The 288,358-nt window shown below is 38.1% G+C and overlaps 2 protein-coding genes, 4 long non-coding RNA genes and 1 other non-coding gene across 40 annotated transcripts; 3 read left to right on the top strand and 4 right to left on the bottom strand.

The window, feature by feature from the left end:
- The first annotated feature begins 30,422 nt into the window (after window positions 1–30,422).
- LOC133804797 (uncharacterized) lies at window positions 30,423–31,811 on the top strand. Its single transcript, XR_009878632.1, has 3 exons — window positions 30,423–30,462; window positions 30,561–30,677; window positions 31,767–31,811. It is a non-coding gene; the product is annotated as an uncharacterized LOC133804797 (long non-coding RNA).
- Window positions 31,212–31,533, bottom strand: LOC133804798 (uncharacterized). The gene is made up of 2 exons (XR_009878633.1): window positions 31,462–31,533; window positions 31,212–31,299 (listed from the first exon to the last, which is right to left on the bottom strand). It is a non-coding gene; the product is annotated as an uncharacterized LOC133804798 (long non-coding RNA).
- Window positions 31,812–36,533: 4,722 nt separating the features above from the next.
- On the top strand, window positions 36,534–37,392 carry LOC133805270 (uncharacterized). Its single transcript, XR_009878902.1, has 3 exons — window positions 36,534–36,684; window positions 36,790–37,055; window positions 37,135–37,392. It is a non-coding gene; the product is annotated as an uncharacterized LOC133805270 (long non-coding RNA).
- Window positions 37,393–60,911: 23,519 nt separating this feature from the next.
- Window positions 60,912–181,876, bottom strand: LOC133806246 (uncharacterized). Its single transcript, XM_062244369.1, has 6 exons — window positions 181,745–181,876; window positions 112,798–113,227; window positions 112,486–112,689; window positions 61,753–62,036; window positions 61,405–61,511; window positions 60,912–61,095 (listed from the first exon to the last, which is right to left on the bottom strand). Exons 1-6 carry the CDS (start codon window positions 181,874–181,876, stop codon window positions 60,912–60,914), a joined length of 1,341 nt encoding a protein of 446 aa, XP_062100353.1.
- LOC133807959 (small nucleolar RNA R71) lies at window positions 106,564–106,670 on the bottom strand. Its single transcript, XR_009879837.1, has one exon. It is a non-coding gene; the product is annotated as a small nucleolar RNA R71 (small nucleolar RNA).
- Window positions 181,877–191,965: 10,089 nt separating the features above from the next.
- Window positions 191,966–206,194, top strand: LOC133805042 (uncharacterized). 34 transcript variants are annotated; one of them, XR_009878795.1, is made up of 21 exons: window positions 191,966–192,258; window positions 194,245–194,857; window positions 194,923–195,177; window positions 195,251–195,426; window positions 195,695–195,804; window positions 195,983–196,085; window positions 196,172–196,285; window positions 196,374–196,484; window positions 196,597–196,684; window positions 196,922–196,964; window positions 197,219–197,268; window positions 198,200–198,269; window positions 199,011–199,069; window positions 199,937–200,176; window positions 201,014–201,113; window positions 202,098–202,935; window positions 204,385–204,523; window positions 204,689–204,741; window positions 204,835–204,954; window positions 205,416–205,585; window positions 205,822–206,194. XR_009878795.1 is itself a non-coding variant. In XM_062243147.1 (6 exons), the coding sequence occupies exons 1-4, from the start codon at window positions 201,006–201,008 to the stop codon at window positions 204,848–204,850; spliced, it is 303 nt and encodes a 100-aa protein (XP_062099131.1). In that variant the 5' UTR covers window positions 200,187–201,005; the 3' UTR covers window positions 204,851–204,954; window positions 205,416–205,585; window positions 205,822–206,194. The 34 variants fall into 34 exon arrangements, 2 of the variants coding, with proteins under 2 accessions (XP_062099131.1, XP_062099130.1); XR_009878794.1 differs by having other exon boundaries at window positions 198,194–198,269; XR_009878788.1 differs by adding an exon at window positions 197,971–198,048 and having other exon boundaries at window positions 198,147–199,069.
- Window positions 206,195–245,429: 39,235 nt separating this feature from the next.
- LOC133807173 (uncharacterized) lies at window positions 245,430–247,936 on the bottom strand. The gene is made up of 2 exons (XR_009879216.1): window positions 247,895–247,936; window positions 245,430–245,702 (listed from the first exon to the last, which is right to left on the bottom strand). It is a non-coding gene; the product is annotated as an uncharacterized LOC133807173 (long non-coding RNA).
- Window positions 247,937–288,358: the final 40,422 nt, after the last annotated feature.

The following is a 288,358-nucleotide window of genomic DNA, read 5'->3' as shown; positions in this document are numbered from 1 at the left end:
TATGCTTTTAACAATCTAATTAATCTACCAATAACCAAACCAATCAACCAAACACAAGTTAATTATAAGATAATAATAGATAATTCTACATAAAATCAGAAAACTTTCCTCCCATATTATCAATGAACCATCTACCGTTATCAATTCAAAATATTCAAACAACACACAAGTTTGCTTCCTTATCTCGCCGCAGCACACAAATTTCTCAGATCCTACTTCACTAAGACACAAGTTCTCAACATTCTGTTATCACCGCAACACACAATAATAATCTCATAACCTACTTCACTATGGATGAATATCTAAGATATTCAAACTCTTCTAACATTTGCATAATATTATAACAAAAACAAAAGTAAGAGAAGATACCTCTTGCAAATTGTTGGAAATAAAGTTTCCTTCCAATTTAAAATCCAATGAAGCCACTAAAATGAAAGCAAAATTACATACCAATTAATAAACTATCAACATCAATAGACAAATTAATTGAGATAATGTAAGAAAATGTATAAAGAAAAAAAAATCATACTCTAAATTTTTATATTATATTCTGTTGGAAATCAATCTAGATATATATTCTTAGTAAAAATAAGAACAAAGGAGCTAGCATCAAGCCAGTAGAAAAACATGTAATTTTTTTACTATAACATATCGTCAAAATTGTTGTAGTGTCTATAAGGCATGAGCTCATCAATAAAAAAGTTTTCTTTCTTTTTTTACTTTCTAACATATATGTTAGGCAATGTGCATTTTTAGTTTTATAAATACTTATACCATGTAGATCACCTATTCAAATCAAGATTATTGAGAGACCATATCCAAAATGAGAACACATTAATAGTTTCTATTGCAACTATTATCAAACATTTCATATGCAATAATTTTTAAAAAAACTTTATGATAACATGAATAATAATAATAATAATAAAAAGGTTCTCATGATAAAATACAAAGAACAATAGATTTTTACAAGCCACACTTTATCAGTATAAAATAATCAAAGAGTGAAAGAAACATGTATATGCAGAGAACACCTCTTTGATTAAACAGACCAACAATCAAATTCAACAAGAGTGGGATGGAGTGAAGAAAACAGAAGCCCTTAGATGGTTTAGCAGCAAAAACTCATATCAAAACAAATGTAGATTACTTTATTATTATCACCTATTAGAACAGTTCATGTATATGCATAGCTAAGAAAATACATTATATATTATCTTAATCAATAAAGAAAATCAGTAGAACAAGAAACCTTATGACTACAATTAAAATGTAACTGATCATGTTATATATAGAAATATAACAATTCAATGCAGCAATTACATACAATCACTATAGTAAACATCAATCATAACTCAGACAACTACAGCTGAAGTCCTCAACCTTAAAAGGAATAATCCCAAGACATTGCATCAACTTATAAAAAAGAAAATGCTAACATTACTTGTACATGTATATTCCATAAAAAAAATTTAAAAAAAGGCACATGGGATAAGAATAAACCACCACCCAAAAAAATGAAAAGGTAACAAATGCAACGATCAAATTTAACAATCATAGTAACATTACTAAAGATAATGAGAGCTATATATATGCATGTATACAAATATATACCTTTCTAAGTTCGTCCCAAAGCTTGTAGAAGTTGGCATTATGAGGGCCATGAACATTGTAGCAAAGCTCATGAAGCGTGGTATCAAGAGTTTGATCAAAAGGGAAGAAATCCCAGTCTCTATTCGGCCTTCTAAGCCTTATCTTTACTTGAAGACCTCCTCCTACATTCAGTCCCGGAAGAGACAGATTTTTTGGGCTGTCATTCATACTTGTATATAAAACCCAGGAAAAGCAAATTGGTATAACAAAAATGCAACTTTTTAACAAAATAAGCTCCAAAAAAACTTACTAGAGAAAAAGACAACAATATACCAGACCTCAAAAAGAAGCTTGACACGCCATTTGTGGTTACACATAATGGGTTGGATCTGTTTGGCCACATTTTCAAGAATCTCCCAAGCTTTTTCCACCCCTAACTTCTTCAAGGCTTTAATTTCACAAAACTTGTGAAGATCACATTCATCTCCTTGAATACCAAAACAAAACAAAAATAAATAATCCACCTATAAACCAAAATTAAAAGATGCTTTTGATGTTCAGAAAAGCATCAAGAAAAGATGGAAATCAAATCAAAAAATGTATTTTAATCCTAAATCAAAGATCAGTACAGTAAAGAGTTTATACTGTTCTTATTTCACATACTTTTTTCCTTTCTATTCAGACATCAAAACTTTGTTGCACAAATAGAAAGAATCAATTTTTATGTCTTAAAAGGAAGGGTCAATATCACAAATGTTCTTTGACAATGTAAGTTGCATTGAACAGGTTTGACTCAAGGTTTCACGTATATTACTTCAAGAGTCAATCAAATTCCAGTTAATTACTTTGTATCACTCAAGATTTCACAGGTTGGCTAAAACGTAAGGAGGTCACCAACTATATCATTAATCCACATAAATAATGGAAAATCCATATAAAAATTATTTTATTAAATAAAATTATAATAATAATAAATTAAAAGAAAGAAAAGGAAAGAAGAAACTGGCACAATTGGTGTCGTTATAACACTATCATATAACGTTTACAATCAATTCATCACAACAAACATGTTTTTTCTACCTGATAAACAAGAGGAGATCTCTGAAACTCACGGTCAAAGGTACATTCTTGGAGTACAGTACGTAATTTCATGTGTCCCCACTTTTTTATATTATTTCCCGTGTGATATCCAGGGACAGATGCAATTAATCTCACCTGAAAGCAAGGAAGGTATTTCCCATACGGCCAACAAAATTGCATTAGACAGAAAAAAAATAATGTACAAATGAAGGGGACACAACCATACCTCTGCATTGCTGTAATCAAACTTCTTTAAAAATGATGAATTGATTGTGAAGCTTCCGAGAGTTTGCAAATTAACAGAGAAATCACGGCACTGTAATCATTAAATAACAAATAAAGATTTCATATAATTGATGTGGACTGACTCAAAAGCAACTTCACCAATGTTGAGATATGACCATATCGCATAAATGAGCTATATTCTCATTACCTTTGTCACTGAAGAAGCAGAGTTTCTATATAGGCTATGAATTCTTTAACCCTCTATCATAAATCTCTTTAATGTGAATAAAATCATACCAATGTATGTCAAGAAATGTATTAAAATAAGTTGTCTTCTCACATTTAGATGAAATAATGAAACAGCTGATTAAAATAGCTATATAATAATAGAGCAACACTCAAGTTCATCTTTCAAAGAAGCAATATGAGAGAAAATATATTTGCTCCACAATTTCACTACTCAAAAACCTCTAAAATTTACAGTGGAAAAACCTTGCACTGAAATCAATTGGAACAGAATACCAGCATAAAACTCCCATATCATTTGGAAGGGCTCCATTCAAAACCCTCACATAATCAATTTCTCCTTCTGCAAAACACATGAAAAGGGGTAAATAATTAAAGGAGCATGTAGATTAAAATCTAGAAACAATTAGGTTGAACTTAAGGTCAGAAAGTAAACAAGATCATATAAATAGAGCTCAGATCACAATTAAAGCTATGCTATAATTTAATAATAAGAACCTACTTACTAAGTTATTTTTCCCTTGCATCCCTCATCCCACTATTCTTCTCATCCTTAGTCTATTAGCCAATGTCATGACTAACAAAATCATTTTGGTGGAGCCATATTCTAAAGCCACAACATTAAAACAAAAAAAAACTCTAAGCATCATGAGCTCTGCTACATTTTAGTTTATATACATCTAAGAACCCTTGAAATAACATAGAATAGCTCCCTCTCTTGCTCTATATCCCTTTTTTCTATTTGTTATAACACTATCATATAAACAATATCAAAGATATAATTAAAAGAGGAAAACACAATCAAGAGTTGAGAAATATATCAAATCCACTTAGAAGAGACCATTATGGTAAGTAATTTATATCTTAAATTGTTAAAATTATTTCTACTAGAATTGGTTTACAGATGTTTTGAGGCAACCTACATTTATAAATATTAACCCAGCATAGGTTGAAATAGGATGAAATTTGCTAAATAGACATATTTCAACTCATTTGATTTTGTACCACATTTAATCCATTTTGACCATAATAACATAACAATAGTCATTAGCAGTACTTGGTTGAAATTTATCAAAATATTATAAGTTTTTTGAAATGTGTCAAATGTTTAACGAAATGAATAAAAAAATTTAGTGAATATTTCAGATCTGTTCAAATTTTCACAAATGAGCTCAACATTTTATTCTTAACCCGTACTAAATAATCTTCAAGTCATTACAAATATCTCCCTTTATTAATGGCATATCAGGTTTGCTTTATTAATTGATTAAATCAGAAACGTTTATTAACTAAGTAGCATGTGATCATTATTAAGAGCTAGCTATAGATATATAGAACCAATAATAAAATCCTTATGCACTCAAAATAAGGAAAAACAATTAAAAAAATAGTTAGTATGCACAGAAACAAATTAAGAACAACACTTCAAACAGATTCTTCAATACTCAACACGAACCAGCAGGTTTGGCTCCAACACAAACAAATATATATTTATATATATACTGATTATATTCAAATTATTTCCTTGATCTTAAATTGAAATTTGAAAAAAAAACACTACCTTGGAGACAAACGGAGGTCTGCAGATTGGTGTAGAATGTTGCCTGGTTCTTCAGTGACTGCCTAGTTCTTTAGGAGCTCAATAGCTCTTTAGTAGTTCAGCAGCTAGCACGCCTGGTTCTTCAGTGGCTCAGCGGCTACCACACCAATAGGTACTGTGTGATAGAGAGGTTATGATGTGTTTCAGCATCGGTGTCTCCATGGTGTGCTTCAGCGGCTTAATGGGAAGGAATACAGAGTACTGGTATGAATGAGAGAGACCCGAGAGATTGTGTGTGATAGAGAGAGAGCACAAAGGAGAGAGAACCAAGTGATTGAGTGTGAGAAAGAAACAAAGGAGGCACGAAGGGATATTAGGGATTCAACCTTAGAGATTACTGATAAGTAATTTTTTTCATTTGGTTTTTTCTTTTGCTTTTGTCTTTCATTTTGGCGCCTAAGTGTATTTCCTTTGCCGCCTAATGTTTTCATTTCATTTTAAAAAAAAGTCCGTGTCTTTTTCTATTAGCATGCAACAATAACACTTCTAAAAATATGTGATATTTTAATGTAATATATGGGCATAATTGTTGTAGTGATGGTTCTAGTTTATCCAAATTGTTTGAGTTCTTTAATTTAAGGTTCTTCTCGGTAAGTTTCTTCTTTGATGGTTTAGTTTTCTTTTCATCTCTTTTCTTTAGAAACTCACCATTCTTTATGTTTGCTTTTAGGAGTTCCAATCTCGCTCTTGTCTCCAATATTCTGATTTTTGGTAAGGAAAATTAGGTAGTTTAGTATTAGGATCTATTTATGATATGGTTTGTAACGCCCTGGATAGCCAAGACCGTTACACTGTGTATTTATAAAAGTGCTAGACCTGCTAATCAAGTCATTTAATTAAGAACGTGCTTTAGAAACTATAATGGAACTAGGGTTAAAAGATTTTGGCCTTAAAAGTCACTTTTCTTATAAAGAAACATTTCCTGTGTTACACGGGATCCCAAAATAATAGGTTTAAAACCATTTACAAAAGATTCATGATCTAAATACAATATTAGCCATACTAAGGAAAAATAGACAATTAGGCAATCTTTGTCCCGATCCACTCCTCGGCCATGGCGACCGAACAACTGGCTAAGTACATTCAACCCCGCAGCTCTCCACCTCAGGATTGGTCCAACTTGCCTTTGCCTTTACCTGCACCACGTAGCACCCGCGAGCCAAGGCCCAGCAAGAAAACACAACAATAGAGCATAAGCAATCAACAACCAATTCAATACCTCATACTGCATAAACATGTTCACAACCACATAAACATTCAGAATAACCAAGTATTTAGCATACTAAACATATCAACTCATATCAAATGATAACTAGGGTTAGCGCCCTTAGGCCGCACCCTCCGTTATCCCACTGACTCCGGCCCGCTTAAACCGAGCTCAGTGAATAATAAGTTGTCCTCGGTTACCAGTGGCCAAGCCACGCCCTGTGCGCAAATATTGAATACGGCACCCTTAGGCTGCTATCACATGTCCCATGGCGTAATACCATCATTCACATTATAAAAATATTGGGAGCTCTTAGTCCCATCACAAACATATAATCGGGTGCAGTTTTCTTACCTTTAGATTCTCTAGCTTTGATCACTTGACTCCTTGAGCACGATCCCTCTCGAGCCCTAGCGCTCACCTAATTACAATCATAGGTCAAAGTTATCACTAAACCTCAAGTCTAAAACCTAGCCTCGGGACCAGTCCCGAGCCCCCGGGAAGTCCTAATTCCACCAAACAGGGTGGTGGAATCGAACCCCGAACCCTTGGTAAAAAACCCTTGTAAATAACCCTAAAATCCCTTTCTGGAAACAGGGTAGCACTACAGCGCTCTAAGGAGGGTGCTACAGTGCTACAAGTAGAACCAAAATCCCCCAGGAAGCATGGCCTAGCGCTACAACACCCAAAGGCTAGCGCTGTAGCGCTAGTCACAGACAGCCAACACCACATTTTCCCTTCCTGCGATTTCCCCGAGCCAAACCTAATCAAAACTTCTCCAAACCTTCACCAAACTTAAAAACAAGCTTATTAACACACTTCACTCATCCCAAGCATCCCAAGCATCCCAAATACTCAAAACCCAATCACATGCATCCTTAATCTGAAAATTCACCATAGTTGCTCATAGACTTCAGAAACTCAGCAAAGCAGTCAGAACTTCAAAGTTTAAAGCTTAGAATTTTATACCTTTGATGGAAATTCGACTTTGAGTTAGCTTCTAGACCTCCTTAGCTTGCTCCTCCTCAAACCTTGGCTTGAATTCCCCTAAAGTTCCCATCAACTCAGCTTAGACACCATAGCTTAAACAAGCCAAACCAGAAACTGAAAACTCTAAAGGCTTACCTCAAATATTGATGTGATCTTGCTAATCCCTTGCCAACCTTTCAAGTTTAGCTCAAAACTCTTGTTGCTCAGCCTAATCTAGCTCCCTTCTGAGTCTTGCTCCAAGAAAATTGAAGAGAAATGGTGAGAAAAGCACAAACCGACCCTTTGGAAAAACTGCTCTGTTCTCTCTTCTCTTTTCCTTCTTTTCTTTCTTTCCTCAGCCTTCTACATTACTCTACAATTTCCACTAAGTATAAAGCCACAGCATACTTATCTCTTGTAAGCCAGTTGACCATAATGCCCTCCCTCTTAATTTTAAACCTTTAAGTGCATCTAGGGGATTTTAGTCATTTCACCCCAATTCCTGCTAATTCCTCGAATGTCTCTAATATTTACCGCTTACTTCCCAATACCTAATTAATCACCAATTATATTCCTCATTATCAAAATTAACCTCAATACATTCTCTAAATTCCCATTTATACCCCTAGGTTCGCCCCGAGCCGGGTATAAATCCCCGCCGTGACTTTTTCGCTAAGCTGCTCACTAGGATCGTCTCGAGTCACTGATCACAAATATATCCTCATAATAATGTGGTTTCAACAATTATCGCATATATATATAATTATGTCCGCAACGAGCCAAAATTACGATTATGCCCTTCTAACCTAATCAGGGCCTACAAGCATACTAATACACATAGTCATGCATCTCAAATATTCAAATAGTCATATAACATGCTTTAAATCATTAAATCACATATATTCCAATTATGCCCTCCCAGCACACTAATCAAGGCCCTTAAGCCCTATTAGTAAATTTGGGTCGTTACATGGTTTATGTTTGTATGATCTAACATTTTAGGTACAATAAAGGGGTAACTGTGTCTGGACCTAAGGTGTCCAATGATGTATGACAGACTATGTCCGGTAGGCTCGGTTGCTAAAACTTTATGACGGACCTATGTCTGGTGTATGACAGACCTATGTCCGGTGTATGACGGACTATTGTCCGGGGCTTAATCGCCACCCCTGTATAAACACTTATCTTTTTATTATATTTGACTTGTTATTATAGTTATGATTATGATATATGACCTATAGTTATGATTATGATTTATGACCTATGATGTATGATCTATGACCTATGACTTATGACTTAGAGTATGATTTATGATTTATGACTTAGATTATGATTTAGAATTATGACTTAAGTTATGATATGATCTAGAGGTTTGTGTTTGTATGACTCTTGTGAATTTATGTTATGTTTGATTATATGACTAACCCTTGTTTGTATTTTCCTTACTGGGCTTAGAAGCTCACTCCTTATGATGTTGTTATTTCAGGAAATTAAGGATAGAAAGGCCAGTGGCGAGTGGGACCTAAGAGCTTCGTGATGTATTCGTTGGGGACCATATAGTCGAGGAAGATCAAGTGAGACTATTTTTTATTTTATTAAAACATGTTATTTTAAAAAAAAAATATTTAAATATTGCTCATTTTTATGTTAAATACAATTATGTTAGTTTTTGAAAGACCATGGCCATGTATTTATTTTCAAGTTTTTTTTAAGTTTTTATTCAATAAAAGAGCAATATTTACGATTACGACCCAACACTGTGTTCTCGGTAATCTATGAGAAATTAGGGTGTTACAGGTGATATAAGAGCCCACAGCTATATTGGTCATGAAAGTTCCCACGAAATACACACGAAAGCCACAAAGGACCTACTCGTTACCAAGTAAGTATACACATTGTTTTCCAAATATGTTTGTAATGTTTTTCTTGTGTTATTTTCATAAATTACCCCAATGGACAATGGTTAAAACTATAAGAAGGATACCAACCTTGAGTATGATCCGATGTGAAGGATTAGACGCATATCAGAACACATCGTTAAAATTTATTATATGCTTGTTTAGAATATTTTCACTAGTTGTTTTTATTTAAAAAAAAAAAAAAACATGTTATTTTCTTTTGTTATTATTTCATTGTTTAGTAAGTGCTAAGAAAATTTTGGATTCAATTGAAAGTGTAAAGTTTAAATTCCTCTCTTATGGGTTAGTCCATTTGTGAAGGCCCATTTTCTTTGCATTATTAGATTGGATCTAATTAAATGAATAACAATTAATAAAGAAAGGGTTCAAATTCGTGTCTTTTGGGTCCAAGTGGAAGTTAGGGGGCCTTAGTAGTGGGTACGATATACTGAACCCAGCCCTCCTCCATGGAAGATTCAATTGTTAAGGCCCATTTACCCTAGTTGGACTTAAATGTAATAGGGTAGTTTTTATATACAGATGGACCTAATAGACAATAGTACAATAGGCTAAGTTGTATCCTGTACTTGTTTTGATTGTCTTAGTTTTTTTTTTTTCAACTTTTCTCTTTTGGGGAAAAAAAAGAAGAGACGCATGGAGCAGGAACCAAGAAGATCTGAAAGACTAAATGGCCAAGGTAGAGGCCAAAGCAGAAACCAAGGAAGAGGAAGGGGGCGAGGAAGAAGAGTAGCCGCCACCCCTACCTATGAAGAATTTCCAGCAGCCTCAGGAGTGCCAGAAGTAGCTAATGTAGTGGAAGATCTGGTAGCCACTGCTATTCGAATAAACTTGGAAAGAGAAAATGCCCGTCTTAGGGCATAATTAAGGAGAAGGGAAGAAGCATTCCAAATAAATTTAAGACAACAACAAAAAGTGGTGTAGCAAGTCGCTCTCTAGCGCAATGACTACAGTTGGCCGAACCTCGCTACGAGGCGGTATATGAACGCTTTAGGAAATAGCAACCACCGAACTTCAACGGCGGGTCAGACCTAATAGAAGTAGAAGAATGGCTTCGATCAGTGGAGTCCATTCTAGAACATATGCGGCTGCGAAACGAAGAGCAAGTCTCATGTGCTTCAAGCTTGCTAAAGAAGGACACCCGCATCTGGTGGGATATAGTAAAGTAGACTAGAGATGTGAACGTGATGACTTGGGATGAGTTTATCCAAGTTTTCAACAAGAAGTACTGCAGTCCTGCGATTCTATCCAGAAGGGTGGACGAATTCATCGTGCTTACTCAAGGGAACTCGGCTGTGACGGAGTATGCCTGGAAGTTTGATAGGCTGGCTAAGTTTTTGGCAGACATGGTACCCACCGAGATGCTAAGAATTCAAAGATGCATGAAGGGACTGAAACCTATGATAGCCCGTTACGTGAAGTTGATCCAGGGATAACCACTTATGCGGAAACATTAGAGGTAGCCTTTGTAATGCCCCGAAATCCCTAATGCGGTTTAATGGTTGGATTAGTAGGTCGGGAGGGCCATAACTGTTTAATTATGCCATTTAATGATAATATGCATGTTTATGATAATTATATTATAATATGATGTTATATGAATGCATGTGGGTCGCATTTGATTATTATGATATTTTGGTAATTTGGCCCATTGAGGGCATAATTGTATATTTGTATGCATGTCGGTGACATATTGTTGAGACCACATTATAATGTGGGTTTGTTCGAGCTATTCGGCATGAGACGATTATGGAATATTAATTAGCGGTCTGGTCATAACAGGTTTGAGTTCAGGGCTCGGGATGAGTCTCGAGGTGATTTTAATGATTAGAGCGTTACCGGGAATTAAAGGGTGACAAGATATAAATTATAGGTATTTGAGATTATTGAGAATAACGGGAATTTGAGAGCGTTAATTATGATTAACAAGATAGGTGGGAAATACCAATTTTGCCCTTGGGAGCCTTTAGAAACTCTTAATTGACCTAGGGGTGTTTTGGTCTTTTCGCCCCTAAGATAGATTTAAGCCATTTTAGGCTATGAAAGAAGAGAAAAACAGAGTATCACTTGAAGCTTTCCCATACCTTTTCTCCTTCAGCTCTCTTTGTGATTTTTGCGCCATTCTTGAGGATTCAAGCTTGGGAAGTAAGTCTTGGGAGTTTGGGAGAGTGTTCCACCATTGAAGAGCATCATAATCTGAGTTTGAGGTAAGTTTCTAGCTACTGAATTCCCTGGTGTTGACCACAATTTTGGCCAACGACGAGTAGACATCAAAACTACAATGAACCTTCAACAGAAAAATACGACACAGATAATTTTATAGTGGTTCAGCCCCAATTTGTTGGTAATAGCCTAATCCACTTGGAGTTGTGATATATTTAGCCTACACTTAAGATCAGATGAACTTGAGCCAACTGAGTTTCTTAAGTGCAAGTAGAAAAATATAGAATTTCTCTCTCTAGAGAATACAAGCTTTATCTCTCTAACCTCTCAGAAAATGCCCCAAGAATGCCCTAAGTAACAGTCCCAAAATCTCAAAACGAGAGAGTTTTCTCACTCTAAAAAGATTCGATCCCCTCAAATGATGCCATGAGCTATTTATTTATAAGCCCGGGATCGTACAAATGTAGTCCCTCATAATCAGGATCTTTTTGTTATTCTTTCAATATTTAATTAATAATAACATCTAAAATACAACAATAAGCGATTCTTTGGGATAATATGAGAGATTCACGTGCAGGTATGACCGATTCTAGCTGGAGTCGTTATTGGGATTTCTTTGCGTAACAATGATCTGTTTAGTCAGTCCACTTCATACCCACAAGGAAAACTGGAGAGCCAGAACACTTCACCGGTCAACCAAACCCTCACTGGTTGGCCAAGACAAGTGACTGGTCGGCCAAACACCTGTCTGGTCGGCCAAACACTTGACTGATCGGACAAACACCTGACTGGTTGGTCATGACACTTGACTGGTCGACCAAGCACCTGACTGGTCGGCCATGACACTTGACTGGTCTAACATGGCGCATCTCTAGTCTAGCATGACACATCTCTGGTCTAACATGGCACATCTCTGGTCTAACATGGCACATCTCTAGTTTAGCATGACATATATCTGGTCAGTCAAAAATCTTTATCGGTCGGACATAAATTCTATCATGTCGCCCAGATCACTTTCTCACAACTCCAAAAAGCCAACACATTTATTGACTATTAATGCACCATTTACTGACCATGTATTGCCACTTGTCACATCGGATTGCCAAGTCATCGTGCTGAATTTTTTAGGGATAACATTTGCCCCCCAAGTTTATCATATGATTTACTCGTATGATAAACTTTTCCTCTAGCAAAATGTTTTTGAGGTCATCCAAAAGCTTCCATCCGGTCGATAACTTTCACGTAAACCCACGATTGAACTTGTCTTTTAATTTCTTCAAATTCTATTTTTTGATGTTGTTGTAGTATCCCATGAATAGGAAAACATGTTTGTGGCCCATGCTCTTGAGATTTAAGCTTTTTCGGAATGGGTTTCGGGAAAAATGTTTTCATGGCCGATCGGCCATGGCTATTTTTCTTGCTTGACTGTTCAGAAATGCTTATGGCTGCTCGGACACAAAGGGATTTGTCTTGAATTTTATGCCCACCGATCGGTCACCAAGCAAGAGCCACTCGGACCAACACCCCATCTGATCGGGTGCCTACGTCTGCTCCTCGGACGCGCACTGGCTAGTCGGACACACCTGCCTCCACTCGTACCAACCCGTGACTGCCCCTCGGAACCCCAGCACAGCCCCTCGGATGCTTGCTTGATGCGGCTCCTCGGGTGCATCATCATCCGCTTGGCCAATGGGTCGATCTCCTCGGACGCGTGCCATCGACAACCTCGGCATCCTCTACTCGGACGCACGCACACACCGCACCTGATCGACCATCACCATCTGATCGGCCCATACGCACACCCGCTCGGACAGCATGCGGACACTATGCCACACTGCTCGGACTACACGCCTCCAGCCACAAATGCATGCATGTTTGGGGCATCAAAATTTATATTTCCCCCATACATGCTATACTTTTATTGACCAGATAAATATTTTCTGAGCAATAAAATAAATATTTTTCCTGAATTAATTGACTTATATTTGTCTGGTTACTCACCTCCCCGTATTTATTTTTTGTAGATGAATCACTTTTAGTCATGCTCAACAACAGACTACCCGACTAGTGATATATGCTCAGCTGACCAGGGAAGTTGTATCTGCTCTCCCGACCAGGGAAACTTTGCACCTGATCAGCTAAACTTTGCACCTGGCCAGTAGTTTACTCTTTTTTCTTGTGAAGACAATTGTTGCTTAGCAACTTTGATATTTTTCTTGTACAGCCGAGCTATTGGCATTTATACTTTACTTTTCTTTGCTAACTTGAAACATTCTAAGTCCTTTTAGACTTAAAAAGTTTTAAGTTTTTTGTGAATAGTAAAGTCACTCTGATGTATGTCTTATATTTTCGCATGAGTACTTAGTTTTCTAACTTTAGAAATTATAGACATTTCATAAGACTCTTATTGCTTTAACAGTTTATGAGCACAATGTTTATTGTCACACGAATATCTTCTTCTAACTTGAAAATTTTAAAAAATTCCAAGTTACTTAAGCTTTGTAAAACAAGTTAGCTTAATGGCCTGTTTGGACTTCGAAAATTTACAAGTCAGCCTAAAAACAGATATCTTAACTCGTGCTCTTATTACCTGTGTTAAATTATATACCAGTATACCCCATGTGCCCCCCAAATGATCGAGGGTTGAAAGATCCTTAGTCACTTGCTACTTGACTGAATCTGTTCGAGTAGTTAATTACTCGTGAAACACATAGAATATATGGAAATATTCGAGCAGTTGAGCACTGCTTGAACGTATCGACCAGCCAAACACTGTCTGATTTTACCGACCAGTTGAACACTGCTCGAATAATTAACACACATGCACATTTGTAGCAAGAATCGACCACACTGCGCGTAGTCTCTTTTATTACTCATAAATTAAAAAGGACAAAACATGTCTAATAACGAGTCTTACACAACAAAAATTGTTCAAAAATAGATGACTGGTCAGCAAATAAGTAGCTCATAAACCAAATTTAAATAACAAGTTAAACAACTTGAAATTAAGTACCACTCTGAAAGCGGTATTTAAAAATAATATATTCACAGAGGCTCGCCATTCCAGTGGCTCCTGATCCTAGTACTCCCGCTCATGTCGAAGTGTCTCGGCATATCTCTCCCTTGCTTTGTTGCTATCCTCAGCCAAGTGTGGACCTCCACATATAGTGTCTAAGGTAAAGTCCACAGGCCCAGGCTGAAAGGGCGGAGATCTTTGTCGTTTGAACCCAGGATTGCTACTGCCTCCTTCTCCTTGGGGTGTCTCTACCCGGTACTTCCTCAACTTGTCCGACCGGAGAAGAAATTATATCTCGTTCTTGAGGTGATTGCATTCATTTGTGTCATGACCATAATCTCCATGGAAACGACAAAACTTATTCATATCTCTCATCCTTATCTCTTTCCTGATGGGTGGAGGTTTCTTGTAGGGAAACTCTTCATGACTAGCAAGATATATTTCCGCTCGGGTGGTCGAGAGAGTGGTGTAATTAGTGAACTGAGGCTCATACTTGGTTGGCTTTTCGTTTGAACTCAACTTTGCTTTCTTTTCTTCATGGTGGTTAGACCCATTATTTCCACATTTCTTTCCACCATTCTTAGGAGAGTCAGTTGATCCGCCCGAATTGTTTATGCCATTCTCCTCTTTCTCGATTGCATCATCCAATTTCATATACTTGTCTGCTCGGTCAAGAAATTGTTGAAGTGTTGAAATTGGATTTCTATGTATGCTATCCCACAAAGGGCTCTGATAAGTTATCCCAGCGGATATTGCAACCATCTTCCCCTCGTATCCTACAGCAGTTGCTCTATTGGCTTCTCTCAAGAATCTCTATATATAATTCTTTAGAGACTCATCTTTTCCTTGTTTGATATCTACCAAGTGGTTGGCATAAACTGGTGGAGTCCGGGCAGTGTTGAATTGTCTACAAAACTCCTTTCTGAATGCTTCCCAAGAGGTAATGGAGTTCGGCTTAAACTTCCAATACCATTCCTGGGCGGTATCTGACAAAGTAGTCAAGAAAACTCTACACCGATAATCGTCACTTGCTCCAAGAAATTCCATCTGGTCCTCAAACTTCCCAACATGTCTGATGGGATTTGCCTTTTCTGTATACACTGGCGGAACCGGTGCTTTATATTTTGTCGGTGGCTGAGCTGCTCTAATCCGGGCACAAAATGGGCTACCACTTCGGTGGTCTATCGCATCTATCTCGGAAGGTCATTTTGACAAACCTTGCACTGCAGCTGTTAGCACGTAAAGCTAGGCTTGGATGGCTGGTGCAACTGACAAAGTTCCAAGGTCTTGACCGCGTGGTCGGGCATTACCATCTGGTGCACTGTCATCAAGTATTTCTACTTGACTGGCAGGGCGGTTCAGATTTTGCCCTTCGACCGGGATAGTCCTCCTCTTGTTGGTGATAACGTCCCTTAGATCTTTCCGGGAAGCATGCTCTCCTGCCCGATTGAACACCGTACTCTTCGATTTTTTAGAGGGCTTACCACACGGGACTTGCTTTCTCCCACTACGCTGCTGGCCGGGGTGCAGTGGAGGCCTTTCGATACTCCCTGGGCAGTCTTTTCCTCCTTGTTGGTCGTTGCCCTCCTTTTCCTTTGACTGGTCAGTGTGATGACTATCAGCCTCATCATGACCATGCCTATCTTTGAATTGTGAAGTCCTCTTATCTCAAGGAGTCTTGGCCTGATCCTGCCTGGGTGGAGTCTTTTTACTGCCCGATCGGTGACTCCCTGATCTAGAAGTTTCTGATCGGTGACTCGTGGAGGGGGTTCTAGAGTGCTCCTTTTGCATCGAGACAGTTCTGGATCGGTCCTCATCATCTTCCCGATCAGGGGGGTTACTCCTGCTTCTGTCCGGTCCCCGAGAATTGGCTCTGTCAGTGGTCCTCTGACCAACATTATTATTTCTTTCTCCCTGGGTGGCTGCTTGTGCCGCGGCTTGAGCATTGGCTTGGGACAATTAGGTAGCCGGTTCTAGAGCAAGTGCTGCTTCACGATGTCTCCGGTCGACTTCCTCTTGTCATTTTCTGAGCTCTTCGCTTCTGGCCTCCATATCGCGCATTTGCTACTCTAACGCAGCTCTCTGCCTGACCATCTCTTCAGCGAAAGACTCCTTCCAAGCATTGAATTGCACCATCTCCTCTTGGAAAGCATCTATTGCTTCCTGGAGTTGTTCAACTTCTGGAGTGGTCTCCTCGAGAAAGACCTTGGGCTTAGTCTCTAGGTTCTGCGGTCCAGGACCTTCTAATCTAGCAGGCTCTTTTGACGTGCCTGACTTTTTGGATGCCACACTGGTATTCTTGGGCGCCATCTTGATACGATAGTCATGTGTTTCTTCTCTTTAGGCAATCAATGAAAGCACCAAAATGTTGACCACGATTTTGGCCAACGACGAGTAGACGTCAAAACTACAATGGACCTTCAAGAGAAAAATATGACTGAGATAATAGCCTAATCCACTTGGAGTTGTGATATATATAGCCTACACTTAAGATCAGATGAACTTGAGCCAACTGAGTTTCTTAAGTGCAAGTAGAAAAATATAGAGTTTCTCTCTCTAGAGAATACAAGCTTTATCTCTCTAACCTCTCAGAAAATTCCCCAAGAATGCCCCAAGTAACAGTCCCAATATCTCAAAACGTGAGAGTTTTCTCACTCTAAAAAGATCCGATCCCCTCAAATGATGCCATGAGCCATTTATTTATAAACCCGGGATCGTACAAACGCAATCCCTCATAATCGAGATCTTTTTGTTATTCTTTCAATATTTAATTAATAATAACATCTAAAACACAACAATAAGCGATTCTTTGGGATAATATGAGAGATTCCCGCGCAGGTACGACCGATTCTAGCTGGAGCCGTTACTGGGATTTCTTTGCGTAACAATGATCTGTTTAGTCGGTCCACTTCATACCCACAAGGAAAACTGGAGAGCCAGAACACTTAACTGGTCGGCCAAACCCTCACTGGTCGGCCAAGATAAGTGACTGGTCGGCCAAACACCTATCTGGTCGGCTAAACACTTGACTAATCGGAAAAACACCTAACTGGTCGGTCATGACACTTGACTGGTCGGCCAAGCATCTGACTGGTCGGCCATGAGACTTGACTGGTCTAACATGGCGCATCTCTGGTCTAGCATGACACATCTCTGGTCTAACATGGCACATCTCTGGTCTAACATGGGACATCTCTGGTCTAGTATGACATATCTCTGGTCAGTCAAAAATCTTTATCAGTCGGACATAAATTCTATCAGGTCGGCCAGATCACTTTCTCACAACTCCGAAAAGCCAACACATTTATTGACTATTAATGCGCCATTTACTGACCATGTATTGCCACTTGTCACATCGGACTGCCAAGTCATCGTACTAAATTTTTTGGGGATAACACCTGGTTTGCCCTATTTTATTCTGGTTTTCAGTTGGGATTTCTAAGATGGATGCTTGGTTTTTTTGGGAGTTTTGGCTAGGGTTCTTATGGTTGTGATGTTTGGGGTATGTGAGGATGGTTTTTGGGTTCATTTGGCATCAAAAATGGGATTTGGAAGCATTGGAATCGAGTTAGAACTGAAAGAGTAGAAGAAGAAGGTTTCAGGGGAGTGCTGTTATGGGGGTAGCGCTACAGCGCCCACCCTAGGGCGCTATAGCTCTACAAAGGTTTGTTGATGGGCGGTTTGGGATTCTGAGTATAGTGCTGGGGCACTATTGAGCAGCACTGTAGCGATACTCTGTTCATCCAGAATCTCGTTTTGAGTGTTTTTAAGGGTTTTTGGCTCAGGGTTTCAATCCTTAAGGCCCAGGATCGAATCTACTCACTATGTTGGCATGTTTCGAGGTCCCGAGAGTGGGGTTTAGGTTAAGATCCTTTCATTGTTGGTTTTCATTAATGAAGGTTATAATTGGTTATGATTAGGTAACCGCTAAGGAATCAAAAGGTCGATCGTTCTCAGGAGTCGTTCTTGTTTTATTCTCGCTCGAACAGGAGGTAAGAAAACTGCACCCTGTGTATATGACATGCATGATTGAAGTTGAGGCATGTTGGTTGATAAATGTGGACATTGATTGCATATTAAATGCTGGCGGATGTTGTTTACTTGTGTATGGCACTAATTAGTCAGGGACGGCACTAGTCGCGTATCACTTACCTAAGAGTCAGAAATGGCATAAGCATCCTGAACGCAGGGCCGAATGAAGATTAGATCTAATCAATATCAACATTGAATGACTCTAAGGCATTAATGTTGGACCGACCCTATGGTCGATGAAATTTATAAGCGTTTGACTAGTCTAAGCTAGTTATTCAGAGCCAGGGCCTAGGTGACCGTTTGTCACATGGCTAGGGAACGATGTTCTAGGGTTATGACTCCATGGTCATGAGGAAGGTTATGTTGGTGACCAGTCACCATGCACCTATCCTGTTTAAGCTAGTGAAAGGTTCACTTATCTGTTAAGCCCCGGTGACCTTATCGTCACATGGCTAAAGGGAGTTGTACCCACCTTAGTGACTTTTCCTCTGTCACTTACATGTTTTGGACTGAAAGTCCTGAATGATTATTATGAACATTGTTGATATTATATCATGCTATATTGTGTTTTCTTGCTGGGCCTTGGCTCATGGGTGCTATGTGGTGTAGGTAAAGGGAAAGAAAAGCTCACCCAGCCTTGAGTGGAGAGCTTAGGTGGTGATGTGTACATATGCGACTGCTTGACCACCACGGCCAAGGAGTTCTCAGAGGAACTAGGGGGTTTACCATATTTTTGCCGCTTAGGTCGGCGGGTTTGTAAATTTGAAACAGTAATGACCATTTTGAGTTGTAAATAACTTGTGAAAGGTTTTTATGGGCCCATGAACTGTTTTATGTATTTAATAAAATATATCCTTTCCTTTTTATTGGTTTTTCCACCTTAGCCTGTTAATAACACTTAGAAGCACATTTTTAACCAAAGGACTCAAGTAGCGGGTCAAATTTCCAGTTCACCGTTCACCGTAACTGTTCTGGGGTAACCAGGGCGTTACAGCCTTGGAAGCTGAGCAGGCTGAAGAAAGAATCTGGAAAGAAGGTGTGACCAGAAGGGTTGCCAAAAAGAAAAACAATGATCAGAACAACAACAAACGGAAACATGACGATGCTCAAAATCAGAAAGTCAACAAGACAAATAAGACTGCATCAGAAAATAATGGGTATAAGAAGCCCTATGCGGAATATCCCCAGTGCCCTATCTGCAAGAGGAAGCATTTAGGAGAATGTCGATATAGGATGAAGGTTGTTTCAATTGTGGAGATGAAGGACACATTAAAAAGGATTTCCCAAAGTTGAAGGATCAAAGGAAAGATGATAAGCTAGTGCCAGCCAGAGTTTTTGCTCTTACTAGAGGTGAAGCAAAAACTAGTAATATTGTGGTAGCAGGTCAGGTCACTATCTCTGGAAAATTGATGGACCCAAAACGGGTATGTTTTAAATATTTATACTCGCAAGCGCACAAATCGTATTTATAGAATAGTTTTCGTGTAGGCACGAGGTCGAACCCAAAGGAGTTGTCTAAAATAAAAAAAGAAAACTATTTTAAATCAAAAGTAATAAATTCTAACCTAGTTCCAAAGATTGATGAGTTTTAATATTATGAACATAAAATAAAAGATTGAAAAATAAAGCTATTTAAGAGAATGAAAATAAACCAATAATGATTTGACAATAAGTGTTAAAAGAAAAGATTATTAAGATACTAGAATCCATAAAATGTAAGTTTAATAATATTTATTAGTATATTGATTACCAAGTTTTAGTTATAGTTAAAATAAATCAAACTATCCTTTTCAAAATAGATTTATAATTTTAAGCACAAATTACTTCTAAAAATATAGGATTTTTCTTCACTTTTCAAAATTATAATTTCAAAGTATTTAGTGTAAATCAATCTAATGAAATAACAAATAAATCAATGAACATTATTTATAAGGCAAAACATAATATTTTTGTTCTAAGCATGGATGTGTACAATTTAATGACACATCTTACACAAAGAATATTATGTTTATGCACTAATGAAGAACAAAGTGTAAGTATGTTCTAACAATCTAAAATACAAGATATTTAAGATGAAAGAAATATATGAAGAAGAAAAATCCATAAACTTGTTGCATTACAAGGGAAATCAACATACAACATAAATATTACCTAGTTACAAGTTGCTTCATCATGATCTTAATAATCTTATGAAAAAGATTAGAAGCACATAACTAGAGTAGAAATTACACACTAAAAATTACAAACATAAATAGGAAAATTTGGAGGAGAAACCCCCAAATTTTTCCTCTTAAAAATACATAGAAAAAAATAAAAAGAAGAAGAAGATGAAGAGAATAGAGAGGTTTTGAAATGTGTAGAGTTTTTGGTATAGTAACCTCCCTAAAAATGGACACCAAACTCCCTTATTTATAGCCAAAAATGGGAATTAAAATAATTAAATTGATCAAATTAATTTAATTAATTATAATATGGAAAATAGAGATAAATTATAGGGTATAATAATTATATTTTGGGGTAAAATGTGTAGAAAGTGGGGTAAAATGTGGCATTTTTGAATATAAGGGACAATAGTACAAATTATGGGCTCAAGGAAAAAATGGCATGCATGGCAAAGTGGCTGGCTGATTTGTGGCAGGTGGGAGCTGCTTGTGTGCTCTGGCGAAGGCATCAGGCGGAAGAGGCTGGGGCGTGGGAAGGCTGAGTTGATGAGGAATAAATGGTGGGCTTGCTGAACGTGGGAGTTGGCTGGAGGAAATGGGCCAGGCTGGGCTTGATGAGGAGCTGAAAGAGGCAGGTGTGGGCCTGGGGGCTGCTTCGTGGGCCTTGGAGCTTGGGCCTTTAGTTTTTCAGAAATACCAAAATGTCCTCATTTCTTTCAGCTTTAACTCTTGAAAATGCCACATTTCTTCTTTATTTTTCTTTCTCCTCAAGAGCAAATAAAATACAACCACTTCCCTATAAAACAAACATAAATTAAATTAAAATCAAATATTTTCAATAATAAATTATACAATAAAAGTTTCATGAAAATGTTAATTAAAACTTAATTTACCTAACATTTAAGCTCAACATTACATCTTTTTACTCCTAACTTAACAATATTAATTTTAAATAATTAAACTATAACATTTTACAATAATATAACTATAAAAATACACAAAAATCTACAAAATTAAAATAAACCTAATAAATTCAAAATTACTTAAAAACTTAATAAATTAATTAAAAACTCAAGAATTAAACAACAATTAGCACATAAAAAGTGGTAAAATAACTCTATTTTGTAGAGTTATAAAAAATTATGAAATGTATTATTCGATTCAGGAGCTACGCATTCTTTTATTTCTATGAATATGATTGATAGCTTAGATAGATCATGCGAACTTTTTAGAGATAAGTTTGTCACAGAGTTACCCTCAGGGGAAAGAATGCTATTTAGTAGAGGGGTGTGTAGTGTTGTAGTTAGAATCGAAGGAAGAGAATTACCAGTAGATTTGATCGAGTTAGACCTTAAGGATTATGATGTAATTTTAGGCATGGAAAACATGGGGCAACGATAGACTGTAAGGGTAAGAAAGTCAACTTTCAACTAGAAGACGGAGAACAGTTCACCTTCAAAGGAGAAGTTTCTCGAACTCGCATACCGATAGTCTCAGCTCTCAAAGCTCAACGATTAATCAATAGTGGTTGCCAAGCGTTTCTAGCCAGTGTGGTGGACAAAACACGAGAGATGCAGCTTGAACCAAAGGATGTACATATAGTATGCGAATTTCCCGAGGTGTTTCCAAAAGATCTATTGGGATTACCTTCGATTAGGGAAATTGAGTTTGAAATAGAAGTGGCACTTGAGATGGCACCAATCTCGAAAGCTCTCTATAGAATGGCGCCTACTGAGATAAAGGAGTTAAAGATCCAACTACAGAAGCTTTTAGACAAAGGTTTCATTTGACAAAGCTATTCTCCTTGGGGAGCACCAATGTTGTTTGTCAAAAAGAAGGACGGGAGTATGAGGATGTGCATCGACTATCGAGAACTAAATAAAGTGATGATCAAGAACAAATACCCTTTACCTCGAATAGACGTTCTTATTGATCCACTACAAGGATCTACTGTATTCTCGAAGATAGATTTGCGATGAGGGTATCATCAGCTAAAGGAGTACGAGCAGCGATATCCGACCCATGAATTTGAGTTAGCAGCAGTAGTTTTCCCTCTAAAGATTTGGAGGCACTATCTGTATGGAGAAAAGTGCGAAATCTATACGGACCACAAAAGTCTAAAGTACTTCTTTACGCAGAAGGAGCTTAATATGAGGCAATGAAGATGGCTGGAGTTAGTAAAGGACTATGATTGTGAGATCTTATATCATCTGGGAAATGCTAACGTTGTGGCAAACGCACTTAGTAGCCAGAGTTGCGGAAGCTTGTCAACACTTAAGGGGATAACTCAACAGTTGCAGGATGATATTAGGAGGTCCGGAATTGAGCTAATAACTGGACAACTAGCTGACCTCAAAATCAAGTCAACTCTAATGGAGGAAATAAAGGAGAAACAACAAGAGGACAAGTTCCTTCTTAAGATGAAGGCAGCATTACAAAGTTCAGAGAATGTTGATTTCTCCTTGACAAAAGAAGGCATGCTACGATATAGGAACCGAGTATGTGTGCCCGATAGTGGTGAATTAAGAGAAAGTATTATGAAGGAAGCGCACACTACTCTGTATTCACTTCACCCGGGATCGACCAAGATGTATAACGATGTCAAGGTTATGTACTGGTGGCCGGGAATGAAGAAAGACATAGCAGAATTTGTAGCAAAATGCCTTACATGTCAACAAGTTAAAGTTGAACATCAAAGACTCGCTGGAACCTTGCAACCATTGGAGATTCCCGAATGGACATGGGAAGATATAGCGATGGACTTTGTGATAGGATTACCAAGGACCACCAAGCAGCATGACTATGTTTGGGTGATAGTAGATAGACACGCAAAATCTGCTCATTTCTTGCCAGTAAGAACAGTTTATAGTGCTTAGCAGTACGCAGAGCTTTACGTGGCGGAGGTAGTAAGACTAGATGGAGTTCCAAAGACAATAGTCTCTGATAGAGGATCGGTTTTCACATCAAAGTTCTAGGAAGGTCTGCAGCTGCAATGGGCACTAAGTTAAAACTAAGTACGACATTTCACCCTCAAACAAATGGTCAGTCAGAAGGCACCATACAAATATTAGAAGATATGCTGAGGGCGTGTGCATTAGACTTCTCTGGATCATGGAGCCAGTATCTTCCATTGATAGAACTCTCTTACAATAATAGTTATCAAGCGACGATAGGCATTTCACCTTATGAGATGTTATATGGACAGAAATGCTGATCACCACTTCATTGGGACGAGGTTGGTGAAAGATGATATTTAAGACCCAAGGCTGTAAGAGAAGCAATAGAGGCAGTAGAAAAAATAAGACAACGAATGATTGCCGTTCAAAGTCACCAGAAGAGCTATGCCGACGCTAAGAGACGGACTGTTGAGTTTTCAGTAGGCGATCAAGTCTTTCTTAAAGTTTCTCCGATGAAGGGGATTATGCGTTTCGGAAAGAAAGGAAAGTTAAGCCCGAGCTTTATAGGTCCTTTTGAGATATTGGACAAAGTAGGGCATGTAGCATATTGGTTGCCTTTACCGCCATCATTAGCTGAAATGCATAACGTTTTTCATGTATCGATGTTGAGAAAATGCATATCAGATCCATCCCATGTGCTCGATTACCAGGCTCTAGAGTTAAAACAAGATTTTAGTTATGAAGAATGGTCAGTACACGTTCTAGAACGGGGAACTAAGGAGTTAAGGTCCAAAAGTGTTCCTATGGTTAAAATCTTATGGAGCAATAGCACAGAAAGAGAGGCCACATGGGAATTAAGGAATGTATAAGGGAGCGGTATCCCGAGATGTTTGATAAGTAAATTTCGAGGACGAAATTGTTTTAAGTATGGGAGAATTGTAGCGTCCCGGAATTTTACTTAGTTAGACAGTAGTAGTAGTAGTAGTAGTAGTAGTAGTAGGTAGTAATAGCTTATAGTATGTCAGTTTTAGCGGATATTGGTTCAAGCCGGGATTTAGTTGGATACTCGTAGCAATATTTATGGATTTTATAAGTTTAACCTATAGTTTAGAAATATTAATTATAACATAAGGTTTAATTTTTTTAAGTAGTTTTGATTATTATAGTATAGTATAGTATAGGTTTATGATATTCGTAGCCTTGTTTGTGAAAAATGAGGTGATTGCATAAGAATAAATTAATTATGATATTATTAAAAACTGTTATGGATCGAGCGTACATAAAGCCCAAAAGCTCAATAAGATTTTGCGCTTAGTAAATTCAAAATCAGGCTAGGGAATTAGAGTTTGTTATTTTATGGTTAGTTAAGATATTTATGGATTAGATTGTTATTTAGATAATTAAATAGATTTTTCGTAACTTTAGGATACTGTAACTTCCGACCTATTTTTGACCCAGTTATATTATGCATTTTGAAAAATAGTCTTTCTAGAAAGTTTTAGATAATTGAATTAGCTTTCTAACGGTATAAAGATGGTCTAAATCAGAATCCTACAGCTCCCGTTATGTTGATTTTACTATAGGTGAGTTTAGAGTTACGAGATTTAGGAAGTTAGAGGTTGAAATATTTTTTTATGTTAGACTATTCCCCAATTATTTAATAAAAATATTATTAAGATAATTTAGAGATATTTTATACAGAAGTTAGGATTCTATTTTATTTAGATTTAAATTTAGATTATAGTTAGAATGAAATTAATTAAGTTTAAATAAAAGAAAGATCTAGAAACTCTAGAACCTTCGAGAACCATTAAGAGGATGGCACTTCACATAATTATGTTTATTTAAGGATTTAAGTATTTTTTTTAATAGGATAGTTTCACTCCTCAAACTCTATAAATAGCACCCTTCACTCAGCCATTTTATTCATTCTTCAAGCACAGTTCAGAGCCTCCAAGCTGCTTAGATTATTCTTGAGAGAAACACTAGGGTTTTGGGATAAAAGCTTTACCATCTTAAGCTTTGTAAACACTTGGGTAGTGAGATATAGTGTGATTTCGATATTGAGGTGTAGAACGGTTCTAGTTTATCCAAGGTGTTTGAGTTCTTTAATTTAAGGTTCTTATCGATAAGTTTCTTCTTTGATGGTTTAGTTTTGTTTTCATCTCTTTTCTTTAGAAACTCACCATTCTTTATGTTTGGTTTTAGGAGTTCCAAGCTCGCTCTTGTCTCCAATAATCCAGTTTTTGGTAAGGAAAATTAGGTAGTTTAGTATTAAGATCTAGTTATGATATGGTTTATATTTGTATGATCTAACATTTTAGGTACAATAAAGGGGTAAGTGTGTCTGGACCTAAGGTGTCCAATGATGTATGACGGACTATGTCCGGTAGGCTCGGTTGCCAAAACTTCACGACGGACTTATGTCTGGTGTATGACGGACCTATGTCCGGTGTATGACAGACTTTTTTCTGGGGATTAATCGTCACCCCTGTATAAACACTTATCTTTTTATTATATTTGACTTGTTATTATAGTTATGATTATGATATATGACGTATAGTTATGATTATGATTTATGACCTATGTTGTATGATCTATGACCTATGACATATGACTTAGAGTATGATTTATGATTTATGACTTAGATTATGATTTAGAATTATGACTTAAGTTATGATATGATCTAGAGGTTTGTGTTTGTATGACTCTTGTGAATTTATGTTATGTTTGATTATATGACTAACCCTTGTTTGTATTTTCCTTAGTGGGCTTAGAAGCTCACTCCTTATGATGTTGTTATTTCAGGAAATTAAGGATAGAAAGGTCAGTGGCGAGTGAGACCGAAGAGCTTCGCGATGTATTCGTTGGGAACCATATAGTCGAGGAAGATCAAGCGGGACTATTTTTTTATTTTATTAAAACATGTTATTTTAAAAAAGTTTTATTTAAATACTGCTCATTTTTATGTTAAAAAAAATTAGGTTATTTTTTGAAAAACCATGGCCATGTATTTATTTTCAAGTTTTTTTTAAAGTTTTTATTCAATAAAAGAGCAATATTTACGATTACGACCCAACGCTGTGTTCTCGGTAATCTTTGAGAAATTAGGGCGTTACATAATTTAACTTACATATTCCACATAATTACACATGTATTCTATTAAATTCACATATAAATCCAATTATACCATCCCAACACGCTAACCAAGAAACTAAGCCTTATTAGCAAATTTGAGATGTTACACCAAGCTTTCCTAACAGATCGAATATTTGTTACTTTAAGGGTTAATCCTAGAATTGAATAGTTATTAAGCTCAAGTCTATAATATGATTATAGATTAATTATTCACTGATGAATTAATGGCACTTAAGGAAACAAATGTAAATTGAAGGGTAAAACGATAAACTTTGACTAGCTCTAATTAACGAACTAATAATTGGAGGACAAAACTACATGTATTGATTATATCAATGGACTACAAGAGATTACTATGTAAATATAATTATATAATTTCTAAGAGTGCAATTCCATATTTATAGTTGAGTAATAATGAAATTAATACATAATAATATTTAATTGAAGAGTTTTATTAATAGTTTGATTTTATGAAGCTTAGTATTATAGGTCCATAGTCCTTGAGTCGCATCTGTACTTAATTGTCAACAGTAAAAGTGTCATAGGCAAGATTAGTGGAGAAAATGATTAAATTGCAAAGGAATTAATTTTTCATGGCTAAGTAATAATTATGTATAATTAATTAATTATTTAACAAATTAGTTTTTATTTGAAAAAAATTATATTAGTTGAAATTAAAATTAATCAATTTTTGGATTAATATTATAGAGAGTTCAATATTATCATAGTATAAGATAATTATTCAAATTTGATAAAATAAGATAAAATTAATTTTTAATTAACTGATATTTATTTTTTAAATAATATTTATATTATTTTAAATTAATATATATATTGTCTTAATTTTAATTAAACAAATAAATGAGAAAATTTGGGGTCAGTGAATTGTGCCCACACCCATAGATGCTACCATGTGCTTGTGATTTGAATTTGAATTAAATTTAAATTTATCTAGATATGATTATTTGTTTATTTAATTATTGTTTTAATTTATTTAAAATAAATAAGTAAATAAAATAACATAAATTGATCATCCACCTTGAAAGAATGTTCTAAACCTCTCACTCAAAAAATTCCAGAATTATAAAAAAATTCATAATTATAAATGCTATGTACAAAAACCTACTTGTAACTTTGCCTCGCACCATTCATCTGTAACATCAATTGTTTGCCTCTGTATGTCCCAACCAAGTTCAGTCTCTCCTCTGAGTAATGAATCTCATAACATCCACTCTTTTTTGACATTATCCCAATGATTTTTCATGTGATTGCAATCATAATTTCTTTTTGTTGCAAGATTTAATTTTTCAATAAAGTTTTTCCAACCTAATTTGTTCAAATGTGATCCATTTCTATTACCTACTCTCACTTGCTCAGTAACTAAATCAATCTATTTCTCATGTGTTGGTAGATCCCAAATTGCTTTCGATTTTCTTTGTGTTGCCTCATTCTCACTCGTCATTCTATTTATAAAAAAAAAAAATTCATATAAAAAATAAAAACTAACATAAAATATTAATAATATATACACACATTATATTTTGTTTTTTTTTCTTCAAAATAGGAGTAATAATTATTAATAATGCCAAACTTCACTAATATAAAAATAAAAAAAAACTAAGTACAGTAGATATGTATCAAATATTTAACATAATGGATAACAAGAAACTAACAGATTATTTACGAATTATGTTGATTTTAATGATATATATATATATATATATAATTATATCTATATAATTTATCATTTTTTTAATGATTGGTATTTAAAGACAACAATAATAAAAAAAGAGATAGTGTAGACAAAAAATAATACATTTAAAAAAAAAAAATACTGATATAGATCATTCTTCTCGTTAATAATAATAATAATAATAAATAACAATTAGAGTGCATAACAAGAAATAAAAATCTAATGATAATGTAACAAGATTCAAACAAAAATTCAAATGGAATATTATAATACAAAATATTTAAATATGGTTAACCAATTAATTTCTATATAAAATGAACATGAAAAATAAAACAAGTATCGTTAGTTTAAAAATTAAACTTGAATACATTCGTTAAAAACAATCGACTAGCAGAAACTTTTTTTTTTAAATTACTAATTAACCTTGAATTTTTTTTTTATGAAAAAAATATTGACTTTGATTTTGAAAATAACTGCTACAAAAATGAAAAATAGTGAAAATATTTAGTATTCTTAAAAAAAAAAAAAAAATAACCTAGACAAGAGATCAAAAACTACTAACCTTGAATTTTTTCTTGATGAAGAAATAACTGCAAATATTATTTTAATAAAAATGGATGCTAGGTTTTTATTGTGAGGCGAATGAAAGATATATGTAATATATAATTAAGGATAATGATGTAATTTAAAAGGAATATGAAAGTTTCATTAAAACAATAAAATAACTTACTGTGTTTTTTTTAAGTCCTTCCTAAAAAAGCTGGTGAGTTATTACTTCTCTAAAAAGCTCTTCTAAATTAAAGAAGCTATTTTTGTGTTTCATCCAAACACACTTGAAAATTACTCTTAGAACCCAAAAGTTCTTCCATAGTCATGCCAAACAGGGGCAAAGATGTTCAGAGTCTAATTGGAAGGATAGTGGCCTTATATCATTTTGTTTAGAAGTCAACCGATAAGTGTTACCATTCTAAAACTTATTGAGGGGGAACAAAAAATTCGCGTGGAATGAGGAATGCGAACAAGCCTTCCAGATTTTAAAAACACATTTAATTGAACTATCGGTGTTATCCAAGCCCATAGACGGAGAAATTTTATGTGTTTACTTAGAAGTCACAGAGCACGTGGTTAGTGCAACATTAGTTCGAGAGGAAGATCAAGCTCAGAATCTAGTTTAATACACCAACAAGCGACTTCTACAAGCTGAAGCTCGATATCCCCTGATTGAAAAGCTCGTGTTTTGCTTTGTCCCGGCGTCAAGGAAACTGATGCCTTATTTCCAGTCAAATACCATCTATGTCTTAAACGACCAACCTTTAAGGTAGGTTTTACAAAAACCTGAGATGTCATAACGTCTTTTGAAATGGGCAATAGAGCTCAACCAATTTTAGATCATCTATAATCCATGATCTGCCATTAAAGGACAAGCATTGGCTGGTTTCATAGCTGAATGCACTAGTTTCCAAGATAAGACAATTAGATAATTGGTACAAGAGCTTTGGAAATTGTTCGTGGACAGATCTTCTAATGAGTACGAGTTTGGAGCTGGAATTATACTTATTAGGGCATCGTTTTCATTCGACTCTTAGGTTTGGCTTTAGTGCCTTGAACATTGAAGTTGAATATGAAGCATTACTAACTAGGATAAGAATAGTAAATTAGCTGAAAGAAAATGCCATACAATGTTATAGTGATTCACATCTCATGGTAAACCAGGTTCAGGGAGAATAAAATTGACAGCTTATTTATCCAAAGTTAAAAAGGAATTAACTGAATTTATTTTCTGTTCAGTGGAGTAGGTCACATGCGAGCAGAACACACTACAACAATATTGAGTATATATTACATTAAAGAATAGCATATTTTTAAAAATGCTATTATTAATGGGGGATTAAAATTAACACGGAACTGATGAATAGTGGGGATTAAAATTTTTGGCGCCATATGACTAAAATCCCAGGCGGCAAAATGAATTTATGCCAAAATTCCCTTTCTCTCAGATTTTCTCAAGCCTTTCTCTAAGTTACCCTTTCTCTCAGCCTCAATCTCTCACTCACGAAGCCCTCTCCGCCCTCAACTCATCTCTGCCTCCGCCCTCACGAAGTCTCTCCGCCCTCACCGAAGTCTCTCCGCCCTCACCGAAGTCTCTGCCTCACGAAGACTCGCTCCAGAGTCGCGTCTCTCTGCCTCTCCGTCTGGACAGTTGTTGTGTTCACCGATCGCCTCAGCGACGAGGAGTCTCTTTCACTCTCTTCCGATCGTGGCTGGTATTGCTCTGCTATTAGTCAATCGTTGTTAGATTTTCTTATAAAGTTCATTTAAAAAAAAAAAACTGGAGCTTTCCATTTCTAAAGTGAGAGTAAAACTCATTATTTCAGGTGATCCATGTTTACCCTGTTTTTGTGGTGGTTGTTCCACTAATCACCTTATCTCATTCTTCAAATTTTTTTTTTGCCCATCCCCAGATTGCACCTTTCGATATTGAGTCTTCAGTGACACACAAGGAACTTGACTTCTCTCATTTGCTGGTTAGTTCCTCCAGAGCTAAACCTTTTGCTGCTATTCTTAACTAAAAAATTCATATAATGGAAGGAAGGTCTCAATTGTTGTTGAACTGTATTTCCAGGATCATTTAAGACGGCTACTTAGAGGTCAAGCCTCTCTATTTGATTGGTCTAGATCTTCTTCCCTGGCGAGGACCTTATCACCCAGAGTTTTGGAAAGTCAAATAGATGCTAAGAAGGTTTGTGATTCACTTGCAACTATTTATGCTGTTATTATTTTTTAGTGTGTAATACGTATATACATACAAGTATATAATTTTTTTTAAATTCTTAAATTTCTTTAGAACTCTGTTTAGTTCTTAGTTCAGCAAGCTCTTGAATATTTTTTTGCCGATGATATCAGCTTTGATGCTTTAAGGGAAGAATAAATGATAACCTTGTGGAGATGAACAAATTACATGAGAGAAATCTATGAGATACATAGACTAGTGCATGGAAGTTTATGACAATAGAGTTGAACCATTTTGAAATGCCTGAAAGTTCAAGTGTTTACAATTTCAAGCCCCTAGTTATTCATCGAGTAGTATTGAATCTGTAAGTATATTTGGTTTAAACTGAAATTACTCAACTCAATACACCAAACAAATTCAATAGCTTCTTTTTCTTTTTCTTTTTTAATAATGAAACAGTGCCATCAAATTGTTTGGGAAAAAGAAAATCGATTAAGTTTCTTAGTCATTAATGCAAAATACCTGATCACTGTCAAAGAGAGCATCCCAGTTTTTGGCCTCTAGAAGTTTCCGGGTGTCAGAGTAGCTCAAGGAAATCCGGTAGTTCAGGTCCCCAAGCCATATGATCCGACTACAATTGTTTTCCAACAGACATATCAGATAAAAATCTGTTACTTGAGACTAGCTTAAGTGGTTGAGTGTGTGAGTGAAAGGGTTCTAATCCCGTAGTATAAAAAGAAAAATCAGATAAAATTCTGTTCAAGTTTTCAATCAAATATTATAGAATACTCACTCATGATCAAGAATTTTCTCAGGTATTCTACTATATGGAGATCTGTAAATCCTGGGAAATTGAGTGTTTTTAAGTATTTCTATGACATCAAGGTTTCTTCTAAGTTCATCAAGATAACCTGCGGGCTCTAGTCTTTCTTCAGTTTAAATTTTCTTCTACTATTCTTTGCAGCATATAATTGCTGTGCTCTGTTTTCTCTAATAAGTGATGGATGGGATATTTGGGGGAGTGGGTGGAGAAGAGTTCCAGTACACTTTTTGTTTTTGCAACATTTATCGAGTTGTCAGTAACACTTTTTCTTGCAGGAACTGGAGAAAAGTCTGAAGGCCACTTGTGAGGAATTCATCATGTTTGTCACTAAGCTAGTTGTTTGAATATTGTATGGTAATATACTTTATAATTTATAAAGGCTATTATTACATATATATAAATATACATTTTATGCTTGTTGTTTAATTTTAGTGTTCTTAACATACGATTGATACAGGGCAATTTAGTACATGCCGGAGGAAGAGTTATTTGTTCAGCCGAAGGAGATTTTCAATAATACAATTACCAGAGCAAACTAAGTACGACGGTAATAAACTGATCCAAATAACCCAAAACTCTATTAAAATTTTAGTATTATTATATAATAAATCAAACTCAGCTAATCATATGATTTAAGTTTATATATTTTGCTTATGGAATATTTTTAATTTATATAAGCTCCTCACATTCACAGTCTGTGCATATATGTTAGCATGCAAAGTTACGACTTACATGGTTGAACATAATTGTGACATGACTTTTTGATTTATTGGGTTCTCTACACAAGTTTCTAAATTTCTTTAACTCTTTCAGAAATTCAGAATTGGAGGGAACTTTATTTGCAGCAGTTTGCAAGAGGTATGTTTTCTTTTATTTTTGTTAAAATACTTTGCAAATGTTAGAGGAGTTTGAATATCTTAGATATTCATCCATAGTGAAGTAGGTTCTGAGATTATTATTATTGTGTGCCGCGGTGATAACGGAAGGTTGATAACTTGTGTGTATTAGTGAAGTAGGTTCTGAGAAATTTGTGTGCTGTGGCGAGATAAGGAAGAAAACTTGTGTGTTGATTGAATATTTTGAATTGATAATGATTGATGGTTGGTTAATAAATATGGCTGGAATGTTTTCTGATTTTCTGTTAGTTATTTGATGTATATCTAATAAACTTCAAAAACCATAGAAATTTGAAAGTAGAATCGAAACCCATGTGGGGAAAATCGAAACCATAGAAATTTAGTCATCAATCAACTAAATACAAAGTGAACTTGAAAAATCTTAAGGTGAACTAAAACCATAATCCATAACTGCTTAAAACAACTCCTTTTATACTTTGCATCTTTGTTATTACAATAATAAAATACATTTAATCACATTGTAGAAAAATCAGCAAAAATAAAAATCAAATAATCACATTTAAATATGATATAGGAAAACATGGCTACCTTTACTTATCAAAACAAAAAAGGAACACAAGAGTCTTATCCTCCATCCCTTAGCTCAAGAGTCTCGTACACTCATAGTTAAACAAAAAAGGAACACAAAATAGCTGAATCCCAATCCTAAGAAACGTTTATCTGAACAATAGAGCCAATAAAATTAATTTTACAAACAGAGCATATCAACAGATTTAGTTCCAACAACAATTAATTTAATACAAATAGCATATCAAACATAAAAATATAGAAAATAAAAATAAAATACCTCACTTTTCTCCTGTGTTCTAATAGTTTTCCCTCCCTTAGTTCATAAAATAGAAATATCGTATGAACTAAACTTGTAAGAAGAATCATATTAACAATACTGAATACAAAAATAATTCATAGAAAAAAATAGTTACTATCAGTGAGTGATCTAGGTGTGTAGGACCATATGGCTTAGTGTACACCAGGAATTATTTGTTCATTTTTTGTTTCTTTCCCTTAGTTTCCTAGAAGCAAGGCAACACAGAAAGTAGGATCAATAGGAAACTTCAGAGGCTTTTGATGTCTTCATCTAATGCTTAGAAAAGAAATTATGCATTACTTAAAAGTATAACTATAAGACAGAGAAAATAACGAAATACCATACCACTATGGTTACACGGTATGAGTCCTTTAACAGCCTTAGTGAAGCATGAGAACCTATATAGCCAGCTCCACCAGTTACCAGCACATGTGTTACTCCAGCTTCTGGTTTAGAGAACTAGACATAGAAGAAAACCTTAACTTGATCAATTGTTATGCAAATTATGTGACAAGACATTTTATTATTATTATTATTTAAATTTTAATATAAATACTTAATCAAAGTTTATAATGACAAGTCTTAGATTTGCATATAAAATCAGAAACATACCAAGTTGGGAGAACTAAAATTTGGTGACTGCTTGAACCAGAAAATTGAAAGACTAATAAGGAAAGCAGCCAAAAAGATCCTGACAGAAAAGTTGTAAAATGTAAAATTAAATAATAACAAAACAAACTTAAATGACCATAAAAAACACATACATATTAAGTAATTAACTTTATGATTTTTTAAATTTATTATTTATTGTATGTTGACTTAAGAGATAGATTTATTATAAAATGAAATTTAAAGAGAAGGGTTAATAATTTTTAAAATCTCATGGGGGATTGTATAATTTAACTCATTTTGTATTTAGTTTAGATTATGTATGTCAATTTGAAGTTCATATCGATATGGGTGCCATTATTCAGATTTCGCTCCATTGAATTGAATCCAAAGCCATAAAAGGTGGTACTCTTTGTGTGTATCTTATAAAGATATGTGTTGTGTGTGTGTGTACAAGTATAACTTAACTAGCTTCCATTTATCTTTTAGATCTTTTCTCCCTCACAAAGCTGGCATAATTAAAGTCATCACCTATTTCAGAAGGCTGCTAATGGAGTTTGTAGAGATAAATAAGAAAGAACTATTATACAATTAGAATAGAATACTAGTACAGATAAAATATGTATCTATTTAGTTGTATCAACTCAGATGAGGATTAAATTTCATCGAATCGATACCAAAATTTTAACCTCCCTCCAGAAACTCTTATTCAAAAACATAAACTAGTACTTTATAATTACTGGGACAACAATTTTGAACTATATAAGATTGGTAGATATACTGATATATATCAGATGATGTGGGTTCAGTTGAGACAAAATAATCACTTGCAAGGGGTGAATGTGCAGTTGACAGTACCATGACCCGAATTGGCCCTTATAAACCGCAAGCCTGTAAAAAGTACACTGCGTGTAGATCCCATTAATGCCCTTAAGTCAGGGTTAAACCAATATGAATTGAAATGTAGTTTTGGATGAAAAAAAAAAGATGAGAGGAAAAGTGTTTGGTTGATGAGAAAAGTCTGTATGTTTGGCGGGAGAGAGGAGTGATGAAGAATGTAACTTAGAAGTAGGAAAATGAGAGAAAATAACGAAATACCATAGAAGTAAAGAAGAGGCTTGGATAAACATATACTAACTCCTTACCATCATACATTTTATCACTTTTAACCATAAATAAAAAATAAGTAGGATAGAAAAAAGAATAGACAAAAAGAAGGAAACTGAGGCTTTTTAGTACTTTTAATTACTTATGGTTATAAAATTCAGAACTAAATAATGGGTTTATATGAATAATAAATTAGAAAAGTTCCTTCATTTTTCTTTCCTATCCATAGATCGATGAACCAAAAAACAAACAACACCCCTTTAACTTTTTTCTTCCACTTTTTCGGCTACCAATCAAACAACTTTTTATTATTCTGCCTCTCTTTTTTTTTCTTTCCTCTTGTGTTTTCTGAATACAAAACATACATAGTCATAGTGTATCTTTATAAAATATAAGACACGTGAATAACACTAATGCCAAAATGTCCTCTAGAAACTACCAAAAGTGCATGCATGGCTGGATAGCTCAGTGGTTTTCTATATCGGATTAGCATATATGATCTAAAATCTGAATGGCGTTATATTTAAAGAAGAAAAGAACAATGTATTATTGTTATTATTATAACAAAAGTAAGCAACAGATAAGAATTGCAATGAGTGCTTTTTTATTAGGTTCAATCAATGATAAGAATATGCATGACTACAATTACAGTTGACACTTTCGGGGCTTTTGAACTTCTCACCTGGTTGTTTTGTAAATGTATCCCATATACTAACTCCTTTATTTCCCTCATCAGAAGCTCCCTCAAACTACCATATTGAAATAGATATCAAATTCTTGAACTGACAATACTCTTTATATATATATATATAAATATATATAATATTTCTTTGAGATGAGGATTGGAAATGCCAGAATTATCTCAAGTTTAGCAATAAGACTAAATAAACAGCTTAAATTCTTAGGCTACAAGCGAGAAATTCAAAAAAATACGGACAAAGCAACTACCCCACACTTGTAGTCGCAAAGGTTATGCAAGATTGATTGATGAATTGGTAAAGCCAAACATATTTACAGTTGTTTTATTATAGAATTTGGTTTAGATATTTTTTTAATTTATTTTCTTATTTTGATAGATGAACCATAGTGAAACCAATACACCACCTTCTAGAATTGATGTTTGGACCAAAGCACATAAGAAGAAAAATGGCGAACCAGTAAATTCAGAAGTGGCTGAAGCTTTTGTATACACCTTGCCCTTTCAAAATCATGTGACTTTAGTTTTAACTTACTCATTTGTTTGAATACATTTATTGATACTATTTATTTTTGAAGGATTTGGTTGAAGAATATAAGAAAGATCCTGCTATGTCTTCAACTACAAGTGTTAATGAAGACATCCTCACAAAAGTCCTTGGTCCTGAAAAAAATTCATACATGAGAGCTTTCAGAAGAGGAGTTACTCGGTCAAAGTTGCAAATTGTGTCAGAAAGAGATGACCATTTGATAAAGATAGAAGGTCAATGCAAAAATTTGAACGACAAAATGCAACACATGGAGTAACTCATTGTTTCTTTAATGAAAAATTAAGTAAGTATTTTGATGCTGAAACTATATTTTCATGTGGCTGAATTGCAATAATAACTAAGATTCATGTTTAATTTTTTGGTTAGTCTTTACTTTTGTATTTTTTTTAATTTTGATGTTGAATTCATGTCTTTCTATCTTACTTGTAAATAGAATACATCTTCTCAGAGCGAGGAGCAATCAAATGTCAATGTTCAATCAAATTCTCATGTTCATTCCACTCAGGTAATTATGATACTAATTATATGAAAATGATAAAATCTAAAACATATAATATTCAATATAAAATCATTTACTGCTGCTGAATTTGTTATATTGATATATTGTTAGAGTGTCAAGAACCACACATTTGGCTCAAAATGCAAAATATTAGATTGGATTGGATCTGGAGAAATTATTGCAGAAGGTTATTTTATCTCAAGTGACCCAAAGGATGAGGTTCACCATGTTCCTCTTGGGCCTAATGCTATGAAAGTGGGGATAGATCTTGTGAGAAAGAATGATGCATTTCTGTGGAGGCCTTCAACAATTATGTCTACTATAGAAGATGCTGTAGGTAGTATAATTGCATGGCCAGCTGATAAAGTTATAATTAGGTAATTAACGTTTTTTATGTACTCTTTTAGTTTACTATAACTTTAAGTTGAAGCATTACTTATTTAAATTTTGTTGTAGCTAAACAAATGGACTCGCAACAAAGACAAGTGCACAAATGATGATGAATTGAAGGATGGAGCAAGTTTCACGCATGGTTTACTTTTGTGTATCTTGTAATGTTTCTATTTTTCATTTTTGAAGTAAAAATTGATCAAGATTATAAAACTTTATTATGTTATGCTTTCAAACTTAAGTTAGAACTAAGATCTCATGAAGTAGACACATTCATGGTTTGAATTAGTTATTGTTTAATGTAATACTTATGGTTTATCAATCTATTGAGAATTACATTTTATGATTAATTTTGAATTCTTTTATCAAAATACAATAATGAAAATCTTTTAATTAAAAAAAAACCATATAAGTATACTTATCAAAATAAAATTTAAAATTTTATTACTATATGTTATGATTTAAAAGCATATTATAAGCGTAAAAAATCGTTATGGTTTATATAATATAACAAACTAAAAATGTTATCAAAATAATCAAATGTAACAGTTGAAAAGTGTTATGAAAAAAATACAAGATTAAACTTCAAATTTATAATCAAAAACTCTATCTAAATGTTATTATTTGAATATTATAGCACCTAAAAATGTGTTATTGAATAGTTTAAGAAAACACCGAACATAACATTCAAAAAATGTTATAGAAAAGACTGGACTTTTAATAACATGGGCTACGTTAGCATTTTTAGAAGTGCTATCACTAGTCCCAGATAGCACTTTTTAAGTGTTATGAATACTGTTTTTTCTTGTAGTGACACCAATGTAGATTCATTAACTCGTCTTACAATAACCAAGGACGCGAACACATTGAATGTAGTTCCAGTTAAATTTCTTGGAAATTCGAGCATTGAGGAAGAAGAATCGGAGAAAATCGAATTAATACAGACAAGATTGATCTGGATGACCCCCATCATTGAATATCTCTCCTCAGGGAATTTGCTAGCGGATCATAAAGATGCCATGAGATTGAGATCAGATCTCATGGTACATTATAGTCGATATAATATTATATAGAAGAGGACAATCTATGACTCTACTCAATTGCGTTTCCTATAGTGTGTCCCAAGTAATACTAAAAGAGTTACATGGAGGGTTTTATGGGGACCACTTTGCAGGTAGAGTTGTCAGCATTTTTCAAAAATAACTCGAGCTACTCCAGTCGAATTGACCATGCTATCCTCACCATGGTTGTTTGCTATCTGGGGGATAGATTTGATCGGATCACTGCCCATGTGAAAAGGTTGAGTTCACTATGCAGTGGAAACAGTTGATTACTTCACCAAATGGGCAAAAGCTAAGCCATTATCGACCATTACATCAAAAAGAATATTGGACTTCGTGGTAAAAAAACATAATTTGTCGGTATGGATTGCTGAGGAAGAACGTGTCTGACAACAAAACTCAGTTTGATAGCGACTTATTCACAAATTTCTACAAAAAACACGAGGTAATCAAAAGTTCTGCCTCGGTAGCTTATCCACAAGCTAACAAACAAGTTGAAGTGGTGAATAAATCTCTTAAAGCAACCTTAAAAAAGAGGCTAAAAGTATTGTGAAACTTATACATGATCTTTATTTATTTTCATGTATATCTAATATTAAACAAATTAATACGAGATAGCCTCAAACATGTTTCTAAAATTGAATTCAAAGAGAAACAATGAATAGAGTATTTACAGTATACGCAGCGGAATTAAAGAGTCCTTCCTATAGTTTCTCGAACTCTTGTATCCTCTCTGTCGCAAAGTATTATCAAGAAACTGAACTGATCTTCTATTTTCTTCATAATCTTCCAATGTATCCTTAGAATCACCTAGACTAGTGTGGGCAATTCTCAACACATGAGATAGATATAGAGAGAATAAGAGAAAATAACAAAGAGGCTTAGAAAATGACTTGTGTTTAGAGAGAATCTAAAACTATCAGAAAACCAGTGATTAAACTTATGTTTTGACTTTACTCTAAGCACTCATTTTATAGACTCAATTAGGCCATTTAATTTAATTAAAAAATCAATAAAATAATAGTCATTTTAAAGCCCTCAGTCGAAATTATCATGGGCTTTAGGCCCGTGAAATTTCCCATTTGATTATAAGCCCATTGGACTTAAAATCAAGGCCTATATTATTTTCTATTGATTTAATTAATTAAATAATTATTTAAATCCTTTATCAAATTAATTATTTATAATTTGAACCTTGATTTAAACTTATTTATTAATTTAGATACCAATTTATCTTAATTAATAAATCTGCCATGATTTCTCTTTTCTTCTCAAAATTACACAACTCTATGAAACTATCCAAAATTGACCTAGTCAACTTTGATAATTCTAATTGATAATTAAATCAATTAATTGAGACTATCTAGATGATTTTATCCAAGGTACAATGGGGACCATGGGCCTATGAAATCAAGCTCCAATAAGTTATCATAAATCTAACAAATAAATTTACTAACTTATTAATTCATCGTGACTCCACTATAGACTCGAAATTGCACTCTTGAATTCATAGAACACTCTATAACAAATATAGATACGCTATTAATTATCCATTGTTACAACCATAATTGTCACTCATTCCTCTATAGACGGTCTACAATGAAATAGGACTAAAATACTATTTTGCTCCTCATTGTATTTTATCCTTAAAACACTTAGTTCCTTGTAAATGATATTTTAGTATACTAATTAATTACTGAAATGAGATCTCTATCATTTAACACCTTGAACCAAACTAAAAGGAAACCATCGTTTTACTTCTTCATTAGAAGCTATAGATGTTCGTATCTATGATGAACACTCCCACTCAATTATACTACCGAGATCCCAAGATGTAACTATAGGCTAGTCCGTAGGGTAAGCTGGTAACGAACAAATCAAAAAACTCAAATAATACAATCAGTTAGAATACTAACCACTCAGAAGATTGAATTGACCTATGGTCAACTATATGATATGACTAGAATAGATAATAACGGTATGTTTACTTATCTTATCAACTGTCAATATCGATCCAGTCCGATGTAACAAATAAATCCGATCTTATCTACTTTGCTAATGTTCTGGAAAGAACATAACAGTGTAATGTGTAAGTAGATCATATCGTAGATTGGCAAGTCAGTGTAAATCCTGTGCACTGACTAATCTTAGGACTAACTTATTTTGAACATATAATCATATTTATATTCCACTATGATTACGTTACTATAAATAAGAATAGCTATGCTCGGGATTTAATAGAAGTTTATATTAAACAAATAATCATGAAAATAAAACATGTGAGCAAAGTGATTGACCAAGTCAAAAAATGGTTTCTATTCTTTTATTGATAATAAAATGAGATTAAAAAGAATTTGAGTTTTAATTAGGACCGAACTAGGAATGACCTTATCAGATTGTGAAAATCCTTCGAGAATGAACTTTCAAATTAGCTTGGTTGAATGGAGAAAAAGTTCCATAAACTTGGAATGCACTTCATCTTCCGAAATATTATTAGTAATTCTATCAGATCATTTTCTATTCAGTTCTAAGTCTTGGATTTATAAAGGCCATTTTACTTTCAAATATTAAATAAATACTAAGGTTGTCGTGTATTTTTAACACAATACCATTTTTTATTCAATTTTATTTTTGAATTTGTTGTTTTTAACCCATTAAAAGAGATCTATAATATGATTAAATTCTTATCACTTAGGGGGGGCAGGTACGTATAATGTTTATACTTAGTAAATCTATGCCTTTGAAAATTTTAAGTTAGCATAAAAAGTGAAATTTGGAAATCAATATCTTGGCGGCTTTGGAAGCTCAAGTTTTCATATTATTTCAAAATGAAGCTTGACAAACTAATAGGAAAAATCAGAGCAATAAGACCTAAAAAATAACAAGTATCTATTAAGCGATAAAATCCTGGATTTAAGTAGGTGAACAACCTGATTAAAAGCATGTAGATATTAAGCAAAAAACATAAACACTCTGGATATAGCCGGACCTATAATTTCTCTAGGTATTTGTGACTATTGCAAAAAATAAGTTTGAAAGTGATTAATAGAAAAAATGCATAGATAAATGGAAAAAATTCATATTATACAAATTGTTAGAAACAAAAGCACAATGAGAATTTACGCCTCCCAAATTAGAAAATGTAGAAAAATATTGTCTCAACCCCAAAGGCCTAATTACGAGGGATGGTAAAATACCCCACAATAACAAAGATTGCTAATACCACATATAATTTTATGTGTTCTTTACTTTATGTTCGTTTTTATCTTCTTGTAATAAATTGTTTAAACATATCAGGTTTCTGTTCAAACAGTCTCTGTGTCCGTTTAAACATTTTTGTAACAATTTAGCAATTATTTATTTTGAATAATTAAGTTGGTAATCTTAAAAAATGGAATTTCAATTGGTATCAAAGCGGTTCACTAAACTCTTAGTGAGATCTTGTGGTTATTTTCCGTTTGATTTATTTTGTGTGAAATGTCTTTCTTTGCAAAAGGTAGTTCGGTGTCTTGACCTCCATTGCTTAATGACTCAAACTATCCATATTGGAAAGTTAGGATGAGAGCTTGCATAAAAGCTCAAGATGAGAAAGCATGGAGATCAATTTTTTCTGGATGGTCACCTCCTACTGAAAAAGGTGAAGATGGAAGCACAATTGTAAAATCTAAACTTATTTGGGATACAGAAGAAGAAAAATTATTCAGTTATAATAATAAAGCTCTTCACGCCATTTTCAATGGTGTTGGAGAAAGTTTTATAAAACTTGTTTCCACATGTGTATCGGCTAAAGATTCTTGGACAATTCTTCAAACTCAGTTTGAAGGAACTATAGATGTTAAAAGGTCTAGATTTATTATGTTACAAACTAGGTTTGATATCCTTAGGATGTCTGATTCTGAAACACTATCTGAATTTTATGAGAGATTATCTGATATTTCTAATGAGTATTTTGCACTTGGTGAGAAACTTAATGATTCTGTTCTTGTTAGAAAAATCGTTCGAGTTCTTCCTGACAGGTTCAATGTTAAGCTCACTGCTATGGAAGAGGCAAAAAACTTTAGTACTATGAAAATAGAAGAATTGATGGGGTCATTTCGTACCTTTGAGTTAAATCAAAAGATTCGTCAAAAAGACAAGCCAAGTACTTCCAAAGAGAAAGAGAAAACCATAGCTTTAAAAAGTACTGATAAAGAAGTGTCAGATGATGAAGATGGTGATAATGAAATGGCAATGCTTGCAAAGAATTTTTGAAAATATATGAATAAGATAGGAAATAAGAAGTTCAATGGCAAGCCATCAAAAGGTAATCCTTCTTCTCTTAAACCTATTCAAACTAATAAAAAAGGTATTCAGTGCAGGGAATGTGAGGGATTTGGCCACATCCAGTCTGATTGTGCAAACACCTTGAAAAAGAACAAAAAATGTATGATTGCTACTTGGAGTGATAATGACTCTGAAAGTAGTGAAGATGAGGAAGGTAATGTCGCTTTCACTTCTATTTTTCCTGTTTCTAAATCTGAAAATGAGAAAATTGTTTACATGAATAATGTTTCAAAAGATGAAGAAAATACTGATAGTGATGAATCTGAATTGAATGATGAGTCTTTGAGTGAATCTTACAAAAAGATGTATGGTTCATGGGTGAAAGTGTGTTATGAGAATCAGTCAGTGGTAAGCAAAAATAATGATTTATCCTTTGAAATTAAACAACTTACTGACTTAAATGAAAATTTTGAAAAAGAAATAATTTCAAAAAATGTTGAAATTAATAAGTTGTATAAAGATTTGGATACTCTTGAGAAAAATGTTAGAATGCTTAACCTCGGTTCTACTATTTGTGAGAAAATACAGAATGCAGGTCGAAGAAGTCATGTGGGACTTGGTGCTTCAAGTTCTAAAAAATCAAAGAAAATTGTCTTTATCTCGGCTGGGATGCTATCGTCTGATGTTCCTATGTCATCTTCACTGAAATCTGTTGCATCCAGTTCTCGGATTGTTCCAACAGAATGAACACAGTCAGCAGGTAAATCCAATGAAAAGTTTGAAAAATTCATTCCAATCTGTCATTTTTGTGGTAGGAAGGGTCATATTCGCCCTAAGTGTTTTATTCTTATGAATTTTTCCAAAAATGAATATTTTAAGAAATTCAATTATTTAGATAATTTCAAAAGAGTAAAAAAGGAAAATGTTCAATCAAAGAAAATATGGATAAAAAAGAATAATTATTTTGCTGGTTTTACTAGTGAATATGATAGATTTGCTTCTTCATATTTTTGGTATTTTGACAGTGGTTGTTCAAGACATATGACAGGTGACAGGTCTATTCTTACAGACATAAAACCTGTGCATTGTGGATCTGTTACTTTTGAGAATGGAATTGAAGGTAATGTTCTTGGAATGGGTACTCTTAACTTTGAAAGATTGCCTAGAATCAAAAGAGTGTTACTTGTGGAAGGACTTAAAGCTAACTTGCTTAGCATAAGTCAAATTTGTAATCAAGGTTATACTGTTAACTTTGATAAAGAGAATTTTTTTTTTTAAACAAGAATGGTGAGAATGTTCTTGAAGGTTTTAGATCTAGTGACAATTGCTACACTCTTCTGCCGTCTATTATGTGTCAATTTGTTGTGAGTAATAACACTTATGTGTGGCATGCTAAACTTGGTCACATAAATTTCAGAACTTTGAAAAAATTGTCACATGTAGGGATTTTTCGTGGTTTACCTAAGCTAGGTAAAGAATCTGATGGTAAGTGCAAGAGTTGTCAACTTGGTAAGTAATTAAAAATTACACATAAAAGTGTTTCTGACGTAAACACTTCGAAAGTATTAGAATTGCTTCACATGGATCTTATGGGTCCAATTCAAATTGAGAGTCTAAATGGGAAAAGGTATATTTTTGTTTGTGTGGATGATTTTTCGAGATATACTTGGGTGGATTTCTTGAAAGAAAAATCGAATACTTTTGATGCATTTAAAACTCTTTGCCTAAAATTAAAAGTTTAAAAAGATTGCAACATAGGAAAAATTGTTCGTATAAGAAGTGATCATGGTAAAGAGTTTGAGAATAATGTCTATGATGATTTTTTTAAGTCTATAGGTATTTCACATGAGTTTTCAGCTCCCAAAACACCTCAACAGAATGGAGTTATAGAAAGGAAAAATCGCACTCTTCAAGAAATGGCTAGAGTAATGCTAAATAGCAAAAAATTGACCAAACGGTTATGGGCAGAAGCAATTAACACTGCTTGCTATATCATAAATCGTGTTTTTCTCCGTCCAGGTACATCTAAAACATCTTATGAAATTTTGAAAGGTAAGAAACCAAGTGTGGCTTACTTTCATGTTTTTGGATGTGTTTGTTACATTTTGAGAGATAGAGAAAATCTTGCTAAATTTGATGCTAAGAGTGATAAAGGTGTTTTTATTGGATACTCCACTAACAGTAGGGCTTATCGTGTGTATAACATGAGAACCCAAACTATAATGGAGTCGGCTAACGTTGTTATTGATGATGCCAGGGATTTTTCTGAGTTTTCTACTGAGGAAGAAATTGATAGGTTTATTGATGAACCTACTGAAAAACACGAAGAATCTTTTGTCAATGATACTATTGTTGCAACGTCTGGTCCATCTGTTCCAACAGATCATGAATCCAATGAAACAGATTCTAGACAGACAGAAAAGAAATTTCCAGATATTATTTCGGATGAAGTCCAAAAGGAGCCATCAGCCATAGTTAAATTAAATCATCCAGCAGATTAATACTTGGAAATCCAAAAGACAGTATGGTCACAAGAAGAAGGTTTAGTAATGTCGTTCAATTTGTTTGTTTCTTATCTTTACTTGAGCCTAAAAATGTGAAAGAAGCTTAAATTGATGAAAATTGGATTAAAGCTATGCAGGAGGAATTGGACCAATTTTTTAGAAACAAAGTGTGGATACTTGTGCCAAGACCGTTGCATATCAATATTATTGGTACAAAATGGATTTTCAAGAATAAATCTGATGAATTTGGTACAATTGTGAGAAATAAAGCAAGATTAGTGGCACAAGGATACACACAAGTGGAAGGAATAGACTTTGATGAAATATTTTCACCTATTGCAAGACTTGAATCAATTAGATTATTATTGTCTATTGCTTATTTGATTGATTTTAGGTTGTTCCAAATGGATGTCAAATTCGCATTTCTCAATGGGATCTTGAATGAAGAGGTATATGTTGAACAACCCAAAGGGTTTGACGATCCCCATGCACTTAATCATGTTTACAAATTGGAGAAGCTCTTTATGGTTTGAAGCAAGCCCTTCGGGCTTGGTATGAAAGACTCACTCAATTTCTTGTTTCTCATGGATACAAAAAGGGTGGAGTAGATAAAACTTTATTTATCAAAAATATTAAATCTAACATAATTATTGCTCAGATTTATGTTGATGATATTGTGTTTGGTTCTACTTCTGACAATGAGGTGCAAGTATTTGTGAAACAAATGAAAGAGGAAATTGAAATGAGAATGGTGGGAGAATTGACCTATTTTTTAGGTTGCAAGTCAAGCAATTAGATGAAGGCACATTTGTTTCTCAAAGCAAATATGCTAAGAACTTGGTGAAAAAGTTTGGACTTGAAAGCTCAAAGATTTCCGAAACACCAATGGGAAGCTATCCAAAGATGAAAATGGTGTCAAAGTTGATCCTACACTGTATAGGAGCATGATTGGTAGTCTTCTTTATCTCATTGCTAGAAGACTTGATTTGAGTTATAGTGTTGGTGTGTGTGCCAGGTACCAAGGAAATCCCATGGAGTCTCATGTTGCAGTTGTCAAAAGAATCATTCGATATGTTCACGGGACTGTTGATTATGGAATTTGGTATTCAAAAGAAACTAACTCTAATCTAGTGTGTTTTAGTGATGTTGATTGGGCAGGTAACACTGATAACAGAAAAAGCACTAGTGGAGGATGTTTCTACTTGGGAAATAATCCAGTCTCTTGGCATAGCAAGAAACAGAATTCTATTTCTCTTTCAACAGCTGAGGCCGAATACATTGCAGCAGGAAGTTCTTGTGCACAACTTTTGTGGATGAAGCAAATGATGATAGATTATGGGTTTGATCTTGACATTTTAATTATTTTTTGTGATAATACAAGTGCAATTAATATTTCAAAAAATCCTTTGCAACATTCTCGTACTAAAAATATTGATATTTGCCATCATTTCATAAGAGAATTAGTTGAAAATAAAGTTCTTGTCTTGGAATATATTGAAACACATAAACAGATTGCTAATATTTTCACTAAAGCTCTTGATTCGGTTCGCTTTGATTTCCTCCGAAAATCTTTGGGGGTTTGTTCTCTATAAATTTCCTTGTTAGTGTGTTGTTACGCTTGGTCAAATGTGTGTTGTTTAAGGTTAAGAAAATTGTCAATTAATTTGAAAATTTTGTTGTGTGTCAAGCTAGATAATCTGACTTGTGTTTATGAGCTTTTGGTTGTATATTCTTGAGAGAAAAATAATCAATTCCTCCTAGGCATATTCGAGTAAATCAATCAATGGTTAATGTTTGAGCTTCCTTTTCTGTAGCATTGTTTCAAGCTCCTGTGCAAGAATAGAGCTACCTACATCAGTGTGTGAAAGCCGTCTTTTGAGTAAGTTGGAACTTTGTAATTCAGAGTTATAAAGAGGATAAGCTACCATAGAAAAGGGCTACCACTGGTGTAGTGTCACAGCGTCTTCATGGGTTACAATTATTTACAATTTTGAAAAAGAATTATTTGTCATTGGGCAATGTTCCCTTACATACACTGTCACACACTTATGTTTGAAACTTTGCAAGAAAAATTGTACACAGTTTATAATAAAAAAAATGTGTGTAAGACTCATACATGTTGATTAATTCACTTAAGAATACGTGTTTGTGACTGAATTGTGCATTATTTCTCTGGAATATTCTTTCTACTTTTTCATTTTCACAAGTGTTCTTATCCATGTTATACACTAACACTTATTTTCAGTTGCTTGATTCTATTTTTTTTTTCAGGATGACACTCATTGATCAAAGTAGATATTTTTGGTTGGGTTTATTTTTGTCCATTTTTAAATATAAAAAAATAATTGATTGACAAGGAAATTCATGGTGGACCGAATCTTTGTGGTAATTATGTGAATTTGTGCAATTATTTTATGTGATTTAATATATTCTTTGTTTCCAAGGAATTTATTTTGTCATCTTACTCTGTTTTGGAATACCATGATGTGTCTCTTTATTGTTTTTTGCTTTGTTGCCTTTTTTCGCAATTTTAAAAAATATATAAAAAAAGGGGTTAAATAAGAAAATCGTGTGAGTTTGTTTGGTTACCTTTTTTGTGTTGGCATTCTCTATTTATTTTATATATATATATATAAAGGGTAAGTTTTTTTTTTCTGATATTGTGGAATAGGTTTGTTTCCTTTTAGACTTGGTTTCCTTTTTTGTACAAAGTGGGGACCCGAATTGGTATAGACTTGGCTATGTTTATCTATGATCAAATCATTGGATTTCGAAAAGATGCCTAAATAAGAGAAACTGAAGCTGCTGATGCTCTATCATCCAAGAAAGCCAAGCCTCAATCTCTGAATTTTTCCTCAGATGACATTCCTCCTAAATTCTCATTTGTTCCCACAGATTCAGGACCTGTTGCTATAGAACAAGCTGATGTTCGCGCCTCTCTTGTTTCTTTGGCTTCTTTGAAAGACACAAAGGGGGGGAGTACCTCCAAAACCTGCTTTCTTTGGTTTCTTTGGCTACTGAACCTGCCTTGTTTGTTGTTTTGTTTAACTCTGGGCCTTCGTATTTTAAGGGGGAGTTAAGTCTAGTTTCTTTATATGTTTGTTATAAGTTAATGCATGTTTGCAGGGGGAGTTTTTTCTCTTCACTTGTAACTAACATTTGTGTTGCAGGTTTTTTAAATAATTTTGTCTATCAAATTGCCAAAGGGGGAGATTGTAAAATCCTTTATTGGCATATTTTATAAAATTGACAAAAAGTAATTATGGAATGCATTTTCGAAATTGTGTGGTATTTTTGAAATGGGTAGTTTCTTGTTTTGTTGTCAAATTTGTTCTAAACAGATTATTCTATATTTGTTAATAAAATAAATATATAATTTCCTATAAAAGAATATCTTTTCTTGAATTTTCTTGATATGGAAATTATTGGTATTTATTTTAATTTCTTGATCTGATTTGTTTGTCTAGAAACTGTGTACAGCTTGCAGAGATAATGTATATATTGTTTCCTTATTTATTTAAGGAAACTGGGTTTAAAAACTGTCCAGGTTCAATGAATCTGTTTGAACGGATTGCCAGTCTGTTTGAACAGATTCAGACTTTCCTTTTTGGGAAGATTTTCCATTTATTGGCTGATTGGTTTCTGAATTGTTTTACACGACCTAAAGGGATTCTAAAGGGTATATAATCATCCTTAGGTCGTTGGTTTTTGATCATCTCTTTTTGTGTATTATTTTCCAAATATTTTCAAGTTTTTGAGAGACTTTTTTATGTGAAGAACTTGAGTCCAGCAAGTTCTTAGTGATTTATTACAGTGTACTTATGTATTGTTTTCTTTATGCTAATTGTACAGGTTGAACACACTTGGACATTGTTCATCAAGCTTCGGGAGAAGTCTTGTTCGTGAGTCACTTTTCGGGAGGAAAAGTGAAACTGTTATGATTTGAAGGGAGTTCAAGATCTTAGCACTTCAGAAATTTGATTAAGAGTTTAGATTACAAAAATTGCGACAAATTCAAGAGGGAGGCTTTATTTGTATAAGTCAATTTGGTTTTGTAATCATTTAGATATTCTTCTAATAAATTTTATTCTCTGGGCGTGGCCCCGTGGACTAGTAGCAATCTGCAAAGATTGCTGATACCACATATAATTTTGTGTATTATTTACTATATGTTCGTTTTTATCTTCTGGTAATAAACTATTTAAACATATCAGGTTTCTGTTCAAACAGTCTCTGTGTCCGTTTAAACATTTTTGTAATAGTTCAACAATTAATTATTTTGAATAATTAAGTTGGTAATCTTAAAAAATGGAATTTCAGAGGTGGACGACGACATCAGCGTTCCTGAGATGGTGACTATAGGTGGTGGCTCTAATACCATGAAAGCCTTGGTAGGAAGAGACAAGAATGGACGAATGAGAGCCTCAAAGAGAAAATGTGCTCAACTGTATATTCATTCATAATGTAAAATATACAAACATTATGCTTATATATATTGGTAGTACAAAAGGGAGAAATAGGGAACACTATACACATGTATACAAGATAAATAATGTAACTAAAGTTAATGAATATGAAAGCATGATCCAGATTTATGAATCACACTGATATCATTTATGAGCGATCAACATGTATGTTAGACATTGAAATGTCCCTAGTTGGGATATTCATTAGCACATGTCATGTGTGTTAAGCGTTAGGCCAAATGAGCGCTCGACATGTGTGCTAGACGTTGAACTAGGATGAGCATTCAATATGTGTGCTGAACTTAGATTCAAGTCTTTCTTTGAGCAGGCATTCGACTTTCTGGGTGTCTCCCAAATTTGATTTTTTTTTAACTTTCAATCTCCTGCTCCTCGTGGGCTTGATCAAATAAGGGTGTGACATGTGGAGACCATGCATGAAAGGGGAAGTTATTTTGAATTTATGTTAAGTGTTACTCATGTTTGGTGTTATGGATTGACGGTCTGCCATTTTTCTAACCGCTCCAAGTTGGATCTTGGCTCACATGGTGTGGTGGTGACTGGTTGTGTTAGGTTGCCTGCCATTTTTCATATTAGGGTAATGGTCGGCCATGTTGGCCTTCTGGTAGATTACGGGGTTTGACAGCCTTAATATGAGTTAGAGTAGCGGTTTGCCTTGGCGCCTGACTATTATGTTGTGTACTTTATCGTCATTCATTGTTAGATCTCAGTATTAGTGAGATTTGGTTGTCAGCTATTTAGAAATGGCCCCCAAAGGCTTTCTGATATCGCATGGTAGCTAATTATTTTTTCTTCTTTATCTTTTAGTCTATTTTTTGTCGATCGTTAGTTTTTGCATAGTTTTTGTGTGAGAAAATGATGCTTGCGTTATTGAAATTGCAATTTAGCACTTGTCGTAATATGTATTTGATGTTTTGTGTATTCCCGTCATTTACCAATTGTTGACTCGTGTCTAAGCTAATTGTTAGTTACAATACTTGGACCGATATGCATATTGTATATCCCCTAATCTATGTTTTGGTGAAATTCAATAAGACTTAGACTTTTGCAAAGAATTGATAATCTTTGATTTTGAGTGTTCAACATGTGACCAACCACTGCCCTTTTAAACCACTTTAAAAATGAGTTGTAAGTGTTTGGCATGTGGCCAAGTGTTGTTCCTTAAGCAAATTTAAATAAATACTTGAGCTCTCAACACGTTGATCGTTACTCTCTTTAAGCAGTTTTAGTCCAATTTTAGAGCTCAGAATGTGGTCGAGCGTTAGTCTTTTGACTTGAATTATAAGTTGCAAATTGAACCTTCGACTCATGGGCAAGTATTTTTATTTTTTCAAGTTTTGTTGAATTGGTTTGATAACACTAATCATTGGGGTACAGTTGGAATACAAACATAATGAACACAAAGATTTACGTGGAAACCCTTTTGGGAAAAACCCCGGGTAGAGTATACGAGAATTCACTATGTAAAATCAAGGCATACAAGGAAGAGTGTCACTTGAAGTTTGTATACTTATATCCTACTATCTTAGTGACTTTGTAAGGTCTTTCCTAAATTTGTCCAACCTTCCTTGTTGGACTCATCTTCCTCCCACTTGATGTGAGCACAGGCCTCTGCAAGTATATGTTCCATTATCCTACATGGACATTTAGTTAGTTCTTTATAGAGGTCAGAGTCTACTTGTAAGCCTCTACGAAAGGCAGTGATTGTTGTGGCCACGTTGCATGTTGTGATGGACACTTTTTAAGCATTGAACCTTGCTACGAAGTCTCATAACGAGTTGTCTCTCTTTTGTTTGATGTGGTGGAGGTCATCCGAGAGTTTCTCCAATTTCATGCTACTTACAATTTTTTCTGCAAAAACATTCGCCAGTCGAGCAAAAGAGGAAATTAAATTATTAGAACAATTTTATACCATTTGAAGGCTTGGCCAACCAAGCTAGACCCAAACCCCTTACACATGCATGCTTCGTGCAACTTGTGAGGGATAAAGGTAGTGGACATATTCTATTTGTAACTGGCTATGTGATTGTGGGGATCAATTGTTCCATCGTACATTTTCATCAACAAGAAAATGAATTTCTTTGGCATTTCCACCATCGCGATGGAATCAACAAATGACAAGTCAACAAAGCTACTGGGTAGACTCTTTTATATGGGCGTTGGAACTCATGGAATACGCTGGATCATAGCTTCCATTTCTTCAAGTCTATGAGTGATCGATCATTAAATTTACTCCTCTTGAGTGAGAGTAGGAGTTCACATGCATTAACAAAAGGTGGAATTAGAGTAGAATTATCCATCACATGTGTGGTTGGTACCTATGTCGAAGGGATCCCCTTAGAAGCAGATGGTGCTATGGGATCAAACGCTGAAGCACCGAACAGTGGTTGGCTAACAACTAAGAGGATGATCAGTGGAAGTTCGACTAACATTTGGTTGGCCGCTAAAGGGTTGAGCACTGAGAGACTGGCTGCTGGTCCTCCAAAATTCATTCCTTCTATATGCATATCAGTCTATCCCGATTGTTGAGTGTGAACTCCTTCAACGGTTGAATAACTTCCGACCCTTGAGGTCGATATTCCTCCTTGTGCTTGTTACTTAGAGGCTTAATTTCTTGATCCTGATGGTGTTGAGTTAAGTGGCAGCATTGGTGCAAACAAATTTTGGAATCAGCTTTGAGAAGCAATGGGAGTTGTCATGGTAGCCTTCAGTGACTCCATTTGTGCTTTAATTGTAGCATTTTTTTTCTCTAAACACTGCATTTTCTTCCTTGAACGTTGCATTCTCTCGCTCAAGAGCTCATGTCTACTCACCCATATATTGCATATGTACTACGAAGGTGGCGTGTTGTTCATTAGTGTTGGATTGCCTTTGAACAATGAACTCCCCCCTCCTCTGCTATTGGAAGTGCATTGGGAGTTTGGACCTCCTTGTTCACTATCAATTTGTCAGGGCCTCACGGTGGGCACCAAATTATACAAAACAAAATCTACACTGATCAAAGAATGAACGTTTGTGGGCACCGATAACCTGTGGAACAAAGACAATAGAAAATCGTGAAACCTTGGGACACCGGGGTAGTGCTGGTAGAAGGCACTCTCACGGTTAAGCCAGTAAACTTGCGATGTAAAGTAAAGAGAGAAATAAAAAAATAAAAGTCAAGTACTCCCTATGTAACGCTCTGGATAGCCAAGACCATTACACTGTGTACTTTAAATAGTGCCAGACTTGCTAATCAAGTCATTTGGTTATAAAGGTGCTAAGGTTAATGTCAAGGGTTAGGGTTAAAATTTTTTGTCAAGGGAACAATTGACATTTTATTTAAAAGTTTAATACATACATGGGATCCCAAAATGTTACAAACAGATGTTTAAAAGGGTATATAAAAATAAAAAATTACAACCAGCCGACCTGAGCAGCAAAATTAGAGATACAACCCTAGTTCCTCTGAAATATGCCCGGCTGTGGTGGACGAGTAGCCGCAAATGTACATGCCTCCACCGAAGCTCTCCAACTCCATGCTGGTCAAGCTTTCCTTTCCCCTTACCTGTACTACATAGCACCCGTGAACCAAGGCTCAGCAAGAAAACTTAAACATGTGCATAAACAGTAAATACAAATTCCAACTACATATCTAGCATGCCCAGCTGTAATAACCTACTCCCCATGCATACAATTACAAATAAATGATCGTTGGATCATACTAGGCCCACTGCCCTGCATAGATGACCATAGAGTCAACCCGAGGCCCTATGCCCTAGCTATGTTACCATATAGTCAACTGAGGCCCTTGCCCTGAGCTCCAAGTAACTAGCCATAGAGCTAGCCAGGCGCTTTGTTTTCCAATGACCATAGGGTCGTTCAACCTAATAGTACATCCATGATTGGGCCTAAGCCTCTCAACCGGCGCGCATCACGCAATTGCCGCCCATGACTAATAAGTCAAGCCCAGAACCAGGTATTCAAATACAGATACAAATATAGATAAGCATACTTCAGAAAATACAAGTATGCATACATATTAATTATATAACACAATCAATTAAATGCAAACATAGTAATAACCATGTTCCAAAACATGGCCAAGCCCTAACTACGCGACCATGCGAACAATCATATAACACTTAGCCAGAAATGGAGCATTCAAGCATGATTAATCAACCAGAAAAACATAACTCAATCACATTCATTCTCAAGGGCCCGAGCCCTATTCATAGTAATTATTATCCAAAAAGCAGGTATGGATGACATGGCAAACATTTTTAACATGTGGCTGACACCTGGCAGAGGTTCTGTTCGACCATCGACCAGGAAGATTCCCCTGACACAGCATTTGGGTTTTATATACGACCAGCTTAGTCGTGTACTCTGTATATTTTGAGATAATCTTGTACAATTGTAATCATATCCGAGATTATCTCCCATGATTGTTGATGATTCGATTATTTAGGAAAGAATATCTGTAACTAATTCATGTAATCCTCCTTGAGTCTATAAATAGAGAAGAAATAGCTCAAGGGAGGGACTTTTTGGTTGATTTGGTTTTATGCTTTACAAGAGAATTTGAGCTATTACCTTTCAATTGTATTACTTATCCCTCTAGGGCTTGTGAAACTCGAAGAACCCTAGTTCTTTGATCACTCCTTTGAGAATCAAGATCAATAGTAGCTTAAGTGGACGTAGGTCATTACCGATTCGTGGGGCCGAACCACTATAATTTGTGGTGTCGTTTACTTTTCTTTCCATTAGATATATTTCAATACTTTCTGTCACATCAAGCATTTGACTTCATGTCAGTTGATCAAAACGAGGGTCAACATTCTGGTGGTTTCATTGAGAGCTTGAGACGAGGTTGTTGAAGTACTAATGGCAAAGACAACACGAAAGACTAGGCAGGCTGCTGACGCTGTACCATCTCAACCTCCTCCTCCGAACATGGATGAGAATGAGCCACACTTGGAGTTTGATGAGGAGGAACTGGACTCCGAAACTCTGAGAGCTACTCTGGGAGTATTGCAAGATGAATTGGCCAATCTAAGGGCCAGTGAAGAGAGTGCTGCGGAGACCATGGCGTGATAGCAACAAGAAATAGAGTGTCAGCGCCAAGAGCTGAGTGAAAGACAGGCGGAGAAGGACCGTCGTTAGAGGGAGGCCATGGCAGCCCTCTAATTGGCTAGGAGTCAGGTTGCGCCTGCCTCGCAGCCTGACCAACCCTCGAATAGGCCACCTCAAAGAGGTCCCAATCCTAGTCCTCCGCTCCAGGAAAAAAGCCCTCAAAGGCCGGAGCAACCACCAATCCCTCAAGATGATGTCCCACCTAGGGACCCTGATACGCAACCTCCATCCCAGGCTGGTCGAGGAAATCCCCCGCATCCAAGGCAGAATAGGGCTGGGCAGCAGCCCCGCAGCCCTAGACTCCCGAGGGGTGAAGAGTCGCACCCACCGAGCAGGGGGCAGCGTCCTTCTGGCAACAGAAGGAACTCGGAGACAGGCTCTGTGGTCAGGGGCCCCCCACGGCATGATAATGCACAGGGACCTACCGACCAGCGCAGGCCTCCCCCTAACACTCGGGAAGTTCCAGCCCAAGGAGGCAACCGAGAAGATAGTCGGTCCCACCGTAGCCAATCGAGGTTCAGATATGGCCACGGCTACAATGAGGCTGACTCAGACAGAGGGAACGCTGGTCGGAGGAACGAGGAGAGAGGTGGAGGAAGAATTCCCCCACCTAGAGAAAATCGTCATGAAGGACATAATGCTGGGGGGCAGCCTAGACAAAACAACGTCTTTAGCCGGCTCGGAGCCAACGAGCAGTGGCGAAGGGATGACGATCTAAGGGATGTACTCAACGACCGCCGAGAACGGTATGACGAGTACATTCCCCCGGCGCCAGAGGCCCCGGCGATTCCTTAGGTCGTTCAGGCCCAAATAGATGCCCTGAACCAAGTAGTGCAATAGCTGGTCGGGGGAAGAACGTCTCATATCGAGTACGACAGGAGAAGGGACACTCCTTTCATACAAAGGATCGCAATGGCTGAAACCCCCAGTAAGTTTAAAATTCCCACACTTCCGAACTTTGACGAATATGGTGACCCAGTATCTCATGTTAACAAGTTTGAGATACAAATGGACATTTAGAAGGTGTCCAAAGACGCTAGATGCAAGATCTTCCTTGCAACACTTTCTGATGCGGCACGGGAGTGGTTCTCTAAATTCCCTCCTGCAAGTATTATATCTTGGGAGATGTTCGTACAGGAGTTTTACGGACAATTCTACGCGGGTCGTGTGCACCCAACTGAGCCAAACCAGCTGGTTGAGATATGTCAGCAAGAAGGAGAACCACTGAAATACTACGTCCAGTGTTTCATGCGAGCAGCGGCTGGGGCCAAAAAAGTGGGAAACGAAGGCAAAATTGTGGCCCTAACTGTAGGAGTTAGGCGACGTACGCCTCTTTGGAGTAGCCTCAGGAAGCATGGGGTTAAGACTAACCAAGAATTTTTGGATCGAGCTGATCAATACATAAAGCTCGAGGATACGATTTCCAGCGAGGGAAAGACCCCAAATAAAGATAAGGGGACTGAAGACCCCACCAAAGCCGCCAATGGGTCAAAGCCCAACGGCAAAGGCAATGGGAATGGCAACGGCAAGAATGGGGGAAAGAGGCCCCATAACGAACCCTCTACCTCTGAGAGTAAGCGCGCTAAGGGCAATCGTTATGAGCCAAGATTCACAAACTACACTGCCCTTGTCGAGTCTCGAGCAGAGGTGTATTAGGCCACAAGTTCCAGTGTGCCTTACAAAAGACCCGCTTCCATCCGAAAGGATATTTCAAAATGAGATACGACCAAGTTCTGTCGTTTTCACAACGATTACGGACACGATACGAATGAGTGTAACTAGGTGAAGGATGAAATCGAGTTCCTTATTAGATAAGGAAACTTGAGGACATACGTGCCGGCCGCGGGAGCTTCCCAATGAAAGGCTCCAGGTGCCAACGAGAAGGCGCCCACACGCCAACGGTCACCACCTTTACAGCCTGACCTTGTGGCTATCACCTTACTCACCATCTGCGGAGGCCCGCACCTTGCGGGAAACAGCGGAAAGGCAAGGGAACGATACTCTCAGACCCTACGTCACGACCATGACATTGAGATGATGACTGTGGAGGATCGGGCATCAAAGAAGGCTCAGACAGAGGATGGTGCAATAACCTTCTCTGATTGTGATGCCCAGTATGTCCGGTTCCCACATTTCGATCCGCTGGCCGTGGATGTTCAGATTGCCAACATGATGGTGAAAAGAGTACTGGTCGATACAGGAAGTTCAGTTAACATCCCGTATAAATATTCGCTGGAACGGATGAAGTTGTCTGTCAAGGACTTAGAGCCCTGCAACCAAACAATTTATGGTTTCTCTAGTGAGGGACTCGCTCCAACAGGATCCATCAGGCTTCCAGTAACAGCAGGTACTGCGCCCGCCACCAGAACATTACTCACTACTTTCATAGTAGTTGATTGTCCTTCGGCCTACAATGTTGTAATTGGAAGGCCCATACTAGTCGACCTTCGGGTCGTCACCTCTATATGGCACTTACCCATGAAATTCCCAATAGACGCAGGTGTAGGATGCGTATTGGGAAACCAGAGGGAGTGCTACAATGCCTCAATCACTAAGGCCAAGAAGGGTACGTCGAGGAGTGCTCCACCAGAAAAGTTGCAAATGGCCATTGATGTACAAGCCCAATCAGGTGATGAAGTCACCAAATAGGGTGTTGCCCAAAGTGAGGATAGAGACTTAGATCCTCGCTTTGGGGATTTTGAAGAAGATGTAGGACTTGTCGAGGACCTTGAGGAGGTCCAGCTTGACGAAGAGTTTCCGACCAGAGTTGTAAAGGTTGGTAAAAATTTAGAAGCAATAACAAAATATGCACTGGTGAACTTTTTGAAGAAGAACCAGGAAGTTTTCTCCTGGTCACATAAAGACATGGCTGGGATAGATCCTCCAGTCATCAGCCATGTCCTAAACGTCGACAAAAGCTTTCCACCCGTGCAACAAAAAAGAAGGCTGCTCGATAAAGACAGATCAAAAGCCTTGAAGGAGGAAGTTTAAAAACTAAAGGAGAATGGGTTCATCAGGGTGGCGTTTTATCCATCATGGGTCTCAGATCCAGTACTGGTTCCCAAGCCGAATGGCAAATGGCCGACCTGTGTTGATTTCACAGACCGTAATAAAACCTGCCCTAAAGATTGCTTTCCACTCCCAAGGATCAACCAGCTGGTTGATGCAACTGCAGGCCATGAGATCCTCTCCTTCATGGATGCATACTCAGGGTACAATCAGATTAGTATGCATCCTCCTAACGAGGATCACACTAGCTTTCGGACCGATACAGGGCTATACTGTTACAAAGTAATGCCCTTCGGATTGAAAAACACTGGTGCGACTTACTAGCGACTAGTTAACCACATTTTTAAGGAGTTGATCGGGGTAAACATGGAGGTGTACGTTGATGACATGCTGGTAAAGTCAAAAAAGGCAGAAGGACATGTGAAGGATTTACAAGAGTGTTTCAATGTTCTGAAAAAATATCAAATGAAGCTAAATCCTCTCAAATGTTCCTTCGGAGTAGGATAAGGGAAGTTCTTGGGGTTCATCGTTAATTCGAGAGGAATCGAGGCTAATCCCGAAAAGATCAAGGCCCTGATCGATAGGAAATCGCCAGTAAAGATCAAAGATGTGCAAAGTTTGATTGGAAGAATTTTCGCGCTCAGTAGATTTATTTCAAAATCAACAGAAAAGTGTGTCCCTTTCTTTAATCTACTTAGGGGCAACAAGAAGTTCGAGTGGACTGAAGACTGCGAACAGGCTTTCCAAGCCTTGAAAGCCCACATGGCGCAGCCTCCTGTCTTATCAAAACTTGTAGATGGAGAAACTTTGCTCATATACCTGGCGATCACCGAATATGCTGCTAGTGCGGTGTTAGTAAGAGAAGAAGAAGGCGTACAAAAGGCGGTGTATTTTGTGAGCAAGAGGTTAATCAGGGCCGAATTGAGATATCCTCCCATTGAAATATTAGCCTATTTCCTAATTTTGGCTTCAAGGAAGTTACGTCCTTACTTCCAAGTTGAAGCTCCTTCGTGGAAGCTATTCACAGACGGATCATCCAACGGATCTCACGCGGGAGCAGGAGTGATATTGATAACGCCAGAAGGGCATCGATTTCACTGCGCGATTAGGTTTGATTTCACCGCTTTGAACAAAGAAGCTGAGTATGAAGCCCTACTTGCCGGGTTAAGGTTAGCCAAAGACATGAACATTAAAGTGCTGGATATTTACAGTGATTCACAGCTGGTAGTGAATCAGGTCTTAGGGGAGTATCAAGCACGAGGCCTAAAAATGGTGGCCTATCTAAACCAAACGAAAGATCTGTTGGAACAATTTGAAAAATATACCCTATAGAAAATACCCCAAGATCAGAATTCAAACGCAGATGCCTTAGCCAAACTCACGAGTGCGAAGGATGCTGACACTTTAAATATAGTGCCAGTCGAACGGCTACACGCGCCAAGCATACAAGCAGACGAAACCAATATGGAGGTCCGGTTAGCAGATACATGGATGGCACCATACTTGGAGTATCTCACGAGTGGTGTACTACCAGCAGATAGAAACAAAGACAGGAACCTTTAGAAATAGGCTGTTAGGTATATCCTAGTCGATGGTGTTCTATATTGAAGAGGATACTCAATGCCACTGCTCAGATGTGTTACACCAGAAAAGGCTAAAGAGCTGATGAAGGAAGTACATGAAGGCTTCTGTGGAGACCACGCTGGGGGGCAGAGCTTATCAAAGAAGATTCTAAGGCAGGGTTATTTCTGGCCAACCATGAACGAAGACTCGATGGAGTTTGTGCGAAAATGTGATAAATGTCAGAGGTTTTCTAAGATCCCACGGGCAGCTCCTAATGAGTTAAAGCAAATGCAAAGTCCATGGCCCTTCGTAGTATGGGGTATTGATTTAATCGGGTCCTTGCCGACAGGAAATGGTGGGGTGAAATACACAGTTGTGGCGGTCGACTACTTCACCAAATGGGCCGAGGTTGAACCACTCGCAACCGTAACGACAAAGAAAGTGCTTGATTTTGTCATCAAGAACATTGTTTGTTGATATGGATTGCCAAGAAAGATTGTCTCAGAAAATGGCACCCAGTTTGATAGTGACATGTTCACAGACTTCTGGAAAAGGCATGGCATCATCAAGAGTTTTTCTTCAGTTGCTCATCCGTAAGAAAATGGGCAAGTTGAAGCAGTAAATAAGACATTGAAGGATACTCTGAAGAAAAGGCTCGAAGAAGGTGAAGGAGCATGGCCAGAACAACTGCCTGAAGTCCTCTGGTCGTATAGAACTTCTCACCGAACAGCAACAGGTCATACCCCATTTTCCTTAGCATACGGGTATGAAGCTATGTTTCTAGTTGAGTTAGATCCGCCCTCGCATCGAAGAATCACATACAACCAAGACCAAAATAGCCAACTGTTGATGGAGTCCCTAGACCTGATCGAGGAGAAACGAGAGAAAGCCCAACTCCGAGTAGCTGCGTACCAGCAAAAAGTCGCTCGATATTTTAACCCCAAAGTAAAAGAGAGAAAGTTCAACATTTGAGACTTAGTACTTCGAAGATTTTTCTTAAACACCCTCGACCAAGCTGCTGGAGTACTTCGACGAAACTGGGAAGGACCTTACCAGATTGAAGAAGTCCTTCATCGAGGCACTTACAAACTTGCACGTTTAAATGGAGATCTCGTTCCGTTTTATTGGAAGGAGAACACTTGCGCAAGTATTATCAGTAAATAATCCTTCTTAAAGGACTGGCTTGTATTAATTTTTACTTTTTACAAGTTTTGAGAAAGGGTTAGTCATGTTATATGGCTAATCGCTTATAAGGTTAAGATCTTTCAAAGATCACTCGTAAAGACATGTTTAGTCCATTTAAATACGAGAATTATAAGGGACTGTGCGCAGCCAGTCATTCTTGCCAAACTTTGTAATTTTTTACAAGTATTTGTTCATTACGTGTGTTGTTTTGCTGTATTATAAGATTTACATTTTATATTGAGCAGTAATGTTCGTACAGGTTGTGGTCAAGGCAAGTGACCAAGGACCTAAAGCTCCTCAGTCACTTGGGGGGCATCTAAGGTACATAGAAAGCAAAGCATACCAAGAGGTATGTAAACACATGAACAAAATAAGTGAAAGCATGCTACGGTACTTAGAGTATTTTTCAAAAAAATTATATTTTGTTAAATCAAGCCAAAGTACTATGCTAGGTTCGGTCATGCGAACAGATGTTATAATAAAGCAAAAATATTATAATGTCAAAGGAATCCTTTTACACCGCGAGCAGTACTGCTTGAATGTAAATGTTAAATTAAAAGGAAAAGCTACCCATGCAGCAATAAAAAAGTAAACATTGTCTTAACATCATGACCTGTGGGTCATGCAAGGAAAAGAAAAGAAAATAAGTTAAAAACAAGCTAAGGAGCAGCAGGAGGATCCTGGGGAGCATTCTGTTCAACTGCGTCTTCTGCGGCTTCCCCTCCATCCATCCACGTGGCCAGTGAAATCTCTGGGGTGGCAGGAACTCTGGCCCTTTCTTCGGCAGCCAGTCGAGCAGCACAGCGAGCCAACTCGGCTGTCCTGGCATCCTCTAGAAGGTAGCTGAAGTTGGCACTTTGATTATGTTTCCATAAGTCATAGAAACATCGAAGTGTCACATTCTTGTACCTCTCCAGGTCCTTGGTGTTCATGCGCTTGAGTTGTTCCACTTGGCTCTTGAGGATGGCAATGCTCCTGTCCTTCACAAGGTTTTCCTCCTGGAGCTTCTTAACTTCACGCCAGTGGATTCAGCTGGCCTCCTGGTACTCATCTCTCTGTTTTCTGGCACTTTCCAAAGAGGTCTGTTTCTCCACCAGGTCCACTGCCAAAGAATCCTTCTACTGGGTCACCACCTCCAGCTCTCCCGCGTACCTTGCCTCCGTGGCTTGAAGCTCCTTCATTAGCTTCGACTCCCTAGCATGGGATTGCTCGACACTTGTACCCACATGGACGCGATCAGCCGTCATGGTCAGCATTTCCTGCAATCAAAGAATAAAAGTTAGACTGACTTCAAAATGGAAAATCAAGACCATGAGTACAAAAGAGAAGGAAGATTACTTACACTGGCCACTTCATTGAGGGCTCTATTGAGGATCTGGTCGACCCCCATTGTTTCTGCTTCAGCCATGGCCTCTTTACAGCGATCATGCTTAAGGATGTGAGTAAGACGATCCTTGGCCGACCTTAGGGAGCGGCCCGATAGTTTAGCCCAGAGGGAACACCCTCAGTTTGTTGAGCCTGTTCAATAGGGGATGGGGATGAAGGAGTCGTCGCAGCAGGAGCAGGTGGAGGCAGAATTTCCTTCTCGTGAGGAGCAGGAGGCTGGGAAGATGTTTGGCCAGAGGGCCCATCCTTCGAAGGATCGGCAGCTCGGTTCTCCTTGGCCAAAGGCACTTGACTGGACTCACCGTCAGGTTTCCTGGTCGATTTCCTCTTTCGAACCAAGGGAACCTCCTCTTCCTCCTGAGTACTGTAAAGATCGAAAACGTTTGCAGAAGGAATTTCTGCAAAAGAGGTAAACATGCAGACAGTAAGCCAAAAATAGATGACAAGTTATGATTGCATCAGAAAAGAAATAAAGAAAATTACAAAGTCAAATACCCGAGCTATTACTATTGGTCGCTATACTATTGACTCTACTAGTCATACATTCACTCTCTGGCATGAAGAAGCCTGGCCCTAGGTTTGGAGCATATGTAAAATTTCCATCCCCGTCAAATAAATGATAGAGAATTGGCAAGTTATCTAAGAGTGAAATAACAATACCGTTTTTGTCAGAGGACTCATCTAAGTCTATGACAGACTCGGCTGCCTTTTGTTTTCCCTTTCCTTGGGGGGCAGAAGACCTTTTTGCTAGGGGAGTGCCAATGGGTTCCCTGATTGTAACCCCAGTCGGTCTCCGTCGAGGAGGAGACACTGGTGGTTGCTGCTCAGGATTTTCCTCCACAGTGGCACTTCTTGCCGCAGGTTCCCTCACATCCTGGTGAGGGGCCAAGAGGCTAGCTAGCCTCAAGTTGGCCTCAGTGACCAGGGAATTGACGCTCTTCTCAACGTCCGTCATGCTGGCCAACATGGCAGACCTCAACACCATGTCTGGTGTTGGGTCTGGTCGTAACCATGGGCCTCAAAAACACAAGAAGTTTCAGAAAAATGCAAGGAAAATTGCTAAGTAAAAACAGCGACCAGTGAAAAAAAGACTTTTACCTCATCGAGTGAAGGCCAGGTTATTCACGACCATGTCAGGCGTGAGGAAATACTCCTAACTATATTTCCCCACGTTGGAAATGTGGGTTGTGTCACTCAGGAAGGTTCGGTTGGTCTCCTGGTGACAAAAGTGGAAAAACCCCGTACCAGATTGTTGGGGGTTGAACTTAAGGTCAAAAAGGTAATTGACCTCGTGGGGTTAGGCTCTGGCCATTTCTTGTGGTTGTAAAGGATATAGAGTGCAGCAAGCATTCTATATCCATTTGGTGTAATTTGTAAGGGGGCGATTCCAAAATAATTCGCCACCCCCTAGAAAAATGGATGCAGAGGAAGGGTAGCCCCAGCCTCTATGTGATACCTCGACCAGGCGCTGTAAACGCCTCCAGACAAGTTCGCCCTCTGATCCGCAGTAGGGATTTGAGGGTTACCCCAGAAAGGCCGTACTTTCTGAAGTAGTTGGCTAGCATCCTAGGGGTTACTTGGCGGAATGGGGAAAGATACCACTCGACGTCGGGAATAACTGAGTATCGAGGACGAGCCCTAACTTGGACGTGAGGGTCAGGAATAATGTTTTCTCGACCACTGGTCGAGGGAACCCCGGCCTGGGAGTCAGGCCAGGTTGGAGGATTGGAAGGGTTTTCTGGATTTTTCTTCTTTTGGGCGGTGGACTTAACACGACCCATTCTAACTGGAGTTGGTTGAGGTCTGGGAGGAGAAATTTTGGAGAAAGGAATCTCATGGAAGCATAAAGCTGGCTGTTCTTCGCCCTTGAGCAGTTGCGCAAGTAGATCATCGTCTATTGGCCTCTCACCTCCCCACAAATCTTGCATTAAAAATCTGCGAGCAGAAAAAGGGGGAGGTGAGGATGGAGAGCCTAAAAAGTTGGTTAGAATAACACTGCTCGTGTATAAAAGTTTAACTTTTATACAGCAGCATTCTAACGAAAACTAAATTTTTCATACGAACAATTTGAAAAACAGATCAAAAAGTGAAAGCAAAAAGTTTTTCTGAAAAAGCTTTTTCAACTTCAGTAAGGGCGGGAAAAACCCAGTTTTTCAACTAGCCTAAAAATTGAATTTTTACTTCGATTTTACGTCCTAAATTTATGATCTCAACTATCAAACTGATTCATGACCCCTAAAAGGAAAATATACACTACCATATCTAGCATCACTCAGCAAATGCCCTATTTTCATGCATCTCTACCCAAGAACACAGAGCAATATCAGAACCTAAAAAGTTAACTTAAATCGGCATGCACAACAAAATAAAGGGTGAAAAAGTTCTGAAGCTTACCTATACGAAGATTGTGGAGTCCTGGAGAAATTTCGAGTGTAGGTGTGCGAATAGCCGATTCCTGGAATGAAGAAGGATGGTCTTCAAAGAGGTTCTGGGTTCTGACTTGGGGGTTCTTGGAAGAGTTCTTGGCAGAAAAATAGCTTGTAAAAGGTGAAAAGGAAATTCTGGAAGCTATATATATATTGCCTGAGATATGGAAAAAAGAGGTAATCATAAGTTCCCTTTTTTTGAAGCATGGGGAAGAGTGATAGCCATCATAGGTTTTCTTGGGAACCGAAAAGGTATGATTGAATGTGGGTAGGTCACTTTTTCCGAGGAGGCACGAACTACTCTGACAGATTTGGTGGGGTAATCGAAGGGTCATATTCCTAAAAGTTTATATATTGCTGGTCGTATCCTATCAACTGTCAATATCGGTTCAGTCCGATGTAACAAATACATCTAATCTTATCTACTTTGCTAATGTTCTGGAAAGAACATAACACTTTGATGTATAAGTAGAACATATCGTAGATTGGCAAGTTAGTGTAAATCCTGTGCACTGATAAATCTTAGGACTAACTTAGTTTGAACATATAATCATATTTATATTCCACTGTGATTACGTCACTATAAATATGAATAGCTATATGCTTGGGATTTAATAGAAGTTTATATTAAACAAATAATCATGAAAATAAAACATGTGAGCAAAGTGATTGACCAAGTCAAAAAATGATTTCTATTCTTTTATTGATAATAAATGAGATTACAAAGAAATTAGGTTTTAATTAGGGCATAAAACCCTAACAAACTCCCACTTGCACTAATTGAAACTAATGCCTTAATTATATTAATCTCATTTCCTTGATATGCTTATCAAATGTAGCTTCTGGCAGTGTCTTCGTAAATGGATCTGCAAGATAATATTGTCTTCAGATGCAATCTTCATAACCTTCACATCTCCCTTGGGCACATATTCTTGAATAATGTGATACTTCCTTTCTCTATGCTTTCTCCTCTTGTGACTACAAGGTTCTTTCGAGTTGGCTATCGCTCCTGTATTGTCACAAAACAACACAAGCGCTTTATCCATTTCTAGAAAGACAACAAAACCCAAATAGAACTTCTTTAGCCAGACTATTTCCTTAGGTGCTTCTGACGCGGCTATGTACTTAGCCTCCGTGGTGGAATATGAGATTGCAGACTGCTTTACGCTTCTCTATATCACAGCTCCACACCCTAGAGTAAACACCATTCTAGAAGTAGACTTCTTGTCATCGACATCACTCTAATTATCTGAATCGGTGTAGCCTACAGGGTTCAGAACACAACCCTTGTTGACTAACATATAATCCCTAGTCCACCTTAAATACTTCAGGATATGCTTAACTGTTATCCAATGTTCTGGTCCTGGGTTTGATTGATACCTTCTCACTACTCCCACTGCATAGCAGATATCTGGTCTAGTACCCAACATGGCATACATCAGACTTCGAACTGTAGATGCGTAAGGAACTTTTCTCATTGCATCTTCCTATTCAGGAGTCTGGGGAGACTGCTTCTTTGAAAGATGAAGTCCATGGCGGGACGGTAAACAACCTTTCTTGGAATTTGGCATTGAGAATCGTTCAAGCACTTTATCTATGTAAGCTGGTTGAGATAGAGCTAAGAGTCTGTTCTTTCTATCCCTAATGATCTGGATACCTAGAACATAACATGCTTCACCCAAGTCCTTCATCTGGAATTGACTGCTCAGCCAATTCTTCACATCTTACAATTTCTTAACATTGTTTCCAATGAGTAAGATATCATCTACATAAAGAACCAGGAATACCACTATTTGATTTGCCTTCAGTTGGTAAACACAAGGCTCATCAATATTTTGTTCAAAGCCATATGTTTTGATTATTTCATCAAACCCAAGGTTCCAGGAACGAGAAGCTTGCTTAAGTCCATAAATAGACCTATTCAACTTGCAAATTTTTTTTCTTGTCCAGCTACTTTAAATCCTTTTGGTTGACCCATATAAATGACTTCGTCAAGCTTTCCATTAAGAAAAGTTGTCTTGTCGTCCATTTTCCAGATCTCATAGTCAAAAGCGGCTGCTATGGATAGGAGGATGCGAATGGACTTGGGCATGGCTACCGGACTAAAAGTTTCCTCATAGTCCACGCCTTCTCTTTGGGTATAACCCTTTACCACTAATCAAGCTTTATAAGTCTCGATATTTCCATCAGCACCTCATTTCTTCTTGTAGATCCACTTGCACCCAATGGCCCTAAAGTCACTAGGTGCTTCAACAAGATCCTAGACGGAATTTGAGTACATGGACTCCATTTTCAGTTTCATGGCTTCGAGCCATAGTTCCTTTTCAGGGCTAGCCATTGCCTGTTTGAAAGACAATGGATCATCATCACTAGTGTCACCAACAACCATATTGGTTTCACCATCCAAACCATAGCAAACTGGGTTCCTATAAACCCTCCCACTACGACGAGGCTCCGTGACTATTTGCTCAGGAACAGTGGTACTTTCTTCATTTAAATCGACTTCCGTCGGTTGGACATGAAGAGTGGGAATTTCATCATCAACTCACACTGATGACAATGGAACATTGGTTGGAGTCAATTCTTTAACCATCTCCTCTAAAACTACTTTGCTGCGTGGTTTGAAGTTTTGGACATAGTCATTTTCCAGAAAAGTAGCATTTGTAAAAGTAAACACTTTCTTTTTCTGAATGACTATAGAAAAGTCCACCCCAAGTACCTTTAGGATAGCCAACAAACATGCAAACTTCAATTCACTATTCTATCTTTCCTTCCTTTTTCCTTAGGACATGGGCGGGACACCCCCAGATTCTATAATGGCGTAAACTAGGTTAACGAACATTCCAACGTTCTAAAGGTGTTTTGGGGATTGATTTGGATGGCACGACATTCAGAATGTCGTTTGCGGTTTCAATTTCATGTCCCTAGAACGAAGTTGATAGAGTTGAGTAACTAAGCACGCATTTAACCATTTCCAATATAGATCTGTTCCAGCGTTCCACTACACCATTTTGTTGCGGAGTACCCGGGGCAGTAAGTTGTGATAAAATCCCAAGTTCAGTTAAATGATCTTTGAACTGCATATCCAAATATTCCCCATCCTTATCATATCACATGATCTTTAACATTTTACCTAATTGGTTCAGTGTCATCGCTAGGAATTCCTGAAACTTTGAAAATGTTTTTGATTTCCTATGCATTAGGTAAAGACATGAGTATCTAGAGTATTCATCAATGAACGTGATGAAATACTCAAAACCACCCCTGGCTTGTACATTCAAAGGTCCACAAACATCTGAATGCACAAGTCCAAATGTCTCTTTGGCCCTATCACCCTTTGCAGAGAATGGACGCTTGGTCAGTTTGCCTTCTAGACAAGATTCACAGACATATAATTCACCTAAGGTGAGTTCCCTCAAAGGCCCATCCTTTGTAAGTCTTTGAATCCTATCATAGCCAATGTGACCTAGTCTCAAGTGCCATAAATATGTCATATTATCGTTATCGATCTTTTGACGTTTATTGGTCCTAGGTTTAGCTACTTTGAATAAATCATTGTTAAGAGCGAGGGGTTCGTTAGGTCGCAGAATATAAAGCCCATTTTATAAACATGCAATACACAATTGTGATCCATTGAAGGAAATAGATAAATTAGAACTTGTGGTCATAACAAATTGTTCTGATTGCAACATGGAAACTAAAATTAAATTTCTACTAAAATTTGGAATAAAAATACATCATTTAAGATTAAAAGTTTATTTCCAAACTTCAGACGAGCTCTTCTTCTAGCTTGGACCGCAACGAACGCTCGGTTCCAAACTCTAAGCTTTAAGCCGCCTTCGTCCACTTCCTCCCACGATTCAAGATGCTGAAAATAGTTGCAAACATGGTTGGTAGATCCAGAATCAATAATCCAAACAATTTATCATTCTCTAAAACATATGTTTCCAAGATATATGAACTATAATCATTACCTTTGTTTTTTCACTGCTAGAAACTTGGGGCAATCCTGTTTCCAATCACCTTCTCTTTGCAGTGAAAACACTTACCTTTACCTTTCTTGTTTTTCTTGTTCTTCCCCTTAGGCGTCTGTGCATTTGTTTGTGCACTTGTCTTTCCAGCCTTTTGTAGGCTTTTGGTTGTTGTTTTGTCCCATTTTCCTCTTGTTTCCAATTTTCGAAGATGAAGTTTGGTTAGCTTCAGCCTTAACTGGATCAGCAGCAGCAGTAGTAGTTGTCTTCTTTTCTCCTCCCTTACTTGGTCCACCCATGATAGACTCAAAAGTCTGAAGCTCGTTCATGAGCTGCGTCATAACATAGTTGAGTTTATTCAATACATAGTTTGTGGTGAACAGCAGGAAAGCTGGAGAGAGACTATTGAGGATTAAGCTAACTTGAGTTTCCTCATCTATTATCGCTCCATGAAATTCAGCTTCCTGAAGGTAGTTTGTCATTTTGATCAGATGATCGCGGACATGTTTAGAAGATGTCATCCAAGAATTGACATATTTCTTGGTGGCCTCAAAACGAGTCTGTGCTGACTTGGCACCAAACATGTATTGGAGCTAATCAATAATTTCGTAGGTCGTCTCGACATTCTCCATATTTCAAAAATATGTAAGATATGAGAAAAAATACCAAAATAATCATATCTCTATTTCTTTAGGTTTTTAACTAATCTATGATATCGTTGTCCCGGTTGGCGAGAGTAAAAAAAATACAACTAGTTCAATAGAGTTGTAAACTCATTTAATAATGGACACCATTATTAACAACCTACTATTCGATCAAAATAAGAAAAAAAATCTCTTATTTTATGAGCTAGACCCACGGTTTCGATAATCACAGATTTAGTCCTGGTAGTCACCGTAGGGGTGAGTCTAGTAGAATTTAACCTATAATTATCTATCTTTTGAAATCTAACCTTGTCAAAATAACTAATGAACACCTGTCATAGGGGGATGAATCAAAGCGTCTCGAGGCCCCATTAAGCTATTGATTTTGTTAAACCAACGGTGGAGATCGAATATAATTATTAAAATAAGCTCATTATAAAAAAAAAAATAGTATTTTTATTATTTATATTTAGAAAATTAATGACTACAGCTCTCCAAAAAATTGAAAAGATTAAATTTTTAAAACCAAAGTCCTATAATATCTTATTAATTGTAAAGTGTCACATTGAAACAAATTCAACTAATTTAGAATTAATTCGTTGCTGGACAATATTCAGGTTTAACTAATATAATGAACCTATACAATTAAGTCTAACTCAGGTAAATGGGCCTTAACAATTGGGCTTGTATGGAGGAGGGTTGGGTTCAGTATGTTGTTCTCACTATAAAGGCCCACATACTTCCATACAAGGTCCAAAAGACAGGAATTTAAACCTTCATTTAATTAATTGTTATTAATCGATTAGGCCCACTATAGTCATGCAAAGCAAATGAGCATTCACAAGTGGAATTACCCACAAGAGAGGAGTTTAAACTTTACATTTTCTAATGGGCCCAAATAAAACTTATTATTTTATGAATATTCTATTTGGAAAAATCCATATATCTAACAAACATATGGGCCATAATATGCATCTAAACCCAATTGCAAAAATATCACATATAGTGAAAATAGACATGTTATAATTGGATGGCCCTAATCATGTTACTATATGAGCAAGTCTTTTAATTTATGTAAAAATACCACAATTTATTTCATTTGTAAAAGTATCACAATTAATTATCTAGAATATATAAAAAAATTCGAATTAATTAAATTTTTACAAAAATAAGTCAATTTAAATGAAATTTATCAACAATTAACAAAAGTTAATTTAAATTTCATTTACAACAATCAACTTGATTTAGATTAATTTGGAAAAAAATATCAATTTAATTTAAATAGGATTTATCAACAATTAACAAAGTTAATTTAAATCCCATTTATTAAAAAAATATTTTATTAATTGGTTGAAAAAATATCTTAACTGTTTTTCAAAAAATATCTTGTGATGTTACAATAATAAACTAATATTTTAATCATTTTAAAAAAAAAATATTAATAGTTATAACAACCCTAAAATAACTCAAAACAGTTAAAAAAATTCAAATATCCATGAAAATATCTAACTAACAAATATCAAATTTCAAATAATTTAAATATTAAAAACTATATAATAAACAGATATTTATATTTTCAAATAAAGATGTAATAAAAATAACAAGTATTTAAAAGATAATATCTTAAATATTTGATATCTTCATTCTAATAATTTAATATATATTAAAATATTTAAAATTAAGTTGTTAGTCTATTTTTAAATTTGAATTTGAATCTTTGTAATAATATCTAATTATTTAAATCTCAACCAACAAAAATTTCTTATTTTAAATGATAAAACAAATTTGATATTTTTGGCTTTGATTATAAACAATCAATTTTCACATTTTTATTTAAAAAAATTGGATGAACAGTACCCTTGACGGGTACTGTTCAATGTGCGGGTGGTGCACTGGTGGTGTGCGCAGGGGCGTGCGCGGCTGCTGGGTGACGCGTGTAGGAGCGCGCGCGGATGTCATGTAGATCTAATATTAAACAAATTAATATGAGATAACCTAGAACATGTTTCTAATAATTGAATTCAAAGATAAATAATGATAAGAATACTTACATTATACGTAGCGGACTGAATGAGTCCTTCCTTCAGTTTCTCTAACCCTTGTATCCTTTCTGTCGCAGAGTATTACCAAGAAACTGAACCGGTCTTCAATTTTCTTCACAACCTTCCAAAGTATCCTTAGGAACACCTATACTTGAGTGGGAAATTCTCAACACATGAGATAAATACAAAGAGAAGAAGAGAAAAGAACAATAAGGCTTAGAAAATGACTTATGTTTAGAGAGAATCTAAAACCTATCAGAAACTTGTGTTTTAGAAATTTGAACTTCTGTTTTCATCTCTCACTTAGCCTTCCTTTTATAGACTCAATTAGGTCATTTATTTAATTAAAAATTAATAAAATAATCGCCAAGTAACAGCCCTAGGTCGAAATTATCATGGGCTTTAGCCTTGAAATTTCTCATTTGATTATAAGCCCATTGGACTTAAAATCAAGGCCTGTATTATTTTCTATTGATTTAATTAATTAAATAATTATTTAAATCCATTATCAAATTAATTATTTATAATTTGAACCTTGATTTAAACTTATTTATTAATTTAGATACCAATTTATCTTTGTTAATAAATCTGCCCTAATTTCTCTTTTCTTCTCAAAATTACATAACTCTGTGAAACTATCCAAAATTCACCTAGTCAACTTTGATAATTCTTATTGAGAATTAAATCAATTAATTGAGACTATCTAGATGATTTTATCCAAGGTACAGTGGGGACCATGGGCCTATGAAATCAAGCTCCAATAAGTTATCATAAATCTAACAAATAAATTTACTAATTAATTCCTCGTGACTCCACACAAAACCCATAATTGCACTCTTAAATTCATAGAAAGCTCTATGACAAATATAGACACATTATTAATTATCCATTGTTACAACCATAATTGTCACTCAATCCTCTATAGACGGTCTACAATGAGATGGGACTAAAATACCATTTTACCCCTCATTGTATTTATCCTTGAAACACTTAGTTCCTTGTAAATGATATTGCAGTAAACTAATATTAATTACTGAAATGATATCTCTATCATTTAGCTCATTGAACCAAACTAAAAGTAAACCATCATTTCACTTCTTCATCAGAAGCTATAGATGTTCATATCTATGATTAACACTCCCACTCAATTATACTACCGAGTTCCCAAGATTTAAGTATGGGCTAGTCCATAGGGTAAGTTGGAAACGAACAAGTCAAAGATATGAACAATCAGTAACCACTCATAATTGAGATTGAATTGACCTATGGTCAACAATATGATATGACTAGAATGGATAATAACAGTATGTTTACTTATCCTATCAACTGTCAATATCGGTCTTGTCTGATGTAACAATACATCCGATCTTATCTACTTTGCTAATGTTCTGGAAAGAACATAACATTGCAATATGTAAGTAGATCATATTGTAGATTGGCAAGTCAGTGTAAATCCTGTGCACTGACTAATCTTAGGACTAACTTATTTTGAACATATAATCATATTTATATTCCACTGTGATTATGTCACTATAAATACGATTAGCTATATGCTCAGGATTTAATAGAAGTTTATATTAAATAAATAATCATGAAAATAAAACATGTGAGCAAAGTGATTGACCAATTCAAAAAATGATTTCTATTCTTTTATTGATAATAAATGAGATTACAAAGAAATTGAGTTTTAATTAGGGCTTAAAACCCTAACAGAACAATCGAGCTCGTAGTAACTTTGTGCGAGGAGACACGAGCTGTAGCCAAGATGCTTGAGTTCATTGTAATTGACTGTCCGACTCCCTAAAGTGCAATCTTGGGGAGACCTGCACTGATGGCATTTGAAGCTATAATTTCAGTTCACCACTTGGCCATAAAATTCCCATCGTCCTCGGGAATATGCACTGTGAGGGAGATCAGCTCGGTGTCAGGGAATGCTATAGCATTTCCATGAAGGGAAAATCTCAAACCATGAAGCAAGCCATGGTAACAACAAAAGAGAATGAGCAACCTGAGGCAATGGTAATTACTAGAGAGGTGGAAGAATCTCAAGACATCTGAAATGAGGTCGCCCAACCCAAAGAAATTGATCCAAGATTAGGCGAAGAAAGATCTGAGGTCCAAGCTTTAGAGGAGCTAGAGGAAATTTTTCTTGACCTAGAAGTACCTTCGAGGGTAGTAAAGGTTGGAAAAAATCTTGAAACTGAAAGAAAGAAGGAATTGGTTGAGTTTCTAAGAAAAATCATTGACGTCTTTGCCTGGTCGCATGAGGATATGGTGGGAATCAGTCCGAGCATGATGATGCATACACTAAACCTAGAAAAAAATGTGCCTACGAAGGTGCGAAAACGTAGGCTGTTGGGAAAAGAGCAAGGGAAAGCTCTGGAGGAAGAGGTAGGTCGCTTATTGAAATGTGGGTTCATTAGGGAGGCTAAATATGCGAACTGGATAGTCAACCATGTTTTGGTCCCAAAGCCCAACAAAAAGTGGAGGACCTGCATCCATTTTTTTGACCTCGACAAGGCTTGTCCTAAATAATGTTTCCCATTATGAAGAATAGATCAGCTAGTTGATGCCTCGGCCGACCACGAGCTCATGCCTTCATGGAAGTGTATTATGGATATAACCAGATTGTGATGAACCCTATGGACCAAGAGTACACCAGCTTCATGACCGAACATAACATATACTGCGACTAGTTCATGCCATTCGGGCTAAAGAAAGTTGGTGCAACGTACCAAAGGCTGGTCAATAAAATGTTCATCAACTAGATCGGGAAGAACATGGAAGTCTATGTCAATGGCATGCTCGTTAAATCTAAGACTGCCAATGACCATGTATCCGATCTGGAAGAATGTTTTTGCGTGTTGAGAAAGTATGACATGAAGTTGAACCCCCAGAAATGTACCTTTGGGGTTTCATCAGGGAAGTTCTTAGGCTTCATAGTCAACGCAAGGGGGATTGAAGCAAACATAGAGAAAATCAGGTCGCTATTAGAAATGCCTTCTCTCAGGTCTCAAAAATATTTACAAAGCCTAAGCAGAAAGGTCGTGACCTTAAACTGGTTTGTATCAAAATCCACAGACAAATGTATTCCGTTCTACAACTTGCTCAGCAGAAATAGACGATTTGAATGGACAAAAGAATGCGAATAGGCATTTCAGGATCTGAAGACTCATCTAGCTGAGCCCCCCATGTTATCAAAACCATTTGATGGGGAATGCTTATACTTATACCTAGTCGTATACTTAGAGGTCATTATTTTCCCCTCCTAAGGTTCGTTTTGCCCAAGGAAGTGTAGGCTATCCTCCAAAAAATTCATGAAGGATTTTGTGGAGACCATGCTGGGGGGAAAACTTGTCTCTAAAGGTACTAAGGCAAAGTTCTGGCCCACGCTAAAAAAGGACTTGATCTCATATGTCCTCAAGCGAGATAAATGCCAATGTTTTTCCACCATAGCCTAAGCTGTACCCATAGGAATAACTAGGATTTCCTCACCCTCAGCATTAGATATATGGGGAATTGACTTAATCGGCCCGTTAACTACTGGAAAAGGAGTAGTTTGCTACGTAGTTGTCGCAATTGATTATATTTACTAAGTGGGTTGAGGCCAAGCCTCTAACGACTATAACCTCAAAAAAGTGCTAGATTTGTTCATGAAAAACACGTGTGCCATTTTGGACTCCTAAAGAAGATTGTGTCCGATAATGGAACTCAATTTGACAACAATATACTCACAACCTTTTGCAAGATATACGGCATAATGAAGAGTTTCTCTTCAGTGGCATACGCTCAAGCTAATGGATAGGTCGAGGCAGTAAAAAAAACCCTAAAGGCAAGCTTAAAGAAGGAATTACAAGATGCTAAATGGCTATGGCCTGAACAACTCCCACAAGTTATCTGGGCCTACAGAACCCCACAACGAACTTCTATTGAGCATACTCCCTTCTCTTTGACTTTTGGAAACAAGGCTATGCTTCGAGTTGAGGCTCTGGTGACGTCACATAGGCAAAAGACCTACAACCATAATCAGAATCATGACCTACCTAATGCGTCCCTGAATCTAATTGAAGAGCAATGGGAAGAATCTCAGTTGCAGCTAGCCCATTATCAACAAAGAGTAGCTTGATATCTTAATTCAAAAGTCAAAGGGTGTAGAATCAAGCTTGGGAATTTGGTGCTCTAGAGGGTGTTTCTAGCTAAAAAAGACCCTAAAGACAGTGTACTAGGAACGAACTTGGAAGGACCCTATTAGATCGTGGAGATCTTACATGAAGGAACTTTTAAACTAGCTCAGCTAAGTGGAGAATTAGTTTAGTGAACTTAGAACGCTCTACATCTCAAGAAGTATTATGAGCAATAGGATGTCTTTGTTATATTTAAGGAGTTTTGTTTTTTGTAAGGCTTATTTGTAAAAGCCATTTCATTTTATTCGAACTTGAATAATAATGGATTGCTACGTATTTTAAACGTGGTATCAGTTTATTTCATTTTATTCTTGTAAGTTTGCATGAGTTGGTTATGTAAAAGAGATATAGAATATTTATAAATTCTTATCTTATGGGGGCCATATAACCATCGAACAGTCTTTGAAACATTCAGCAAATTTAGGTTAAAAAAAATTTGCAACTTAGAATTTGGAAAATTGATTACTCTACAGCTTCTTAAAGCTTGAGTTTTCTAAGAAATTCTGAATATGAATTAATTAAGAAAATTCAAAGCATAACAAAAAAAATCCTAGAATTTAACTATGTACAAAAATCCTAGAACTAAACCAGGTCCAAGGCCTGATCCCTAACTGGTATACGCAAATAGGTAATCAAACTCTTAGAAATAACTAGGTCATTGACCAAAAATTAACTTGGCGAGCCATCAGGCAAAATATGTCGATGTAAAGTTACCCCTATAACTATTCCAATTTATAAGGCCCTTGGACGTTCATAATCATAAATACTTGACAGAAAAGGAGGGCAATCAAAAAAGGTTAGATATAACAAAATCAACATATATATATATAAATATGTATAAATGAGGAATATTAACCTCGAATAAATTGTCTCGACCTAAAAAGCCTCATTACAAGGGTTTGCAATACCCTTTAAACAAAAAAAAAGTGTATAAAAAAGAAAAAGAAGCGAGGTCCCCCATCATCTCTGAGCTCTGGTAACTTGCCCTTGGGTTGAAACCTCTTCCTCCTTAACCTCTACCAAAACTCCTGAAGCCTCCACTATCTCGCAAGCTCTTTTGATAATCAATCCTGTAACTTGGCGAGGTAGCGCCCCCAAAGTTTCGTGTCCCAGAACGAGAAATCCCCTTCCTAGTTGTACACCCAGACTCGATAAAACATTTCTTCCAAAGAGATTTTTGCTTCAGCAATGTCCTCCTTGGCCCTGGTCTCGACCTCTGTAATCTTTTGTTTAAGAATGTTGACCTACACAAGCCTTTGCTTAAGACTGTCAACCTCCATAAGCTTCTACTTAAGACCGTTAACTTTGAGCTGAAGCTGGTCATGTTGTTGGATTACCTCCAAGACTTGCGCTTTGGCATTCACTCATTCTATTGGGAGGTACTCAGGGCATTCCTAACCTCCTCAACCTTAGTTGAGAACCGAGCAATGCCACAGATCTAAGCCATGCAAGACTACAGAAAATGAATGAAGAAGGGTTAGTTTTTGAAATCATGGAACTAAAACATGAGGATAAGTACAAAACTTACGGTCAGAGTCATCCCCAGCGTAGAGTTGAGGATGGTCATCGTGGGTCCCACCTCTATAGCCTGCAACTCTTTGGTGCTGACCAAACTCGCGTGCTTCAATAGATGGTTCATGATCTCCTGATATGAACCACATAGTGGCTCTGGATATTTCCCCACTTCGAGGGGAGGAATTGGGACCGTGATACTCGGGGCTTCGGTTTGGTCGACTTGCGGGACTGAAGTAGGGTCGCGAGGAGCTGGTAGATGAGCTAGTAGGGTCGTGACTACGGTGGTTTGATTCTGTTGTTGATTCTAGGCGTAGCTAGCACCCAGTAGTGGCTCCAGCTTCGGGAGTGGTCTTCTTCAAAGTCCTCTGCTTTTTCATGCTCGGTCCAATTTTGAAGGCCTCTTTTTGATTCATTTCTTCGCCTAAAAAAGAGAGAGCAGAAGATTCAGGTCCAAGAAGTGTTAGTCAAGATAATTCAAAGTAAAAAGAAATAGAACAAGAACCATACCCTTCAAACTAGAGGAGGAAACTACTATGATCACTTCCAGATTATGGACCAGGATGGGTATAACCTCTAACTTTTGGATTATCAGGGGAGGGGGAGATTCTAGCATTACTAAATCATGGAACCTAAGGGGTTCGGGCTCCTCATCTGGACTGAGCTCATGCTTCGCCTACCTAATACCTAAAGTAAATACACTCAGAAGCAAGGAAGGCCATGACAGAAGGTTTGTACCACATTGTTCAAAAATGGTGGACCTGATATGTAAAGTATTGTCTACTACTATGGTATATTTGGGGTATGCAAAATCATGACGTTCGACCAGTTGGTCGACGCGCTGATGTAATGTCACATCTAGGTCCGAGTCTAATGGATGTCGACTCACAAGCTACCACAAATCTAATCGAACTAGCCTAAAACTGGTAGCAATCCGGTTAATTTCTCTATCTAGATTACCTTGGCCGAAGGTGGCGGCTAATGCCCTCGATTCTAGGCGACCTTTGCAACGACCCCGTATGTCTTCATAAACTTTTCTCTTCTTCCTCAACCTCCTCAATGATTGGAGGAAGCTCCTGGGGAGGACCTCGAGGCTTGATGGCCAGCGTCTGGTCCTTTCAGATTAGCTTACAAGCCACCATGGTTGCGTCATTCACCACCGCCCGGAACTCCTTGTCCTTAGTAGGTGCACTGGCTAGTGTCAGATATTGATCTCTGAGGGTCTCATGCCGCTCCGTTCTCTTGTAAATAGTTACACAAGAGTAACAACTCGATCATAATAAATTTTAACTTGGGTAAGATAAGGAGCTCAAATAAATAGTTCAAAAGACTGAGAAACTTATGAGGATAGTTGAAGTATTGGTGAGTTCAGCTCTTGAACCCGTTTGACATAAAGAATCAGTCTTTATAGTCATTCGGATGGCTGGGGAGGTCGATGACGCTAGTGGACTTAGGAAATAGGGTGAGTTAGTAGAAACCATCACCTCGGGTTTTAGTGTCTGAGTTAGCCTTCAGACATAAAAAAATACATAATGTCCTCTAAAGTGGGAACCTCCCACTCGTTCTTGAGGAATAAATTCTTTAACCCCGCAAAAAGGCGATATGAATTTGGGGGGAGCTGGAACGGAGTGAGCTCGATGTAGTTCAGGAAGTCTATGAAGTACTAGCCCAGCAGGAGGAAGGCACCTGCCTTCAGATGCTCATCACTCAATGCCCTGAATCATCCTGCAACAAGATGCAGCTATGCTCTTCGGAAAAAGGAGGACGAGCATAAAATTCGGGACTCATTTTTATCCCATGACTCATCATTATCTTGTTGACTTTGTTTTGATTTGTTATTCGAGACTCCATCATCTTGGCCTCAAAGAAACTATCAGGTCCTACCTCGGCCTCCCTCTCCACCACTAGACCAAAGTGGGCAATGGGTGTCTCGGGGGTGACCTGCTTCTTCTTACTCGAGAAAAGGAGCCTGTCACATTATTTTTCTTTGGAGGAGCCATGACAAAGATTTTAGTTCGCGTGATCACAAAATGACCCATTAATGCATCCTGGGAATATAACCTCTCTATTAATGGAAGAAATGTCGACCTAAAATGATAAGGCTTTGTTACGCAACTTGAGGCATCTATGAGTCAATAGTAGGCTCGATACCCTGGCGCGTGGTCCCACGCGCGTCTCTAACTCACACGATCGAATCTCGGGAAGATGCTAAAATTTTGAGATTTGTATGTCAGACGCAATGGTTTCGAAGTGCAATTTAATGCAAAACCGCTTCAATACTGTAAACCTTTAGCTACCCAAAACTGAACCTAAAACCTGGGAATTTTCATACCCAGAAAATAACCCATTTTTAATGAATTATTTATAATCGTTTCTAGCACTATTTTTTTTTTGCTTAATAAAAACCTACAATAAACTCGTACAAAACCAAAATAATGCAAAAACACTGAAAATTTTCATAAAATTTGTTGAAAATAGAGAAAATGAAATTTAAACTAGAGGCAAGCATACTTACAGATTGGTTTCTTGATCGACGAGTGTAGGAAGAGCAGAAAATGCATGAAAAATCCAAGTGTGAGAACTTGAGAATCTATGGGAAACAAAGGATTTCAGAGAGTTTGATGTTTTGAGAAGAAGAGAGACAAAAGGAAATTTTTGAATGCAAAGGTGGCTAGGCACAGATTCTGCTCTAATATTTATTTGTAAACTTCAGGGAAAAATCTGAGCCACGCGATTAAAGCAAGAAGAGATCCGAGAGTCAAAATTAAATAAACCAAATGACGACAAAATTTATCAAGACAACTGTCACAATACTCGAAACCCGAAGATGCACCTATAATAAGCATACATGTGTCCCATACTCGAGTGAGTGGGTGGGCACGTTTTCTCATGAAAAAAGCCTAAAAGCCCATATTGTGTGTGTCAATAGTAACGTCATGCACGAGCAGGGGCTTGGGGGGAAAATGTTGTACCCTAAAAATACAAGTTCAGTTATCTAGCTTAGGGTATAGCTGGCATGAGTCGATAAAGGAAGCAAGGCTTCGGAGATGTTTCCTTAACTCCGGACCTAACAGCTCGAGGGTGTGTCACCGAGTCTGGAACAACCTATGATCTTCCAGATCATCACAGATGCGAATGACGGAGATTAAGGTACCCAGTATCCAGATCGCTTGCTTCAAGCCCGTGCATTATTTAAGTCAAACTATCATATTCTAGTCATATCTAGCTCGAGAATAGAATCTAGCTTGGATGGGAGAATACCTATAGACTCGGATACCCGTTATGCACAATAAAGGCTTAAAATCATTATACAAATTTATAAATTGATGTAAAATGACAATAGGCTTTATTAGGATATTTAAATGTCCACTAACTTGGGAAGTTACCCAATATTGTCCACCATAATTCCATATAAATACAAGGGAATGGACTGTAAAAAGGACTAGCATTTTGTATGCAAAAACTCTGCCAAAATTGTCATAAACAATCTATAAATTGTCAAAATTTACCCAAAATTCTCATAAACAATTTTGCCTAAGAGTTCCTAAACAGATTAATAATAATGACTCGTGGACTAGGTGGATTTTAACCACTAAACCGCATAAATTGTGGGTGTTTTTATCTTTCCTCATATTCGGTTTACAAGATGCTTAATCACTCTATTTTCATATTCCTAAATCCCATGTTGACGAAAAACTACGTGAACAGGTGTCACAAACGTTGACCAAAAAGGGTGTTATGAACAGGTGTCTTGAATCAACTCTTGTTATGATATATGTATGGATGTGTTTGTGTTTGCTTAACCTAGTGCTACATCATTATTAAAGGTGGATGTGCGTAATATTCTAGCCAAAAGGGTGTCAGGTGAATTACGGCCAAAAGGGTGTCATAGAAGTAACCAAAAGGGAGTCACATGTGAACATTGGACAATAGGGGAGCCATGATATTATATTGTATGCTTATGATTATGTTGCTTATGATCTTACGTTATATGTTTATGATCATGATGCAAATGATCTTATGGTTATGATGTACGATTATGCTTATGTCGCAAATAGTCTCATGTTTATGATTATGACTTATGTTGATAGTGATTTCTATAAGAAAAGTATGTTAAGAATGCATGAGATGTGTCGTATATGCTTGTATGTCTTGTTTGTACTTCCTTACTAGGCTTTTAGCTCACCCCCTTACCTTCCCCCTTGTAGGTAAGCACTAGGTAGACTTGTTTGGCACGCATGGCGAGTTGAGTTAGTTTTCCATAATTATGTATGTATGCTGCTGGGAGCCATTGAATGAGGAAACAATCCGGAATGCCATACCGCCTTTAAGTCTTTCATTATGTTAATTTATCAGTGGGATGTACTTATTTATTTTTAAGACTACATCAAATTCTCTTTTGTTTTGAACATTGGATCCAAACTCTGCACCTATTTTAAATAAAGACCCACTGTAATTTTAGTCAGATTACGAAATCTACAAAGTCATTATTAAAATTAGTATTTTAATAGAGATGGGCAGCTAGGGGCGCTATACATAAATAGTATGATTTAAAAAGGTTGGGGACCTAACTGATACAAAAATAACTTTTGGGACCTAAGTGTTACAAAGTGTAAAGAATGTGGACTACAGCTAAAAAAAAAACCATTTAAAAATTCATTATCATTTAACTAAAATTTTAGTTAAAAAAACTAAAAGTTTAATAAATATTAATTACTAATTGATTGTTATCAATTAATAGTAATTAATTATTAATTATTAATTAAATTAATAACAATTAAAACTTTATGATCTATGTGTCAATATTTTTACGATTAATGGTTATGGACCAAGATAGAAAAAGAACATAACTAATTTTGTCCATGTAGGATATGCATATTACAGTATCTTTGTTTATTTTAATGTAATTTACATATTAGAAAACATACATGTAAATTCTTAGAATATGCTCTTATGAAATTGATACAAAAGAGAGTAAAGTACAGAAACTTACATATACGTAGCAAAACTGGAACAACTCATTCCTTCAATCTCTCTAACCCTTGATTTCTTTCTGTATCAGAGTATTATCAAGAAATTTAACTAGATCAGTAGCATAGTCTTCCGCACCAAGTCTTTGTTCAACCTAGAACTAGTATGGGCTAGTTCTCAACGCATGAGATAGAGATCTAGACGAGAAGAAGAAGAAGAAGAAGAAGAAGAGAGTGAGTGGCCAAGAAAGGATTAAACTGTCCAGGTTTTAACTTACTCAATGAATCAACTAAAACTCACTAATGAAAACCCTAGATATCATATTCCTTATATAGGAAAATTAATGGTTTTATTTAAATTTAAATTAATAAAAAATAACAAACAAAAAATTAAAACCTTGGGCTCCCACAAATGGACTTGGGCCCAATCTCTTTATTTTGAATTTAAATCTAAATTGGGCCTAAATTCAAAACCTTTTTTTTATTTATTTATATTTTAATTAATTAATTGTAATTTGAAACGTGATTTAATATTATTTATTTATATTGACACCAATTTATCAATATTAATAAATTTTCCCAAAGATTTTCTTTTATTCTCTAAATGTCATATCTCTGTAAAATTTTCCAAAAATTAGCCTAGTCAACTTTAAAAATCTTAATTGATAATTAAATCAATTAATTGAGACATTCTAGATAATTTACTCAAAGGTGATGTGGCGACGATGGATCCATGAAATCAAGCTCCAATAAGTTACCGTGAATTTATTTACAAATAATTTCACTTCCTTATTAATTCCTCGTGACTGCACTATAGACTTGGAATTGAACTCTTGAATTCATAGAATGCATTTTCCAAACCACAAATATGTTATCCATTGTTATACCATTATAGTCAGTCAATCCTCTATCGATGACTTACTAACTAGCTGGGTGCAAATTACCATTTTTACCCCTCATTAGTATTTTATCTTTAACTCCCACTAAGTTCTTTATAAATTATATTTATGTGAACTTAATCGAAGAAATGAGATCTTAATCATCTAACGTTTTGAATAAAGAAATTAAGGAAATCATATTTTCACTTCTCATATAGAAGTTATAGATTTCATATCGATGAATAATACTCCCACTCAATTACACTACTAAATCTCCAAGATGTAAGTGTGGGCTAGATCGTAGGGTAAACTGGTAACGAACAAGTCAAAAGATTTAAATAATATAATTAGCAAAATATTATCACTCAGAATTAAGATCGACTTCACCTATGGTCAACTTTCTGACATTGATTAGATTCGATAACAATGGTACTTATTCATCTATCAATAATCAATATTGGTCCTAGTCCAATGTACTCATATATATCTGATCTTATCGACTTGCTCAATGTCTTGGATAAGATATCACACCCCAAATGTGTAAGTAGATCATCTCGTGGATTACCAGATCAGTGAAAACCCAATGCACTGGTATAATCTTAGGACTCATTCATTTGAACATATAATTACAATCATAATCCACTATGATCTAGTCACCATAATTGTAACTATTTATATGTTTGGGATTTTATAAATGTTTGTATCATTCAATTAATCATGTAATAAAACAAGCAAGCACCACTCCTGTCAAACTAAATGATTTATACTACTTTTATAGACAATATAAAATTGCATTACATGTCCAACATGGTTTTATAAGGGCATAAAACGCAACAAACTCCCACTCGCCCTTTTAAAACAAATGGGACATGTTTCTCAAAACCATTAATTCTACATGCTTCACAATAGGGCATAGTGCTCTTATGTAACACCCTTGTTACTCCAAGGTCGTTACTGTGGACTTTAAACAGTGCTTAACTTGCTAAACGAGTCATTTTGTTATAAACATGCATCTAGGTGTTATTAATATGCTAAGGTGAGAAATCTTGATCAAAAGGAATGGATATATTTTATTTAAAACATAAAACTGTACATGGGCCCATAAAAGTGTTTGCAAAGTTATTTACAATCCAAAATGGTCATTACAGTGTACAAATTACAACCTGCTGACCTAAGCGGCAAAAATAGGGTTAACCCCTAGTTCCTCTGATAAACACCTTGGTCGTGGTGGTCAAGTTGCCGCATATGTACACATTACCACCTAAGCTCTCCACTCAAGGTCGGGTGAGCTTTTCTTCCCCTTTACCTGCACCACATAGCACCCGTGAGCCAAGGCTTAGCAAGAAAACTTATTACTGCATGTGTACAATATCAATAAATGATTATGATAATCATGCTGGGCTTACAGCCCAATTAGATAAGTGAATATCAATAATGATTCTGGTAATCATGCTGGGGCTTGAAGTCCAATCAGATATGTAACTAATAAGCCACGAACTTGGGTTCCATACCCTAACCAGATAAATGACTATGGAGTCACGAACTTGAATCAGATAAGTAACTAATAAGTCACGAACTTGGGTACCATACCCTAACCAGATAAGTGACTATGGAGTCACGAACTTGAATCAGATAAGTAACTAATAAGTCACGAATTTGGGTTCCATACCCTAACCAGATAAGTGACTATGGAGTCACGAACTTGAATCAGATAAGTAACTAATAAGTCACGAACTTGGGCTTCGCACCCTAAGCCATGTGATGTTACAGTCACCTGAGCCTTTTGGCTCTAACTCTAAGTAACCAGCCTTTAGACTAGACAAGCGCTTTAGTTTTCATCGAACTTAAGGTCGGTCAAGCATTTCATGCTTATGCTGATAATGCTTATGTTGATTAGATCTAATCTTTTCGGCTTGCGTTAAACACGCTAATGCCGGTCTTGACTCATAGGTCAATTCCATACAACCAGTGCCCAGTGCTACTGCCGAACTTTACTAATAAGTTACATCTTCACAGTCAATACTGACACCATTGCTGATTCTGACTAATAAGTCAGTAGCACTCACAAGTAAGAAAGACTTCTAAGCATTTAATATGCAATCAATGTCCACATATACAGCACTCAACATACCTCATCAATAACCATGCATGTCACATACTAGGTGCAATTTTCTTACCTCAAGCTTGAGCGTAAAATCATTTAAGAATGACCCTTGAGAACAATCAGTCCTTAATTCCCTTAGCAGTCACCTAGCCATAACCAAATATGAAATCTCATTAATAAAACAACTCAATAAAAGGTTCATGATTTAAAACCCCACTCCCGAGCTCTCGGGACTTCCAACCCACCCAAACGGGGTGGTGGAACCATCCCCCGAGCCACCAAAGTCCTCCCAATCCCTAAAATTGGGTCTTGTTGAAACAGACCTAGCACTGGGGCACTCCTGGGTAGCGCTGGGGCGCTGCCCCAAGTCAGAGAGCACCCTTGCTCTCCCCTGCCTAGCGCTAGGGTGCCAGAAGTGGTGTTGGGGCGCCAACTCAACAGACCAGATTTTTCTGGTCTTCTCCCCTATGTTTTCCCTTGAAAACCAAGCTTTAAAAACCAACCTAAACACCAACCACACTTCTAATTTAACCCAAAAACCTCATCAAAACCCAAGCTTTGAACCATTTAAAACCACCTCAAATAGCCACTTCTAAAATCAAAACTTCAAACTTAAAGCTAACCTAAAAACAGAGAAAACCAGAAAAACATGGTTGAAAACCTTACCTCAAACTTGAATTGAATCCTCTTCAATGGTTGAACTAAGGTCCTAAGCCCTAAACCTTGATCTCCTAGCTTGAATCCTCAAATTGAGCTTCAAAAATCCAAAGGGAGAAAAGAGAAGAGAGATGGTCGAGTGAGGAAGAGGGAGTTCTCTGCTTTTGCTGTCTAAGGCTTCCTTCTACAGCTTTCTATCTCAAATATAACCCATGGTCAAAAGACCAAAATGCCCCTATGTTAATTTAATCTCTTTTAAGCCACCCGAGGGAAAAACAATCCTTTCCCATCTAATCCTGTTAATTATAATTAACTTCCTCCAATTCCCGTTATTCCCAATATTCTCAAATAATAATTAAATCATATGTCATTACCCTTAATTCCTGGTAATGTACTAATAATCAAATTACCCCGAGATTCAGCTTGAGCCCAATAAATAACCCCATTATGACTAAACCGCTAACTTACATTCTAAGATCGTCTCATGCCGAATGGCTCGAACATATTCACATAATAATGTGGCCTCATTAATAAATCCCCAACATGCATAAAAATATACAAATATGCCCTCAATGGGCCAAAATTACCAAAATACTCTTACAATGAACAGTGGACCCACATGCATGTATTTATCATCATATAATAATATAACTCACATAGTAATGCATATAATCACATAATTGCATAATAAAGCAATTATGGCCCTCCCGGACCCCTAATCCAGGCATTAAGCCACTTTAGGGAATTTGGGTTGTTAGACCTTAAAGCAATTGTAGTTGACAATGGTTTTAATGAAATGAATAAATGAATTGAATTATTGTGTATATGTAGATTATGTACTATATTATTGATAATAATATTAAGTAAATATCAGAAAATTCCCAAGTTCATCTATGTGATTTCAATCTCATATTGGTATGAAAGGATCAAGATTGAGATAATGGACTTAAATATATCGCAATAAAATAAAATTGTGGAATCTTTAGATTAATTACTACTAGGACGTTCCAATAGTATTATGAATACATGTGACCTAGATTCGGGTTACTAGTGTAGTAGGACACTTTAGTGGAGGTACTTTGCATACTAAGAGTACGTAGAACTGTAGCAGATGTGATTTGATAATACTTGTTTAAATATTATTTCATAGTATTATAAAACACATCAACTGATGATCATATACAAACTTATTTTAATCCTGAAGTTACTATGAACTCTTATATATGTCATTTGATCATTTGATTCATGTCCAACAGTTTGTCAGAATGATCAGGCTAAGAACTATTGTTTTCGGGAATCAATGATGTATATGGATAGGGACATAGCTTAACAGATATGAAATCTATACTTTCTTATACATTGAATGATGGTTCCCTATTGGGTTAGCTTTTGGAACTGAAAAGGCTATTGACGTCAAATTCATAATCTGATTATGAATTAACCTTCACTAGTGAAGTCAATGGTACACTAGGAAACAAAATATAATTAAAAGGGTAAAACAGTAATATTTTCCCACTTAATTATGAATCATCAATAAAGGATTAATTTGTATGTAATGATTATATCAATTGACACTTTATGGTTACAATAAAGTACTCAGTAAATATATGTCTTGAATTCTCAAGAGTGCGGTCTCATATTTATAGTGGAGTAATCATGAGATTAATAAATATAAATATTGAATTTGGAGCTTGGAATTATTGGTCCATAGGTCCCCAGGGCAGCTCTATCAACACTATTCAAGGTAAGAGTTTATACAAGGGTCAAACTGTGAATGAGCTATTTGAGAGAATATTTATTCTTCAAGATAAATATACAATTATGTGATAATTGAAGTTGCGCAATTTTATTATTTCATTAATGCAATTTTCAAAATTGTATAGAAATAACAGAAATTGATTTTAATCAATTATTTTATTTAAGTGAGAGAGGGTAAATATGGAGAGTAACAATTAGTTTTGATTATTATATTTGTTTAATTAATAATAAGATGATAATGAAAATTCAAATTTTGAAATTTGAAATTTGAGTTGTTATCTTTTCCTTAAAAAGATGATACCTTATTTGAATTTCTAATTATTAATTAATTAAAATATATATGTATGAAAAAATAAAATCCTCTTATTTTATGAAGTGTTACACGCATAAGGTATCTTGGACTGCCCTATGCGTGTATCACTGCTAATGGTGATCAGTTATTATTTTTTTTATATAATTTAATTAATTAATAAAACATTTTGAAAAGAGTTTTACAATTGAATGTAAGAATTTGTCTTCAATTATCATTTATTTTTATTATTATTATGATAATAATGCATGTATTCTATATGATAGAAAATAGGTGAATAAGTAGTTTTTGAAGTATCAGTAAATGTGATCACCGTTTTCTCACAGAAGAAAAATCTCTCTTTCTCTCTAGCCTATAATCAAGAGTCTCATGTGTTGAGAATACTTTGATTTACAAATTTGATTCGTGTTCTCTATGTGGCCACCCACATCTTGAGGTGTAGAGAACATCTTGGAAGATCTTGGTGTGAGTACTCTAGCGAGGATAGGAAGATCGAATTATATACGAAAAGATTCAAGGACTCTTGATATGCTACAAGAGGTAAATCATTTCGGATAAATTTTACGTATACATATTTTGTTGATTAACATATTTCATATTAAAGGATCCACATATAAAGTTGTTTTTATGAAAAAAAATTTGTTGTATACAATGCTACCATTATCGCAATTTCCGCTGCGCACTAGGAACAATTCCTTACACTTATATCTTTTTAAAAGGATATGAAAGATTGTCTTTCAATGCTATCTTCATCACCCTCACATCACACCTTCACCACACATCCCTTGCTAAAACATGCATGTTTGGCCCAATAGTTAAAATAAAATAAAAGTTCTCATGCAACGTTTAAAATAAAATAGTTCAAGTCCTACTGATAAATTTTGAAACCAAAATAAAACATGATATCATTCTTTAAAATTGGCGTTTAAGCTGATCGTTTACTCCCCCATAGGATACCCTCCACGCCATACGTACTCTAACGTTGGAACTCTCCACATCACTACGCGTGCCAAAGAGAAACCCTCTTTATTACCTGAAATGGGAAAGTAAGGGGGTGAGCTAAAAGCCCAGTAAGGAAGTACAAACAACAAATAAAGAAAAAGACAACAAAAACATAATCATAATGTAAGACTCATACAACATCATATCCATACATCGTCATCCATCGTACTTAACATCATCATCATACATCATACGTAAACGTTATCATCATACATCATGATCATGCATCATATATCATTAATATATTCAAACATCATCATCACATCCTTGTGAACATGGCCCCCTCTCTTGTCCATGTCACATCTTGAGGTAAACAGGAGGCTCTAGTCCTTGAATAACCTCGGCGCATCCACCCTATGAGTTATGTCGTACCTTAGTAACTCGGGTTACGTCTATCCCCTTTATTTTGTCGCATTCAACACGCTAACAACCATTTGTTTTTCATACAACATACAAAATACATGCAATCCAGTCATATCAACACAGGAATTACATGATTCATCAAATTCATCATATCATCTCAAAATAATATTTCATACTTCATATCACATAGTACATCATCATACATAACATTTAACCTCAAACAAACCCATCTTACCGTTCATAGCATAAATAAATAGAATTATATCTAACTTCCTTACCTCAGGTCTGAGCAAAGCAAAAATTGAACAAACTTCATAGCGAGCCTATAACCATTATCAAATAGCATTCTTTAGTATCACATAAGATTTTCTTGTGCCCCACTAACATATCCCATGTGTTCATGGGCTATGCACACATGGTGCGATTTACATATAATTTTCAAACATACACATTTTTTTACACAGAGTCACAAAAGAATAATGTCAATTCTACCTATTATCCATGCATGGTTTTCAAGTAAAAATTATATGGTTGAATAATAGACATTTTTTAATGTAAAAGTGCATTTGTATGTGCCATGCATACGTGGGAGCGTTGTTAAAAAGTGACGTTAAAAACGATAATTTCTACACGCTTATTTCTAACATTTTCAAAATAAAGATTTAGCAACATAATTTTCTCGCCATTATTTATTTCCTTTAAATTCCTAAGTTGATTAAACTTCTTAAGACATTATTTTTATTTCATAAAAATAATTTATTTAGCCATTTAAGAAAAATAATTCCATTTATTATTTTTAAATTGCATAAAAATAACAAAAGCTTGAAATTATCTAAAAGTACTTGTAAATATCATGTTTCCTTTAGAAAGTAACACTTTATTTAAATTAATAAAATTACAAGATTTGGTGTGAGAGAAAAAAAAAATATAAAATATAATTTTAAGTGTGAGAAAAATATATTTTTTCTTGTATTATTTAAGGCTTAATTTATGTAGTGTAAACTCATATGTGATAACCAAAATAATTATTTTTAATTTGTTAAACTAAACTTTCAGCCACCATTTATTTTGTTTAAAAATCACAAGTGAATCTAAACTCAACATTTTTCTTAATTAAAATAAAGAAAACCATACTTATTAAAACGTGAATATTCAAGGTTACATTTAAAATATCATTTTTAATATTTACATAGTTTTAGGGTATTAATTTATTTCAACAAAAACACAAACTTCATTTCATTTAAAAGACATCTCATAAATTTTACCAAAACTTCTAGCAACAAATTAAACCCTCAAAAATCACCATCTTGGAATTAAAACTCATTTTTTCTTTATAAAATATATAAAAAAATACTGTAGGTATTTATTTGAGTAAAAATATCATTTTAATGTGAATTAAAATACCCTTTTAATTTCATAAAATCATCATAGCACTTGGAACGTCACTTATGCATGCAAATCATTATTTCACCAAATTTCACACCAATCATTCACAAAAATCAGCAAGCAATATTCATCATGAAACTCATCCTTTTACATCATGCTTCCAAAACTCATACAATAATCATACATGTTTAATCAACACAAATTTAAACACAAACCCTTGCATGCACCTATTATCATATTATCAATCTAAGAAGAATCCCTAACATCTCATAGACATTCAAATTCGAGGCATATTTCAAGATCAATCATATACATATACATGATACAAGAACCCTAGGCCGAAACTCTCATGACTTAAACATAAAATAAACCCAAAAATTTCATTTACATCCACATGGACCCTAACATGTTTCTACTAATCTTTTAAGTATTTTAATATTACCATTAGCATAAAACAATTACTCAAACCACCTTAAAACATACTCACAAGGCCGAAACATCCATAGTACTATTTTCAAAATATATCACCAAATTTTCATGCCCTTTATAAGAAAATAAATCATTAGGTCTACACAAGATCATACAAAATGATTCATCATTTAAACCCATCATGCTTTCAAAAATATCATAATCATAAAACATAACCACCTCATCAAAGTGACCAAACATTGAGATTTCCATAGATTATAATCCTATTTTCAAAACATAACCCAAGCATGACCCAAGAGATTACAATCACCCAAACAACAAGAGATTGGGGAAAATTTTCTATTACCTTCCTTGATTGTGTTCAAGAACACAAGAGAACAATGACCTTGGGCACCCTAGGGTTTTCGAACCCACACAAAGAAAAAGAAGAAAAAAAACAAGAACATTAACATTAACATTGACATTAACATGAATACTTGAGATCAAAAGATGAGAATAAGATGAGAGGGTTAAACAACCAAGAATCAAAGACACTCACCTAAGACCTTCGAAATTCTCCTCTTCTCTTCTCCCTCTCTCTAGAATTTGTGCCTCTCCTCTCTCTCTCTCTCTCTCCTTTTCTTGAATTCTGCAGCCCAAGCAAAAAAAATGGCTCCTCTATTTTCTTGATTTCCCTTCTATCTAACCTAGGAAGTAATAGCCTAATGGGAGAATTGGGTAAGTTTCCTCTTTTGTTTATTTTCATTTATTTTTATTTTATTTGATTTTTCTCTTGATTGATAGGAAAAATAAAGATGACAACTTTTTCCCTATTTTATCTATGATTATCCAATTTATTTTATTTGATTGAAAAAAATAAATGAGAACAAAATTCTTTCCCTTTTCCCACTTGTTGTGCACTCTCCTTTCCCTCTCTTATATTTTTTTTCTTCATTTTAATTAACTAAAAATAATTCTAATAAAAGGAAATAAAAGTGTGTAGAAAATTCTATGCAAGTGCACCATGCAACCATGCACATGCACACACTTAATTACTAGGGTGTATCACTACCTACCATGCACCTTGGTGCATTCAACCAAAACTCATATATTCATAAAAATAAATTTAATAAATAAATAAAACAATTAACAATTAAATTCACACAATTTTCTACCAAATAAAAAAATAATTCATAACACTTAACAATTAAATAAAACAAAGCACCAAAATTAATTAAAATTAAAAAAAAAATTGGTGCACTTCAGCCATAGATGCAACAATGTACTCAGTCTCCAAGGTGGAATCTGAAATGGCAGATAGCCTAACGCTTCTCCAAATCATAGCCACTGAGACGGCAGACAACCTATCGCTTCTCCAAATCATAGCTCCACTATGACGACGCACCGTAACCTTCTGAATTTGATTAATAGTTTCTAAATCTACCTTGTTTTCATCGACTTGCGTCGGTGAGGATAGAACAATAGTTTATTATTTTTCCATCAAATACTATTTTCCTACAAGGCTTGAAATTCATTATGTACTTATCCAAAAATGTAGTGTTTGTAGAGTCAAATACTTTCTTGTCTATTGGACTATAAAAACAAACCGCCGTGGGTGCCTTTAGGATAGTCAACAAACAAAAATACCTCAGTTCACTGTTCTGGCTTTCTTACCTTTTTCCTAAGGACATAAGCAAGACACCCCCAAATTCCATAGTGACGTAAACCAAGTTCACGACCATTCCATAATTCTAGTGGTGTCTTGGAGAAAGCTTTGAGACAGCACAACATTTACAAAAATATCACATGCGGTCTAGGTAGTATGTCTCCAGAATAGATCTGGGTAAGAAGTCGATAGAGTTGAATTACTTATCATAGAACACATATTTTCATAAATGCTCGATTCACACTGCTCAGAAACACTGTTCTATTGCGCAATCTCTGGGCAGTTTCTTTAGACAATTCTCCAAGTTCAATTAAATGATCTTAATTATGATTATCCAAATATCATCCACCCTTATTAGATTGCAAGATGTGTAACGTTTTACATAATTTGGTTTTAAAGCAATAGCAATGAATTCTGTGAAGTTATTAACAAATTCTTAGAATTCCTATGCTTTAGGTACTTACATGAGTCTCTAGAGCAATCGTCAAAGAAGGTGACGCAATACTCATAACCACCCCTCGCTTAAACATTCATTTATCCCCAGAGATTTAAATAAACTAGCCCTAGTGGTTCTTTGAACCTTTCTCCTATCACAAAGAATGAACGCTTTATAATGTTTCCCTCAAGAATAGATTCACAAACTGGTATGCATTCTAGGTGCGTTCCCTCAAAGGCCTAGCCTTTGTTAATATTTGAATTCTATCATAGCAAATATGACCAAAGCGTAGATGCCAAAGGTATGTCATTTCTAACATTATTGATCTTTTGTCGTTTAACAGTCCTAGGTTTAACTATCTTAAACAACTCATTATTTAGTACATAGGGTTCGTTTGGTTGTAATAGGTATAGCCCATTTGTCAAACATCCACCCCACAATTCACATCCATTTAAAGAAATTGGACTTTATTACTTGTGAAAGTAACTACAAATTGTTGTTGATGTAATAAGGAAAACTGAAATTAAAATTTCCACTGGAAATTAGAATAAAATAAACATTGTCGTAAAAAAATATATTTATTTCCAAAATTCATTGAAGCTTATCATTTTGCCTTGTCTGATATGAACGACCCTTTTCAGATTCCAAGCTTTAGCTTTTCATCCTTCACAACTTTCCTGATGCTAAAAAAGTTGTATAAAAGTACATGCATGTTTAGTAGATCCTGATTCAACGATCTAAAACTAAAGAATCATCTTGTAAAATCACATGCATCCAAGACAAATTTCATTATCTTGGGTTCCATATTGATAACTCTACAAAATAGAGTTATTTTACCACATTTTTATGCTAATTGTTGCTTAGTCTTTGAGTTTTTAAGTAACTTATTAAGTTTTTAAGTAATTTTGAATTTATTAGTCTTATTGTAATTTTTTTAGATTTTTATAGGTTTTATAGATATTTTATTATAATTTTTTATAGTTTAATTATTTGAAATTAGTATTGTTAAGTTAGAAGTTAACAGATGCACTTTTGAGCTTAAATGTTTAAGTAAATTAAGTTTTAATTAATATTTTTAAAGAATTATTATTATGACTCATTTTATAATTGAAATTATTTGATTATGATATAATTTATTTTGTAGGAAAATTATTTCATTTGAGGTGCTTGAAGTAGAAAAATAAAGAAAAGAAAATAAAGTTGTGATGAAAGGAGAATTATGGCATTTTTGGTGAGGAAATAAACAAAAAATGGCACCTGGCCCAAGCTTCCAGGCCTAGCCCGAAGCCCTAGCTACCTCCAAACTACCACCGTGGGCCTGCCCCTCCAGCCAGGCCCGAACCTCCTCAGCCTAGCACTTGGGCCCACGCCTCTCAGCTGCCAGCAACCCCACGCCCAGCTCCCTCCACATCTGCCTTGGCCTCCCTGCAACCAGCTAGCCCACGCCACAAGGCCCAGCCTTCATTCGGCCCGCACGCCTGCACCCTTCGGCCCAACCTTCAGCCAAGCTCCACAAACCCACGTGGACCTATGAATCACCCCAGGCCCGAGCCCACCAGCCACCTTCCCATTCTCCTTGAGCCCAATTTGTCCCCTTGTCCCTTGGTCCAAAAATGCCAAATTTTTACCCAACTTTTTCTACACAGTTCACTACAAAATTCATCATGACACCCTAGATTTTACCCCTGCTTTCCATATTATTATTAATTTCATTAATCTAATCAATTTATTTTATTTAAATTGATTATTTTAATAATCTCATTTTGGCCATAAATATGCAATTTGAATACCATTTTTTGGTGCTTAATTTTTGGGTAACCATCATCTTTTCTACCATTTTCTCTTTTATTTTAGTGTTTTTCAAGAGCATTTTCAAGTATGTATTTTATTTATTTTGTAATTTAAATTCTAGTTATGTGCTTCTAATTTTTTTCATAAGATTATTAAGGTCATGATGAAGCAACTTGTAACTAGATAATATTTATGTTGTATGTTGATTTCTCTTGTAATGCAACAAAGTTTATGGATTTTTCTTCTTCATATATGTCTTTCATATTTCATATCTTATATTTTGGATTGTTAGATAATATTGCTTTGTTCTTCATTTTGCAAAACATAATATTCTTTGTGTAAGATGTGTCATTAAATTGTACACATCCAATGCTTATAACAAAAATATTATGTTTTGCCTTATAAATAATCTTATTTGATTTTTTGCTGTTTCATTAGGTTGATTCACATTAAATACTTTGAAATTAGATTGTTTTGAAAAGTGAAGAAAAATCCTATCTTTTTAGAAATAATTTGTGCTTAAAAGTATAAATCTATTTGGAAAATGATAGTTTGACTTATTTTAACTATCACTAAAACTTGGGAATCAATATACTAATAAGTATTATTAAACTTACATTTTGTGGATTCTAGTATCTTAATAATCTTTCTTTTACAACTCATTTTCAAATCATAATTGGTTTATTTTTATTCTCTTAAATAGCTTTATTTTAAATCTTTTATTTTGTGTTCATGACATTAAATCTCCTCAATCTTTGGAGCTAGGTTAGAATTTTTTAATTTTGGTTTAAAATAGTTTTCTTTTTTATTTTAGACAACTCCTTTGGGTTCGACATCCTTGCTTACATGATCACTATTCTATATGAACGATTCGTGCGCTTGCGATATAAATATTTAAAACATACCCATTTTGGGTCCATCAAGTTTTTGGCGTTGTTGCCGGGGAGTTGCAAGAAAAGAAACGAACTTTTTCTCAAGGTTAGTGAATTCTTCTACTAGTTATTTTAATTATTGCACTTAAAAAAAAACTATATATACAAATATATAAAAAAAATATATATTTATATAAAAACTAAAATAAAAAGATAACAAGAAAATTTGGAACGGTTCTACCACCCATAAAAAAACTTACTTATATATTCATATTTATTTATTTATTTTTAGTTGACGACATTTCTGCCTCCTTTCTATCTTTTTAATTTTTATAGTTAATGGCACTTGTGCCTCCTAATTTTGTTGTAACTTTATTGTAGTTTTTATTCCTTTTATATCTTTGTTAGTTGACGACACTTGTGTCTCCTAACCCTTGTTGTAATTTTCTTTATTTATCTTTTTTTTTTTTTTGCAATTTACTAGTTGATGGAAATTTTGCCTCCTAGCTAGTTGATGGAAATTTTGTCTCCTAGTATTTTATCTTATGTTTTAGTTGATAACACTTGTGCCTCCTAACTTTTACCTTATTTTTGTTATGGTTGATGCCATGTTATGCCTCCCTACTCTTGCCTAATTTTTGATAGTCTTATTTAATGTTACCTTATTTTTCTTTGTCTTTTATCATATTATTGTGTAATTGTGAAAAAAAATACTTGAGAAAAAAAGAAACCTAAATCTTGTCCTTTCACCATAAGCAATTTTTGCTTAAAGAAAATTTGAACAAAATTCGCAATCCGCCTCTACTAATTAACCTCAGGGAGTTGTTAGTAGTGTGCAAGTAAGTGGAATCAAATAGGCCTGGGGACAAGTAAACCATAAAAATTATATTGTTGTGAAATCTCTACAAAATTCTAAGTATACTCTGTGGTTGCAGTTTTAACTAATCTTCCACATCAGAAAATTGTTTGTTTGAGATCATCTTTGTTGCCTTGATTGTGAAAATTATATGCATCATTGCGAGCATAACTCTAAAAACTGATTAGTAAAATGACGTTTATCTTTGTTTGAAATAGAAAGAGTTAGTAAAAATCTGAGCATCATAGAACCAATTGCTAATATTTGTTGACCCTCGATTTGGCCAACTGACATGGAATCAAAACGCTTGAGGTGGAAAGAGGTGTTGGAATGAATGTAATGACAAAAACAGTAAAGGACACAAGGAATTATAGTGGTTCGGCCCCAAGAACTGGTAATGACCTACGTCCACTTAAGCTATTATTGATATGCGATCTTAAAGGAGTGATCAAAGAACTAGGGTTCTCTGAGTTTCGCCAGCCTGAGAGAGACAAATAGTATAATCGTCATATAATAGATCTAATTTTCTCCTGAATATGTAATTCTAATTAAGCAAAAGTCAAAAGTCCTTTCCTTGAGCTATCTTCTCGTTATTTATAGGCTCAAGGAAGATTACATGAATTAGTTACAGATATTCTTTCCTAATTAATCAGATATTCAGTAAATCATGGGAGATAATCTCGGATATGATGATGATCTCTATAAGATTATATTTGAAATATTTGGAATGTACGACCATGCTGGTCGTGATAAAACTCAGCTCTGTGGTTGCAATGCCTTACTGGTCGATAGTCGAACAGAACTCTGCCAGGTGTCAGCCACGTGTTAGAAATCGCCTGCCACGTCATCCGTGTCTGTTTTTTGGATAACATTTGCCCCCCAAGTTTATTTATTACGACCAACAATAAATAAACTTTAAGGAAACAACCCTTCGATTACCCCACCAGACCTGTCAGAGTAGTTCGTGCCACCATGGGAAAAGTAACCTACCCTTGTCCAATCACGACTTTTTGGTTCCCAAGCAACCTTTCGACGGCTATCACCCTTCCCAATGCTTCGAGAAACAGGAACTAATGATTACTTCCTCTTTCATGCTACGGACAAAATATATATATAGACTTCCCAGAGTCTTCTTTTCCTTTTTACGCAAGTCATTCCTTCTTCAAGAAACCCTAAAATCAGAGCCTCCATTCTCTTCTGAAGATCGTTTTCCAGCGTTTGAAAATTCAGCCCGTCAGTTCATCGACGGTCGAAACTCTTTTAAACCTCCACAATCTTCTCTCTGGTAAGTCTCAGAACTTCTATGCTCTTTACTTTCGTCGTGCATGCCTCTGTGGATGACTGTTAAGCTTTTATGTTTCTGGGTTAAGATGCATGACAGTAGGGGGTTTTAATGGGTGATGCTGTATAGGATGATATTTCTTTGCCATTAAGGAGTTACGAGTTAGTTTGATAGTTGAGATCACGACTTTAGGACGTAAAACCGAAGTAAAAATTCGATTTTTATGCCAGTTGAAAAACTAAGTTTTTCCCGCCCTAAAAGGAGTTGAAAAAGCTTTTTCAAAAAACTTTTTGTTTTCACTTTTTGATCTTTTTTTCAAACTATTCGTGTGAAAAAGTTATTTTTTTGTTAGAATGCTGCTGTATAAAAGCTTAACTTTTATACTCGACCAGAGTTATTCTAAAAAACTTTCAAAATTCTTCATCCTCACCTCCCCATTCTTCTGTTCGCAGATTTTAATGCCAGATTTGTGGGGAGGTGAGCAGCCAATCGACGATGATCTTCTTGCACAACTGCTTGAAGGCAAAGAACAGTCGGCCCAGCGTGTTAGCGAGATTCCGTTTTCAAGAACTTCTTCTACACCTCAACCATCACCACCTCAAATGGCCCGTTCTAAATCTCCAGGCAAGAAAAAACCAAACCTTGAAAACAATCCAAATTCACCTGCCCAGCCTGATTCGCAGGCTAGGATTCCCTCGACCAGTGGTCGAGAAAATGCTGCCCCGGACCCTCGCATTCAAGTCAGGGCTCGCCCTCGGCATCAAAACCTTCTTGATGTCGAGTGGTATCTTTCTCCTACCAGCCAGGTGACTCCCCAGATGCTTGCCAATTACCTTAGCAAGTATCCTCTTACTGGGGTTAATCTCAAAATCCCTGCTGCTGACCAAAGAGCTAACTTGCCTGGGGGCGTCTATAGCGCTTGGTCCAGGTATCACATAGAGGTGGGGGCTATTCTCCCTCTACATCCATTCTACTAGGGGGTGGCTAACTACTTTGGTGTTGCCCCCTTTCAAATTACCCCAAACGGATATAGAATGCGGGCCGCACTCTATATCCTTTATAAACTCAAAAAATGGCCAGAACCCACTCCTCATGAGGTCAACTTCCTCTTTGACCTTAAGTCCAACCCTCAATAATACGGGATGGGCTTTTCTCATCTTTGTCACCAGGAAACAAATCGAACGTTCCTGAGTGACACTACTCACATTTCCAACGTGGGGAAGTACAATCAAGAGTATTTCCTCACACCAAACATGACTACGAACAACCTGGCCTTCGCTCGAGGAGGTAAATGTTACCTTCACTGGTCGCTACTTTTCCTTAGCAAACTCTTCTGCACTTCTCTAAAGTATATTGTTCCTTTCAGGACCATGGTTACACCCGAACCCAACACCAGACATGGTGTTGAGGTCCAACGCACTGGCCAGGATGGCAAACGCTGAAAAAAGCATTAAGTCCTTGGTCACTGATGAAAATTTGAGGCTATATAGCCTCCTGGCTCCTCGCCATGAAACAAGAGGACCCGTGGTGGCAGATGCCACTGCCGAGGGGGATCCCGAGCAGCAATCCCCAGCGTCTCCTCCCCGAAGGAGGCCAACGGGGGTTACGATCAGGGAACCCACTGGCGACCCTTCGGTAAAGAGGGCTTATGCGCCCCAAGGGAAGGGGAAACAAAAGGCAACAGAGCCCGTCATAGACTTGGATGATTCTTCAGACGAAAAAGGTAATATTATTCTGCTTTTAAATAGCTTGCCAATTCCCTATCACTTGTTTGACGGGGATGGAAATTTTATGTATACTCCAAATCTAGGGCCAGACTTCTTCGTGCCAGATAGTGAGTGTATGACTAATAGAGTCAGTAGTGTAGCGACAAGTAGTTGTAGCTCGGGTATTTAACTTTGTGACCTCTTTTCTGATTTGCCATGATTTTTTATCTACCATTGTCTTACTGCCTGCATGTTTTTCTTTATCTGCAGAGATGGCTTCCCCCAACATTTTCGATCTGTACCAGACCCAGGACGAAGAGGAGGTCCCCCTGGTCCGACGGAGGAAATCAGCTAGGAGGCATGATGGCGAATCAAGCCAAGCACCCTCGGCCAAGAAGGGTCGAACAGCTGATTCTTCCATGGACGGGCCTAATGGCCAACCTTCTGCCCAACCTCCTGCTCCTGCTGAAAAGGAGATTGCCCTTGCTGCCAACCCTTCGCCTGCGACACAAAAAGAACAGGCCCCGCAAGCAGAACTTCTCAGGGCCAAACTCTCAAGCCATTCCCTGCGATCAGCTAAAGATCGCCTTGCTCAAATTCTGAAGCATGGTCGTTGCAGGGAGGCAATGGCTGAAGCTGAGAGCATGGGGTTCGATCAGATCCTTAACAGGGCTCTTAACGAAGTGGCCAGTGTAAGTATTCTTTTCTCTTCAAGTGAGTCTAGGGATTCCATCATCAGTTGGCTATTCTGGTCTTGGTCGTATGTGATTCTTTGATGTGAGGGCAGATCTAACTCTACTGGCAACATAGCTTCATACCCATATGCCAAGGAGAACGGGGTATGACCTGTTGTTGTTCGATGAGAAGTTCTATACGACCACAGTATTTTAGGTAGCTGTTCTGGCCATGCTCCTTTAGCGTCTTCGAGTCTTTTCTTCAGGGTATCTTTAAGTGTTTTGTTTACTGCTTCGACTTGTCCATTCGCTTGTGGATGCGCGACTGAAGAAAAGCTTTTGATGATTCCATGCCTTTCGCAAAAGTCTGTGAATAAGTCACTGTCAAACTCGGTGCCGTTGTCTGAGACAATTTTTCGAGGCAAACCATACCGGAAAACAATGTTCTTGATGACAAAGTCAAGAACCTTCTTCGTTGTTATGGTAGTGAGCGGCTCAGCTTCGGCCCATTTGGTGAAGTAGTCGACTGCTACGACTGCGAATTTTACTCCACCCTTTCCCGTTGGCAAGGATCCAATGAAATCTATACCCCAGACTGCGAAAGGCCAAGGACTCTGCATCTACTTTAACTCGTTGGGAGCTGCGCATGGGATCTTGGAAAATCTTTGACACTTATCGCATTTTTGCACAAACTCCATTGAATCTTCGTTCATAGTCGGCCAGAAATAACCCTGCCTCAGAATCTTTATCGACAAGCTCTGCCCCCCAGTGTGGTCCCCACAGAAGCCTTCATGTACTTCGCTCATTAGCTCTTTAGCCTTTTCTGGTGTAATACATCTGAGCAGTTGCATGGAGTATCCTCTTTGGTAAAGAACACCATCGACCAGTATATACCTAGCAGCCTGTCTTTGAAGAGTTCTGGCTTTGTTTCTATCTGCTAGTAGTACACCATTTGTGAGATACTCTAAGTACGGTGCCATCCATGTATCCTCCATCCGGATTTCGATATTGGTTTCATCTGCTCGTATGCTCGGCTTGCATAATCTCTCTACTGGCACTATATTAAAAAGTGTCAGTGTCTTTCGCCCTTGCGAGTTTGGCTAAGGCATCTGCGTTTGAATTCTAATCTCGGGGAATTCGCTGGAGGGTATACTTCTCGAATTGTGCCAACAAATATCTAGTTTTGTTTAAGTAAGTCGCCATTCTCAGGCCTCGTGCTTGATATTCCCCTACGACCTGATTCACTACCAGCTGTGAATCACTGTAAATATCCAGCACTTTTATATTCATGTCTTTGGCCAACCTCATCCCAGTGAGGAGTGCTTCATACTCGGCTTCGTTGTTTGAAGTGGCAAAATCGAACCTAATCGCGCAGTGAAATCGATGCCCTTCTGGCGTTATCAATATCACTCCCGCTCCTGCGTGTGATTTGTTAGACGATCTATCCGTGAATAACTTCCATGAAGGAACTTCGACTTGGGGCTCAGGCGCACTAGGTTTTTCGCACTGCTCGTTGTTTGGGAGCTCAGTGAATTCAGCAATAAGGTCAGCCAAGACTTGTCCTTTTACTGCTGCTCGCGGTGAATACGTTATGTCGAACTACCCGAGTTCGACTGCCCACTTCAACAAATGTCCAGGAGCCTCTGGCTTTTGCAAAACTTGCCTGAGGGGCTGATCGGTTAAAACAGTGATGGGATGGGCTTGGAAGTAAGGACGTAATTTCCTTGAGGCCAAAATTAAGCAGTAGGCCAATCTTTCAATGGGAGGATATCTCAACTCAGCCCCGATTAACCTCTTACTTACATAATAAACTGCCTTTTGTACGCTTTCTTCTTCTCGTACTAGCACCGCACTAGCAGCGAATTCAGTGATCGCTATATAAATGAACAAATTTTCTCCAACTATAGGTTTCGATAAAATAGGAGGCTATGCCATGTGGGCCTTTAAGGCTTGGAAAGCCTGTTCGCAATCTCCAGTCCATTCGAACTTCTTGTTGCCTCTAAGTAGAATAAAGAAAGGGACACATTTATCTGTCGACTTTGAAATGAATCTACTAAGCGCGGTAATCCTCCCAGTTAAACTTTGTACATCTTTGATTTTCGCTGGCAATTTCATGTCGACCAGGGCTTTGATGTTTTCTGGGTTGGCCTCGATTCCTCTTGAATTGACAATGAATCCCAGAAATTTTCCTGATCCAACTCCGAAGGAACACTTGAGAGGATTTAGATTCATTTGATACTTGTTCAAAACATTGAAACATTCTTGTAAATCCTTCACATGTCCTTCTGCCTTTTTTGACTTTACCAGCATGTCGTCTACATACACCTCCATGTTCACTCCGATCAATTCCTTGAACATGTGGTTAACCAGTCGCTGGTAAGTCGCACCAGCATTTTTCAGCCCGAAGGGCATTACTTTATAGCAGTATAGCCCTGTATTGGTCCGAAAGCTAGGGTGATCCTCGTCGGGGGGATGCATACTAATTTGATTATATCTTGAGTATGCATCCATGAAAGAGAGGATCTCATGTCCTGCTGTTGCATCGACCAACTGGTCGATCCTTGGGAGTGGGAAACAATATTTTGGGCAGGCTTTATTAAGGTCTGTGAAATCCACACAGGTTCACCATTTTCCATTAGGCTTGGGAACCAGTACTGGATTAGGGACCCACGATGGATAAAACGCCACCCTGATGAATCCATTCTCCTTTAGTCTTTCGACTTCCTCCTTCAAGGCTTTCGATCTATCTTTATCGAGCAGCCTTCTTTTTTGTTGCACAGGTGGAAACTTCTTGTCAACGTTCAGGACATGGCTGATAACTGCAGGATCTATTCCAGCCATGTCTTTATGTGACCAGGCAAAAACTTCCTGGTTTTTTCTCAAAAATTCCACCAGTGTGCGCTTCGTTGTTGCTTCTAAATTCTTCCCGACCTTAATAACTCTGGTCGGGTCTTTTTCGTCAAATTGGACCTCTTCAAGGTCCTCGACGGGTCCAACATCTTCCTCAAAATCCCCAAAGTGAGGATCCAAATCCTTATCCTCACTTTGGGCAACACCCTATTTGGTGACTTCATCACCGGATTAGGCTTGTGTATCAATGGCCATCTGCAACCTCTCTGGGGGAGTGCTATTCGGCATTCCCTTCTTTGCCTTTGTGACTGAGGCGTTGTAGCACTCCCTTGTTTCCCTCTGATTTCCCAACACGCGCCCTACCCCTGCGTCTGTCGGGAATTTCATGGCCAAGTGCCATACTGAGGTGGCAGCCCGAAGATCAACCAGTATGGGCCTTCCAATGACAGCATTGTACGCCGAAGGACAATCGACTACTATGAAGGTAGCGAGTAATGTCCTGGTAGCAGGCGCTATACCTGCTGTGACTGGAAGTCTGATTGACCCTGCTGGGGCGAGTCCCTCGCCAGAGAAGTCGTAGATTGTTTGGTTGCAGGGCTCCAAGTCCTTGACGGACAACTTCATGCATTCCAGCGAACATTTGTACAGGATGTTTATTGAACTTCCTGTATCAACTAGTACTCTTTTCACCATCATGTTGGCGATTTGAACGTCCACGACCAGCAGATCGGAATGTGGGAATCGGACATGCTAGGCGTCGCTGTCAGAGAAGGTTATTTCACCATCCTCTGATCGAGCCTTCTTTGATGCCCGGTCCTCCACAGTCATCATCTTGATGTCCTGGTCGTGACGTAGGGTCCGAGCATATCGTTCCCTCACCTTTCCACTGCTTCCCGCGAGGTGCGAGCCTCCACAGATGGTGAGTAAAGTGCCAGCTACGGGGTCAGGCTGCAAAGGTGACGAGTGTTGGCGTGTGGGCGCATGCTCGTTGCCACTTGGAGCCTCTCGTTGGGAATTTCCCGAGGCCCGTACGTATCTTCTTAAGTGTCCTTGTCTAATAAGGAACTCGATTTCATCCTTCAGCTGGTTGCACTCATTTGTATCATGTCCGTAGTCGTTATGATAACGACAGAACTTGGTAGTGTCTCTCTTCGAAATATCTTTTCGAATGGGAGCGGGCTTTTTATATGGCACACTGGAACTCGTGGCCTGATATACCTCTCCTCGAAACTCAACAAGGGCAGTGTAGTTAGTGAACCGTGGTAAATAACGATTGCCCTTGGCTCGTTTATTGTCAGAGGTGGAAGGCTCATTATACGGTCGTTTCCCCCCATTCTTTCCATTGCCATTGCCGTTCCCGTTGGGTTTTGACCCATTGGCGGCTTTGGCGGGCTCGGTAGTCCCCTTATCCTTGCCTAGGGGTTTTCCTTCACTGGCGATGGCATCTTCGAGCTTGATGTAGCGATCAGCTCGATCCAAAAATTCCTGGGTATTCCTAACCCCATGCTTTATGAGGCTGTTCCAAAGAGGCGTACAACGCTTAACTCCTGCAGTTATGGCCATCATCTTGCCTTCGTCTCCCACCATTTTCGCTCCAGCAACTGCTCGCATAAAACACTGGACGTAATCTTTCTGTGGCCCTCCGTCTTGTTGGCATATTTTGACCAGCTGATTTGCCTCAGTTGGGTGCACACGACCCGCATAGAATTTCCCGTAAAATTCTTTTACGAACATCTCCCAAGAAACGATACTCGCAGGGGGAAACTTAAAGAACCATTCTTGTACGGCATCAGAAAGTGTTGTAGGGAAAATCCTGCACCGAGCGTCTTCGGACACTTTCTGGATGTCCATCTGTTTCTCAAACTTATTAACATGAGATACCGGGTCACCATACCCGTCAAAATTTGGAAGCGTGGGCATTTTAAACTTACTAGGAGTCTCTACCACAGCTATCCTCTGAACTAAAGGAGTGCCCTTTCTCCTTTCGTGATCGATATAAGACGTTCTTCCCTCGACCAGCTGTTGCACTGCCTGGTTGAGGGCATCTATTTGGGCTTGCACGGCGCCAGGAATCGCCGGGGCCTCTGCTACTAGTGGAATGTACTCATCGTGTCGTTCCCTGCAATCATTGAGTACATCTCTTAAATCTTCGTCTCTTCCCCGCTGCTCGCTAGCTCCAAGACGGTTAAAGACGTTATTTTTCCTGGGCTACCCCCCAGCGTCACGTCTTTCGGGTTGGTCATCCCTAGGTGGTGGGCTTCTGCCCCCACCTCTCTCTCCATTTCTCCGACCGGCATTTCCTCTACCTGAGTCGGCCTCATTATAACCATGGCCATCTCTAAACCTTGACTGGCTATGGTGGGATCGACTGTCCCCTCGGTTGCCTCCTCGGGTTGGAAATTCCTGAGCATTAAAGGGTGGCCTGTGTTGGTCGGTAGGTCCCCGTGCATTGTCATGCCGTGGGGGGCCCCGGACCGCAGAGCTTATCCCTGAGTTCCTTCTGTTACCAGAAGGACGCTGCCCTCTGCTCAGTGGGTTCGGCTTTTCGCCCCTATGGCGTCTAGGACTGCGGGTCTGCTGCCCAGCCATATTCTGCCTTGGTTGAGGGGGATTGCCGCGACCAACCTGGGATGGAGGCTGCGCTTCAGAATCCCTTGGTGGGACATCCTCCTGAGGCATTGGCAGCTGCTCGGGACTCTGGGGCCTCTAGGGCTGGATCGGTGGGCTAGGATTGGGACCCCTCTGGGGTGGCCTATTTGAAGGTTGATCAGGCTGTGATGCAGGTGCAGCCTGATTCCTAGCTAGTTGTAAGGCTACTTCGAGGGCTGCCATGGCCTCCCTCTGACAACGGTCCATCTCCGCCTGCCTTTCACTCAGTTCCAGGCGCAGTCGCTCAATCTCTTGTTGCTGCCGTGCCATAATCTTGGCAGCACTTTCCTGGCTGGCCCTCAGATTTGCCAGTTCATCCTACAATACCCCCAGGGTATTCCTCAGCGTATCGGAATCCAATTCTTCCTCATCGAATTCCAAATGTGGTTCATTTTCAGCTACAATGGGAGGAGGAGGAGGCGATTGAGATGGTGTCGTGCTAGCCGCCTCTCCAGTCTTCCTTGTTGTTTTCGCCATTGCTATATCAACGATTTCGTATCAAGCTCTCAATGAAAGCACCAGAATGTTGACCCTCGATTTGGCCAACTGACACGGACTCAAAACGCTTGACGTGGAAAGAGGTGTTGGAATGAATGTAATGACAAAACCAGTAAAGGACACAAGGAATTATAGTGGTTCGACCCCAAGAACTGGTAATGACCTACGTCCACTTAAGTTATTATTGATATGAGATCTCAAAGGAGTGATCAAAGAACTAGGGTTCTCTGAGTTTCACCAGCCTGAGAGAGACAAATAGTATAATCGTCATATAATAGCTCTAATTTTCTCCTGAATATGTAATTCTAATTAAGCAAAAGTCAAAAGTCCTTTCCTTGAGCTATCTTCTCGTTATTTATAGGCTCAAGGAAGATTACATGAATTAGTTACAGATATTCTTTCCTAATTAATCAGATATTCAGTAAATCATGGGAGATAATCTTGGATATGACGATGATCTCTATAAGATTATCTTTGAAATATCTGGAATGTACGACCATGCTGGTCGTGATAAAACTCAGCTCCGTGGTTGCAATACCTTACTGGTCGATAGTCGAACAAAACTCTGCCAGGTGTTAGCCACGTGTTAGAAATCGCCTGCCACGTCATCCGTGTCTGTTTTTTGGATAACAATATTAATAGAAATTATGTTGATGAAAATGTTGTGCCTCAAAAAACTTTGCTTGAATATTTTGCACCTAATTCATCTAATGTTCCTTCATGTATTATTTTTCCTACCACTTCTGCTACCCATTTTGAGCTTAAACCATCAATCATTCAATTTTTGCCATCTTTTTATGGGTTAGACAGAGAGGATCATTACATGCATGTTAAAGATTTCTTAGAAATTTGCTCAACATTTAAATTTCAAAAAAATTCTGATGAGTCGGTCAAACTAAGACTATTCCCTTTTTCATTAAAAGACAAATCAAAAGCTTGGTTAAATTCCCTTCCCACGGGGTCTATAACTACATGGGACAAACTTTATAATAAATTCTTGTTGAAAATTTTTCCTATGTCTAAAATTAATTGTCTAAGGAGAGAAATCTCCGAGTTTTTTCAAAAAGATAATGAAGAGTTTTATGAATGTTGGGAAAGATTTAAAGATTTATTATTAAAATGTCTTTATCATGGTTTTAAAAAATGGAGACTTGTAAAATATTTTTATGATGGTTTGACTCCCTCTAATCGTCAAATGATTCAATCTATGCATACCAGAAATTTTTTAAATTTCAAGGACAAAAGGCTTGGGACGCCCTTGAAGATTTATCTGTCAATTCACAACAATGTAATTATTTTGATCCTAGGTCTAGGTCAACTAATTCACCAAAAATAGGAGGAAGGTATGAAGTAAAAGATGAATTAGACTTAAGAACATCCTTAGACAAATTAACGAGAAAAGTAGACGCTTTAGCCATAAGCCAAACCATAAATTCTCCAATACAACCAAGAAAAGATGTTTGTTCTATATGTTCTAGTCCTTGTCATAATGCTCAATCATGTCCTTCCTACCAAGAAGCATTTTCTGAGGAGGCCAATGCTCTTCATGCTTATGGGAAACCAAATGATAGCCCATTTTCTTCCACTTATAATCCAAATTGGAGAAACCATCCAAAATTTTCATGGAGAGAAAACCAACCTCCAATGAATCAAGAGCACCAATACAACACGCAAAACCAAACTCATGCCCCACAAAATCAACCATATCCTCAACATAGGAAACATTCTTTAGAAGATACTTTACAACAATTTATGCAATCCACTCAACAAATCCTACAAAATCAGTCTCAATCAATTACCAAACAGGAGACACAAGTAGGACAACTCAATACTACTTTAGCTAATAGAGTAAAAGGAACATTCCCTAGTCAACCTATCCCATATCCAACAGGTCAATATTGTTGGGAAAACTTATACATGATCTTTATTTATTTTCATGTATATCTAATATTAAACAAATTAATACGAGATAGCCTAAAACATGTTTCTAAAATTGAATTCATAGAGAAAAAATGAATAGAATACTTATAGTATACGCAGCGTAATTAAAGAGTCATTCCTTCAGTTTCTCTAACTCTTGTATCCTCTCTGTCGCAGAGTATTATCAAGAAACTAAACTGATCTTTTATTTCCTTCACGTCCTTCCAATGTATCCTTAGAATCACCTATACTAGTGTGGGCAATTCCCAACACATGAGATAGATACAGAGAAGAAGAAGAGAAAATAATCAAAGAGGCTTAGAAAAGGACTTGTGTTTTGAGAGAATCTAAAACTATTAGAAAACCAGTGATTAAACTTATGTTTTGACTTCTCTCTAAGCACTCCTTTTATAGACTCAATTAGGCCATTTAATTTAATTAAAAATCAATAAAATAATAGCCAATTTGAAGCCCTAGGTCGAAATTATCATGGGCTTTAGGCTCGTGAAATTTCCCATTTGATTATAAGCCCATTGGACTTAAAAATAAGGTTTGTATTATTTTCTATTGTTTTAATTAATTAAATAATTATTTAAATCCTTTATCAAATTAATTATTTATAATTTGAACTTCGATGTAAACTTATTTATTAATTTAGATGCCAATTTATCTTAATTAATAAATCTGCCATAATTTCTCTTTTCTTCTCAAAATTACATAACTCTGTGAAACTATCCAAAATTGACCTGGTCAACTTTGATAATTCTAATTGATAATTAAATCAATTAATGGAGACTATCTAGATGATTTTATCCAAGGTACAATGGGGACCATGGGCCTATGAAATCAAGCTCCAATAAGTTATCATAAATCTAACAAATAAATTTACTAACTTATTAATTCCTTGTGACTCCACTATAGACTCGGAATTTCACTCTTGAATTCATAGAGCACTCTATAACAAATATAGATACGCTATTAATTATCCATTGTTACAACCATAATTGTCACTCAATCCTCTATAGACGGTCTACAATGAGATAGGACTAAAATACCGTTTTACCCCTCATTGTATTTTATCCTTAAAAACACTTAGTTCCTTGTAAATGATATTTTAGTAAACTAATTTAATTACTGAAATGAGATCTCTATCATTTAAACCTTGAACCAAACTAAAAGGAAACCATCGTTTCACTTCTTCATTAGAAGCTATAGATGTTCATATCTATGACTAACACTCCCACTCAATTATACTACCGAGTTCCCAAGATGTAAGTATGCGCTAGTCCGTAGGATAAGCTGGTAACGAACAAGTCAAAGAACTCAAATAATACAATCAGTTAGAATACTAACCACTCAGAATTGAGATTGAATTGACCTATGGTCAAGTATATGATATGACTAGAATAGATAATAACGGTATGTTTACATATCTTATCAATTGTCAATACCGGTCCTGTCCGATCTAACAAATACATCCGATCTTATCTGCTTTGCTAATGTTCTGGAAAGAACATAACACTGTAATGTGTAAGTAGATCATATCTTAGATTGGCAAGTGAGTGTAAATCCGGTGCACTGACTAATCTTAGGACTAACTTATTTTGAACATATAATCATATTTATATTCCACTGTGATTACGTCACTATAAATAAGATTAGCTATATGCTCGGGATTTAATAGAAGTTTATATTAAACAAATAATCATGAAAATAAAACATGTGAGCAAAGTGATTAACCAAGTCAAAAAATGATTTCTATTCTTTTATTGATAATAAAATGAGATTACAAAGAATTTGGGTTTTAATTAGAGCATAAAAGCCCAACAAATATGAGATAGGAAAGTCTAGTCATAATGGAGAAGTCAAATCAATTTCAACTCTTAGGTCCGGAAAGAACATTGTCAAACCTAATTACATACCCGAGGTTGAAAAAGAAAAAGGAAAGAGTAAACCTTCTAGTTCTAATGCCAATGACTTTTCAAACAATGAAACTCTAATCCATCCTTTCATTTCAAAAGCCCCATTCCCACAAAGATTACTTCCAATTTAAAAAGGCGGCCAATATAATGACATCTTAGAAGTTTTTTAAACAAGTTAGTATCAATATCCCCTTCTTAGATGCCATTAAACAAATTCCTACCTACTCTAAATCTTTGATGGATGTTTGTACTGTCAAAAGAGACACTAATGTTCCTAAAAAGGCATTTTTAACTGAAGAAGCTAATTCCATTATTTAATATAAGAGTCTTGTTAAATATAAAGATCTTGGGCGTCCCACAATTTCATGCATTATTAGTGATCATTTTATTAACAAGGCTTTACTTGATTTGGGTGCTAGTGTGAATTTATTGCCCTATTATGTTTATAAGCAACTTGGTCTTGGTGAACTAAAACCTACTTCTATAACTCTTCAATTAGCAGATCGTTCTGTAAAAATTCCTAGAGGCATTATAAAGGATTTTTTAATCAAAGTTGATACATTTTACTTTCCTATTGACTTTGAAATTCTGTTTTTAGTAATTACCAAATTAATTAAACCTTGTGAATTAATTAAAGTGCGGAATGGTAATTAACTGTTTACACAAATTATAGTTCTGTCGAGACAGAATCCAAACTTTTCACGACAGAAATTGAACACAATAAAAAGACAGTGCAAAACAATAAAGAAAACAACGAATTTTTACAAGGTTCAGAAACCCTTTCGGATAACCTACTCCTTGGGGCCACGCCCAGAGAATAAAACCAATTAATAAAGAATCACAAGTACAAAATATTGACTTAAACAAAACAAGACTCCCTCTTGAGATTTGCCGCAACTTTGTTGTACTTCTCTTTACGAATCTGATTTTGATTGAAACGCTCCACCACTTGAACTCCCTTCAATGGCCAGCGAGTGCTTGCATCCTCCCGACGCAAGGCTTGTAAAAATTATTCTCCCAAAGACTATAAATGTTGTGTTCAAATTACAATGTGTATTCACTCATGAACATGTTATAAACTCACCACTAAAAACTAAACACACATATTTCTACAAGATCACGTGAATACTTATGATCTTGAATACAAAGAGGAACTCTCACAAATATTACAATAATGCTTACGAATAATGCACAAAAGAGTTCACTTTCCACACTGCCTTTAGAGCCCTATTTATAGTGTCCTTTTTCGTGCTCATAAAAGATGAGAAAGATTTCTTCTAATAAAGGCAAGAATCATAGAAGATATTCTTGATTGATGAAGAGTTGCCTTTTTTAGAAGATGCTGATCTGATAGATACGATAATGGTGGGGACAGCGCAGACCTGTGTCGGATCAAATACAAGCTCAAAAAGGAAACAACAATTAATGACATTAAGGAACCAGTTTCCTGTTTTTAATTCTTGAGCTGTACGAAAATATATAAGCAAATAAACCAGAAACAACTTTGGGTAAGTACCGAATATTTACAATATAAATCTTCCCTTTATAAACAAAATGGGACAATATAAGCTAAATAAGGAAGCTCACAATTATCCAAAATTCACAAAAATGGGAAAGTGAATTTCCGAAAATTATAATGAAGGGAAACAAACAATTCTGAAAATTATAATAAATGGAAACAAACAATTCCAAAAATTATAATAAATGGAAACAAACAATTCCGAAAATTATAATAAAGGGAAACAACTAATTCAACCATTTTATCTTTTAAGAAAAAGATATTTCTATAAAAATGCCAATTATTGGATTTACAATCTCCCCCTTTGGAAAATTTATAGACAAGGAATATCTATGTTTAATAGATCCCTGCAAAACACAAGTAAGTGCTTAAAATCATAAGAGTCACAAAATGATCACAAAATGACTCCCCCTGCGAAAGATAACCAAAGCACAAGATAAAACTGTTAATAAGAAACAGCAGGTCAGTCAACATATCGATGTACCCAAAAATAGAGTTACTCTCTCTCCCCCTCATTGTCTAAGAAAATTCCAAAGAACAAAGTAAATGAAACCAAAAGAAAGACTCATTAAGTGTTCTTTTACATCTAACAAAAGTAAAATAAAAATAGATCAAAGGTACTGAGATCATCATGGGGTAGGAGAGTTAAATGCACTGAGAATGGCCAATGAATCAAGAATTTGGCGCTGAGTCTCCTCCATTAGAGAGAACCGGTCAAAAAGACTTGTAATTCTTTTCTGGACAGAAGCAAGATCAGTCGGGACAGCAGGAGTGTCAGTCACAACATTGCCAGAAATAGGACCAGCCAGATTAATTCTTTTGACTTTTTGAGCTGTGGACGGAGCATGATCATCTTTGACAGTATAGGTGGGACCAACCAAAGGAGAAGTCAAGGTCTCATGGGACTTCTTCAAAGGACGTTGAGTCTCCAAAAGTTTTTAAATGACTTGTGGAAACATCAAGTGTTGCCCCTTGCGTTTGGCACCACTTAAAGACATGATTTGGTCAAAAATAACAGCAGCAAGATCTATGGCGACTCCAGTACCAATTTTTAACAATAGAAAGGCCATGTCTTGAGTGATGGTGGAGGAATGAGTGGTAGGCATCCAATTAAACATCGCAAATTTGAAAAGAGCACCATAATAATGAGTGAGATCCGTGACTCGAAGAGAGGTGCTTAGTTCCCACACCATAGCTTGACCTACCAATTCAGACAAAACTTGATCCTTTGCAAACTCAATAGAATCATAAATCTCAACAGGGACGAGATTGAGGGCCTTAGCAATTTCAGACGGACTAAACTAATACCAATGTCCCCTAACATACACTTTATTGAACATAAAAGAGGATTGGTCTAATAACTCATCATTCAAATTTGCATAAAATTCTTTAACAACCCGAGGCACAAACCCATCAAACCCAAACAAGGATCGCAACCAACCTCTTTCCTATATAGTAAGTAATACCCCAAAAACACGATGAGGAGCAAAAAGAAAATTTCGCTCACTAATAAAATGACGATGGTCATGAAATTGCATATTCTTCTCATTATCATTAAAACAGAATGTAAGAGAATGGGCTTTGAAAGAACCTGAGGTACAGACAGGAGCACCTTTTTGCTGAGCAAGTTTGGAAGACAATTCGAGAAATGCCAATGGTGTGGTGCCTTTTGGGTCAGATGCAACAGGAGAGGCGTCAGATGGATCTTCTTCAGATCCAGTCTCCTTAGCCAAATCATCAAGAGGAACTTCAGGATTTGGCTCGGCCAAGGAAGGGTCCAACTCAGGTTGAGAGTCTTCCGTTTCAGGAGAAACATCCTCCGATGAGGTGCAAGGAGGTGGGTTGATTTTTGCCTTCAATTTCAAACGAGATAAAGGAGATGAATCAGAGATGAAGCTGGTACCTTTTGATGGAGCCACATTGGCCTTCTTCCCTTTCTTTGTTCCAACAACTTTGGTCTTACGTTTGCCCTTTGCCTTAGGTGTCAACACATCAGGAGATAGCGAGGATTCAGAGTCATGATCAGATGGATCAGACACAGCTTCAATGGAAATTGATTTGGAATGACTTGTTCCCAAGGCCGGTTTGGCTTTTACTTGACCTTCGGGAGAGGCGAGTGAAACCGCCGAAGCTAGGATTGGCTCAGCATCCAAGTTGGGGAACGTAACTCCTTTACTATAAGCTCCAAGAACAGAAGATCCTATAGGACCCAAAAGAGCAAGAACCTTCTTTCTTGCTGTGGTTTTAGGTTGACGGCCTGGAGTAGGAGAGACAGCAGGGATTGATGCTGGGACTGGAGGAGTGGCAGTGGGAACTGACTCAGGAATTGTCTCCTGCTAAGACTTTACAGACTTGGAAGATGAACCACGACCTCGAGTCTTCATGGCTGCTAAGAGAGAAACAAGTGAAACACACAAAGAAAGAAACCCTAAACTTTTTGGTTATATGTGAGAGATTCAACAAGAAAACACTGATTATAAGACAACCAAAGTGAATCCGAATATATAGAGTATTCGGTGCACAAATGAGGCAAGTTCAAAAATGGGTAACCAGATTTTAAGTGATAAATGCCAAAATATCTCCTTTTTTTTTAAAACAAATTCTTTCACACCTCAAAATTGGAAACTTTTTGAATATTTTTAGAATATGTTGAGATAAAACAAATAAATTGCATCAATTAATTTTTTCAAACCCCTTTTATTTATTAAATACACGGTACAAAACATATTTTATTTTTCAATTTTTTTATTTTATTTTATTACAAAATTGCTGAAAATAGAGTGTAAATTGCCATACCATAAGTATCCATATAAATGTCAAGTCCTGTTCAAAAGAAACAAGATAACCATATTTTTCACAAATTAGAGAAATGAGTTATAATTCAAATACTAAGAGACCATAATTTGAAAAATATACCAATCACAAAACATATTTGAATCAATTCATTATATGTATGAGTCTTACAACCATCTTACACAGTCTAGTCAACAGGCATATGTGTGTGCATGTGTAATCAATTTGGCGTTTCTTTTTGGCCTTTTAAAGCTAGGGTCATAGCCCATATTTCTCAATTTTAGCCTTTTTCAAATTGTATCCATAATGGAGGCTATAGCTCTTATACTGATGGTTGCCCTTTACGCTGGTAGAGTATCCTCCAATATAATTGCTAATTACCTGGTACCAACTTACTCAGTGTCGGCTTTCACACATCAGTATAGGTAGCTCTATTCCAAAATGGAGCCTAAAAAAGAAACTGGATTAGGAATGCTCATACAAAGATAATGATTTGATCAAATATAAATTGGATGGTCTATACTTTTTCAAATATGGTATTTTCCAACAAAGTATAGGACTTATAACGATCATTTTCTAAAATATAAAAAATATGCTCATCAAATTTCTTCCAAACAGGACAAGAGATTTACACAAACACATATGCAAGGCAAGATAATCAATTTATTGACAATTTCAAATAAAACAAACCCCCAAGGACTTCCTGAGGGAATCAAATCTGACCATGTCTAAAGCTTTAGTAAAAATATCTGCAATTTGTTTGTTAGTCTCAACATATTCTAAAATCAATGTTTTGTTTTCAACAAGTTCCCTAATAAAATGATGATGAATTTCAATATGTTTGGTGCGAGAGTGCTGAACAGGATTTTTGGAGATATTAATAGCACTTGTATTATCATAAAAAATGGTTAAAGTTTTAATATCAAACCCATAGTCTGCCAACATTTGTTTCATCCACAAAAGTTGAGTACAGCAGCTTCCAGCAGCAATGTACTCAGCTTCGGCTGTTGACAAGGAGATGGAGTTTTGTTTTTTACTATGCCAGGAGACCAAATTGTTTCCTAAGTAAAAACAACCACCACTTGTGCTTTTGCGATCATTAGTGTTGCCTACCCAATCTGCATCACTATAACACACAAGGTTAGAATTTGTTTCTTTGGAGTACCAAATGCCTAAATCAAGAGTATTATTGATGTAACGAATAATTCTTTTTACAACAGTCACATGAGACTCCATGGGGTTCCTTTGGAAATGAGTGCACACTCCAACACTGTAACTGATGTCAGGGAGACTTGCAATTAAGTAAAGGAGACTCCCAATCATACTCCTGTAAAGAGTTGGATCAACTTTCTTCCCATTTTCATCTTTAGATAATTTGACCATAGTACCCATTGGAGTTTTAGCAGGCTTAGATGCATCGAGTCCAAATCTTTTCACTAGACTTCTTACATACTTGCTTTGTGAAATGAAAATTCCTTCATCTGACTGCTTCACTTGAAGTCCTAGGAAGAAATTGAGTTCTCCTACCATGCTCATCTCAAACTCTTCCTGCATTTGTTTCACAAATTCCTGCACTAGAGAATCATTAGTAGAACCAAACACTATATCATCAACATAGATTTGTGCTATCATAATATTTTCATCAACATTTTTGATAAAAAGTGTTTTGTCTACTCCCCCTCTCTTGTACCCCTTTGAGACCAAAAACTGAGTTAGTCTCTCATACCAAGCCCGTGGGGCTTGTTTCAGCCCATACAAAGCATTTTGCAATTTAAAAACATGATTAGGATTGTAAGGATCCTCAAACCCTTTGGGCTGTTTCACATAAGCTTCTTCATTCAAAAATCCATTTAAAAATGTGGATTTTTCATCCATTTGGAACAATTTAAAACCAAGAACACATGAAATAGCTAGTAATAATCTTATGGATTCAAGTCTTGCAACAAGGGCAAATGTTTCATCAAAATCAATTCCTTCAACTTGCGTGTACCCCTATGCAACTAGTCTAGCTTTATTTCTTATTATGGTCCCAAATTCATCAGTTTTATTTTTAAATATCCACTTTGTACCTATAACATTGGTATGACTCGATCTAGGGACAAGAATCCATACCTCATTCCTTGTGAATTGATCTAGCTCTTCTTGCATAGCATTGATCCATGATTCATCATTTAAGGCCTCCTTCACATTTTTTGGTTCCAAAGTAGAAGTAAAACAAACAAATTGAACCAAATTTACATACCTCTTTCAAGTGACCATACTCTCTTCAAGATTTCCCAAAATAAGGTTAGAAGGGTGATTATTTTTTACTCTGGTTGATGGTTCTTTCTTTTTGAACGGAGTCAGAGGAAGTAACTGGATTTTCCTTCTCTGTTTGCCCAGTTGTTGTTTCGACAGAATTGGTGTTTGATACGTCAGCAGTGGCTGTTGTCCCCTCCGAAGGTTGTGCTGTCAGATCTGCCATTTCTTTGTGATGTTGAACATCAATGAGCCTGTCAATTTCCTCCTCATGGGAGTACTCAGAAAAATCTTTTAAATCATCTATAACCACATTTGCTAATTCCATAATAGTTTGGGTTCTTATGTTATAGACACGATAAGCCCTACTATTGGTGGAATAACCAAGAAAAACTCCCATATCGCTTTTGGCATCAAATTTTCCCAGATTCTCATGATCTCTAAGAATATAACACAGACACCCAAAAACATGAAAATAATTGACATTGGGTTTTCTACCTTTCCAGATTTCAGAAGGAGTTTTATTTGTACCTAGACGCAGAAAAACACGATTAATTGTGTAACAAGCTGTATTAATTGCTTCTGTTCACAATTTCTTTGTGAGATTTTTGCTATTAAGCATAACTCTGGCCATTTCCTGCAAGGTACGATTTTTCCGTTCCACTACCCCATTTTGTTTAGGGGTTTTGGGAGCAGAAAATTCATGCAAAATTCCAAAAGATTTACAATATTCATCATAAACAGAATTTTCAAACTCATTACCATGATCACTCCTTATTCGGACAATCTTTCCAATGTTACAATTTTTTTCAACTCTTAATCTTGTACATAGAGTTTGAAAAGCTTCGAATGTATCTGATTTTTCTCTTAAGAAATCTACCCAAGTAAATCTAGAAAAATCATCCACACATACAAAAATGTATCTCTTACCATTAATACTTTCAACTTGTATAGGACCCATGAGATCCATATGCAATAATTCTAAAACATTTGAAGTATTAATATCGGATAATGCTTTATGGGAAATTTTCAACTGTTTTCCCAATTGACATGATTCACACTTACCAAGCGATTCTTTACCCAGCTTGGGTATACCACGGATGAGACCTGCATTAGCAATCTTTTTCAAGTTCTTGAAATTTATATGTCCAAGTTTTTCATGCCACAAGTCAGTAATATTAAAACTTGATGAAGATGCATGACATGTGAATTTTTGTGTGAGAGTGTAACAATTATCCAAAGAACGAGAACCTTTGAGAACAATATCACCACTTTGATTTAAAACATTACACTCATCATGCGAAAAATTAACAAGAAAACGTTGGTCACAAATTTGACTTATGCTAATTAAGTTGGCTTTCAGCCCATCAACAAGAAGCACATTTTTCAGTTTCGGTAACCCTTCAATGTTTAGAGTACCTTTACCTAAAATATTTCCTGTCATTCCATCCCCAAATGTTATTACTCCACACTTCAAGGATTTGAAGTTGGTAAGTATGTTTGCATTACCTGTCATATGTCTTGAACAACCGCTATCAAAGTACCATGAACTAGATGCATGCATTTTATGACAGGTAAAGGTAGCTAAGCAAACAGAGTTAACTTTCTTGACCCATATTGTTTTTTATTTTGAATTTCTTTTGGTCAAGAATTGATTCATACTATCAAAGTGTTTATCATAATTCTTTTTGAACAAATTTAACAGAGAAAAGCACTTAGGTCTTATGTGTCTTTTTGTAGAGTCCAAGAACTTTACTTAGCTAAGCTAGATAGTAGTATAATAGTAATAGTAGTATTATTGTTATGACTGTGGATTTTTGGTTCAGACCGAGATTTATTTGGACACTCGTAGTAGTACTTGTAGATTTTCTAAGTTTAACCTATAGTTTAAGAATATTAATTTTAACCTGAGGTTTGATTAATATGACTAATATTTAGGGTAATATTTATTATATTATAAGGTTTAGATAAGAACCAATTAGATATTAGCACATGTTATGTATGGGTTCATTTATGATTAAGTATTTTGAGGATTAAATTTATTAAGGTTAAAATTTGAATACCCTAAGGTCAGTCAGCAGCTTTGAAAATGTTAGAGGGCTTAGTCAAGGCTGTTTACTCAATTCAAATTAAGCTAAAAATGTGTTATTTCGTGTTTAAATAATCATCGTATGCTGATATATTGCAGCTATAGGGGACGATATATCGCAGCACGAAGATACGAAAAACCCGAAACGATGCACGATTGCCTCGGGCATACTGGCCCAAGCGATATATTGCCTACAGGGGGCGATATATCGCCCCTCTCAGCATAATTTGAAAGTTTTTGAAATCGTTTTCCATTCAAACCTTCAACCTCTTGATAAGTCCAGCACCTTTCTGAACGAGTCTTCAGCCTCTGCTGAACGATAATTCAAATTATTTTCACTTAAAAAGTCATTATTTTTATTCAAGTTAAATGAGATCTTTTCATTCCTAAACTCTATAAATAGGACCTAGTACCCAGCCATTTATTCATCTATTACTCTAAGTTCAGAGGCTGCAAGTTGCTAGGTGAGTGTGAGAGTGTAAACACTTGGGTTGATCATCATAAGATTATCAAACACTTGGGAAGTAAGGTCTTATAGCATTTCGGTTCAAGGTTTAGATTGGTCTTATAAGTCTTCAAGGTATTTCCACACTCTAGTTCATTGGTATTATTTTATTTAAGTTCTCATAGTCTTCTACTCAGCCTTCTAACCTTATTCTTTATTTTGGTTAGGAAATCTAAGAACTTGCACATAAGTTTTTGGTAAGTATATTTCCAATGGTATAGTTCTTCCAATCTTTTCATCCTTTTTCTTCAAATATACTCACCATATTATAAATGGTTTTTAGGAGTGTTCCAAGGTCCCAAATCAGTTCTCATATCCCAGTTATTTTGGTAAGGAAAATAGGATAGGATTTATGTGTTATATGCTTTTATATGTTATCTTATGATTTTATGTTATGTAATGTGTTATGTTAAGTATGATTGTAGACTTGGGCATATAACCTATATGACTAACAAGCCCCAAATAGATTATGGGCATATGACTTGCTTAGCTAGCAAGACCCCACTAATCTAATGGGCATATGACTTGTTTAGTTTATGGGACCCCAAGTAATAATGGCCATTATAGTATGTATGTGATATAAGTGTTATGTTATGTTTTTTTATGTTTTTTATGAAATTTATGTATAGGGACTATATGTTAGATTTTCCTTGCTGGGCATTAGGCTCAATCCTTTTTGTTTATATGTGTAGGAAAATAGTCTTAGTGGCGAGAAAGGTTCTTGGTAGCTTGGAGAATGTGTATTAAGGCAGAATGGATTCAAGAGCCGAGCGTTTCGATTCGAGGATGTAGTTTTGTTTCTTATGGTTTTTACATGTATTTTTCCGCATTTTGTTATGTAAATCTCTTTTTAATTATGTCATGTTTTGATTTTAAAACAATGGGATCCCATATCGTAACTTGAATTTTATGTGAGTTAAACTTTTAATCTTACAAGTTTCTTAATAAAGTTATGGTATTTTTACTTGTAAGTTTTATTAAGGATTAGTGTTTATGTATAGTTTTCGTTAATGGTCCAAAAGTCTAGAGTAGTTGGGTCGTTACACCTTTCATCCCACAAAAATGACAAACTGGTACAAATTGTCCAATATTTCTTTTTGGAGAAATTTTCTTTAGTTGTAGATGTGTTGAAACAGATGACAACTTTGTGGTCTCAGCAGAGTGACTTGTTCCTGCAAAATGGTTAGTTGGCACAACAGACGGATAATTCATAGATTTTACAAAAACTATTTTTCTTGAGGATTTAGATCCATTAGATCCTAATCCACTATAATCACCAGCCTTTTTTCCTGCAGAAAGAATATCATCCAATATTCCAGATCTAGGATTAAGCATTTTGACACCTTTCTGCAAAAGATCAATTTTTGTACTCAAAGAATTAGTTTCATCATTTTTGGAAGCAATAATCATCTCAAGTTTTTCAATTTTTTCAACAAATTTTTTATTATTGCTAGCCATTAGACGATTCTCAGAACACACTTTCAGCAATTGATCATACATTATTTTATAAGACTCTTTCAATGACTCCTCATCTAAGTCATAATCATCATAATCAATGTCGGAATTCTCATTATTCTGAACAGAATTATTAAGGCATAACATATCCTTGTAATTAACTGAAGAGAAAACCATACCTTTGTGAACAGAGGTTAAGGCAACACTATTTTCCTCCTCATCACTCTGTTCAGAGTCTTGATCACTCCACGTGGCTATCATGACTTTCTTTTTCTTTAAGGTATTTGCACACTCAGATTGAATGTGTCCAAATCCTTCACATTCCCTGCACTAAATACCCTTTTTATTAGTCTCAAAGGGTTTAGAAAAATTACCTTTTGGGTTTTTGGATATGGCCTTTTTGTTTCCCAATTTCTTTATGTATTTTTGAAATTTTTTTGTCAACAGAGCCAGCTCATCATCCTCATCATCCGAACTTTCCTTCTTTTCTTTAGAAGATTTCAAGGCAATAGATTTTTCCTTGATTTCCTCTGTCTTACCTTTTTGTCTAATTTGTTGGTTTAGTTCAAAAGTTCGAAGTGAACCCATCAATTCTTCTACTTTTATTTTGTCCAGATCATTTGCTTCTTCAATTGCAGTTAACTTTGTCTGAAACCTGTCAGGGAGAACTCTAACAATTTTTCGAACCAAAACATTCTCTTCAAGTTTTTCACCAAGAGCAAAATATTCATTAGCAATATCTGACAATTTCTCAAAAAATTCAGTGAGGGTTTCATTTTCATTCATTTTCAAATTTTGAAATTTTGTTGTGAGCATAACAAGCCTAGAACGCTTGACATCAGTAGTTCCTTCAAATTGAGTTTGAAGAATTTGCCAAGCATCTTTGGCCGAAACACATGAAGAAATTAATTTAATGTAACCTTCACCAACACCATTAAAAATAGCATGTAATGCTTTATTATTGTAACTGGACAGTTTATCTTCAGCATCAGTCGAGTCAAGTTCAGATTTTACCTTAGTTACATCATCGCTTTCTGCTGGATGAGTCCAACCACTTAAAACAGCTCTCCAAGCCTTCTCATCTTGAGATTTGATGAAGGCTCTCATTCTAACTTTCCAATATGGATAGTTTGAATCGTTGAGTAAAGGGGGACGAGTTATGGAGCTTCCTTCTGTGAAAAAAGACATTGCAAGAACAAGAACAACAAACGGAATAAACCAAGATCACACTCAGAAATGAGTGACCTGCTCTGCAACCAATTGAAATTCCATTTTTAGTAATTACAAAATTAATTAAACCATGTGAATTCATTAAAGTGCGGAATGGTAATTAACTGTTTACACAGATTACAGTTCTGTCGGGACAGAATCCAAACTTGTCACGACAGAAACTGAACACAATAAAAAGACAATGCAAAACAATAAAGAACACAACGAATTTTTACAAGGTTCAGAAACCCTTTCGGATAACCTACTCCTTGGGGCCACGCCCAGATAATAAAACTAATTAATAAAGAATCACAAGTACAAAATATTGACTTAAACAAAACAAGACTCCCTCTTGAGATTTGCCACAACTTTGTTGTACTTCTCTTTACGAATCTGATTTTGATTGAAATGCTCCACCACTTGAACTCCCTTCAATGGCCAGCGAATGCTTGCATCCTCTCGACGCAAGGCTTGTAAAAAATCTTCTCCCGAAGACTATAAACGTTGTGTTCAAATTACAATGTGTATTCACTCATGAACATGGAATAAACTCACCACTAAAAACTAAACACACATATTTCTACAAGATCACGTGAATACTTATGATCTTGAATACAAAGAAGAACTCTCACAAATATTACAATAATGCTCACGAATAATGCACAAAAGAGTTCACTTTCCTCACTGCCTTTAGAGCCCTATTTATAGTGTCCTTTTTCGTGCTCATAAAGGCTGAGAAAGATTTCTTCTAATAAAGGCAAGAATCATAGAAGATATTCTTTATTGATGAAGAGTTGCATTTTTTAGAAGATGCTGATCCGACAGATACGATAATGGTGGGGACAGTGCAGACCTGTGTCGGATAAAAAACAAGCTCAAAAAGGAAACAACAATTAATGACATTAAAGAACCAGTTTCCTGTTTTTAATTCTTGAGCTGCACAAAATATATAAGCAAATAAACCAGAAACAACTTTGGGTAAGTACTGAATATTTGCAATATAAATCTTCCCTTTATAAACAAAATGAGACAATATAAGCTAAATAAGGAAGCTCACAATTATCCAAAATTCACAAAATGGGAAATTGGATTTCCGAAAATTATAATAAATGGAAACAAACAATTCCGAAAAATTATAATAAATGGAAACAAACAATCCCGAAAATTATAATAAATGGAAACAAACAATTCCGAAAATTATAATAAAGGGAAACAACTAATTCAACCATTTTATCTTTTAAGAAAAAGATATTTCTATAAAAATGCCAATTATAGGATTTACAGACTTCATTGTTCTTGATACTCAACCTATGGAAAATGTGCATGCTCAAATTCCTATCATTTTAGGTAGACCATTCTTAGCTACATCTAATGCAATCATTAATTGTTGTATTGGTATTTTGAAATTATCTTTTGGAAATATGACTGTTGAATTGAATGTATTTAGTGTTGCTAAATCTATTGAGTGTGAGGAAGTGCATGAAGTTAACATGATAGATAGTATTTGTGAAGATGATGAAAATGACTTACTTGACTTTTGGGAAAAATACTTTGGTATGAACTTGCATGTTGATGATTCTAATGATGATGTGAATTCTTTGCTAGAGTCTATACCCTTAAATGAAACCAAAGTTGAACCTTTTTCACCCTTATATCATGTTCAATCAATTTATGAGTCTCCAAAGTTAGACCTTGAAACTTTGCCATAAAATTTAAAATATGTTTTTCTAGGAGAGTCTGAAACCCTACCTGTTATCATAGCATCCTCCTTAGATAAAGAACAAGAAGATAAATTGTTAGATGTCCTTAGAAAACATAAAGAAGCCATAGGTTGGACCATTGGAGACATTAAAGGAATTATCCCATCTATATGTATGCATAGAATCCATCTAGAAGAGAATGCTAAAACCTCTCGAGAATGTCAAAGAAGGCTAAATCCAAATATGAAATAAGTAGTTAGAGAAGAGGTCATAAAATAATTAGACGTGGGTATCATTTACCCTATTTCTGATAGTCAATGGGTTATTCCAGTTCAAGTTGTACCTAAGAAGTCTAGAATCACAGTTGTTGAGAACGAGAAAAATGAATTGATCCTTACTAGAGTACAAACGGGGTGTAGAGTGTGCATAGACTATAGAAAGTTGAATAATGTTACTAGAAAAGACCATTTCCCATTACCCTTTATTGATCAAATGCTTGAACGTTTAGCTGCCCATGCATATTATTTCTTTCTTGATGGGTATTTGGGATATAACCAAATCCCCATTGCCCCTGAAGATCAAGAAAAGACTACGTTTACATGCCCTTTCAGGACTTTTGCCTATCGTCGCATGCCTTTTGGATTATGTAATGCACCTGTGACTTTTCAAAGGTGTATGATTTCAATTTTCTCTGACATGGTTGAAAGATTTCTTGAAGTGTTTATGGATGAATTTTTTGTATTTGGTTCTTCCTTAGATGAATGTTTGCACCATCTTTCACTTATTTTAATTCATTACAAAGAGAAAAAGCTTGTACTTAACTGGGAAAAATGTCATTTTATGGTTAAAAAAGGAATTGTTTTAGGTCATGTAATTTCATTTGAGGGATTAGAAGTTGATAAAGCCAAAGTTGATCTTATTTCAAAACTTCCCCCATTTAAAACTATGAAAGAAAATAGATCATTCCTAGGCCATGCCGGTTTCTATAGAAAATTTATAAAAGACTTTAGCAAAATTTATCGGTCTTTACGCCATTTACTTGGAAAAGAAAATGCTTTTGTCTTTAATAATGATTGCCATGTTGCCTTTGCGAAATTGAAAAATTTATGGACTATTGCACCTATTATTCGACCCCCTGATTGGAAAATACCTTTTGAAATAATGTGTGATTCTTCTTATTATGCTATAGGTGCTATCTTAGGACAAAAACTTGAAAAAATACCTCATGTAATTTACTATGCTAGCAAAACTTTAGATGATGCTCAATTAAATTATTCCACAACCGAGAAAGAATTGCTTGTTGTTGTTTTTGCATTGGAGAAATTTAGATCTTATTTGTTGGGGTCTAAAATTATTTTCTATTATGATCATGCTGCATTAAAATATCTCTTGTCGAAAAAAGATGCTATGTCTCATTTGATCCTGCTCTTACAAGAATTTGACTTAGAAATGCATGATAAAAAGGGGTCTGAAAATGTTGTTGCTGATCATTTATCTAGACTAGTTGTTGAAATTATACATGATTCAACTCCTATCACTGAAACTTTTCTTGATGAACAATTGATGCATGTTTCTTCTTTGCCTTGGTATGCTGATATTGTGAATTATTTGGTCACTAAAGAAATACCATCTCATTGGTCTAAGCATGATAAATCTAAATTTTATTCTGAGGTGAAAATTTTTATTTGGGATGATCCTTACTTGTTTAAATACTACCCTGATCAAATAATTAGAAGATGCATTCCAAATTGTGACCAATCTAAAATCATATCTTTTTTTCATGATCATGCATGTGGAGGACATTTTAGTGGTAAGAAAACAGCTGCTAAAGTTTTACAATGTGGTTTTTATTGGCCTACTATCTTTCGTGATACATATGTTTATTGTAAAGCTTGTGAACGTTGCCAAAAGTTAGGAAGTTTAACTAGACAGAACATGATGCCTTTGAATCCTATTCTTATAATTGACATGTTTGATGTTTGGGGTATTGATTTTATGGGACCATTTCCTAAATCTTTTGGTAATCTTTATATTCCTGTTTGAGTTGATTGTGTGTCTAAATGGGTTGAAGCTATTGCATGCCACACTAATGACCACAAAGTTATGCTTCAGTTTTTGAAAGAAAATATATTTTCCTGTTTTGGTTCACCACTTGCTATCATTAGTGATAACAGTACACACTTTTGTAATAAGCCATTTGAACATTTGATGAAACAATATGGCATTACACATAAAGTCTCAAAACCATATCAACCACAAACTAGTGGTCAAGTTGAAGCGTCTAATAGGGAAGTTAAGCACATTTTAGAAAAAACTGTGAATCCAACTAGGAAAGATTGGTCCTTAAAACTCACTGATGCATTATGGGCGTATCGTACCGCGTACAAAACGTCCATTGGTATGTCACCCTACAGACTTGTGTATGGGAAGGCGTGCCACTTACCTTTTGAGTTAGAACATAGAGCCTTTTGGGTAATTAAGTAGTTAAACTTTTCTTTAGACAAGGCAGGTGAGAAAAGAAAACTTTAATTGAATGAGCTAGACGAAATTAGGAATGATACATATGACTATTCAAAAAAATATAAGGATCGTATGAAATTTCACCATGACAAAAATATTTTAGAAAAGATTTTTCTCCAGGTCAAAAAGTCATTTTATACAACTCTCATTTGCATTTATTCCTGGGAAAATTACGCTATAGGTGGTTTAGTCCTTACATTTTTCGTATTGTTTTTCCACATGGAGCTATCGAAATTGAAAATCCTAACAATGGTGATATTTTTAAAGTTAATGAACAAAAATAAAACCATTTTTTAGAATTAAAAACTAATGAAGTGGATGAAATCCTCCTTGAGGATCCTATTTACCAAGTTATTTGATTGCTTGAAATTACTCTTGGTAACTTGTGTTTATGTGTTTTGTGTGTTTGTTTTCGTGTTTACTTTTGTGTGTTATACTTTTTGCTAAGTGTTTCTTGCTCTCTTGACGATGCACCATGATGAGGTACAACCATTCTAAACTCTAACCTCTTGTAAATTTTAATTTATATTTATATTTTAACACATTGAGGACAATGCTTAAATTAAGTTTGGGGGTAGTGAGTTTAATGGTTGTTTACTTTTCAAAAGTCAAAAATTGCGCCTTTAGCGTTGGCGACCTGGTCCTCAGGAGAGTTTTCTTGGCCAGTAAGGACCCCAAAGATGGAGTCTTGGGACCGAACTGGGAAGGACCATATCAAGTTATCGAGGTCATTAAGGAGGGAACTTATAAGTTAGCTCGGCTTGATGGAGGGGCAGTCCCACGGACTTGGAACGCCATCCATTTAAAGAAATATTATCAATGATTCACTTGTAAGGCCTGAAAGGCCATTTTTCATGTATTACGCAATGAGAATAAACTTTTTGTTTATGTTTGTACATGTTGTTCGAGTGTAATCTGAAGTAACCACGAAAGACCCTTTCCCAGTTACTTGGGGGGCATATGGTACCTGGATATAACCAGGTCGCCTTAATGACTTAGAAGTTGATTCATACCGATTGATCGTTGTTTTTCTTAAAAAACGCGAGATATTGGTAAGGATTAACACGAACTAAGTCCTATCCTGGATTTAACCAGGTCATAAAACTTAGAAGTTGATTCATATTTATTGATCGTTGTTCTTCTTAAAGAGCTCGAGATATTGACAATAATTGACACGAACTAGGTTTTCGAATTAAGTTCCTGGATATAACTAGGTCATAAAACTTAGAAGTTTATTCATATCTATTGATCGTTGTTCTTCTTAAAGAGCTCGAGATATTGATAAAAATTGACACGAACTAAGTTTTCAAATTAAGTTCCTAGATATAACCAGGTCATAAAACTTAGAAGTTGATTCATATCCATTGATTGTTGTTCTTCTTAAAGAGCTCGAGATATTGATAATAATTGACACGAACTAAGTTTTCAAATTAAGTTCCTAGATATAACCAGGTCATAAAACTTAGAAGTTGATTCATATCCATTGATCATTGTTCTTCTTAAAGAGCTCGAGATATTGATAATAATTGACACGTACTAGGTTTTCAAATTAAGTTCCTGGATATAACCAGGTCATAAAACTTAGAAGTTGATTCATATCTATTGATCGTTGTTCTTCTTAAAGAGCTCGAGATATTGATAAAAATTGACACGAACTAAGTTTTCAAATTAAGTTCCTGGATATAACCAGGTCATAAAACTTAGAAGTTGATTTAAATCTATTGATCATTGTTCTTCTTAAAGAGCGCGAGATATAGATAAAGATTAACGTGAACAATTTTTTCAAAATTGTAACTAAAATGCGTAGAGGCAAAGGGAAGTAAATCAATTAACAGTAAAATTGGGTTAAATTGTCTCGAGGTGGAAGCACCTCATGCAAATGTTACACAAAAAATAAAAAAAAATATATTGGAAAAAAGGGCACGAGAGAGGAAGGCCCTAATGTCCGCCAGGTGGCCCCTTGGAGGTCGCCGTCTCGCCCTGCTCGGCTGCGCCGGAGCCTTCCCCAGCCTCAGAGGGAGCTTCTTTATCGAGGCAAGCTTGGAACTTCACCAGCAAGCGCTCCCACGTGTTCGCTGCCAGGAAAGAGAAGTCGGCGTCCTGGTTATAGGCCCAGCAATGATAGAGCATGTCTTCCATGGCGACCTCTGAAGTTTCCCGCTCGGTCTCCAGCTCGGCCTTGGCCTCCGCCTTCGCGGCATCTAGGTCTGCCCGCACATTGGCGAGGGCGGTCTCGAGCTCTTGAAGCTTCGGGCGAGTCTCTTCCAGCTCGGCCTGCGATGCCGCCAAGGCATCCTTAGCCGCCTGCAGAGAAGCCTGGTGGGTGGCCACAGCCGTTTGGTGCTCGTTCCTCATCTCCTCGAGTTGAGTTTTGGTCCTGGTGATGATCCGATGAAGGGAAACGGTGCTCTGCGAAAGCGGAGAGGCAATTGCCTTAGAAAAAGAGAAGAAAGAAAAAACAGGGCAAAGTGTAATAATAAAAAACCACAAAAGGGTAAGGTGAGCTTACCGTCAAGGCCATGCCCAGTGAAGACTCCAGCATGCCCACCGGGCTCCTGGTTTCGATGGCCCGGAGCTCCTTCTCGTTGAACTTGTATATGTGGCTGACAGCGTAGTTCGCCGACTCATACACTGTTCCCCGGAAGGCCTCTGGAATCTTTTCCAGGTACTGAGGGTTGACTGGGATGCGTACCTCGGAGGGTACAATTGCCGAAGCCTCGAGCTCCATTCCTGCGTCCCGGGCAGTGGTTGAAGCTCGCAGAGCGGGTGGGGGCATGTTTCTTCCCCCAGCAGCAGGAGGATTAGTTCCTGTGACCTAAGCGGCGGGGGGCTGCTCCTTCTCCTTTGCAGGAGACTTAGTTGGGGTTCCAGCGGCTTTTTTCAACGTCCGGAGCTTCTTCATTTTTGTCCCAGAGGCCCCGGCTGAGGGGTTCCCCCCGGAGAACGCCCCTGGCAGACTCTCTTCGGGCTGAGACATTTCTTCTATCAAAACAAAGAATTGGTTAACACCAAAGTTAGCAGTCTTAGAGAAACAAAAACAAAAGGGGAAAAAGGAGAAAATCAAGTATATGTATACTAAAAGGGATCCTACCCTCCGAGCTAGAAGAACCCATGGTTACGACCATTGGTTCCGGAGCTCCCGCGAGAGAATCTAGGTAGATTATGTCCCGAGCTGGCGCAAGTTCTGGATCCGACTCTGGTTCCGGACTAGATTCCTCTACATATTGCCTAAGCCCTGGAGCTAGGGCACCCCTCCGGAGTGATGGCCATGATCGAAGATTGGTCCCATACTCCTCAAATAGGATCGACCTAAAGGCTAGGGTATTATCTACAACTACGGTACCCCTAGGTCGGCTATCATGGTAATCCAGCACGAGCTGGTCGACACAGTGGAGCAGGGTTGTGTCAAGGTCTGGATCCCTTCGGTGACATTGGATGATTTGTTTTGGATTGAACCTAGCTAGCCGGGGTCGGAAATGGCCCTATCTAAATTCCTAAACATATAAGGGTTACCTTAGCCAGAAGGACCCGCGGCTGCTCCGGACCGGATCCTCTCCTCGTCCGTCCTCTGGGCGACCTCCAACGCCTGCTTCCTGTTCCTCACGAGGGGAACTTCGTCGTCCTCGTCCTCCTCATCTTCGTCCCCCGCGACCTCCTCCACGATGGTAGGTCTGGTGTCGCGGGCTGGCGGAAGCCCCTAGGGCCTCCTTAGGTTTAAAGTTTGATTTGGGAAAATCAACTTGCAGGCCACCATCGTCTCGTCTGTTACGAGCACGCGATAATCTTTCTCTCTGGGGGGCAAGCCCGCCAGTCTCTCGTACTGGGCCCCGAGGGTCACAGATTTCTCTGTCCTCGAGAAGATAGCTGCAGGATTAATCTAAGTCAGAAAGGGATACAAGAGGAGCTAAACGATACTTAACTTACGAGCTAAGGATGAAAAGCACTTACGAGGACGATTGAAGTAGTGGAGCTCGCAGTTTCTGAACCCCGTCGACATAAAGAATTGATCTTTAAAGTCGTTGGGGTGGCCGGCCAGCTCGATGACCGCAGCCTTGTTGGGGAATCGGGTTAAGTAATAAAACCCGTCGCCTCGACCTCGCTGATCCGGGCTGGCCTTGAGGCAAAAAAAGTACAAGATGTCTGCAGGAGTGGGGACCTCCCACTCTTGTTTCAAGAATAAATATCTTAACCCTGCCAACAGCCGATAAGAGTTGGGGGGCAGCTGGAAGGGGGCCAACTTCACATAATTGAGGAAGTCAGCAAAATACTGATCGAGCGGGAGGAAGGCCCCCGCCTTGAAATTCTCATCGCTCCAGGCCGCGAAGGCCTCGTCAAGCAGCGCGCAGCTCCGCTCGCCCTCTGCGGGAGGTCGGGCAATCACTGATGCTCTCCCCAGCCCGATGTTGTGGGAGAGGAAGATTTTGTTGACCTTCGTCTGGTCGGTAATCTTTGAGACCATCCTCTCTGCCTCAAAGAACGCGTCAGGAGCCACTTCGAGCTCCTGCTCCACCGCGGGCCCAAAGTTGGGGATTGGAGATTCGGGCATCGCCGCTTTTCCTTTGTCTTGCTGGGAGGCCGAGCTGCCCGCGATCTTCTTTGGAGCATTCTTCTTCGGTGCCATCTGGTCGCCTAGCAAACAAAAGAAAAGATTTCAGAAAAGGCGATCTGGGCATGAGGAAGAATCAAATATTTTTTGCACGAGCTGAGGTAAGCCCAGCCCGTGGAGAGTGAGACCACGCGGTTCTATGAACACGCGCCTATGCTCCCAACAGATCCCTGATTACTCGGAATTCGTGTGTCAGGAGGGTCAGGTTAAAAATTCACCTTGGAGGGAAAGTTCCAATAGGCATGAAAGGCAAAACCACCTGTGAAGCGTGTCCCCTAAGCTACCCGGTTTTGCACCCAAAATACCAAAAATCCTGCCCGGAAATTTTCCCCAGAAAAGGCACCCTGTAAACCATATTCCTAAGCGATTTCCTACTGCGAAAAAATATATATATATCCTAACCTAAAGGGCTTTCACCCTTCTTACCCACAAAATCCAGTAAACCCTTGCATGCGGCTACAGTAAATATTTACCTAAGCTACAGTGAAAAATATTTTCAAAACGTGCACAGTCAGGAGACTTACAGAGTGTTTGGCTGGAAGGTGAATGTGGCAGTAGCCTAGGTTGGGGCTTCGTCGGAGTATTTGTTTCCAAGGCTTCGAAGGAATCCTTACGCCTGAGCTTCTTGAACGCTGAGGGTGACCGACGGAAAGAAGACGGATTTTCTTCTGAGATGATGAGAGAAGAAGAAGAGAATTTTTGAGAAATTTCGAATGGAAGGGTGGCCCATGCGTAGGGTGGCCACCCCTTTTATATGCGTGAAGGGTCACGTGAAGAAGGCCGTTGGATTGCCCTGATGTGGGATCCAAGGCCCGCCACTCGAAAGATGAAACGACGGCTGGGCATAGGCTAGGCCATTTAAGGCGGTTCTCGGAAGACGTACCGTCACCCAACCACATTGCTCCACGTACTAGGCGCCTGCATAAAGTGTGGAATGTGAAGAGTTCATGGGGAAGCCTAAAAGCCCCTACTGTGGCCTTACACGATATCGTGTACCACGAGCAGGGGCTTGGGGGGCAGATGTACGCCCTGATTTTCCCACGGGCTAATTAGCGAGCTGAGGTACGACCTGATCATGATTGCCAAGCAGACATCCCCAGGTCCGAAGTTGTTGTCGTAAGGTCCTACCCCCTTAGCTCGGGGTAACCTAAAGGTTCGCCAAGGTTGCCTAAGGACTGAGTCTGGACTCTGAAGACCGCAGGTCGAGGGAGGCATCCAACTCCAGGTGCGAGCTGGGGTTTGAAGCTGTGACCTTTTATAAAGTCAACCACGCAAGGTAAACGTGCGCATATCAGGCATCACATGTTTGATATATCCCTAACTTCTCGGACACGCAGTAGGAACGTGCGTATTCAGACACCCACGACTGGGTTGGGCCATGCGGCCCATTATCTCCTTACCTCTTTATTTAGCCACACTTATGTGTCAGGTTTAGGGATTAATCATGAATGTCACAGAGTTGACATGATAGGTAAGAAGGTCACGGGATGACCTTCTTACCAACTCCCAGGTGCCTTCTCCTATAAATGTGGAGACCTTGGGAGTTGATAAGGGTTGGATGCTCAATTGTAAAAAAGACCCTGTAATCAAATATCCAGTATATAGTAATAATATTGACTAGTGGAGTAGAAGGATTTTAACCTTTGAACCACTTAAAAAAACGTATCCTGAGTCACCATTTCATTTCTAAGATCATTTATCTATTTCGGTTCAACCTAGGCACTAATCCCTTTCTCTTTTTTCTTAATTACCTGTTGGCGAAGAACCGCGTCAACAGTTTGGTGCTTTCATTGAGAGCAAGTTCGATTAGTGTTGTCACAAACATCCAACTATGGTGACCACTCGATCCAGGCACGGCAACGAGATGGAACAGCATGATGGGCAGGAGGCTCATCATACTGCCATCCCTCGTGAACAAATTCCTGAAGTCCAACAGCGGCCCGGCAAGCAGCCGACGGGCCAAGACGACACTGGAAGTTCGGCGCCCTGGCCACCTAATCCGAACCCATGTTATTACATGGCGGTGAAGATGGAAAATGCTCAGCTGAGGAGCCAGCTAGCAACAGCTAACCAGCAGATCAAGGATGTGCTGGCCCGACAATCCCCTCTCACAACCGACGCTAACGTCGGAGAGAGGCAAGGCGAGGCTCCTAAGTCTCGCCGGGGTAATCGGTCCAGGCATAGCCGCTCAGACAGACTTCCGACAGCCAACTCCACTTCTTCATCACACCATCGAGAGGCAGACTTCAGAGGAATGCCTAGAGCCGAACAACAGCAGTACAGCCGTTCGGTCAGAACTTCGACTCCTAGCTCCCAACCAGCCTCGAGTGCGCCCAGGGCAGCTCGAAGAAATTCCAGAAGGAGGTCTGGGGAGGGCTCCCAGTGTCAGCCCATCCCCAACAGCCGTCCTGCACCTCAGCCAGATCGACAGGCACGGGACCAGTAGGTTAGCTGGGCCGAAAGGCCCCCATCGAACTTGATCCGACCTGACGGAACCAGGATCGCCTCTCCGGTCAGGCATCCTCCATCTCCAATCAGATATCCATCTCCTCCTCGGCCTGTCCGAGATATCCCGGCCTATGGAAGTAGTAGGCGAAACACGCCATCAGCCGGACCGTCCCGACGTAGCAGGGCGCCAAGGGAAACTCCAGATCCTCACCACCAAAGGCAAGCTCTGAGCCTCTCCAGCAGGAGCTACTGGACCGGTAGTCGTTGGAGTGATCTTTCTGGTGGGGACCTGCGTCAGCGTTTGAGTTCGACACAAAGCCCACAAGCCACCCATGGGGGCGACCTACGAGATCGCCTTAACTCTCACAGAGGGGAGCCAGCAGGAGGAGACAGCCATGCTCACTCAAGGGGGGCCCTGTCCGAAGTACGTAATCGTGGGAATGCCCCAAGTAACCTATCTCAAGATAGGAGGGGAAATAACCCACCAAATATGTACAATGGATCCGGAGTTGTTGAACAACCCCGGAATAACCAAGGACATCAGGACCAAACCCTTGAGCACCTGGCCCAGATTGAGGAGCTGATAAGGGAGCTCCTGTCAGAAAAAGAAAAAGATGAATATGATTCAGGAGACAAGATGTAGCTCTTCTCCCCCAGCATAGCAGCAACGGCTTACCCACCTGGTTTCCGTATGCCGCACCTGTCTAAGTTCAATGGAGATGGAGACCCGTCGGATCACCTAGGGATGTTTAACACCCTGATGATGGCTCACAACATCGACCCCAAGCTGAGATGCTTGATATTCCCTTCCACACTGACTGGACCAACCAGGTAGTGGTTCAAGCAAGGAAAAAGACAGTCAATCAGCTCCTGGAAAACTTTCTCGGCTGATTTCAAAAGGGCATTCCGAGCCTCCCAGGCTGCCCGCGTTCAGGCCGACTCTTTGGCTAACATGAGGCAGCAGCCCGACGAAACTCTGAAGGCCTACCTGAGCAGATTTGCGAACGTCGCTGCTCGGGCCAGAGACATGGATGATAGCTCCAAACTCATGGCCATGAGAATCGGAATCCTCGTCGGAGGGGATCTCTGAAAAGACATACAAAGAAAAGGAGTCAGCTCGGTTAACGAATTCCTTAACAGGGCCCAGGAATGGATCAACCTGGAGGAAGCCGAAGCCGAAGCTGTTGGAACCAGCCAGGTCCCTGATCAGCCCACTCGAGTGGGGACGGAGGTCGTGGCAGCGACCCAAAACGTCACACAGAACAACCAACTCAGTGGAGGTAAAAGAAAGGGGAATGGTGAAGGCAGCTAGCACGGCCAAAAGAAGAATAAGTCCGTAGACAAGTTTAAGCCCATCTACTCTACTTACTCAGAGCTCACCCAGTCTAGGGAGAATATTTTCCTAGCCAATTCTACTCACCTCCCCTGGAAGAGGCCCGAGCCGTTGAAGCACCAAAAGGGGAAGAGAGATACCTCCAAGTTTTTCCGCTTTCACAACGATGTTGGCCACAACACCGATGATTGTAGGCATTTAAAAGATGAGATCGAGACTCTCATCCGAGTTGGCCCTTTGGCTCAGTACACGTGGAACAGGGTTCCAGCAGGTCGACTCGCTCCAGAAGTCCCGGCCAGTCAGCCCGGGTCTCGGATAGATCAGGACGTCCCTCCTCCCATGGTTGGAGGGGAGATATCCACCATTTCTGGAGGTCCACATGTGGCTGGCACGAGCAGGGGTGCCCAAAAGAGGTACGTGAACGAACTTAAAGCGCCAAATGGAGAATAGTTCGTCCCGGAGCAGCGCCTGCCAAAGCAACGGCGATTGGAGAAGCAACCAATCATTTTTACAGAAGATGATGCGGGCCATGTCCAGTTCCCGCACAATGACCCTCTGGTCGTAGCAGTTCAGCTCACTAATCGGAGGGTTAGGAGGGTGCTGGTCAACAATGGGAGCTCGGTGAACCTCCTATTCCGTTCCACGTTAGAAAAGATGGGTTTGACTGTCGCCGAGCTGAAGGCGACCTCCATGATGCTGTATGGTTTTTCGGGAGAAGGATTGGCGGCCATAGGGATGATCGAGCTGGTGATCACCCTGGGAGAAGGACCTCGAACAGTCTCGAAACTCCTCGAGTTTGTGGTCATCGACTGCTCCACTACATACAACGCAATTTTGGGACGACCTACGCTCATAGCCTTTGAGGCCGTCACTTCCATTTGCCACCTCGCGATGAAATTCCCTACTTCCACGGAAATTTGTACTGTCCATGGCGATCAGCTCGCTGCCAGGGAATGCTACAGCATTTCCATGAAGGAAAAATCTAAACCCGGACAGCTGGCAATGGCCATCCAAAGTGGTGAAGAGGAATCTCGGGACCTCTTGGTTGGTCCTGAGATTGAAGGGGATAATATCGTCTTAAGTGAGGATATACCCGGGGAATCGAGGCAAACCCCGACAAGATCAGATCACTGCTCGTGCTTCCCTCGCCCAGGTTGCGAAAAGATGTCCAAGGCCTGACAGGAAGAGTGACAGCCCTTAATCGGTTTATTTCCAAGTCCACCGATAAGTGTTTGCCATTCTACAACCTGCTCCGAGGAAATAAGTAGTTCGAGTGGACAGAAGAGTGCGAAAGCGCTTTCGTCGACCTGAAAGCACATCTGGCCGAGCCACCCGTACTATCCAAACCAAAAGCAGGAGAGCCTCTTTTTCTCTACCTAGCTGTCACAGAGGATGCGGCTGGTGCCGTATTAGTCCGAGAAAAAGACCGGATTCAGAAACCCGTCTATTACATCAGCAAGAGACTTCTCGGAGTTGAATCCCGGTACCCGTTGATGGAGAAATTGGCATTCTGCCTTATCACGACCTCTCGAAAGCTAAGGCCGTACTTCCAGTCCCACTCAATACACGTCATAACCGATCAGCCTTTAAGGTAGGTTTTGCAAAAACCTGAAGCATCGGGACGTCTGTTAAAGTGGGCTATCGAACTCAGTTAGTTCGAGATTTTGTACACCCCATGAACTTCTATAAAAAGTCAGGCCCTAGCCGATTTTGTAGCAGAGTGCACAGGATTCTGGGAGGATCCTGCAGAAGACTCACCCCAGGTCACTTCGGCCCAGGCATCATGGAGGATCTTCGTGGATGGTTCATCCAATGAGAATGGCTCCGGGGCTGGAATCATTTTAATATCCCCTGAGGGACATAGATTCCACTCGGCGCTGAGATTCGGATTCAAGGCCTCCAACAATGAGGCCGAATACGAAGCTTTGCTGGCCGGTCTAAGAATGGCCCAGGAGCTGAAGGCGAGCTCTGTCCAGTGCTTCAGTGACTCCCAGCTCGTGGTAAACCAGGTTCTGGGCAAATATCAGGCACGAGGACCCAAGATGGCTGCCTACCTAGAAAAGGTAAAAGTGGAACTGTCCGCGTTTGGGCGAGGCTCAATCGAGTAGATACCTCGGGAACAGAACGCTAACGCTAACGCAGACGCTCTTGCCAAGCTCGCCACCTCCGGGGAGACGGAGGCTCTGGGGTTAGTTCCGGTAGAGTTCTTGGAAAAACCAAGTATAGAAGAAGCCCGGGCAGAGGTCGAGATGATCGACGCTAGGCCGACCTGGATGACCCCCATCCTTGAGTATCTCACCGAGGGGAAGCTACGTGAAGGGCGTAATGATGCGCGGCGAGTACTGTACCAGGCCCCAAGGTATACGACGGTGGATGGGATGCTATACCGACGTGGGCACTCCCTACCTCTCCTACGATGTGTTCTTCCAGGCGAAGCAAAGGCCATCCTGCAGGAAGTGCATGAGGGTTTTTGCGGAGATCACACTGGGGGGCAAAGCTTGGCCCTAAAGGTCCTGAGGCAAGGATACTACTGGCCCACTCTGTCCAAGGATTCAATCTCGTATGTCAAGAAGTGCGACAAATGCCAGCGATTTGCCACTGTTGCCCGAGCTCCCCCGGTCGAGCTGAAGATGATCTCGTCCCCATGGCCATTTGCAGTTTAGGGGATCGACTTGGTTGGCGCCCTCCATACATGAAAAGGCGGGTTCCGTTACGCCGTGGTGGCCATCGACTACTTTACGAAGTGGGCTGAGGCAGAACCTTTGGCAACGATAACTTCCAAAAAAGTCCTCGACTTCGTGGTTAAGAGCATTATCTGCCGATTCGGGCTGCCCAAGAAAATTGTTTCCGACAATGGGACTCAGTTCGACAGCGACCTCTTCACCGAATTTTGCGAAAGGTACGGAATTGTGAAAATTTTCTCCTCCGTGGCCTATCCTCAGGCAAATGGCCAGGTCGAGGTCGTCAACAAGACGTTAAAGGCGAGCCTCAAGAAGAGACTAGACGAAGCAAAGGGGGTCTAGCCAGAACATCTCCCCCAAGTTCTATGGGCATACCGGACCTCGCATCGGACTCCTATGGGTCATACTCCTTTCTCCCTAACCTTTGGGAGTGAGGCAGTCCTCCATGTGGAGATTAAGGCACTTTCGCATAGAGTCCAGGCATATGACCAGGATCGCAACCACGAGCTACTTAGCGCTTCCCTTGACTTGGTTGATGAAATTCGAGAAGATTCGCAACTCCAACTCGCACATTACCAGCAAAAAATCACTCGTTATTTCAACTCAAATGTCAAAAAACGCGCCTTTAGCGTTGGCGACCTGGTCCTCAGGAGAGTTTTCTTAGCCAGAAAGGATCCCAAAGACGGAGTATTGGGACCGAGCTGGGAAGGACCATATCAAATCATTGAGGTTGTTAAAGAAGGAACTTACAAATTAGCTTGGCTTAATGGAGGGGCAGTCCCACGAACTTGGAACGCCATCCATTTGAAGAGATATTATCAATGATTCCCTTGTAAGGCCTAAAAGGCCATTTTTTATGTATTACGCAATGAGAATTAACTTTTCGTTTGTAATTGTACATATTTATGAGTGTAATCTAAAGTAACCACGAAAGACCCTTTCCCAGTTACTTGGGGGGCATATGGTACCTGGATATAACCAGGTCGCCTTAAAGACTTAGAAGTTAATTCAAATCGATTGATCGTTGTTTTTCTTAAAAAAACGCAAGATATTGATAAAGGATTAACGCGAACTAAGCTCTACCCTGGATGCAACTAGGTTCTAAAACTTAGAAGTTAATTTAAATCGATTGATCGTTGTTTTTCTTAAAGAGCACAAGATATTGATAAAAGTTAACACGAACTAAGTTTTCAAATTAAGTTCCTGGACATAACCAGGTCATAAAACTTGGAAGTTAATTTAAATCGATTGATCGTTGTTTTTCTTAAAGAGCACGAGATATTGATAAAAGTTAACACGAACTAAGTTTTCAAATTAAGTTGCTGGACATAACCAGGTCATAAAACTTGGAAGTTAATTTAAATTGATTGATCGTTGTTTTTCTTAAAAAGCATGAGATATTGATAAAAATTAACGCGAACTAAGTTTTCAAATTAAGTTCCTGGACATAACCAGGTCATAAAACTTAGAAGTTAATTTAAATCGATTGATCGTTTTTTTTCTTAAAAAGCACGAGATATTGATAAAAATTAACGCGAACTAAGTTTTTTCAAAATAGTAACTAAAATGCGTAAAGGCAAAAGGAAGTAAATCGATTAAAAATAAAATTGATAGTTAGATGTCTCGAGGTGAAAAACCTCATGTAAAGTTACAACAACAAAAAAATGAGAATAATAAAAGAGTGGGTGCAAAATGGAAAGGCCCTAGGCTCCACCAGTCGGCCCCGTGGAGGTCGCCGTCTCGCCCTCCTGCTCGGCCACGACGGAGGCTTCCCCGGTCTCAGAAGGTGCTTCTTTCTCGAGGCGAGCTTTAAAGCCCTCCAGCAAGGGCTCCCAGACATCCGCTCCCAAGAAGGAGAAATCACCATCGGAGTTATAGACCCAGCAGTGGTAGAGCATGTCCTCCATGGCGGTGCTGGAGGCTGCCTTCTCGGCTTCCAGGGCGGCCTTGGCCTCCTCGGCCCCAGCCTTCGCAGTGTCTAGCTCTACCCGCGCAGCGGCGAGGGTGGCTTTGGTAGCCTCTACCTCTTGAAGCTTGGGACTGGCTTCTTCCAGCTCGGCCTGCGCGGCCGCCAGGGCATCCTTAGCCGTCTACAAGGAAGTCTGGTGGGTGGCCACAACCGCCTGATGCTCGCCCCTCATATCCTCGAGCTGGGCCTTGGTCCTGGCTATGCTTCGGTGAAGGGCCAAGGCGCTCTGCAAAAATGGAGAGGCAACTGCCTTAAGAAAGGAAAAACAGGGCAAGGCATGATAATCAAAAACCATAAAAGGGTAAGGTCAGCTTACCGTTAGGGCCATGCCCAATGAAGATTCCAGTACGCCCACCGGGCTCCTTGTTTCGATGGCCCGCAGCTCCCTCTCGTGGAAGTAGTAGAAGTGGCTGACGGCATAGTTCGTCGTCTCATACACAGTCCCCCGAAAGACATCTGGAATGTTCTCTAGGTCCTGGGGGTCAACTGGGATGCGCACCTCGGGAGGCGCAATCTCCGAAGCTCCGGGCTCCACCCCTGTGTCCCGGACGAAGACCGGAGCTCGCAAAGGGGGTGGGGGCATGCTCCCCCCTGCAGCAGGAGGTGCAGTTTCCTCGACCTGGGCGTCTGGGGGCTGCTCTTTCTCCTTTGCAGGAGACTTGGTTGGGGTCCCAGCGGCTTTCTTCACCATTCGGAGCTTCTTCATTTTGGGCCCAGAGGCCCCAGCTGAGGAGTTCCCCCCAGCGAACACAGCCCGCAGATTTTTTCCCCAGGGCTGAGACATCTCCTCTAGCAAAATAAATATATGGTTAGTACATAAGTTAGCAGCCATGCAAAAACAAAAACAAAGGGGAAAAAAGTGAAATTCGAGTATATATATATATACTAAAGGGAATCCTACCCCCCGAGCTAGAAGAAGAATCTATGGTTACGACCATCGGCTCCGGAGCTTCCGCGGGGGAATCTAAGACAATTATTTCTCGAGCTGGAGCAGGTTCTAGATCCGAGGCTGTCTTAGGACTAGACTCTTCTACGTATTGCCTAAGACCTGGAGCTACGACACCCTCCTGGAGTGATGGCCATGACTGAAGGTTAGTCCCATACTCCTCGAATAGGACCGACCTAAAGGCTAGGGTGTTGTCTACAACTATGGTACCCCTAGGGCGGCTACATTCGTAGTCCAGCACGAGCTGGTCGACGCAGCGGAGCAGGGTTTCATCTAAGTCTGGGTCACTTCGATGGCGTTGGACGATCTGTGTGGGATTGAACCTAGCTAGCCGGGGGTCTGCAGTGGCCCTATCTAAGTTCCTAAACATGTAAGGGTTACCTTGGCCGGAGGGACCTGCAGCTGCTCCGGACTGAACTCTCTCCTTGTCCGTTCTTTGGGCGACCTCCAACGCCCGCTTTCTCGTCCTCACGAGGGGCACCTCATCCTCCTCATCCTCATCCCCCGCGACCTCCTCCACGATGATAGGCCTCATATCGCGAGCAGGGGGAAGCACCCAGGGCCTCCTCAGGTTCAGAGTCTGGCCTGGGGAGATCAGCTTACAGGCCAGCATCGTCCCGTCTGTCATGAGCTGACGATAGTCCTTTTCACTAGGGGGCAAGCCCGTCAGTGTCTCGTACTGGCTCCCGAGGATCACAGACTTCTCTGTCCTCGCGAAGATAGCTGCAGAATTATTCTAAATCAGAAATGGATATAGGGGAAGCTAACCGATACTTAACTTACGAGCTAAGGTTGAAAGGCACTTACGAGGACGGTTGAAGTAGTGCAGCTCGCAGTTTCGGAACCCCATCGACATAAAGAATTGATCTTTGAAGTTGTTGGGGAGGCTGGGCAACTCGATGACCGCAGCCGTATTGGGGAACCGGGTTAAGTAATAGAATCCGTCACCTCGCCCCCGCTGCTCCGGGCTGACCTTGAGGCAGAAGAAATACAGAATGTCTGCAGGAGTGGGGACCTCCCACTCCTGTTTCAAGAACAAGTATCTTAACCCCGCCAACAAATGGTAAGAGTTAGGGGGGAGCTGGAATGGGGCCAACCTCAAGTAGTTGAGGAAATCGGGGAAGTACTGGTCCAACAGGAGGAAGGCCCCCGCCTTGAAATGTCGTCGCTCCAGGCCGAGAACACCTCATCAAGCGGCGCGCAGCTCCGCTCGCCTTCTAAGGGAGGTCGGGCAATCACGGTTCCTCTCCCTAGCTCGATGTTATGGGAGAGGAATATTTTGTTTACCCTCGCCTGGTCAGTGATCTTCGAGACGATCTTCTCCGCCTCAAAGAACGCGTCGGGGGCTACCTCAAGCTCCCGTTCCACTACTTGCCCGAAGTTGGGAATCGGGGATTCAGCCATCACCTCCTTTCCCTTATTTTTTTGGGAGGACGAGCTGCCTACGGACTTCTTGGGAGCGTTCTCCTTGGGTCCCATCTGGTCGCCTAGTGAACAAAAAGAAGAAATTTTAGAAGAAGGTGACCTAAAAATGGAGAAGAATCTGAATGTGTTTCCTTGACACGAGCTGAGGTAAGCCCAGCCCGTGGAGAGTGAGACCATGCGGTTCTAAGAACACGCGCCTGTGCTCCCAACAGATCCCCGATTACTCAGAATTTGTGTGTTAGGAGGGTCAGGATAGAAATTTTCCTTGGAAGGAAAGTTTTGGTAGGCGAGAGGTGCAAAACCGCCTGTGAAGCGTGCCCCCTAAGCTACCCGGTTTTGCACCCAAAATACTAGGTACTTTAAACCAGCATACCTAAAATCCTACCCAGAAAACGCACCCTATAAACAATGCTCCTAAATGGTTTTCTACTGCAAACGATACCCTAACCTAATAGGCTTTTACCCTTCATGCCCACAAAAAACCAACAAAACCTTGCATGTGGCTACAGTAAATATTTACCTAAGCTACAGTGAAAGATAATTTCAAAACATGCACGGTCAGGAGACTTACAAAATGTTCTGGTTGAGAAGAGGATGAAGGGATCGCCTGGGTTGGGGCTTCGTCGGAGTAGTTGATTCCAAAGCTTCGAAGGGGCCCTTACACCTGAACTTCTTGAGTGCTGGGAATGGTAGCCAGAAAGAAGAGGGTTTTCTCTTTTGAAAATGATGAGAGAAGAAGAAGAAAATTTCTGAAAAATTTCAAATGAACGGGTGGCCCATGAGTAAGGTGGCCACCCCTTATATATACGTGAAGGGCCACGCGAGGAGGGCCGTTGGATTGCCCTGATGCGGGATCCAAGGCTCTCCACTCGAAAGACAAAACGACGGCTGAGTATAGGCTAGGCCATTAAATGCGGTTCTCGGAAGACGTACCGTCGCCAACCACGATGTTCCACGTATTCGGCGCCTGCGTAAAATGTGGAATATGAAGAGTTCATGGGGAAGCCTAAAAGCCCCTACTATGGCCCTATGCGACGTCGTGTACCACGAGCAGGGGCTTGGGGGGCAAATGTACGCCCTGGTTTTCCCACGGGCTGTTAGCAAGCTGAGATACGGCCTAATCATGAGATACGGCCTAATCATGAGATACGGCCTAATCATGTCTACCACGTGGACATCCCCAAGACCGGAGCTGCCACTCGAAAGATCCTACCTCCTCAGCTCGAGGTAACCTAAGGGTTTGCCAAGATTAGACTGAGTTTGGACTCTGAAGGCCACAGGTTGAGGGAAGCATCCAGCTCATGGTACGAGCTAGAGTTGGAGGCTGTGACCTTTTATAAAGTCAACCACGCAAGGTAAACGTGCATATATCAGACATCACGTGTCTGATATATCCCTGACTTCTCGGACACACAGCATGAACGTGCGCATTCTGGCACCCACGACTGGGTTGGGCTGTGCGGCCCATTATCCCCCTTACCTATTGATTAAACCACACTTCATGTGTCAAGTTTTAGGAATTAATCATGAATGTCACAGAGTTGACATGATAGGTAAGAAGGTCACGGGATGACCTTCTTACCAACTCCCAGGTGCCCTCTCCTATAAATATGGAGACCCTAGGAGTTGCAAAGGGTTGGATTCTATTGTGTAAGAAATACCCTGTAAAAGAATACCAAGCATATAACAATAATATTGACTGGTGGAGTAGAATGATTTTAACATTTGAACCACCTAAAAACGTAATTATGTCACCAGCGCATTTCTAAAAAGATCATTCATCTATTTCGGTTCAACATAAGCACTAATCCCTTCCTCTTATTTTCTTAATTACCTGATGGCGAAGAACCGCGTCAACAATTCCTATAGTCATTGTAGGGATGAGTCTATAGAAGGTCCATCTATAACCATCTATACTAAGAAATTTAACCATGTTAAAAATTCTACTAAACACCTTCCTTAGGGAGATGAAATCAAAGCGTCATGAGACCCTGTTGAACTCTAACCTTGTTGAATCAACAATGGAGATCGAATTCAATTTTTAAAAATTCATTATTTAATTTTTCTCGATTTACTATTTTATTCTTTTGAAAATTCCCAACTTAAGTTTGCCAAATTATTAAAATAATATAGTTTATAATTTTCCCATTAATTCTAAAATTGCCCATTGAAAATTAATCCAAAAATTAGAATTAATTTGTTTCTAATCAATTATTAGATCCAACTAAAAAGATTAACCTAATACAATTAAGTCCAACATAGGTAAATGAGCCTTAACAATTCGAGCTTGCATGGAGGAGAGTTGAGTTTAGTATGTCGGATCCACTACTAAGGCTCCCTTACTTCCATACAAAGTCCAAAAGACAAGAATTTGAACCTTCATTTTATTAATTGTTATTCAATTGATCAGGCTCAATCTAGTAATGCAAAACAAATGGACCTTCACAAGTGAAACCACCCACAAGAGAGGAATTTAAACTTTACATGTTTAATTGGACCCAAATAAAACCTAACATTTTATGAAAGTTTTATTTGAGTTTTCCCACATTTTTCAAAACAAAAATTGGGCCATCATTATTTTTATGTTTAAAGCCCAAATGCAAAAAATAACTTAATAATGATGCTTGATATGTTAATAATTGGACAGGTCTAACATGTTACTATATGAGCATGTATTATTAAATTATGTAAATATAACACAATAATATACTATTTTGTAAAAATTTCATAATTAATTAACTTTGAATTCATCAGACCAAATTCAATATAATTAACTAACCAAGTTGCAAAATATTAAATTAATTAAAATAGAATTTATTAAACAAAATTCAATTTTAAATAATTAATTTTAACTAGGTTGTTAAGTTGTTAAGAATGACAAGATAAAATATCTTAACCAATTTTAAAATATCAAAATATCTTTTACCCAAATTTTAAATATCTTAAAATATCCAGAATTATCAGATAATAAATTTCAAATATTTTAAACAATAAAGATATCTTGAATAATAATATAACCAATTTTAATATTTCAATTATAACAAAAAAAAATATATGTTAAATATCAGATAACCAATTCAAAATATTTTAAAAAGCTAAAATATCTAAAATAATCAAACAATCAATTTTAAATATTTTAAACTTAAATGCACAAATTATCCATTTAAAAAAATTAATTTAATTTTTTTGTGTGTGAAAAGTTTAGGATTAATGCCCTAAAAGCATGTAAAGACATTTTCTTAATTTAAATAAAAGTACAACTTTATTATGTTTGAATGTTATAATTAATGTTTGAATTAATTATATAATAATATCAAGAAAATTCTTTATTCATTGATGAGAATATGATCTTGTATTAGTACGAGATAATTAATATCATATATAATGAATAAAATAGTCAGTAACATACTAAGAGATCTTTAATGAATGGTTACTAGTGTGGTTTCTTAGCATACATGATGCAAGTGATCTAATTTTGGATTACTAATGTGGATAGATATCTTAGTAAAGGCATTATATATAATAGAGATTATATATGACATGACCGATGAGAATTAATTATCTTTATAAACTTGCCAGTGTTGGAAAAAGCTTATATAGGATCTTTATTTATTTTCATGTATATCTAATATTAAACAAATTAATAAGAGATAGCCTAAAACATGTTTCTAAAATTGAATTCAAAGATAAACAAAGAATAAAATACTTACAGTATACGCAGCGAAATTAAAGAGTCATTCATTCAGTTTCTCTAACTCTTGTATCCTTTCTGTCGCAGAGTATTATTAAGAAATTGAACCGATCTTCTATTTTCTTCACAATCTTCCAATGTATCCTTAGAACCACCTAGACTAGTGTGGGCAATTCTCAACACATGAGAAAGATATAGAGAGAAGAAGAGAAAATAACAAAGTGGCTTAGAAAAAGACTTGTGTTTAGAAAGAATATAAAACTATCAGAAAATCTGACTTGTGACTTATCTGTCGTCTCTGAAATCTTCTCTCTAAGCACTCCTTTTATAGACTCAATTAGGTCATTTAATTTAATTAAAAAATCAATAAAATAACAGCCATTTTGAAGCCCTAGGTCGAAATTATCATGGGCTATAGGCTCATGAAATTTCCCATTTGATTATAAGCCTATTGGTCTTAAAATCAAGGCCTGTATTATTTTCTATTGATTTAATTAATTAAATAATTATTTAAATCATTTATCCAATTAATTATTTATAATTTGAACATTGATTTAAATTTATTTATTAATTTAGATACCAATTTATCTTAATTAATAAATCTGCCATAATTTCTCTTTTCTTCTCAAAATTACACAACTCTGTGAAACTATCCAAAATTGACCTGGTCAACTTTGATAATTCTAATTGATGATTAAATCAATTAATTGAGACTATCTAGATGATTTTATCCAAGGTACAATGGGGACCATGGGCCTATGAAATCAAGCTCCAATAAGTTATCATAAATCTAACAAATAAATTTACTAACTTATTAATTCCTCGTTACTCCACTGTAGACTTGGAATTGCACTCTTGAATTCATAGAACGCTCTATAACAAATATAGATACGCTATTAATTATCCATTGTTACAACCATAATTTTCACTCAATCCTCTATAGACGGTCTATAATGAGATAGGACTAAAATACCGTTTTACCCCTCATTGTATTTTTTCCTTAAAACACTTAGTTCCTTGTAAATGATATTTCAGTAAACTAATTTAATTACTGAAATGAGATCTCTATCATTTATCACCTTGAACCAAACTAAAAGGAAACCATCGTTTCACTTCTTCATCAGAAGCTATAGATGTTCATATCTATGATTAACACTCCCACTCAATTATACTACCGAGTTCCCAAGATGTAAGTATGGGCTAGTCCGTAGGGTAAGCTGGTAACGAACAAGTCAAAGAACTCAAATAATACAATTAGTTAGAATACTAACCACTCTGAATTGAGATTGAATTGACCTATGGTCAAGTATATGATATGACTAGAATAGATAATAACGACATGTTTACTTATCTTATCAACTGTCAATGTCGGTCCTGTCCGATGTAACAAATACATCTGATCTTATCTACTTTGCTAATGTTCTGGAAAGAACATAACACTGTAATGTGTAAGTAGATCATATCGTAGATTGGCAAGTCAGTGTAAATCCGGTGCACTGACTAATCTTAGGACTAACTTATTTTTGAACATATAATCATATTTATATTCCACTGTTATTACGTCACTATAAATAAGATTAGCTATATGCTCGGGATTTAATAGAAGTTTATATTAAACAAATAATCATGAAAATAAAACATGTGAGCAAAGTGATTGACCAAGTCAAAAAATGATTTCTATTCTTTTATTGATAATAAAATGAGATTACAAAGAATTTGGGTTTTAATTAGGGCATAAAACCCCAACATTTAGTACATCTAGAAAGTTCTAAATCAACATTTTGAATCCTACGTGCCCACACACATCCTTGTGTGTTTGAGGATTGGTCTGGAAGATCAAGGTGTGAGCTTTCAGAATTTGGATAAGAAGATCATCGATCTATACAAAAAGATTTGTGGATTCTTGGTAGGCTTCAAGATGTAATCTCTAATATATTTGTATGTGATTTAATATATCTATATATGTATGATCCTGACTGGAATTAATAAATTTTTTAAAAGATCCATTCCGTTGCGTAACTTTTATTTACACAAAGTGTCGTCGCTGGGTCCGGCACCGACGTCGTACGGACGTCCGTATGGCCAGGGTCCCAACGGCTCACTGCATGCCTAGAACGCACACTACCCAATCAGTCCCAATTTTTTTTTTTAAAAAAAAGAATCTATATAGTTTTTCAATCCCAACACAAGCCAAAAACAACCAATTTTTTGCTAAATTAGATAACAAAACATAAACATGCACCAATAATATGTATCATCCAATTAACACCCTAACATATAAATCAATTTCCTACATATTCAATCATGAAAATAAACTAGCAAACTATGGCTCTGAGGGCAATTGTAGGATATGCATATTACAGGGTCTTTGTTTATTTTCATGTAATTTACATATTATCAAACAAACATGTAAATTCCTAGAACATGCTCCAATGAAATTGATACAAAACAGAGTAAAGTACAAAAACTTACATATACGCAGTGGAACTAGAACAACTCCTTCCTCCAATCTCTCTCACCCTTGATTCATTTCTGTAGCAGAGTATTATCAATAGATTGAACTAGATCAGCAACACAGTCTTCCACACTAAGCCTTTGATCAACCTAGAACTAGTATGGACTGGTTCTCAACACATTAGAAATGATTAGACCGTTAGGTTTTCACTTACCCAGTGAATCAACTGAAACTCACTAATGAAAACCATAGATATTTTATTCCTTATATATGCAACTTAATGGGCTTTATTTATATTTAAATTTAAATTAATTAATAATAATAAACAAAAAATCAAAGTCTTGGGCTCCCACAAATGGACTTGGGTCCAATCTCTTTGTTTTGAATTTAAATCCCAATTAAGCCTAAATTCAAAACCTTTATTTATTTATTTATCTTTTAATTAATTAATTAAATCTTTATTCAAATTAACTAATTATAATTTGAAACTTGATTTAATATTATTTATTTATGTTGACACTAATTTATCAATATTAATAAATTTGTCCAAATATTTTCTTTCATTCTCTAAATCTCATTTTTCTGTAAAAAATTTCAAAATTGACCTAGTCAACTTTAAAAATCATTATTTATAATTAAATCAATTAATTTAGACATTCTAGATAATTTACTTAAAGGTGATGCATGGACCATGGATCCATGAAATCAAGCTCCAATAAGTTACCGTGAATTTATTTACGAATAATTTCACTACCTTATTAATCCTTCATGACTCCACTATAGACTTGGAATTGAACTCTTCAATTTATAGAACATATTTTCCAAACCACAAATACATTATCCATTGTTATAGCCATTACAATCAGTCAATCTTCTATCGATGACTTACTAACAAGCTGGGTGCAAATTACAGCTTTTAACCATCATCAGTATTTTATCTTTAACTCCCACTAAGTTCCTTATAAATGATATATTCGTGAACTTAATCACAGAAATGAGATCTCAATCATTTAACATTTCGAACAAAGCAATTAAGAAAATCATCTTTCCACTTCTCATTCAGTTATAGATTTCATATCTATGAATAATACTTTCACTCAATTACACTACTAAATCTCCAAGATGTAAGTATGGCCTAGACCGTAGGTTAAGCTGGTAACGAACAAGTCAAAAGATTTGAATAATATAATTAGCAAAATATTATCACTCAGAATTAAGATTGACTTGACCTAAGGTCAACTTTGTGACATAGATTAGATTCGATAACATCAATACTTATTCATCTATCAATAATCAATATCGGTTTTAGTCCAATGTACCCAGATACATCCGATCTTATCTACTTGGTCAATGCCTTAATTAGATAAGACATCACATCTGAATGTGTAAGTAGATCATATCGTAGATTACCAGATTAGTGAAAACTCAATGCACTGATCTAATCTTAGGACTCGTTCGTTTGAACATATAATTAAAATCACAATCCACTATGACCTAGTCACTATAATTGTAACTATTTATATATTCGAGATTTAATAAATGTTTGTATTATTCCAATAATCATGTAATAAAACAAGCAAGCAACACGATTATCAAACTAAATGATTTCTACTACTTTTATTGACAATAAAATTGCATTACATGTCCAACGTGGTTTTATATGGGCATAAAACCCAACAGTAAAAAATTAATAGTACTTTTTTTGACAGAAAATTGTGTCGAAAAAAAATTGGGCCTGTAAAAAGCACTAACCTTTGTCAGCGCAATGTCATGCCAGAAAAGGTTTAACTTTTGCCAGCGCAAAATCACGCCGGCAAAAGTCATCACCTTTGCCGGCACAATTTTACGCTTGCAAAAGTTAACTATTAACGACGTGATATTGCGCTAGCAAAAGTGGGTTTCTCCTATTTTATAGAAAACACTTTTTCTCGCGCGTGCCCCTTCTTCCGACATTTCATTTTGTGCCGAAAAAATTCCAAGTATTGACAAAGTTTCGCCGTCACCCTTTCCTGGCGCAAAATTTGACTTTTTTCAGCGCAAAAACGCACCGGCAAAAGCCTTCTTTTTGTAGTACCATAAACAAAAATTGATCAATTGAATGATTACAAATCATTAAGAATCGAGATAAGGGATATCATTGTCTATTGTAAGCCTTTTTTTATTAGTGATCATTCACTTTGATTATCATGCACCAAAGAGTCAAAAAAGAAGATTTTTCCGCTTTGCAAAAAACCTTTTGAAATATACTTTATTATATGCCAATATTTTTCTCGTGCTTAACATCTAATGCGATTGACCATTTTTTTTTATTTTTGGTATGTAGTGGTATACTTCCAAGAACTTGCTAATGAAGAAACAAAAAAACTAATTCTTTCTTTTAATATATAATGGTCAACCGGCAGAAACATTTATATTGCTACCAAACCAGTAGATTAATTGCGTGTAAAATGAAATGGCATAGAGCAAGGCTGAAGTTTAATGTTATGATTGGTCAACTGTGTGTTCGTGGATGAATAAGAGTCTCTTTCATTTTTCTCATATCTTTTTTTTTCTCTTCTTTTTCTTTTCTTTTATTTTCTTTCTTTCAATATATTAAATATATATATGTAATTGAATAATCAATTAAATTGCATGCATATGTTCTTCTTTTTCTTCTTTCATCTTCCTTTCACATTCTTTCTTTTTCTTTGACCAGAAATGCTGCTTTATTTATCTGATGGGGGCTACAAATCCAAATTCAAATCGATTCCGGTGGATCTAGATCAACAAAAGTCCCATCCACTAGCTAGGAGATTGTAAGGTTGAAACATGACAGTCCATGTAGTTAAAGCTTTTCTAAGCTGCTTTTTCTTTCTCTCCTTTCTTTTTAAGACGTGTATAAATATACATTAATATCGATCGATTAATACAGTATGCAAACACTGTCTAACTAAAATAGTTCCAAGCTTTTTCTACAAGAGTCCAGCTGATATATATGTGGATGGTGCTGTTCAAATCTTATCGTGAGTCTAATTGAAACCAAGTTTGATCGTTCATTAAAAAAAGCTAAAAAATTTTACTTGGCCATTTTTTTAATATTATATATATATATATTAAACTAATGTATATTTGTCACATCATTCAAATTTGTAAACTTTAAGCTCTCATTTTTATCGGCTCCGAACGCCTATATTAAATTGTCAGAAAACAAAACTCCTCGATTTGATTTCTAATTAAAACAAGATATATATATATATATATATAAGGTGCTTACCTTTATAAGCATATATATACATAATTAATACTAATTTTCATTCATGTCTGAAACGGCCCACTTTACCACAATTTTATAAAGAGTAAATAAATATGACATGCATGCGTAGTGCTCCATAGTTTCGAAATTTGGGACGGAAACGAACTAGTCCATGCAACTTAATTAATTGAGTGAGAAATGTATGGCCGATTGGATCGACAGCACCGCAGATAATTGAGAATTTGTCAGTATCTTTCTTTACCAAAGGGTGACTTTACTATGTATCTTTAACACTTGGTCACCCTCTATTTGGTGACTCCATGTGCTATGTTTTGCTATATGTGCATAGTTTCAAGTCATTCCTCCAAGTGAGAGTACATAGATAAAGTTGGAGGGCGACTGTTTAGAAGTGGAATTATTCGAATAAGAAAAAAAATTGAGTGAGATATAATGATTTATTGGACCACGTAACGGTAAAAGTCTAATTCTTCTGCCTTCATCAACTATATATCAAACTACATGTTCCTCGATCATAGGGTGAGGTTCGCTCTTTCCTAAACACATGCATATATATATCGAAAGCTTGTCCTTTAATATATATGTATATGTTTATATATATATATTATATGTTACAGAAATTATTGATTTTTATGATATGAACCTATCGTTTTTTTTAAAACTGTTACCTTTAGTATTTTTTTTTTTAAATTAATTTATTAAATTAAAAAAGAATATTGTGTTTTGAAACGAGAATTTAAATTAAAATCAATCTTATCATTTTACGAGCATCCCAACAAAATTCAATTTAAAATGAGAATCTATTAGATATTTCAAATAAAATAAGAATTTAAATTTTCTTAAAAATATGTTTGTTTTTTTAAAAAAAAAGACTTTAATTTATTAAATTTAAAAAGAATATTGTGATTTCAAATGAGAATTTAAATTAAAATCAATCTTATCAGATTTTCACGAGCATCGCCCAACAAAATTCAATTTAAAATGAGAATCTATTAGATTTTTCAAATAAAATAAGATTTTTTTTTTTTAAAATATCCATAACATAACAAACTTATATAAAATTATCCTATTGATTAAAACTCTAAAACTTTAAGCACTGCTTCTCTCGTAACATTCTCTCCCTTCAGCATCACGTGAGGAAGCAATATTGTAGACCTAAGGTTCAAAAAGAAAACATTGACATGTTTAGTCATTATTGCTCAACCAAAAATATATAGTGAAGTCAATTTCTTTAAATCCACATCAATTCTATGAAATATGCCTAATTATTTTTTTTTATCTCAAATCAAGTGGTGAGTTTACAAATAGTGTAGCAGTTTAAAGTAAAGATTTTAAGGAAACACAAGGTACTATTCTTTAATCTTAAAAATTATTTTGATAACTATAACTTGATTTTCTAACCTTGTTCTATCTTATAACTCAGAAACTTTGTGATGTTTCTCTCCAATCAACATCAGATGTGGAAACAACTTTGTGAACCTAGAGTTCAAAAAGAAAATTGTAATGTCCTCCTAATCTAGGACCGTTACACTATATACTTCAAATAATGTCAGACTTGCTAATCAAGTCATTTTGGTTATAAACGTGTAACTAAGGTTAATGTCAAGGGTTAGGGTTAAAAATTTTGGTCAAAGGAAACGTTAACTTTTCATTTAAAATTTTAATACATACATGGGATCTCAAAATGTTACTAACAGATGTTTGAAAATGTATATACAATCAAAAGTTACAACCAGTCGGCCTAAGCGGCAAAATAAGGGATACTACCCTAGTTCCTCTGAGAAATCTTCGACCGTGCTGGATGAGCAGCCACATATATACACGTCGCCACCGAAGCTCTCCAACACATGGATGGTCTAGCTTTCCTTTCCCCTTACCTGCACCACATAGCACCCGTGAGCCAAGGCTCAACAAGAAAACTTAAACATGTGCATGAACATTAAATACAGATTCCAAATACATAGCTAGCATGCCCAGCAGTAATAACCTACTCATGCATACATACAATTACAAATAAATGATCAATGGATCATTCTGGGGCCCGCTACCCTGAATAGATGACCATAGAGTCACCCAGGGCCCTAAGCGCTAGCTATGTGACCATAGAGTCACATGGGGCCCTTGCCCTTAGCTTTGAGTAACTAGCCATAGAGCTAGCCAAGCACTTTGTTTTCCAACGACCATAGGGTCGGCCAACATAATAGTATGTTCTTGATTGGGCCTAAGCCTCTCGACCAGCGCGCAACGCGCTATTGCCGCCCTTGACTAATAAGTCAAAGCTTTAATCAAACATTCAGATTCAGATACAGATAAGCATACTTCAGACAATACAAATATGCATACATATAAATCATGATATCTTAACTAGTCAAACACAAACACAGTAATAACCATGTTCCTTAATGGGGTCGAGACCTACCTATGCAAACAAGGCAAGCATTCCTTAAACAATTATCTAGACACAGAGCATTCAAGAATAACCTAAATCACATTCATTCCCAGGGGCCAAGCCCTAATAACATATATCACATATTGGGTGCATTTTTCTTACCTTAGCTCCGAGTGCAACGTATATTAAGAACGACTCTCGAGTACGATCCCAGTTCTGAGCCCCTAGTGATAACCTAGTCACAACCAATAGAGAGTGTTGTCAAAACGAGCGAATAAAGGCTTCCAAACTGAGTCCTAGCCTCCAGGACGTCAAATTCTACTAAACCGGGTAGTAGGATCGATCTAGAGCCCTTAGGTTTGAGTTCCCGCACTGAAAACCCTCTCGGGGCTCAAAAACCCTTCAAGCGCTGCGGCTCAAAAAAAAGGAGCCACGACCCGCCCCAAGTCAGAGAACCCAAGGCTCTCCTCTGTTCTGACACGCACCGCGGCGAGCCCCTACTTGCGCCGCAACTCAAATGGAGATTCGGCTCCTCCTTCTCCTACTCGTTCATGAGAGTCGCGATGCCCCAAGAACAAGGCTACAACTCGCCACGAAAACTCATAAATTTCCTCGTTTTCTCCAAGCCAAAACCCACCAAAAACCTATTCAAACATAGCTAAATCCCCAAGGTAAAGTTCCCAATCAACTCAGTACCTCAAAGCACACAAAACCCAAGCCTTAACTTTGTCAAAACCTCATCAAATCCCAAAATTCAGAACTGAGTTTCTAAACTCCAACACTTAACTAAAATTCAAGGCTGGAAATCGTTACCTCAGCTTCCCCAAGTGAAGCTAAGCTTCTCCCCAAGAAATCTCGAGCCAAAGGTAGCCTCAATTCCTCCTAGATCCCAACAATTCCCAAGGAATTCGAGAGAGAGTGAGAGTGTGTAAACGAGAGAGAGAGAGAGAACGTGTTGCAATTCTGTTTGAGTGTTTGTGAGGTTTAGTTAGACTCTAAGTAACCTTAAGCAAATCCCGAGGCTCGGGGTACCAAGAACGTCTCTGAGGGCAAAATGGTAAATCTCCAAAATTCCCTTCTAATCTCACTAACTCCAGTTATATCCTTGAATATTTATTCCTGTTACCCAATAACATGGTAATATACTAGATACCCAAAATACCCCTTGACCCACCCAGAGTCGAGCATTAGGTCCCGTTGTGACTTTCTCGCTAACTTGCTCCCTATGATCGCCTCGTGTCGAGTAACCCAAATATACCCACATAATAATGTGGTCTCACACATATAGCACATATATGCACATATATTCCAAATATACATGTAACGAGCCAAATTACGAAAATTGCCCTTCTAATGAGCAACAAGCCCACATGCTTATTTAATACACCTAAACATGCATATGTAGTCATATTATAATATAACTCATATAATCATATATTGACATACATATTGTTATCCAATAAATTAGCATTTGTGACGTGGCGAATAATCTCTTGACACGTGCCTGACACCTGGAGCGTCTGCTAGAGTATCGACCATGAGACACACCAGAAGCAGGACATACCTGTTTTTACCACGACCAGACTGGTCGGTGGTTCCGCTGGCAAAGCAACATTTATGGAAAGATCTTATGTATCCCGAATTTATTTCATGCAATCTTCTGAATATCCCATGATTCAAGGGATAATATCTGTAACAATATTGGGCAACCCCCCATGGGCCTATAAAAAGCAAGAGATGGCTCATGGGAAGGGACCTTTTTGGCAGCTAAAAAACCATAGGAATATAGAAATTATCTGTGAAAACGAGGATTGTTTATGAGGAGTGTTGAAACTCATTGAGCCCAAGCTCTCTGATCGCACTTTTGTTCCCATATCAATATCATTCTAAGTGGATGTAGGTCATTACCAGATTCTGGGGCCGAACCACTATAAATTACTGTGTTTTCTTTACTTTTGTCATTACGTTATTATCTATACATATTCGCCTATATCATTCATATTTTGACTCCGTGTCAGTTGGCTAAAACGAGGGTCAACATTCTGGTGCTTTCATTGAGAGGGCGACTCATCATTGTTGATAAAACTAATGGCGAAAGCAGGGAAGAAAGCTGCTCAGACTGCCGCTGCACCGTCGAACCCGCCACCTCCTCCTCCCCCAGCAAGCATGGCGGAAGATGAGCCGCAACTAGATTTTGAAGAGGAGGAAATGGACGATGCGACTTTGAGGAGCACCTTGGGCACGTTGCAGGAAGAGCTGGCAAGTCTGAGAGCCAATCAAGAGACTGCCGCAGAAGCTATGGCGAGGCAACAGCAGGAACTTGATCGTCAGAGGGCGGAGTTGAGCGAGAGACAGGCGGAGGTGGATCGCCGCCAGACTGAGGCCATGGCAGCCCTTGAAGCGGCCTTGCTGTTGGCCAGAAATCAGGCCGCGCCTGCCTCGCAGCCTAATCAACCTGAAACTGGGCCACCCCAGGGAGGTCCCAATCCTAGCCCACCAGTCCATCCTTCAAGTCCGCAAAGGCCTGAACAGCCCCAGATGCCCCATGACGACGTCCCACTGGACCCCGAGGCAGATCCACCATCCCACGCTGCTCGAGGTAATCCCCCGCAGCAAAGGCAGAATAGGGCCGAGTGACAGCCTCGTAGTCCTAGACGCCGCGAGAATGATGGGCCACACTAAGCGAACAGGGGTCACTACCCTCCTGGTAACAGGAGAGACTCGGAGTTAGGCTCTGCGGTCCGTGGATCCCAGCAGCATGATAATGCACGGGGACATCGCGACCAGCGCAGGCCACCCCCTAACGCTCGAGGTGTTTCTGCCAGAGACGGGAATAGAGGGAACAACCAGTCTTACCATAGCCAGTCAAAGTTCAAAGATGGCCACGGCTACAACGAGGCTGACTCAGGCAAGAACAATGCTGATGGGAGGAACGAAAATAAAGGTAGGAGCAGGAGCCAAATACCTCAAGATGATCAGCCAAATAGACAAGATGCTGGGGGGCAACCTCGGCAAAATAATGTCTTCAACCGGCTCGGAGGTAGCGAGCAACGGAGAAGAGAGGAAGATCTAAGAGACATACTCAATGATCGTCGAGAGAAGCATGGTGAGAACATCCCCCCAGCAGCGGAGAACGTAGCTATTCCTACTGCCTTGCAAGCCCAGATAGACGCACTAAATCAGGCTGTGCAACAATTGGTCGGAGGAAGAACCTCTTATATTGACCACGATAGAAGAAAGGGCACTCCATTTATCCAAAGAATAGCCAACGCAGAGACTCCCGGCAAGTTCAAGATGCCCACGCTCCCGAACTTTGATGGATACGGAGATCCCGTCTCGCATGTGAATAAGTTTGAAATCCAGATGGACATTCAGAAGGTATCCGAAGACGCTCGGTGCATGATCTTTCCTGCAACACTTTCTGAAGCCGCGCAGGAATGGTTCTTTAAGTTCCCACCTGCAAGCATAGTTTCCTGGGAAATGTTCGTAAGGGAGTTCTACGGACAGTTCTACGCAGGTCGTGTCCACCCGACCGAAGCAAATCAACTGGTTGAGATCCGCCAGCAAGATGGAGAATCGCTAAAAGATTACATCCAGCGCTTTATGCGAGCGGCAGCCGGAGCAAAGACAGTCGGGGACGAAGGAAAGATGATGGCTATAACTGAGGGAGTGAGACGCCGCTCGCCCCTGTGGAAAAGTCTTCGTAAGGATGGGGTCAGAACCACCCAGGAATTCTTAGACCGAGCTGATCGATATATCAAACTCGAAGAAGCCATTGCCAATGATGGAAAATCCCCGAACAAGGGCAAGAAGGCTGCCGAACCCGCCAAAGCCGCCAATGGCACTAAACCAAATGGCAACGGCAAGGGCAATGGAAACGGCAACGGTAATGGCAAGAATGGTGGGAAACGGCAACACAATGAGCCTTCCACCTCCGACAATAAGCGAGCTAAGAGTAATCGTTATGAACCTAGGTTCACTAACTACACTGCCCTCGTTGAGTCTCGAGGAGAGGTATACCAGGCCACAAGCTCTAGCGTGCCCTACAAGAAGCCTGGGCCCATTCGAAAAGACATTTCGAAAAGAGACACTACCAAATTCTGTCGTTATCATAACGACTATGGACATGACACTAATGAATGCAACCAGCTAAAAGATGAAATCGAGTTCCTCATTAGACAAGGACACTTGAGAAGGTACGTACGGGCCTCGGGAACTTCCCAACGAGAAGCTCCAGGTGGCAACGAGCAGACGTCCACACGCCAACGCTCGCCACCATTACAGCCTGCCCCCGTAGCCGGAACACTTTTAACCATCTGTGGAGGCCCACACCTCGTTGGAAATAGCGGAAAGGCTAGAGAACGATATGCTCGAACTCTGCGCCACGACCAGGACATCGAGATGATGACTGTGGAGGACCGAGCGCCGAAAAAGGCCCGCTCAGAGGAGTGCGGGATAACCTTTTCTGAAGGCGATGCCCAACACGTCCGGTTCCCACATTCCGATCCGCTGGTCGTAGATATCCAAATGGCCAATATGATGGTAAAAAGAATACTGGTCGATACAGGAAGTTCAGTAAACATCCTCTATAAATCAACGCTGGAACGCATGAAGCTGTCCGTGAAGGACTTGGAGCCCTGCAATCAAACCATATACGGCTTCTCTGGAGAAGGACTCGTTCCAGCCGGAATGATCAAACTCCCAGTGACAACGGGTACAGCGCCCGCTTCAAGGACATTACTCGCCACTTTTGTAGTGGTCGATTGTCCTTCAGCGTATAACGCCGTTATTGGAAGACCCATATTGTTTGAACTGAGGGCCGTCATCTCCATGTGGCACCTAGCCATGAAATTCCCAATGAACGCAGGGGTAGGATGCGTTTTGGGAAACCAAAGGGAAGCCAGGGAGTGCTATAACGCCTCGATCACAAAGGCAAAAAGTGGAACATCTAGGAGCGCTACCCCAGAACGATTGCAGATGACGGAAGACAGCAAAACCCAATCAGGTGGAAAAGTCACCAAATAGGGTGTTGCCCAAAGTGAGGATATAGATTTGGATCCTCGCTTTGGGGATTTTGAAGAAAATGTTGGGCCCGTCGAGGACCTGGAGGAGGTCCATCTCGATGAAAGAGACCCGACTCGAATCGTAAAGATTGGGAAGAATTTAGAACCTACTGCGAAACAAGCGCTGGTGGAATTCTTGCAAGGGAACCAGGGGGTTTTCGCCTGGTCACATAAAGACATGGTCGGAATAGATCCTGCGGTGATCAGCCATGTCCTGAACATAGACAAAGTCTTTCCACCGGTGCAACAAAAAAGAAGGCTGCTCGATAAAGGCAGGTCAAGAGCCTTGAAAGAAGAAGTCAAAAGACTTAAAGAAAATGGGTTCATCAGGGTGGCGTTTTATCCATCATGGGTCTCCAATCCGGTGTTGGTCTCCAAGCCTAACGGCAAATGGCGGACCTGTGTGGATTTTACAGACCTCAATAAGGCCTGCCCAAAAGACTGCTTCCCACTCCCGAGGATCGACCAGCTAGTCGATGCAACTGCTGGGCATGAGACCCTTTCGTTCATGGATGCGTATTCAGGCTACAATCAGATCAGCATGCATCCCCCTGATGAGGATCATACCAGCTTTCGGACCGATACGGGCTTATATTGTTACAAAGTAATGCCCTTTGGACTGAAGAACGCAGGTGCAACTTACCAGCGATTGGTCAACCACATGTTCAAGGAGCTGATCGGGGTAAGCATGGAAGTATACGTGGATGACATGCTGGTAAAGTCCAAGAAGGCTGAAGGACATGTGAAGGATTTGCAAAGGTGCTTTGATGTGTTAAATAAGTACCATATGAAGTTGAATCCCCTCAAATGTTCCTTCGGAGTCGGGTCAGGAAAGTTTTTGGGATTTATAGTGAATTCAAGGGGAATCGAGGCCAACCCCGACAAGATAAAAGCCCTGATCGATATGAAGTCGCCAGAAAAGATCAAGGATGTCCAAAGCCTGACCGGAAGGATAGCTGCCCTTAGTAGATTCATCTCAAAATCAACTGACAAGTGCGTTCCATTCTTCAATCTACTTAGGGGAAATAAAAAGTTTGAATGGACGGAAGACTGCGAGCAAGCATTCCAGACAGTAAAGGCTCACATGTCGCAACCTCCTGTCCTATCAAAACCAATGGAAGGAGAGACTTTGTACATTTATCTGGCAATTACCGAAGTTGCTGCTAGTGCGGTACTGATACGGGAAGAAGAAGGCGTGCAGAAAGCTGTTTACTACGTCAGCAAAAGGCTGATCGGTGCAGAATTAAAATACCCACCGATCGAAAGATTAGCGTATTGCCTAATTCTAGCTTCCCGAAAGTTGCGACCGTACTTCCAAGCCCATCCTATCACGGTTTTGACTGACCAGCCCCTTCGGCAGGTCCTCCAAAAACCTGAGGCGACTGGACGACTGTTAAAATGGGCGGTCGAATTAGGACAGTTCGACGTGACTTATTCACCGCGAGAAGCAATAAAAGGGCAAGCCTTAGCCGATTTTATTGCGGAGTTCACCGAACTCCCCAGCAACGAGTTGTGCGAGAAACCTAAGGCGCCCATGCCTCCAGACAAGACTCCTTCGTGGAAACTATTCACAGATGGATCATCTAATGAATCTCACGCTGGAGCAGGAGTGATATTGATAACGCCCGATGGGCATCGATTTCACTGCGCAATCAGGTTTGATTTCGCAGCGTCAAACAATGAAGCGGAATACGAAGCACTCCTCGCTGGACTGAAAATGGCCAGGGAGATGAACATAAAAGCGCTCGATATTTTCAGCGACTCTCAGCTGGTCGTAAACCAAGTCCTGGGAGAATATCAAGCACGAGGGTTAAAAATGATGGCCTACCATAATAAAGCAAAAGATTTGCTAGCACAGTTTACAACATACACCCTCCAGCAAATTCCGCGAGACCAAAATTCGAATGCCGACGCCTTGGCCAAACTTGCAAGTGCCAAAGACGCTGACACCTTGAACATAGTCCCAGTAGAGAGATTAAGTGAACCAAGCATTGATGCAGCCGAAGCCAGCATGGAAATTCGAGTAGAAGATACATGGATGGCACCTTACCTGGAGTATCTGACAAATGGGGCATTGCCAGTAGATAGAAACAAAGCCAGAACTCTGCAAAGACAAGCTGCTAGGTACATACTGCTCGACGGTGTTATGTACCGAAGAGGATATTCAATGCCACTGCTCAGGTGCATTACATCAGAAAAAGCTAAGGAACTCATGAAAGAGGTGCATGAAGGCTTCTGCGGAGATCACGCTGGGGGGCAGAGTTTGGCGAAAAAAATTCTTCGACAAGGCTATTTTTGGCCAACGATGAACGAGGATTCGATGGAGTACGTACGAAGGTGTGATAAATGTCAAAGGTTCTCCAAAATCCCACGAGCAGCTCCAAACGAGCTAAAGCAGATGCAAAGCCCATGGCCTTTCGCAATATGGGGAATAGATTTAATTGGATCACTACCGACAGGAAAAGGGGGAGTAAAGTATGCAGTTGTGGCAGTCGATTACTTTACAAAATGGGTCGAAGCTGAACCACTCGCAACCATAACGACCAAGAAAGTTCTCAACTTTGTCATCAAGAACATTGTGTGCCGGTATGGATTGCCCAGAAAGATAGTTTCAGACAACGGAACCCAATTTGACAGCGACCTGTTCACCGATTTCTGCGAAAGGCATGGGGTAATCAAGAGCTTTTCTTCAGTCGCACACCCCCAAGCGAATGGGCAAGTCGAAGCTGTAAACAAAACCCTCAAGGACACCCTGAAGAAAAGACTTGAAGAAGCGAAAGGAGCATGGCCAGAACAATTACCAGAAGTCCTCTGGTCATATAGAACATCTCATCGAACAGCCACAGGGCGTACCCCATTTTCCTTAGCCTATGGGTATGAGGCAATGATACCCATCGAGATAGATCCCCCCTCACATCGGCGTTTAACGTATGATCAAGAGAAAAACAGCCAGCTAATACTGGAGTCCTTAGACTCAATTGATGAGATACGAGAAAAGTCTCAACTCCGAGTTGCTGCTTATCAACAAAAAGTCGCCCGGTACTTTAACTCCAAAGTTAAAGAAAGAAGATTCAACGTCGGAGACTTGGTGTTATGACGAGTCTTCTTGAATACCCGCGACCCCACTGCCGGCGTGCTCGGACCTAACTGGGAAGGACCTTACCAGATTGAAGAAGTCCTTCACCCAGGCACCTACAAACTTGCACGCTTAAACGGAGATCTCGTTCCACGTTACTGGAATGGAGAACACCTGCGCAAGTATTATCAATAAACAGCCCTTCTTAAAGGGCTGGCTTGTTCAAATTTTCCCATTAATTTTTACAAGTTTTGCAAAGAGGGTTAGCTACAGTGTATGGCTAACTGCTCGTATATGTAAGATTCTGTTTCAGAATCATTCGTAAAGACATGATTAGTCCATTTTTAATACGAAATTATAAGGGACTGTGCTCAGCCAGTCGTTCTTGCCAAACTTTGTGAATTTACATTTACAAGTATTTGTTCATTACGTGTGTTGTTTTGCTGTATTACAAGTATCATTTTTCCGCGCGAACAGTAATGTTCGAACAGGCCATGGTCAAGGCAAGTGACCAAGGACCTAAGAGCTCCTCGATCACTTGGGGGGCATATAAGGCACATCGATAGCAAAGCATACTCTCAAGGTATGTAAACACATGAACAAAATGAGTGAAAGCATGCTTCAAGTACTTAGAGTATTTTTTCAAAATATATGATGCCAAAGTACTATGCTAAGTTCGGTCATACGGACAAATGTTATAATAAGTAAAAATATTATAACACCAAGAGTTAAGCTTTTACACCGCAAGCATTGCTGCTTGGATGTAATTGTTCAAACAAAAAGATTTACTGCCCGTGCAGCAAAGTTTAAAAAGAAATTATTGTCTTTACATGGCAACCCGTGGGTCGCGTGTTTAAAAAGAAAGAAGAACAGCTAAATAAATTAAGAGGCATGGGGGGCAGGAGGATCCTGGGCAACAACCTGGTCAGTCTCTTCCTCGATGGTTTCTTCGTCCAAACCAACGACGCTTGGGGTTGCAGGAGTCGCAGCTCTCGCCTCCTCTTCAGCCAGTTGAGCAGCGCACCGAGCCAACTCTGCAACTCTAACCTCCTCTGAAAGGTAGCTAAAGTCAGCACCCCGATTATGTTTCCAAAAGTTATAGAAACATCGGAGTGTCGCCCTCTTATACTTTTCCAGATTCTTGGAGTTGTCGAGCTCCGACTGCTGCAGCTTGCCCTCGAGAGTGGCAATAGTCTCGTCCTTAGACTTGACTACCCCCTCCAGATGCTTGATCTCGCGGAGATGAGTTTTGTTGTACGACCGATACTCTTCCCTCAGCTTAACCGCTGCATCTTTAGCAGCTTCAGCCGCAGACAGTTTGGTCACCGCTGCATCCCGCTCTTGGACCACCGTCCCCAACTCCTTAGCATGTTTGGCTTCAGCAGCCGAAAGCTCCTCAGCCGCCTTCACCTGATGTTTCTCGAGAACTTTAACCTCAATCTGCTCAAAGTAGGCCTGGGCTCGGGTACGAGCAGTAATGGCAGAAAGTAAGGCCTGTAAACGAAAGAAAAAGAAGTCAAGACTCATCGCGAGAACTGAAAAAACAAAGACTCAAGAAACAAAGAAATACTTACGCTGGAGATCTCGTTCAGAGTCCTGTTCAGGATCTGATCGACTGGTAGCTCTACAGCTTGGATCATGGCAGCCCCAACACGCTCACCTCTGCCAATCCGTTCAATTCGATCCTTAGCGGATCGAATGGTATGGCTCACGAGCCTGGCCTCATGAGCCTCTTCGCGAGAAAGATGCTCCCTAGCAGGCGCAGGTGGAGGATTGGACCGAGCAGGGGTGTTTTGCTGTTCAGAAGAAGCTGGAGGAGGGGTAGGAGTTCGCCCAGTTGGCGCAGGACTTTGCCCAGTTGGAATGCCCTGAGGAAGGTCTTCTGGTCGACTCTTCTTGGCTGAAGGGCCTCGACTGGTTTCACCAGTTCGTTTCTTTGACCTCCGTTGAAGTTGAGGGACTTCTTCTTCCTCTTCGGCCTGGTACATGTCAAAGATATTGGGAGTCGACATATCTGCATGAAAATAAACAAAAAAGGTTAATAAGGGAAGAAAAAGGTGGAAAAGAGTAATACAACAGAAAGAAGATAATAAAGTGAATACCCGAGCTACAACTACTGGTCGCTATACTATTGACTCTATTAATCATATACTCATTTTCTGGCATGAAGAAGTTTGGCCCTAGATTTGGAGCATATGTAAAGTTGCCATCCCCGTCGAACATGTGACAGGGGATTGGCAGACCATTTAAAAGCGAAATAACGTTACCATTGTCATCAGAAGACTCTTCCAAGTCAACAACTGGTTCTTTGGCCTTTTCTTTCCCCTTGCCTTGGGGAGCAGAAGGCCTTTCTGCAGAAGGGCTGCCCGTGGGTTCCCTGATCGTAACTCCTGTTGGCCTCCTCCTTGGAGAGGGCACAGGAAATTGCTGCTCGGGGACCCCCCCCAGCAGTGGGTTCGTCCGTTTCGGACCCTCTATTGTCATGGCGAGGAGCCAGAAGGCCAGACGACCTCAAATTCTTTTCTTGTGTCAAGGTCTTGACACATTTGGTAGCGGCAGACATCTTGGTCAGAGTGTCAGACCTCGACACCATGTCTGGTGTTGGGGTCGGGCGCAACCAGGGGCCTGAAAAACGAGTCGAGTTTGAGAAATGACGAAGAGAAATACTTTATGATAAAGTATCGACCAGGACAAAGACAAAATTTTACCTCCTCTCGCGAAGGCCAAGTTGTTGCTGGATATATCCGGAGTAAAGAAGTACTCCTTGTTGTAATGTCCCACATTTGATATGTGGGTGGTGCCACTCAAAAACGTCCGGCCAGTTTCCTGATGGCAGAAGTGAAAAAAGCCCGTCCCGTTGTGTTGAGGATTGGACTTAAGATCAAAGAGGTAATTAACCTCATGAGGTGAAGGTTCTGGCCACTTGTTAAGTTTGTACAGGACATAGAGCGCAGCCAACATCCTATATCCATTAGGGGTTATTTGAAAGGGAGCGACGCCGAAATAATTGGCCACCCCCACAAAGAAAGGATGAAGAGGGAGATAAGCCCCCGCTTCAATGTGATACCGGGACCAGGCGCTGTTTGCCCCTCCTGGACGGTTAGCCCTCTGCTCCGCAGTAGGACGTGTAATGGTCACCCCCGTTAGGGGGTATTTTCTGAAGCAGTTCGCGACCATCCGAAGGGTCATCGAACTAGCTGGAGGAGTGTACCACTCGACATCAGGCGGATTGCGATGACGAGGACGAGCCCTGGTTTGGATATTGGGGTCAGGAGTAAGATTTTCTCGACCACTGGTCGAGGGAACCCCCGCCTGCGAGTCAGGCTGAGCAGAAGGAGATGGGTTACTTTCAGATTCGGGCCTTTTCTTGCCAGAGGATTTTGAACGGGCCATAGAAGGGTGCGGTCTGGAAGAGACTCGAGAGAAGGGTATCTGGTGGATGCGATCGGATATTTGTTCTTCTCCCTCGAGCAGTTGGGCAAGGAGGTCGTCGTCGATGGGTCTCTCACCTCCCCACAAATCTGGCATTAAAAGCTGCAAACAGAAGAATGGGGAGGCGAGGTCAGAGGGATCTAGGAGATTCTTAAAGTAGCACTGGTCGAAGTATGAAAGCTAAGCCTTTATATAACAGTATTCTGACTAAGTCTCTCTGCGCAAACAGTTTAAAAAGCGGGCCAAAAGGGTGAGAGTGAAAAGTTTTCCTGAAAAGCTTTTTCGACTCCCCTCGCAACGGGAAGAAATTATTTCCAACCGGATTAAAAAATCGAAATGCTACTTCGATCCTACGTCCTAAAAGGTGCTAATCCTGGGTTTTAAACCTACTCAAAAGCATACGTTGACGACAAAAAACATCTTATCTACAGGCGTTCAAAAAACCAGAAACCAAGAGATTCAAACAGTAGACCATTTAAAAGCATGCACCACGAAAGGTTAGAAGCATGGAGTTGCAGAGTAACTTACCAAGGAAAATGGCCGTGAAGATGGAAATGAGAGTTTCGGAAGTCAACAAGCCCACCGTCTGATCCTACAGCACAAAGGAAGGTTCGCCGGAGAGAGTAAATCTCTGGTTTTTAGGGTTTTTCGACAAAGAGATGAGGTGCGTAAAAAGGAAGAAAATGGCTCAAGTAACCTTATATAAGTTTGTCTCTGGTACTCAAAAGGCGTGATCATTAATTTTCCATTTTCGAAGTATGGGGAAGCGCAATGGCCATCAAAATTGTTTCTGGGAAACTGAAAAGCCTTGATTAGACAGGAGTGGTTTGCTTTTTTCAAGAACGCACGAAAGGCACTGACACGTCAGGAGGGGTTACCGAAGGGTCGTACGCTCAAAGTTTATTTACAGTTCGTAGTAAATAAACTTTGGGGGGCAAATGTTATCCAATAAATTAGCATTTGTGACGTGGCGAATAATCTCTTGACACGTGCCTGACACCTGGAGCGTCTGCTAGAGTATCGACCATGAGACACACCAGAAGCAGGACATACATGTTTTTACCACGACCAGACTGGTCGGTGGTTCCGCTGGCAAAGCAACATTTATGGAAAGATCTTATGTATCCCGAATTTATTTCATGCAATCTTCTGAATATCCCATGATTCAAGGGATAATATCTGTAACAATATTGGGCAACCCCCCATGGGCCTATAAAAAGCAAGAGATGGCTCATGGGAAGGGACCTTTTTGGCAGCTAAAAAACCATAGGAATATAGAAATTATCTGTGAAAACGAGGATTGTTTATGAGGAGTGTTGAAACTCATTGAGCCCAAGCTCTCTGATCGCACTTTTGTTCCCATATCAATATCATTCTAAGTGGATGTAGGTCATTACCAGATTCTGGGGCCGAACCACTATAAATTACTGTGTTTTCTTTACTTTTGTCATTACGTTATTATCTATACATATTCGCCTATATCATTCATATTTTGACTCCGTGTCAGTTGGCTAAAACGAGGGTCAACACATATATATCAGATAAACACATAACTTTCCATAAATTTCCATCCTCGCCCCCTAAATAAGGCCCTAAGCCTTATTAGGTAATTTATGACATTACAAAAACATTAACAAGGTAAGTCATTATTATAATTTTAAGGAAACATTTACAAGGACAATCTAAACATGCTTTAAATGTTCTTTTTTCTTTCTCAAATCAAGTGTTTGTAGAAATAGTTTTATTATTTGTAAATTCCAAGGAAACACAAGGTATTATTCTTTAATATTAAGAATTATTCTGAAAACTATAAATTGATTTTCTAACCTTGTCACTACAGGGTCTATAGTGACGACTTTTGTCGTCGTTGTAGATACAGAAGTCGTTGTTATAGGTCTACTAGGACGACATTTCGTCACCAAAACAGCGTTGTTGTAGGTCTGTATGTGTAGCGATATACAACGATGACAAAACTCAGTCGTCGCAGTATGGTTTTACTACAGTGACGACATGTCGATCGCAGTAGGAAATCCCTTTTTTTGGTTGAACTGGGATATTGCGACGACATGTCGTTGCTATAGGTGGTTGCAAAATTTGAATTTCAAAAACTCCTATAGCGACCAATCGTTGTAGGTCCGTGGACCACCAACATCTACAACGACCACATGTCATCGCTGTAGAGTGTCTAGGTTTATATATCTGCAGCAATGACATGTTGTCACCGTAGGGTCACGAAATCTCAAATTTTCGTGTTCAGCAAGCACTGTAGGTATATAATTTTTTAAAAAAAATAATTAATTAAAATTTATTTAATATTAATATGATTTTACGATAAAAATAATTTTGTTCAACTTAGTACAAACATAAGTAGTATAGTCTCCAAAACATAAAAAAAACACAAAATATTAATAAATTTAAAAGAATAATATAATCAAACTAAATTTCATCTAAATTAATCTCAAAGTCGTCATCATCGTCGGTCTGCTGTGGTGGCTATGGCTGCTATGGTGGAAATTGGCCCTAGCCTTGAAAGTTCGCCATCGTGGACTGTATCGTATTCATGTCCAAGTTGACAAGCTGAAACTGTGGAGCTTGGATGTTTGGATTTGTAGCTTGCATAAATTGTTGCATTTGTTGGAAGTTGTTGTTCTGGGTCATAATGGCTTGACTGAAGTGTTAAACCATAGACTGGAAAACCTCAACTGGTACCATTGGAGAGTCGACTATGGTGGACATAAATGGTGATGCATCTGATTGTGAAGAGGATCTGGTGGTGCCTGAGGCAAATGTACTAGTGCCCTTCAAATTGCGACCAATACCTCGGTTGTGGTCGCGACGTTGACCAAGTACCTTTGAGACAACTTGTGTCTCATCGACAGAGGCACTTCCTACTGAAGATTCAGATTAGGATTGGGATTGTGTCTAGACTTCTTGCTACAAAGCATCCTGCAATTTTGAAACAAGATAATTCATACACAATATAATTAAATAATAATCATATATACAAAACTTATAAAATTACTTACATATGCATCCTTAGCATTCGTGTTCACCCATCCACGTGTCGAACGATTGTGCATGTCATGGAACGTATGAATAATGTTGGGTAGTTTCTTAGTCTGAAGATTCATCTTTAGAAAACAAAATGTAACAAAATATCAGTTAAATATTGAAATTATTATTAAGATAACTGAAAATATTTCAAATTATCTATATATTTTTATTTACCTTCTTAAATCGAGCAGAAGCATAAGAGTCGATCCATGGAGACTTGGATAATTCTGTTTTGCTCTGTTGGCAGCATTTGCCTTTGAGCGTTCCATGAACTGTGGAGTGGTGAAAAGGTCAACCAACTTCTGCCAACTCTCGTTGTCCATATCCTCTGGTGGATTCTTTCTGGCTGTCTCGATATCGTCATACCCTCCATGTTCATCGAAGTGTTTTTTCTTGCGATCTTTTCTATCCTTATAGCTGTAACGCTTTGGTTACCCCAGAACAGTTACGGTGATCGGTGAACCAGAAATTTGACCTGCTACCCGAGTCCTTTGGTTAAAAACGTGCTCTAAGTGTTATTAACAGGCTAAGGTGGAAAAACAATAAAAAGGAAAGGATATATTTTATTAAATTCATAAAATTGTTCATGGGCCCACAAGCACATTTACAAGTTATTTACAACTCAAAAAGGTCATTACTGTTTCAAAATTTCAAACCCGCCGACCTAAGCGGCAAAAATAGGGTAAACCCCCTAGTTCCTCTGAGAACTCCTTGGCCGTGGTGGTCAAGCTGCCGCATATGTACACTTCACCACCTAAGCTCTCCACTCAAGGCTGGGTGAGCTTTTTTTACCTTTACCTGCAACACGTAGCACCCATGAGCCATTCAATGCTGATATCGATTAGAGCTAATCTTCATTCGGCCCTGCGTTCAGGACGCTTATGCCGTTCTGACTCTTAGGTCAGTGTCCCTGACTAGTCAGTGCCATATACAAGTAAGCAATATTCGCTAGCATTTAATATGCAATCAATGTCCACATTTATCAACCAACATGCCTCAACAACAATCATGCATGTTTCATACACAGGGTGCAATTTTCTTACCTCAGGTTCGAGCGAGAAATATAATAAGAACAACTCTTGAGAACGATCAACCTTTTGGTTCCTTATCGGTTACCTAACCACAACCAATTATAACCTCCATTAATGAAAATAAACATGGAAAGGGTCTTAACCTAAGCACCACTCTCGGGACCTCGAAACATGCCCACACGGTGAGTAGATTCGATCCCGAGCCTTAAGGATTCAAACCCCAAGCTAAAAACCTTTAAAAACACTCAAAACGGGACTTTGAAGGAATAGAGTAGCGCTACAGCGCTGCTCCCCTAGCGCCCTAGTGCAATACTCATAACCCCCAACACGCCCAAAAGCATCCTGGGTAGCGCTATAGCGCCCTAAGGTGGGCGCTATAGCGCTACCTGCAGACCAGATGCCCCGTGAAACCTTCTTCTTCAATTCCTTCGATTCTAACCTGATTCCAATGCTTCCAAAACCCATTTTTGGTGCCAAATGAACCCAAAAACCATCCTAACATACCCCAAACATCACAACAATAAGAACCCTAGCCAAAACTCTCAACAAAACCAAGTATTCAACCTAGAAATCACAACTGCAAAACAGAACTAAAACAGGGCAAACCAGGGAGTTCTATGGCTAGAAACTTACCCAAAGCTCAGCTTATGATGCTCTTCAATGGAGGAACACTCTCCCAAACTCCCAAGGCATACTTCCCAAGCTTGAATCCTCAATAATTGCTCAAAAATCTCAAAGGAAACCGAAGGAGAAGAAGATACGGGAAGGCTCTTCAAGTTACTCTATTTTTCCTCTTCTTTCATAGCCTAAAATGGCTTATATCTATCCTAGGGGTGAAAAGACCAAAATACCCCTAGGTTTAATAAAGGTTTCTAATGGCTCCCAAGGGCAAAATTGGTATTTCCCATCTATCTCGTTAATCATAATTAACACTCTCCAATTCCCACTATTCTCGATAATCTCAAACACCAATAATTCACATCCCGTTACCCTTTAATTCCCGATAACGCTTTAATCATTAAAATCACCCCGAGACTCATCCCGAGCCCCGAACTTAAACCTGTTATGACTCGACCGCTAATTAATATTCCATGATCGTCTCATGCCGAATAGCTCGAACAAACCCACATTATAATGTGGTCTCAGGCCAAATTACCAAAATATCATAATTATCAAATGTGGACCCACATGCATGCATATAACATCATATTATAATACAATTCTCATAAACATGCATATTATCATTTAATGGCATAATTAAACAAGTATGGCCCTCCCGGCCTACTAATCCTGCCATTAAACCACATCGGATAATTTGGGGCATTACAATAGCGTTCCTGAAACTCTCGCTCAATGCCAGTCTCTATGAGTCACCACTCAGGGAGAGCTCGGGGAAGAATGAAAAATTCCTTAAAAAAAAATTAAACTGGTTATAATTTTGAAATTATATAAAAAAAAAACACTACATGCGAATAAGTTGATAAATGTACCTTAATCTTTTGCATCAATCCTATCTTGTGCTCATCCAGAACACTCTGCCATGAGTCATAATATAACAGAACATGGTGACTAAAAAGATTAGTAATAAGTCTCGTGAACAATGTCCCAAAATCACCAACTGCTTTGTAGGTTCCCTCCTTTAGATCAAATTGTAGAGCCAACGGAGCTTTATTGTCATTGACGAGCTGCTGCAAATTTTTGGATTGAGACTAACCTCTTCTTTTCGTGATAGGCGCTGCATATTTTAATTAAACAATAAAATTAAATTGAATAAAATAATAACAATTTGTCATTTATTGATAAAACATAGACTAATTATAGTATATTATCTATCTCACAGGAAGTAGGCACCTGCGTAGGATTTGGAGGAGGATCACCCGCTCTATCACCGCCATGAGAACGAGAAACAACAGCAGACATATCTTTATAGTTTATATAATTATTAACTTTAAATCAGTAATAAAATAATAGTAATAAAATGTAGGGCATCCACATTAAAATTTCAGTAATGCATTGGAAACTATTGAAAAACAAACATTGTTGAGAAAAGTCATATATTGATTGAAAAGTCTTGAAATTAAAACATACACAATAAATATACAATAAGAATATTCACAAGAAAATATTATTCCTCATCAATGTCGATTCCTACATCATCATCTGTACTTTCTAAATCATCTTCACTAATTTCGTCATCATCATAGTCATTGATGAAATCATCTTCCACACCAATTATACTGGTGTGTCCAGGTCGATCCAAAGACATAACCTCCAACTCTGCTAATTACACATTGAGTACAAAATTTGATAAAGTACTATCATGCACGACATCAACCTCGTTATCATCATCGATACTTGGATGATCCCAGATTTTTCGATGATTGACTTCTTCTACCACCCTCCAAATTTTCTTTCTTGAAGGATCTTCCAAGTAGAAAACTTGTTTTGCTTGAGTGGCGAGAATAAACTACTCATTCTTGTACCATTCAGAATTAATCATGATACTAGTGATGTTATTCTCAGACACATTTCGACCCTTGCTTAAATCGATGTTGAACCATTTGCATCGAAACAATACTACAGAGTAACCGTGGGAATAGCATAACTCTACAATCTCCTCAAGTTGGCCATAGAAAGTTGGACAAGGAAACCTATAAGCCCCCGCTGTGGCCACAGGTGACGTCATGTGCCACGAGCAGGGGCTTGGGGGGAAAATGTACACCCTAAACATCCACGGGTTATTAGCGAGCTGGAGAAGGGTATAATTCTATCTGCCACGTGGAAGCCACCTACCCGGAGCTGCTGTTACGAGTCTCCACCTCTTTAGCTCGAGGTAGTCAAAGGTTTAGTAAGAATACTCGAAGGCATCGGGTTAGCAATGTGGACACCACGAGCTGGAACTACATCAAGCTCGAGGTACGACATAGAGCTGACACCCCCGACCATTTATGAAGTCAACCACGCAATGTAAACGTGCGCATATCAGACATCACGTGTCTACTCAATTCCTGAATTCTCGGACACACAGCATAAACGTGCGTGTTCAGGCACCCCACGACTGGTTTGGGCCCTGCGGCCCATTATCCCCCTTACCTATTGATTAGACAACACTTCATTGTCAGGTTTTAGGAATTAATCATAAGTGTCACAGAAGTGACATGATGGGTAAAAAGGTCACGGGATGACCCCCTATACCAACACCCAGGTGTCCTCTCCATATAAATATGGAGACCCTGGGCGTTGCAAGGGGTTGGCGTCTAGTTTGTAAAAAAAACCCCTTGTAAGGAATACTGGAGATATATCAATAATATTGGCTGGTGGACTAGAGGGATTTTAACCTTCGAACCACCCTAAAAGGAAAGGAGTTATAACCTTCCCCCTATACTATTCTCGCCAGTTTAGAGTATAAATATTTACATATTACGGTTCATCATCTAGCACTAATCCATCCCGTTTATTCATATAATTATTTGTTTCCGAAGAACCACGTCAACACCCGCTAACCCGAGGAAACTCTGAACCTCAGAGGTGTTCCTTCGCCTCGGCCAATCTCTCACTGCTTCCACCTTAGATGGATCCACCTTAATCCCATCTGGGTCAACTATGTGTCCAAGAAAGGTCACCTCTGGTAGCCAAAACTGATACTTCTTAAACTTGTCATATAATTGATGTTCTCTTAACTTCTGCAAGACCTATCGAAGATGTTGCTTGTGCTCTGCGTCTAAACTGGAGTACACTAAAATTTCGTCGATGAAGACAATGACGAACTGATCCAAGAATTCCTTAAACACCCTGTTCATTAAGTCCGTGAAGGTTGCCGGGGCAATGGTCAAACCAAATGACATGACCAGGAACTCATAGTGCCCATACCTTGTTCGGAAGGTTGTCTTTGGTATATCCTCATCCTTAATCCTCAACTGGTGATAACCAAATCGAAGATCAATCTTCGAGAATATCGTCTTACCCGCAGTTGATCAAACAATTCATCGATCATTGGTAAAGGGTACTTATTCTTGATGGTCAACTTGTTCAATTCTTTGTAATCTTTTCACATCCTCAGAGTCCCGTCCTTCTTGACAAACAAAACTGGAGCACCCCATGGCGAGTAACTAGGCCTGATGAACCCCAAATCCAGAAGCTCTTGTAATTGTATCTTCAATTCCTTCAATTCTACTGGTGCCATCCTGTATGGTGCTCTTGACATTGGTTCTATACCTGGTGCTAACTCAATAACAAATTGAATCTCCCTGTGCGGTAGCGACCCTGGTAGATCCTCCGAAAATACATCCAAGAACTCATAAACCAATCTAGTCTCTCCCAGCCCTGCTGGAAAAACTCTAGTAGTATCCACCACGCTAGCCAGAAAACCTATATATCCTCCCTGCAATAAGTCTCTGGCTCCCAGTGCTGATATCATGGGTATATGGGGTCCACATACTGTACCCATAAACACAAAGGGATCCTCTCCCTTAGGTTCAAAAGTCACCATCTTCTTCCTACAGTAAATAGTAGCCCCATATCTGACCAGCCAATCCATCCCTAAAATCATATCAAAGTCCTCCATATCTAACTCAATCAAATCTACTAAAAGCTCTGTACCATCAACCATCACTTCCAGTGCTCTAATCCACCTCCTAGAAACTACCAGTTCCCCTGTAGGCAATATCGTCCCAAACCCCGTAGTACGGTACTCACTAGGTCTACACAATCTATCAATCACCTTACTAGAAACAAATGAATTTGTAGCACCAGAGTCAATCAATAAAGTAAAAGGAGAGCCAACGCTAGAAAGCTAACCTATCACCACTGAGGGACTAGCCTCGGCCTCTGCTTGTGTCAAGGTGAACACTCGAGCTAGAGTCAAGTTGTCCACCTTCCCTGCTTCCCCTTTCCTCACTATTGGGCAATCCTTCTTGAGGTGTCCCACTGTTCCGCACACAAAACAGGCCTTGGCCCGACACTCGCCCAGATGGCGTCTTTTGCACCTCGTGCACTCTGGGTAACTCCTCCATGTATCACTGCCTCCCTGAAGACCACCCTGACCACCCCAACCCCTTTTATCAAGACCAGCAGTGGTCGAAGTGTCAGCGGTCTTCCTCTTCAGATCTCTGGGGCCTCCGCCCCTACCATACCCAGAGTATGGAAGCACCGCTCTGCAACCTTTTTGCCTTGCAGCACTCTCCCTTTAGATCTTGTTCTGTGCTTCTTCAGCAGTAAGAGCCTTCTCAACAGCCTGGGCATAGGTCATCCCCACAGGTACTGTTGTAATTCTCAAATCTCGGGCTATCATAGCATTAAGCCCTCTGATAAACCTGTCCTGCCTAGGTACATTAGTAGGCACAAGATCTGGTGCAAACTTCACAAGTCTATTGAACTTCAGGGTATTCTTTGTAACTGTTATGTTTCCCTATACTAATCCCAGAAATTCATTCACCTTCGCTGCCCTGATGGCAACATTATAATACTTCTGACTGAACAAGTCCTTGAATCCATCCCAACTCAAAGTAGTAACGTCTCTATTCTATGATGCCACTTCCCACCAGATGCGGGCATCCTCTCTCAGCATATATGTGGCACAGGCCATTCTGTCATGACCTTCTACCCTCGTGAAATCCAGGATAGCAATGATCATACTCATCCACTGTTCAACCTTTAGTGGATCAGGTCCTCCCTCAAAGGTTGGAGGATGTTGCCTCCTGAATTGCTCATACAATGGCTCCCACCTATTCCCAACTTCCACTGGCAGAACAACTGGTGCCATTGCAGATGGCACAACGGATGCAACACTCCCTGACAGAGCCTGTTACCTCAGAAGACAAATCTATTCATCTTGGTTCTGAAGCCTCTTGCATATCTGCCATAATCTGCTGCCAGTTCTCAGGAACTGGCGGAGGGTTCTGGCCTTGGTCATCATCTCTAGTCTCAGATTTGGTGCCGACTAGTCGTGTAGATCGCCTTGGACGCATAGTTATCCAAGTTAATGTGTAATCAACGACTCGGCGATCAAACTATGATGACAAGGTAATAGCCTTTCCATAACCCACCATTGGGGATCCACCAAACACAAGCAATCAAGATATAACAGTTCATCCAAATATTCATCCACATGCACCAGCAATACTAATAATCATGCCCATACATATATTCATCAGTCAAGGGCCAGTCAAAATATAAACATCTATCCATATATTCATCCATATATAAGCAACATACAAATAATCATTTCAGATATTCACTTACTTGCATGGCAATGCTAATAAGCATGCCTCAATATTGTCACACATCAGTCAAGGGACAGGCCATATCAGTATCTCATGCTCCCTATTAATCAAACAGATAACAACAATCATAGTTCTTTCTAATCACTTAAGGATATAAACATGTATACACAATTACCAAACCCTGAGTCGAGCTTGTCTTTAGCGGCGAATGTACATGTCCAGCCAGTCTTTAGGAACCCTTAAACCTAGACCACTCTGATACCAAGTTGTAATGCCTTGGGTAGCCAAGACCGTTACACTGTGTGTTTGTAAAGGTGCAAGACTTGCTAACCAAGTTATTTAGTTAAAAACGTGTCATTGAAACTATAATTGAACTAGGGTTAAAATATTTTGGTCATAAAAGATATATTTCATTTAAATAAACATTTCGTACATGGGATCCCAAAAGAAATAGAGTTTAAAGGACAGTTTACAAAATTTCAGGGTTATATACAACTAAAAGCCATTCTAAGGGCAAAATAGACACTTAAGGTTCTCTTGTTCCCATCCATCCCTCGACCGTGGTGGCCGAGCAGCTGAGTATGTACATTCCACCTCTAGAGCTCTCCAAATCAGGGCTGATCAAGCTTACCCTTGCCTTTACCTGCACCACGTAACACCCATGAGCCAAGGCCCAGCAAGAAAACCATAATATCATAGCATGATCAATAACAATAATCAAATAATTCATTAAGCATAATCATATACTTAGCAGTCTATGGCATGCACATAATCAATGAACATAAACAGTAAATCCACAGTCTAAAATTCAGATACTCAGCATATCAAATTCATCAAATTAACATCAATAACCAAGTCATATAATAATCATGGTCGACGCCCTTAGGTTGCATCCTCTATTTACCCCACTGACTCTGGTCCGCTTAAACCGAGCTCAGTGATATTAAGCTATCCTCAGCTACCAATGGTTGAGCCGTGTCCTGTGCACCAATATTAAATCTAGAACTCTTAGGTCGTTTATCTCATGTTCACATGGCATAATACCATCATACAATAATGCATACAAGTACAAGGAACCCTTAGCCCCAACATAGTCACACAACCGAGTTCAGTTTTCTTACCTTTAATTCCAAGTGTTTTGATTACGAGAAATGAACCTTGAGCACAATCCATTTCCTGAGCCTTAGCGTACACCTAGTCACAACCAAGATAAAGGATTCCATCAATAATAATTGAGTAAGGGTTTCCGGACCAAGTTCTAGCCTTCGGAAGATTGAATTCCACCAAACACGGTAGTGGAATAGATCCCCAGCACCCTAGGATAAGTTCCCGCACCTAAAACCTCCTCAAAACCAAAAATTCCCTTAAGAGCCTCGACCCTATGCCCCCCATGCCGTGGCCTGCCTCCAACCAGAGGTCCAACCTCTCCCAACAGCACACACGGGTCGCGGCCCTACACTCCCCATGTCGTAGCCCGCCCTTCACTTCGGCTCCCAACTGTTCTAGAGGGCCGCGGCAGACAAAGAACAGAGCCGCAGCCCGACCCCTTCGAACCCAGAAAAATCCCCATTTTCAACAATCAAACCTCAACCAATTTAACCCAAAATCATCCCTATGATATAGTTTAACCATCACAATAATTCTAACATGTTCCCAGCAGCAAAACCCAACAGAAAACTAGACTCAAAACTCCAATTCAATCTTCAATATCAAGAACCCAAGAACACTTAAAACCCAACCAAAAACTACAGAATTAAACAGCTAAAATCATAATTCCATGCTTACCTCAACTTCTGTCTGAACCACCAAATTGTTACTGAATTAGTCCCCGCGATTCCAGCTCAAATCCTTGAGTTTCTAGCCCAAATTTCCCTTGGCTTCAATGGTTTAGCTTGAGAGAGTTGAGAATGAGTTTAGTGAGCTGAGAGAAAAAGGTGGGTCAGTTTAGGCAGCTTCTACTTATTCCTTTATTTTGTTTTATCTTACTTAAGTTAATCCCGAGGCTCGGGGTACCAAAAATGTCCCCGAGGGCAAACTAGTAAATTTCCCCAATATTCCCTCCTAAACTCTCTAACTTAAAATATATCTCCAATTATTTATTTTCACAACCAGATAACCCAAATAAATATCTAATACCCAAAATACCCCTGACTCGCCCTGAGTCAAGTATTGGGTCCCGTTGTGACTTTCCCGCTAACTGGCTCCCGAGAATTGCCTCAAGCCGCATGCTGCAAATATATCCACATAATAATGTGGTCTCCACAATTATAACATATAATCAGATTTATGCCCTCAACGGGCCAAAATTATAAATATGCCCTTTTAAGCTAAATAGGGCCCACATGCATACTAATACCCTGTAACGCCCTGGATAGCCAAGACCGTTACACTGTGTACTTATAAAGGTGCAGGACTTGTTAATCAAGTGATTAATTTGAAAGCGTCTCACTAAACCTGTAGGAGTTAAGGTTGAAAGGTTTTGGTCTCAAAAGACTCATTTAACATATTTAAACTGTAGTAACATGGGATCCCATACAAAAACGAAGTTAAAGAGAGTTTACAGACTCCCAAAAGTACATGAGAAACCACTAGCCATACTAAGGCAAAACAGATAGTCTTCAGGTTCCATGTTCTTGCCTAGACCTCAACCGTGGCGGCCGAGCACCTGGCTATGTACATTCCGCTCGCTGAGTTCTCCAGTCAGGGCTGATCTAACTTGCCCTTGCCTTTACCTGCACCACGTAGCACCCGTGAGCCAAGGCCCAGCAAGAAAACATCATAGATAACTCAAACAATAACAATAGGCAAATAGCTCAGTAAGCATGTATACTCATTAGATAATCCACAACAGATATTCAGCTTATACAATCCAATACAAGATACATTCTATCACATATAATATTCATATCACATAATATTCAGGGCCGACGACTTAGGCCGCACCCTCTGTTTAACCCACTGACTCTGGCCCGCTTAAACCAAGCTTAGTGCATATTAAGCTGTCCTCGGCTACCAGTGGCCGAGCCGCGCCCTGTGGGCTAGTGAGACCCTTAGCACCCTTAGGCCGTTGGTTCACTAAATGGCTTGCATGGCATAATACCATCTTTTAAAGCTTCCACATTAGGGAGCCCTTAGTCCCGTCACATATATTCAACCGGGTGCAGTTTTCTTACCTTTAGTCTGTACGGTTATCGAATTATGAGCAACGCCCCTCAAGCACGATCCGTTCCCGAGCCTAAGCTTTTATCACCTAGCCACAACCAAAGTATAGGGTTTCGTAAATACTCAAATATAGGTTTCTAGTTACAAAACTAACTCCTGGGACTCCAAATTCCACCGAGCACGGTGGTGAAACCAAACCCGAGCACACTAGACCACTTTCCCATGCTTAAAACCCTCAAAATCTCAAGTGTGCAACCAAGGGCTGCGACCCCCAAAGCCTAGCTGCGGCCCTTCCCCAAAACAGAACCTACTCCCACACTAAACCACACACGCACCGCGGCGCGCCCCCTTGGCCGAGCCTCCTTGGCTTCTTTGCATGCTAGGGCCGCAGCGCTCTAGAATAGAGTCGCGGCCCTCCCCTTTGAACCCAGATTTTACACCATTTCAAAGCTCCAAACCTTACCTTAAACCATCCCAAAACTTCCCAACTCTTAACCAATTAATTCCCAACTTCTTTAGCATGATCTAAACAACATAATTCCCAAGAAAACACAGCCTAACACACTCTAATCTCCTCCTTTCCAATTCTGAAACCCAAGTGCTACAAACACTCAAACCAGCCACTCAAACTCAATTTAAAACCTCTAAACTTGGAGTTGAAGCTTACCTTTGCTGTAGAATCACTTCACCAAGCTATGGCCAAGCTAAGCTCCCCAGTTTTCCCTCCTTTAATTCTGCCTTAAACATCAATACCAACTTTGTTTCAACACTTAACTAAAACCCAGCTAAAACTCAGAATTCAACCACAGAAAGTAGAGTTAGATGCTTACCTTAATCCCTGCTTTAGTTCCTTGATTTCCCCTGAGCTAAACCTCCAAATCCTCACCACAATTCCAGAATTTCCAGCTAGTTTCCCCTTAGTCTTTCTGTGTTTCCTTCCCTTAGTTTCCCCTTAAGCGTGAAGAAGAGCTGAGATAAAGTCTTTAGTCGGTTTGTGTTTTTCTTCTAAAGGCTTCCTTAAGTCTATCTCACATATTAAGTTAATCCCGAGGCTCGGGGTGCTGGAACCGTCCCCGAGGCCAAAATGGTAAAATTCCTCAATATTCCCGCCTAAACATTCTAACCTCAAATATATCTCCATGTATTTATTTTCATGTCCCAATAGTCCAAATTGCTACCCGCTATCTAAAGTTATCCCTGAGTTCTTCGAAGTCATATCTTAAACCCCGTTGTGACTTTTCCCACTATCTGGCCCTAGAATCGTCTTAAGCCGTGCTCAACGAACCTGTCCACATAATAATGTGGTTCTCACATATATCACATATCATATTACCACATAATATAATCAATAATCATATAAACATTATTAGGCATATAATTACTCATTAAATCACAATTGTTCCATTAATGCCCTCCTGGCACACTAATCAAGGCCCTTAAGCCTTATTAGCGAGTTTGGGTCGTTACATACCCGTAGACATGCATTTCATATATCCACATAATCATATAAGCACGCTTATCATAGAATCATGCATTAAATCATTTAAATCACATATAAACCAATTATGCCCTCCCGACACACTAATCAAGGCCCTTAAGCATTATAGTGATTTTTGGGTCGTTATTGGCATTGTTTAAAGTCCGCAGTAACAGTCTTGGAGTAACCACAACGTTACAGCAAGCAGCATAGAAGTATGCATTCTGATTGGATCCATTTTACTAAAGCAAATAATTCACCTTGCACTCAGTTGGCTCTATTTGTCACAGAGGATACATCTATAGAGTATGACACAAAAAAAAAAAGAAAACACAATGAGATGAGTATTAGTCGATTTGAATTTCGTAAGAATTCTACAGTTTCGATAATTTACCTTCAATTTAAACTAGCTAGGGAAATCTTTTTGAAGATTTATGTTTTAATTTTCTCAAAGGCATTCACTGTATAGCACAAGGATTAAGGTAAGATAACAGTTGGCTATGAATCTTTTTAATGAATTCATATATGTGTTGAGCTACTTCATATATGGTTGGATTTCAGGGCAATTGTTGAGTATAAACCACTCCGCTTCTTTTCGATGAAGATAGTCAAGGGATATGATTTTCTTTTTGCTACTTGGATCGTATTGTGATTCAAAAATTGACAACTGTCTTTTAGGAATAACAATATCTGCATTTCTTTCTAGACGATTAAATTTAGTCTCTACGCCCTGAAGATATTGCAAACAAAAAGTCAAAGTTTCATCGACACATAACCCTCTGCTATAGAACCTTCAGGGCGTGCCTTATTCCTGACATAATTTTTCAACTTCTTCATATATTGCTCAAACGGATGCATCCAAGTCATGTAAACTGGTCCTCTGAGGATAACTTCTTGTGGTAAATGAAGAATTAAATGAATCATTATTTCAAAAAAGGCTAGAGGAAAAATTAACTCCAACTTGAGCAAATTTTGAATCACTTGTTCTTTTGCATTCTCCATGTCCTTAACAACCAATGTACAAGCAAAAATTTGCTTAAAGAAATTGCAAAGCTCAATGATTTTCTTCAAAATAGACTTATCGAAGTAGCCTCGAACTCCTACTTGCAACAGACGTTGCATAAGAATGTGACAATCATGGGATTTCAACCCAACAATGTTGCCATCATTGTCAGTTACTTTCTTATAGAAATTGGAACCGAAGTTATAGGGAAGTCTAACTCATTTTATGAACTGACAAAAAATTGTCTATCATCCAGTATGAAAGAGTACATAGGATGTGGTTTGATCAACTTCGTACCATCTTTCTTGAGGTGCAACTCTTCTCAGATACCCCAATTCTTCAAGTCTACTCGCGTGTTGGTGGTATCTTTAGATTTCTCATTCATAAGAAAAGTACCGAGTAAACTGCCACAAAAAAATTTCTCTACATGCATCACATCTAAATTGTGTTTCACTTCAAGTTCAGACCAGTAATCAAGTTCAAAGAAAATACTCTTTTTACTCCAATTAAGATCTTTTGGATCTCGCTGTCTTTTCACACCTTCGAAACTGACATGTTTACCCAGCAAACAATATGGAACATGCGCTAATTGTTTGAGTATGTCTTGACTACTGAAGTTTCTTGGAGGACGTCCTTTTTCATAATTCCCATCAAACAAGTGACTCTTCCTCCACTTATGCGCAGAAGATAAGAATCTTCTATGATAAACATAAGTCGTCTTCCCAATTACCCGACATGAAGGAGTGTCTTCGTTGCATGAAGGACATGACATATATCCTTGGCCACTCCAACCAGACAAACTACTATGGGTCAGAAAATCATTGATAGTCCATAATAGTGTTGCACGCATTCTGAATACACTGTTCGTTGCAGCGTCTCTGGTTTGAACTCCTTCATCCCACAACTCCTCCAATTCGTCTACTACAGGCCTCAACAAGACATCCATATCCTTCCCAAGTGATTTCAGACCGGGAATCAATAAGGTCAACATGAATGATGACTCTTTCATGCGCAATCAAGGAGGTATATTATATATGCAGAATATTATATATGATGATTTGAATGTTTCTGGGTTCTTTGGCAAAATTTGGATACCTAGAATCAAATTGTATCAAAGGACCCCTATCAACAGGATGGTGCATCACACCATCTTCTTTCGATCATCATGTACTATGTCAGATCATATCATTTGTTGTATGCCTTGAACCACAAAGACACTTCAGCCTAGGAGTCAAAGGGAAGTACCGCAACACTTTGTGGGTGATATATTTTCCCCTTTGTGTCTTTGTCAACCCATCGATTCTCACCACATACAGGACAACTCTATTTTTGGGAATTCTCTTTCTAGAACAAACAACTGTCGTACTTGAAAACATGAATTGATTAGTAACCTAACCCTAACTTCCTCAATTTTTTCTTAGACTCGTAGTATGAAACCGGAATCTTATTCTCCTTCGGGAATGCAAATTTCATAAACTTCAAAAGTTCATCAAAGGAACTATTTTTCCATTTATTCATAACCTTCATGTGCATCATATTCACCAAGAAGTTGAATGAAGACAACCAATTACAACCAGGGTATAACTCAACTTTGACCTCTTGAAACAGGTCATCAAATTGATTCTCTACACTATTTCCATCATCATCTAAAATTCCTTCATTTACACATTCTACGTTAGTTTCTTGTTCACCAATAACATCATTGATGATGTCAATCATCTCATCACTCACTAGAGCTCCGTCGTTCACTACTGGAGGCATATCAGCTTTACAATGGTAGGTTCACTTAATATATCACTTCAGAAACCCATATCTGTGTATGTGAGCCTCCACCACATCTAGTTTCTGACTCAGCATATTGACACACTGAACGCATGGGCACCTGACTTCTTCTGAAGCATTCACGTGATTCTTGACCATTTGTATAAATGCTTGAAGACCATTCCAAAACTCATTAGAGTTACATCGTCTATTAGTTATTCAACTCTTGTCAATCGTCATAAAGGATTCAAGTGGAAAAAAATTTATCACAATGTGATAATCATAAAAAACTACCTTTATTTGCCAATAATTTTTTTTATCACCAAAGCACTAATTTTTTTTAAGTAAATTATGAAATCTTATGAATAAATTATTAAATTTTATGAATATATATTATCAAATTTTATGATTATATATTATTTTTAGTTATGAATGTATTATAAAGTTTCATTATATAAAGAAATATTTAATTATAATAATTATTATGTTCTTTAATAATTATAAAATTCTTATTATAATTTTTCACTTTTTTTAAAAAAAAAATAACAATAAAGTTTTATTATTTCAAAATTATTTTTTTTGATTTTAAGAGACTTAATTACCTATTTTATCTATATATTATCAAATTTTATGAATATATCATAAAATTAATTAAATAAATATTTAATTATATATTTATTAATTTACCATTAAATATTATTATTTTAATTTCTACTTATTTTATAAAAAAAATATTAATAAAGTTTTATACTTGTAAAAGTATTATTTTAATTTACACTTTATAATTTTTTTAATTAATTTTTATTAATTTCTTTAAAATTTATTAATTAAAAAATTTTAATCACACTAATTTTAAAACTACTTTGTAAAACTTAGTTTTTCTAAATCTACTAAAATTTCGGTAGCGTAACAACTGTAATCTAGCATATTCTAGAATTTAAAATCTGCTTAAAAACATATAAACCAGTCCTAGAACATATGTAAAATTTAATACAATCATTTAAATTCACAAATAAACAACAAAAACATATTATAAACATATTCCCAAATCAACATATTATTTATCTAACCTAACATATATATAATTCAAAACACAAATTTTATTTAACCTAACATATATACAATTCAAAACAAAAAATTAATTTAACCTAACAATTTTTCATAACTTAATATCAAATTAACTGTAAAAATAACAAACATACAAATTTAATTTAAAAACTATTTATGTATACATATTAACTATCATTACTTATCAATACACTAATAATCACAAAATAAAACAAAAAATATTAAAAATTGGAAACAATACCCAAAAGCTAGAGATGATATCCAAGACTCCAATGCAATCTGGAAAAACAAAAAAACAAAAAAAAATTAACAAACATTTATCAATTAATATACTAAACAATCACAAAAAGAAAAAAGATTACAAACAATACTCAAAGGCTCAAGATGCTCCAATACAATCTGAAAACAAACAAAAAAATCAATAAAAAGTTTAACAAACCCATTAAAATAACATACAAAATACACACAAATAATCATAAAAAAAAACTAAATTGAAAAGAAATAACTAGATTATTAGGGTATACAATAACTAACCTAAACAATGGAGGGCCAAAATAGCGTCGGAACTCCTTGGACGGCAGAGAAAACACAGAGAAACTGTCTCTGTGTTTTAGGATAATGAAGAAGAAAAGCTCTGTTTGGGGGTTACATCGTTGTGAGGTAATAAAAAATTCGCCGTCGAGGTTGAACGCACCGTTTCACTCAAATGGTAAGACCCTATAGTGACGACACTATAAATAAGGGAATACGACATGAATCATTTCGTTTACTACTCGTCCAGACTATAGCGACGACCTAGTGAAAATCTGACTGAAATTTTTGGCGTTTCACTTTTCCTCTAATTTTTTGGACCCTATAGCGACGTCGCTATAGGGAGTGAAAATTGACAACCAACTTTTGGCGATCAAGTTCCCTTCGTACCCTATAGCGAAGATATGTTGTCGCTATAGACAAAGATATTTCCCTCTTTTTTTCGATGAGGACTCTACAGCGACGACATGTTGTTGACGTAGAGTAAGTTTCCGCCTCTTGTTCCCGCCAAATTTCTGGTACCCTACAGCGATGACATGTCATTGCTGTAGGGTACCAAGAATTTGGAGGTCCTGGTAGTGTGTTGTTGACGACCCTACAGTGGCTACATGTCGTCGCTATAGCTTCACTACTACAAAAATGGTCATTTGTGACAGTTCCTAACTGCCAAAATTGATTTTTTATGTCAGTTTTGAAACTGGCGCAAACCAGCCTGACATTTGCGTCAATGCCCAACTGTCACAAATGTGTCATTTGTGGCAGTTTTCCACTGACGCAAACGCTAATGGAAAACTGCCACAAATTCCACGTTTGTGACAGTTGGGCACTGATGCAAATTCTACATTAAAAAAATAATAAAATGCTATAAACCCTAACCCTGTCTACCCAGCCACCCTATGCGACCCCAGCCCCTGTGTACCTAGTCCCCAGCCACCCCCCACGACCTCACAACCACCACCAAGAGGCTCCTGCAAAACGAAACCCAAGAGATGAGGATTTTTGGATTTTGGGATTTTAAACAATAATCTTCAAAATAAAAAATCTATACAAAAAATTCAATAAAAAAAATCTATGTATAAGGTTCATAAACATATTATATTAATCAATTTAACCTTAAAATTTTAAAAATTAAAAGAAACTCACAAAAATTGGTCAAGAAAGTCGAAGGTGTCGTTGGTTGTTGGGAGACAACCTATGTTTTTGAATTTGGGAGAATGAGGGGCTCGGGGACGATGGCTGTGATTTATTAATGGGCGAACCATTTGCGTCAGTGCAAAACTGACGGTAACGGCTTGTTTGCATTAGTTGGGCACTGACGCAAATGTTTAAGCAAAGAGCGTGTTATGCTTAAATTTTTGCATCAGTGCCCAACTGACGCAAACAAGCTGTTACCGTTAATTTGCACTGACGGAAACGGTGACGTTAACGACGTCAATACGCAACTGACACAAACTTCGCCAATTAACAGCATCAGTGTTACTACTGACACAAATACCATTGCATTTGTGGCAGTGCTCAACTGCCACAAATGCTTATTCTCGATCAACGAAGTCAGTTAACTGCGTAGACTGACGTTTGACTGACACAAAAAAGGTATTTTGGTGTAGTGCTTATTCATTTTAATATATTAAAAAAATAAATTTTTCGTGGGTTTCGACTACATACAGCGACGACTTTGTCATCGCAATTGATGTCGTCGTTGTAGACTGTTTTCCTTGTAGTGTGTTCTATCTTATAACTTAGAAACTTTGTTTTGTTTCTCTCCAATCAGCATCAGACGCGGAAACCACTTTGTGGACCTACAGCTCAAAAAGAAAACATTACCAAGGTAAGTCATTATTATAATTTTAAGGAAACATTTATAAGGTCAATCTAAACATGTTTTAAATGTTCTTTTTTCTTTCTCAAATCAGGTGTGTAGAAATAGTGTTATTATTTGCAAGGTCAATCTAAACATGTTTTAATTGTTTTTTTATCTCAAATTAGGTGGTGTTATAAACATTACAGCAAGTGATTCTAATATTTGAAGGATACAAGGTCAGCTTTCATTTAATATCCATCTACATTAGATATAATATAATTTCAAATATTATAAAGTGTTAGCAAATAGGAAATAGAAGGAAACGTGTTTGTGTGTTTGTAATTTGCTCAGCACAGCACAAATGAGGCTGGCTATTTCTATTATATACTGAATTGTAGTACAATCAGGAGAGCACGTTTTCTTTACAGGGAAAAACAATATTACAGCAAATACAATGGAATATTCTAACCACCTACTGACAATAGTACAATTTGTTACACATAGGGGACCACAATTCCAACGGTACAATGACAGCAATACACAGAGATTAGTTAGAGCAATTAACTCCTAATTACTGGATTAGCCTATTTCCTAACACGCCTCCTCAAACTAAGAGGGGTCTCAACCACTCCTAGTTTGTCACTTAGGAAATAGAATCTGTGATGAGTGAGGCTCTTGGTTAAGCAATCTGCAATCTGATCATGGGAAGGCACGTATCTTACTTCAAGCTGTTTCTTCAAAACCTTGTCTCGCACAAAATGCACATCCAGTTCTATGTGCTTAGTGCGAGCATGATATACGGGATTAGAGGCAAGAGCACTAGCTCCTAAATTATCACACCAACTGATAGGAACTCTGTGCAATGGAAAACTGATTTCATTTAACAAGGCCTGGATCCATGAGATTTCTGCAGCGACATGAGCAAGCGCACGATACTCCGACTCCGTGCTGGACCGTGACACCACTGCTTGTTTTTTAGAGGACCAAGATACGAGTGTGTCACCTAAGTAAACACAGTAGCCAGCAACACTTTTTCTATCATCTGGGCAAGAGGCCCAATCGGCATCAGAATATCCAGTAAGAGCTAGCTGGTCAGAGTATTTGATGTGTAAACTGTGATTAATTGTACCCTTTAAATACCTTAATATCCTTTTTGCCGCAGACCAGTGTGTTGTTGTAGGAGCTTGAAGATATTGGCTTAACTTGTTTACTGCAAAGGAGAGGTCTGGCCGAGTATGGGTCAAGTATTGTAAGCCTCCTATGATGCTTCTATACTCAGTAGGTTCTTGAAGCAAAACTCCATCTGATTTTGACAAGGATTTCCCAGCTGTCATTGGTGTAGGACAAGGTTTAAGATGTAGCATCTCTGTTCTGTGAAGCAGCTCCTTAATATACTTTGCTTGGCTGAGATAGATCCCTGTTTCATCCCTGTAAACCTCAATTCCTAGGAAGTAGTGTAGAGGTCCCAAGTCTTTCAATGAGAACATTGAGTTCAGATTAGCTATGAAAGCTTGTAGCTTCATTGAATCATTTCCTGTTATGATTATCTCGTCTACATATATAAGCACCATAATAATCAGATTAGAGGCTTTGTAGAAGAAAAGAGATGAGTCTGCCTTTGAGTTCTGAAAATTCCAGCGAGTAAGAGTAGACTTTAGTTGATCATACCATGGCCGAGGAGCCTGTCTCAAGCCATATAGCGACTTATTCAGTTTACACACATAGTCAGATTTTGTTTGATCAATAAACCCCTGTGGTTGGCTCATGTACACATCTTCCTCAAGCTTTCCATTAAGGAAAGCATTGTTAATGTCCAGCTGTCTAATATCCCATGATCTTGATACAGCAATAGTGAGCACGATCCGAACTGTTGCAGGCTTAATAACTGGACTGAAGGTTTCACGAAAATCAATTCCTGGCCTCTGAGTGAAGCCTTTCGCCACCAGCCGTGCCTTTAATCTGTCTACCGTACCATCAGCATTTCTTTTTACTTTGAAGACCCATCTGTTGTCCACAATATTCATCCCAGGTTGTTTCGGCACTAGTGTCCATGTATTATTCCTTCTCAATGCTGTTATTTCCTCTCCCGTTGCCTTGTTCCAACCTTCACGTTGGAGTGCTTGTTCCACTGTGCTGGGTTCTTCATTCTCATCACACCAAACTGCTTGATTCACATAAACTTTTGGCTTAAAGATCCCTGACTTAGATCTAGTTATCATTGGATGAGTAGGAGCTAATGTGGTCTGCATGTCTTGTGGATTGTCAGATTGTTGACTATCAACACAATCTGTCCTGCTGTGTCCACTGCCTTCAACAATAGGAATATCAGACAAACTATGGTGCGAGAAGTCAGGTTCAGTGTCAAATACCTGAGTTTGCCGTGGAGGACTCTCTTCAAGGGACTGTCCAATACCTTCAATACCAGCTGAGTCGTTTGGAGTGATATCAGGAAGTATATGGGATGTATTTTTGGTGAGGTTTGAATGAGAGGATGGAAAAGAGGCAGACCAAGAGGGTACACTTACAGAGACTTGCTGCTCTTCTTTATGAGTGTTTAAGAAACCTGTTTTGAAGGGAAAATCATACTCATTGAAAACTACATTCCTTGATATATATAATCTCCCAGTTGTACTAAGGCATTTATACCCTTTATGAGAATCACTATAGCCTAAATTGATGCATTTGACTGAGTGAAACTGAAATTTATGGGTTTGATATGGCCGAATGCAGGGATAACATGCTACTCCAAAAACTCTAAGGAATTTATAATCAGGTTCTTTTAAAAACACCACCTCAAAAGGAGATTGATTGTTGAGTACAACAGTAGGTAATCTATTAATAAGGTACACAGCATTTTGAAATGCATCCCACCAATACTTAAGAGGCATGTATGCTTGAGCAAGTAAAGTTAATCCCATTTCAACAATATGTCTATGCTTCCTTTCTGCTCTCCCATTTTGAGCAGAAGTATGGGGACAAGAATGTTGGAAATCTATACCATTTTCTATTACACATTGTGCAAAAGTTTGAAATTCACCCCCCCAGTCAGTTCTAAGAGCCTTAATTTTTCGATCAAATTGATTTTCCACAAAAACTTTGAACTGAATAAATGCAGCGTTTGCATCAGCTTTGGATTTCAAGGGATAGATCCAAGTGAATCTGTTATAATCGTCTACAAAATGGATATAAAACCTGAAATTTGTGTTTGATAAAACAGGGGCAGGACCCCACAAATCGGTGTGAATAAGATCAAGAGGGTGAGAAGCTCTATTGTTACTCAAGGAATAAGGCAAAGCATGAGCCTTTCCATATTGACATGCTTCACAAAAAGATTCTTTTTCATTAACCAAAGATTTTACATTAATCCGATTCAACACAAGTTGTAATACCCTATTGGATGGGTGGCCTAGTCTCCTATGCCACTTATCCTTAATTGAAAAAGAAAAAGGCTTAGCAACAAACTGGCCTTCTTTTGATTTTGACACTAAACCAGAAAATAAACTTGTTTCAGCGGACAACGATGAGGCTGGGTGTTTCTGAAACTTGGTCTTGCAACTTCCCAGCTGGTATAATCCTTCATTAAGCGTCCCCTGAAGTAGAGCCCTCCTTGTTTCCATGTCCTTCACAACACAAGAAGTTGGGAAAAATTCAACAGATACATTATTGTCTTGTGTTAGCTTGGAAATACTGACCAAATTCTTAGCAATATGAGGAGCATGCAAAACATTTCTAAGAAACAACTTACTGTTATTATAAGTGTTCAGATTACTAGTGCCAACATGCTGAATTTGAATTTTATTTCCATTTCCAACAGTCAGTTGTTCCTTACCATGATATTCTGCCTTTTGAGTCATATTCCCAGCATCAGAAGTAACGTGGTTTGTAGCACCACTATCAGCATACCACGCAGTATCCTCCACCATCTCTGGTGTAGCCACAAAAGCAGCAGCTCCTTGAGCATTTTTGTTGAAACTGCTGAACCCATTACTGGACGGGGGTGCTCCCATAAACTGCTCATCATACCTATTGTAGCAAATAGCTGCAGAGTGACCATAACGGCCACATACCTGGCATGTTGGCTTCTGATTAGTGTTGCTCCGACCACCACGGCTCCGACCTCGACCTCCATTACCACCTCTGTAACTTCCAGAAGCTCCACGAGAACCTCGGCCTCCTTGGAAGGTATTAGGTCGAGTTGCAGGAAGATTTTGTGGCTCCATTGGGGGTAGTTTGTGAGATCCAGAAATCGCACTGAGCTGCTCAACTTTGCTGTCGAAACTGAGCAATATATCTTGCAACTCCTGCCAAGATGTTGAGCTACGAGCTTCAACCTGAAGAACAATAGGTAAATATTCCATGTCTAAACCTGAAAGAACATTAGACACAAGCAGTTTTTCAGGATACGGGTCACCCGCAAGGGTAAGAACATCTGCCCATTGACGTTTCTGCCTTAGATAATCTGCCATATTCATGCTTCCTTTCCGAGTAGTCTGGATTTTAGTTCTGTACTCATCCATTTTAGCTTTGGAGTGAGATCCAAACAAAGTCTCCAACGCACGCCATAACGCTGCAGAAGAGTCACACCCCATCACTTCTGTAGCAATACTTTCAGACATCGATCCGTAGAGCCAGCCAAGAAGTAGTTGATCATGCACAATCCATGCTTCAAATGCCGGATTCACAGCCATGCTTTGCTCCCCTGTTTCACTGAGACTTGGAAGAAATTCGTCTGGTCTGGTCTTGGTACCATTGATATACCCATCTAATCGATGGCCACGAACTATGGCTGAAACCATAGTTTTCCACAAGGAATAATTATTCCTGTCGAGCTTAAGTGCAAAAGGCTGAGTTAGGGTACTCCCCACTTGTGGAGGATAAACACTCGATTGCTGAGCTTGTGTGACCTGACTGGGGCCGGTCTGTTGCTGCTGCATACTGACAGCATTGTTGGTAGATGAGTCTCCAACACTCTGAGCAGGAGTCTGAGGATTGTCAGCCATGGATACCCTGGTGCTCTGATACCAAAATAGGAAATAGAAGGAAACGTGTTTGTGTGTTTGTAATTTGCTCAGCACAGCACAAATGAGGCTGGTTATTTCTATTATATACTGAATTGTAGTACAATCAGGAGAGCATGTTTTCTTTACAGGGAAAAACAATATTACAGCAAATACAATGGAATATTCTAACCACCTACTGACAATAGTACAATTTGTTACACATAGGGGACCACAATTCCAACGGTACAATGACAACAATACACAGAGATTAGTTAGAGCAATTAACTCCTAATTACTGGATTAGCCTATTTCCTAACACTAGCCATGTAATATTATAAATGATTAAAAAAGAATAGACCACCCCGTAAATTTGATATCAATTTTTGGCCCTATACAAACAAAAAACAAAGTACAAACCCAAAAGTCTACCAATCTGTATTTATGTGTTTCAGACGTGAGATTTTATTGGTTTCAGTATAAATGACTGCCTTATATGTTTATACGTCATCATCATCTTCAATATCACAGCTCAAGTCAAAATCAACACCATCTTCTTTCGAATGCACACTGAGTTTAGACTCTTCCTTGCTACTCTTTTCCTCATTCACATTAGAAGTTTTCTCAATATTCTTATTTATATCTCTGGAACTCTCTTCCTTCAAGTCAGCAAGTGAACACTCATTAGAGGACTATGTTTTTTTGGTCATATCTTTGAAAGAGATTAGCTTTTATATATTCTGCTTTTACTCACCCAACTGTAGGCACAATGACAAAAAAAACATTTGGTACATAATTCATTTAAACACATCCATAATATATATAAATATATTTGAATAAAACCTAGAAGAGAAAACACAGTGTCTAGATTTTAAAGAAGAAAGGCAATAGTAGATTAGATGTACCTTTCCAGAGTATAAATTTATTGTGCTCCATAGTTGCTACATCTCTTATGTTAAAAGGGACGTAGAACTCCTCCACAATACGAAAGATTTTGTCTTTTTACCTGTATTTTTTTGAAGCCTCCTCTGCCCATTAAAGTAGAGATCCCAGAGGTGAAAACAAAAGACAACCAATGATAAGTCACTGCTAAAAAATTGTACTTAGATGATGCACATGAGACGACGTTTTTAGTAGAATAGTCGTCTCATGTTAAAAGTAGAGATGAGACGACAGACTCTCTAGAACTGTCGTGCCATTCAAATCGAAGATTACATTAGATGACTGTTCTATAGAGACTGTTGTCACGTATCTACCTTTAACACGAGAAGACAGTTCTAATAGAAACGTTGTCTCAATGCAACCCAAATTTTTTTTTACATTAATTAAATTTGTATATATTTTAATATGAATTAATAAATATACTTAATATATTATGCAAATATATTTATAAAAAAGAAATAATAATTAATAATTCAAATTTAAATTTAAAAGAGTTATTTAATATTAGTTGTTAAATTATTTAATAATATTATATTAATAATACTTCTAAGATAAAAATAATAACAAAAATATTATATTAATAATACTTTTAAGATAAAAATTAATAAAAAAAATGTCATACTTCTATTAGTTATATATACTATTTTATTAACGTGCGTTACTTCTAAATTATAACAATAATGTCTTTAAACTAATAAAATATAATATATAAAAAGAAATTAAATAAAAAAATAATGACCCAGTATCTTCAAAATAGAATTAGGGAATTAGGGGTAAAGTCTTTTACCATTTCTCTTCTACATAAGTCGATAGCACCACCCTCTGCTATAACAGCTACCGGCGACAACTACAATCCAGCAATCTATGACAACTAGGGAGAACGGCGACAACCCAGGTGACGGCGGCGACGACGGCTCCTTCCTCGGATACAGGCAAGCCCTAATCTGCTCATGGTCCAGCCCATCTCCGGCCTAAAGCTCCGGCGTCTTCGTGCCTAACTCTCACTCCGACCGTTCGATCGCTGCCCTCCACCCATCTCCGGGGTAAAGCTCTTCTCACTGCCATGTTCCTGCTTCTCTATCTTCTTCACAGTGATAGCCACAAGACTTTGGATATTTTCTTTTTTTTCTTTCTTTCTCTGCACTGAGTTTTTTGGTTTAAATACTAAAGATTTGATTGAATATGTGTTTCTTTGAATGGGATGTTCCATTATCGTGATTCAATTTTGTGAATAAGATTCATTTTTGAGAATAGAAGGGTTTATAAAATATTCATTTTAGTAGTATAATTTATGTAATTAAGGTGTTTGGTAATTATCACATTAGCCATTATAGAAGAGAATGTTGGCTGTTAGCTTATATGATTTTTTGAATTTGGGTTCGAAGGTTCATTTCTTATTTAACATATGTTATTAGTCAACTGAAGGAAAGGGGCATTTGTGGAAGATAAATTCTACCTGAGAAAACATACAAAAATGGCACAACTTTATATTTCAAATATAATAGATGCATATTTCACTGGAATAGAAGCATATTCTCTTTCAAAGCATTTAGTAGGCAAAAGGCACCATTTGATTAAATGTGAAGTTTATAGTCTACTTATTATCTTTCTATAGAAGTGTGGCAGATGTAGAACCAACGAATAATCAACCTAAAGTTAGTTATAACATTAGATTCTATAAGTTGGGTCTGAAACATCTAATGTAGATTACAATGAGATCATTTAAGGAACCTTGCTTTTTGATCCATACTTACAACTTAAGCTACAACATTTTTGTAAATATATATTTTTTTAGAGAATTTTGACTAATTTGATCCGCTTGGAGTATTTTTTTTGCGAGTGTCTTTTATAAGTTTTTATAATTTTGTTCAATACTTGAATGATTTAAATATAAGAAGAATTTATTGTCATAACTTTTGGTCTAACAATAGCTCTTTCGAAAGTTTATCTTGTTTTATTAAGTATAGGCAAACTTTCCTCGATTGAAAGGACCACCTTTCCTTTTTTTTGTTTTGCCATACTAGCTAATTTGTTACATCTTTTTTTTTTTGTAAGAATATAGAGGTAAATATGCTTTTGACACATGGGGTTTGAATCAAGCTATAAGTTTATTCATCTTAAATGATAAAATAGTTAGTCTTTCCCTTTTATACCATAAAGTACCAATTAAAGATAGATATTCTTAGTATTCTCCACTTAGACTTAAAAATATTGTATAGTATTAAATGTAGGTTCCTTTATAGAAGCTTAAAGCCTTTTTTTTTTTGGAGTTATTATATATACATATTTGTATTTATATATAAATGAGTTATATTATAGATATAATTTAAGTGAAAAACTTGTTCTTGTTCTGCGTTGAATATTTTGTTTAAGGTACGTATTTGTTAATTTTCAAATGGGAATGTACTTTTCGATAGATGCGGTAAACATAATTAAATAGACCATATAAATTAATTAGTAATATTAGAAGTTCTGATTCAGAATATAACCAAAGGAAGGTGTGTTACATTTACTTCTTATTAAGTATTTTTTTGCATCATTATTTTAGTGTATTCTACTTTTTTAATCTAATCATCATTATTTTCATACTAAATGATCATTTTTAAATAATTGGTGTGCAAAGATGTTCTTGAAGAAAGTTAAAGCCCCATACTCCAATATTATTCTCTTTGTCTTCCTCACTTTGGTACTCGGAACTCTTTTTTATATTATTTAAACACATTTTTGTTGGGTTTTCTTTATTTATTATTTTTATTCATTATCAAGGTAATATTATATAGTTAGAGTTATAGAAATCCAAAGTAAGACTAACCAATTATAGCACAAAAATATAATGAAGTTAAATAAAACTAAGTCATCATTAAAGTCCTTTTACGAAGAAAAGAATCAGTTAAAAAGTTGATTACTTCTTCTTAAGACATGTTGTTAGTTTATATCTATATGTATACATGCATGTATATGACAATCCTCCATGTACTGTATATGTATTCAGTGTTACTCATAGATATTATTATTATTATTGTTGCTAGAATTGAAATAGTGAAACATACTGGGGTTGATCATCCAAAGAATCCCAAGTGGAGTTTCAAAACTTCTGCAAACAAACAAGCTGATTTAAAATACAAAGAGCTTGTTAGGTTGCCAATTCTGAATATTGAAATACAAGCTCATCGGAACAAATGACATCCTAACAAAAGTTTTAGGTATTGCTGAGCACCCCGGTCGAGTTCGAGGCCAGAGTCGAGGTGTCATACAAAGAGACTACTTTCATAAGCCTGTTGGGGGGGGGGGGGGTCTAAGAGGCTTGTAGAAAAGACAAATTGAGTTCAAACGACAATCTAACATACGACATAGGGAGGAGATTGAAAAGTTGAAAGAATCGTTCATGTCCAAGCAACCAAGATGGCACATATGCAAGCTAACTTTGGTAGTCAGTCTAGCTTTGGTATCCATTCTAGAGTCAATACAATAGAAGTTAAGGAACCAATTGACACTGCTCCAGAAGTTGAGGCACCGATGGATACTACTCCAAAAGTTGAGGCACTGATGGACACTACTCCAGAAGTTGAGGCATCGATTGACACTAGTACTTTGTATGAGACACCTACACCTTCACCTTCTATTCATCCTAAGCCGCTGAAGGTAAATTCTCTTATATTGTTTAAGATATGATTATTTAACTTATACTAACTATAACATCATTGTAGAAAGATGTTAAGAGCAAATTATACATGGGGCAAGGCGGTGATGTTGTTGCTCTTGGATGAGTGGTGGCTACCAAAGGCAATGTACATGAGAAAAGTTTAGCATCTGGTAACTATCATGTGGTTGTTGATAAATGTCTAGATGGGAGTGCGAAACTACCTATTTCATTTGGGGATGAGATAACTCTTGTGGTTCATGCGATCAATAGTTATGTTGCTTGGCCATCGCATCTGATCATTACTTATGATCATTAACAGGTAACAAAACCTTTGATAGAAAATTGAATGTATTTTGTGATTTTTATCTAACCTTTCTATGTTTATTGTGAAGGAACCCAAGTGACTAATGAGAAAGTTGATTTCACCAGCTTGTCTGACAACACAAGACCCAAAACATCCTCCACAACACACGACACCAAATACCCATTTCCATAACACATGAATATAATACTAATCAAAAAGTGTTATACTAGAGTACTATATTGGGCCACTTTATGAAAAAAGGCGGTAATAATTCACTATCCCGCCACTTTGCATTTTTTTTTCATTTGGGAGACCTGAAAATTTGTGAGACCGTGAGACCCAATTCTTTTCCTTCAATCATTCTCTCTCTCTCTCTCGGATCTCTTTCTCCCACCAGACCTCTCTCCTTCACTCTTCTCTAATAGAATTAGAATCCCGAGCCTTTTTTTTTCTTCTCAATTCAATATTTCCCTTTTCAAAACATCTTCTTTCTCATTTCGTTCCCTTTTTTCTTTTCTTTTTTTCATTAAAGAATGGAAAGGAAAGGAGCTCGTTTTGAAAGAGATATCGCTTTCTTCGTCCGAGCTTGAAGACCGATTCGACTCGGTCTTTAGGGTTTCTTCATTTCTGGTTTAGTTACAGGTACATCTTCTTCTTCTTCTTCTTAGGTTGCCTGAGATTCTCATGTTTCGAAAATGGAGTGTTTGATTATCAGATCCAAAATAAGAATCCAAATGTCTCTAGGATCTGTATGTTTCCCCCTTTCTTTTTTCCTGGCTGTACAATTTGGAACTCATTTATATGCTGTCATGGTTTTCAGATCAATGGAGCAACAAGTCCTTTTGAGGAACAAGAAAATGAAATGAATGATTTAACAAGTAGACATTGGTTACCTGTTCCAGAGGCTGTTGAAGGTCTGCAATGTGAGCTTCCATTTGATGCCTTTTCATTCGATTGTTTAATAGAAACAGTGCAATACTTTTTTGCTGATCTTTTTATGTTCGTACAGGATCACGATGGTTCACATATCAAGGGTCTGTTGATTAATTTCATTCATTCTTTCTGGCCATCACTTTTGAGAATTCCATCCTTCTTGGTGGAGTTTATTACTCCTATTGTGAAGGTTGGTGTCTTCGTTCGTTAAGTTTTTGTGTTGGAGTTCAATTATGGAGAATACTCATTTCTAATTTATCTTCCATTGGTTTTTACAGGCAACTAACAAAAGTGGAACCGAATTAGCATTTTATACCATGCCCGAGTATGAGGCCTGGAAGGAAAGTTTGAGGGGAAATGCAAGTGGGTGGACCATAAAGTACTATAAGGTTTGTGTTATTCAACTTATAAGTAAGACACCTACTAGAATTATGGGATTTTATGAAGCATCAAAATTTTCTAGTTTTTCATGAACTCATCTTTCTTTATTATGTTTTCCAGGGGTTGGGAACCAGAACATCAAAGGAAGGAAGGGATTACTTTCAAAATCCGAATTCGTCTTTTTTACTACATTCAAATGTGCAGTGAGGTAAAACATCTTTTTTGGGGTATCCTCCCAAAGGCAAGATTTATAGTTTGCCACCTATTATGTGCCACATATGACTGTTTAACAAGTCCTAGAAGCTTAAAGAGCACTACGCTATACAGTACTACAGAAAATCTGTTTCTTATTCTAACCATAGAGATAATCTAATGGTTTTATACTTGCACTTTATCCGTGTAATTTATAACACTGTTGATTTTATATTTATTATTCTTTTTAAAGGCATACAAGATGGGAAAATGGAATAAAGAGTTTCACTTATGTGGTGAGCTTTTCCAATTCTATCTAATCTTTTTCAGATGTAAATTATGCTATTTAATTTGTTACAGTAACCTTGTTATTATGAACACTTAGAATCTTGTGCAACTGGGATATCTAACTGAAACTAATCTAGATTTCTGATGTTTTGACAATACTAATTAACAATTGATAATTTTAAAACATTGGACAACATGATGGATATCAAAGCACCAAAATTTTCCCCCTAACTTTTCTTTCCTGGTTGTGTTTTGATAACAGAGGAAGTGAAGTCCAAACATCCAAAGATTACCTATGTTGATCTTTACCAGGTGATTATAGTTTGTGTTTAGAAGCTCTTTCTGTCTAGGGCAATAATAATAATTATTCTAAGAAAAAAAATTGGGTTAGTTGAACAACAATTTGTTATAAATATGATTAATAGATAGGTGCTACCCTCTATATCTGTACGAACCTTAGATAGGATGGTTTGCTGTAAAATGCTACAATTTTTCTTCAACGGTCATCTTTGATGTATGTGACATTTTCTATTAATAATTTAGAACCATTCCAATTGTAAGAATGTGGCATAGTTATTATCCCCTTATATTTTCTGGTGTAGGTATTCTTTACTTGATTCAGCGGGAAATCTATGGTAGATTGCTAGTGTCCTTGTTCAAAATTCTCATGCTTTTGATATCATCCACACCGTATAATTCATTTCCTATTCACATTATTTTGTTTAAATACATGTCTTTTTTCTATCTTTTAACCTCCAAATCCAATGACAGGTTTACTATTATGCATTGCTTATTGAGCTGCTTAAGCTTGATGCCATTCAATTTTTTTCAATAAAATGTCTCTTGTTGCCTGGGTACCTGGCTACTATTACCGTCATTTAGGACATGAATTATACTATTATAAAAACTGGGAATTTCACAACTTGGTTAACTTAAGTTTAATTAAATTTCCACTCTATTTGCTAGCTATTTAGACACCAGGGAATAGTATTTAGAATGTTGTTGTACCTGCAGGTTCAGGATGCACTTGCTCAAAGTGACTTCCTGCTTTATCCGACTTTTTTATCTTTTCACTAAATCCTAAATTAGTAGGTAATGAGGCTGAAAGTTAATTGCTTTTTTTAGTGGAAGAAGGGTCTTGGGATTTAGGAACTGTGTTTGAAATTATATTTTTTTAATTTTATAAAAAGGAATCCTTGGTCATAAAAGTGATGGTTGTTTGAAATGATATGCTAAGAGCTAGATCTGTTAGAAGATTTGGAAAGAATCTTAAAAGACATGTTAGAAGAGATTCAGGCAGCAATGGCCACGAGGTTAGTCCTTAAAATTTTCATCTTTTTTATTAAAGAAAAAGTTGTATAACTCATTCCCATGAAGACTTTCTTTAATTAATGTATAGTAAGTTCATCCTTTAATAGACTTGTTAAAGAATTCAAAACAGTACATAGGTACAGGTTACATCCAACTACTTTTTAATTCTTTCAATTCATCCTCAAATGTGAACAAGTAATTTTACTTGCTTTTGTCATGTTCTTCTTTATTCTAATTTTTGTGTATATATAAATAAATTAGCAAGGTGATTCCATACTCTCTGTTCTCTATTCGCACCTTTCTTTCCTCACTTATTTTGTTCTTACTTTGATACAAGTTTAGGTTCATATTTTAAATTATTTGAATATGGCAGTTTTAATTAATAATAGTCCTTTAGATTTGGGCTGTGTTCATTTTTGTGTTTGTGTGAGCTTTTGGATTTTTCATTAACTTTACTGTATAATTATTTATTTTACAACAATTTTATAGTCTAATTATTGATTATGAGCTCCCTTTTTGTTGTTTTGTTTGTTAGTACTGATACTTTACAAGGATGATTGACCTAGCTGTTGATTATTGTCCATGATTCATTCTATAATTAAGACAGAAAGTATGCTTTTTAGTTTGGAAAATTACAAGAGCCATGGGGTCTGTGGTGTACAAGCTTGCTGCTACAAATTTTTCAACTTTGTTCTTTTTTATTTGATCAAACTGATGTGCTTGTTTGTTTATGTCTCAAACAGAAGTGGCAGCATATAGAATGGTCAATATTGAAGTGAGCTATCCCATTTGATGTTTCCAGGTACCTTATATGATGTAGTAATTAAAGTATAAACCTGATTTATGTGTCTCTTATGACAAACTGGTTTTAGCCCCATTGATACATGCCAATCTTGCTTAAGGTGTTCAAAAGAAATGGATTATTTGTTTTTGTTTTTAATTTTTAGTGCTTTATCAAATGATATACTTCCTTAACGGTAAATTGGCCATAATAATATATCATTACATTTTGAGCACACCATGTCACTATGTTAGGTGCCTTTCGGCATAATTTAGGAAATTGCTCAATGTTGGTTCTTTTGGATTTTTGTGATCTAAACAATATAGTTGAATCTATTGTCTCAAACATCAATGGTGTACTTTGTTGTTGGCTTTGCAATGTTTAACGTTATATATTGACTTTGATTTGATGAAGTGGAATGTTGTGTCTACAAAATGCCTATTCAAGTTTATCTCTTTGAGAGTTTCTTCACTATAGTACTTTATCAAGCTTAATTGTGTTTTTCTTTTTGGTTTTATATATTTTGACAACTTTTTTTTTTTTTTAAGATTTACCTGTTTGTAATTGTGATTACTTCATTGAATTTAACTTGATACGACAGTGTTAGTCTTTTATTTATTGAATCCTTATGACATTCTTAGACAACTTGAAGGCGAAGGTGCTTGCCTGCTTTGTTTTTTGTCACTTCTGTGCTTTGTTTGCTGATTCAAATTTGTAGTGTTCTAGTTGTTTTTTTATCATTTGTCATTCTACCTGAGAAAATTATGTCATTATCTTTTTAAACTATTTGTTAGTGTCAAAGTTGCTTTGCTTTATCAGAATACTGAATGATGGGACCTTTTTAATCATAAGTTTTATTTTCTTTTGGATGGTGATTGATTTGTGAAGAATAAGAAGTCTTTGGTTGTTGATTAGTCAACTTTTTGAGTTTATAAGATCTTTGGTCTTGGCATAAAATCTTCACCAAGGCTGTATGCCTAGGGAGAAATTACTTAAAGTTTCATAACTGGCCAATAGAAATGGAAAAATGAGAAAAAAGGCATTTGATTGTGACTCGTTGGTCCCTACCAGAACCAAATGAGAAGCTTGTGGAATTTGGAATAGGAGGGGGCTGCAATTCTTGTGATGGTATGTTCAACACTATTAACTGGTGATCTTAACTTGATCATATTTATTGCGATGCTTGTTTTCATAAATAGATAGATGTGTTCTGTTTATTGATTATTTTTTGCATTAGTGTTTTTGAATAAAGCTTATGAATAAAATTAAGCTAACACTAAAGTATCATTAAAGCCAAAAAAAAAAAATACTCATCACCCTTTATTCATATTAAGTGTCTTTTTTTTCATCATTTTGGATCTTCATATATCTTTTCAGTTATGAAAGTGATAATTAGTTTTATTTTTATTTATATGTAGTTTTCAAGCTCAATCCATCTTCAAAGTTGAACTATAGAGTTATATAAGTATATGTTATACATAGGCAAATAGATCACCAAATCATTTTTTGTCAATACATATTTGCATTTGTACTACTGTTATCTTATATCTTGTTTTATCATCATCATATTCATGTGGGCTTATTATTAATTTAACATATTAAGATTTTTTTTCTCCATTACTTATTCTATACTTGTAGTTTAAATCTTAACACATTAAAGAAATTATCATTTAGCATTTATTTTGTAAAGTGACCTTGCAAGTGCTTCCCATGCTTATGAGTGATATAGCTTTTTTTTTTTTAAAGTACTGATATAGTTTCGTTTAGAGTAAGACTTATGTTATGATTATGTTCCCTTGTGCTTATTCTTAGTTTGCCACTAGTATGAGACTCTGTTCTTAGTTGGGTTCTTGTGACTCTACATTGCTTTGTTGGACTTTGGTTCTTCTTTTCCTAGCTAGTTTCATTTAATGTGTTAAGATATTATTGTCTGCCTTAATATGGTTTGGTTTTTACCATGAATAGTGATGGTGCAGCTACATTAGTCCTAGTGAGTGGAGAGAAGGCACTTCAACTTGGATTGCAAGTAATTGCAAAGATTAAGGGCTATGATTATGCAGCTCAGGTACTCCAATGAATTGGCTTCCTAGTTCTAAGACCTGTAATTGTTTTTGAGCTTATCTTGATTGAATCTCCTGATCAGCTAGACAGCTTATAAATAAAGCTAATTTGCTAACCCAATTGTACTCATCACTTGGTTCATTTTCAATAATAAGAATCAATTTCTCATTATTCTCTCATTTTTAATATGTGTCTCCAAATAATAATGGATAGTTAAGGTATATTTATTATATATAACAGTAGTTGTATTTGTTAGTTTTAAGTTGACTAAATTTTATTCTCTGTTAGTTGATTAGTTGTAATTTTCTTGTTCTTGGCTATTGATATTGTGCGAGTGGTTTTAGCTTAATTTATTTGTATTTTATCTTACAAACTTTTTCGGTGGTGATGATGTGATACAAGTAAACACTAGAGACATATTAAAGATGGTTCTCACCAGAGCTTACACACTTGGGTAATGAAAGAAAGTCCCATTTTTTCCTTATGATTATACAATGAAAAAGTTGCCACTTGATTTATTATATTACTAATTTGCCATATTTTTTTGGTAAATGTCTAATATTGGAGTTTTCTCTTGGTGTTAGACTTTGTTTAGTCTTGGTAACAAAATATTTTAGCACAAGAGCTCACCTTGCTTTAATTTGTCATATATATACCTTGCTTAGTACTTTATTCTAATACTAAGAGTCTAAGACCTCTACTTTTTGTCTTTAGTACACTCCTGCAATAGATATTTGGAGCACAAGATGTATTTGCTGAAATACTTCTTAAAATTGTGAAATGTGTGCATTCTTATTTGTTATTTATTTTTATTTTTTTGTTGTACTCACTTGATTTTCAAGTTATTACTTTGCTGTTCTAACTAATCATCAATAGTCCTGTTTATTTTATTGAAACATTTTATTCTCCTTGTTCAGTTTCCTATTGAATGCTCTCTTACCTTGAGACTAGTATGAATAGAACTACTGAATGTTGTATGTCCAAACAGGAGCCATAGTCCTTTGGATGCTTGTTAGAGTTGTCATGGAATGGACAGAAGTCACTGTCATTGAAAGGGGCAACCCGTAAATTCCTAGAAGATGGTGATAAAGTTATCATCACTGGTTTTTGCAAGCTTCTTTGATTCACTAAGACCTCTCTTTTATTTTTCTATTTAATGTGATAAACACTCTCTATTAGTACCAAGGCACTCAAAGTACTAAGTCATTTTCTCTAGAATGTTTAATTGCTCTATACTCATTTTGAAAAGATACATAATCTACCAGGGAAAAGTATAAGATATAGAAACAGGGGACAATTTTGAATATTGAGCTGAACCAATAAAGGGAAATTTAAAATCTGAACTTTTCATCCGTCTGATGCGTTTGCATGATTCTGTGAACATTCTGCCCCATATTGATAACAAAAAATTAAAATAGAAATCTAAATTATGTGGAGGTCATGTCAAGTTATATAATGTCTACTAGCAAATCTTAGCTAGTTTGGTATGGTCATGTCAAGTTATATAATGTCTACAGAATAGAGAGAATGGGGGATTACACTCTTATATTTTTTTTTAGGGACAAATCTTAATGAATAGAAATCTAAATTTACAATTATATGCTTCACTGTTGTCCCACTACTTGAAAATTAGCTAAAAACGTGTACTTTGAAGACTAAATATCTTTATTCAACTTTAATAAATCAAAATTTAATAAACGTCTCTTTTGAGCTATTTTTTCTTGTTGGTTTCAGTTCTTTCAATAAAATTTTCCAACTTTTGACTTGTGTTAAGGGTTTGACACTACTGTTGAGGAAGCACAACTTATTGTCATTTTTGAGAACCGGTAAGCTTTAAATTTCTGAGATTGCTAAATTATTTTTGTGAGAGTCTAATGTCTAAACTGTATATTTATGCAGCATTGTTCCTTTCTAACTTATTGTTAGAGTTTGAAACTTGAGAGGAAATTGAAATTGGATCCAAATTATACTAAGTCTTGGTATGACAAAGGTGTCCAAATATTTAAATCAGAAAAATATGCAAGAGGGGTTTCTGGTTCAGATTGGTATAATTTAATTAAGTTGTTTATTGACTTTTAATATTAATATCAGTGCCTATTAGTTATTAAGCATCTAGGCTACGAATTGATGCTAGTAGTAGTGACTAGTAATTATTTATTTTTAATACCAATATTAGTGCCGAGTTTTGTAGATTAAATATCTAATAATTAAACACACTTTTATTCTTATTTTTCTAACTACTTTAAACTACATTGGTTATGAGCTATTGGGTTTAATTAATAAATCAATTAGCATAATTGTTGATAATTATGATCTTTAGAAAATGGAATCTTATGATTGACAGTTTTGATGAATCGTCTCTTAAGTTAAATAGCTTGTGATATTTTCCCACCAGCTTAACTTGTTTCTAGCTTATTTTGCTTAAGTCTCCCATTCTCTCTCTGTTTTCATAAATGTGTTTATTTATTTATTTTGTGTAAAATGTGATATAATTGAGGTAAGTTTTGGTTTTTTTAGTTGATATGTTACTTTAGAAGAGTGACCCATAGATCAGTGTTTTTGAACATTTTAATTGAATTTGAAATTGGAATTAAACCTTCTTACTGATGCAGAACCAAGAAAGAAAAAAAATGAGAGACATTGACATTGACAGAAATGACAAAGAACTAGAGAGAAAGATAACAGTTTTATTGAGAGACAATCTGATTTTTTTTTATTCTATCGCTTTACAAATAATTCACACCCTTTTTAATCATTTTCTTTATTCTTTCCTGGATTTTCTTTTTTTCTTTCTTTTTTTGGCTGTTTAAATTTCTTTCCTTAATTGCAAGAAATAAACTAAAGCTTCGAATGTGTTTTTGGTCCCCTTTCTAAAATTGTTTGGATGTTCTCATATGCAAATGTGCTTCACTTATTATGATGTTCTTTTGTTAAAAGTATTCTAGAATGTTCTAGGAGAAACCTAGAATTAATTAGACTATGATATAGATTATTATAGAATTATTTAGAGAATAGTAGAAACTAGTTAATGACTTGGAAAATTCTAGAAAGTTTTAGATTTCTTCATTGTATCCTAATAGAAGAGTGGTGTGTATAGATGTGATCTCAATCATTAGGCCAGAAGTAAATGAGGGTTTGAATAAGTATCCATATGTTAAAAAGCTATGTTCAAGAACAGTTTCTAACACTTGGTATATGTTTGTCTCAGTATCTTATGCTCTGTTATGAGTTTTCTGGTTTTGTTGATATGATTCTTTCTGTGGTTTTTGTTGTAGGTTTTAAGTGATCCTCAGAAGAGAGCCATATACGATCAATATGCTGAAGAAGGTCTCAAAGGACAAGTACCACCCCCTGATGCAGCAGGGGGATTCCCTGGTGGTGGTGCTACTTTCTTTCAAACTGGGGATGGTCCAAGTTAGTTATTTACTGATTAGTGGTGCCTTCCTAAATATACAATCGAAGATATATTTAATAGAGATTGACCTTGCTGTATTCACCTTTATATTATGCATTTTTTGTCCCCGATTGTTGTGATTGATCTATTTCCACTGATTATTATTTTTTCTTTACTGACTGTAGTGTTGGACACAAGAGAGAGGTCATTCTTGAAAAACAATTGGTACAGATTACAGGTTGAAAATTTGAGTTCCTTATCAAGTTCAAATTCCTTTCCTTCTATTTTAATTCATTAATATTTTCTTTTCTTGCTCCAAAAATTTATTTAGGAAAAGAAAGAGCTGATCTTAAGGTGAAGAGAGCAGTGATAATTATAGCTATTCTGATTGGATTAACTTGTGGGATGATTTTAATTGGCTTTTACATTTGCAAGTGGAGAGCATTTTATGGTAAGAGTCTCTACCCTTACTTCATTCATCTATTAATGTAATATTTTAGCTGAGTAATATTTTGACCTTGCAAATCCAAGAAGAATGGGAATTTTTGTAACATGCACATAGAGAGCATTTTTCTTGATGTGTATATAACTGGTGTTATCATGTCATTTGTTGTTGCTTTATTGGTATTCTATAAATATGAAAGAGATCAATGCTCTAAATCTGAGTTTGAATGTTTGCTATTTGTGTACTGTTTAAGTTTATTCATTTTTTTTTCTTTCACTTTTGTCTGCTACCTTGTTTATAATATATGGTCAAATTTGTTAAAATTCCATTTAGATAGATAGCCACCTCTTTCAGCACCCTATGATTTTCCATTATGTCATATTTTATATATTTCTTTGAAGTAGAACCTGTTTTATGGTCTCTACAAAGATTTCTTTGTATTAACTAGAGTTTTCCAATTTTCTCAGGAAATCAAATCCTTGTTTCCTGCCGATTGCAGTCCATTCTCAGCTGGTTTTGGAAATAGAGATACAGATGAAGTTAGCTACCTTAAGGTCGGAATTCCACTAGAAAAAAATTACTATGACTGAAAATGAGCAAAGTCAGAACTGAAAGAGCTTCTTCAGATCTTTGGAAGGTACTTTTTTCCAATTCATTCTTAATATGATATTACCTTCTTTTTTAGCTGCTTTGAGTTTTTCCATCTCTGATGCTAAACATGCTTTACTTTTCAACTTTATCCAGATATAAGATTGCTCAAAAGGTTTGTTTTTTGGCATATAAATTGAAAACCTATTTATGAGCACTTTCCATGTTCTTTTTTTCATGAAAGCTATTAAGTTGTGCTGAATGAATGTAACTTTGGGTTTGCAGGTTGCGGGTTTAGCTGTTGTTTGTGCTATATGTTTCACCTCTAATGCTTTTGCAGGCAGCAAGAGCAGCTGATTATAGTATTGGGAGTAAGTTGCTGATACCTAAACCCCTCCTCTCACTTTTTGGAAACTTGACAGAACGAACAGGGTAGAGTGATTTCTTTGGAGCAATTCTTGACAACATTTGTAGTTGAGGCCTTTAGAATGGAAGAATGTATTTCACTAATTTTTGTATACATTTCTTGTTTTGTATTTAGTGATAAAGGAATCTGAATTGGGCATAAATTATGTTGTAATATGATTTCTTAAGCCTAGACTAGTAGACTAAATATTGTAATTACATTTGAGTAATTAATAAAAATCTATTTATGTTACCTTATTTGGCTTCAACTTTCATATTTGTTTTCCTAGTTTTGTGTAAGTAAAAAAAGATTATGTTTCTCTAAGCTAATATAACACAAGTGTTATACTAAAGTGTAGTATAACACAAAAAAAGTGTTATGCTAAAGTGTAGTATAACACAAACAAAGTGTTATATAATCGACTATAAATAACATAATCAAACACTTATCTATATATTAAAATAACACAGAATTTGTGTTGTGGATGCCAAAAATCCACCAAATAAAAACTCTTTAGTCCCTGGTTGGAACATAGGGATAAAGGTCACTTATTCATGCTATTGGGCTCGAGCCTGTAGGCCTTGTTGAATACAGGAGATCATCTCATGAGAAACAACACATTATGAGCCACAAGGTTTGGCCCTGCTAAGCTAAGGGGCCACAATTGTGGACGCCCAAATTCCACCAAGGCAAAATATGAGGTTTATGTGAGGTCCTCGGGCCACCATCGTCTCGGGAAGTCATCACGCTATCACGCCACGGATCTAGACCCGTGCCTTATGGGATCATTTCCATAGAGCCCCCATTTGCAAGACATAGACGCGAAGCCGCCCTGGCCTCGTTCGGACGTCCAACACGACACCGTGGGCATCGCTCGGCCATCCAGCGCGACGCCGTGGGCATCGCTCGGCCACCGTGCGCGACGCCCCCTGGCCTCGCTCGACCACCGTGCGCGACGCCCCTTGTCATGGCCCAGCTGCGAAGATGTCTTGCACCAGCCGCCTCGCGTCCGAGGGCCTCGCCCATGCCCACGGAGTGGCCTCACCATCTAGGCCCCTTGGTGGCCTCGCCCATCCCCACGGGGTGGCCTCGCCATCTAGGCCCCGTGGTGGCCTTGCCCATGCCCACAGAGTGGCCTCGCCCATGCCCACGGAGTGGCCTCGCCATCTAGGCTCCGTAGTGGCCTTCCCCATGGCCTCATGGGGGTCACATCCGCAGCACACTCAGCCTTGTGAACAGCCAAGAGAGTCGCGCCATCAATAAGCCTTCCAAGGGGGCCTCGCAAAGGAATGAGAACTACGTCACCTAGTGGCCACGTGAGTAGAGCCATGCACCAAGGGTCCCATTCCTTACACCTTGAGACCCCTATGCTTAGAGGCTCCAGTACGAGTCGAGTGGGACATACTTGTACGACCTGGTATTGAGTACGGACACCAGTATCAATGGGACTACTGGGATAAGAGTTATGGTCTGTACGTCTACGGCCAAGGGTCAGAGTCGACACCACTACTACCTGCGCCACTATACCTGCCACCACTCATCAAACATGGGTACAGACAAGCAGTGGAGACATCCTCTTGACACCTGCTCATGTACTGGATGTACGACCACAACCTCTGAAGCCACTCCCCTGGCATAGTACTTATGTACCACTTGGCCTCCTGGACCACCATGTACCTAAGGCCATTAGAGCCTACTATAAAATAAACTGGAACACCACCTGAAAGGGGGTTGGAAACTTTACTATAGCAAAGGCTTGAGTGTGAATGAAAGACTGAATTCTCCATTATTGTTCTATCATTGTTCTTGAGTGATTGTTTAAGTTTCTACAGCTTTTCTATTAGAGATCTTGACTTGATAATTTTTCCAACTCAACTTGGTTGACGAGTTCTTACCGTCAACATGTGTTATCGTTGACAGTACAATAACACATCTGTATAACACTGATAAAGTGTTATGTAAAGTACCTTGACCTACGATAACATAGTCGGTCTTAACACATTAGAAAGTGTTATCGTATGTTTTGATAACACATTTTCGGTGTTATTAAAAACATTTTTTCTTGTAGTGACAGCTTCCCACTACTCAAGAAGCGGTAGGATCAAGTATGGCTAGTAAGTCGCCGATTATCTTCAAGGTTCCCACTGGACTTCCCGTGTTTTTTAAGATACTTCTGTGTTCAGTTAAGTGCGTAGAACCAGGATTCATGATTGACATTCTTATGGAGACCAATATTATGGGCGAACAATATACCTTATATATCTCACATGAGGATATAATACACTTTGGACTTATGGAAGAAAGCGATGCGTCTTGCATTTCATTCTATATTAGGTAAATTTTAAATTAATAAACATTATATAATTTAGTTTCTTTTTAAGTATAAATATAATATTATTAACTTTCATGTATGTAGTATAATATATTCTGAGTTGTGTGATAGAGAGATATCACACTTTTTTGGTTTCATTGAGCCATCGTGGTCATCGAGAATTGGGGCAAATATGGATAATCAGGCTGAAATTATCTCAGAGCGTATCAATAACATAGTGATGGGTCAAACTTGGTTAATGCCATACCATTTCTTGTAAGTAAAATTTTCATTTAATATTAATATTATTTATACCATATGATGTTTGTTTTAAATGCAGACGTCACTGGATGTTAGTGATCATTGATCCAGATGACCATACATGTTACTATCTTGATCCACTTAGAAAATCTCCTCTAAATTATTTGAAGAACCTTATGAATAGGTAATATATTTGAAACTCATTTTAGAATATAATATGGTTATTTGATATGGAAATAAAAAATTAATATGCTCTTCATATTGATATATATAGTGTCTTTTCACACATTAAGTGAAAGACATGAAAGAATGAAAAAAAAATTACAAGTGGAAAATACTCAATTGCCCTCGTCAAACATCGTCAGTAGAGTGCGGCTTTTATATCATAAGGATGATGAAGGACTATTGCTTGAATGAGACCCTCATGTGATGGCTAACTAGTAATTTAAGTGTATTTATAATTATTGAACTACAGTTCTATTGAATTTAATTTCTGATTTAGTTTTTTATTTTGTGTTTTGTAGTGTGGTGGGAAGAATACATATACACTTGGTGAAATTAATGAAACTCGAAAAGAATGGGTAGCCAAGCTTCTTGAGCGGGTGAGTCATAGCTAGAGTAGCTTTTGAAATCAGAATTAAAAAATATACTAATTGTAGTTATTAGTTAGCACTTACATAGTTATTGCAAGTGTATATTCTGATCTTGTAATTTTTAGATTTGGAACATACTGAGTTCTATTGATTTTGTCTATCTGTTGATTCTGTCTGGACTATGTTGTAATTAAACAAGAAATTATGAATGAATATAATGGTTGAAAATAGAGAAATGAAAAAATTCCCATATTCTACATGGGACGTCGGTTTCCACAAAACTGTCGTCTTATGTATTGTAGGGATGATGATTGCACATAAATTGTCATCTCATGTATTGCAAGAGGACAACGCTTGAGTAGGAACTGTCGTCTCATTTACTGTAGTGGATGACGCTTGCACAGAAACTGTCGTCTCATGTACCACAAAATACAACGTTTGTATAGGAACCATTGTCTCATGTACGACAGGAGATGACACTTTTATTTAAACCGTTGTTTCGTGCTTTACATGGCATGACATTGCATGAGACGACGGTATTAGAACCGACGTACGAGAGTCCATACGACGGTTTAAAACCATCGTTCCACGTCAATTTTGTAGTAGTGAGTCTAAATCATATCTGTATCTAACATTGGTGTCTAATTACCCAACTCTATTTAATCAACAATTTTGAAACAACCCAAATAATCATCAAATAAAAAATAACACTAAAACCAACCAAAAGTTGCATTCTAAAAAAATCTAATTCCTAGAACCCATTAACTTAAACTTAAAAAAACAATTCCTTCAAAAACAAAATCTCAAAAAGCACAATTCTATTTAGAAACATAATCTTTTGAAAAGAAGAATAGATAAGGCTTAAGAGAGAAAGGGAGAGAAAGTTAAGTTACCCCATAATATTGATAGGCAAGTGAATACTCAACTCGACGAAGAGCTCATAGATTTGACATATATCAGTGGCGTTGTCATTGATTAACACCCAAACGTGACTTCCACTAAACGATAGTCGTAGTATAGATGGGCGGTGGATTCCATAAGGAGGTAAAGAAACAAATAGACAAATAAAACAGTTAGAAGGTAAATAATGTAAGAACAATGAAAAGAAACAATATTTTTGTGGATTTTTTTGTTTGAAGGATTAAAAATAAAAGACAATGAATAATAAAAAGGCTTGGTGAGGCATTAGGGTTTCATAATATATTTTGGTCACCTATTTACTTTGATAATTTGCAAATGTATTTGAGTAAAAAAATTTCATTCTTGAAGTACATCCACATGTTATTGTCATGAGAAACCTAGAATCGACATAATACCATTGACAATATGCAGTAAAAATTAATATCTCATGCTAATACTATTGTTATGAGAAATCTAGAAGCAACACTATACCATCTTGGAGATATCTTGACCTAATCTATATAAAATTTATATAAATTATTTTAGTAAAATTACATAGAAAAATCTTGACCTAATCTATATAAAATTAATAATAAATATTAATTGCATAAATAATGATAGAAATAATAAAACTCAAATATTTGAACATTAAAACACTTTTATAAATTCAACATAAAATGAATACAAAGCTTCACCCCTATCCTCACCAAAAGAAAACTCTAGCCTAAGTTAAAAGTCATTCTCACATTTTCCATTGAAAATATGATTAGGCTTAGAGTTAAAATGGAGAAGAGGAAATAGAGAGAAGAGATGGTAAGGAGAGATGTGTGTAGAAAATGTGTGTTTTACAAATGAAAATTGTTTACCCAAAAAAGATTTACCTGATGACGTGACAAAATTAATATGCACGTGGGATACACGTGACTGTTTAAATGAGTATGTTCTATTCAACCATCGACCAGAGGAGAATTCACTCAACAAAAGGCATATTTTATGGGCGACCAGTCTGGTCGCAGTATTTCAAATATCTTCTATAGATATGTAATCTCTCATTTATGTAATAATTGTGATTTCCATTATTATTTGGATTCGCTTGTATTAAATGTAACTGTTGACCATCGATTTGGCCAACGACCCAGAGTCAAGTAAAACGACAAGAATGAGATGAAATCAAACTAAAAAGATAAATGACACAAAGATTTATAGTGGTTCGGCCCCATGTAATGGTAATGACCTACATCCACTTATTGTTCTTCTTAATGTAGAACTTTAAAAACCTGCGATCAATGAACTAAGGTTCACGAGTTTCGTGAGCTTGGAGATGAATACAAGTTTAGTGGATAAAAACACTGCAATTCTTTCTTAGTCTGTCAAGATCCCAAGTCTCAGAGTCCAACCCCCTCTCTTGAGCCCTTTGAATCTTATTTATAGGCTCAAGGAGTTCCTCATGGGCCAATGGGCCTTAATTACATTTAATATAAGCGTATTTTAATAATAATGGAAATTACAATTATTATATAAATGCGAGATTACAAATCTATAAAAGATATCTGAAATATTGTGACTAACCTGATCACCTGTGTAATATGTCTTCTACTGAGTGAATCATGTTCTGGTCGATGGTCGAACAGAACGTACCCACTTGAATAGTCACGTGCACCCCACGCGCATATTTATTTTTCCACGTCATCAGGCGACTCTTTATTAGGTAAACATTTGCCCCCCAAGTTTATTTTACTGTGACAAGCATATAATAAACTTAGTCGACCAGCCCTTTGTCTGACCTGCCATGTCTGTCAGCACCTTTTTCGAAAAAGTAAGCAATCATGACCGTTATAGTTTCCCAAACATATTTCGATGGCTAACACGATTTCCCGTGCATCGAAAACTTATCCCAATCATTACCTCTTTAACTGCACCACGATCACTATAAATAAGTCATTTTTCCTACTTTTCATTTTTTTACCAAGTCCTTATCTCTCTTCAAGAACTCAGAAGAAAAACTCTCAAGACAAGCCCAGAAACCTTCGGTGATTCGAGACGTGTTTGACCAGCCCCCAACAGGAACATCCGTGACTCCTTTGCAATCTGCAACTCAAGTAATTTTTTGAACCCGTCTTCTCTGCTATATATTTTAGAATAAATTTCATAAATTTTCTGGTTTGAGTTTCTTGAAATTCTTGAGAAAAAATTCTGCGTGATCGGGTTTGTATGCAGAAACATGATAGACTAGGTACTTTAGGTAGTAAAAAACACTAGGTGAGGCTTAGAAATCGGTGTGGGAAGTAGGAATACTGTTTTAGGGCCCAAAGTAAAAATTCGATTTTTTTGTTTTCGGAAAAAGCTGGGTTTTTCCCGCCTGTTCTCGGAGTCGAAAAGTCTTTCTGAAAATACCTTTCACTTCCACTTTATATTCTTTTTTTTCAAACTACTCGCATTTTTGGAGTGTTTATGTTAGGATGTTGCTGGTCGTATAAAAGCTTAACTTTTATACACGAACAACATTATCCTTTCAATTCCTCTTCTTTTATCTATTGGTCATAGATTCACATTTCACTTTTCTCTTCTCAGATATTCATGCACGATCCTTGGGGAGGTGAGAGGCCAATAGACGACGATCTTCTCACGCTGCTATTCAAAGATCAAGAATAGCCGCCACTTCCTTTCTCTGACTTTCCATCTTCTCAACAAAACCCCACAACCAGCGCCCCAGACCGCCAGCCACACATGGGTCGTGTTAAACACATAACTCGTAGGAAAAAGAAAACCACCAATTCTCCTTCTAACCAACCAGCGGCCGAAAATGAGGGTCCTTCAAATGATCCTCAGCCTATAAATGTTGCACCACCAAAAATCCAACCCAAAGCCCGGCCTTGCGATGGCCTTCGACTAGATGTTGACTGGTATGTCGCTCCTCCTAGTGTTATATCAGCTAGGATGGTGACAAGGTACTTCAAGAAGTACAGTCTTCCTAGGGTTACCTTAATCAAACCTACCTCCGACCAACGAGAAAACGTGCATGGAGGCGTCTTCAACGCCTGGTCGAGGTTTCACATCGAGGTAGGGGAAATCTTGCCCCTGCACAAATTTTTCCAAGGGGTGGCCAATTACTTCAAGGTCACCCCCTTCCAAATTACTCCCAATGGGTATAGAGTACTATCAACACTCTATATCCTTTACAACCATAAGAAGTGGCCTGTGCCCAAACCACACGAGATCAACTACATGTTTGATCTCAAATCCAACCCCAACAAGAACAACACGGGGTTTTTCCATTTCTGTCTCCAGGAATCTACTTGAATATTCCTGAGTGGCGTCACCTACAAATCCAATGTAGGAAAGTACTTCCAGGAGTACTTCCTTACAACGAACTTGTTCGCCGACAACCTGGCCTTCATCCGAGGAGGTAAATCTCTCAATCACTGGTCGTTTATTTTCTGCTAGCTTTTTTTTTCTTAACCGTCCTTAGAACATTGGCGATATGTCTAGGTCCATGGTACCGACCAGATCCCACTCCATAGATGGAGATGAGGGCCGGAGCTCTGGCTAGCATGACGAACATCGAGAAGAGCGTCAAGGAGCTGGTCACCGAGAGCAATCTAAGGCTGGTTGGCCTTCTGGCTCCTCACTAGGAAGTGAGGGAGTCCACCACGGGGAGTGCTACTGGAGAGGAAATCCCCGAGCAGCAACATAATGTGTCACAACCCCCGAGACGACGGGCTACAGGAGTGACCATTCGGGAACCCTCCTGCAACCCTCAGGCTTCCACTGCCCCTGCCCAACACAAGAGAGGCAAGCAAAAACTCCCAGAGTACACGGACCATGTACTCAAGTCCTACGACGAAAATGGTATAGATTTCTCACTCTTAGAAAGTCTGCCTATCCACTGTCATTTATTTGACAGGGATGGCAACTTTAAATTTACGACCAATAACTTTAATTCAGACTTCTTCGAGCCAGAGAGTGAGTGTAGTAGCATTTTTATAAATAATGTGTCGACTAGTGGTAATAGCTCGAGTATATTACTTAGAATTTCCCTTTCTATTATTTTATTACTTCTTTAACTTCCATGTCTTGTCATTTGTTTTTGTCTTGTAGTCATGCCTTTCGAAGAAGCCTTCGACATCTACACTAACATTGACATTGAAGCTCTTGCGAGCAAGAAGACGGCGAGCAAGAGACACTGAGGGGAGAGCAGCGGTGATCCCTCTAAGAAAAAAGCCCAAACAGAGGATCCTTTGGCACCTCCCCCAGCACCCACTCCTTCCAAAAATATGACACCTCCTCATCCTCCTCCTCGCAGCAGCCTCCCCCCCCCCCCCTCGAGCCGATGAGGAGACCCTCGGCTAATGTCCCACTAAGTAGCGCCTTCAACGCTACTTTTGAGAAGTTGCAAAGGCTTTCGAAGCACCGCCGCAGCCAGGATGCCTTCTCGCATCTTCCTTCACTATCGAACAGCTAGGTCATCAGCCGCGAACTATCTGAAGTCCTCATCGTAAGCGTGTTTCTTCTTTTTCCTTTTTAATCCTACAACACTTTCTTTAACAGCTCCTAACTGATTTACTTTTCTTTTTATGTTCGCAGGGTATCCTCACCATAGGACACAGCTGGCGTTGAGCCGAGGAGACTGAGGCCAGATTTTCTGAGGAAATGAAGGCGGTCGAAGCCAGATATGTCGAGGAGATGAAGGCCGTCGAGGCCAAACATGCCAAAGAGGTGAAGGCGGTCGAGGCTAGAGTTGCAGAAGAGCTTAAGGCTGCCGAGGCTAGGGTTGCCGACCTGAGCGAGGAGCTAAGGAGATGCCAAGAGTCAGTGGTAAAAATTACTGCTACCAAAAACCAGTTCCAGGAAGCTTCAGAAATTAACTACAAAGAAGTGTCCAAATTTCAGGATGAGCTGGTGGCCAGCTGGCAAGAAGCCACCAAGCTGGAGGGGCGAGTAAAGCTGCTCGAGGAAACAACTACTCACAATCTAGAGAAGTTCAAAGGATCAACTTTCAACTGCTTCTACCTGTTGTGGAAGAACAATCCTGATGCGAACTTTGACTACCTTCTTGAGCATGTAAGGCAACTCGAACTAGCGAGTTGTACTGCTCGCCTAGAAGAGGAGAAAGCCCGGGAATCTCCTGAAATCTCCTTGACGACAGGCATCGAGAGAGTCGAAGAGGAGATGGTGACCACAGTCGACCAGCAATCCCAGCCAGATCCTCTTGCTGCTCAGTGATTTATCCATTTATATTTTATTTATTATTTTTCTTTGTAACTGGGACATACGAACTACAGTTCGTAATGTCAAGACAATGTTTTGCTGCGTAGGGCAGCTTCCTTTTAATCATTAATTACATCCGAGCAGAAACTGCTCACAGTGTAAAACATTTCATTTTGATATTATAATATTTACTATAACAACATCTATTTGCATGATCGAACTTAGCATAACACATTGTTTTGATCTTTCACAATCCAAAAAATTTGAAAAATACTCTAAGTGTCGTAGTATGCTTTCCCTAATTTTGCTCGTGTGTTTACATATGCCTATTGATATGCTTTGCTTGCTTAGTATCTTATATGCCCCCCATGTGATTGAGGAGCTTGAGGTGCTCGGTCACTCGCCATGACAAAGCCCTGTTCGAACATTACTGCTCGCGCACTTATAATAAAAATGATAATATAGCAAAACAACACACGTAATGAGAAAATACTTGTAATAAATACAATAACTGGCTGCGCACAGTTCCTTTTATTTCTCATAATAAATGGAAAAAATTGTGTCTGTACGAGTGACCAAAAATTGATCTTACACTTGTAAGCGATCAGTCATATAATTGACCAGCCCTTATTCATAAACTCGTAAAAAGTGGAATTAATACAAGTCAGTTCCTTCAAAAGAACTGTTTATTGATAATACTTGCGCAGGTGTTCTCCATTCCAATAGTGAGGAATGAGATCTCCATTTAAGCAAGAAAGTTTATATGTGTCTAGTTGAAGAACTTCTTCAATCTGATACGAACCCTGCCAGTTTGGTCCGAGCACTCTGGCAGCTTGATCGCGAGTGTTGAGAAAAACTCTTCTAAGTACCAAATCTCGCACGTTAAACTTTCTTTCTTGTACTATAGAGTTAAAATATCGAGCCACCTTTTGCTGATAAGCTGTCACTCGAAGTTGAGCTTTCTCGCGCCTTTCATTGACCAAGTCCAAGGACTCCATCAATAATTGATCATTAGTACTTTGATCGTATGCCAACCTTCTATGTGATGGTGGGTCTAGCTCAACAGGCAACATGGCCTTATACCCATAGACCCACTTTGTAAAGTAGTCAACAACAACTACTACATATCTGACATTCCCTTTTCCTATGGGTAAAGACCCAATCAAATCAATCCCCCATACTGCGAATGGCCACAGGCTTTGCATCTGTTTAAGCTCATTAGGGGTTGCCCCAGGTATCTTGGAGAATCTCTGACACTTGTCACATTTCCGAACGAATTCCATAGAGTCCTCATTCATGGTAGGCCAGAAATACCCTTGCCTTAAGATTTTCTTCGACAAAATTTTCCCCCAAGTGTGATCTCCACAGAAACCTTCATGGACTTCTTGCATCAGTTCCTTGGCCTTTTCATTAGAAACACATCTTAACAGAGGCAACGAGTACCCTCTCCTATATAAAATTCCGTCGACCAGAATGAATCGAGCCGACTGCCTCTAGAGAGTCCTTGCTTTGTTTCTTTCTGCTGGCAGCAATCCTTGCTCAAGGTATTTTATGATGGGCGTCATCCATGTGTCTGTCGCTTGAATCACCAGTGAAGACTCTTCTACTCGAATGCTCGGTGTCAATAAATGCTCAACTGGTACTATGTTCAAGGTGTCAACATCCTTCGCGCTTGCTAACTTGGCCAAGGCATTTGCATTCGAGTTCTGATTGTGAGGTACTTGCTGGAGGGTATACTTTTCAAACTGTGCCAATATGTCCTTTGCTTTGTTCAAATAAGCAACCATTTTGAGACCCCGAGCCTGATATTCTCCTATAATTTGATTAATCACTAGCTGGGAGTCACTGTAAATCTCAAGTGACTTTATATCCTTGTCCTTAGCTAGTCTTAATCCTAGGAGAGCTTCGTATTCGGCTTCGTTATTGGAAGCTATAAAGTCGAATCTTATTGCACAATGGAATCGATGTCCTTCGGGCGTGACTAACATCAAACCCACCCCTGCGTTGTGCTCGTTGGAAGAGCCGTCTACGTACAGCTTACAGGAAGGTGTTTGACTTTGGAGTTCAGTTTCTTCCATCGGTTCGATATTCCTCCGCGCGGCTATCGAGCAGAGCTATATAATTAGTGAACCTTGGCTCGTATCTGTTATTTTTTGGGCGCTTGTTCTCATACGTTGATGGCTCGTGGTTCACCTTTTTTCCTCAATTTTCCCATTATTTTTGTCGTTGCCATTGGGTTTTCCAAACCCATTGGCGACTTTGGTGGGATCTTCTTTCATGCCCTGGTCGTCTATGGGAGACTTCCCTTCCTTGGCAATAGACTCCTCGAGCTTGATATACCCTGTCAGCTCGGTCTAGAAATTCTTAAGCGCTTTTGACCCCATTCTTTCGCAAATTGTTCCAAAGGAACGAATGGCGCTGTACTCCAGCAGTAAGAGCCATCATCTTTCCTTCATCGCCAACCATCTTAGCCCCAGCAGCGGCTCGGATGAATCGTTGAACATACCCCTCCAGGGTTTCTCCCTCCTTCTGGCATATCTCGACCAGCTGATTGGCCTCGGTCAGATGTACTCGACCAGCATAAAACTGTTCATAAAACTCCTTCACGAACATTTCCCAAGACACTATGCTGGCCGGAGGGAATTTGAAAAACCACGCCTGAGCAATATTCTATAGCGAGCGTCGTCTGATACCTTTTAGATGTCCATTTGTATCTCGAATTTGTTCACGTAAGATACAGGATCTTCTAATCCAATAAATTTGGGCAAGACTGGCATCTTAAATTTGCTTGGAGTCTCGGCCATCACGATTCTTTGCACAAACAGAGTACCCTTTCTCCGGTCAAATTCAATATGGGATGTCTGGTTCCCCACTAGTTGCTAGACGGCTTGATTCAAAGCATCGAGCTGGGCATGTACAACGTCTGGTACTATTGGAGCGATAGATCCTAGAGGGGCATACTCATCATGTATTTCTCTTCTGTCATTGAGAACATCCCTTAAATCTTCCTCCCTACGCCTTTGCTCATTCGCGCCCAGTCGATCAAAGACGTTGGGCTGTCTAGGCTACCCCCCATCATTCTGGCTCATTGGTCAGTTATCTCTTGGTGGAGGGTTCTGTTCTCCATCCCTTTCTCCTTGCCGTCGACCAGCATTTCCTCTGCTAGAATCCGCTTCATTATAGTCATGGACATCTCTAAATTGTGACCGATTATGGTGCGACCTGTTGTTCACACTATTTACCCTACCCTTGCTGGCATATCCCGACTGACAGGTGGAGGTCTGCGTTGGTCGGTAGGTCCCCGGGCATTATTATTTCGTGGGTGACCCCTGACAGCAGAGCCTAGTTCAACCTGCCTTCTGCTTGCAGAAGGACGTTGTCCCCTGTTCAGTGGGTCTGGTTCCTCGGCAGTCTGGTATCTAGGGCTCCGGGGGTGCTGCCCAGCCCTACTTTACCTTTGCTGCTGGGAATTATCTCAACATGCGTGAGAGGGTGGTTGTAGAGTCCAAGAACATTACTTAGCTAGTTAGATAGTAGTAGTAATAGTAATAGCCAGTAGTAGTTATACTATAGTTTTGACTGTGGATTTTTTTTCAAGTCGGGACTTAGTTGGACACTCGTAGCAACACTTGTAGATTTTATAAGTTTAACCTAGAATTTAAGAATATTAATTATAATTGTTGACTGCGTTTTTGACCAACGACGTATACACGTCAAAACGACAAAAAACCTTCAAGAGAAAAATACGACACAGACAATTTTTATAGTGGTTCAGCCCCAATGTGTTGGTAATAGCCTAGTCCACTTAGAGTTATGATTATGAATCTACACTCAAGATCAGATGAACCTGAATCAACTGAGTTTCTTCAGTGCAGATGAAAAGAATACAATATTTCTCTTAAGATACTAATACTCTCTCAGGAAAATTAGAATCTGAATCCCCTCTATGATGCCATGAGCTTTGTATTTATAAGCTTAGGATCGTACAAATACAATCCCTCATAATCGAGATCTTTCTGTTATTCTTTCAATATTTAATTAATAATAATATCTAAAATACAACAATATGCGATTCTTTGGGATAAAATGAGAGATTCCCGCGTCGGTATGACCGATTCTAGCTGAAGCCGTTACTAGGATCTTTTGCGTAGCACTGTTCTGTTTAGTCGGTCCAAATCACACCCAGAAGGAAAACTGAAGGGCCAAAACACTTCACTGGTCGGCCAAGACAAGTGACTGGTCGGCCAAACACATGTCCGGTCGGCCAAACACTTGACTAGTCGGACAAGCACCTAACCAGCCGGACAAGCACCTGACTGGTCGGACAAGCACTTGACTGGTCAGACAAGCACATGACTGGTCGGACAAGCACATGACTGGTCGGTCATGACACTTGACTGGTCAGTCAAAAATCTTCACCAGTCCACTGGATCTCTCCTAAGCCAGATCACCCATGCCATTTGTCACTTCTATTGCCACGTCATCGTTTTCAAATTTTGGGGATAACATTTGCCCCCAAAGTTTATTATATGATATTCTCACATAATAAACTTTTTTCTCCACTGCTGACGGCACAATAATAAAAAATCTAACTGTACATTTTCCTGCCTATGCAACAGACCACGACGCCACAGCAGACCACGATCACTGTAATTAACTGCTCCCAATCATGGGGAGATAACATACCCAAGGGAATTCCAAGAGTCTAAGAATAAGTGAAAATTTCCACTTTTTCCCTTTAAATAGACTCATAAGTTCTCATAATCTCACAAGAAAAAAAGAAAATCAAAAGGCTCATAAACCTCCTCATTCTGTCTTTCGGCCGTGACCTCTCAAAGTTCTCCATTTCTTGGCCAAAAACTTCCAAAACTCCAAGGAAAGCTCCCATTTTCTCCAAGAAAATCCAAAGGTTCTTCAAGAAATCAACACATTTGGGTAAGCTCTTCTTCCTCATCTCCATTTATGTTTATTTTTTCTCAAAGCTTAAGAAAAAATGTGTAGGCCGAAACCCCCATAAGAAATTCTCCCTTGAACTTGTGCATGAATCTTTGGTATATAATGTGTATTGTGGCTGTTTTGATATTGTTTAGGCTATGGGAAAATCAATTTTGTCTTCAATTTCATGGAAATTTGAAGAAAAATTAATTTTTCATCCCCAATTGCATATATGGGTTTATGGGTATTTGATGATAGATAGGATCCCTAGAACTTCATATGAACCTTTCAAATCCCATATTTTGATCTTGTTGTTGTGGATTTTGAGTGACAAAAAGTGTTTGTGCTTTCTCGAAAATAGTCTATTAGGGAATACACCCATCACCAATCGGTCACGCTTCCTCCTGCCCGAGGAGACAATCATTCGGAGATGCCCATGGCTGCTCGGACACACCTATCACCTGAGCGTATGTCCTTCCATCCGCTCGGATCAACACCCACCGATCGGGTGCATCTTAGGCTTGGACTAGTGCTCCTAGCCGATCGAATGGCACAACCTAGCCGCTCGGGCACTACACACCACCCGATCGGACAACAGGCCTATACGCCCAGCCGAACGAATGATACACCACTCAGACGTGCATCTCGCAACTGCCCCTTGGAACCAGCTGCACCGATTGGACACCAAAGATGCACGCCTACCCAGCCGCTCGGCCATGCGCACCTACTGCGATCCTCGGGTGCACACCTCGGCTCGGTCACCAGACGCGCGCACTGGCCGATCTGACACGGAAGCCTCCACTCGGACACCACGATGCAAACGTTCCTCAGAACCAAAGCGGAGCCCCTCGGACACTCCACCAATCGCTCGGACAAAGGGGCCCATCTCCTTGGACGCTTGCCAGCAACACCTCGAGTGCGCCACTACTCAGACGCGCGCATACAACTGCCCAGATGTGCACAGCCGATCGGATGACACGCCCAGCTGCTCGGGCACCACATGCCACCTGATCGGTCACGTGCAGTGCTCAGACACATAAGTGTCCCCAAGCATTTTAGACATCAAAGTTTCTTTTTTCTTCGTGCACGCTATATTTTTACTACTTAGATAAATATTTTCTGAGTAGAAAAATAAATATTTGCCTGTTGAATTTCTTGATCTATACTTGTATGGTTACTCACCTCCCCATTTTTATTTTTTGTAGATGAATCGCTTCAACTATAAGGGAGGTGACAACCATACAAATTCTGACACTTCCATTCCGCAATCAAGCGAGACTCCTCAAAGCAGCGACTCTTCATCGAATTCTCCTAGCAGTCGCACCCCCGAAGATAGCCTTCGCCGTCTTAAAAAGATCCTTCCCCAATCAACCTTATATTTCCTACATGAAGAATAGTTTCTCAATCAGCAAGCTGAACATTCAGAAATGAGGGTGAAGAAATGCAACAAACTTCCTCAAGACCAAGACCCTCAGGTGGCTCGCAGGGCCACACAGAGGGTAGTGGAACGTAGTGAAGTCCGAACTGCGGCTTCTTCAAGACCGCCTCGCCAGATACAAAAGCCTAGCAAGCCTCAGAGAAAAATCATTCAGAAATTTACTACCGAGATCCAACAATTAGCCGTTCAAAAACCAAGAAAAGAAGGAGAAGACACACCTTCTTGGTTTACAGCCAAACCCTCCAAACTTAACCCCTGCATGTTCAACAAACACATTCAAGCCCCGGGCATGAAAGAGGTTAACGTGATATGTCCGCGCCCTCATCAGAGAGCCAACAAGCCTAGTGGACCTTACTGTGCCTGGTCTAGGTACCACGTATTCGCAGGAGCTACCATTCCGCTGCATCCTTTCTTTCAGTCAGTAGCGAACTACTTCAACGTCTCTCCTTTCCAGATTGCTCCCAATGGGATTCAGGTGTTGTCCACTTTATACATCCTTTACTTCCTGCAAGGTTGGGATCCACCCACTCCTCATGAAGTGCATTATCTCTTCGACTTCAGGACTAACCCATGCCACAAGAATACAGGTTTTTTCCACCTCTTCCACAGGCATAAAGGGATCAAATACCTCCATGGTATCGCTCATAAGTCAAATCCCAGAAAATACTATACAGAGTATTTTTTTACTTCAGATATCAAAGCCAACAACTTAGCCTTTACAGATGCGGGTCCATTTCACCAGCCCTTGCCTACCAAGGAAATGTGTTCCCGAGCAGAAGAATTGGCTAACATGCCCACCGAGGAGAAGAATGTAAAAGAGTTGGTTACCGTGGATAATCTTCAGATGGTGGGATTATTACAAGTAACCAGAACATCCTAGTAGAAAGTGCAACTGAGGAAGCGAATGCAACTGACCAGTCCAACGCTGACACTGAGGTAGTGACCAATCAGTTCTCTCCCGGACCGTCTCCCTACTCTCGTAGACCAGGTGACCTTATCATTAGGGAACCCCTGATAGAGGATCAACGTAGACGTGTCATACCCACACAGCCTGGGAAAGGATAGACCATTCAGCTTCATAGGGACTTCAGCTCATCATCTGATGAAGAGGATAACTTCCTTGATCAAATCCTAAACTCAGGTCTAGTAGTCATAGTGTGATGTTTGGTTTTAAATAACTTGGTTATATGGGATTTATAGAGTTATCTAGTAATAGTAAATTATTTATCTACATATTGCTCTACTTTTTACTAACAAATCTTGTGTTTACTCTTTTGCAGATTCAGAGATGTTCAAGCAATTCAACACTACCCTTGCCCAAAAGAGGAAATCTGGGGAGGGAATTGGTTCAACTCCTCCAAACAAAGTCCCGAGGACAACCTCGACCAGCCAGGGAAGACAACCAAAGCAGACCATCACAATTCCACAGTTGACCCCCTCATCGATTTCTCCCTCTGCGAGTTTAACCCGCACTCGCTCGACTGGCTTAAGCGAGCCCCTTCGTATTGCTGGCAACATTGGGAAGGAATTTCTTGAGAAAACTCTTCACGACACTGCAAAAATTCAAAGCTTTGAATCTCTGCCTCGGCTCAGTGTTGAAGTTGTTCTACAAAGGGGGCTGGCCCAACTGATGAATGTAAGTATTTTATCATAAGACATCCAAGTTTTTTATTATTTGCTTTTTACTTGTAGTAACTTTCAGTTTTCCACTGCAGTCGCTTATTACGATCAGCCATGCTCAGCACCGAGCAGTGGACTACAAGGAATTAATAAAGGTCTTGAATGATCAGCTGGTGGATGCCCAAACCAAAGTAGAAACTTTAACTTCTTCTGAAAAGGATCTCAGATCCAAGGTTGAGCATATGGAGAAAACCATTGCCGAGCAGGATGGTTCTCTTCGAGAGCTGGCTGATGAAAACCAGAAGCAACTTCAAATTAGCAAGACGTTGACTGATCAGGTAGAGAAACTCACTCGCGAGAACAAGGAGCTGAAGCGAGAAAAGGAAGCCGATCTCGCTCGCTATGAGGAGATTTGTTTCAATTGCTTCTACCAGGTGTGGAAGTTGAACAAACCCCTCAACATCGACTTTGTCACAGAGGAGGCCAAAATAGAAGAGCTTTCCAAATGTGAGGCAAAGGCTGCAGAGGAGGCAGCTAATCCTACTGGTGTCACACCTTTTTCTCCAACGCTATCGTTCTGACCGGAAGAAGCCACTAATGCTGAGGAAGGCGTTGATCAACCTGAGTGACAACCCAACCAGGGAGCCCCATAGCCGACCAGTGAGCCTCCATCTGACCAGGTGACTCCTTATTAGACTAGTAGACATTTATTTTATATTTTGCTATTGTACTTTGCTCGTATGGCCGAGCTATTGGCATGAACATTTCACTTTTTTAGACTTTAGTCATTTAAAAGTTTTATTACATAGATGCCTTATATTTTCATATCAGTACTTAGTTTTCTAACTTAGAAATTCTAAACATTTCATAAGTTACTACTAAGCATGCTTCCTCACATTCTTATTGCTCTAACATTTTTTGAGCATAGCGTTTTATTTACACAGGAATAGTTGTTCTTAACTTAAAATTTTGAAAAAATTCCAAGTTACTTAAGCTTTGTAAAACAAGTTAGCTTAACGACCCTTTTGACTTCAAAGATTTACAAGTCAGCCTGAAAACAAATATCTTTGCTTGTGTTCTTATTGCTTGTGTTGAATTGTATACTAGTATACCCTATGTGCCCCCCAAGTGATTGAGGGTTAAAAAATCCTTGATCACTTGCTACTTGACCAAATTTGACTGAGCAGTTATTACTCGTGAAACACATTGAATATAAAAAGGATATTTCAGCAGTTAAACACTGCAAAAACATGCAACTATTTAAACGTTGGTCATTCATCGGATGGATATCGACCAGTTGAACACTGCCCGGTCTTTCCTCCAGAAAACCTTTTCTATTTTAAGATGTAATGAAGGTTGAACACTGCCAAAGTAAGAATAATCAACACATATGCAAAATTTGTAGCAAGATTCAACCGTGCTGCGCGTGATCTCTTTTATTGCTTGTAAAAAAAAAGGACAAAGCGTGCCTAATTACGAGTCTCAAACAAAATAAAATTGTTCAAAATAACATGACTGGTTAGCAAATAGCCAGTTCACAAACAAACTTAAATAACAAGTTAAACACTTGAGACAAAGCTACTACTCTGGGTGGTAAGATTTGCTCAATCTGATACGGTCCCTCCCAGTTTGGTCCTAGCACTCCAGCTGCTGGGTCTTTGATGAACACCTTTCTGAGGACCAAATCTCCGACCTGGAACTTTCGATCTCTAACTTTGGAATTAAAATAGCGGGCCACTTTTTCCTGATGAGCAGCAACTCTCAAGTTTGCTTTTTCTCATCTCTCTTCAAGAAAATCTAAAGATTCAGCTAGCAACTGGTGATTCTCCTCCTGGTCATACATGGTTCTTCGATAAGATGGTGGGTCTACTTCAACAGGCAACATGGCTTCATATCCATATGCCAAGGAAAAAGGGGTATGGCCAATTGCTGTCCAGGCAGTAGTCCTGTATGACCAAAGGACTTCCGGTAATTCTTCCGCCCAAGCACCCTTAGCTCGCTCTAGACGCTTTTTTAGAGTATCCTTCAAAGTCTTATTCACGGCTTCAACTTGCCCATTGGCTTACGGATGAGCTACCGAGGAGAAACTTTTCGTAATGCCATGCCTACTACAAAAATCGGTAAATAAGTCACTATCGAACTGAGTGTCGTTGTCAGAGACTATCTTCTTGGGCAGACCATAGCGACATATTATATTCTTAACCACAAAATCTAACACTTTCTTTGAGGTGATCGTTGCTAGTGGTTCGGGTTCGGTCCACTTGGTGAAATAATCCACGGCAACTACTACAAACTGCACTCCTCCTTTTCTTTTGGGTAGCTTCCCGATCAGATCAATGCCCCATACTACAAAAGGCCACGGGCTCTGCATTTGCTTCAAGACATTTGGAGGTGCCCTGGGTACTTTATAAAATCTCTGGAATTTATCACACTTCTTCACATACTCCATGGAATCTTCATTCAATGTCGGCCAGAAAAACCCTTGTCGCAAAATCTTTTTAGATAGACTCTGCCCCCCAGCATGATCTCCACAGAACCCCTCGTGCACTTCAGCCAATAAGTTTTTTGATTGGTCGGGTGTTGTGCACCTTAGTAGCGGCAAAGAGTACCCTGTTCTATACAACACCCCATCCATCATAATATACCTAGTAGCTTGCCTCATAACTTTCTTAGCTTCATTACGATTATCTGGGAGGATTCCTTGCTCAAGGTAAGTAATGATGGGTGTCATCCAAGTGTCAACTATTGTGATGGGCATGGCTTCTTGTTCATTAATGCTCGGTTCTGCCAAGTATTCCACTGGTACTATATTCAAAGTCTCGGCATCTTTTGCACTAGCTAATTTTGCTAGAGCGTCTGCGTTAGAGTTCTGCTCCCGTGGTACCAGCTTAATAGTATACTCTTCGAATTGTGCTAGTATATCCTTGGTCTTATTCAAGTACGCCATCATGAGTAGGCCCCTTGCTTGATATTCCCCTAAGACTTGGTAGACCACCAATTGGGAATCACTGTTTACTTCAACTGATCGGGCACGAACACCTCTAGCCAAGCACAAGCCTGCTAGGAGGGCTTCATACTCTACCTCATTATTAGAAGCATTAAATCCGAATCTCAATGTGCAATGAATTCGGTGCTTCTCTGGTGTGACTAATATAATCCCTGCTCCCAAATGATGTTCGTTTGAAGACCCATCAACAAAAATTTGCCAAGTAGGAAGATCCTCTCTCTGCCCAGTCACACGCTCTTGCTGGTCGGGAATATCAGCAATCCCAGTACATTCAGCAATAAAATTCGCCAAAGCCTATCCCTTAATAGCAGACCTCGGTTGGTATTTGATTTTGAATTGGCCCAATTCAACCGCCCATTTAAGTAGACGGCCAGATGACTCTGGCTTCTGCAAGACTTGACATAGGGGCTGGTCGGTAAGGACTTTAATGGGATGTGCCTGGAAGTATGGTCATAGTTTGCGAGATTCAAGCACCAAGCAATAGGCCAACTTCTCGATCACGGGATACCTGGACTCTGCTCCTATCAATCACTTGCTAACGTAGTACACCGGACGCTGCACTTTATCTTCCTCTCGTACTAGAGCAGCACTAACAGCATGCTTTGTGACTGCTAAGTAAACAAAGAGGTCTTCCCCATCAACTGGCTTTCAAAGGACAGGAGGTTGAGCCAAGTGTTCCTTTATGGCTTGAAAAGCTTGCTCACATTCTTCCGTCCATTCAAACCGCTTGCTTCCTCTAAGCAAGTTTAAAAACGGGACACATTTATCCGTTGATTTATAAATGAACCTGCTCAGAGCAGCAATCTGCCCAGTCAAGCTTTGCACATCCTTAATTCTAGCTGGAGACTTCATTTCTGCGAGCGCCTTTATCTTCTCTGGATTTGCTTCAATTCCTCGTGAGTTAACAATAAACCCAAGAAATCTTCCAGAACTTACTCCAAATGAGCATTTGAGGGGATTCAACTTCATGCTGTACTTTCTCAGTATTGCAAAGCATTCCTCCAAATCTCGTACATGCCCTTCAGCTTCCTTTGACTTCACCAGCATGTCATCTACGTACACCTCCATGTTCTTTCCGATTAAGTCACGGAACATTCCATTCACTAAACACTGGTAGGAGGCTCCCGCGTTCTTCAAGCCGAATGGCATGACCTTATAACAGTATAGACCTATGTTTGTTCAGAAACTGGTATGCTCCTCATCGGGAGGATGCATACTAATCTGGTTATACCCCGAGTAAGCGTCCATAAAGGACAAAGTTTCATGTCCAGAGGTCGCGTCCACCAACTGGTCTATTCTTGGCAAAGGAAAACAGTCCTTTAGACATGCTTTGTTGAGGTCAGTAAAGTCCACACAAGTCCTCTACTTTCCATTGGACTTGGGCACTAATACTGGGTTTGAAACCCAGGCAGGGTAATATGCTTCCCTTATAAACCTGTTTTCCTTTAGCCGTTCCACCTCCTCCTTGAGAGCTTTTGCTCGATCCTTGTCAAGCAACCTTCTCTTCTGCTGCACTGCTGGATAGCTTTCATCCACGTTGAGCACGTGGCTGATCACAGCTGGTGAGATACCCACCATATCCTTGTGAGACCAGGCGAAGACATCTTGATTCCTCCACAAAAATTCTACCAGCTATGCTTTTACTTCTAACTTCAGCTTTTTCCCAATCTTAACCTCTCTGGTCGGGTCATTCTCATCTATTGGAACCTCCTCTAACTCTTCCGTAGGTCCCAGCTCACTATCATAATCCCCAAAGTGAGGATCAAAATCCATTCCCTCACTTTGGGCAACGCCCTATTTGGTGACTTCATCATTGGATGGAGCTTGTTGTTCACTTAAACCAAGAGTGCTTTCTTGGCCAACCTCTTCAAACATTCCTTCCTGATCGGCTACGACTATAAAGCTTTGGTCGACATCCTTCTCCTCTACCTCCTCTCTATCTGGACATACAACCATGTTGTTTTCTTTAGCCCTCTTTCGTGCTTTAGCCACCGAGGCATTATAACATTCTCTAGCTTCTCTCTAGTCTCCTCGGACACAACCTATGCCTGCACTGGTCGGGAACTTCATAGAAAGGTGCCATATGGAGACTGTCGCATGAAAGGCTGTGAGTAGTGGTCGACCAATGACCACATTATAAGTGGACGGGCAGTCGACTATCAAAAACTCTGTCATAACTGTCTCATGCTTGGGAGCATCCCCTATCGTGACTGGTAACTTGATCGTTCCAGCCGGGGACAACCCTTCTCCAGTAAATCCATAAATGACTTGAGAGCATGGCTTCAAGTCATTGATAGATAGTTTCATCCTTTCAAAGGATGATTTGTAGATAATGTTCACAGAGCTCCCCGCGTCGACCAGGCATCTCTTAACCTTCATGTTTGCTATTTGGATTGTCATGACGAGAGGGTTATTATGAGGATATCACACGTGTCGTGAATCATCTTATGTGAAAGTGAGGGACTCACTTTTGTACCTTGGGTTCTTCAGAGGCCGCTCCTCTACAGTCATGACCTTGGACGTTCATGCTGCATCCAACTCATGTCGAAATGTTTGAGCATATCTGTCCCTTACTTTGTTGTTATCCCCAACCAGATGTGGACCTCCACATATGGTGTCTAGAGTGAAGTCCACAGGTTCAGGTCGCAAAGGTGGAGACCGCTATCGCTTAAACCTAGGATTATTGTTACTTCCCTCTGCTTGGGTCTTTTCTGCTCGATATTTTTTCAATTTCCCCGACCGGAGGAGAAACTCTATCTCGTCCTTGAGATGATTGCATTCATTCGTGTTATGACCATAGTATCCATGGAAGCGATAGAACTTATTCAAATCTCTCTTACTCATCTCCTTCTTGATGGGCGGGGGTTTCTGGTAGGGGACCTCCTGATGGCTCGCGAGATATATCTCCGCTCGGCTGGCCGAAAGAGTGGTGTAATTGGTGAATCGAGGTTCGTACTTAGTTGGCTTGTCGTTTGGTCCCGACTTAGCCTTCTTTTCATTGTGGCGGTCAGACCCGTTATTTCCACGTTTCTTACCACCACTTTGTTCATTTCCACCATTCTTGGGAGGATCAGTTGATCCGCTCAGATTATTCAGGCCATTCTCTCCCTTCTCAATTGCTTTCATATATTTGTCCGCCCGGTCAAGAAACTGTTGTAACGTTGAAATTGGGTTGCGATGAGTACTGTCCCATAAAGGGCTCCGATAGATTATGCCAGAAGAAATGGCCACCATCTTCCCCTCATCTCCAACCACAGTTGCTCGGTTGGCTTCTCTCATGAACCTTTGTATGTAGTTCTTGAGAGATTCATCTTTCCCTTGTTTAATATCCGCCAAATGATTGGCATAAACTGGAGGGGTCCGAGCAGTGCTGAACTGCCTACAAAACTCTTTCTTGAAACTCTCCCAAGAAGTAATGGAGTTTGGCTTAAATTTCCAATACCATTCTTGGGTAGTGTCGGATAATGTTGTGGGGAAAACTCTGCAGCGATAGTCATCGCTCACTCTGAGCAGCTCTATTTGGTCTTTGAATTTCCCCACATGCCTTATCAGATCTGCCTTTTCTGTATAAACTGGCAGTACTGGTTCTTTATACTTCGCTGGCGGCTGGGCTGCTCTAATTAGAGCACAGAACAGGTTGCCACTCCTGTGGTCTACTGGATCGATTGCAGAAGGTCGTTTCGACAGACCTTGAATTGCTGCTGTCAGAGCATCAAGCTGGGCTTGGATGCCTGGGGCCACTGCTTGGGACTCAATCTCGGGACCGCCTAGTCGGGCGGTCCTATCCGACATACCATCATCAAGTATTTCTACTTGACTGGTAGGTCGATTCGGATCTCGCCCTTCGACCAGGACGGTCCTTCTCTTGTCAGCAATGACATCTCTTAGATCCTTCTGAGAGGTATGCCTCTCTAACTGATCGAACACCGTGCTCCAAGTTTTTTCGGAAGGCCTGCCGTGTGGGACATGTTCCTTGCCACTGCGCTGCTGGTTAGGATGCAGTGGTGGCCTTTCTGTCTGTTCCGGGCGGTCCTTTCCTCCTCGCTTGTTGTTATCATTCTTTTCCTTTGACTGGTCAGTGTGATGACTATCAGCTTCATCACGACCATGCCGGTCTTTTAAGTGAGAAGTTTCTTTACCTCGAGGAGCTCTATTTTGCTCCTGCTCAGGTGGAGTTTTCTTACTGCCTGACTTGTGACTTCCAGATCTGGAAGTCTCTGATCGGTGGCTCCTTGAGGGGGTCCTGGAGTTCCCCCTTTGGGTTGAGGTAGTGCTTGATCGGATCCCATCTTCTTCCCGACCAAGTGGGTTACTACCGCTTCTATTTGGTCCTCGAGAATTGGGTCTGTCAGGGTTTTTTCGACCAGCTTCTGTGGTCCTTGCTCCTTGGGTGGCTGCTCCTCGTGCTGCAGCTTGGGCAGCCTGGGCCAGCTACGTAGCTGCCTCCAGAGCGAGTGCAGCCTCACCATGTCGCCTATCGGCCTCCTCCTGCCGTCACCTGATCTCTTCGCTCCTGGCGTCCATCTCCCATCTTTGCTGCTCGAATGCAGCCTTCTGTCTAGCCATTTCTTCAGCGAATGACTCCTGTCGGGCGTTGAATTGTGCCATTTACTCCTGGAAAGCCCCCATGTCCTCCTGGAGTTGTTCAACCCCTGGAGTCACGTCCTCAATAAAGACTCTAGGCTCAATCTCATGGTCTTGAGCACCAGGACCTTCTGATGTAGCAGGCTCTTTAGAGGAACCTAGCTTCCTGGAGGCCGCATTTGTGTTCTTAGGCGCCATAATGCTACGGTGATTGTCTATTTTTCTCTTCAGGCTCTCAATGAAAGCACCAAAATGTTGACCGCGTTTTTGGCCAACGACGTGTACACGTAAAAACGATAAAAAACCTTCAAGAGAAAAATACGACACAGATAATTTTTATAGTGGTTCAACCCCAATGTGTTGATAATAGCCTAGTCCACTTAGAGTTATGATTATGAATCTACACTCAAGATCAGATGAACCTGTATCAACTGAGTTTATTCAGTGCAGATGAAAAGAATACAATATTTCTCTCAAGATACTAATACTCTCTCAGGAAAATTAGAATCTGAATCCCCTCTATGATGCCATGAGCTTTGTATTTATAAGCCCAGGATCGTACAAATGCAGTCCCTCATAATCGGGATCTTTCTGTTATTCTTTCAATATTTAATTAATAATAATATCTAAAATACAACAATATGCGATTCTTTGGGATAAAATGAGAGATTCCCGCGCCGGTCTGACTGATTCTAGCTGAAGCCGTTACTGGGATCTTTTGCTAGCACTGTTCTGTTTAGTCGGTCCACATCACACCTAGAAGGAAAACTGAAGGGCCAAAACACTTCACTAGTCGGCCACATCCTCATTGGTTGGCCAAGACAAGTGACTGGTCGACCAAACGCAATGTCCGGTCGGCCAAACACTTGACTAGTCGGACAAGCACCTAACCGGTCGGACAAGCACATGACTGGCTAGACAAGCACATGACTAGTCGATCATGACACTTGACTGGTCAATCAAAAATCTTCACCGGTCCACCGGATCACTCCTAAGCCAGATCGCCCAGCCATTCCCTGCCATTTGTCACTTCTATTGGCACGTCATCGTTTTCAAATTTTGGGGATAACAATAACCTAAGGTTTTATTAATATGACTGATTATGAAGATGGTAATTATTATACTATAAGGTTTAGATAGACCCAATAAGATATTAACACTTGTCATGTGTATGTTTAATGAGAAATTAAGTATTTTTTAGGAATAAGTTTATTAAGAGTAATATTTGAAAATCCTAGAGTCTACTAGCAGCTTTGAAATCGTTAAAGGACTTAGTCAAGGCTGTTTACTCAATTCAAATTAGGCTGAAAAAGTGTAATTACGTGTATAATATTTTAGCGTATGCCGATATATCGCAGCTCTAGGGGGCGATATATCACCATACGGGGATACGAAAAACACGTAGCTTCGCACGACAACCTCAACGAGCCTCGGGAGCATCATTCTAGGCGATATATCGCCTAGCATATGTGATATATCGGCTGTGGTGCATGGTTTTTGAATGATTTTGAAATTGAGCTCATTTTAATTCTTAACCTCTTGATAAGTCCAGAATCTTTTTAACCGAGTCTTCTGCCTCTGCGGAACGATTATTCAAATGTTTTTCAATTAAAAAGCCATTATTTTATTCAAGCTAAATGAAGATCTTTTCATTCTTGAACTCTATAAATAGGACCTAGTACCCAGCCATTTCTTCACTCATCAAGCAGAGTTCAGAGCCTACAAGCTGCTAGGATTACTTTAGAGTGTTAAACACTTGGGTTGGGGTTATAAGCTTTATCATCTTAAGCTTATTAAACACTTGGGAAGTAAGGTTCATAGTATATTTCGGTTTTGAGGTATAGTTCGGGTATAGAAATTTCAAAGGTATCCCTATTCTTAGTTCCTTTCTATATTGTTAAGTTCTTATAGTTTTCTACTCAATTCCTAACTCATCTTCTCTATTCTTGGTTAGGCATCTAAGTTCTTCAAACTTGAGATTTCTTGTTGGTAAGTATCTTTTCGATGGTGTAGTTCATTCTTTTCATCTTTTTCTTTTAGAATACTCACCTTTCTCAATTATGGTTTTAGGAGTGTTCCAAAATCCCGACCTTGTTCTAATCATCCCGGTATTTTTGGTAAGGAAAATAGGATAGTACTTATGTGTTATGTGCTATGATAGATGTTATGATTATGCTATAGTATGATTTTTTGTGTATGATATATGTATGTTTGGGGCTTATAGTTGTTATATGGCAAACCCTATCACAATTATGTTTTGGGGCTTATAGTTGTTATATAGTGAACCCCAATAGTTATATGTTTTTGGGGCTTATAGTTGCTTAACTAGCAAACCTCATTGTAGTTTGAGGCTTATAGTTGCTTAGTTAGCAAACCCCAATAGTTACCATGTACATGGGTTAGAATTATGATATATGTGTTATAGTATATGATATATGTTCATAGTTTATGTGTATGATATTGTTTCATGCTTGTAGTAGATTTTCCTTGCTGGGCATTAGGCTCATTCCTTTATGTTTTATATGTGCAGGAAAATAGTATGGTGATGGAAAGGTTCTTGGCAACTTGAGAATGTGTATTGAGGCAGAATGGAATCGATGGAATGTGTAAACGATTCGAGGATGAAGTGTTTTCTAATCTTTTAAAATTATGCTTTATATGTATTTTCCGCACTTTGTTTTGTAAGTCCTTTTAAGATTTAAGTTATGTTATGTTTTATTTGCAAAACAATGGGATCCTATACCCTAACCATATTTTTATGTATTTAACTTTTGCTTTACAGTTTATAATAAAGTCATGGTTATTTCATATGTATGTTTTCTTAAGATTAGTATAGTAGTTTCTAATGGTCCAAGTTTAGAATAGTTGGGTCATTACAGTGGTTGCTGCTCAGAATCCTAGAACGACCTATCCTGTTGAGCAGCAGGGGGTTTCTCCAGCTTCTGAGGGTTTGCCGGTTGAGGAGGAGTGTGGTAATGTTGGGAATGATCTGATTGTGGACCTTGTTTGTGGGTGCGTACTAGGTGGCTGATCTAGTTGGGAGGCAGGTGCAGGCTGTCCTCGGATAAACTGAATGGCTGCCTCCAGAGCGGTGGTGGCATCCCTCTGCCAGCGGTCCATGTCGCCCTGCCGCTCATTCACTTCTTGGCGTTGCCTATCAATCTCCCTCTACTGCAGCACCATTGTTTCAGCCACATTTTCTTGATTAGCTCTCAGATTGGCTAATTCCTCTTGCAACACAATCAGAGTCATCCTCAAAGTTTCAGAATCCATATCCTCCTCTTCCAATTCCACTTGTGGCTCATCCTCATCCACATTTTGTGGAGAAGGTTGGATTGGCGCAGTACCAGAGGTTTACCCAGTCTTCCTAGCTATTTTTACCATTTGATCTTCTTGGAGATCTTGAGCCTTCTGAGCTCTCAATGAAACCACCAAATTGTTGACCCTCGATTTAGCCAACAACATAGAGTCAAGTAAAATGACAAGAATGAGATGAAATCAAACCAAAAAAATAAATGACACAAAGATTTATAATGGTTCGGCCCCAAGTAATGGTAATGACCCACGTCCACTTAGTGTTCTTATTAATGTAGAACTCTAAAAACCTGCGATCAATGAACTAGGGTTCACGAGTTTTGCGGGCTTGGAGATGAATACAAGTTTAGTGGATAAAAGCACTGCAATTCTCTCTTAGTCTCTCAAGATTCCAAGTCTCAGAGTCCAACCCCCTCTCTTGAGCCCTTTGAATCTTATTTATAGGGTCAAGGAGTTCCTCATGGGTTGATGGGCCTTTATTACATTTAATATAAGTGTATTTGAATAATAATGGAAATTACAATTATTATATAAATGTGAGATTACAAATCTATATAAGATATCTGAAATACTAGGACCAGCCTGGTCGCCTATGTAATATGCCTTCTACTGAATGAATCCTCCGCTGGTCGATGGTCGAACAGAACGTACCCACTTCAATAGTCACTGCACCCCACGTGCATATTTATTTTCCACATCATCAGGCGACTCTTTTTTAGGTAAACGGTAACTAAGGCCCATCAGCCCATGAGGAACTCCTTAAGCCTATAAATAAGACTCAAAGGGCTCAAGAGATGGGATTTCTTTTGGACTGGGAGACTTTGGATCTTGAGAGACTGAGTGAGAATTATAGTGTTTTTATCCACTAAATTTGTATTCATCTCCAAGCTTGTGAAACTCGTGAACCCTAGTTCATTGATCGCAGGTTTTTGGAGTTCTACATCAATAAGTGCACTAAGTGGATGTAGGTCATTACCATTATTTGGGGCCGAACCACTCTAAATCTTTTTATCATTTTATCTTTTTTGCTTGAATTCATCTTATTATTGTCATTCTATTTGACTATGTGTCGTTGGCCAAATCGAGGGTCAATATTTTGGTGCTTTCATTGAGAGTTTAGAAAACTCAAGACCTCCAAGAAGATTGAATGGCGAAAACAACTAGGAAAACTGGGCAGACCTCTGGGAATGCACCAACCCAGCCTCCTCTGCAAAATGTGGCTGAAGATGAGCCACAAATAGAATTGGAAGATGAGGAAATGGATTCGGAAACTTTGAGAACAACTCTGACTGTGTTGCAAGAAGAATTAGCCAATTTTAGGGCTAATTAAGAAAATGTAGCTGAAATAATGATGTTGCAGCAAAGGGAGATTGATAGGCAATGCCAAGAGCTGAATGAGTGGCAGGCTGACACAGATCGTCGGCAAAGGGATGCCACTGCCGCCCTAGAGGCAGCCATTGAGTTGGCCCGAGGACTGCCTGCACCGGCCGCCCAACCGGATCAGCCACCTAGTATGCACCCCCAACAAAATACACAATCAGATCATCCCCAGCATTACCATAATCCACCTCAATTGGCAAACCTTTAGAGGCCGGAGCAACCCCCTGCTGCTCAACAAGATAGGTTGTTCCAAGATCCTGAGAAGCAACCACCCTCTCGTGCTGGTCGAGAAAATCCCCAGCAGCAAAGGCAAAGTAGGGCTTGGCAGCATACCCGGAGCCCTAGACGCCAGACTATTGAGGAACCAGACCCACCGAACAGGGGACAACGTTCTTCTGCAAGCAGAAGGCAGGTTGAATCAGGCTTTGTGGTTAGGGGTCCCCCATGACATAATAATGCCTGAGAACCTACCGACCAACGCAGGCTTCCACCTGTCAGTCGGGACATGCCAGTAAAGGGAGGAGGAAATAGTGCAAACAGCAGGTCACACTGTAATCGATCACCTTTTAAAGATGGCCATGACTATAATGAGGTGGATTCTGGCAGAGGAAATGTTGGCCGATGGCAAGGAGAGAGGGGTGGAGAACAGAACCCTCCACCAAGAGAGAATCGACCAATGAGCCAGAATGTTGGAGGCAGCTCAGACAGCCCAACGTCTTTTATCGACTGGGCGCGAGCGAGCAAAGGCATAGGGAGGAAGATTTGAGGGATGTTCTCAATGAAAAAATAAAAAGACACGATGAGCATGCCCCTCCAGCACCAGTCGCTCCAATAGGACCAGACGCTGTACAGACCCAAATCGATGCTTTGAATTAGGCCGTCCAGCAACTAGTGGGGAACCAAACATCCCATATTGAATTTGACTGGAGAAAGGGCACTCCATTTGTACAAAGAATCGCGATGGCCGAGACTCCAAGAAAATTTAAGATGCCAGTCTTGCCCAAATTCACTAGATTAGAAGATCCTGTATCTCACGTGAATAAATTCGAGATACAAATGGACATCCAAAAGGTGTCAGACGATGCTCGGTGCAGAATCTTTCCAGCCACCTGTCTGAGACAGCTTAGGAGTGGTTTTTCAAATTCCCTCCAGCCAACGTAGTGCCTTGGGAAATTTTCATGAAGGAGTTTTATGGACAGCTTTATGCTGATTGAGTACATCTGACCGAAGCCAATCAGCTCGTAGAGATACACCAGAAGGAGAGAGAAACCCTGAAGGGGTATGTTCAACGATTCATGCGAGCCGCTACTGGGGCTAAGACGATTTGCGATGAAGGAAAGATGATGGATCTTACTACTAGAGTATGGCACCATTCATCCATTTGGAATAGTTTGCAAAAGAATGGGTTCAAGAGCACTCAAGAATTTTTAAACCGAGCATACAGGTACATCAAGCTCGAGGAGGCCATTGCCAACGAAGGGAAGTCTCCCACAGACGACTAGAGCCTAAAAGAAGATCCAACCAGAGCCGCCAATGGGTCTTGGAAACCCAATGGAAACGGCCAAAATAATGGGAAAACGGAGGAAAAAGGGTTAACCATGAGCCATCAACGCCTGAGAACAAGCGCCCAAAAAGTAACTGATACGAGCCGAGGTTCCCTAATTATACAGCTCTAGTCGATTTCCAAGCGGAGGTATATCTGGCTAATCACACTACAGTTCCCTTTAGGCGCCCAGCCCCAATCAGGAAAGATATATCCAAAAGGGATACTACAAAGTTTTGTTGTTTTCATAATGACTATGGCCATGATACCAACGAGTGCAACCAGCTTAAAGATGAGATTGAGTTCCTTATCAGACAAGGACACCTGAGAAGATATGTACGAGCCGCTGGAGGTTCTCAGTGAGAGGCTCAAGGAAGGAACGAGCAGGCACCTGTACGCCAACGCTCACCCCCTTTACAGCCAGCTCCAGTTCCTGGTACATTGCTGACCATCTACAGTGGCCCACACCTAGCAGGTGACAGTGGAAAGGCGAGAGAAAGGTATGCTCAAACCTTACGCCATGACCAAGATATTGAAATGTTGAACGTAGAGGAGCAAACTCCCAAAAAAGCACGAAAAGAGGAAGAAACGGTAACTTTCTTAGAGTTTGACTCTTGGCATGTTCGATTCCCCCATTCAGATCCTCTGGTCGTGGATGTCCAGATCGCCAATATGATGGTCAAGCGAGTGTTGGTGGATACAGGAAGCTCAGTCAAGATTTGTACTCATGCAACCAAACCATTTATGGTTTTTCCAGTGAAGGGCTCGCACTAACGGGGTCGATCAGACTTCCAGTCACAGCAAGAGTCACACCTGCGAACATGACATTACTCGCTACTTTCATAGTAGTTGATTGTCCTTCTGCGTATAATGTTGTGATTGGAAGGCCTATTCTAGTCGACCTGCGAGTCGTGACCTCAGTCTGGCACTTGGCCATGAAGTTTCCAACTGACGTAGGAGTGGGATACATATTGGGAAACCAGCGAGAAGCGCGGGAAGTTTACAATCCCTCGATATCTAAGCCAAATAGAGGCGGATCGGGGGAAAAAGTCGAGAAAAAGTTGTTGTTTGAAAATGAAGTACAAGCCCAATCAAATGAACAGGTCACCAAATAGAGACTTAGATCCTCGCTGTAATGCCCTGGCTACCCCAGAACAGTTACGGTGAACAGTGAACCGAAAATTTGACTCGCTACCCGAGTCCTTTGGTTAAAAACGTGATCTAAGTGTTATTATCAGGTTAAGGTGTAAAACCAGTAAAAAGGAAAGGATATTCTGCATTAGGTATATAAACTGCTCATGAGCCATTAAAAACGTTTACAAGATGTTTGCAATACAAAAAGGTCGCTACTGTTTCAAATTTACAATCCCCGTCGACCTAAGCGGCAAAAATAGGGTAAACCCCTAGTTCCTCTGAGAACTCGTTGGCCGTGGTAGTCAAGCGGCCGCATATGTACACAACACCACCTAAGCTCTCCACTCAAGGTTGGGTGAGCTTCTCTTTCCCTTTACATGAACCACGTAGCACCCATGAGCCAAGGCCCAGCAAGAAAACACAGTAAAGTATGATATAATTCAACAATGATCATAATAATCATTCAGGATCAACAGTCCAAAACAGATAGGCGACAATAGCCAAAAGTCACAAAAGTGGATACAGCTCCCTCTAGCCATGTGGCGATAGGGTCACCAGGGCTTAATTGATAAGTGGTTCTTTCATAAGTTTGATTAGGATAGGTGTATGGTGAATGGTCACCAACATAACCTTCCTCCCGACTCTAGAGTCGTAACTATGGACAACGTCCCCTAGCCATGTGACAAACAGTAACCGGGGCCATACGCCCTGGCTATGAACATCTGGTCTTAGACCAGGCAAGTGCTTATAAGTTCTTCAACTTTAGGGTCGGTCTAGCATTAATGCTATAGAGCCATTCAATGCCTGTTCATCGACTTTAGGGTCGGTCCCTGACTAGTCAGTGCCATAAACAAGTAATCAATATTCACTAGCATTTAATATGCAATCCATGTCCACATATATCAACCAACATGCTTCAATAACAAACCATGCATGTCATATACCTATACAGGGTGCAACTGTATTCATACACTGTTTACTTACCTCTGGTTCGAGTGAAAGTTATTATAAGAACGACCCCTGAGAACGATCAACCTTTAAATTCCTTGACGGTCACCTGGTCATAACCAAAAATATAGGATTCATCAATAAAAATGATAACAGAGGGTTCCCAACCAAAACCTAGCCTCTGAGATATCAAACACTACTCAACCGGGTACTAGGTTCAACCCCGAGGCCTAAGGCTTGAATCCCCAAGCTAAAAAAACACCATTCTGGCCAAAAAGTCACTAAGGGCCACGGCCCGCCCTAGCTGCGCCGCGGCGCGCCCCTCAGACAGAGACAACCCTCTCTACCAAACGCCATGAGCCGCGGCACACCACAGCCATGTCGCGGCTCAATACCCAATTTTGCCAAAATGACAGCACGCACCAGCAAACTCTCCCCTGCGTTTTCCCTTGGAACCAAACCTTCAAACCAGCTCCAAACCTCCTCCAAACACTCAATTTAACCTCTAAACATCACCCATAACTCTCCCTCATCAAAACCCAAGCTAAACTTCAATCAAAACTTCCTCAAATCAAAACTATCAACAAGAATTCATAAGCTGAAAAACTAAAGGAAAACAGAGTGCAAACCAGAAACCTATGGCTAAACTCACCTCAAATTCGTGGTTGAACCTCCTTCAATGGTTGAACCAAGTCTACAAACCCAGCCCCTTGATTTCCTAGCTTGAAACCCCACTTTGAGCTCAAAAACTCCAAAGGAGAAATGGTGAAGGATGGTGTACGGGTTGGAGAAGAAAGACCCTGTTTTGGCTATGTTTATTCTATATGCTTCTACAGAATAAGCTATAACCTTCTCTGATTGCATCAAAACACAGCCCAAACCCTGATGAGAAGCATCGCAATAAATCACAAACTTCTCCTGGTCTATCGGAAGACTCAGAATCGGAGCTGTAATCAACCTCTGTTTCAGTTCCTGGAAGCTGTTCTCACAATTATCTGACCACACAAACTTCTGACTCTTGCATGTCAGCTCAGTCAACGATGTAGCAATCTTTGAGAACCCTTCCACGAAACACCTGTAATACCCTGCCAATCCAAGGAAACTTCTAACCTCAGAAGCATTCTTTGGCCTTGGCCAATCTCTGACCGCTTCAATCTTTGCTGGATCTACTTTAATCCCCTCCTTACTGACAATATGTCCAAGAAAGGACACCTTAGACAACCAGAACTCACACTTCTTAAACTTTGCAAACAGTCTGTGTTCCCTCAATCTCTGTAGAACCAACCTCAGATGCTACTCATGCTCTGTCTCAGTCTGATAATATACCAGAATATCATCGATGAAGACGATCACAAACTGGTCTAGATAATCCTTGAACACTCTGTTCATCATATCCATGAAAGCAGCAGGGGCATTAGTCAATCCAAATGACATAACTAAAAACTCATAATGCCCATACCTGGTACAAAAAGCAGTCTTCAGTATGTCTCCCTCCTTGACCCTCAACTGATGATAACCAGAACGAAGGTCGGTCTTAGAGAATACCGTCTTACCCTGCAACTGATCAAACAAGTCATCTATCCTTGGCAAAGGATACCGGTTCTTAATTGTCAACTTATTCAGTTCTCTGTAATCTATACACATCCTCAGAGAACCATCTTTCTTCTTCACAAACAGAACTGGCGCACCCCAAGGTGAGAAACTAGGTCTGATAAAACCTAAATCTAACAGCTCTTGCAACTGTACCTTTAATTCTTTCAACTCAGCAAGGGCCATTCTATATGGTGCTCTAGACACTGGCTCCGTCCCTGGTGCCAGTTCTATAACGAACTCAATCTCTCTGTGTGGTGGCAACCCTGGCAAATCTTCTGGAAACATATCCAGAAACTCACATACAAGTCTAGTATCCTCTGGTCTCACTGGCATGACCTAGGTGGTATCAACCACACTAGCTAAGAATCCAATGCAACCTCCTTGCAATAAATCCCTAGCCTTCAATGCAGAAATCATAGGAATACGGGGTCCATGCACAGCACCAACAAACACAAAAGGATCCTCACCCTCAGGCTCAAAGGAGACCATCTTCCTTCTACAGTCAATGGTTGCCCCATACTTTGCTAACCAATCCATACCCAGTATCATATCGAAGTCAGTCATAACCAACTCTATCAAATCCACTGACAACTCTCTGCCCTCCACTATCACTGGCAAGGATCTGACCCATCTCCTAGATACCACCAACTCCCCAGTGGGTAGCAAAGTACCAAACCCCACAACATAGAAATCACAAGGTCTACACAATCTATCAATAACACGATTAGAAACAAAAGAATGTGTAGCCCCAGAATCGATCAATACATTATAAGCGGTTCCAGCACTAAGAAGCTGACCTGTAACAACTGAGGGAGAAGCCTCAGCTTCTGCTTGAGTCAATGCAAACACTCGAGCTGGGGTCGAGCTGTCTGCCTTCCTGGGTTCCTCCTTTCTTGCCTTAGGGCAATCCTTTTTAAGATGACCCACTACTCCACATGAGAAGCAGGCCCTTGCCCTACACTCTCCCAAGTGATGTTTCTTCCATCTAGGACACTCAGGATAAGACCTCCAGGATTCATTACCACCTGGACGACCCATAGAAATACCACAGGGCCGTCTGTCAGGACCTGGAACTGGGAAGGTATCAGGAACCTTCCTCTTCTGATCATTGGGGCCAACACCCCTACCAGAACCCACAAATGTAGGACCTGGCCTCCTGAAATCCCTTCTGGCTGCACTGTCATGCCAGATCTTAATCTCTGCACTCTCAGCTGTGAGTGCCTTCTCCACCACCTGCGCATAAGTAGTAACTCCTGCCACAGTGGTGATACGTACATCTCGGGCTAACCTAGGCTGTAGCCCCTGTAAGAAACGCTCTCTCCTGGTCCCATCAGTGGGCACCAGCTCCTTGGCAAACTTTGCCAAACGGTCAAACTTTAAGGCATACTCAGTAACTGATAAGCTTCCCTGAAGTAGCCTCATGAATTCATCGGCCTTCGCCGCTCTAATAGCATCATTATAATACTTTTCATTAAACAAGGTCTGAAACTCCTCCCAGCTCAGGGTATTAACATTCTTGGTTTGGCCAATCACTTCCCACCAAATCCGAGCATCATCCTGAAACATATAGGTAGCACAGGCTACCCTCTCACTACCAACTACCCTCATAAAGTCAAGAATAGTGGTAATCATGCTCATCCATTGCTCAGCCTTGGTAGGATCTGCACTACCCTCAAACACAGGAGGCTGTTGTTTCCTGAACCGATCATAAAGAGGTTCCCATTTTTTTCCAACCTCAGGCAGTTGCCCAGTAACTGGCACCAACACAGAAGGTGCCTCTGCAACACTGGCCACTACAGGCACTTGCTGCTGTCTCAGGAGGCGAAGCTCCTCTCCCTGTTTTAACACTGTTGCCTGCAATTCCTCAAACAACTGCTGCCAGTTTGCAGGTGCTGGCTGTGGAATCTGGGATTGGTCATTCTCTTGACCCTGACTGTTATTATTCTGGCCTGGATCACTCTGGCTAGCTGACATGTCTCTCTGCCCTGGGTTCATTCTGTCACTGATACCTTACTGAAACAATAATCAATATGGCCAGTCAGGTAGTAATAACTAAACATATTGCCTCCTTACGGTCTAAGAACAAACAGACAATTATCACATTCCACAGTCATTCAATATTCACAAACAGATACATGTTCATGGCATTCAGCACTCAGCATGTATCACATAATAACTCATAAACAACCATACTAATAAGCAGGAACCAGCAATCTCAATACCAATTAGCACACATTTGCTGAGGATATGATATTTCAGGGCACAGCTTCAACATGGTATCTCATGCACACAGGTAAAGCATATATATCACATTTAAACAATTATACATGTAACCACATAAATAGTTACCAAACCATGAGTCGAGCTTGACTTCGGTGATGTGTGTACATGCCCAGCCAGTCTACAGGAACCTTAACCTTGGCATTGCTCTAATACCAATTTGTAACGCCCTGGCTACCCATCAACAGTTACGGTGAACAGTGAACCGGAAATTTGACTCGCTACCCGAGTCCTTTGGTTAAAAACGTGGTCTAAGTGTTATTATCAGGTTAAGGTGTAAAACCAGTAAAAAGGAAAGGATATTCTGCATTAGGTATATAAACTGCTCATGAGCCATTAAAAACATTTACAAGATGTTTGCAATACAAAAAGGTCGCTACTGTTTCAAATTTATAATCCCCGCCGACCTAAGCGGCAAAAATAGGGTAAACCCCTAGTTCCTTTGAGAACTAGTTGGTCGTGGTGGTCAAGCGGCCGCATATGTACACAACACCACCTAAGCTCTCCACTTAAGGTTGGGTGAGCTTCTCTTTCCCTTTACCTGCACCACGTAGCACCCATGAGCCAAGGCCCAGCAAGAAAACACAGTAAAGCATGATATAATATCAACAATGATCGTAATAATCATTCAGGATCAACAATCCAAAACATATAGGTGACAATAGCCAAAAGTCACAAAAGTGGATACAGCTCCCTCTAGCCATGTGACGATAGGGTCACCAGGACTTAATTGATAAGTGGTTCTTTCATAAGTTTGATTAGGATAGGTGTATGGTGAATGGTCACCAACATAACCTTCCTCCCGACTCTAGAGTCGTAACTATGGACAACGTCCCCTAGCCATGTGACAAACAGTCACCGGGGCCATACGCCCTGGCTATGAACATCTGGTCTTAGACCAGGCAAGCGCTTATAAGTTCTTCGACTTTAGGGTCGGTCCAGCATTAATGCTATAGAGCCATTCAATGCATGTTCATCAACTTTAGGGTCGGTTCCTGACTAGTCAGTGCCATAAACAAGTAATCAATATTCACTAGCATTTAATATGCAATCCATGTCCACATATATCAACCAACATGCTTCAATAACAAACCATACATGTCATATACCTATACAGGGTGCAACTGTATTCATACACTGTTTTCTTACCTCTGGTTTGAGTGAAAGTTATTATAAGAACGACCCCTGAGAACGATCAACCTTTAAATTCCTTGGCGGTCACCTGGTCATAACCAAAAATATAGGATTCATCAATAAAAATGATAACAGAGGGTTCCCAACCAAAACCTAGCCTCCGAGACATCAAACACTACTCAACCGGGTACTAGGTTCAACCCCAAGGCCTAAGGCTTGAATCCCCAAGCTAAAAAAACACCATTCTGGCCAAAAAGTCACTAAGGGCCGCGGCGCGCCCCTCAGACAGAGACAACCCTATCTGCTAGACGCCATGAGCCGCGGCGCACCACAGCCATGCTGCAGCTCAATACCCAGTTTTGCCAAAATGACAGCACGCACCAGCAAACTCTCCCCTGCGTTTTCCCTTGGAACAAAGCCTTCAAACCAGCTCCAAACCTCCTCCAAACACTCAATTTAACCTCTAAACATCACCCATAACTCTCCCTCATCAAAACCCAAGCTAAACTTCAATCAAAACCTCCTCAAATCCAAACTATCAACAAGAATTCATAAGCTGAAAAACTAAAGGAAAACAGAGTGCAAACCATAAACCTATGGCTAAACTCACCTCAAATTCGTGTTTGAAACTCCTTCAATGGTTGAACCAAGTCCACAAATCCAGCCCCTTGATTTCCTAGCTTGAAACCCCACTTTGAGCTCAAAAACTCCAAAGGAGAAATGGTGAAGGATGGTGTACGGGTTGGAGAAGAAAGACCCTGTTTTGGCTCTGTTTATTCTATATGCTTCTACAGCCACTACAAGAAAAAACAGTATTCATAACACTTAAAAACTGTTAACCGGGAGTATTGATAACGCTTCTGAAAATGCTAACATAGCCCCTGTTATTAAAAGTCCTGTCTTTTCTATAACAGTATTCGAATGTTATGTTCGATGTTATCTTAAACTATTCAATAACACATTTTTAGTTGCTATAATATTCAAATAATAACATTTAGTTAGAGTAGTTAGTTATAAATTTGAAGTTTAATCTTATACTTTATGCATTACACTTTCCAACTGTTATGAAAATTGTTATATTTGATCATTTTATAACGTTTTTAGTTCATTCTATTATATAAATAATAACTTTTTGTCCCAATTATAATATATTATACAAAACAACAATAATTATTGTAAATTCTCCCACTAATAACATTTTGTTATTTCATAGTATGCATTTTTAATTGTTGCAAAAAGTTTTTATTATTGTATTTTGATTAAAAAAATCACAATTGATCACAAGTGTAATATTATATAGATAAAAAAAATCTAAAATATTAAATATATATGATAAACAATGAGTATTTTTACATTTGAAGACGAACTACTTCAAAACATGACACTGTCCACTTCAAAAGTTCTTAGTTCTAACTTGAGTTTGAAAGCATACATAATAAAATTCTATAGTGTTGCACATCCTTTGCTTCAAAAGTAAAAAATAGAACAAAAAGTAAACCATGAAGCTTGCTCCACCCTCCAATTCATCATCCATTCCATTGTGCACTTGTCTTTATTGTGAGGTTGATTTGCTTAGCTACACAAGAGTTTAAATAATTAATGCTTAAACTTAGAGTTAATAGTAAACTAAAAGAGTACAAAAAGAAAGAAAGTTAATAACCTCATTACGACTTTATAAGTTGGCCATGCAATTACGCTAACTACAACACATAGGCCTCAGACACATAATTCTTTTAAACCCATTTGAGCAAAGAAAGCATCCAAAAAAATGGTACAACATAAACTATTTCAAAACAGAAGAAGAGAATTTTCCTTATTTTTCAAAGGGGAAATCAGAAATATGCATAAGTGTAACCACTTCTTATCACAAGGGGTAAATAAAGTAGGGTTAAACTTCAAAGTCTCCTAAAAGAATACAGATGTTATATGTGTTCTTCTTCTATAGTTTTAGACGAGAAAATAATAAATAAACATAAGGAAAGTCATTCATTCTAATGCTAGAGTAATAGCGTATCAAAAAAGATACAACACTCATTATCTTCCACTAATTTCTCAGGAATCCAAAGGTATCTATTTTCATCCTTGAGTTCAAATCGAAGTTGGATTATATAATAACTGAAAATAGGCAGCAGACAAAAGGTAGTCTGTGAATTGAACTAACACAACATTGGTAAGGAAATAAAGAGCCAAGGTAGTCTATGAACTGAGCTAACAAAACAATAGAAAATAGGCAAAAGGCACACTGTGAACTAAACGAAAACAAACCAATCTATGATCCTGACAAAAATTTGGAGGGAATTGATCGTAAAACGCAGTTCAAACAGATTCAAACACATAAATATCTCACACTTATCCTCAAAATACAAACTAGCCCACAAATTTTTTAAAAAAAATCTTCAAAATATATCATTAATCATACTCCAAAGTCGTAACATATTAAAACCCCAGTTTTGAACACAAGTTACAAGGTTCTTAATACATATATACAATACAACTGTATCTAGATCAGAATAATTGTCTCCAAATAAGATAAATAGTAAAAGCGGATATAGAACCCATAATTTCTTTAGACCAAATCAAAATAGAGAAATGAGATAAAACATTTATAAGAAACTCAAGCAAACAAAAATCTAAACCTCACCACAACAACAAAGAATCTGCTTTACTAATGCAGTACCAATATCAACATCTTGGAAACACAATATAAAAAAAAAAAATACAGCAAGTTAAATCTAAATATAGCAAACATGGCAGCACAATGTTAGAAAAAATATACAACAAACTTTGAAAAAGTAATGTGAGTCTGCAAAGATTTACATAGAATGAGAAATTTAAATCTACAAAGGTGTTCAATAACTTCAGCACCAAGCCTAGTAAAGTTTGTGTATGTGCATGCAAAAACCAATAAATCAGATAGTTATATAGTGTCCAGCCATAAAACACCAATTGATTCATTTGATGTCCAAATCACACTCTTATAATACCATTCAGAAGCATCCAAAACACATCCAAAGTAAAATTGCAGTACTAATCTTTTCATTTGAGATGTTTATTGCCATGTAGTAGTACAGTTTTAAACAAAGTTGCTTGCCATGTTGAAAATTATTTTCCAATTCAAATAGAAAGGAAAACACAGATTCAAGCTTCATAAAAACTCATACACAAATTCAAAACATACTAAGTTTATAAAGAGAGCCAATATAAATATTAAAACTTGGTAATTTTCAATACTGAACGGGGTCGAGAAGAGAGGAATGGGCATCTGAAATGAGGATCGAGTCAAAACAGAGGGGCTTTCTACCTCACGTGCCATCTATTACTCTCCAATCAAGCAAACCACTCATTCTGAAGAACAAAAAAACTCAATCTGATTACTTTATTTTTTATGCTTATAGTGTCTCAAACCAAAGAATACAAAATGGATTATATTACTAAGCAAATGATACAGGAGAAGACAAACTAGAAAACAAAACTAGGCTGCATAGCACACCACTGTCAGAAACTATATACGAAAACATAAAACACAAAAACTCAATCTAAAACCAACATAAAAAATAGAATACCCAAAGCTAGCAGCATATCCACAAACCTCAAAGCCACCAAATTTAGTAATCCAAAAACCTCAAACAAACAAAACCTAAAGTTAATAGAAACATCATCAATAATTCATATTAAAAATTGCATAAATCCCTAAAACAGAAACAATATATAATAATTATTTTAAAAAATAATCAAAGATGATGCCTAAGAATAAAAAATCGTCATTACCCTTTTAGATAAGTGGGAATGTAATCAAAATAAACCATTTTCTTCACGGCAACAGTACCCTAGTCACATTGAAGTCCCCGCTGTTACAACACCATCCCCACAGTCCCACCTCCATGCTAACATCTGCAACAACAGAGAAAGAAAGAGAGAGAATGAGATCGTGGGTGAGAGGGAAAGAACTAAATCTGGAGACACAGACAGATGTACATATATCCTTGTATATATATAATACCTATACATGAAATAAATACATCAAAATAGAACATCAGAGCAGAAACAGAACTAAGAAAACTTAAGAAAAAATAGGACAGAAATGGCAAAATAGACAATGAGAGTCACTAAGGAGGGACAAGTGACTAGCATAACAACCAAATAATAATCGCACCACACTTAATTCATAGTAACTGCTCTTTAAAAGTTCTATGCATCTGCCTTTATATAATATGCAATGTCCTAATGGGAATTTATATTTAGAAAGACAACCAAAGAAAAAAAGTTACTTTTTGTAAACAAAAGTAGACCCTTCAAGCAAACAAAATTAACAGAAAACAGATGAAAATATTGAATACACCATAACAGATGGAAATACTCATCACAAGCTAAAATGACATGGTGAAAACTTATAAGAAATCAAGCTATAGAATCATGCCTTGTGTAGTCATGATAGCAACAAAAAGGATTATGCCAATAGGTTGCACCTTAAAAAAATGCCAAGCTTGATCACTGGTTAGAAGAGATACGTACCATCGAGCCTACACCTCGCCTTGCCAAGCCTTGCCACCATCAACATCATCATTAGAGAGAATTAAGGCAGTCTCTTTGATTGATTTCCTAACCTATAAATAAGAGACCAAAAATTGAATGAAAGTTAATAGAAGAATTAATAAACAAATCAACAAATAGCTATATATGAAGATAAAACTCCAAAGTAAATTAGATAAAATATAATCAAGTGTGAAGACCTGTTGCCATTTTTTCCTTTCTGTTTTATGTGCATCTGGTTGTTTTTTATGCTCTGTATTCTGAATTAGTTTTCTATTTCTATTTTTGCTCTTTCCAACTGCTTAGAAAGACCTTAAGGCATTAGTTGATTAATATATACATAAATAAAGAAACCCATGTACGAAAGCTCAAATACCTTGAACCTGAATATTAATCAAAGAAACATCCAACAGGTTGTCTGTTTTCTGCTTCTTAACATGTATATTCATTTGGTCTGGTGTCTAAAATTGATCATAAGTAGTGAGGTGGTATCAGAGGCATCGTTGTCTTCCTTACTATCTAAACGAACTACTTTTTTTAACAACCTAGAGTATTTTCTTAACAGCCCTCATACGGAGGGAGAAGTTAATTATGGTAACCTTCTAGCCAGCAGGGTAAGTATTTTTCCCTTGATATTATGACATCTGAACTGAAGCTTCATTTTAAATCTATTATAATGACTATTGTTCAAATTTTGTCTAATTATCCATTGTCTGTGCCCAAGGTTTGTACCATACTTGCAGAATCATGGTTTATGTTCAAAAAGATTAATTTTTGCTCAACAAAGCTGGAAAGGTTAGGATATTGTCCAGATGAGGCAATTCTCGAAAAGTTTTGGAAACTTTGTGAGCAACAACTTAATATTCCAGGTACGTTATTTGGCTACTCTATATTTTACTTCCTCCGTTGTACTTAGAATTCCAACACAAGCATATATATATTGATAATATTCAAAATGGTTTTTTGATATTAAATTGAAATCTGAAAAAAAAAAAAAAAAAAAAAAAAACAAATTATACCTCACAGAGACAAAAGGAGGTCTCCAGTTCTTGCTCAAAGCCAGCGGGAGAGATAAACAAAGAGGGGGGGACGAGAGACTCAACGACTACAGCATGGGCATGGTCGTGGTGTGCTTCAGTTGCGTGAGTACCGGTGTGAGGGAGGCTTCAACAGGGGTGTGGTTGTGGTGTGGTTCAACGGCGCGAGGGTTAGAAAGCCGAGAGAATGTGAGAGAGCGAATGAGAGAAAGACTGAATGCGTTGGTAGAGATTAGGGATTTGAGAGAGAGAGAGGCCTGGTAGAGATTAGGGATTTGAGAGAGAGAACTGAGAGGTTAGGGATTTTAAGTTTTTTTTTTCATTTGCTGTTCTCTTTTGTCAATTTCAGGCGGCAAAAAGTGTTTCATTTACCGCCTAAAATTTTTTTCCCCGTCTCTATTTTTCTCTGTGTCTCCGTATCAATAGCACTTCTAAAATTATGTCATATTTTAATGTAATATTTGAGAAAAATTGTTGTAGTGAGCCAACTAAAGGGTTATGTAAATCCATCCAAATGACTAAAATGCCCTTAAGTCACTTAAGGCTTCTGAAACCATTTCAAGGGTAAAATTGGTACTTTCTACTTATCCCGTTAATCATAATTAATGCTTCCCAATTCCCGCTAATCTCAATATTCTCAAACACCAATAATTCATATCCCGTTACCCCATAATTCCTGGTAATGCTCTAATCATTAAAAACACCCCGAGACTCACCCCGAGCCCCGAGCTTAAACCTGTTATGACCAAACCGATAAATCATAATTAAAGATCGTCTCATGCCGAAATACTCGAACCAATCCACATTATAATGTGACCTCACAATATATCATTGACATGTGAGGAAATATACAATTATGCCCTCAACGGGCAAAATTACCAAAACACCCCTGTCAACAAAATGTGGACCCACATGCATGCATTTAACGTCATATTATTATATAATTCTCATAAACATGCATAAATACATTTAATGGCATAATTAAATAGTTATGGCCCTCCCGGCCTACTAATCCAGCCATTAAACCACATTAGGGAATCCGGGGCATTACACTCGCTTTAGAGATTTTGAAGAAAATGTGGGACCCGTGGAGGACCCTGAGGAGGTCCAACTAGAAGAGGCAGATCCGACCAGGATTGTGAAAGTCGATAAAAACTTAGAGACAACAACAAGAAATAAACTGGTGGAATTTTTGAAGGAGAACCAGGAGGTCTTTGCCTTGTCGCATAAAGATATGGTTGGGATAGACCCGTCGGTGCTCAGCCATGTATTAAATATAGACAAAAAATATACACCGGTGCAATAAAAAAGAAGGCTGCTCGACAAGGACAGATCGAAAGCCCTGAAAGAGGAAGTCGAGAAGCTAAAGGAGAATGGATTCATCAGGGTGGCATTTTATCCATCTTGGGTCTCTAATCTCGTACTGATTCCCAAGCCAAATGGCAAGTGGAAGACGTGCGTGGATTTCACAGACCTTAACAAAGCCTGCCCAAAGGATTGTTTCCCACTTCCAAGGATCAACCAGCTGGTCGATGCTACATCAGGGCATAAAATTTTATCATTCATTGACGCATACTCTGGGTACAATCAAATCAGTATGCGTCCACCTAAAGAGGATCACACTAGATTTCGAACGGACACAGGGCTTTACTATTATAAAGTAATGCCCTTTGGTTTGAAAAACGCTGGTGCGACTTACCAGCAACTGGTCAACCATATGTTCAAAGAGCTGATCGACGTTAACATGGAAGTATATGTCGATGACATGCTGGTCAAGTTGAAGATGGCTGAAGAACACATCAAGGACCTGTGAGAATGCTTCAACATCTTTAACAAATATCAAATGAAGCTGAATCCCCTCAAGTGTTCCTTTGGTGTTGGATCAGGAAAATTTTTGGGATTCATAGTAAACTCACGGGGAATTGAAGCTAATCCCAAAAAATATCATGCACTGACCGAGATGAAATCTGATGCCAAAATTAAACAATATCATAGCCTAACTGGGAGGATCACCACCCTGAGTAGATTCATATCCAAATCAACGGAGAAGTGCGTTCTAATTTTTAATCTGCTCAGGGGAAACAAGAAGTTCGAGTGGACAGAAGAGTGCGAGCAAGCTTTTCAGGCGCTAAAGTCTCATTTGTCACAACCATCAGTCTTGTCCAAACCAGTTGAGAAAGAAACTTTGTTCATCTATTTGGCAGTCACAGAATATGCTGCTGGTGCTATTCTAGTGAGAGAAGAAGACCATGCACAAAAAGCAGTGTACTATGTAAGCAAGAGGTTAGTGGGAGCAGAATTGCGGTATCCACCTATTGAGAAGTTAGCCTATTGCTTGATTCTAGCCTCCGGAAAGCTGCGACCATACTTTCAAGCTCACCCCATCATGGTACTCACCGACCAGCCATTATGGCTAGTCTTGCAGAAACCGGAAGCCGCTGGTTGATTATTAAAATGGGTAGTCGAACTTGGGCAGTTTGATATTTCTTATTCTCCACGAGCAGCTGTGAAAGGACAGGCTCTAGCAGACTTTGTCCCAGAATTCACTGGAATCTGAACCGATGGAAGAAACTGAACTCCAAAGTCAAACTCCTTCCTGGAAGCTGTACGTAGACGACTCTTCCAATGAGCACAATAGAGGAGCGGGTTTGATCTTAGCCACTCCCGAAGGACATCGATTCCATTGTGCAATCAGATTCGACTTTGCAGCGTCCAATAACGAAGCTGAATATGAAGCTCTGCTCGCAGGATTAAGACTAGCTAAGGACATGGATATAAAGTCACTTGAGATTTACAATGATTCCCAGCTAGTGGTTAATCAAATTATAGGAGAGTATCAGGCTCAGGGTCTCAAGATCTTTGCTTATTTGAACAAAGCAAAGGACTTATGGGCATAGTTCGAAAAGTATACCCTCCAGCAAGTACCTCGCGATCAGAACTCGAATGCTAATGCCTTGGCCAAGTTAGCAAGCGAGAAGGATGCTGACACCTTGAACATAGTACCAGTTGAGCATTTGTCAGCACCGAGCATTCGAGCAGAAGAGTCTTCACTGGTGATTCAAGCAACAGACACATGGATGACGCCCATCATTAAATACCTTGAGCAAGGATTGCTGCCAGCAGAAAGAAACAAAGCAAGGACTCTCCAGAGGCAGTTGGCTCGATTCATTCTGGTTGACGGAATTTTATATAGAAGAGGGTACTCGATGCCTCTGTTAAGATGTGTTTCTAAGGAAAAGGCCAAGGAACTGATGCAAGAAGTCCATGAAGGTTTATGTGGAGATCACGCTGGGGGGCAAAGTTTTTCGAAAAAAATCTTAAGGCAAGGGTATTTCTAGCCTACCATGAATGAGGACTCTATGGATTTCATTCGAAAATGTGATAAGTGTCAGAGATTCTCCAAGATATCTCAAGCAGCCCAAATGAGCTCAAAACAAATGCAAAGCCTGTGGCCATTCCCAGTATGGGGGATTGAATTGATCGGGTCTTTACCTGCAAGAAAAGGGAATGTCAGAGATGCAGTAGTTGTTGTTGACTACTTTACAAAGTGGGCTGAGGCTGAGCCACTTGCAACAATAACGACCAAGAAGGTATTAAACTTTGTTGTCAAGAACATCGTGTGTCGATATGGGTTTCCAAGGAAAATTGTCTCTGATAATGGCACATAATTTGACAGTGATCTTTTCACTCTCATCCACAAGAGAACGGACAGGTTTAAGCTATCAACAAGACCTTGAAGGAGACTCTGAAGAAAAGGCTAGAAGAAGCAAAGGGGGCATGGCCAGAACAACTACCAGAAGTCCTTTGGTCGTATAGAACATCCCATTGAACAGCAACAGACCATACTCCATTTTCTTTGGCCTATGGGTATGAGGTCATGTTGTCTATTGAGCTAAACCCACCATCATATAGAATTTTGGCATACAATCAAAGTACTAATGATCAATTATTGATGGAGTCTTTGGACTTGGTCGATGAAAGGCGCAAGCAAGCTCAACTTCGAGTAGCAGCTTACCAGCAAAAGGTCACTCGGTATTTTAACTCTAAAGTACGTGAAAAAAAGTTTAACATGGGAGATTTGGTACTTTGAAGAGTTTTTCTCAACACTCGCGATCAAGTTGCCAGAGTGCTCGGACCAAACTAGGAGGGTCTGTATCAGATTGAAGAAGTTCTTCAACCAAGAACATATAAACTTACTCGCTTAAATGGAGATCTCATTCCTCGCTATTGGAATGGAGAACACCTGCGCAAGTATTATCAATAAACAGTTTTTTTTTAAGAACTGGCTTGTATTAATTTCACTTTCTACAAGTTTATGAATAAGGGCTGGTCAATTATATTACTGGTCGCTTACAAGTGTAAGATCAAATTTTTTATCACTCGTACTGACATGATTTTGTCCATTTATTATGAGAAATAAAAGGAACTGTGCGCAGCCAGTTATTCTTGTCAATTATTGCATTTATTACAAGTATTTGCTCATTACGTGTGTTGTTTTGCTATATTATCATTTTTATTTTAAGTACACGAGCAGTAATGTTCGAATAGGGCTTTGTCATGGAAAATGACCGAGCACCTTAAGCTCCTCAATCACTTGGGGGGCATATAAGATACCAAGTAAGCAAAGCATATCAACAAGCATATGTAAACACATGAGCACAATAAGGGAAAGCATACTACGACACTTAGATTATTTTTCAAAAATTTTGGATTTTGTAAGATCAAAACAAAGTACTATGCTAAGTTCGTTCATAGAAGTAGTTGTTATAATAATAACAAATATTATAATATCATAATGAAATGTTTTACACCTGAGCAATTGCTGCTCGGATGTAACTAAAAATTAAAAGGAAAAGTTGCCTTAGGCAGCAAAATTGACTCAACATTACGAACCGTGGTTCGTATGTTCTGGTTACAAAAGAAAAAATAAATATGTTAAATCATTAAGCAGCTGGAGGAGGATCTGGCTAGGATTGTTGGTCGACTATGGTCCCCGCCTCCTCTTCAACACCTTCGATGCCTGTTGCCAAGGAGATTTCAGGAGATTCCCGGGCTTTCTCCTCTTCTAGGCGAGCAGCGCATCTTGCCAATTCAAGTTGCCTTGCATGCTTAGTAAGGTAGTCGAAGTTTGCCTCTGGATTTTTCCTCTAGAACAGGTAGAAGCAGTTGAAGGTTGCTCCTTTGAACTTCTCCAGGTTCCGAGCATTCGTTTCCTCGAGCAGCTTTACTCGCCCCTCCAGCTCGGTGGCTTCCTGCCGGCTAGCTACCAGCTCATCCTGAAGTTTGGATGCTTCTTTGAAGTTATTCTTCAAAGCTTCCTTGAACTAGTTTTTGGTAGCAGTAATTTTGGCCACTGCTTCTTGGCTCTTCTTTAACTCTTCGCTCAGATAGGCGACCTTCTCTTCGCATGCTTTAGCCCTCTCCTCGCATGTTTTCATCTCCTCGGCATGCTTGGCATCAGTCCCCTCATAGCGACGCCAACCAGTACTCATGGTCAAAATACCATGCGATCAGAGAGAAAGTAATGTTGTTAGTATCAGTGAAAGGGCGAGTTAGTCAGCTAAAACACAGCAAAGGTTGTAACTTACACTGAGTATTTCGTTCAGCACGCGTCTGAGAATCTTGTTAGTCTTCATGGTGGGGATGCTGCTAAAAGCTTCTTGCCTACGACGGTGTTTTGACAGTTTTTGCAACTTGTCGTGAGCCGAGCTATAGGCGATGTTCAAGAGAGCCTCGACCTGAGTTTTTCTTGTTTTCTCAGGAGGAGTTTTGTTGCGAGGAGCTGGAGGAGGGGTCGTGTCCTTGGAAGGTGTTGGTGCTGGAGGGTCCTCTGTTCGAACCCTTTTCTTAGAGGGGTCGCTACTGCTCTCCCCAGGGTGTCGTCTGCTTCCTTTCTTGTTCCTCGCAGGAGCTTCGACGTCGATGTTAGTGTAGATGTCGAAGGCTTCTTCGGAAGGAATGACTACAAAACAAAAACAAATGATCAGACAAGGAAGTTGAAGAAGCAATAAAATAATAGAAAAGGAAATTCTAAGTAGTATACCCGAGCTATTATTATTGGTTGGTATATTATCTATAGAACTACAGCTACTCTCACTTTTTTCCTCGAAGAAGTCCGAATTAAAATTTCTGGTTGTAAAATTAAAATTGCCATCCCTATCGAATAGATGATAAGGGATAGGCAAGTTATCTAAAAGTGAGAGATCTATACCATTCTCGTCAAAGGATTCGGATATAGTGCATGTGTATTCAGACAATTTTTGTTTCCCCCTCCCATGTTGGGCAGGGGTAGCAGCAGACTGAGTGTTGCTGGGTGGTTCTCAGATGGTCACTCCAATTGGTCATCACCTTTGAGATTGTGATACATCTTGCGGCTGCTCGAGGATTTCTAGTCCAGTACCCTCTGCAGTGGCACTTCCCGTGGTGGACTCCCTGGTGACCTGCCAAAAGGCCTACCTGCCTAAGGTTGCTTTCAGTAACCAACTCATTGAGTCTTTTTTCGATGTTCATCATGCTGGCCAGTGCTGCAGCACTGATCTCCATCTCTGGAGTGGGGTCTGGTCGGTACCATGGGCCTATATACAACACCAATGTTCTAAGGACAGTGAAGGAAAAACTAATAAGAAAATCCACGACCAGAGATTGAGAAATTTACCTCCTCGCGCGAAGGCCAGATTGTCAGCGACCAGGTCTGTCGTGAGGAAGTACTCCTAGAAGTATTTTCCCACGTTGGATTTATGGGTGACGTCACTCAGGAATACGTGAGCAGTTTTGTAATGCCCCGAAATCCCTAATGTGATTTAATGGCTGGATTAGTAGGCCGGGAGGGACATAATTGTTTTATTACGCCATTAAATGATTATACACATGTTTATGTGAATTATATTATAATATGATGTTAAATGCATGCATGTGGGTCCACATTTGATTACAGGGGTATTTTGGTAATTTGGCCCGTTGAGGGTATATTTGTATATTTTGGTGCATGCTTGTGATTAATTGTTGAGGCCACAATATAATGTGGATTTGTTCGAGCTATTCGGCATGAGACGATCTTTGAATATGAATTATCGGTTTGGTCATAATAGGTTTAAGCTCGGGGCTCAGGGTGAGTCTCGGGGTATTTCGGTGAGTAGAGCAATGCCAAGAATTAAAGGGTAACGGGATAAGAATAATTGGTATTTGAGAATATTGAGAATAGCGAGAATTGGAGAGCGTTAATTATGATTAACGAGATAGGTTGAAAAGGGCGGTTTTACCCTAAGGAGTCTTTAGAAGCTTTTAAATGACCTAGGGGCATTAAGGTCATTTGGCATGTATATATATGATTTTTATTGGCTGTAGAAACCTCTAGAAAGAATAGAAAAAAATAGAGCCAAGCTTCCTCCCTCGCGTTCATCATTTTCCTCTTGCTTCCTTTGAAGTTTGTGATCCCAAATTGAAGAATCAAGCTAGGAAATCAAAGCTTGGAGGTTGTAGATTTAGTTCAGTCATTGAAAAGGATTCAAAACTAGTTTGAGGTAAGATTTTATCCATGAAACCTTGGTTATGCTCTATTTTCTTATAGTTTACAGCCTATGGATTTTGATATAAATAGTTGGAATCAATGGATGTTTTTGGAAGAAGTTCACTTGGGTTTTGATGTTTATATGGTGGATAAGTTGTGGTAATAATTGGTGACATTGCTTAGTAATATTGGGAGAGTTTTTATAAGGTTTTGAAATATGTTTGCAGGAGAAAAATAGAGGTTTTTGGCTGAGTTTTGGGTGGGGCCGCGGCTCTGTTCTAGAGCGCCGCGGCCCAAGCTTGTTGAAGAAGAAGGTGGTGTTGAAGAGGCCTAAGGGTCGCGGCGCTTGGGGAAGGGCCGCGGCGTTTGAGGCAGGTGCTTAAGGCGAGTTGCCTCTGTTTTTTTGGAAAGGGTCGCGGCGCTTGAGGGCCATCTTGGCCAAAAGTGTGTTTTTGACTTAGGGATCCAAACCTTAGGCCTTGGGATCGATCCTACTACCCGGTTTAGTGGGATTCGATGTCCTGGAGGCTAGGTCTTGGTCCGGGAATATTTTATTATTCATTTTATTGATGGAATCTCATAATTGGTTATGACCCGGTAACCGCTAAGGGACAAAAAGACATATCGTTCTCAAGGGTCGTTCTTATATTAATTCTCACTCGAACCAGAGGTAAGAAAACTGCACCCTGTGTATATGACTTGCATGATTGTTGTTGAGGCATGTTGATTGGTAAATGTGGACATTGATTTGCATATTAAATGCTTAGCAGAGCTTGCATAGTTGTGTATGGCACTGATTAGTCAGGGACGGAACTGGTCGCGTATTACTGACCTGAGAGTCAGAAACGGCATAAGCGTTATGAACGCAGGGCCGACAAAAGATTAGATCTAATTGATATCAGTGTTGAATGACTCTAGATCATTAATGATGGACTGACCCTAAGGACGATGAAACTTATAAGCGCTTGTCTAGTCTATGACTAGTTACTCAGAGCCAGGGCCAAAGGCCTAGGTGACAGCTTGTCACATGGTAGGGATCGGAATCCCATGGTTATGACTCTATGGTCATGAGGTAGGTTATGTTGGGGACTAGTCATCAAGCACCTATCCTGTTTAAGCTAGTGAAAGGATCTCTTATTTGTAAAGCCCCGGTGACCCTATCGTCACATGGCTGGAAGGAACGGAACCCACCTTAGTGACTTTTGCAACTGTCACTCATCTGTTTTGGACTGGAAGTCCTGAATGATGATTATGATCATTGTTGATACTATATTCATGAAATATTGTGTTTTCTTGCTGGGCTTTGGCTCATGGGTGCTATGTGGTGCAGGTAAAGGGAAAGAGAAGCTCACCCAGCCTTGAGTGGAGAGCTTAGGTGGTGTTGTGTACATATGCGGCCACTTGACCACCACGACCAAGGAGTTCTCAGAGGAACTAGGGGGTTTACCCTATTTTTGCCGCTTAGGTCGGCGGGTTGTAAAATTTAAACAGTAATGACCATTTTGAGTTGTAAATAACTTGTAAATGTTTTTATGGGCCCATGAACAGTTTTATGTATTGAATAAAATATATCCTTTCCTTTTGATTGGTTTTCCACCTTAGCCTGTTAATAACACTTAGAAGCATGTTTTTAATCAAAGAACTCGGGTAGCGAGTTAAATTTCTGGTTCACCATAACTATTCTGGGGTAACCAGGGCGTTAGAACTTTGTATCAGAGCATGCCAAGGTTAGGGTTCCTATAGACTAGCTGGGAAAGTACACACATCACTGAAGTCAAGCTCGACTCATGGTTTGGTAACTATTTATGTAGTTATATGTATAACTGCTTAAATATAGTATATATGCTTTTCCTGTATGCATGAGACACCATGTTAAACCTGTGCTCTGAAATATTATATCCTCAGCAACTGTGTGCTAAATAGTACTAAGATTGCTGGAACATACTTATTAGTATTGTTGATTGTGAATTATTATGTGATACATGCTAAGTGCTAAATGCTATAAGCATATGTATCTGCTTTTATATTTGTATGACTGTGGAATATGATAATTATCTGTTTGTTCTTAGACCGTAAGGTGGCAAGAGGTTTAGTTATTACTACCTGACTAACCGTATTGACTATTGTTTCAGCAAGGTATCAGTGATAAGAATGAATCTAGGGAAGACAGATATGTGAGCTGGCCAGAGTGATCAAGGCCAAAATAATAACAATCAGGGTCAAGAAAATGATCAAGGCCAGATTCCACAGCCAGCTCCTATAAACTGGCAGCAGATAATTAGTGACCTGCAGGCTACAGTGTTGAGACATGGAGAAGAGCTTCATCTCCTAAGACAACAGCAAGCACCTGTAGTGGCCAGTGTATCAGAGGCACCTCCTTTGTCGGTGCCAGCAGCTGGACAGTTGCCTAAGGTTGGAAATAACTGGGAGCCTCTTTATGAAAGGTTCAGGAAGCAACAACCTCCAGTTTTTTAGGGCAGTGCAGATCCTACCAAGGCAGGGCAGTGGATGAGTATGATTACCACCATCCTGGATTTCATTAGGGTGACTGGTAACGAGAGGGTGGCTTGTGCCACTTATATGTTTCGAGAGGATGCCCGAATTTGGTGGGAGCTTATTACCCAGACCAGAAATGTTAATGCCCTGAGTTGGGAAGAGTTTCAGACTCTGTTCAACGAGAAATATTACAATGATGCCATCAGGGCGGCAAAAGCTGAGGAATTCATTAGGCTACTTCAGGGAGGTTTGTCAGTCACTGAGTATGCCTTGAAATTTGATCATTTGGCGAAATTTTCCATGGAGCTGGTGCCCACTGATGGGACCAGAAGAGAGAGATTTCTTCAGGGGCTACAACCCAGATTAGCCCGTGACGTACGTATTACCACTGTGGCTGGGGTTACTACCTATGCAAAGGTGGTTGAGAAGGCACTCACAACTGAGAGTGCAGAGAACAAGATCTGGCGAGATAGTGCAGCTAGAAGGGAGTTCAGGAGGACAGGTCCTCCATTTGTGGGTTCTGGTAAGGGTGGAGGCCCCAGTGAGCAGAAGAGGAAGGTTCCTGACACCTTCTCAGTTCCAAGTCCTGATAGGCGGCCCCATGGTATCTCAATGGGTCGTCCAGGTGGTAATGAAGCCTAGAAGTCTTATCCTGAATGCCTTAGATGTAAGAGGTGTCATTTGGGAGAGTGTAGGGCCAGGGCCTGCTTTTCATGTGGAGCACTGGGTCATCTTAAAAATGATTTCCCTAAGGCAAGAAAAGAAGAACCCAGAAAAGCGAACAGCTCGACCCCAGCTCGAGTGTTCGCATTGACACAAGCAGAAGCTGAGGCTTCTCCGTCAGTAGTTACAGGTCAGCTTCTTAGTGCTGGAACCCCTTATAATGTTTTGATTGATTCTGGTGCTACACACTCTTTTGTTGCTAGTAGTATTATTGATAGACTGTGTAGGTCCTGTGATTTTTATGCTGTGGGGTTTGGAACTTTGTTACCCACTGGAGAGTTAGATCTTTGCCAGTGATAGTGGAGGGCAGAGAATTGTCAGTGGATTTGATAGAGTTAGTTATGACTGACTTTGATATGATATTGGGTATGGATTGGTTAGCGAAGTATGGGGCAACCATTGATTGCAGAAGGGAGATGGTCACCTTTGAGCCTGAAGGTGAGGATCCTTTTGTGTTTGTTGGTACTGTGCATGGACCTCGCATACCTATGATTTCTGTATTGAGGGCTAGGGATTTATTGCAAGGAGGTTGCATTGGATTCTTAGCCAGTGTGGTTGATACCACTCAGGTCGTGCCAGTGAGACCAGAAGATACCAGACTTGTTTGTGAATTCCTGGATGTGTTTCCAGAAGATTTGCTAGGGTTGCCACCGCACAGAGAGATTGAGTTCGTGATAGAACTGGCACCGGGGACGAAGCTGGTGTCTAGAGCACCTTACAGAATGACCCCAGCTGAGTTGAAAGAATTAAAGGTACAGTTGCAAGAACTATTAGATTTGGGTTTTATCAGACCTAGTTTCTCACCTTGGGGTGCGCCAATTCTGTTTGTAAAGAAGAAGGACGGTTCTCTGAGATTGTGTATTGATTATAGGGAACCGAATAAGTTGGCAATCAAGAACAAGTATCCTTTGCCAAGGATAGATGATCTGTTTGATCAGTTTCAAGGTAAGAAGGTATTCTCAAAGATCGACCTTTGTTCTGGTTATCATCAGTTGGAGGGTCAAGGAGGGAGACATACCAAAGACTGCTTTTCATACCAGGTATGGGCATTATGAGTTCTTAGTCATGTCTTTTGGATTGACTAATGCCCCTGCTGCTTTTATGGATCTGATGAACAGAGTGTTCGAGGATTATCTGGACCAGTTTGTGATCATCTTCATCGATGATATTCCGGTATATTCTCAGTCTGAGTCAGAGCATGAATAGCATCTGAGGTTGGTTCTACAAAGACTGAGGGAACACAGACTATTTGCAAAGTTTAAGAAATGTGAGTTCTGGTTATCGCAGGTGTCCTTTCTTGGACACATTATCAGTAAGGAGGGGATTAAGGTAGATTCAGCAAAGATTAAGGCGGTTAATGATTGGCCAAGGCCAAGGAATGCTTCTGAGGTTAGAAGTTTCCTCGGATTGGCAGGTTATTATAGACGTTTCGTGGAAGGGTTCTCAAAGATTGCTACATCATTGACTGAGCTGACACGCAAGAGTCAGAAATTTGTGTGGTCAGACAAGTGTGAGAACAGGTTCCAGGAACTGAAGCAGAGATTGATTACAGCTTTGATTTTGAGTCTTCCAACAGATCAGGAGAAGTTTGTGATTTATTGCGATGCTTCTCATCAGGGTATGGGTTGTGTTTTGATGCAGTCAAAGAAGGTAATTTCTTATACCTCACGTCAGTTGAAGGAGTATGAAAAGAGATATCCCACTCATGATTTAGAGTTGGTGGTTGTGGTCTTTGCTTTAAAGATATGGAGGCATTATCTTTTATGGAGAGAAGTGTGAGATCTATACAGACCACAAGAGCCTGAAATACTTCTTCACCCAGAAAGACTTGAATATGAGACAAAGGCGTTGGATGGAGTTAGTAAAAGATTATGACTGTGAGATTTTGTATCATCCAGGAAAAGCCAACGTGGTAGCTGATGCTTTAAGCCGAAATGGCCCGGGACAGATTTATGGTATGAGGCTAATAGCCAGGGAGTTAGCAGATGATAGGACCAGAGCTGGTATAGAGTTGCTGGTGGGCCAGTTGGCTAATATTTCGGTACAGTCTACACTGTTGGAGAGAATTAAGGAAGGTCAGTTGAGTGATCCACAGCTGATCAAGATCAAAGAGGATGTTTTGGCAGGAGCATCCAGAGATTATACAGTGTCTGAGTTAGGTTTGTTGAGGTACAAGGGGCGGATATGTGTTCTGTTAGACACTGCTTTGAGGCAAGAGATTCTAGATGAATCTCATACTACTCCTTATTCTTTGCATCCAGGCACCACGAAGATGTATCAGGATGTGAGATCGTTGTATTGGTGGCCGGGATGAAGAGTGATGTAGTGGAATATGTGGCTAAGTGCTTGACATGTCAGTAGGTCAAGGATGAGCATCAGAGGCCGGCAGGGTTATTGCAGTCTCTGGATATCCCAGAGTGGAAGTGGGAAGACATCACGATGGATTTCATGGTGGGCATACCCAAGACTGTTGGTCAGTATGATTCTATTTGGGTGATAGTGGATCGCTACACCAACTCAGCTCACTTCTTGCCAGTGAGGACTACTTATACAGTTGATCATTATGCAGATCTCTATGAGAGAGAGATCGTGCGCCTTCATGGAGTGCCAAGATCGATCGTGTTAGATCGGGACCCTACTTTTACTTCCAAGTTCTTGGGGGAGTTTACAGAAGGCCATGGGAACACAATTTAAGTTCAGTACTGCTTATCATCCTCAGACAGATGGACAATCTGAGAGGACGATCCAGATATTAGAAGACATGTTGCAGGCATGTGTGCTAGACTTTGGTGGATCTTGGAGTAAGTATCTACCTTTGATAGAATTTTCCTACAACAATAGTTATCAGTCTACCATTTGAGTTGAACCTTATGAGATGTTGTATGGTAGGGAGTGCAGATCTCCCATTCATTGGGATGAGATAGGTGAAAGGAGATACTTAGGTCCTGAGGCAGTTCAGAGGACCAGTGAGGCCATTGAGAAGATTAGAGCTCGGATGCTCGCTTCTCAAAGTAGACAGAAGAGCTATGCAGATCCCAAGCGTAGGAACATGGAGTTCCAGGTGGGAGACTAGGTCTTCCTTAGAGTCTCTCCATGGAAAGGGGTGAGAAGGTTTGGGAAAAAGGGAAAGCTGAGCCCTAGGTTTGTAGGTCCATTTGAAATCTTGGAAAGGATTGGTCAAGTGGCTTACAGGTTGGCCTTGCCACAAGCATTGCCAGTCGTGCATAACGTGTTTCATGTTTCAGCTCTTTGAAGGTATGTATCTGATGTGAATCATATTTTGAGCTATGAAGATTTGGAGCTTGAGCCATATCTCTCCTTTGAGGAGCGGCCAGTTCAGATACTTGACAGAAAGGACAAGGTCCTCAGGAATAAGACGATACCTTTTGTTAAAGTATTGTGGAGGAACAGCAAGGTCGAGGAAGTGACCTGGGAGCTGGAGTCAGATATGCAGAGTCAGTATCCCGAGCTGTTCAGGTAAATTTCGAGGACAAAATTTCTGTAAGGAGGGGATAGTTGTAATGCCCTGAAATCCCTAATGTGATTTAATGGCTGGATTAGTAGGCCGGGAGGTCCATAATTGTTTTATTACGCCATTAAATGATTATACGCATGTTTATGTGAATTATATTATAATATGATGTTAAATGCATGCATGTGGGTCCACATTTTATTATAGGGGTATTTTGGTAATTTGGCCCATTAAGGGTATATTTGTATATTTTGGTGCATGCTTGTGATTAATTGTTGAGGCCACATTATAATGTGGATTTGTTCGAGCTATTAGGCATGAGACAATCTTTGAATATGAATTATAGGTTTGTTCATAATAGGTTTAACCTCGGGGCTCGGGGTGAGTCTCAGGGTATTTCAGTGATTAGAGCGTTACCGGGAATTAAAGGGTAACGGGATAAGAATAATTGGTATTTGAGAATATTGAGAATAGCAGGAATTGGATAGCGTTAATTATGATTAACGAGATAGGTTAAAAAGGGCGATTTTACCCTTGGGAGTCCTTAGAAGCTTTTAAATGACCTAGGGGCATTAAGCTCATTTGGCATGGATATATATGATTTTTATTGGCTATAGAAACCTGTAGAAAGAATAGAAAAAAACAGAGCCAAGCTTCCTCCCTCACGTTCATCATTTTCCTCTTGCTTCCTTTGAAGTTTGTGATCCCAAATTGAAGAATCAAGCTTGGAGGTTGTAGATTTTATTCATTCATTGAAAGGGATTCAAAACTAGTTTGAGGTAAGATTCTATCCATGAAACCTTGGTTATGCTCTGTTTTCTTATAGCTTACAGCCTATGGATTTTGATATAACTGGTTGGAATCAATGGAAGTTTTTGGAAGAAGTTCACTTGGGTTTGGATGGTTATATGGTGGATAAGTTGTGGTAATAATTGGTGGCATTGCTTAGTAATATTGGGAGAGTTTCTATAAGGTTTTGAAATATGTTTGAAGGAGAAAAATAGAGGTTTTTTGCTGAGTTTTGGGTGGGGCCGCAGCTCTGTTCTAGAGCGTCGCGGCCCAAGCTTGTTGAAGAAGAAGGTGGTGCTGAAGAGGCCTAAGGGTCGCGGCACTTGAGGCAGGTGCTTGAGGTGAGTTGCCTTTGTTTTTTGGGGAAGGGCCGCAGTGCTTGGGGAAGGGCCGCGGTGCTTGGGGAAGGGTCGCGGCGCTTGAGGGCCATCTTGGCCAAAAGTGTGTTTTTGACTTAGGGGTTCAAACCTTAGGCCTCGGGATCGATCCTACTACCCAGTTTAGTGGGATTCGATGTCTTGGAGGCTAGGTCTTGGTCCGGAAATATTTTATTATTCATTTTATTAATGGAATCCAATAATTGGTTATGACCAGGTAACTGCTAAGGGACAAAAAGACAGATCGTTCTTAAGAATCGTTCTTATATTAATTCTCACTCGAACCAGAGGTAAGAAAACTGCACCCTGTGTATATGACATGCATGATTGTTGTTGAGGCATGTTTATTGGTAATTGTGGACATTGATTGCATATTAAATGCTTAGCAGAGCTTGCTTACTTGTGTATGGCACCGATTAGTCAGGGACGGCACTGGTTGCTTATTACTGACCTGAGAGTCAGAAACGGCATAAGCGTTATGAACGCATGGCTGATAAAAGATTAGATCTAATCGATATCAGCGTTGAATGACTCTAGAGCATTAATGCTGGACTGACCCTAAGGTCGATGAAACTTATAAGCGCTTGTCTAGTCTATGACTAGTTACTCAGAGCCAGGGCCAAAGGCCTAGGTGACTGCTTGTCACATGGCTAGGGAGCGGAATCCCATGGTTATGACTCTATGGTCATGAGGTAGGTTATGTTGGTGACTAGTCATCAAGCATCTATCTTGTTTAAGCAAGTGAAAGGATCACTTATTTGTAAAGCCTCGGTGACCCTATCGTCACATGGCTGGAAGGAACGAAACCCACCTTAGTGACTTTTGCGACTATCACTCATCTGTTTTGGACTGGAAGTCCTGAATGATGATTATGATCGTTGGTGATACTATATTCATGATATATTGTGTTTTCTTGCTGGGCTTTGGCTCATGGGTGCTATGTGGTGCAGGTAAAGGGAAAGAGAAGCTCACCCAGCCTTGAGTGGAGAGCTTAGGTGGTGTTGTGTACATATGCGGCCGCTTGACCACCACGGCCAAGGAGTTCTCAGAGGAACTAGGGGGTTTACCCTATTTTTCCCGCTTAGATCAGCGGGTTGTAAAATTTAAACAGTAATGACCATTTTGAGTTGTAAATAACTTGTAAATGTTTTTATGGGCCCATGAATAGTTTTATGTATTGAATAAAATATATCATTTCCTTTTGATTGGTTTTCCACCTTAGCCTGTTAATAACACTTAGAAGCACGTTTTTAACCAAAGAACTTGGGAAGTGAGTTAAATTTTTGGTTCACCGTTCACCGTAACTGTTCTGGGGTAACCAGGGCGTTACAAGTTTCCTGGTGGCTGAATTGGAAGGACCCCGTATTATTCTGGTTGGGGTTAGATTTGAGATCATAAAGGTAGTTGATCTCGTGGGGTTTTGGCACGAGCCATTTTTTAGGGTTGTGGAGGATATAAAGTGCTGATAACACTCTATATCCATTGGGTGTTATTTGGAAAGGGGCGACCTCGAAGTAGTTGGCCATCCCTCGAAAGTAGTCATGCAAGGGCAGGATTGCCCCTGCCTCAATGTGAAATCTCGACGAGGCGCTGAAGGCGCCTCCAAGAAAGTTTTCCCTCTGGTCAGGTGTAGGCTGAACTAATGTAATCCCAGGAAGGCTGTATTTCTTGAGATATTTCGTCACCGTCCTAGCTGATATGACACTAGGAGGCCCAAGATACCATTCAACTTCGTCTTTAGCTCGAGAGCCGTCGTGAGTCCTTGCTTTGGGTTGAATTTCAGGCAGTGTGAAGTTTATAAGCAAAGGATTAGTTGAAGGGTCCTCGGCGCGAGAGGAAGGTCGATTAGAAGGCGAGTTGGTTGTTTTCTTCTTTTAAAAGCAGTGTATTTCACACAACCCATGTTAAGTTGACTGGTCGGAGGGTTTTGCTGTGAAGATGGGACTTCAGAGAACAAAAGTGACGGCTGTTCATGGTCATCGAACAGCAACGCAAGAAGGTCGACGTCTATTGGCCTCTCACCTCCCCAAGGATCATGCATGAATATCTGAGAAGAGTAAAGGGGAAGTGAGAATCTATGACCAATAGATAGAAGAAGAAATATAAGGATAACATTGCTTGTGTATAAAAGTTGATCTTTTATACGACCAGCAGTATCCTAATATAAACACTCCAAACATGCGAGCAGTTTGTAAAAATGGATTAAAAAGTTGAAGTGAGAAAACTTTTCGACTCCGAAGAAAGGCGGGAAAAACCTAGTTTTTTCCGAAAGCATAAAAATCAAATTTTCACTTCAATTTTTGGACCAAACACAGTACTCTTGTTTCCCACATTAATTTATAACCTTCACCAAGTATTTTTGACTACTTAAAACTCCTACCCTATCATGTTTCTGCATACGAACACGATTACCAAAAGAAAAATCTCAAGAACATTCAAAACTCACACCAGAAAACTCGTGAAATTGATTCTAGATTGTATAACAGAGACAATGGGTTCAAAAACTTACTTGAGTTGCAGATTGCAAAGGAGTCGTAGTTGTTGTTGCTCGGGGCTGGTCAAACACATCTCGGATCACCGAAGTTTTCTGGGTTTCTCTTGAGAGTTCTTCTGAGTTCTTGAGAGAGAAGGACTTGGTAAAAAATGAAAATTGGGAAAAATGACTTATTTATACTAATCGTGGTACAGTTAAAGAGGTAATGATGGGGGAAAGTTTTCGATACATGGGAAATCGTGTTAGCCGTCGAAATATTTTTGGGAAACTGTAACGGTCATGATTGCTTACTTTTTCGAAAAGGTGCTGACAGACGTGACAGGTCAGACGAAAAGCTGGTCGAGTAAGTTTATTATATGCTGGTCGCAGTAAAATAAACTTGGGGGGCAAATGTTTACCCAAAAGAGATTTACCTGATGACATGGAAAAATTAATATGCACGTGGAATACATGTGACTATTTAAATGAGTATGTTCTGTTCGACTGTCGACCAGAGGAGAATTCACTCAGTAGAAGGCATATTTTATGGGCGACCAGTCTGGTCGCAGTATTTCAGATATCTTCTATAGATATGTAATCTCGCATTTATGTAATAATTGTGATTTCCATTATTATTTGGATACGCTTGTATTAAATGTAATTAAGGCCCATCGGCCCATGAGGAACTCCTTGAGCCTATAAATAAGACTCAAATGGCTCAAGAGAGGGGATTTCTTTTGGACTGGGAGACTTTGGATCTTGAGAGACCGAGAGAGAATTATAGTGTTTTTATCCACTAAATTTGTATTCATCTCCAAGCTTGTGAAACTCGTGAACCATAGTTCATTGATCGCAAGTTTTTGGAGTTCTACATCAATAAGAGCACTAAGTGGACGCAGGTCATTACCATTATTTGGGGCCGAACCACTCTAAATCTTTTTGTCATTTTATCTTTTTGGCTTGAATTCATCTTATTATTGTCGTTCTATTTGACTCTGTGTCGTTGGCCAAATCGAGGGTCAACAAAAACTACATCCTATTTATAGGTGTAGAATACAAATAAACAATGGTGGAAATAACATGTGGCAAGCTACCATTGGTTGAGAGGGAAGCATATGGATTGCTAATTTTTGTTGAAAAGAAGACACTTCTATTGGTTAAAAATGAAGCACATGGATTGCCAATATTTGTTGGAATAAGTTGTAATTGACATCTCTTATTGGTGGAGAAGAAATTTCATGGATTGGTGACAGGACATCTTCATGAATTGGATTGTGCTTTTTCAATTTGGGATTGACTTCTTCAAAATGTCAACTTTCTTCATTTTCTTCCACTTTTACTTCCTTTTCTTTTTGTTTTATTTTATTCAACAAAAATTGTATCATTTTCCTACAAAACGAAAACAAATTAAACATTTTTATTTATAAAATATATCACATTAATTTATTTTGACAATTAAAATCAATAAATGTGCATTTTTGACCTTTAATCACAATCTCCAACTAGCTTATTACTAGTCCCTAGCAATTCAAGTGGATAAAAAACCATTACCGAGTTGAAATAATAAATGAAATCATGCAAAACTACTTAACAAAATGTTTAGTGAGAGCTTAGAAGATGCTATTTAAAACTATCAAAGTTGTAATCAAGAGTTTTGTGTGTGTGCACCAAACAATATCAATTTTTTTCATAATTCATAACACAAGCAGTTTTGAAAAATCACCAAGGAATAAAGTCTTAACTCCAAATCCTCACAAAGGTATTGAAAATATTTTTAGGAAAAGGTTGACACTCTTAGAGTTGGAAATATATCAATGAACACTCAAAATGGATATTATCATTTTAGGACAATCAATTGAAACAAGCATTGATCAAAAGATAGGTTAATCAATTAATTGGAACTCAAATGACATAGAAACTTTCGGCATTTACAAAATAACACTAAGAGTCAAAATGAAAAATAATACAAAATTTAATACACGACTTTTTTTTCTTTTTTTTTTGATAACACTAATTCAAAACAAATGAAGTAATGTTGATTTTTTTTATTTCAACAAAACTACAAAAGATAGAAAATAAGAAATGTTTCTCTTGTTCTTTTTTTTTCTTCTTCTTTTTTCATTTTTTTTTTTTGTATATTTCTTTTATATATATATATAAATATATTGACAAGAGACAACATAAAAAAATACAATAGATTAAGAGAAAATTACAGCAAAGACTCTTTTAAACAAAAATTATCCCTCTAGTAAATGTCATATTTTAAATTCTAAAAATTAATTTTTACCAACTCAATTGATTAATAAAAGTTCAAAAAGTTGTTCTCTCATTCTCACAACTCACAAAAAAATAAAAATCTTTAAAAAATAGGATTTTTCTCAACTAAATGTGTTAACAATTTTTTTTCAATTTTTGGTTGTGCATAGAATAACTCACAAAATTACTTCCTAATAGTAAAAATAGCAAAAACTATCTCACAAAAATTTTGTTGTCATGAATTTTGCAAAAAATTAACTCAAAATTTCAAAATGGTAATCAAATTAGTTTCAACGCATGAATATGCCCACTACCCCCAACTTAAATGAGACATTGTCGTCAATGTCTAACGTTATGCACATGTCAAGGATAAAATTGTAAAATGACATCAACCCAAGCAAAAACAAAATAGCAAACACACAAAGTAAAAACAAAAGGTAGACACACAAAACAGAAAGGAAAGATAAACTTGATTAGTCTTTGATAGACAGAAGAATCACTCTCAGGCAAGCCTACCAACTGCATATTGGCATACTATCCAGTATCAAAAATGAATTTTCTTTTATCCTGCATCTCAAAAATAGAAGCGTTAACCACATTGTCAGGAAAAACAAAATGTTCAGTTCAAAATCGTGGAGGAATTTATGTGATTTTGAGAAAAATTTATGATTTCCTCCACGACTTTGTCTATCACATCAATGTGATAGCATTTGATTTCATTTGGAGTGGTTGAAAGAATTTCAGGATAGGAAATATTTTCACTCCAAATGGTAATGGCATCATCCTCAACGGATTTATCAAAAATGGGAGTGGAGGATGGTGCTATGGTCTCAGGTGGTGACTGAAATTGATTTTCATTATGTGAGTTAACAATGTCGCTCCACTTCAAGAATTGATCCTTAAGTTTTTTAAGTTCCTCCAAAAATTGTGCATTAAACTCTTTTTGTGCCTCTCTAAATGTGTGGCAATTTTCCTCGAAGGAATCCCTATCAGGCCAGACATTATATTGAGGTTCATGGTAGGAGTTAGAAAAACTGTGCTCAAAAGGCAATGCATAGTAGTCAGACTTCCAACTAAAATCAACAAGGTTGGTCCAGCTAGGATTATGATTCCTATGGTCGACATAGTCACTATAAGGTTTGTCATAATCTACCCTTGTAACCTCATGATTTTCTCTATCAAACTTAGTATCTAATGCCTCGAATTCTCGATATTGTCTTAAACTAAGTTTGTTGACACCCCTAAAACTACTTGTACACTCATATGAATTGTTGAATGAAGATAAGTACATTGGACAGTAAAGCTCAAAACGACGTTTTTCTTCTTCATTCATTTTTTTTTTTTTTTTGCAAAATAAATTACGAAAGGTAAATAACAAAAAAATGATTAAACAAAATGACAATCTCAAGAAATCATTTCTGATGAGGAAGATTAGTTAAAACCACAACCTCAGAGCACACTTCGAGTTTCAAAAAAAAAATTGAAAAACAATCTCAAGAAATCTTGTCTGATAAGAAAGATCCGTTAAAACCGCAACCTCAAAGCATACTTCGAGTATCAAGAGATAATATATTTTTTATATGGAAGGTTTAACTATGTAATAATGCAAATATATTTTAAGAAATATTCCTATATATATTGGGAAGGTTGCATAGGAAACACTCGTCGTCCACTCATTAGAACTCCCTGGGGTTCAAAAGTGAAGAGGGAACGCTAACATAGACCTTGAAGCCAATTAGGAATAATCTTTGGTTTCTACTTGTAATATTATACAATTATTCCTAAAAACAAATTAAGTTTCTCTTTTTTTTTAGAAAAATAATAAAGATAGAATTACTTAGCTCTTTACCTTTTTAAATGAGAACCTTTACTTACTATTACCTCCCCGGCAACGGTGCCAAAATTTGATTAACGCCCAAACCTTACTTCCACTAAGCGGTAGTTGTAGTATAGATGGGCGTTCGATTCCACAAGGAGGTCAAAGAGACAAATAAAACGGTTATAAGGTAAGTAATATAAGAACAGTCAAAAGAAACAATATTTTTGTGGATTTGTTTGTTTGAAGGATTGAAAATAAAAGACAATAAATAATAAAAAGGCTTGGTGAGGCATCGGGGTTCCACAATATATTTTGGTCACCTATTTACTTTGATAATTTTCAAATGTATTTGAGTAATAAAATTCCATACTTGAAGTACGTGCACATGTTATTGTCATGAGAAACCTAGAATCGACATAATACTGTTGGCAATATGCAATAAAAGACTACTCACAAAATAACAAATTAATATCTCATGTTAATACTATTGTTATGAGAAATCTAGAAGCGACACTATACCATCTTGGCTATAATGCAGTAAAAGACTACCCACAAAATAATAAAATTAATATAAATTATTTTAGTAAAATTACATAGAGAAAGCTTGACTTAATCTATATAAAATTAATAATAAATATTAATTGCATAAATAATTATAGAAATAATAAAACTCAAATATTTCAATATTAAAACACTTTTATAAATTCAACATAAAATGATTACAAAATACAAAGCTTCACCCTTATCCTCACCAAAAGAAAACTTTAGCCTAAGTTAAAAGCCATGCTCACATTTTCCATTGAAAATGTGAGAAGACTAGGCTTAGAGATAAAATGGAGAAGAGGAAATAGAGAAAAAAGATGGTAAGGAGAGAAGTGTGTTGAAAATGTGTGCTTTACAAATGAAAACTACATCCTATTTATAGGTGTATAATACAAATAAACTATGGTGGAATAACATGTGGCAAGCTACCATTTGTTGAGAGTGAGGCACATGGATTGTCAATGTTTGTTGGAATGAGTTGCAATTGACATCTCTTATTCGTGGAGAATAAATTTGATGGATTGGTGACATGTCTTCTTCAAGAATTGGATTGAGCTTTTTCATTTTGGGCTTGACCTCTTCAAAATGCCAACTTTCTTCATTTTCTTCCATTTTTACTTCCTTTTCATTTTGTTTTATTTTATTCAACCAAAATCGTATCATTTTCCTACAAAATAAAAACAAATTAAATATTTTCATTTATAAAATATATTACATTAATTTCATGAAAATATTAATTAAAATTTAATTTATTTTGACAATTAAAATCAATAAATGTGCATTTTTGACCCTTAATCAGCCATGAGAGTAGAGAGGTGTGGAAGTGGCCATGGGGTAATGAATATAAACAGCCACGATCTCCATTTCCCGGCGAGTTTGAAGCTTCAAAAGTGTAGAAAATGGTAGAGAAAATGTCCAGTAGCTTCGTCCGTAGTTACCTTATATGATGGCAGGCTTGGTACAAAGTAAGCGAATTTTGCAACCATGGATGAAGTAACACCACCTATCTTTCTCTCTATATATATAAATCTTCTGGGGTTGGAGAATGAGAGGAGGCCATTTGATAACATTCTTGTTTAATTCTCTTAACTCAACTAAAAGCTCTCTATTTAGAATAATTTTTTTTAATTTGAAGATAGGAAGAGGTAGCCATTTAGGGTTAGGGGAGATTATATATGATATATATATATAGGGAAGACTTCTCAATGGTTATTACCCATGGAAGGTTAACAAAAATCACTAAACAAGTTTTTAATGAGGAATGATTATAATGATGATAAAAATAAATAAATAAAATATATAAATCAATAATTTCAATTTTTTTAAAATTAATTAGGCAATAAACATTAGTTGGAAAGATAATGGTCACATTAATTATTCTCATTAATTCCAAAAGGATTTTTTTTCTCATGGAATTGATAAAATGAATAAATCAAGAATGAAGAATGAATGGAGAATGAATATTAAATAAGATTTTATTTATTCTTTAATTAATAAATATGTGTTCGTCATGTCATCAGATAGCCCTTCCGAAAGTTTGAAAAAGTCAAATTTTATTTTTAGAAATATTAATTAACAATTATAAATATGGATCATTGATCTTAATCCAATGGTTAATATTAAAGTAACCATCTATGGGTAATAACAATTAAGAGTGCCCCCATATATATATATATATTTATATATATACTAGGTAGAAGCAACGTGTAATGCACGTTTGCTTAGTTTTAAAGTGTAGATAGTATCTATAGTTCTTATAAAAATTGGTTCACTGTTTTTAAAATATATATATATATATAATTGAATGAATTATAGTTCTATAGGATACATAAATATTTATATCAATAATCTCTACATATATGACATCAAAACACAACATTGACATAGATATATATATATTTACATGGCTACATGACATATATATATATATATAAATTACAATAATATTTAAAAATAAATTAATAATAGAAATATAATAAAAATAAAAAAGGTTAGAGTGTAGACAGTAGTATACATGCATCAACTATTTTTAGTTTCTAATGTATCTCACAATGTCTTTTGGTGAATTTGATAAAGAAAAAGAGTTCCAATCACTTGATAAAAAACAAATTATCACACAAATTTATAAGACAAAAAAATGATATGTATGTCTTTATTATTTTTAAATAAACATGATTTAATTATTTAAATCATCATAAAATATCTTATTTTAATTAATTAATTTTTGTTTAAGTTTATGTTTGTTCTATTTTTTTAATTTGGCAGTGACAACAACAGATTATATATTATATGTTTAATATAATATTAATATTATACGTGGATTTTAAATTTAAGTTTGTCACTAGTTGATAGTAGATTATATTATATTATATATTTAATATGATATTATTCTAATATGTGAAGTTTAAGTTTAATTAAATTTTATTTAAGTTATAAAACGTATGGTTTTATTATTTTTAAATAATTATCATGGTAAATATCTAAAAAATATCTTATTTTAATTTGTTTAATTATTTATTTATTTAATTTTATCTAAGTTTAAGTCATGTTTACAATCTACTTTAACAGAAAAAAAATCATTAAAACCAAGATTTTATGTTATCTACACACTTTTTATATTATTAGTTAAAAGCAGCGTGCAATGCACGTTTGCTTAATATTATTTGCAAAATGTATGTTCTTTATTTTTTTAGTATATTTTAAAAGAATATGTTTACATTAATAAATTTTTTTACGAAATTCATGATAAAAAAAAAAAATTTAATTGTCTACAGTTTAAAAAAGGAGGATAATTTTTGTTTCTAATTTAGGATGTTGATGCATCATGCTTCTCATCTTGTGTCGCCTCAATGGAAAGAATATTGAAATGCTTGTATTTTACATTCTTCATTTTTTCTAGATCTACAGATACTTTGATTGTCCATTTTTTTGTTGCTAATTTATTTGCAACACTTTCAATATATTGGCAGTTTTCTGCAAAAGTAATTTGGAGTAACTTCAAATGAATGATGGTTAAATTTTTATCTATTATTTTCAAATGAAATAATATTTATTCATACCTCTGTAGATTTTTCCATCATCTGGACAGCACAAAAACCAAATGCATCTTCTACTACTTCTCCGAACACAATAGCGTCCAACTTTCCAGTATAATCTTCCAATTAAACATATGCCCTAGCATTTAAAATGCATTTACACATATTAGTTTCACTGCGAATATTAGTAACATTTTCATTAATTTTTAATTTAATAACAAATTTAAATAGAAGGTTCTTACTGTGGTGTGGGGCCCTCGTTGTTTGAAGTTTATATTGTCGCAATCAATTATTTTGTTCATAGTTATATCCTATTCGTTTATGACATGCCGCACATGACATGTAGTAAAACTTTTGGGCAGAATCAATTATATTTATCTTTGCCTCTATCCAAAAGTATGCTTTCTACATAAAATAAGAAATAATTTTTAGAAAGTTTAAAATTGTATTTTGTTATTAAATTAAAAAAATTGTAACATTTACCTCCATGGGTTGCAAACCCTTTATCATTAATGGAATATCACAACTCTTCACGTTTTTTTGAATTCCAATAGATGATAGAGGAGCAGATGGATATGTCAACGATGTTGCAATGATACTTTTGATTCTGAGTGCATTATTGTTTACCCAAAATATTTATGTGATGACGTGGCATGATTGAGGCGCACGTGAGCAGCACGTGACTCTTTTTTTATGAAAGTCTAGTCGACCAACAACCAGGAAATTAAAAGTAAATTAAGTTGCCCGATAGGCACAAGGGACATGTTGAGTAATATGGAAGCAGTTATGCTGACATATGCGACCAGATCTGCCCGTAGGACTAAAGCCAGAATTCAAATGCAGTTATGAGTTGGATATTTCTAGGATATTTAATTCTCTTCATATGTAAATATCATTATTTCTATTAGTATGTAAATATGCTTGTAACACAAGTTATGGATGGCCCATATGTACATCCTTGAGCCTATAAATAGGACTCATGGGATTCATTGAAATTTTCACTATCTCAATGAAAGCACCAGTATTCAGAGGGAATCATTTGTAATCAAGAGAGAACGAGAGTGTTTTTATCCACGAAACTTGTACTCATCTTCAACCTTGTGAAACTCATGAACCCTAGTTCACTGATCCCAGGTTTTGAAGTTCTACATTAATAAGAACACGAAGTGGACGTAGGTCATTACCATCCCTTGGGGCCAAACCACTATAAATCTTAGTGTCATTTACCTTCTTGAGTTCAATTGATCTTATTTTTATCATTGTTAGTGACTCTATGTCGTTGACCAAATCGCTAGTCAACAATTATTATCGACCCTTAAGAATAAAAAATTAATTGTGATATAAGTTAATATAGGAACATTATTTGAAAATAATCTAATTAAATGTAATGTGATTGAAGCAATATGTGTATTTTACTTTGGGAGTATTACCATTGCCTTAATGCAGTTGCCTCTAGTATTTGAGGATTAATTGTGAAGGTACTTGATGAACGTGATGACATGGACAATCCTTTGGTCAAATTGAGATTTATATTAATGAAAGTTTATCGAAGATATAAGAATATATAAGTTGTGTATTTATAAGTACCTCTATTTTTTTCAAACAACTGTTTGTTTTCCCAATATTATGGGGTGTTCTTCAATAATTTCGGCTAATGTTTGGCATTCGTCATGGACAAATTGACCCCACATAATCAAACAAATTGGGTTGAAGCTACAAATTTGATTAAATATATAAAAAAATATTAGTGTACTTTTTGTAAAGTAATATTAAAATTAAATCTAATAAAAAATATTCTTTTATTTTTTACCTTTCATCAATAAGATAAATCTCTTGGATTGTTTGTTGTTGAAATTCTGTGGTGATCTCTTTTGTTGGTTTGACTTGGATGGCAATAGCTAAGAAATCCAAATATTGAAATAAGGAAATGGTTAGTTTGATGATAATTAATCTGTATGAGAATTAAAATTTAAATACCTATTCATTGAGTGGAGTCTTTGTAAGATTGTTAGTCCACAAATGAGATGATATCATATTTTGGTGCCTCTATTTGATTTTCTTATTCTTCAACATCTTCTGTTATTGTTCTTGAGTTGAGGGTCCAATCATAATCATATTCTTCAATCTTGTACCTTGGATTGATGTTTTTGACAAAGGCATCACTGATATAATAAGAGTGTAATAGTTTTAAAGTATCCTCCCTGGAGTCAATATATGTTCCAAATATTACTGATTGGACTCGATTTCCCTGGACCAAAGTTTAACGAAAAAAATTATGAACATTGAACAATATGATTTGTAAAAGAGAAATACATTCATTTAGAAGATTATTACTAATTGTGAAAGTAATATATTCTAACAAATATTATACATGTTGGTCGATTAGTGTTAGATTTTTGTATTTGACTGTTGATTTACTACTTGTCCGCTTTGAAGATTTGTCTGCCACAATCATTTTTATTTTCTAATTTTTGTGTTTGGAGTGATCTCATTGATCGATGTACATATTGTTGGCATTTTTTTCCTTTGAAGATAGAAGAATATTATATGTAATTATTATGTATTTGAATTATTAATTAATAAATACTCGAATAATGGATTGAAATTGTTTAATAAAATGAGTGAATGTTACTCATGTTGAAACAATTAAAAAAATAGATTAATATTAAAAAAGATAATTAATCATAAATATACAATTATATTTAAATAACTCTCTATAGATTAATAAAAACATGATGATGTTAATAATTCTGTAAACACAATATTTTTGGTGTAGTTTTTGTCAAATTGTTCAGTGGTCACTGGTTGAATTAAAATCCTCACTATAGATGTTGTCTTTGCCCTTGATAAAGCCACGTATAATTAATCGTGTGAAAAGATTAGATGAGGTAAAAAAATCCCAACATAATGCAATGTTTGCCCTTGTGACTTATTTATAGTCATTGCAAAACTTAATCTTATAGGAAATTGAGTTTGCTTAAACGAGAAACCACTATTTTCATCCACATTTGGTAATAATGGTTTACTTGGAATGAAGACTTTTTTTCCACTATGGTGTCCAATGGCAATTTCAGCATCTATGATATTTCGATCGAAAGCGTGAAAAATTAAACGGGTTCCATTGAATAGGCCCTCTGAAGGATTATTGTTTCTTAGGAGCATGATGGGAAAAATTTTCTTTAGTAAAAATTCATGAGGTGGAAGTCCATTCGGTGTTAATGTGTTTAAGAAATCTTCCATAACTGATTGCTCAGTTTTATCTATTGTCTCATCTACACTATAATATCGTTGGACGTCACCAGGGAACCTCTGAATTAACAACGCATTTATTTCATTGACAAAACTATTCTTTAGTGTTAGTATGGCCCGTTTCATCATAGTGTATATATTTTCTAAATATTCTTGAATATTGTGAAAAACGTCTTCTATTAAGTGATCTTAGGAAGTCTTGTCATCATCATAGGGAACAAGCATCCCATTTGGAATTTTTATGGTTTCATGTTTTGTGTTTGGTGGCATTCCATTTCCTACTACCAATACATAATCTAAAAATATTGGATCCAATCTTGCTCGCGTATTTTAGTTAGTCGAAACTTAGCCAATGTAGGCCATAGGTAGTAATAAACGAGACTGGAATTAACTTGCTCTTGTCTCGTTCCTTTACAAACTACGGGTAAAACTTAATGAAAATCTCCCCCAAAAACAACAACCTTTCCACTGAAGGCTACGTCATAATCATTGATGTCTCGTAGCATTTTATCCAATGCTTCTATGTATTGTTTTCTTATCATAGGACCGTCATCCCATATTATTAATTTTGTTGCACAGAGTAGGTTTGCAAGGGCACATTGTTTGCTCACACAGCATGTGCTTTTTTTGTTAGTATCAAGTGGAAGTTTAAAGCATGAATGTGTTGTTCGACCTCCTGGAAGAATAGATGTAGCCATAGTTGATGAAGCAGTTGCAAGTGCTACAAAGTGCCTTGTATAGAAATGTTTTCCCTATCCCACCTGGGTCGTCTACAAAGAATGCAGCATTTTTGTTTGATAAAACTTTTTTCCAACACTACATTATACACTTGTTGTTGCTCACTATTAAGTAATCTTGAAGATGTAATATCTTCTTCTGAAATTTCAACCCCCAACTTATCATCGATTTCTCTAGATTGAAATTCATCTCCATCAAAAGAGATTTCTTCATTGATAAGGTGGTACAAATTAATGTTTTCCCCATTGATTCAATCTTAGAAGATATTGACCTTAATACGTGATATCTTGCATTTGATGTAGAATCATCTATTGTTTTGAAATCGATTGACATATCTTCCTCAAAACGTTCTCAAAGGTCTCTTGGATTGGTTAGATTACAATAAACCAATATTTTTGCAAACAATCGCCTCAAATTGGATGGCATTTTATATAAAGATGCTGTTATGAGTGTGTCATAAAAGCATGTAAAAGACATTTGTGTATTTCTATGAATAAATAAATACAATGGTCTATTATTGTTATATTTAGATTATTAAATTATTTTTTGAATAATTTTGTAAATATCAGAAAAATTCCATATTCATTATTGAGGATGTGATCTTGTATTAGTACAAGAGAATTAAGATCACATGAATGAATAAAAATAGTCAACAACAACAAATTAAAGTTATGGAATTCTTTAATTGGGGTTGTAAGTACGGTTTGCTAAGTATCATGTTGATACAAATAACCTAGATTCAGATTATTGATGTGGTAAGACATCTCGGTAAAGGTGCTTTATAAAATATGATTATATATGACATGGACCGATATGAATAAAAGTCTTTATCCAAAAACCATTTAACAATAAAGACTTGTAATTCATATCATAACTGATGATCATTTATAGATCAACCTAAATCCTGAGTGTTCATGAACTCCTGTTCATGTTTATTAAATCTTTTGATTCATTCGTTAAGGTCTCTTCATAGAATGAGGCTAATGACTTTTATTTTGGAGATTTAATATCATGGATGGCTAGGAACATGTATCAACAATACGGAATCTAATCTTTCCTAACGGATCGTATATTAGTTCCCTTAAGGGTTAATTCTGGAACGGAATGACGGAATGATTTTGAGCTCAAATCTATAATTGGATTATAGATTAATTATTCACTAGTGAATTAATGGTACTTAAGGAATAAGAAGTAAATTAGAAAGGTAAAATGGTAATTCTTCCATTCTAATTTATGAACTAATTAATTAGAGAGTTGAACTATTGTAAGATGGTTATATCAATGGACGACTTAAGATAAGATTTCTATAAGAGTATATCTATAACATAAAGAGTGCAATTCTGAATTTATAGTGGAGAAATATCATAATTAATAAATTAACTATTATAATTAAAGAGTTTAATTATTTAGTTTCAATTTATTGGACCTTAATGTTATAGGTCCATGGTCCCCGAAATGGCTCAAACAAACACTGACAAAGGTAAATACAAAAATGGGCAAAAGGACTTATTTGATAAGTAAAATATTTTTCTATGCACCAAACATAATTATTGTATAATTATGTGTAATTAATTAATTATTTGATTTAACAAAAATATAATTAATTTTGAATTAATTTATTTTTGGGATTTTCGGTATTTAAATAATAAAAAAATTGGGAAAAATCACATGCCATCCCTGGCATATGGTACACGTGAAGCACAGTGCACAGTCACTGTGCTACATGCATAAGAGGCTCTGGGTAGTTTCTTGGTTCCACAATTTTAGTTATTTAAATATTAAATAAATAATGAGATATTGTAATATGATTAAAATATTATTATTGAAACATAATCTAATAACTGATTAGTTATTTCTAAATTGTTTAAAATAACTAATATTTTATTTTTAATATATTGGATATATTTAATATAGGATATCATTTTTTCACAACGATACTTTTCACGGATAGAAAAATATCGTGAAATCTCTCTGAGAGAAAGAGAACAGTGATACAAGCATAGGTCACTGTTCTTCACAAACTTAGGTCCAAACTTTATCAGATCTCATGTGTTGAGAACTTCTGATAAATAGATTTTGCCTATTATTTTGTATAGCGAGCCCACACTCGTTCTTTGTGTGCTGAGAACATTTTGGAAGATCTTGGTGTGAGATCTCAAGGATTTTTGCCATACAAAAAGATAGCAACAAGGAAGGGCCTGAGGTAATTTTCTATTCATATCTTTGATTCACTATATATATGCATGTGAAGAAATAGATCTAGAAATCTTGTGGGATTAAATAAACAATTTTGATTATTGTTCCGCTGCGTATAATCTCTGATTTGATCTATAAAAACCAACAAATGGTACCAGAGCCATCTTCACACACATATATATATTGAATCTGTGTGGGTTTAATTTTATGCATTTATTTATTTTTGATGAATGAATGGATGGCTTAATATGATTGAATGCATGGGAATGTTGAATCGTTAATTGTATGGTGTTTTGGGTTAGGATTTGTTTATGATTAGATCATTGTGTAAGTCATTAAAGGACATAGGATTTATGTAATTTTATTTGGTTTTTGACACCATAAAATTGTAATTCCGATCACACAAAAGTCAGAACGGAGCGCGGGATTCATAATTCAGCCACCGTTCCTCCGAGGCCACCCTCCGAGCCACTGCCAGGACGTCATACGGATGTCCGTACGGAACTGTACGGTTCCGTACAAAACGCCCCGACAGCCCCATTTGACGCCATGTGTCCCCGTCTTGTTGGTCCAATTTTTTTTTTATTTTTCTGAAATTATTCTGTTATTTTTTTTATTTTAAAATGTTAAATATCCTATTTATTAGAAATTTGATATTTAAATAATGCGATCATTTTGTTATCCTAACAAAAAATTTTGAAAATCTAATTTAAAAAATAACAGATTTTAAATAAATATTTCAGTTTCTTGTTTTAATTAAAAAGAAAAATAAAAATAATAATTTTTTAAAAAGTTTTGTTTTAATTAATCAAGATAATTGGAAAATTGTTTTCTTATTATTATTCAGGACCAACAATAACTCATATACTACCGAAAGTAAAGTAAAGAAGCCCGATGGAGATCAAGGCAGTTTTATTTTTTTTTATTTTTTTATTTTATAAAGTGGTTGTAAAATTAAAAATACCCAAAAGCACCCGGTTCAACATTTATTGTTTATTTATTTAAATAAGTATTTTCATATGATTGATGTGATTGATAATATGTTCATGCATTTTGTGCCATACATAAAAACCCACACAGTCATAATCATGCATCTCATTAGTAGAAACATGATTATTAGGATTGTCCTATATGTTTATATGAATTGTTTTGTGAAACTAATTGCATATAAATTACTTAGTTTTATTTTTGAAAACTTGGTAAAATATCACACCGGTTTTAAGTCTTTATGACTTAATTTCTTTAAACCAACTTTATTTTAAAATTGTTTTTTTAGTAAAGTTTAGATGAACATAATTGGTAATTTAAAATTGGATATGGACCTAGAAACTCACTTTCTTTCCAATTTTATTATGTTCATAAAGTTTAAAGAATCTATAATTAATTTGGAATTAATTAGGTTAAAAACACTTATTTCAAAATAGTGAGTGGGAGATGGTCGATAACTCAACACAAACCATGGTCTCCATTATTAATATAACACCGTGAGATATGAATAGCGCCTCGCGACGGCTTTGTTTTCGTCCCCATAAGGAAGGTGTCTAGACATATCAATAGCAAGGTTATATTTCTTACAAAGATAGGAACTAATGATGTATTTTAGGTTTGACCGACCCTAAGGTGGCATGTCCTAAGTTAAGTCATGAACTCCGAAATAATGGGTTACACTCACAAAGTTATGATTAAGCTTTTGCAGTGGATAATCATGACTTGACCAAACTAAGCGGTACTTTAATGTTTAAAAGAGAAAATAAAGAGCTATTTTAAGTTTTAAACAATAAAGATAAGAATGTCTTATAAATTCTCTAAGATTAATTTGACCGACCCTAAGGCGGCACTTTAATTGTTAGAAAATTTTATCGTGGAAATTAATCTTTATTTTATGTATTTTAATTGTGCTCATGCATCATGTTTAATTTCCGAAAACTTTGATATTTATTCTAAATATAATAATATTTGTATTTATTTATTCACAGCAAAAATGTCTATTGGTGAATTACACACCGATGCTTTTCTCAAATCCTTAGTTTTTGAACCTGAAAATATGTAACAATGGTTTCAAGGCATGTTGACCATTTTTTCTTATAAAAAAATGATGTCAACAGTCTGTGAAAAACCTCCAACAGAACCACCTTTGGCTACTAGCTATGAAGCAGAAGAAAAATAGGCAAATTGGATGAAATCTGATCGGTTGGCACGTTATTGCATGCTTTCAACCATGCCTAATGAAACAAAGGAAAAATATATACACTATGACTCAGCACATGAGATGTGGCGAGCAATGACAGAGGAAGTCTTTGCTGAGTGTCATCATTTACATCAAACGAAAAAGGTAAATAAGATTTACATATATTTTTCAAATTTGAATAATATATTCAAATACTATGAATATTAGATTCAAATTTTTGGATAGTAGATTCAAAAATATATGCCACTAATCTATTTTTCTTTTTGTTTTTCCTTTACAGAATAAGAACCCTGAAAAGGAGGAAGAGACTGATGAGGATTTGAATAGCGAGTAAAGAGCTGGAGAAGTTGGATAGTAGTTTTATTTAGTAATTTTATTGTTAGTTGAACAATTTAAATTGTTTTATTTTTTTTTAGAAATTTTAGATTTCTTTAAACAAAGAAAACTACAGTCTAGAAATTTAGTTTATTGTTAGTAATTTTGATTATTAATGTTTGGAAACTTATTTCTATTTTTTGCATAACATTTATTTCTTTTATTAATAAAGTAGTTATTATTTAAAGAAATTATCTATTTACTTGTTATGCAAATGCTTTGGGATAAACAAAGTTTACATACTTATGATGAATGACTAATTTTTTTATAATTCTGAATTATTTAAAACAGCTAAACCTAGATCTATTAAACTGATTCCGATAGTGAGACATATCTGTAGCACTTGAGATTGGGTCATATTGGTCTAGACAGAATAAATAGGCTTGTAAAGGATAGTCCTTTAAGAGAACTATCTATTGGATCTCTCCCTATTTATGAATCCTGTCTAGAAGACAAAATGACAAAGAGACCTTTCTCTGCTAAAGGTTCAAAAGCCACAGAACCACTTTAGCTAGTGCATATGGATGTTAGCGGTCCACTTAATGTACAAGCAAGATGAGGTTATGAATATTTCGTCACTTTTATTGACGATTATTCAAGATATGGCTACCTATACTTGATGCAAAGAAAATCTGAAACTTTTGGAAAGTTCAAAGAATTTCAAGCAGAGGCTGAAAAGCAATTAGGTAAATCACTAAAAGCACTTCGATCTAATCGAGGAGGAGAGTACTTGGATTTTGAATTCGAGGACCATTTGTGTGAGCATGGCATTCAATTTCAACTCACTACATCTGAAATGCCACAGTGAAATGATGTTTCAGAAAGACAGAATAGAACGTTATTAGATATGGTTAGATCAATGATGAGCTTCTCATCATTACCACTGTCACTCAGGGGCTATGCGATTCAATGTGTTCTATACATATTGAATGATGTTCCATCTAAGTCTATCCAAAAGACACCCATAGAATTAAGGAATAATTGTAAACCTAGTTTACACCATTTTTCGAATTTTGGGGTGTCCTGCATGCATGCTTAAAGGAAAGACCGGGAAGTTGGAAACACGCTCTGAAGTGTGCATGTTTGTGGGATATTCCAAAGAGACTAGAGGTGGAATTTTCTATAGTCCAAAAGAAAATAAAACATTTGTATTGACAAATGCAACTTTTCTTGAATATGATTATGTTAATAACCACAAACCTCGCAGAAAGGCTATTCTGGAGGAGATAATCTCGAATGAAGTTGCAAAGTCACCATCAATAACCAATGAAAAACGGTAAGAGGAAACTGCTAGTTCTAGTCGGAATAGTAGAGAACCTTGTCGTAGTGGGAGGTTTAGTAAGTAACCCACATGCTATGAACACGAAGTTCAAATGCTTGTGTCTGACACAAACAAAGACGATCCATTGACATTTAAAGATGCAATGAATCATTCTAATGAGGAAAAATGGGAAGAAGCCATGAACCAAGAAATGGAATCGATGTATTCCAATTTTGTCTAGGTTCTTGAACATCCACCTAAGAATATCAAACCCATTGGTGGCAAGTGGATATTCAAGAAGAAAAGAGGAGCAGATGGGAAAGTAGAGACTTTCAAAGCAAGGCTTGTAGCCAAAGGTTACATACAGAAAGAAGGGGTTGACTATGAAGAAACCTTTTTCTCCTGTAGCCATGCTAGAATCCATTCGTATACTCTTATCCATAGCTACGTGAATGGATTACGAGATTTGAAAAATGGATGTCAAAACAGCTTTTCTGAATGGCTACCTTGGCGAAACCATTTACATGTCTCAACCAGAAGGGTTCGAATTAAAAGATCAAGAGCAAAAGGTTTGCAAGCTTCTTAGGTCCATTCATGGACTCAAACAAGCTTCTAGATCTTGGAATCTTAGATTTGATGACACAAGTAAAACATTTGGTTGTTGAAAAAAATGTTGACGAACCTTGTGTCTATATACAAATCAAAGATGGTATGGTAGTATTCCTCATTCTTTACATTGATGATATATTACTGATTGAAATGACATAACATCATTATCAAGGGTAAAGAACTGGTTAGCTGAACAATTCCAAATGTAAAATTTGGGAGAAGCCAAGTATGTTCTGGGCATTAAGTTTCTTAGAGATAGACAGAACAAAACTTAGGCACTGTCTCAAGCAACTTATATTGATAAGGTGCTAGAACGCTTTAATAAGCAAAACTCCAAAAAGGGTGATATGCCAACCCATTCTGGAGTATTCCTTTCCAAGGAGTAGTGTCCCAAAACACCTCAGGAAAAGGAAGACATGAGACAGTAGCCCTATGCCTCAGCAGTAGGTAGTCTGATGTACGCCATGTTGTGTACAAGACCTGATATTTGTTATGCAGTAGGGATAGTCAGCCGTTATCAATCTAATTCTGGATTGAGTCATTGGATTGCAGTGAAGAATATTCTCAAGTATCTTAGAAATACTAGAGATTATATGCTTGTATATTTAGGTGGAGACCCGAACACCACTGGTTACGCTGATTCTAATTTTCAATCAGACAGAGATAGTTGGAAATCGACTTCTAGATTAGTGTTTATTCTTGGAGGAGGAGCATTAGTCTGGCAAAGTATTAAACAAACCAGCATTGCAGACTCCACCAGGGAAGTCGAGTATATAGCGGCTTGTGAAGCAGCTAAGGAGGCACTATGGCTCAAAAAGTTCTACTCCGATCTAAAAGTTGTTTTAGAAGTGGAGAAACCTCTTGTTCTTTACTGTGACAACAGTGGAGCAGTGGCTAATTCTAAAGAACCAAGAAGTCACAAGAGGGGAAAGCATATAGAGCGCAAATACCACTTAGTCAGAGAAACCGTACATAGAGGAGATGTGTCCATTCTGAAGTCGTATCAGAACACAACCTAGCAGACCTGTTCACGAAGACGCTTCCTACAAAGCAATTCGAGGGTCATGTACGTAATATGGGATTGAGAGAAATGCCTCACTTGCTTTAAGTACAAGTGGGAGATTGTTAGGAGTGTGTCCTAAAAGCATGTAAAAGACATTTGTTATTTCTATGAATAAATAAATACAATGGTCTATTATTGTTATATTTAGATTATTAAATTATTGTTTGAATAATTTTGTAAATATCAGAAAAATTCCATATTCATTATTGAGGATATGGTCTTGTATTAGTACGAGAGAATTAAGATCACATGAATGAATAAAAATAGCCAACAGCAACAAATTAAAGTTATGGAATTCTTTAATTGGGGATGTAAGTACGGTTTGCTGAGTATCATGTTGATACAAATAATCTAGATTCAGATTATTGATGTGGTAAGACATCTCGGTAAAGGTGCTTTATATAATATGATTATATATGACATGGACCGACATGAATAAAAGTCTTTATCCAAAAACCATTTAACAATAAAGACTTGTAATTCATATCATAATTGAAGATCATTTATAGATCAACCTAAATTCTGAGTGTTCATGAACTCCTATTCATGTTTATTAAATCTTTTGATTCATTTGTTAAGGTCTCTTCATAAAATGAGGCTAATGACTTTTGTTTTAGAGATTTAATATCATGGGTGGCTGGGAACATGTATCAATAATACGGAATCTAATCTTTCCTAACGAATCTTATATTAGTTCCCTTAAGGGTTAATTCTGGAACGGAATGACGGAATGATTTTGAGGTCAAATCTATAATTGGATTATAGATTAATTATTCACTAGTGAATTAATGGTACTTAAGGAATAAGAAGTAAATTAGAAAGGTAAAATGGTAATTCTTCCATTCTAATTTATGAACTAATTAATTAGAGGGTTAAACTATTGTAAGATGGTTATATCAATGTACGACTTAAGAAAAGATTTCTATAAAAGTATATCTATAACATAAAGAGTGCAATTCTGAATTTATAGTGGAAAAATATCATAATTAATAAATTAAATATTATAATTAAAGAGTTTAATTATTTAGTTTCAATTTATTGGAGCTTAATGTTATAGGTCCATGGTCCCCGAAATGGCTCAAACCAACACTGACAAAGGTAAATACAAAAATGGGCAAAAGGACTTATTTGATAAGTTAAATATTTTTCTATGCACCAAACATAATTATTGTATAATTATGTGTAATTAATTAATTGAGAATTAATTAATTATTTGATTTAACAAAAATATAATTAATTTTGAATTAATTTATTTTTGAGATTTTTGGTATTTAAATAATAAAAAAAATTGAGAAAAATCACATATCATCCCTGGCATGTGGTACATGTGTAGCATAGTGACAGTCACTGTGCTACACACATAAGAGGCTCTGGGTAGTTTCTTGGTTCCACAATTTTAGTTATTTAAATATTAAATAAATAATGAGATATTGTAATATGATTAAAATATTATTATTGAAACATAATCTGATAACTGATTAGTTATTTTCAAATTG

Source organism: Humulus lupulus, chromosome X, assembly GCF_963169125.1.
Source record: "Humulus lupulus chromosome X, drHumLupu1.1, whole genome shotgun sequence".
In the NCBI taxonomy this organism is placed as follows: domain Eukaryota; kingdom Viridiplantae; phylum Streptophyta; class Magnoliopsida; order Rosales; family Cannabaceae; genus Humulus; species Humulus lupulus.
The sequence above is the reverse complement of the archived record's forward strand: the minus strand, read 5'-3'. Positions and strand labels throughout refer to the sequence as shown.

Coding starts and splice junctions, on each gene's coding strand:
- LOC133805042 (XM_062243146.1), top strand. CDS start 201,006: ATGAATAGTGATGGTGCAGCTACATTAGTCCTAGTGAGTGGAGAGAAG. Junction 201,114..204,384: donor GCTATGATTATGCAGCTCAG/GTACTCCAATGA, acceptor TTTTTGTTGTAG/GTTTTAAGTGATCCTCAGAA. Junction 204,742..204,834: donor ACAATTGGTACAGATTACAG/GTTGAAAATTTG, acceptor AAATTTATTTAG/GAAAAGAAAGAGCTGATCTT.
- LOC133806246 (XM_062244369.1), bottom strand. CDS start 181,876: ATGCCTCCAGTAGTGAACGACGGAGCTCTAGTGAGTGATGAGATGATT. Junction 112,690..112,797: donor CAATGTGGCTCCATCAAAAG/GTACCAGCTTCA, acceptor CTGAAACGGAAG/ACTCTCAACCTGAGTTGGAC. Junction 61,512..61,752: donor AGGCTCAACAAACTGAGGGT/GTTCCCTCTGGG, acceptor CTTTGATTGCAG/GAAATGCTGACCATGACGGC.